This window comes from Cherax quadricarinatus, chromosome 54 (assembly GCF_038502225.1).
Source record: "Cherax quadricarinatus isolate ZL_2023a chromosome 54, ASM3850222v1, whole genome shotgun sequence".
NCBI classification, from domain to species: Eukaryota; Metazoa; Arthropoda; class Malacostraca; order Decapoda; family Parastacidae; genus Cherax; species Cherax quadricarinatus.
The window spans coordinates 20,220,024-20,508,381 of record NC_091345.1 but is presented as its reverse complement, the minus strand read 5'-3'; the positions used below and the strand labels follow the sequence as shown (position 1 = coordinate 20,508,381).

General features: G+C 40.2%; 5 protein-coding genes and 1 long non-coding RNA gene across 29 annotated transcripts in view; 3 read left to right on the top strand and 3 right to left on the bottom strand.

Annotated features, from left to right (window-relative positions):
- The window catches only part of mtm (phosphatidylinositol-3-phosphate phosphatase), a 109,181-nt gene extending 93,770 nt beyond the window's left edge, over positions 1-15,411 (bottom strand). For 4 of the 6 annotated variants that reach the window (XM_070096720.1, XM_070096722.1, XM_070096724.1 and 1 more), the window contains exons 1-3: positions 15,255-15,411; positions 7,602-7,905; positions 3,966-4,085 (exon numbers count right to left, since the gene is read on the bottom strand). In XM_070096720.1, coding sequence (XP_069952821.1) covers positions 3,966-4,085; positions 7,602-7,901 — 420 coding nt within the window. In that variant the 5' untranslated portion in view covers positions 7,902-7,905; positions 15,255-15,411. Of the gene's footprint in view, positions 1-3,965; positions 4,086-7,601; positions 7,906-13,854; positions 14,018-15,254 lie in introns of those variants that run through there. The other 2 variants (XM_070096721.1, XM_070096723.1) reach the window with 2 other exon arrangements.
- A 30,296-nt stretch (positions 15,412-45,707) lies between these two features.
- Naxd (NAD(P)HX dehydratase) lies at positions 45,708-96,425 on the top strand. Of its 4 annotated transcripts, none has more exons than XM_053791738.2 (2): positions 45,708-45,843; positions 95,339-96,425. In XM_053791738.2, the coding sequence occupies exon 2, from the start codon at positions 95,361-95,363 to the stop codon at positions 96,282-96,284; it is 924 nt and encodes a 307-aa protein (XP_053647713.1). In that variant the 5' UTR covers positions 45,708-45,843; positions 95,339-95,360; the 3' UTR covers positions 96,285-96,425. The 4 variants fall into 4 exon arrangements, with proteins under 4 accessions (XP_053647713.1, XP_053647714.2, XP_053647715.1 ...); XM_053791739.2 differs by lacking the exon at positions 45,708-45,843 and adding an exon at positions 67,683-68,018; XM_053791740.2 differs by lacking the exon at positions 45,708-45,843 and adding an exon at positions 78,182-78,299.
- A 663-nt stretch (positions 96,426-97,088) lies between these two features.
- LOC128699175 (ATP-binding cassette sub-family B member 10, mitochondrial) lies at positions 97,089-177,336 on the bottom strand. 2 transcript variants are annotated; one of them, XM_070096719.1, is made up of 16 exons: positions 177,179-177,334; positions 175,797-175,930; positions 174,880-174,988; positions 174,607-174,677; positions 166,951-167,124; positions 166,605-166,805; positions 165,293-165,495; positions 164,057-164,167; positions 163,437-163,607; positions 150,220-150,454; positions 146,205-146,324; positions 127,543-127,709; positions 123,652-123,911; positions 119,990-120,091; positions 103,202-103,341; positions 97,089-98,621 (listed from the first exon to the last, which is right to left on the bottom strand). In XM_070096719.1, exons 3-15 carry the CDS (start codon positions 174,984-174,986, stop codon positions 103,215-103,217), a joined length of 2,049 nt encoding a protein of 682 aa, XP_069952820.1. In that variant the 5' UTR covers positions 174,987-174,988; positions 175,797-175,930; positions 177,179-177,334; the 3' UTR covers positions 97,089-98,621; positions 103,202-103,214. The 2 variants fall into 2 exon arrangements, with proteins under 2 accessions (XP_069952820.1, XP_069952819.1); XM_070096718.1 differs by lacking the exon at positions 174,607-174,677 and having other exon boundaries at positions 177,179-177,336.
- Positions 177,337-210,333: 32,997 nt separating this feature from the next.
- On the top strand, positions 210,334-250,630 carry LOC128699182 (fibroblast growth factor receptor substrate 2). Of its 2 annotated transcripts, none has more exons than XM_053791760.2 (2): positions 210,334-210,830; positions 230,096-236,159. In XM_053791760.2, the coding sequence occupies exon 2, from the start codon at positions 230,105-230,107 to the stop codon at positions 231,536-231,538; it is 1,434 nt and encodes a 477-aa protein (XP_053647735.1). In that variant the 5' UTR covers positions 210,334-210,830; positions 230,096-230,104; the 3' UTR covers positions 231,539-236,159. The 2 variants fall into 2 exon arrangements, with proteins under 2 accessions (XP_053647735.1, XP_053647734.1); XM_053791759.2 differs by lacking the exon at positions 210,334-210,830 and adding an exon at positions 223,145-223,337 and having other exon boundaries at positions 230,096-250,630.
- Positions 250,631-260,506: 9,876 nt separating this feature from the next.
- LOC128699180 (DNA-dependent metalloprotease SPRTN) lies at positions 260,507-283,562 on the bottom strand. 13 transcript variants are annotated; one of them, XM_053791748.2, is made up of 7 exons: positions 281,632-282,059; positions 280,683-281,178; positions 279,850-280,195; positions 277,718-277,864; positions 275,660-275,777; positions 267,881-268,000; positions 260,507-262,138 (listed from the first exon to the last, which is right to left on the bottom strand). In XM_053791748.2, the coding sequence occupies exons 4-7, from the start codon at positions 277,819-277,821 to the stop codon at positions 260,705-260,707; spliced, it is 1,776 nt and encodes a 591-aa protein (XP_053647723.2). In that variant the 5' UTR covers positions 277,822-277,864; positions 279,850-280,195; positions 280,683-281,178; positions 281,632-282,059; the 3' UTR covers positions 260,507-260,704. The 13 variants fall into 13 exon arrangements, with proteins under 13 accessions (XP_053647723.2, XP_053647726.2, XP_053647721.2 ...); XM_053791751.2 differs by lacking the exons at positions 280,683-281,178; positions 281,632-282,059 and adding an exon at positions 282,542-282,701 and having other exon boundaries at positions 279,850-280,110; XM_053791746.2 differs by having other exon boundaries at positions 280,683-282,059.
- On the top strand, positions 263,292-273,200 carry LOC128699183 (uncharacterized). 2 transcript variants are annotated; one of them, XR_008408562.2, is made up of 5 exons: positions 263,292-263,431; positions 265,239-265,327; positions 267,110-267,217; positions 267,930-267,979; positions 272,245-273,200. It is a non-coding gene; the product is annotated as an uncharacterized lncRNA (long non-coding RNA). The 2 variants fall into 2 exon arrangements; XR_008408561.2 differs by lacking the exon at positions 267,110-267,217 and having other exon boundaries at positions 272,245-273,198.
- Positions 283,563-288,358: the final 4,796 nt, after the last annotated feature.

Sequence of the window (288,358 nt, the reverse complement as noted above, 5' to 3'; positions counted from 1 at the left end):
ACCTAATCCCATTTATTCCTCTCCACTGAAACTCTCCCACCCCCTTCAGCTTTGTTTCACTTAAAGCCAGGACATCCAGCTTCTTCTCATTCATAACATCCACAATCATCTCTTTCTTATCATCTGCACAACATCCACGCACATTCAGACTTACCACTTTGACAATTTTCTTCTTCTTATTCTTTTTAGTAATCTTTACAGGAAAAGGGGTTACTAGCCCATTGTTCCCGGCATTTTAGTTGACTTTTACAACACACATGGCTTACGGAGGAAAGATTCTTATTCCACTTCCCCATGGATATAAAAGGAAAAGTAATAAGACCAAGAACTATTCAGATAAAATCAAAGAAAACTCAGATGAGTGTGTATTTATGAGACAGACAAAAGACATCAGCAATCCTACCATCATGTAAAACAATCACAGGCTTTCGTTTTACACTCACTTGGCAGGACGGTAGTACCTCCCTGGGTGATTGCTGTCTACCAACCTACTAAATATTACCCTGCTCACACTCCAACAGATCGTCAGGTCCCAAGTATCATTCGTCTCCATTCACTCCTATCTAACACACTCATGCACGCTTGCTGGAAGTCCAAGCCCCTCGCCCACAAAACCTCCTTTACCCCCTCTTTCCAACCCTTTCGAGGACGACCCCTACCCCGCCTTCCTTCCCCTATAGATTTATATGCTTTCCATGTCATTCTACTTTGATCCATTCTCTCTAAATGACCAAACCACCTCAACAACCCCTCTTCTGCCCTACGACTAATGCTTTTATTAACTCCACACCTTCTCCTAATTTCCACACTCCGAATTTTCTGCATAATATTTACACCACACATTGCCCTTAGACAGGACATCTCCACTGCCTCCAACCATCTCCTCGCTGCTGCATTTACCACCCAAGCTTCACATCCATATAAGAGTGTTGGTACTACTATACTTTCATACATTCCCTTCTTTGCCTCCATAGATAACGTTTTTTGACTCCACATATACCTCAATGCACCACTCACCATTTTTCCCTCATCAATTCTATGATTAACCTCATCCTTCATAAATCCATCCGCCGACACGTCAACCCCCAAGTATCTGAAAACATTCACTTCTTCCATACTCCTCCTCCCCAATTTGATATCCAATTTTTCTTATCTAAATCATTTGACACCCTCATCACCTTACTCTTTTATATGTTCACTTTCAACTTTCTACCTTTACACACATTCCCAAACTCATCCACTAACCTTTGCAATTTTTCTTTAGAATCTCCCATAAGCACAGTATCATCAGCAAAAAGTAACTGTGTCAATTCCCATTTTGAATTTGATTCCCCAAAATTTAATCCCACCCCTCTCCCGAACACCCTAGCATTTACTTCCTTTACAACCCCATCTATAAATATATTAAACAACCATGGTGACATTACACATCCCTGTCTAAGACCTACTTTTACCGGGAAGTAGTCTCCCTCTCTTCTACACACCCTAACCTGAGCCTCACTATCCTCATAAAAGCTCTTTACAGCATTTAGTAACTTACCACCTATTCCATATACTTGCAACATCTGCCACATTGCTCCTCTATCCACTCTATCATATGCCTTTTCTAAATCCATAAATGCAATAAAAACTTCCCTACCTTTATCTAAATACTGTTCACATATATGCTTCAATGTAAACACTTGATCTACACATCCCCTACCCACTCTGAAACCTCCCTGCTCATCCACAATCCTACATTCTGTCTTACCTCTAATTCTTTCAATTATAACCCTACCGTACACTTTTCCTGGTATACTCAGTAAACTTATTCCTCTATAATTTTTACAGTCTCTTTTGTCCCCTTTCCCTTTATATAAAGGGACTATACATGCTCTCCGCCAATCCCTAGGTACCTTCCCCTCTTTCATACATTTATTAAACAAAAGTACCAACCACTCCAACACTATATCCCCCCCTGCTTTTAACATTTCTGTCATGATCCCATCAGTTCCAGCTGCTTTACCCCCTTTCATTCTACGTAATGCCTCACGTACCTCCACCACACTTACATTCTGCTCTTCTTCACTCCTAAAAGATGGTATACCTCCCTGGCCAGTGCAAGAAATTACCGCCTCCCTTTCTTCCTCAACATTTAAAAGTTCCTCAAAATGTTCTCGCCATCTACCTAAAACCTCCCTCTCCCCATCTACTAACTCCCCTACTCTGTTTTTAACTGACAAATCCATACTTTCCCTAGGCTTTCTTAACTTGTTTAACTCACTCCAAATTTTTTTTCTTATTTTCATTAAAATTTCTTGACAGTGCCTCTCCCACTCTTTCATGTGCTCTCCTTTTGCACTCTCTCACCACTCTCTTCACCTTTCTTTTACTCTCCATATACTCTGCTCTTCTTTTAACACTTCTGCTTTGTAAAAACCTCTCGTAAGCTACCTTTTTCTCTTTTATCACACCCTTTACTTCATCATTCCACCAATCACTCCTCTTTCCTCTTGCCCCCACCCTCCTATAACCACAAACTTCTGCCCCACATTCTAATACTGCATTTTTAAAACTATTCCAACCTTCTTCAACCCCCCCACTACTCATCTTTGCACTAGCCCACCTTTCTGCCAATAGTCACTTATATCTCGCCCGAACTCCCTCCTCCCTTAGTTTATACACTTTCACCTCCCTCTTACTTGTTGTTGCCACCTTCCTCTTTTCCCATCTACCTCTTACTCTAACTGTAGCTACAACTAAATAATGATCTGATATATCAGTTGCCCCTCTATAAACATGTACATCCTGGAGCCTACCCATCAACCTTTTATCCACCAATACATAATCTAACAAACTACTTTCATTACGTGCTACATCATACCTTGTATATTTTTTATCCTCTTTTTCATAAAATATGTATTACTTATTACCAAATTTCTTTCTACACATAGCTCAATTAAAGGCTCCCCATTTACATTTACCCCTGGCACCCCAAATTTACCTACTACTCCCTCCATAACATTTTTACCCACTTTAGCATTGAAATCCCCAACCACCATTACTCTCACACTTGATTCAAAACTCCCCACGCATTCACTCAACATTTCCCAGAATCTCTCTCTCTCCTCTACACTTCTCTCTTCTCCAGGTGCATACACGCTTACTATAACCCACTTTTCACATCCAATCACATACAATCCAATTTGAAATTACCCTAGCCGAAATTAGTGGTGGATTACTGATGGAACTGGATTACTGATTGCCAGATTAGTGATGGCCAACCTGTATTAGTGTTCACAAAGCTTCAAATAGGTCCACTCAAATTCACAAAAATAATTGTGGGTTAAGAGAGACAGTAATGGCTAAGGAGTGTTGTCAATACCAACTGAATATTACTATCCACAGGGATAAAATCTGTATGAGCTATAAAGCCATTTCTAAACAGTTTCAGGAGGGTTTTTCTTTTATGCCCATTACAACACTTATTAATTTTAAAGTTTTAATTAAACAGTCTATAATTACTATCTCAATCCTTAAGTGCTATTTTCTCCAACACACAAGAAAAGAAGAGTTGAAATGGTTAATGCTGCAATGTTATGTGTGTAAAATGTACCGTTTCAAATAAAACTAGTACAGGTGCATATATAAGAAAAGTCAAAATATTTATCTTCCTTTGTATGAATGAATCTTTTTGGATTCTTTAGATACAATAAGCAAGCAATAAGTATAATATTCAGCAATATATCACACATTCAGATTTTCGTTCACCTATTATAATCATGCACCTTTAATACAGTGCAATTATATATTTTGTAGATATTTAGTATAAAAAAAAAAAAATTTAGTATATCCATATCAACAGCATACAAAGTGGCATACATGCTTCCATTTATCTATAAAATAAGTTGCACCTCAATTCATCTTCTGAACATGGCATAGAATTTCTTGTTCCAAGCTACAGAACTGTAGCCCAAATTACTCACTTTTGAAGTGGCGTTGAGGACATGCGAAAGTTGGTTGTGGTGGTGTTGGTCAGTGGAGGTGGAGCTGGAAGAGCAGACACTCTTTGGGGGGGAGGGAGACCCCGCCGAGGGTGACCCCGCCTGAACCCCGCATGCAAACAAAAGTATAAGAGTCAGACACTAAGCTATGCAGCTATGACATTATCAGATCTTAGAAATTGTTTTGAGTTGATATATTATTCTGAAGCAAAGTACCAAGATATCTAACAAGGATCACACGCCATTTAAATTCTCATTGCACAGCAATATTTAACATATTGTAATTTTTTTTTTTTTCAACAAGTCGGTCGTCTCCCACCGAGGCAGGGTAAATACCCCATTATTATGTATATATGTAATTAAACATGCAACAGTGATATAAACTTCCCTTTGAGAAGTGGGCTAATATCCAAGGTTCAAGATAAAAATAAGCCACTGAAATTAAGTTTAGGTCATGTTACTAATAATGAAGAAATGAGCAACATTAGTTACTAAAATTTTGTGAAATACCAGGAAAAACTTCAAATTATAACAAGAGCAGTAAGTGTGTGTGGTAGTGTGCCATTGGACGGGAACAGGGGTAAGCAAAGTTGTCAAAAAATAAAAATGAAATCCAAATTTCTTTATTACTGTCCCAAAAGAGAGAGCACAAAAATGACCATAAATAAAAAACAAAATCTTTTGTTAATAAATGAGATTAAATTATTTAATAAATTTCATTACTGCAAACTTGTCAACTCAAAAAATAAAGATTTTAAATTTCTTCACTAATTTTTACCAAAAAAATATGAATACACATCTACATTTAGGTTCATTTTCAAAATATTCAATGAATTTATTTAAAATTGAGAAATTCGTTAAGAAACTTATGATCAGGATTTTATGCACTGGATGTAATATATATTTCAATTGCATTTGCAAGAACCATATAGACAATCTTTTATAAGAGAGATGACTGTTATACTGTGTCATATTTATTCAGATACAGGAATTTACAGACAATTTCAGTTTCCTGGAGTTTTTGGATTCTCAGTTAATAATTTCGTAACTGCACAGTACGACAATTCTAAAAATTGCCATTATCCAGCACATCTTTTATTTGAAATATATTTTTTTTATAGCAGTATAACAAAGTATCCCTGATAAAAAGAAAAATTAGTTTTATAAAGAAGAACTAGAAGGATGAAACAATAAATTTCAAGAGGGTTTATGTTAGCATAAGGCTTAAGTATTGCAAGGTTCAGGTCAATGTACTGAGGAATGCTCAAGTTTCTTTTTAAACATACTGTCCACTTCCCACCAAGGCAGTGAGGGTCAAAAAAAGAAAAACATTTATCATGACTCATTCTCTGCATTGCATTATCCTCCCCCATTCTTAAGTTACCTTCAACAAAAATCCCTACCAGGGTATCCAGTAAGTTAATACGCAGTTATTTGTAGCTAAATGACTGTATGAACCTTGCCTGATATGCACGTGATATTTATTCGTCATAATAAGAGATATCAAAGTACAGTACAAAAAAAAAATCTGATAATGTCACACTTTAAGACAAGCTCAAAAGGCTGGTAAAGCATGGTTAGCAAAAATGAAAGACTATGTCAAGAATACCAAACCAGCTTGAAAGACTAAGAAGGTAAGATTATGCTTGAAATAAATAAGACAAGGCTTATCTCACTGGCAAGAGTTAAATTTTACTTGCAGTTGATCTTTAAGGAATTAGTGCTGTATTAGTTTTCTACAAAACAGAAAGACCAAACTCTGAAATAATCCCCCTTATGATAAAGAATCAGTATTAAAGGTCAAAAAAAAAAAAAAACATTAAAATCATTACACTACACCAAGAAGAAAGCTCTCACGATACCAGTAAACTTTTCATAATGTACCTCATCAAACATTATCATATTTTATTTTTATTTCTAAAACAATGGCCATCTCCCACCAAGGCAGGGTGACCCTGACAAAGAAGAAATGAAAGTTTCTTCTTTTCACATTTAGTAATTTATACAGGAGAAGGGGTTACTAGCCCCCTGCTCCCGGCATTTTGGTTGCCTCTTATAACATGCACGGCTTACGGAGGAAGAATTCTTCTCCATTTCCCATGGACAGTTATCACATTAATGTACTATATATAACAGTTTACCATATTAACTTATGTGACAAAGTATCTTAATTTACAAGTACATATTATCACCTTAGTATCCTTAATCATAAGTTTACCATATTTTATTATTTTATAAAGGCAAAATAAACATTACCTTTATGTTATGAAGGAATTCTTACAAACATTATTCCTATCTGCTCAGGACTCATACTCAAACTAAAATCTCACCTTTCACACCAGAAATCTTCAAAGTGTATATGCTCAGACCTTCTAGGCCACAATCTCTTCATCAAGTCTGATATACCATTACAGTATGAAGTGTTACGTGCTTACTTCAAAGCCAGGCACATTCGGGCAAATGTAACAGCAATATGAATGTACTGTATGGTCCAAGGTTCCAGTAACACCACGTAACATCTTATAAGCCTCATACCTCACCAAATAGCATCCTGCTGACAATACTGAACAAAAAGTGCACAGGAGAAGGGGTTACTACCTCCTTGCTCCCGGCATTTCAGTCGCCTCCTACGACACGCATGGCTTACAGAGGAAGAACAAGCTTGTATTGCTATAACATTTTACTCTGCATGATTTGATGAAAGCTCTTCAAAGAGTGAAATGTTAAAAAACAAAAATTTGTTCTGCCACTTATTTCTTTTTCTTATTTCAAATTTATTACAATGAACATATTTAAAACATGCAAAATCTTGGGCAGAGGAAAGACAGCATAGTGGTCATCCCAGGAAAGATTGGAATAATGGGTAAACAAGGTTTTAAGGGAGAGAGGCTTGAGCATCTAGTAGGCATGTGTGAGCGTGTTAGATTGGAGTGGAGATAATTGGTTTTTAGGGTTTGCGGTTGGAGTGTGATCAAGGAATTAATATTTAAGAGGGATTCAGGGAAATACTTTAGCTGGACTTGAGTTCTGGAGGTGGGAAGTAAAGTGCCTGCCCTCTGAGTTAAAAGTTGGGATGTTACTGTTTGGTAGGTCATCTGAATCGTGATGTCTGCATACTTCTGTCAATACAGCTATTGTATGAATGATGGTGAATGTGATTCCTTTTTTTGAGTTACCCTACCTTGGTGGGAGACACCTGATGTGATAAAGAAAAGAATCTTCAATACATTTTGCAAACCAAATCCAATTGCTTATAGCTAATGTTCATTGCATCTTCAGATTTGCCAACATAAATGTGATATTGCAAAATAACAAATTTACCAAAAAGCAAACCTGCATACAGCAATAGAAAACTATTTACAATACACAATTTCATAAATTCCATGATTAAACTGTCATTTAAAGTTAAATGTTTTAGTAATGTTTCAACAATGAAGCCCAAGCGATTTTCCAGTAGCACCTCAGTAAACATAGCAGCATTAAGAAAACAAATGGCAAATACTGTACAGTATCTTGTTTCATGTTTGATGCATACAAAAAAAAAAGTTTACGTGTACAGAGTAAGAGGAATACTGTATGCAGTATCAACTACCATATGTATATTTATTATTTACTCACCAACTCATGTCCAAGTTTGGAATTGAGGGAGCTTGATTTTGATTCTGAATTCAGACTCTCATGGGAAGCCATCTGCACGTGTGGTGGGGTTCCTGGTGGGGAACTACCGCTGCTGCTGCTGCTGCCGCCGCCGCCGCTGCTGTTATTGCTGCAACTGCTGCTGCTGCTGCCACTTTTATTGCTGTGACTGCTGCAGCTACTGCTGCTGGTCCCACTAGTGCTACTATTACTACTTATACTGCCAACCTGTTTGATGCCTTTAATCTTGCCTTTTTTTTCAATTACCCCGCCAGAGAACATAACCCTATAAAGAAAATGAGCTTTAATAAGGGGTATTATAGAATACTAAAGGACATATAAACATATTAAGAGCATTAAAAGTACTATTAAAAACATGAAATTTATAAAAGCACAGAAATTTACAGATGCTGGAGCAGCAGGTGGCAACATCTGGAATAAGTCAATTACATTTTGAAAAAGTATAAAACATTTAAATCTAAATTTAAACATTTAATTTTATACAGACATTGCAGGAAGGCTCTGGGATGTGTCTAAACCTCTTATAGCAGAACTGAATCCACAGAAATTCTGAACATTACTACAATGTTTAGTCTAGAACTCAGCTTATACTCAATGTGCTGAAAGTAAAGGCACACAAAAGTACAATATGTAAAAATTACATTACATCAACAATAGAATCATCAAACTGACAAGCCAACAATAAAAAAAAATTGTTTCTTTTTTTTTTTAACAAGTCGGCTGTCTCCCACTAACATGTCTATTTATGTCTGGCATAAATTATACAACACATTCCCATAGAAGTTTTTTGGATTATTTACGCTAATCACATTGCACCTTTGAATTACAAACATACAAAAGTTCTTTTTTATTTTTAGATATTCAGCTTGGTCAAGCCAAGTTTCATCCATGATGTCTTACTCATTTTACCAACTACAGCTCGTTCCAAACAAAATAAATCAGTTTTCACATTTCATTTTTTCATTCTCCTCGCCAAGACTACATATGATCTGTGCTCTCAATATATTACATCACATGACAATTATTCCTAGTTCTTTTACATGTCACCCCTGTCTGCATAAAATGCATTAAATAATTATGTACTTGGTATGGGCTTTTCCCTGTAAAAAATAAACAATGTTAACCAACCTCCATAACTCTATTACCTATCTTGCTGGAAAATAAACACCGAATTGAATTAAAAAATAGTTTAAGGAGAGCTGTATGTCTTATATCCCAAAGCAATTTTGAACTAATCTGAAAATAGAATGTTTTATTGACAAGCACCTAAAGTCAGTTCCTGATCAGCCGGGCTGTGGCTCGTACGTTAGTTTGCGTGCAGCCAGCAGCAACAGCCTGGTTGATCAGGCTCTGATCCATCAGGAGGCCTGGTCACAGACCGGGCCGCGGGGGCGTTGACCCCCGGAACTCTCTCCAGGTAAACTCCAGGTATACATACATGTACCTGATACACACATTACTATACATTCATTCAAGGCATGTTAATACTACATGTCTGTAACAGACTACATTTAACAAGAATACATAATTGAGCTGTATATATTAAATACCAATGAGCACCATCATTTCCAATAATAACTAAAAATCCATACCCTCCTGTGCAAATATTTTTTTTAACATATCGGCTGTTTTCCACTGAGGCAGGATGACCCAAAAGGAAAGAAAAATCTAAAAAGATAGAAAAAACTTTCATCATCATTCGACACTTTCACCATCATTCATACGTAATCACTGTCTTTGCCGAGGTGCTCAGATGAAAAAGTTTAGATGCATATACAAATATAATAATTAATTCTTAAAACTCCCACTACAGCACTACAAAAATATACTATGACTTAGCAGAAAAACATATACAGTGGACCCTCGCCTAACGATGGCATCGCATAATGTTAAATCCGCCTAGCGATACATTTTAACGCAAAAATTTTGCTTCGGCTAGCGCTAAAAAAACGCACTAAATGCGATTCGTTCAAGACGTGTCCACGTGCGGCCTGAGCCCACCTCACTTGTTCCGTGGGTGCCAGTGTTTACAAGCCAGCCACCGCAGTCACATCCAAGCATACAATCGGAACATTTCATATTATCACAGCCTTTTTAGTGATTGCACCTGCAAAATAAGTCACCATGGGCCCCAAGAAAGCTCCTAGTGCCAACCCTACAGGAAAAAGGGTGAGAATTACTATGGATATGAAGAAAGAGATCATTCCTAAGTATGAAAGTGAAGTGCGTGTCTCCGAGCTGGCCAGGTTGTACACAAAACCCCAATCAACCATCGATACTATTGTGGCCAAGAAAACGGCAATCAAGGAAGCTGTTCTTGCTAAAGGTGCAACTTTGTTTTTGAAACAGAGATCGCAAGTGATAGATGATGTTGAGAGATTGTTATTGGTGTGGATAAATGAAAAACAGATAGCAGGAGATAGCATCTCTCAAGCGATCATATGTGAAAAGGCTAGGAAGTTTCATGACGATTTAATTACAGAAATGCCTGCAACTAGCTGTGATGTGAGTGAATTTAAGGCCAGCAAAGGTTGGTTTGAGAGATTTAAGAATCGTAGTGGCATACAGTGTGATAAGGCATGGTGAGGCTGCCAGTTCGGACCACAAAGCAGCTGAAAAATATGTGCAGGAATTCAAGGAGTACATAGACAGTGAAGGACTGAAACCTGAACAAGTGTTTAATTGTAACGAAACAGGCCTGTTTTGGAAGAAAATGCCAAGCAGGACCTACATTACTCAGGAGGAAAAGGCACTCCCAGGACATAAGCCTATGAAAGACAGGCTAACTCTGTTGATGCATGCTAATGCTAGTGGTGATTGCAAAGTGAAGCCTTTATTGGTGTATCACTCTGAAGCTCCCAGTGTTTTCAGGAAAAACAATGTCCTCAAGGCTATTTTGTGTGTGCTGTGGAGGGCAAACAGTAAGGCATGGGTCACTAGGGACTTTTTCTATGACTGGTTATACCATGCATTTGCCCCCACTGTGAAAAATTACCTCCTAGAAAATAAATTGGACCTTAAGTGCCTCCTGGTATTAGACATTGCTCCTGGTCATCCTTCAGATGTGGCAGAGCTACTTTCTGTGGAAATGAGCTTCATTAAGGTCAAGTTTTTGCCTCTTAATACCACTCCTCTCCTGCAGCCCATGGACCAACAGGTCATTGCAAACTTCAAAAAACTCTACACAAAAGCTATGTTTGAAAGGTGCTTTGTAGTGACCTCAGAAATTCAATTGACTCTAAGAGAGTTTTGGAGAGATCACTTTAGCATCCTCAATTGTGTAAACATGATAGGTAAGGCTTGCGAGGAAGTGACTAAGAGGACCTTGAACTCTGCTTGGAAGAAACTGTGGCCAGAATGTGTAGACAAAAGGGATTTTGAAGGATTTGAGCTAACCCTGAGAAGCCTATGCCAGTTGTGGAATCAATTGTGGCATTGGGGAAGTCCTTGGGGTTGGAGGTTAGTGGGGAGGATGTGGAAGAGTTGGTGGAGGAGGACAATGATGAACTAACCACTGATGAGCTGCTAGATCATCTTCAACAGCAAGAGGCCAGACCTGAGGAAACTGCTCCAGAGGAGGGGATAGAGAAATTGAGGAAGTTGCCTACTTCAAAGATTAAGGAAATGTGTGCAATGTGGCTTAAAGTGCAAACCTTTTTTGATGAAAATCACCCTCACACAGCTATTGCAAGCCGTGCTGGTGACTATTACACTGACAATGTTGTGAAACACTTTAGGAATGTCATAAAGGAACGAGAGGTACAGGCTTCTATGGATAGATATGTTGTGCGACAGAGGTCCAGTGACTCTCAACCTGGTCCTAGTGGCATTAAAAGAAGAAGGGAAGTAACCCCGGAAAAGGACTTGCCACCTCAAGTCCCAATGGAAGGGGATTCCCCTTCTAAACATTAACACCATCCACACTCTTCCCTCCTCCCATCCCATCAATCATCACCAGATCTTCAATAAAGGTAAGTGTCATGTAACTGTGCATGTCTTCTTCAGTTTGTGTGTATTAAAATTAATATTTCATGTGGTAAATTTTTTTTTTTTTTCATACTTTGGGGTGTCAGAAACGGATTAATTTGATTTCCATTATTTCTTATGGGGAAAATTAATTTGGCTAACGATAATTTCGTCTAACATTGAGCTCTCAGGAACGGATTAATATCGTTAGGCGAGGGTCCACTGCATATGCATTCCAATTTTGAAGTGTGTAGGCACATTACAGAGCTTCTGTGTTGACCAAAATGTACATTAACAAATAATGTAAAAATCCTTCCATAAGAATATTAGCTGTAACAATGGCTTTAACTAAAAAAAAAAAAAATCTTTACACTATACAGTGGACCCCCGCATACCGTTGGCATCACATAACGTTAAATCCGCATACCGATACATTTTATCGCTAAGATTTTGCCTCGCATACCGCTAAAAAACCCGCTCAACACTATTCGTCCGAGACGCGTCTAATGTGCGGCCTGAGCCAGCCTCACATGTTCCGCCGGTGGCATTGTTTACAAGCCAGCCTCCACGGTAACATCCAAGCATACAATCGTAACATTTCGTATTATTACAGTGTTTTTGGTGATTTTATCTGCAAAATAAGTGACCATGGGCCCCAAGAAAGCTTCTAGTGCCAACCCTGTGGTAAAAAGGGTGAGAAATATTATCGAAATACTGTGATACCATGGTCAACTGCTGATGCTGCTGCTGCTGTAGCACTGTCAGCTGCTGCTGCTGCTGTAGCACTGTCAGCTGCTGCTGCTGCTGTACCACCGTCAGCTGCTGCTGCTGCTGCTGCTGTAGTACCGTCTGCTGCTGCTGCTGCTGTAGCATCGTCTGCTGCTGCTGTAGCACTGTCAGCTGCTGCTGCTGCTGCACTGTCAGCTGCTGCTGCTGCTGCACTGTCAGCTGCTGCTGCTGCTGCTGTAGCACTGTCAGCTGCTGTACCACCGTCAGCTGCTGCTGCTGCTGTACTACCGTCAGCTGCTGCTGCTGTTGTAGTACCGTCTGCTGCTGCTGTAGCATTGTCTGCTGCTGCTGTAGCACTGTCAGCTGCTGCTGCTGCTGTAGCACTGTCAGCTGCTGCTGCTGCTGTAGCACTGTCAGCTGCTGCTGCTGCTGTACCACCATCAGCTGCTGCTGCTGCTGTAGTACCGTCTGCTGCTGCTGCTGCTGTAGTACCGTCTGCTGCTGCTGCTGCTGTAGTACCGTCTGCTGCTGCTGTAGCATCGTCTGCTGCTGCTGTAGCACTGTCAGCTGCTGCTGCTGCTGCTGCTGCTGCTGCTGTAGCACCGTTGTTGGTGTGGCTTATTGAGAATACCAAGAAACAATTAACCCCAGAGGGTTAGCCACCCAGGATAACCCAAAAAAGTCAGTGTCATCGAAGACTGTCTAACTTATTTCCATTGGGGTCCTTAATCTTGTCTCCCAGGATGCGACCCACACCAGTCAACTAACACCCAGGTGAACAGGGAAAAATGCCTGGAACTAGTGCTCATATTGGTGAATTTAAAGCCAGCAAAGGTTGGTTTGAGAGATTTAAGAGTCGTAGTGGCATACACAGTGTGATAAGGCCTGTTCTGGAAGAAAATGCCAAACAGGACCTACAGTACTCAGGAGGAAAAGGCACTCCCAGGACACAGTGTCTCATCAGTCATTGCTGCATCTTCAATAAAGGTAAGTGTCATTTATTCTTCATTTAGTAGAGTAGTATATGCACAATATATACTGTGCATGTACTACTCTACTATTGTGCATGTATCCTTCTCTTTGTGTGTAGGAAAATGTATATTTCATGTGGTAAAAATTTTTTTTTCATACTTTTGGGTGTCTTGCACGGATTAATTTGATTTCCATTATTTCTTATGGGGAAAATTCATTCGCAAAACGATAATTTCGCATAACAATGAGCTCTCATGAACGGATTAATATCGTTATGCGGGGGTCCACTGTAGTTATCACTTCCTACTTAAACAACTAGTGTACTCTGAACTTTCTCTAACTCGGTTATCCTGTGCAGGCATGCAAACATTAATCCAAATAAAAGAAATAAGATAGCCTTAACACATTCTGTCCTGCAGAAAAACTACAAATAACTGTCCTCCACATAAATTATGTAAATTCTCCATGTATCAATTGAACAGAGACTGGTAGCTGAACAACACTTGGGGTCTGCTCATTGAGGCAGCAAGGGACAGCAGTTAATTACCATTTGTAATTGCTCAGTTGTAATTACAGATGCAGAGTTATTCTTGTGGTGCACCATATTCATCAACTTGTTCATCATATAATATTTTTTTTTAAATTTCCAATGGCTGTAGCACTTGAAATTTCTTCTTTCAATTTATTCTGTTCTTCCACCAGTGTACAAGGACCCCAATGAAAATAAGTCACACTGACATTCTTGGGCTATCCTAGGTAATTTACACATATGTTAAACTATGTGTGGTAACAGTATTCATATGTAAATGTACCTAAATAAGCTTACTCATTTGTAGCCTCTTATTATCTCTGCTAAAGATACCAAATTACTATAATCAGGGGGAAGAGTTAAATCCATAGAGGCCACATAGGGATTAGGAGCATCCCGGAGCAGCCCGATCCACCCGGCCCACCAACAAAGTAATTTATTTCTATTAGGGTCTTTGACTTATTTCCACTAATTTGTTTAACCAGAATTTAAGTGTATTTATATTTTTATGTCCCTGTTACTTATACTTAAAGACCAAGGAGGGGCTGGGATACTCAGGTTCAATCAAAGGCAGAGCAGTGAAGTCTCAATTATATTTTTCAAGGGACCTTCACCTAGGTAAGGAATCCTATTGAAAGATCTAAAGGTAAATAGTACTAAATTTAGGCTAACCTAATATAGGTAGGGGAGGGTTTAGCATATTATAATGTGATAATTACAGCAAGGCTAATTTTGCTGCAAATTTAAAAAAAAATCCCATATTAATTTACATGAATATACATATCAAGATAATAAGTAGTTAGTTTTTAGAATGTGTAAGTTTATTTAGGTACCAGTACACATACGTACTATGATCATACAAGGTATAAATTACCTATGACAACTCCAAAAAAGTCAGACAAATCCTAGCATATATTATATTATTATAATCATGGTTGAGCGCTAAACCCGTAGGACTGTACAACGCATTTGGGGGTAGGGAGTGAAAGGTATTCAGGCTCAATTCAGGGAACTGGAACACAGATCCAATTCCCTAGCTCAAGAGCCCCTCACCAGCGTCAAGGGACATTCCTTGAGGGGTTCTAGCATATATTATTATTATAATCAAAAAGAAGCGCTAAGCCACAAGGGCTATACAGCGTTCTAGCATATAGTAAATCATTTTTATAAGGGTTTTAAAAGCACACACACACATATTATATTGCCAAAATAGCAATTATGCAGGTTTACCCTAGGATAACCCAATAAATGGTGCAAAATAAATCTTTGGCGAGAGGGAGGAAACGCAAGTTCTGTGCTCCCTGTCAAGGGTCAAGTACTGCACCTCTCCTCCCACAACCATACACTCTAAATCTTAACTATGAATAACCTCAGGTGCAAAAATTGTGAATGTGACCGTAGAAATATGGGGTAGTTACTTTTAACTTAGACTGGGTAGTAGCACTAGCGTTATCACAGAGGAAGAGAGAGTTTTTTGGTGTCTTTCAGCGTCCGTCACTCTCTTGTTGTCGTTGTCGTTGTCTGGGTTCTTATGGGCCACCAAAGCTAAATCCTTATTGAACCCTGCCTTCCGGGAAACCGGAAAAAAATATGTTTCTTATCATGACTCACGAAGCTGTAATAACGTGGTTGTAGATAAATCACAGAATGGGTGGGACTTGAACCCGTGGGAGGCGAGTCCTAAAACTCGTTAACCAGTATGATAACCATAAATTAGGTTCATTTGTAATTAATTGAACTATTGTACAACGCAAACTATGATAAATTTATTTAGTATTAAGTAGTCAGTAAGCCATTACCTTCAAAACTACCGTTAGAAAACATCTTATCTCCCTGATACACCCCCGTCAACTAACTACATAAAATGTTGTGTAGATGAATGGTTCAGAGAACCGACATGTTGATAAATTAGACACATGTGCAACTCTTGGGTATCTTTATTGAGGAAACGTTTCGCCACACAGTGGCTTCATCAGTCCATACAAAGGAGAATCTTGAAGAACAGGAGGAGAATGAGGTAATCAGTCCCTCAACCTTGAGTCGATGTGGTCAGTCCATCAATTAGACACATGTGCAACTCTTGGGTATCTTTATTGAGGAAACCTTTCGCCACACAGTGGCTTCATCAGTCCATACAAAGGATAAACTTGAAGAACAGGAGGAGAATGAGGTAATCAGTCCCTCAGCCTTGAGTCGATGTGGTCAGTCCATCAATCTTGAATAGAATACGGCATAGGAGCGGAGAAGCAGCTTATAAACCGTAGGGCAGGAGAGGTGCAGCAGTCGTAGGTGGTGTCACATTTGTCCAATGTGGAAGTAGGTCGTGCCCAAGGGTTAGGCAAGCGAAGAATTCCCAAGTATTAAGATCCCAAGAAGTTGCAGTGTCTGACAGAATTGTAGATGAACGGTTCAAAGAACCTGTCAGACACTGCAACTTCTTGGGATCTTAATACTTGGGAATTCTTCGCTTGCCTAACCCTTGGGCACGACCTACTTCCACATTGGACAAATGTGACACCACCTACGACTGCTGCACCTCTCCTGCCCTACGGTTTATAAGCTGCTTCTCCGCTCCTATGCCGTATTCTATTCAAGATTGATGGACTGACCACATCGACTCAAGGCTGAGGGACTGATTACCTTATTCTCCTCCTGTTCTTCAAGTTTATCCTTTGTATGGACTGATGAAGCCACTGTGTGGCGAAACGTTTCCTCAGTAAATATACCCAAGAGTTGCACATGTGTCTAATTTAACAACATGTCGGTTCTTTGAACCATTCATCTACAATAACTACATAAAAACCACCTGGTGGTTCACACTTACACCCACTCACTCACCCATTTGACTATAAGCACAGAAATACGTATCTTAATCTTAAAATAATGATTCCTAACTAGTCACAAGTTTGCCTGTGATACTCCAATATAGAAACTATGTATTGTGCCAAAACAAAAGCATTCACATTGCTAAACTCACAAACTAGTATTTAGTCACTTAGTATTTAGTCAACTTACTCCACAATTTGTAATAATTTAGGGTTAAGAATTATCTAAGTTTGCCCGAAATGCCTAGCCTTGCTAGGTGTTCTAGTGGCCCCCTCTGTAATTAGTATTTTATTACATGAAAACCACACAATAACCAACATCTGTAAACCCCGCATTGTAATCCTTACAGAGAATAAACTTTGATTTGATTTGATTTGATCTGATTAAATTAAATCTGCACATAATACCTAGGCATGATAGAGACTCTCTTTGCACTGCAGCTCATTATTGTAAATGCATAATCCCAATGTACTACTTGCAAAGAAATAAAATTTGATTTGATTTGATCTGATTTGATTTGACCAGCTGGACCACTGGTTAACACACTGGACCTGCTGGTCCACTGGTTAACACACTGGACCTGCTGGTCCACTGGTTAACACACTGGACCTGCTGGTCCACTGGTTAACACACTGGACCTGCTGGTCCACTGGTTAACACACTGGACCTGCTGGTCCATTGGTTAACACACTGGACCTGCTGGTCCATTGGTTAACACACTGGCCTGCGAGTTATAGGACTCGTCTGTCACGGGTTAAAGCTCCATCCGTTCTGTAATATATATTGCCTAAATCTGAGTTAGTAAGTAAATACGTTTATTTAGGTACAGGTACACATAAGAACAATGATCATACCTAGTAACATATGTGTAAAATATCTAGGATAACCCAAAAGAATCAGACAAAGTGACTTATTTTCATTGGGGAGGAAACAAGTTTTTCCCCAAACAGAAACTTGGACACTATGTTCCCAATTAGGTCAGGTGGACCCCTTTTCTTAAACCCTGGCAGAACTAGACACAAAAAGTGCAAGAGCGTACCTGGAGTTTACCTGGAGAGGGTATCGGGGGTCAACGCCCCTCTCAGTAGTAGTAACCAGTTACCAGTCTCAGTAGTAGTAACCAGTTACCAGTAACCGTCCGTTGACTCAACGACCAACCGTCTCTGCCTGAGTCACTATCTGAATTCATATTGTGCTGACCTCAGCAGTTCAAAGGCCCCCTCACATAGGGTACTGCAGCCGGCTAGTCAGTATTACGAGTGTAACCAAGGAGATAGGTACGGCTGGCAAGGGCTCACTCCACATAACAGCAATTATACGTAATAACAGCCTACGTGAGTATTTCTTCCCTAATCCACGTATCGAACTCCCACATGATAAATGGTGTACAGCGGTGTGGAGCGTGGATTTACGTTTTTAAGGGTAATTCAAGGCGTTAGAAGACTGTTGTGAGTAGCCGGCAGGGTCAAAGGTGAATCGTCGCCCACCAGCCACTGCCCTCGTGCACCACCAGCCAGCAGCCGCCTACTCCCCTCACAACCTGCTGCCTGCAAGCCTGTTGCAGCCGTTTCAAGCTTCCTGGCTTAGTTCGTGTGCTAATTGCTTCAATCTCCGAGGGGTTGACCCGGATTTTGCAATTAAGCCAGTCAGTAAGCCGACTGTGGAAGTGAACGCCAGTCAGCCTATCATCCAGCCTGTCTCCTGTCATCCAACTGCTCCTCCGTGCTTTGTGCATCGTTACACGTCTTCCAGTCAGCCATTCTCGTGGTGTAAGCCAGTCAGCCAACCCAGCTTCTAACCCAGCTGAGAGAGAGAAGTAAGCCACGCAGTAAGAAGTAAGCCAAGTTCCTCTGAAGTATTGTCTATATCGCTTTGTGCTCCCTGTTGGATGCTAAGAGTGGTTTTCACCATTCCTGTGGCATAGAGTGGGTTATCAAGCCACCTTCGTGGGTAGAAGGGGGTGCGCAGCAGTACCCCAGCGAGAGTCACACCCACCACTCTCTCCCACCACCACTCTCTCCCACCACTAGACACCTCATCTACCTGTGGTTGTTTGTACCCTTGTACCGGGTCCTAGTACTGTTTTGGCTCACATAATTGGTCAAGAGATTGTAGCTGGCGCCAACGACAACCCAATTATGTGAGTTCTACGAGAACGCGCATTCTTCCGACAACAGTGAGTGTAGGTGACGTCAGCCCTCACCGCCCGTCTACTACTCCAGACTTCAGTGATAATTTTCTTGAGACAATTTTTCTTGCATTTAAAGACATTTGCGTGTGTGAGACATTTATAGTAAATTTCTTGTGTACTCTAAACCTTGTGTTTTTCAGTGTAAACGCAGTATTCTTTGACTCATTATTTTTACAATATTTTTCAGTGTTTTCATTTATCTTATATTTTTTTATTCTGTGTTTTTCTTTATGCTACTCCTGTCTGTAGTAAGTATTATTGTGTAGTGTACCAGTCAGTCACTCTGTGTGAAGTGATTCATTTTTTTTTATTGTATTGTCATTGTATTTCATGCAGTGATATTCACCCCAGTATACTAAATTATCCATTTATTTCTATGTGTGTCTTTTTTTTTCGTATGCCAACAGTGTCTCATTCCTCTAATTTTTTCGCAGACTGTGTACCATTATTTTTGCCAGCAAATTTTTGTCGTATCAGTCACAGCAAGATTTTGTTGTATCCACAGCAGGATTTTGTTGTAAGAATATATTTTAATGAAGTGTGCTCCGTCACTGTAAGTGTTATATTACCTGTTTTGTTCCTGTGTTTTATTTTTTTCATATTTTTATATTCTTGAACAAATTCACTCTTGATGTAATTTCAATTACTTTTAACGTAAAGTGTTTTCTTACTCTGTTTGAGTAAATTGTTTTGTCTAATTTACAATTAAGAGTTAAAGTGTTCAATTAGTTTTTTTTTTTTTTCTTCATAATTTTAATTCATTATTTTACCTGAGTTTTCCCAGTGACACTTTATCCCTGCAGTGATTATTTCTACACTTTATTTTGTTGCACTTGTTCTGAAGTGAATTATTTTGTTGAACTGTTCTGCAGTGAATTCTTTTCTTTTATTGATATTTTTATGAATTATATTTTAAATTTTGTCTATGCATTCTTAGAAAATACTTAAATTCCCCAGTTAACAATTTAATAATTTTATTTTACACTTTCACATTGATTTAACATTTTAATTAATTAATTTCTTTATTAGCAAGAGTAAAGACAGCTCATTTTGAATTTAATTCAGTCTCCAGTAATATTTTTACTTGTATATTTCAATGTAAATTTTTTTTTCTTGGTCAATAGTCCTTTAAATTGAGTTTTCCTTCCTCTTGCAGTGTATCTTAGACATTAATTTTTTTATTATTTTTGCAAAATTAGTTGTATATCTTTTCATTTCAATTCTAGAATTTTATATCGTTTTATTGTTCATTATTTTTACCTTATTTGTTCTCGTGCTACTTTGCCATTATGTCTCACATACCATCAAGTGATACTTTAGTGAATGTCGACACTCAGACCTCTCAGACTACTGCTGGTCCTGTCATCAGTCCTCACAGTTCCTTACCGACTGACAGACCGACCCAGACACCGAGATATTATAGTTATACTCGTGATTCCCTTGATGCGTTACCTTTATTCAATGGCCATGTACATAGTCTTGAAGCATGGTTTGCAGCCATTCGTTCTCGTGCTAGTGCCCTAGGTGAAGGTCCTCCTTCAGAGGAAAGCCTTATCAGAATTGCTAAAGAAGCTCTTTATCGATCTCCTGCTGCTGTTCACGTTGTTGATCTCCTTGATATGCGAGACTTCAGGAATCTTACTAAGTGGTCACAATATGAGGAACTGATTCGTTCTTTCCTTGTCCCAGTAAAAACAGCTGATCCATATGTCGTTCTTAGGGAACTAGTGAATGCTACACCCATGAGTACTGAATCGTTGAGTGCATTTGCTGTTAGATTAGACAAACTTTTATCATCATTTATCAATGCTGTCCAATCATCATCTTTTCTCCCTGAAGAGGCTAAACCATTTACAGAATCAATTGCTAAAATAGCAGCTTTTGGAGCAATTAAAGAACTAATGCCGCCTGCTTCTGTGTGTGCTTATGAGGCTGATCCTCCAACTGTAACGATGGAACCACTTACAGCCTTAAATCATGTACGTTCCTTGTGCCCCCAGGGTACTTTCCCTTGTATCAAAAGTAATGTCACACATATGCCTCAGTCTGCACCACCTCTTGTTTGCGCCACAGAGACAAATCGTAGTCGTCAACCATCTCAGAGATCAAGAACCAGTGTACAGAGTCGTTATACACCTCGTAGTATTCATAGTACATTCAGTAACCATAGTCGGCGGAATTGTTATAACTGTGGTTTCCGTGGACATATTGCAATTAATTGTCCTGATAGTTACCCTAAGAGACGTCGTACTGATGATGAGTACTCAGATCTTCCCTACTGTACTTATCATAGAATACATGGACATGACACATCTGAGTGTAATGCTCTCTATAACCTTCAGTACTCTAGATCTTTCCGTGGTCGTTCCAACCGCAGAACCCGTCGAGGAACCAGATCTCGTGGTTCTCAAAATAACCAGAACCAGGCTCATTCATTCAATTCTCAAACTAACCAGAACCAGGCTCGTTCTTCCAATTCGGGGGAATTCGAGCGCCCCAGTCAAACCGTCCCATGGTGACAGTAGGTGATAATGAGTACACCATCCCCATTCACAATTCCTTTGAAGCCTTAAGCAGTCTCGAGAATGACAACCCTGCTGATGATGTTGCTTCACATGTTTCTGACATAGATGATTTTGGGGATGGAGTAGAACAAGTCTTTTCTGATGAAAATCCACCTTTTTGTTTGCACATAACTTCCAATGCAACCATAGGCCCTATAGTGCAAGCATCTGTTTATAATGTGCCCGTTCAATTGTTCATGGACTCTGGTGCGCAAATCAATATTATTAGGTCTAGTTTGTTTAAGGATAAGAAGTTACGACATGTCCTTCTCGTAGAACCGACTCCTGTGTCCTCCCTTAGTGGAGTATCTGGTTCCCACCTGCGTGTCCGAGGTACGACTGCCCTAACCTTTTCTATCCAAGGTAGAGACTTCACTGTTTCCTTCCTTGTTGTCGACCAGATTACTTTCCCTGGTGACCTTCTACTGGGATTTGCTTCCATGCGAGACTTACGCATTGTGCTCAACCCTTATCGATGGCATGCACAAATTGACGACTTGATCGTTCCATTCTGGGGTTACCAGCTTGGATCAGAAATCTGTTATACTGCTGCAGAGTACGATGTACGGATTAAGTCCTTACAAGCTCTCTCCAGTAGCGTACCCAAGCGGTCAGGCACTGGTAATTCTGTCACTCCCATCAGTGTTCCACCTATACCTTCAGATTTGCAGGATAGTCCGATGCCTCAAGTGTCCGAGGACGCTCAGATTGCCTTGAGTGCTCAACCTATCCCTGCAATGCCTGCTAGTTCGAGTGGTAGTTTCTCCACAGGGGACGCCTTGTCGGAAAACAATTACTTGCAACTAGTAATGCCATCTCTTGTTGATGTCACATGCCGTCTGCAGAAAGACGTTTCTGTTGCGGCTAGTGCTCTCACTAGAGTGTCTGTAGTTGTTCCTAGTGTTCCAGATGGTGATAACGTCCTAGTTGACAGTGATTCCTGCAAAGTAAAAGGTCTATTTGTTGAACCATCCTTACATGTTGTAAGAGATAGTAAGATCCATTTCTACCTGGCCAACACTTCTGGTCACAGTGTTCGCCTCAGGGCAAATACCAATCTTGTTGACCTTGTTCACTATCCTTACCCTGTTCAGGTAGAGGATGAGTTGTCACCTGACCAGTGGGTCGGTGCTATTTCTGCCGGGGAGACCTCATCCACTGCACTGGATCAATCTGTTCCACCAGTTGAGGAGAAAGACTTAGCTCCCACTGACTTCCCAGATGAAGTCAAGCGTTTGTTGACTCTGTTGAACAAACGTCGTAAAGCCATTGCTTTACCAGGTGAGAAGATGGGTATAACGAACTTATTGTCCCATCGTATTCCACTTGAACCTGGTACTAGACCTATCTACATACCTGCGTACAGAATGCCTCATTCACAAGTTGCTGTCGCAGAAGAATTGATCAATCAAATGCTTGATGATGGAGTTATTGCACCTAGCAATTCCCCTTGGAATGCACCCTTGATACTAGTACCTAAGAAGGATGGTACTTGGCGTCCAGTAATTGACTTTAGGAAGTTAAACGCGAAAACCATTCCAGATCGTTTTCCACTCCCTGTACTGGGTGATCTTTTACGTAATATCGGAGATAACAAAGTCTTTTCAACCCTAGATTTGTTACAAGGGTTTTGGCAAGTCCCTCTTCACGAGGACAGCCAAGAGCTAACTGCATTCTCCACTCCTACAGGTCATTATCACTTCCTCCGTATGGCATTTGGATTACGATCTTCCCCTATCACGTTCTCAAGGCTCATGACTAATATCTTTAGAGGTCTCATAGGTAATGCACTTATGGTGTACTTAGATGACGTAATCGTCATGTCTAAAGACGTGGATACACACTTGAAAAGACTTGATGTAGTGCTTGGTAAGCTTGAAGAAGCCAATTTAAAGATCAAACTGTCAAAATGTCAATTTTTCAGATCAGAAATTAAGTTTCTTGGTCACGTAGTCACTCCTAGAGGGGTTACGACTGACCAAAGTAAGGTAACTGCAGTACTAAATTTTCCAACTCCCAAAACTGCTGATGCCGTAAGATCCTTTGTGGGCTTAGCAGGATTTTATAGATCTTTCATTGCCAATTTTTCTTCCATAGCTGCTCCTCTAACTGAGTTGCTTAAGAAAGATGCTCCTTTTGTTTGGACCTTCCGTCAAGAAAGAGCATTCCAAACTCTAAAAGAAAAGCTAACATCTGCTCCAATTTTGAAATTTCCAGATTTTTCTAAGCCTTTCTATCTGACAACTGATGCTAGTTCAATTGGCATAGGTGCCGTACTAGCTCAGAAGACCGATGGCAAGTACAACGCAGTTGCATTTGCTAGCCGAGTCCTTACGAAGGCTGAACGTAATTATACAGTAACTGAGCAAGAAGCTTTAGCAATAGTATGGTCTTTAAAGCACTTCCGAGACATTATTTATCAGTACTCTGTTCATGTCTTGACAGATCATGCTCCACTGATACCCTTATTCCAGAACAAACAACCTACTGGAAGGTTAGCTAGATGGACCTTGACTATCCAAGAGTTCAATCCCACCTTTGAGCATCTACCTGGCAAGTCAAATGTAGTCGCAGATGCCTTATCGCGACATGTTAGTATAGTAACTGCAGACCCTCCATTTAGTGCTGAAGATGTAAAGAATGCTCAACGAACAGATCCCATGTGGTCTGGTGTGATTCGATTCCTGCTCCAGGAAGATCTTATTCTGACTGTGAAGCCACCAGCACCCATCAGTGACTTTGTCATGAACCAAGAATTACTGTATCGAACAGCCGAGTTGGGTACTCCTAGCAGAAGAGTATACCAGTTAGTAATTCCACAGTCACTAGTGAATGTCGCCTTACAGCTAGTTCACGATGTACCAGGTGTTGCACACCCTGGTATGGATCGTTCAGTAAAACAAGCCAGATTGAAATACTTTTGGCCTCGTATGGCAACTGATATTTCTGAGTATGTTAGGAAATGTAGTGTCTGCATGCAACATAAAGGCAATGCTAATGGTCCTAATCCAATCCAAGTGTATCCAACTACTAGCGAACCTTGGGAAAGAGTTGCGCTAGATTTGTTAACTAATTTCCAATGTTCCCTCCAAGGCAACAAACATCTGTGTGTTATGGTAGACCATTTCACCAGATATTGCGAGTTAGTTCCTATTGCAGATAAGACTGCCGAGACAGTAGCTAAAGCATTTAAAGAACGCATTATCTGCAGGCATACCACCCCTAAGTCCCTAGTAACAGATAATGGAGGTGAATTCTGTAATGAAATTCTTGAAAATTTGTGTACCTTGTACAAGATCTCTAAATCCACCATTGTTCCTCATCATCCTGCCAGCAATGGGTTAGCGGAACGAACTAATAAGAAAGTACTTGATGTCTTGAGAGCCACTATCAATCCCAACAGTGAAACTTGGGATGAAGTTATACCTGATGTGCAGTGTGCTATAAATTCTGCTTACAATGTTTCTATAGGTGACACTCCACATTATGCATTGTATGGTGTAGATAAACGTTTGCCTTATGAGTTGTTGTATTCTAATCCGAAACCAAATTACAACCCTGATGATTTCATAGCAACTCGTACCAGCTTAGCTCAAAGTGTTTTTAGAAGAATCCGTGAAACACTTCATAAATCAACAGCTGAATTTACAAGAGTCGCAAATACTCGAGTAAAGCCATCCAAAATCAAAGTAGGTTCGAGAGTTATGCTGATTAACTTTAACAAAACGTCTGCAATGCCAAAGCTTGATCAAAAGTTTGTTGGTCCTTATCGAGTAGTTGAACATATCACTGGTAATAAGTATAAGGTTAGAGAGATTAGTACTGGTCAGTATAAAGAATCGCATTTGGATCATATGAAGTTAGTATGTGATGATAATGATGTTCCAACCCAGACTAATGTGACAGACTCTGACAATCCTCCTGATCCTGTACTCTCTTCCTCTGATACTCAGTCAGACGATCAACCTGAATGTCGTTATTCCCTACGTACACGACAGGTATTGAGAAATCCTCAAGTATCATTTGTAACTTCCAATTCAGATTTGCCTCAAATACAGCATGAGTTAGCCAATGCTACAGAGTTTGATCCTCCCAGAGATGACACCCATTCTGCATATGCCAATCTTACCCTAGCAGAGTTGGGGTTAAATGTAAATAACCTGTATAGATGAATAATTACAGTATCAACTTATCAGTATTCAAGAATTTTTTTTTTGTGTGTTCGTGTTCTCTCCGCATTCTGAGAGTTAACAGTCTAGATTTGCGTGCACCGAATCTGCCTTTCTGTTAAACACTCTTTCTTTGTATATATTCCTTCCTCAGAATCCGTAGATCACACGAATACAGATCGATCGATCAAAATTTTTTTTTTTTTTATCACTTGTAATCTCAACGTAGAGTTCGTTGTTCATTTGTTGAGTTTTAAGTTGTACTATAGTATACCTTGTATTGCATTACAGTTTCAGTTATGTAAGCTTTCATCCCATTGTTCTAATTATGTATATATAATGTTTACTGTTGTGTACTTTGACATTGTATAGAATCAGCCCAAGCCGTACCTGCCATCTCTAGTTAGTATTAGTTGTATGTCGGGACGACATACGTTAGCGTCGCCGAGCTCTCAGTAGTAGTAACCAGTTACCAGTCTCAGTAGTAGTAACCAGTTACCAGTAACCGTCCGTTGACTCAACGACCAACCGTCTCTGCCTGAGTCACTATCTGAATTCATATTGTGCTGACCTCAGCAGTTCAAAGGCCCCCTCACATAGGGTACTGCAGCCGGCTAGTCAGTATTACGAGTGTAACCAAGGAGATAGGTACGGCTGGCAAGGGCTCACTCCACATAACAGCAATTATACGTAATAACAGCCTACGTGAGTATTTCTTCCCTAATCCACGTATCGAACTCCCACATGATACCCCCGCGGCTCGGTCTGAGACCAGGCCTCACGGTGGATCAGGGTCTGATCAACCAGGCTGTTACTACTGGCCGCACGCAAGCTGACGTACGAGCCACAAACCGGTTGGTCAGGTACTGACTTTAGGTACCTGTCCAGTGCCTTCTTAAAGACAGCCAGGGGTCTCTTGGTAATCCTCCATATGTAGGCTGGGAGGCAGTTGAACAGTCTTAGACCCCGGACACTTATTGTGTTGTCTCTCAGTGTACTTGTTGCGCCCCTGCTTTTCATTTGGGGAATGTTGCATCTCCTGCCGAGTCTTTTGCTTTCATAAGGAATGATTTTCGTTTGCAGATTTGGTACCAATCCCTCCAGGACCTTCCAAGTGTATATTATCATGTATCTCTCTCGCCTGCGTTCCAGGGAATACAGATCAAGGACCTTCAACCGTGGAAGAAATATATAAGTAAATAACGCCAGGAAACAGGGAAGAAAGCAAAAGAGCCAGAAATGAATACCCACAGGTAAGAAGACTGCCCGAACTTCACTTAGAGAATGACAGTAGTGAAAGTAATATCAGAGCCAAGGTTGTTATATATCCACATCAGGAAAAGACAACTGTGAAGGACCAGGTAATAAATGAAGAAGGAAAGACGGAAGCTCACTAGGAAAATCTGCTAAGAGCTGAACAAAAGACTGAGGAAGATATTATCAGTGGAATCTGCAACATTGTCAGAGAGTTTAAGAGGGAGAGTGCATCAACGAGTGCTGGACACAATACACACATCGGGAGGTGAAGAAACTACCTAGTGAACTAGATACCTCGAAGGCAATGGAAGTTAGTGTAATATCCTTATTATGCATCCCATACAGAATCCCAGTACAGAATGGGCCACATAACCAGAGACCAAACAAAACGTTACTCGTCAATCCTAACCAGCCTAATAAGAAGGGCTAAAAAATTGTATTATGAGAACAGATTATCCAATTTACGAGGTGACATAAAAAAGACCTGGAAAACCCTATCAGAAATACTAGGAACAAAAAAGATAACACGAAATAGTGAAATTGAATTAACAAAACCAGATGAACCCCAATTCCCACCTACTGAAACAGCAAACAGACTCAATGATTTCTTCTCCACTACGACAAGGTCCTAAATGCACTAGAAGACAAAAAGAATGCAGATGTAATATATACAGACTTTGCAAAAGCCTTCGACAAGTGTGACCATGGCGTAATAGCGCACAAAATGCGTGCTAAAGGAATAAAAGGAAAAGTCGGTCGATGGATCTATAATTTCCTCACTAACAGAACACAGAGAGTAGTCGTCAACAGAGTAAAGTCCGAGGCAGCTACGGTGAAAAGCTCTGTTCCACAAGGCACAGTACTCGCTCCCATCTTGTTCCTCATCCTCATATCCGACATAGACAAGGATGTCAGCCACAGCACCGTGTCTTCCTTTGCAGATGACACCCGAATCTGCATGACAGTGTCTTCCATTGCAGACACTGCAAGGCTCCAGGCGGACATCAACCAAATCTTTCAGTGGGCTGCAGAAAACAATATGAAGTTCAACGATGAGAAATTTCAATTACTCAGATATGGTAAACATGAGGAAATTAAATCTTCATCAGAGTACAAAACAAATTCTGGCCACAAAATAGAGCGAAACACCAACGTCAAAGACCTGGGAGTGATCATGTCGGAGGATCTCACCTTCAAGGACCATAACATTGTATCAATCGCATCTGCTAGAAAAATGACAGGATGGATAATGAGAACCTTCAAAACTAGGGATGCCAAGCCCATGATGACACTCTTCAGGTCACTTGTTCTATCTAGGCTGGAATATTGCTGCACACTAACAGCACCTGTCAAGGCAGGTGACATTGCCGACCTAGAAAATGTACAGAGAACTTTCACGGCGCGCATAACGGAGATAAAACACCTCAATTACTGGGAGCGCTTGAGGTTCCTAAACCTGTATTCCCTGGAACGCAGGAGGGAGAGATACATGATTATATACACCTGGAAAATCCTAGAGGGACTAGTACCGAACTTGCACACGAAAATCACTCACTACGAAAGCAAAAGACTTGGCAGACGATGCACCATCCCCCCAATGAATTATGTAAGAAACTTCAAGCTATCGGTATAGGTTCTGTAGACTGGTTTAAGTCCTACCTTAGCAACAGGAGACAAATAGTCAAAATCAACAAAACGGAATCAGAACCCCTGCCGATAACATGTGGAGTTCCCCAAGGTAGTATTCTGGGTCCCTTATTATTCTTATGTTATGTCAATGATATGCCTATCAGTGTCAAGTGCAAACTCCTACTGTAAATACCTTTGTAACTTGTCATGATTGTGACCAGACTTACCTGGAGTTCATTACCTTTGTAAATTGTGAGTTCATTACCTTTGTAAATTGTGAGTTCATTACCTTTGTAAATTGTGAGTTCATTACCTCTGTAACTTGCTCAGCTATCAAAACTTTGGAGTCCAGTCCCTGGACCAATTATGTACCTCTGTAATCTTTTGACTACCGCCCACAGGATGGGTATGGGGTGCATAATAAACATATTAAACTAACTAAAACTACTGTATGCAGATGACAGTGCTCTGTTAGTGACAGGTAAAGACCCACAAGATATTGCTAATGTTTTAACACTGGAACTGGAGTCCTGCAGCAAATGGTTAGTAGACAACAAACTATCATTACACCTAGGGAAAACTGAAGCCATTCTCTTTGGAACGTAACATAAACTGAGAAGGGTAAATAATTTTAATGTTCAGTGTAATGGGGAGTCCATCACTTTGGTTTCATCAGTAAAATATCTGGGAATCCCCTTTGACCCATGCATGTCAGGAGAATTGATAGGGAACAGTGTAGTAAAGAAAGCGAATGCCAGACTGAAGTTCCTGTATAGACAAGCACAGGACCCTATGTCTAGCCCTTATACAATGCCATATGGATTACGCTTGCTCTTCATGGTACTCTGCCTTGACAAAAATACTGAAAGATAGACTGCAAATCACCCAGAACAAAATCGTAAGATTCATCCTGGGGCTGGGACCAAGAGAACATGTAGGCCAGGATGAATTACAGCAGTTGGATATGCTGAATGTTGAAGACAGAGTAAAACAACTGAAGCTAAATCATGTTTATAAAATTGCTCACGAACAGTGTCCAGAATATCTTGCTGTCAATTTTGTCAAGGTTGGGAACCAAAGCAATCATAGTACTAGGGGGAGAGAGCACAACTTTGTAGTACCCACAGTCAGTGGCCAGGCGTCAAACACCTTTTATTGTACAGCAATAAAGGAATGGAACAGACTACCCGCACATGTCAAAGCCAGTCATAGCATGAACCAGTTTAAGAAGACTGCCAAAAAGTGTCTGATGAATGAAGCTACAGAAAGGGAGGGGAATGATTTTCTATTTTTTAGCTAAAATACGTGTAAATTTTACCTTATCCCTAGTAATGACCCTCGTATTGTAGATAGTCTTAATGACCCTCGTGTAGTAGATAGTCTTTTTAGTATGATAATAAGATGTTATCTTCATTGTAGAATAATAAGAAAATATTATAACCTTTATATTATAATAATAAGGTAAAAGGACCCCAATGGAAATAAGTCACTCTGTCTGACTTTTTTGGGTTATCCTAAGTTCTCTACACATATGCTGCTTTGTATGATAATTCTATGTAACTGTATTTGTGTATACCTGAATAAATTTACTTACTTACTTACTTACTTACGTCTACTCTCACCCGATCCCAGTCATGCTAGCCAATACTGTAAATACCGAATTACAGAAAATATCAACCTGGATGAGGACCAACAAACTTACTCTAAACATTGACAAAACCTACTATATTCAGTTTGGTAACAGAGCTACAGACGTGTCTCTAACATAATGATAAATGGATCACCTATCACAAAACTCACAGAGGAAAAATTCTTAGGAATCCACCTTGATAATAGACTCAAATTTCAAACACATATACAACAAATTTCCAAAAAAATTCCAAGACCGTAGGCATACTATCGAAGATACGGTACTATGTTCCACAGTCAGCCCTCCTGGCCCTATATCACTCACTTATTTACCCCTATCTCACCTATGGAATTTGTGCATGGGGCTCAACAACAATAAACCATCTCAGACCACCAATCACCCAACAAAAGGCTGCAGTCAGAATGATAACAAATTCCTACTACAGACAACACACTCCACCAATATTCAAAACTCTAAACCTACTCACAATACAAAACATCCATACTTATTACTGCACCTACTACATACATAGAACACTTAACTCGGACATAAATCCTCCCCTCAAACATCTCCTTACCAACCTCAACAGAACACATGACCATAACACAAGGCACAGATCACTCTTTGATGTTCCTCGTGTCCATCGCACGCTATGCAAAAACTCAATGCACATAAAAGGCCCTAAAATCTGGAATTCATTACCTGTGAATATAAAAGAAACACTGTTTATAAATTCAAGTCTCTTCTCAAAAATCACTTACCCACAACTAAATAAATACTGAATAATTGTATCTCATAAACTGAATCTCATATATGTATCTCATAAATGTCAATCTGTGATCCAATCATACTCTGTTACTATTTAACCTCATTACCTAACAGAATACTCCATTCTACTGATTACACAGCAACACAGTAAATGACCATATGACCTGTATTTGTAATACTCATTTGTACTAAATTGTTATCTGTTTTACAATAATTTTTGTACCACTGAATATATCATTGCTTAGTTAATCTTAAGTTAATTGTAAGCCTGCCCATAATGCTCTGCATACAAGGGGCTTTGGCATGCTGCACTTACAAATTGTATTCCTTGTACTTCTCTGTATCATGTTCAAATTAATAAATAAATAAATAAAAAAAAATACCTATCCTGTGGGCTGTAGTCAAAAGATTGCAGAGGTACATAATGGGTCCAGGAACTGGACCCCTAAAGTTATGATAGCTGAACTAGTTACAAAGGTAATGAACTCCAGGTAGATCTGGTCACAATCATGGCAAGTTACCATCGAGTCAAAGGTGTCCCTTTTCGTAGATGATGAAAAACTAATGAGGAGAATGTAAGCAGGAGCAGACCAGGAAAGACTGCAAATGGATGTAGACGAGCTGCAGCACTGCTCTGACAAGTGGCTATTGGAGTTTAATCTCAACAATTGCAAAGAAGACCGGAAACAGAATATAGACTTGGGACAATGGCTGTAAACTTCTTCCCAATGGAAATAAGTCACTTTGTCTGACTTTTTTGGGGTTATCCAAGGTTCTCTACACACACATGCTGCTATGTATGATAATCTATATAACTGTATTTGTGGGCGTGAGCAAAGTTCCGTGCATTACACCCAAGGTAAACATCTGCCGGATAACAGCAGGAGGCATTCACAACCCTATGCACGGCATATGTCAGGTTCATCATCGAGGATGCAGTGCCAGTACGGAACGCTCATCTGATAAAGCATGTAAAGAAGCTGGAAAAACTGCAGAAGTTTGCTACAGGGCTAGCCTGGAGTTTACCTGGAGAGAGTTTCGGGGGTCAACGCCCCCGCGGCCCGGTCTGTGACCAGGCCTCCTGGTGGATCAGCGCTTGATTAACCAGGCTGTTGCTGCTGGCTGCACGCAAACCAACGTACGAGCCACAGCCCGGCTGATCAGGAACTGACTTTAGGTGCTTGTCCAGTGCCAGCTTGAAGACTGCCAGGGGTCTGTTGGTAATCCCCCTTATGTGTGCTGGGAGGCAGTTGAACAGTCTCGGGCCCCTGACACTTATTGTATGGTCTCTTAACGTGCTAGTGACACCCCTGCTTTTCATTGGGGGGATGGTGCATCGTCTGCCAAGTCTTTTGCTTTCGTAGTGAGTGATTTTCGTGTGCAAGTTCGGTACTAGTCCCTCTAGGATTTTCCAGGTGTATATAATCATGTATCTCTCCCTCCTGCGTTCCAGGGAATACAGGTTTAGAAACCTCAAGCGCTCCCAGTAATTGAGGTGTTTTATCTCCGTTATGCGCGCCGTGAAAGTTCTCTGTACATTTTCTAGGTCGGCAATTTCACCTGCCTTGAAAGGTGCTGTTAGAGTGCAGCAATATTCCAGCCTAGATAGAACAAGTGACCTGAAGAGTGTCATCATGGGCTTGGCCTCCCTAGTTTTGAAGGATCTCATTATCCATCCTGTCATTTTTCTAGCAGATGCGATTGATACAATGTTATGGTCCTTGAAGGTGAGATCCTCCGACATAATCACTCCCAGGTCTTTGACGTTGGTGTTTCGCTCTATTTTGTGGCCAGAATTTGTTTTGTACTCTGATGAAGATTTAATTTCCTCATGTTTACCATATCTGAGTAATTGAAATTTCTCATCGTTGAACTTCATATTGTTTTCTGCAGCCCACTGAAAGATTTGGTTGATGTCCGCCTGGAGCCTTGCAGTGTCTGCAATGGAAGACACTGTCATGCAGATTCGGGTGTCATCTGCAAAGGAAGACACGGTGCTGTGTCTGACATCCTTGTCTATGTCGGATATGAGGATGAGGAACAAGATGGGAGCTAGTACTGTGCCTTGTGGAACAGAGCTTTTCACCGTAGCTGCCTCGGACTTTACTCTGTTGACGACTACTCTCTGTGTTCTGTTAGTGAGGAAATTATAGATCCATCGACCGACTTTTCCTTTTATTCCTTTAGCGCGCATTTTGTGCGCTATTACGCCATGGTCACACTTGTCGAAGGCTTTTGCAAAGTCTGTATATATTACATCTGCATTCTTTTTGTCTTCTAGTGCATTTAGGACCTTGTCGTAGTGATCCAGTAGTTGAGACAGACAGGAGCGACCTGTTCTAAACCCATGTTGCCCTGGGTTGTGTAACTGATGGGTTTCTAGATGGGTGGTGATCTTGCTTCTTAGGACCCTTTCAAAGATTTTTATGATATGGGATGTTAGTGCTATTGGTCTGTAGTTCTTTGCTGTTGCTTTACTGCCCCCTTTGTGGAGTGGGGCTATGTCTGTTGTTTTTAGTAACTGAGGGACGACCCCCGTGTCCATGCTCCCTCTCCATAGGATGGAAAAGGCTCGTGATAAGGGCTTCTTGCAGTTCTTGATGAACACAGAGTTCCATGAGTCTGGCCCTGGGGCAGAGTGCATGGGCATGTCATTTATCGCCTGTTCGAAGTCATTTGGCGTCAGGATAACATCGGATAGGCTTGTGTTAATCAAATTTTGTGGCTCTCTCATAAAAAATTCATTTTGATCTTCGACTCTCAGTCTGGTTAGCGGCTTGCTAAAAACTGAGTCATATTGGGACTTGAGTAGCTCACTCATTTCCTTGCTGTCATCTGTGTAGGACCCATCTTGTTTAAGTAGGGGCCCAATACTGGACGTTGTTCTCGATTTTGATTTGGCATAGGAGAAGAAATACTTTGGGTTTCTTTCGATTTCATTTATGGCTTTTAGTTCTTCCCGCGATTCCTGACTCCTAAAGGATTCTTTTAGCTTAAGTTCGATGCTTGCTATTTCTCTGACCAGTGTCTCCCTGCGCATTTCAGATATATTGACCTCTTTTAGCCGCTCTGTTATTCTTTTCCGTCGCCTGTAAAGGGAGCGCCTGTCTCTTTCTATTTTACATCTACTCCTCCTTTTTCTTAGAGGAATAAGCCTTGTGCATACATCGAGTGCCACCGAGTTAATCTGTTCTAGGCATAAGTTTGGGTCTGTGTTGCTTAGTATATCTTCCCAGCTTATATCGGCTAGTCCTACAGATGAGGGGTATGAGCTACGAGGAGAAGCTAAACCTGATGACACTAGAGAACAGAAGAACGAAGGGTGATATGATTACAGTTTACAAAATATTGAGAGGACAGAGCGAATCTATTTGAGAGACAGGTCCCAGGAATACTAAGGCACTGCCGGAAGCTAAACACATTGGTGAGTCAAGAATTTCAGGAAATGCGTCTTCAGCTTTAGAGTGGTCAGGAAGTGGATTGTGGAACGACCTAGACAACGACGTGGTAGAGACAGAATCCATACATAGATTTAAGAATGGGTATGGTAGGGCTTCCGCAGTCAAGAGAGAGTGAAGTCGGTAGCGGCGACTGGAGAGACGGGGCTAGGAGTAGAGACTCAACCACTGCAACCGCAAAGGAGACCTTATATCTAACCCTTATATACTGTCATATGGACTACGCTTGCTCTTAATGGTACTCTGCCTTGACAAAAAACTGAAAGATAAACTGCAAATCACCCAGAACAAAATGGTAAGATTTATCCTGGACCTGTGTCCAAGGGAACATGTAGGCCAGGATGAATTACAATTGGATATGCTGAATGTTGAAGACAGAGTAAAACAACTGAAGTTAAATCAAGTTTATAAAATTGCTCACAAACAGTGTCCAGAATATCTTACTGCCAATTTTGTCAAGGTTGGGAACCAAAGCAATCATAGTAGTAGGGGGAGAGAGCACAACTTTGTAGTACCCACAGTCAGTGGCCAGGCTTCAAACACCTTTTATTGTACAGAAATAAAGGAATGGAACAGACTGCCTGTACACGTCAACGCCAATCATAGCATGAACCAGTTCAAGAAGAGTGCCAAAAGGTGCCAAGAAGAGTGCCAAAAGGTGCAATTACAAGTGAGAGTCTTGTTCTATTTTAAATTTGTATTTTTATATTACTAGTTTATACCTAGTTGTACTTTAGTTCATTCCAGCACAACACATAGACAACATCAACTTCATTATGTGTAGTAGTGACTATACTCTACATGACCAAAATACTCTAGCTATATACTTATCCAAACTTCCCACCACTACAGATATCAGTACTAGAACCCAACACACAACTCAGGATATAAATAACCATAATTTAAACCTAGAAGATGATTGATTACGTTGACCCTGATCTAAACCTCCATAATCTGACACCCAATCAAAACCTATTGGAAAGTAACTGCCTTTATTACACAGCAACACAAGCCAGCACTATCCTAAACAATGCTAAAAGTCTATCAGTACTTAACTACAACATCAGGTCCTTAAGCAAACACTATGATGACCTCCTGGCACTCCTTGAATCACTAAAGACACCCTTCTCCTGCATTATTCTTACTGAGACCTGGCTTAAGCAGGGCACAATAGATATCTACCCTCTACCAGGATACACAGCAATTCACAACTGCAGACCAAACCAAGTTGGGGGTGGTATTGCAATCTATTACTCTAACCAATTATCTTGTATTAGCACCACTTGCTTTAGTGATGAATGTGGGGAATGCATTTTTGCTAATTTTACTGTAAAAAACCTTAAGACACCTACAACAATCGGTGCCATTTACCGGATACCTCACACAAACATCCCAAATTTCAGTGAGAAATTAAAGTCACTAATAACAAACAGACAAATGAATAAGCACCACCTTCTCTTAGCTGGAGACTTCAACATCAACCTTGGCTTACTAGATGATCAGCCTGTAACTGATTTCATCAACAATATGAACAACACACTTCTCATACCAACAATAACTAAACCAACCAGGCTCACTGAGACAAGTGCAACCATAATAGACCACATATGGACCAATATACTAGCCCCCCTTAAATCAGGGATAATCACAGATAGCACTACAGACCACTACCCTACCTTCCTCCTGACAAACATTAGTAAACCACCACTTGAATTCAACAAAGTCTCATTTAGACTCCATGACGAGGCCTCAATAAGGAAGTTCACAAATGGTATATAATACATGTGTCTTACTCTCATCAAGGAAGTTCACAGCTGACCTAGAGATTGTTGACTGGCCTACAGAATTCTCCAAGGCCAATGGTATTGATGACTGGACAGACATTTTTCTTAACAAATTACTTAGACTATACAACAAACATTGTCCTATAAAAACGAAACAGATCACAAACAAACGGCTTGGTTGCCCATGGCTAACCAGTACCATTCTGAAATCCATTGACAAGAAACACCAATATGAAAAGCAATATAGACAGGGCTTAATACACAAAGATATTCTTAAACACTATTCATCAGTTCTCACCAAAGTAATAAAGAAAGCCAAACAACTATACTACTCCAGTAGATTCACAGACACTAGAGGAGATATAAAAAAGACCTGGAAAACACTCTCAGATTCTAGGGACCCACAAACTGAAAAAAAACAAGAATATTGTCCTAACTAAACCTAATGAAACACCACTACATCCCACTTACACAGCTAACAAGATAAATGACTTCTTCTCAACCATAGGATCTAATCTCGCCAATAAAATCCCACATATCAATGCCCATGCCGGGGACTACCTAGATGGGAATTTCCCAAATTCCTTCTATCTTGCACCAACTGAGCCCTCGGAAGTCACCGAGATTATAAAGTCACTTAAAAACAACTCAGGGAATCTGTCTAATGTCCCACCATTACTGTACAAGCGAGCGGCCCATATCCTTTCGAATGCTATTTCATTACTTTTTAACAAGTCACTAGAAACTAGCACCTTCCCGAAACTACTCAAGATGGCAAGGGTTACACCAATACATAAAGGTGGTGACCCTACAGACTTAAATAACTATAGGCCAATATCAAACTTACCATTGCTATCCAAAATCTTTGAGAAACTCGTGCACAGGAGACTATATTCATTTATAACAACACAAAACATACTCAACCCCTGCCAATTTGGATTCAGGAAAAATAAAAGCACTAATGATGCAATCATAAAAATGCTAGATCTGCTTTACACAGCATTGGAAAATAAGGAATATCCACTAGGAATTTTTATTGACCTAAGAAAAGCTTTTGACACAGTAGACCACGACATCCTACTCCACAAACTTGACCATTACGGTATAAGAGGCCATGCGCTTGCTTATTTCAAATCTTACCTTACTAATAGGTATCAGTATGTCACCATTAAAGACACAGCATCAACAACACGGCCACTTGATACTGGAGTTCCGCAGGGAAGTGTCCTTGGTCCCCTGCTCTTCCTCATATACATCAATGATCTTCCAAACGTATCCCAACACCTGAAACCCATTCTCTTTGCTGACGACACGACTTATGTCATCTCTCACCCTAATCTTGCCACCCTCAACACCATTGTTAACGAGGAGCTGATCAAAATATCGACTTGGATGACAGCCAATAAACTTACGCTTAGCACTGACAAAACCTACTATATTATGTTTGGTAGCAGAGCAGGAGATGCACAAATTAACATTAAGATCGACAACACTCTAATTACCAGACATAATGAGGGCAAATTCCTAGGCCTATACCTTGACAACAACCTGAATTTCAGCACCCATATCCAACACATAACCAAAAAAGTATCCAAAACGGTTGGGATCCTCTCCAAGATACGATACTACGTGCCGCAAACTGCCCTTATCACACTATACCATTCACTTATATATCCATACCTCACCTATGCTATTTGTGCTTGGGGATCAACTGCAGCAACACACCTAAAGCCAATAATAACCCAACAAAAAGCTGCAGTAAGAATAATCACTAAATCCCATCCCTGGCAACACCCCCCCCCCACTCTTCATAGATCTAAACTTACTCCCTGTTCAGTACATCCACACTTACTACTGTGCTTTCTACATCTACAGGACCTTAAACTCCAATATCAACCTTGACCTAAAACGCTTTCTTGATAGTTGTGACAGAACCCACAGGCATAACACCAGACACAAACATCTCTACGACATTCCCTGTGTCCTGGAGTTTACCTGGAGTTTACCTGGAGAGAGTTTCGGGGGTCAACGCCCCCGCGGCCCGGTCTGTGACCAGGCCTCCTGGTGGATCAGCCCCTGATCAACCAGGCTGTTGCTGCTGGCTGCACGCAAACCAACGTACGAGCCACAGCCCGGCTGATCAGGAACTGACTTTAGGTGCTTGTCCAGTGCCAGCTTGAAGACTGCCAGGGGTCTGTTGGTAATCCCCCTTATGTGTGCTGGGAGGCAGTTGAACAGTCTCGGGCCCCTGACACTTATTGTATGGTCTCTTAACGTGCTAGTGACACCCCTGCTTTTCATTGGGGGGATGGTGCATCGTCTGCCAAGTCTTTTGCTTTCGTAGTGAGTGATTTTCGTGTGCAAGTTCGGTACTAGTCCCTCTAGGATTTTCCAGGTGTATATAATCATGTATCTCTCCCTCCTGCGTTCCAGGGAATACAGGTTTAGAAACCTCAAGCGCTCCCAGTAATTGAGGTGTTTTATCTCCGTTATGCGCGCCGTGAAAGTTCTCTGTACATTTTCTAGGTCGGCAATTTCACCTGCCTTGAAAGGTGCTGTTAGAGTGCAGCAATATTCCAGCCTAGATAGAACAAGTGACCTGAAGAGTGTCCGACTAAACCTTTACAAAAATTCAATGTATATCAAAGACCCTAAAATCTGGAATACCCTACCTGAGAACTCTAAAACTGCAGACACATTCATCACCTTCAAAACTACCATTAGAAAACATCTTATCTCCCTGATACACCCCATCAACTAACTACACGAATACCACCTGGTGGTTCACACTTACACCCCAATGGAAATAAGTCACTCTGTCTGACTTTTTTGGGTTATCCTAGGTTCTCTACACATATGCTGCTATGTATGATAATTCTATGTAACTGTATTGTGTATACCTGAATAAATTTACTTACTTACTTACTTACTTACTCACCCATTTGACCATAAACAGAAATATTAATCTCAATCTTAAAATAATGAATCCTAGGGAATACAGTCACAGAAACCCAAGGCAAGCGGAAACCAAGCCTGTGCACATACTATGCACTTGGTATCTGCTGGCATGGGAAATCTGGAAAAACAGATGGGACGTGCAACTATGACCACCCTAGAAAATGCCATGCCCATATGACAACAGGAAAATGCAAACTCCCTTCCTGTAAGCTTTTTCACCCTGAAATGTGTACCTCTTCAGTACAGGAAAGACTGTGCTATAACTTAAATTGCCAGGCATACCATCTAAAGGGGACAAAAAGATACAAAACATCCAGGCCATGGGAAAACCTGGGTAGCCACAGCCACTCAAGAGGGAGAGGTTTTTTAGTGCCAGGAAGGAAAAAAAACTGGCAGGAAATGGCAGAAATTGTACACCAAATCCAGTCATTCCTGGAGTGGAACCACAGTCGATGGCCTCCACTCCAAACCAACAGATACAGATACTAATGCCGGAAAAAAAATCCCCCCCCCAGTACCAACAATACCACCAGTCCGATAACATTATTCTTTGCAAATATACAGGGTCTAAAGCCAGCAACAAACAACAAAATACCTTTCATCCGTGGACTGCTTGCAGAGGCAAAGGCAATGTTCGCGGCTTTCACTGAGACCCACATAAAGGATCACTTGGACAACGAAATATGGATCCCAGGTTACAACCTATACAGATGTGACAGAGTGAACAGGCAAAAGGGGGGGGGTTGGCCTGTACATTGCAGAGTCACTTGTTTGCACAGAACTGCTTAATGCCTCAAATGACGTAGTGGAAGTTTTAGCAGTAAAGGTCGAGAACCAAAACCTAGTCATTGTGGTAGTCTACAAGCCTCCGGATGCAACATCCCAGCAATTCCAGGAACAGCTGTTAAAAATTGACCACTGTCTGGAAAATCTTCCAGCTCCTGCACCCAACATCTTGCTCCTGGGGGATTTCAACTTAAGGCACCTAAAATGGAGGAATATAGCAAATAATATTGTTGCAGTAATAACACCAGGAGGCAGCTCTGATGAAAACTCACACTCACACGAGCTTTTAAATCTCTGCACAAAATTCAATTTAAACCAGCAAATAATAGAGCCTACTAGACTGGAGAATACACTAGACCTCATATTCACTAACAATGATGATCTGATAAGAAATGTCACCATATCAAAAACAATATACTCAGATCACAACATAATTGAGGTTCAGACATGTATGCGTGGAGCCCCAGACCGACAAAATGAGACTAGTCACGAGGGAGCATTCACCAAATTCAACTTCAATAACAAAAACATAAAGTGGGACCAAGTAAACCAAGTCCTAACCGATATAAGCTGGGAAGATATACTAAGCAACACAGACCCAAACTTATGCCTAGAACAGATTAACTCGGTGGCACTCGATGTATGCACAAGGCTTATTCCTCTAAGAAAAAGGAGGAGTAGATGTAAAATAGAAAGAGACAGGCGCTCCCTTTACAGGCGACGGAAAAGAATAACAGAGCGGCTAAAAGAGGTCAATATATCTGAAATGCGCAGGGAGACACTGGTCAGAGAAATAGCAAGCATCGAACTTAAGCTAAAAGAATCCTTTAGGAGTCAGGAATCGCGGGAAGAACTAAAAGCTATAAATGAAATCGAAAGAAACCCAAAGTATTTCTTCTCCTATGCCAAATCAAAATCGAGAACAACGCCCAGTATTGGGCCCCTACTTAAACAAGATGGGTCCTACACAGATGACAGCAAGGAAATGAGTGAGCTACTCAAGTCCCAATATGACTCAGTTTTTAGCAAGCCGCTAACCAGACTGAGAGTCGAAGATCAAAATGAATTTTTTATGAGAGAGCCACAAAATTTGATTAACACAAGCCTATCCGATGTTATCCTGACGCCAAATGACTTCGAACAGGCGATAAATGACATGCCCATGCACTCTGCCCCAGGGCCAGACTCATGGAACTCTGTGTTCATCAAGAACTGCAAGAAGCCCCTATCACGAGCCTTTTCCATCCTATGGAGAGGGAGCATGGACACGGGGGTCGTCCCACAGTTACTAAAAACAACAGACATAGCCCCACTCCACAAAGGGGGCAGTAAAGCAACAGCAAAGAACTACAGACCAATAGCACTAACATCCCATATCATAAAAATCTTTGAAAGGGTCCTAAGAAGCAAGATCACCACCCATCTAGAAACCCATCAGTTACACAACCCAGGGCAACATGGGTTTAGAACAGGTCGCTCCTGTCTGTCTCAACTACTGGATCACTACGACAAGGTCCTAAATGCACTAGAAGACAAAAAGAATGCAGATGTAATATATACAGACTTTGCAAAAGCCTTCGACAAGTGTGACCATGGCGTAATAGCGCACAAAATGCGCGCTAAAGGAATAACAGGAAAAGTCGGTCGATGGATCTATAATTTCCTCACTAACAGAACACAGAGAGTAGTCGTCAACAGAGTAAAGTCCGAGGCAGCTACGGTGAAAAGCTCTGTTCCACAAGGCACAGTACTAGCTCCCATCTTGTTCCTCATCCTCATATCCGACATAGACAAGGATGTCAGCCACAGCACCGTGTCTTCCTTTGCAGATGACACCCGAATCTGCATGACAGTGTCTTCCATTGCAGACACTGCAAGGCTCCAGGCGGACATCAACCAAATCTTTCAGTGGGCTGCAGAAAACAATATGAAGTTCAACGATGAGAAATTTCAATTACTCAGATATGGTAAACATGAGGAAATTAAATCTTCATCAGAGTACAAAACAAATTTTGGCCACAAAATAGAGCGAAACACCAACGTCAAAGACCTGGGAGTGATTATGTCGGAGGATCTCACCTTCAAGGACCATAACATTGTATCAATCGCATCTGCTAGAAAAATGACAGGATGGATAATGAGAACCTTCAAAACTAGGGAGGCCAAGCCCATGATGACACTCTTCAGGTCACTTGTTCTATCTAGGCTGGAATATTGCTGCACTCTAACAGCACCTTTCAAGGCAGGTGAAATTGCCGACCTAGAAAATGTACAGAGAACTTTCACGGCGCGCATAACGGAGATAAAACACCTCAATTACTGGGAGCGCTTGAGGTTTCTAAACCTGTATTCCCTGGAACGCAGGAGGGAGAGATACATGATTATATACACCTGGAAAATCCTAGAGGGACTAGTACCGAACTTGCACACGAAAATCACTCACTACGAAAGCAAAAGACTTGGCAGACGATGCACCATCCCCCCAATGAAAAGCAGGGGTGTCACTAGCACGTTAAGAGACCATACAATAAGTGTCAGGGGCCCGAGACTGTTCAACTGCCTCCCAGCACACATAAGGGGGATTACCAACAGACCCCTGGCAGTCTTCAAGCTGGCACTGGACAAGCACCTAAAGTCAGTTCCTGATCAGCCGGGCTGTGGCTCGTACGTTGGTTTGCGTGCAGCCAGCAGCAACAGCCTGGTTGATCAGGCGCTGATCCACCAGGAGGCCTGGTCACAGACCGGGCCGCGGGGGCGTTGACCCCCGAAACTCTCTCCAGGTAAACTCCAGGTATGATACTCCAATACTGAAGCTATGTATTGTGCCAAAACAAAAGCATTCACATTGCTAAACTCACAAACTAGTATTTAGTCACTTAGCCATAATACCAACTTACCTCATAATTTGTAATATTTTAAAATAAAGAATTAAACTAAGTCTGCCCGAAATGCCTAGCCATGCTAGGCGTTCTAGTGTAAGTAAGTAAGTAAGTAAGTAAGTTTATTCAGGTATACACAAATACAGTTACATAGAATTATCATACATAGCAGCATATGTGTAGAGAACCTAGGATAACCCAAAAAAGTCAGACAGAGTGACTTATTTCCATTGGGGTCCTTTTACCTTATTATTATAGTATAAAGGTTATAATATTTTCTTATTATTCTACAATGAAGATAACATCTTATTATCATACTAAAAAGACTATCTGCTACACCAAGGTCATTAAGACTATCTACAATACGAGGGTCATTACAAGGAATAAGGTAAAATTTACACGTATGTTAGCTAAAAAATAGAAAATCATTCCCCTCCCTTTCTGTAGCTACATTCATCAGACACCTTTTGGCACTCTTCTTGAACTGGTTCACGCTATGACTGGCTTTGACATGTGCGGGTAGTCTGTTCCATTCCTTTATTGCTGTACAATAAAAGGTGTTTGAAGCCTGGCCACTGACTGTGGGTACTACAAAGTTGTGCTCTCTCCCCCTAGTACTATGATTGCTTTGGTTCCCAACCTTGACAAAATTGACAGCAAGATATTCTGGACATTGTTTGTGAGCAGTTTTATAAACATGATTTAGCTTCAGTTGTTTTACTCTGTCTTCAACATTCAGCATATCCAACTGCTGTAATTCATCCTGGCCTACATGTTCTCTTGGTCCCAGCCCCAGGATGAATCTTACGATTTTGTTCTGGGTGATTTGCAGTCTATCTTTCAGTTTTTTTGTCAAGGCAGAGTACCAAGAAGAGCAAGCGTAATCCATATGGCATTGTATAAGGGCTAGACATAGGGTCCTGCGAGCCTCAGTAGGTAGACACTGTGCTTGTCTATACAGGAACTTCAGTTTGGCATTCGCTTTCTTTACTACACTGTTCCCTATCAATTCAGTTTGGCATTCGCTTTCTTTACTACACTGTTCCCTATCAATTCTCCTGACATGCATGGGTCAAAGTGGTACACTCTGTAATCATTATTTAACTACATGTAAACCACACAACAACCAAATTCTGTAAATTCAACATTGTAATCTTTATAGAGAATAAACTTTGAATTGGATTTTTTCTAGCTTACATACATGTAAATATAAATAACTCGTTTTACCTTATTCCTAGTATATCTCCTTTATAGTATAATAATAAGATATTATCTCCTTTATAGTATAATAATAAGATATTATCTCCTTTATAGTATAATAATACGGTATTAAAAGGACCCCAATGGAAATAAGTCACTTTGCCTGACTTTTTTGGGGGTTATTCTAGGTTCTCTACACATATTCTGCTATGTATGATAATTTATGTAACTGTATTTGTGTATACCCGAGCCCAGTCACGCTAGCCAATACTGTAAATACCGAATTACAGAAAATATCTACCTGGATGAGGACTAACAAACTTACACTAAACATTGACAAAACCTACTTCATTCAGTTTGGTAACAGAGCTACAGATGTCCCTCTTAACATAATGATAAACGGATCACCTATCACAAAGCTAACAGAGGGAAAATTCTTAGGAATCCACCTTGATAATAGACTCAAATTTCATACACATATACAACAAATTTCTAAGAAAATTTCCAAGACTGTAGGCATACTATCGAAGATACGGTACTATGCTCCACAGTCAGCCCTCCTGGCCCTATATCACTCTCTTATTTACCCCTATCTCACCTATGGAATTTGTGCATGGGGCTCAACAACAAGTAACCATCTCAGACCACTAATTACCCAACAAAAGGCTGCAGTTAGAATGATAACAAATTCTCACTATAGGCAGCACACTCCACCAATATTCAATACACTAAACCTATTCACCATACAAAACATTCATACTTATTACTGCACCTATTACATACATAGAACACTTAACTCTGATATTAACCCTCCCCTCAAACATCTCCTTGCCAACCTCAACAGAACACATGACCATAACACAAGGCACAGATCACTCTTTGATGTTCCTCGTGTCCATCTCACACTATGCAAAAACTCAATGCACATAAAAGGCCCTAAAATCTGGAACTCATTACCTGTAAATATAAAAGAAACACTACCTGTTTATAAATTCAAGTCTCTTCTCAAAGATCACTTACTCACCCAAAACCAAATAAATACTGAATAACTGAACCTTATAAATTGTATATCTTAAATGTTTCTCACAATTATATCACATAAATGTTAAACCTAAAACCCAATCTAACTTTATTATTTTTTAAATACACTACCTAACAGAATACTCCATTCTACTGAATGTACAACAATGCATACAACCATATGACCTGTCTTTGTAATACTCACTTGTGCTTTATAGTAATCTGTTTACATTAAAGTTTTATCACTGATGTCATCATTGCTTAGTTCATCTTAAGTTAATTTTAAGCCAGCCCGTAATGCTATGCATAGTATAAGTGGCTTTGGCATGCTGCTCTTATCTGTATTTTTTGTACCTCTGTATGTGTGCTCAAATTTTTAAATAAATAAATAAATAAATAAATACCTGAATAAACTTACCTACTTGTACCCTATTGAAATCAACGACAACAGACTCCACTGATTCCTTACCAGTGTCAGCAACGGTTGGGTTGCAAGTGCAGTTCTCAAAAGCATTCACTTGCAAATACCATTTTTCCCACTTATATTCTTCTCAATCTTCATCTTAACCTAAGAAGTAATAATTAAACTATCAAGAGAAGCAATGTACTTAAATTAAAAATATCCAGTAGCTTTAATTAAACATGCATCCTTATTTATCACGAAAATCAAATTACCAGCTAATATTATCCAATATGAATAAAAAGTTACTAAAAAGTAAGATTTTTCCCTATTTTATACATAGTTTATCAAGGCTTAGCTTCCAAATATATATATGCAGGTTTCTAAGTACATATACGAATATTTTGTGTTGAGTGGAACAGCTGAGCAACACTGAAGGGCAGATTAAGTTACCTAAATTTTATCACCATTCTTCTTCCACGCTCACGGTAAGACCTTGATAAACGCAGTGATTTTACATAAATTTATTCTATAACATAAATGAAGCGAATTATGTGTTGACAAGGTATGTATCAAGAATAAAACAGGTTTATAAGTGTGTTCAGGTATACACAAAGTTACATATGTGTAGAGAACCTAGGATAACCCTCGAGGGAAGTTACTTGATGCTATTGAGGGGCTCTTGATCCAAGGAACTGGACTTTTCCTCTCCTTCCTTGGTTCGAACCTGATTACCTCCCATTTCCCAAGTATTGTATGACCCCTACAGGCTTAGCGCTCACCCCTATTTATCACCCACCGACACTGTTTGATTTTATTAGTTATCCTACGATAAATCAACATAATGTAATTTTTGTGCCCGTAGCATGTATGACATGTAAACCATTGTTAAAAAAATGTTAAGCTTAAATAAAATATTACATATTGTATATGCATTCCTAGTTTGTCACAATTTTCCTTGGGTAGTCTACTAAGTTTATTTAGGCACAGTACACATAAGTACAATTATCATACATAGTGTAAATTACATGTTTCTGGACACTGCAGCAATAATTGAAGACTGCTCCTCAGTGGATTTTGGTTATTGATTTTAGTTTGAATTGTACCATATTAAGTAGTCATACACTCGAGTCCCTCAAGGGGAGGGGATCTTGATCCAAGGAACTGGACTTGAACTCCATTCTTTGGATGGAACCTGAATGCTTCCCATTCTCCAGACATTATATGACCCCTGCTGTGTGTGGTCATGCTGCAATACATCAGAGTTGCACGTGTGCATGTCTCATGCAACACATGTCCAAAAAAGTTTTCTTTTGGTAACATATTACCTTTGTAACTTGTGAGTTCATTACCTTGTACCTAGTTCAGCCATCAAAACTTTGGAGCCCGGTCCCTGGACCCATTGTGTACCTCTGTAATCTGTAAATACCTTTGTAACTTGTCATGATTGTGACTAGACCTACCTGGAGTTCATTACCTTTGTAAATTGTGAGTTCATTACCTTTGTAAATTGTGAATTCATTACCTCTGTAACTTGCTCAGCTATCAAAACTTTGAGGCCCAGTCCCTGGACCCATTATGTACCTCTGTAATCTTTTGACTACCGCCCACAGGATGGGTATGGGGTGCATAATAAACATTAAACTTAAACTTAACTTGGTAACATATTCTAAAATAACAATTTGCCCAAGAAATACCTATTTAGTCAGTGGTGTAGAAAACTTGTATATGTATATTGTAAAACATAAAATAATGTCTGATTTATGCCAAGGAGAAATCTTCAATTATAACTCAGTCCATTACAATTAGATTATGGATAGTCCACTATAGATACATACCTGGACAGTCCAATATAGATACATACCTGGACAGTCCACTATAGATACATACCTGGATAGTCCACTATAGATACATACCTGGACAGTCCAATATAGATACATACCTGGACAGTCCACTATAGATACATACCTGGATAGTCCACTATAGATACATACCTGGACAGTCCAATATAGATACATACCTGGACAGTCCACTATAGATACATACCTGGACAGTCCACTATAGATACATACCTGGACAGTCCAATATAGATACATACCTGGACAGTCCACTATAGATACATACCTGGACAGTCCACTATAGATACATACCTGGACAGTCCACTATAGATACATACCTGGACAGTCCACTATAGATACATACCTGGACAGCCCAATATAGATACATACCTGGACAGTCCACTATAGATACATACCTGGACAGTCCAATATAGATACATACCTGGACAGTCCACTATAGATACATACCTGGACAGTCCACTATAGATAAATACCTGGACAGTCCACTATAGATAAATATCTGGACAGTCCACTATAGATAAATATCTGGACAGTCCACTACAAATAAGTTCCTGGACAGTCCACTTACCTTATGAGTTTAGTGCTTTCCATGTATATGATAATAATTTAATCTTGATAAGGATACAAAACCCAAAAGGTGCAGGACTCCGAGGATGAGTGGTGACACACATCAAGTGCCTAACCTAGTTTATAATAACCTGATCCAACTAACTATATTTGTGCTGAGTGGGCCCCAGTTATTATTATTATTATTTTATTTTATTATTGAATTTTTGCCAAAATATTGATAATTTTGCAGTTTGGTGCTTATGGCATCTGATCTTCCACTGTAAATGTCTTATACGTATATTTATAATATTATTGTTGATTCTAGTACATATGACTTCAACTTTACCACTATGTGTGAAAAAATACTTTCTAATATTCTTTATGCAGTTTTTATTATTACAAATTATAACATCATTCTTGTTGGTATGAAAGCATCTTCCCTGAAAATGTCATTATTCCTTGTTATTTGTGTATTGTTATTTGCGTATTGCTCCAGTCACGGTATTGTGCCTTTTTATTCTTTAATCATATATATTTTGTCCTCATCATCCAGTGAGTTGAATTAAATGTATGATATATGTATTTCTCAACACAAGATTTAGGGAAGTATTCATAGTGGAGACAGGCTTCCAGCAAACCGAGGCAGTAGGATACACCAACAGGTGCTAGACACACTGCACAGAGCTGAGGAGGAGGTGAAGAAACTGCTATGTGAACTAAATACCTCGAAGGTGGTGGGCCCAGATAACACACACTCACACAACATATTTCTTAGATCCAGAATCTACTTCTTGTAGTACTGACCGGCATACTAGGGTTGAGCACTTCATGTAACTATAGTCTGAATGAATTCTATTTGTTTACATATTAAACTGTATGTTGAATGTGTTTTTGGTGTTGACCCCTCCTTATAAACCACATAAAATTGTTTAGTATTTCTTCAGCCATATAGTATACTACTTTAATTAATCCTTTCAGGGTACAGAGGCCAAATTTCAAAGTGTGCACCAGGGTCCAAGAATTTTCAAAAAATAATTTTATTTTTTCTTATGAAATGGTAGAGAATCTTTTCCTTAAGGTAATAAAACAAAAAGTACGAAATTTGATGGAAAATTGAAGAAATTGTGATCTCGCGAATTTTGATGTCGGCGATATTTACACATCAGCGATTTTGCCGACTTTGACTCCCATTTCAACCAAATTCTTAGCTATTTTACTAGTATTACTTCTATTCTATTGACTGAGCACAAGAAATCGCCAAGTCAACTGTTTCAACAACAAAATAAAGTGACCGGAAATTGGTAAGTTGGCCAATTTAATGCAAAGTTCAAAATATTCCAATTTCAAAATAGGGTCCAAAATAAACAATACAGGCATTCCTGGCACTAAATTAACATTTCCTCTGTTCATTAGTTACATTTTCAGGCTTTACAAATGAATTCCATTTTGATTTTTTATTCACATAATGAATTTTTATTCAAACCAAAAATTAGGAGATTTACTGTTATGCAATACTGTAATAATTGTATAAATAATATCACCACATTTGTGAATGTATATTAGACCCACCAGCTATCATGTATTAGACTTGTGAGGTCATTTGTTTACTCTTTAACATCGGCAGAAATTTAACATTTCTGCTACTTTGAGCTCAGTTTCAAGCCATTTCCAGTACTAAAACCAATCAAAATCATCTCTATTTTTGTAGTATATCTTCCATTCTATCAAATGAGACCAAGAAATTGCAAATACAACTATAAAAAACATACAAAAAACACTGCAAAGTCGCTGTTTTAACCCTTTGAGGGTTTTCGTCGTACTAGTACGTCTTAAGCGTAGGGGTTTTTGACGTACTAGTACTCATAAATTCTAGCGGCCTCAAATCTAGTGGGAGAAAGCTGGTAGGCCTTCATATGAAAGAATGGGTCTATGTGGTCAGTGTGCACAGTCTAAAAAAAATCCTGCAGCACACAGTGCATAATGAGAAAAAAAAAACTTTGACCATTTTTTTGAATAAATCAGCGACTTTGCAGTGTATTTTCGTATGGTATTTATTGTTGTATTCTAGTTTTCTTGGTCTCATTTTATAGAATGGAAGACATATTACAGAAATTGAGATGATTTTGACTGGTTTTACAAAGAAAGGTGCCTTGAAATTGAGCTCAAAGTAGCAGAAATGTGCGATTTTTACCAAACTTCAAAAGTAAACAAATCGTGCCAAGCGTGCAATACACGTCAACTGGTGAGTCTAATATTCTTTCACAAGTGCACCAATAATATTTATACCATTTTTTACACTAATGCAGTAGTCTGCATAACAGTAAATCTTATATTTTTTGTGAAAATAAAAATTCAAAGTGGAAAGCAAAAGAATATAAGAGGGGCCTTGAGACATGACTAATGACTAGAGGAAATGTCATTTTAGTGCCAGGAATGTCTTTCTTGTTTATTCTGGACCCTATTCAGAAATTGGCATCTTTTGAAATTTGTGTGAAATTGGCAAAATTGCTAAATTCTGACCACTGTACTGGATAGTTGAATTTCATAAATGAGTGGTTTCTTGCACCCATTCGATAGAAAAAATGTAGTTCTAGCGAAATATTCATGTTTTTTGTCGACTAGTACAGTGAAATTGGCCGAAAATGGGGCTCAAAGTGGGCAAAATCGCCGATGCGTAAACATCGCCGAGACTGCTAACTTTGCGAGAGCATAATTCCGTAAGTTTTCTATCAAATTTCAAACTTTTGGTGTCTTTATGATCGGGAAAAGATTCTCTATCTTTTCATAAGAGAAAATATTTTTTTTTTTTTTTTTAAATTTGGCCGACCCTGAGAACGAGTTTCGGAGAGGGCCTGTCGACCCTCAAAGGGTTAATCGAAAGTTACGGTCTCAATTTTTTTTCTCTCATTATGCACTGTGTGTTGCAGGATTTGTTTTATGTGGTGCTCACATACCACATAGATGTATTCTCTCATATCTAGTCCCAAATTTACTACTCACAGCTTATCAGAGTGAGCTGAGCTCATGGCGTAGATCTCTGGTTTGGACCCTGAATGTAAAGCCGTAGATCTACGGCACGGACCCTGAAAGGGTTAAGGATATTTTAAAATTTGTCAGTATTGGATTAAATTATATCAAAATGCAGTTTTGGGATTTTCTAGTGATAACACACAGGTTATCTCCAGCTACTGCAGTTCTTCCAACAAATCATGTGAAGAGCAAACCTTCCATTAGCATTGTTGACCATAGTCCTGGTGATGATGGAGGGAAGAAGAGAGAATGGGATAGGACTAAATACTGTACTCTACTGTAATAAAATAGGATAAGGGTGCAGCTAGCCCTCCACTTTCATGAGTTCAAATTTGTAAGCTTCAGACATTCACGAATGCCCAGCTACCCAATCATATTTACCAAACAAGTGTGGGAAAAAAGTACGGGAAAACACTTCCTGCCACATCCCTACTACCCTTCCAAATACCCCATCAACCAGCAGCCCGCCAGTCCAGTGTGTGTGTGATTTTGTTGGATTTGGCGAGGTTAACAAAGCCGTGAGGAAGACTGTGGAGTTAGCAAGGCAAGTTGGTGGTGAAGGGTTCGAGGACATGCAGGAGGGTGAGGTGAGAGAACTGATGGAAGAACATGCACTGGGCCTAAATGATGAAGAATTGTTGGAGATTGTGCATGCAGAGAGTGAGGATGAAGAAGAGAGTGTTGCTGAGGCCAATGAGCCTCAAGCCCTCACCCTTGAAAAACTAGGGCAAGCAATGAGAATGACAGCACAGCTCAAACAATTTTTTTACGACATAGACCCATCGATGTTGAGGGCTTTGAAGGTGATGAGTGAAACTGATAGAAACATAATTCCCTACAAAACTCTGTTTGTAGATATGAAGAGGACACGGTCTCAGTTGCCCATCACAATGTTCTTCACAAGGAAGCCTGCCACTACCCCTGCCGCTACCCCTACCACCTCACCTGAACTCCAACCCGTGGCAGAATCTGATTCCGTTGCTAACTCTGACTCTAGCAATGTCAGCAGTGATGCTGGCAGTGAAGAGTTAGAATCCACACACTAGACTCATCATGCCATGCAGTTACACTCCATATAATACCTCTATTCAACTGTCATCAGTAACTGCATGGCTAACTAGAGTCACCATCATCATCGTCATTGTCATAATCATCACAGGTCATCGGAGTTTGTCTGCCTAACCTTACGAGTGGTGAGTATTTTGTTTGCTCATTATTTGTTATTAAACCATAACATGTTATACAATATTTTACGATGTTTTCTAGTGTTTCATGACTGTTCATGGTTCAGTAGGTTAAGGAAGCAGTATTGTTTGGCTAAGTAAATGCTACAGTACAGTATTATTATATTTCCCCTACATCATATTTGTACACCAAACATTTGCGAATTTTCAAGATTTGCGAGGTTCTTGATCCCCTAACCCTCGCAAATGTGGAGGGCCTTCTGTATATAGCAAATGACAGAGGAAAAATAATTAAGTGGCCTAATCATATTTGATCTTGTGTTTAGAGAATGATTCTTGGTTAAGAGTTTGTAGAGTATTTTGTTGTTAAGGTATTCATATTTTAGTTGATCTTGGAATTACTCTGCTGATTGTAATAACTTTGCTGCTAGATGGTGACTGAGGCCAAATTCTAAAGCTCTCCCCTCAAGAGAAGTTCCATGATGCTGGTGAGGGGCTCTTGATCTAAGGAATTGGACCTGTGCTTTCCTTCCTTAGATCAAACCTGAGTGCCTCCCATTCCCCCAAGTTCTGTATGACCCTTACAGGTTGAGTGCCCTCCTCTTCCCTTCACAAATGTAATAATAATCATGCTGATGTTAATTTTCTTTTGCCTTGATTTTGTAAGTGGGGATTGCTTATTAATACAAGTCTCCATGTCCATTGCACAGGCAGTGGCTTGTGTGGCTCAGTAGTTTCTCTGGATTATTATAGGACATTCTTGTGCTAGAGGCATTACATTGTGCCAGTGAAAACACAAAGTAAATCTCTCCAATGCCCAGAACTAACCTAATATATAACAGTACCCTGTGAGCTGGAAAAAAGAAATAAAGTGTACTGCCACAAAATGGCAATAAAGCAATTGCATAGAATTACAGACTGATAGCATTAACATCCCATATCATAAAAATCTTTGAGAGAGTTCTAAGAAGCAAGATTGCCACCTAATTAAATACCCATCAGTTGCACAACCCAGGGTAGCATGGGTTTAGAGCAGGTTGCTTCTGCCTATCCCAACTACTGGACCACTATGACATCGTCTTGGATGCTCTGGAGGAAAAACAAAATGCAGATATAGTATACAAAGACTTAGCAAAAACCTTCAACAAGTGCAATCATGGTGTAATAGCACACAACATACAGATAAAGGAATAACAGGAAAAGTTATAACAGAATAGAGGAATAACAGAGAATCTCACTTTCAGAGATCAAAACAATGTACAGTAAGGCCCCACTTCACAGCATTTCACCTTACGGCATTCCACTAATACAAACATTTCAAATTATGACCAAAATTCGCTATACGGCTCCCCTACCTGATTCTCTAATATGGTTGTGTGCCACTTGGTTTGTTTACATTCTCCGTGAGCTCCACATCTCTATTATGTCTGGAAACTTTCCAAAATTTTAAGTGTGTTAAAGTTATTACGTATTTTATACAGCCTCTCCTCACTTAACGATGGAGTTCTGTTCCTAAGACCATGTCAGTAAACGAATTCATCACTAAGTGAGGAGCATACTGTAATTGTAGTGGGTTTATGTCAGCCATCTTCGATATTGTTTCAATGTCGCCTTTGCACCATTTATAATATTTCTGGTATTTTGTTTAATGTTTATACAGTAGTGTACTGTATACAGTGGACCCCCCCCTCCCCTGCAAATTCACGGCTTCAGTAATTCATGGGTTTTTCCTCAGAACCTAACTAATAATTGTTCATGGAATTTTTTTGGCTTTTTTCGTGGCAATATATAATTTTTTATGTGTTTTAATGTTAAATATTGAGAAAAATATAATTTAATAGTTTTGTAACATAAATATTAACATAACTTCAGCAAAATTTCCATATGCGTATTGGCGAGTACCTGTACATTTAACTTTACTTTTACTAAATTAAATTATTACTGTATATTTACCGTACGTATACCAAAGAAAATGGGGTTGCACGAATTACAGTATACCGAAGAAAACGGGTTTGTGTGAATTACAGTACATATGGGGGTAACATTGGTATTTTACATTCTAGCACTGCGGGAGGCATAGCTGTACAGTAGCGTATACGGGTTTGTCTTTACATTCTTTTTTTAATGGTGATGTATGAAGTTGAGTTTGAAATTAAAGTGTTTTGGGGGTATATTTAGGGTTTAAACTATAAATATAGGCATTTATAGGCATTTTTTTTACTGCATCCAGAATTCGCAGTTTTTCCAAGTTTGTGGGTGGTATTGGAGCATAACCCTTGCAAATTTTGGTGGACTACTGTATTACTGTACACTAATGCCCCCTTTCAAGGCAAGCAAAATTGCAGACCTTGAGAATATACAGAAAACTTTCATGGCACATACAAGTACAACAAAGCACCTAAATTACTGGGAATGGTTGAAGTCTTGATTTGTACTCCCTGGAATGCAGGCGAGAAAGATACACAATAATATACACTTGGAAAATCCTAGAGGGTCTACTCCCAAATTTACACACGAAAATCACTCCCTACGAAAGCAAGACCCGGCAAGAGATGCAACATCTCCCCAGTGAAACCCAGTGGTGCCACAAGTATGTTAAGAGACAGCACACTAAGTGTCAGGGGCCCAAGACTTCTCAACTGCCTTCTGGCATATATAAGAAGGATTACCAATAAACCCCTGGCTTTCTTCAAGGAGGAGCTGGACAGGCACCTCAGCTCACTGCTGACCAGCCGGGCTGTGGTTTTGCATTGGTTTACGTGTGGCCAGCAATAACAGCCTCTTTGAGCAGGCCCTGATCCATGAGGCTCACACACGCTTTCTGGTAGTATCAGCATAGTTGCTGATCCCCTAAATGTGTTGTATAGTTTATCTGAGTATCATAGTACCATCCATATGTTTTACATACACGACCCCTTTGCTAGGCCTAGTGACTAGTTTGTATGACGTCAAGTGATCCCGCATGAGTGCGTGGGACGCGCTACATCAGCCTCAGTTGCCCGTTATCCGAGCAGGCAACAGGACAGGCAGTTTGGGCTCTCTCCCTTCATACTCTGCTAATATATGCATTACCATCCAACAAGTGTGTTTAACTTTAACCATCATATCTCCTACGAACCCCCACTACAGTAGTCCAAGCCCCTCACACACACACAACCTCCTTTACCCCCTCCCTCCAACCGTTCGTTGGCTGACCCCTACTCCGTCTTCCCTCCACTATAGATTTATGCACTCTCGAAGTCATTCTATTTCGTTCCATCCTCTCTACATATCCAAACCACCTCAATAACCCCTCCTCAGCCCTCTGGATAATAGTTTTGGTAATTCCACACTTCCTCCTAATCTCCAAACTATGGATTCTCTGCATTACATTCACACCACACATTGCCCTCAGATGTGACATCTCCACTGCCTCCAGTCTTCTCCTTGTTATAACATTAACAACCCATGCCTCACACCTCGCACACTTGCACTCACATTCATGCATTAGTATAACTATACTCTCATACATTCTCCTCTTTGCTTTCATGGATAAAGTTCTTTGTCTCTACAGACTTCTCAGAGCACTACTCACCTTTTTCCCCTCGTTAATTCTATGATTCACCTCATCCATCGTAGACCCATCTGCTGACACATCCACTCCCAAATATCTGAACACATTCACCTCCTCCATACTCTCTCCCTCAAATCTGATATCTTCATCAACATTTAACAATTCCTCAAAATATTCCCTCCATCTTCCTGATACCTCTAACTCTCCATTTAATAACTCTCCTCTCCTATTTTTAACTAACAAATCCATTCTTTCCCTAGGCTTTCTCAACTTATTAATCTCGCTCCAAAACTTATTCTTATTTTCAACAGAATATGTTGATGACATCTCACCCACTCTCTCATTTGCTCTCTTTTTACATTGCTTCACCACTCTCCATATGCTCCTCCCTCCTTGCATCACTTCTACTTTGTAAAAACCTTTTATATGCTAACTTTTTCTCCCTTACTACTCTCTTCACATCATCAGTCCACCAATCCAGTTTTCCTATAACCACAAACTTCTGCTGAACACTCTAACACTATATTCTTAAACTTACCCCATACATCTTCTACCCCATTGCCTATACATGTACTCTCACTAGCCCATCTGTCCTCCAACAGTATTTTACCCTAACAGCCTCCTCCTTTAGTTTTTAAATCTTCACTTCACTCTTACTTGCTGTTTCCATTCTTCTTGTATCCCATGTACCTTTTACTCTCACTGTGGCTACAACTAAAGAGTGATCTGATATATCTGTAGCCCCTCTGTAAACATGTGCATCATGAAGTCTACCCAACAGTCTTTTATTTACCAATACGTAGTCTGTCATTTCACCCTGCATCATATCTTGTATACTTATTTATCCTCTTTTTCTTAAAATGTGTGTTACCTATAACCAAACCCCTTCTGTACAAAGTTCAGTCAAATGCTCCCCATTTTCATGTACACCTGGCACCCCAAACTTACCTACCATACCCTCTCTAAATGCTTCTCCTACTTTAGCATTTAGGTCCCCTACCTCAGTTACTCTCTCACTTGGCTCAAAAGTTCCTACACACTTGCTTAACATCTCCCAAAATCTCTCTCTCTCCTCTACACTTTTCTCATCTCCAAGTGCATGCACACTTATTATGACCCACTTTTCACATCCAACCCTTATTTTAATCCACATAATCCTTGAATTTATACACTTATATTCCCTCTTATCTCTCCATAAGTGATCCTTCAACATTATTGCTACCCCTTCCTTAGCTCTCTCTCAGATACTCCTGACTTAATCCCAATTATTTCTCCCCACTGAAACTTGCCTACCCCCTTCAGCTTTGTAATTAGTAATCATCTCTTTCCTATCATCCATAAAGGTACTGATCAAACTGATGTTATTAACTGAGATTAATTTATAATCTACCAATACTCCTCTTCAAAGGGGGCTCCTTGACGAGGTAAGGGGCTTTTGGTCCGAGGAATTGGACCTTTTGGTCTTCCTCCGACTGAACCTACAGTGCTAGTCATGGCATTTTGCTGGGTGAGCACCCTGGCATAATGCCGTGATGAAAATCAAAGGCCTACCATACGGGGGGGGGGTCTTTTTTCGTCAGTGTATTATGCTGGGTAGCAGCCATTAGCATAACATAACGGCCTGCCACTACACTCCACAGTGACTCCTCATTGCTCACATGGCTGCCATGGTGAGAGGAAGTGTTGCACTTTTGTCTCTCATCCACCCCATCTTTTGTCCGGTGTTCCCTTTGGTTTTGGGGCTATACATGTTTGATTATGGGTAAAAGGAAGTCTTTAACACCTGAAATTGTAGCTTAAATCATAGGGCTTCACAAAGCTGGACACCAGACGAAAGAAATAGTGAGAGAATGTCGGTGTGTGTGAGCATTCAGTGAAGAACTGGGTGCAGCATTTCAAGGCTGGTGGCAGTGTCGAGATACCATCTGCCAAACCTTGGCCTGGCCCCTCGAAGAAGACATCTGTTCGTACCTTAACTGTGTTAAAGAAGCAGTTAGAGAGTACACCTAAGATAACTGCTAGAGAATTGAAAGAAAAGAATCCACATCTTCACCCAGAGGTGCCTGTAAGAACTGTTATCAGACGTGTTTCAGAACTGGGCTACAGTAGTCACCGCCAGGTTAAGAAACTGATCCTCTCCAAGCCACAGAAGAAACATAGGCTGGATTATGCAAAGAAATATCTTCACTGGAATCCTCAGGCTCAGAGGTAGTGACCCACTAGACCCACGCTACACCTGTGGGACAACCAAACACGCAGACTTGCTCATGGTTTGGGGGTGTTTCAGTGCTCAGAGTATTGGTGAACTCAATGTACTTCCCAGAAACCAGTATATGAGCCAATATAATTTCCTGGAGTTATTGTGTGACAATTTACCTGAGGTGCTTGACAAGTGTGGGGCTATGGTTTTTGTGCAGGTTGGTGCACCATGTCATACTGCCAAATCTGTAGTTCAGTGGCTTAAGGACTGTATAGTGAGGTTCTTTAACCTTTAAACTTTCTAAACCATTGGCAACAAAGTCGGTCTGAGTTGATTCATAACAGATTACATTCTATCAAGCCAAATTTAGGATCCTAGGTTTCCTATCATGGATGTCATGGTGGGAAGACTACGCTTTCCTGTCTTCGCATCGGGCACACACATCTCATTCATGGGTATCTCATAGAGAGGTGCCCAGTTCCACTCTGTGTGAATTGTCAGGTTCCAGTTTGCCATATTTTGTTAGACTGTCCTGTCTACAAGCGAGCTTGCATAATTTTTCATCGACATTGACACCGCTCTAACACACTTTATCTTCCCTCCTAGCTGACAGCCCCATCTTTGACACAGACTCCCTGTTTGACTTTTTGACAGCAACAGATTTATTTCATAACCTTTGATTATCCTTCCTTTAGCACTCCTCACCACCCATACGAACTCTCCCTCCATTATACTCTCCACCCTTGCTAATTTCGGATCAAGCATATTACACAGATCACACACCCTACTCTGCAGTGCTGTATGACCCTGGTGGGTTTAGCACTTACTTGGAGTATACCTGAAGAGGGTTTCGGGGGGTCAGTGCCCCCGCGGCTCTGTCTGAGACCAGGCCTCATGGTGGATCAGGGTCTGATCAACCAGGCTGTTACTGCTGGCTGCATGCAAACTGACGTATGAGCTGCAGCCCGGCTGGTCAGGTACTGACTTTAGGTGCATGTCCAGTGCCTTCTTGAAGACAGCCAGGGGTCTGTTGGTAATCCCCCTTATGTATGCTGGGAGGCAGTTGAACAGTCTTGGGCCCCTGACACTTATTGCATTGTCTCAGTGTACTCGTGGCGCCCCTGTTTTTCACTGGGGGAATGTTGCATCTTCTCCCGAGTCTTTTGCTTTCATAGGGGGTGATTTTCATGTGCAAGTTTGATACGAATCCCTGTAGGATTTTTCAAGTGTATATTATCGTGTATCTCTCTCGCTTGCATTCCAGGGAATACAAATCAAGGGACTTAAACCATTCCCAGTAATTTAGATGCCTTTTCGTACTTATGTGTGCAGTGAAAGTTCTTTGTACACTCTCCAGGTCAGCAATTTTGCCTGCCTTGTAGGGGGCAGTTAGTGTAACGCAGTATTCCAGCCTAGAGAGAACAAGCGATTTGAAGAGAATCATCATGGTTTTGGCATCCCTAGTTTTGAAGGTTCTCATTATCCCTCCTATCATTTTCCTAGCAGATGTTGTAGATACATTGTTGCGATCTTTGAAGGCAAGATCCTCTGACATTATCACTCCCAGTTCCTTCACATTACTTTTTTGCTCTATCGTACGGTTAGAATTTGTTATATACCCTGACATAGTTTTAATTTCCTCAATTTTCCCTATCAGAGTAGTTGAAATTTCTCTTCATTGAACTTCATATTGTTTTGAGTGTCCCATTTGAAGATTTGATTTATGTCCTCTTGGAGTATTGCAGTGTCTTATGGAGGTCACTGTCATGGCAATTCAGGTGTCATCCGCAAAGGAAGACATGGAGCTATGGCTTATATCTTTGTCCCAGTTAGATATGAGGATGAGGAATAGGATGGGAGCGAGTACTGTGCCTTGTGGAACAGAGCTTTTCACCGTAGCTGCCTCAGACTTTACTCTGTTTACTATTCCTCTTTATGTTCTATTTGTCAGGAAGTTATAGATCCATCTACCAACTTTTCCTGTTATTCCTTTATCACGCATTTTGTGTTCTATTACACTGTGGTCACACTTGTCGAAGGCTTTTGCAAAGTCTGTATACTACATCTGCATTTTCTTTATTGAAGATTGAGACACTTATGCAGCATATGGGAATCTTTATTCAGGAAACGTTTCGCCACACAGTGGCTTCATCAGTCCAATACAAAGAGGAAGGCGTAAGGAGAGGAGGAGTATGAGGTAATCAGTCCCTCAGCCTGGAGTCGATGTGTTCAGTCCATCAATCATTCTACAAGATTGATGGACTGAACACATCGACTCCAGGCTGAGGGACTGATTACCTCATTCTCCTCCTCTCCTTACGCCTTCCTCTTTGTATTGGACTGATGAAGCCACTGTGTGGCGAAACGTTTCCCGAATAAAGATTCCCATATGCTGCATAAGTGTCTCAATCTTCAACTTGTAGGTTTTTCAAACCATTCATCACATTTTCTTTATTCTCTACAGTATCCAGGACCTTGTCATAGTGGCCCAGTAGCTGGGACAGACAGGCAGGAGAGTCATGCTCTAAACCCGTGTTGCCCAGGGTTGTGTAATTGATGAGTATCTAGGTGGTTGGCGATCTTGCTTCTTAGGACCCTTTCAAAGATTTTTATAATATGGGATGCTAGAGCTATCGGTCTGTAGTTCTTTGCAGTTGCTTTACTGCCACCTTTGTAGTGGGGCTATGTTTGTTGTTTTTAGCGAGTGTGGAATGACCCCTGTGTCCATGCTCCCTCTTCATAGAATGCTAAAGGCATGTGACAGGAGCATCTTGCAGTTCTTGATGAACACAGAGTTCCACGAGTCTGGGCCTGGGGCAGAGTGCATGGGCATGTCATTTATTGACTTTTCAGTCTTGTGGTGTTAGGATAATATCAGACATTTTTGAGGTGACCAAGTTTTGATTATAATAATCTACTAGTATTATTAAAAATATTCTGAAAAGTAATCTAAAAGCAGTTTTACACGTGTTTAACCAACTACAGTTTGATTACCCTTTGTCGATATGGATTCAGAAAAAATTAGTTTATGTATAACTAATATTACCAACGAGCTGTAACTAGATCATATATATTTTTCTCATCTTGCCTGTAGAGCATAAACATCTCAACAACAATGTATTTTACAGTGATATATATTTGAACTGAAATCAGTATATTCTGTCAAGAGCAAACGTATACTGTGAGCAACTCTCACAGTATTAAATAATTTTAATGTGACTGCCCAAACAGTTGTGTGTTATGGGCTTTTCGCAAAATCTGTATTGTAAAATTTTTATAAAGAAATATTATTGTTGTATTCCGTTCCATTACTTAACGACGCTGGTATGTTCGTATGCACGTACTGACATGTATTTGTGCACGTGATGGTATGTTGACATAAACGTCTCTGAGGTTATCAGTGGTTGTTGAGTGTTGCTTCAGTAGTGAAGGAAGTAGGTCACCCTGCCTCTTGTTGCTGGTAAGAGATGTCTGCCTGCCTTCCTTTCTTCTCTGTTGCTACCTATTGTCGCAGTTGCCCCCTCAAGGAAGGTTCCTTGATGTTGGTGAGGGGCTCTTGATTTAGGGAATTGGATCTGTGCTCCAGTTCCCCGAATTAAGCCTGAATGCCTTCCACATCCCCCCCCCAGGCGCTGTATAATTCTCCGGGTTTAGCGCTTCCCCCTTGATTATAATAATAATAATGTCGCAGTTGCCTTCATCTCTCATTTCCGTACTTTATCACTTTGATCTTACTACTCGAGTCCTACTGGAAGTCGTATCCTGATTAAAAAAAACTCCAGTCATGCTGGAAATTATGTAATGTGCATGAAAACTCTAGTCTCGGGGAATGCTTGGGGGACAAGGAGGACTGAAGTCCCAGATTTCATCAGCTCCCCCAAAGTCCTCCCCCCTTAAAAAAAAAGACAACGCTGTTGTGGAAGGCGTATCACGTGTAAGACGATTCCAGTTCTGCTGAAAGTATTCAAATAGTTGGCAGGGTCGGCTCCAGAATCTTAATACCAGGCGTGTGGGGGTTTAGGGGTGGCTACATAGTTGAAAAAGGTGGGGAAGGAGGGACTAGGAGATTAATTTTGAAGCAGCAGTATTATTACTATTTCTATTTGGTGGTGCTTAAGGGGTTGAGGGAATTTTTTGTGGGACCGAAGCCCCATCCCTTTGGCGCCGACCCCGAGTGTTGGGCAAAAAAAAAAAAAAAAAAGTACCCTTGCAGAGGTATCTGTGTAGTGCGATGGATCTAATGTTGTTAGTAAAAAAAATATTGTTAACATCTCTCACGTACTCCTAGTTGCGTGCTATCATTCACACCTCCCACCTACTGTACTTCTAGTTAGTATACGTTAGGGGTGACAGTTCTTGCATTTTTGCTGCCTTTGAGTTTACAGCTTTATTATGCGCTCCATCCCCATCCCATGGGCTATTATACTCGAAAGATAATGGCACACATTATGATCAAGAACTAGACCCTAACATTTTATAGTTAAGGAAATTTAACAGTGATAACAGTTATTAAAATAGACGGAGTTATAATACTATTATTATTTGGTAATATTTCTGCGAACGAACTAAATATTTAGATATTTCATGAACATTTATGAAAGATTTACTCGAAAATTCTAATTTTTTTCCTACGTAGTACATAGTTACAAGTTATTTGAATGATTCTGTTGTTGCACTACCAGCTACACGAGGTTTGATGCAAACCAAAAAAAAAAAAGTGTAGCCTAGTCTACACCGAGCGGTAGCAATTTCCAAAAGATGATTTTGTTAAGAGACTTATACATGTGGCTCTGCAAACCGATCCTCATAATTCAAGTCAGTATTTTAGTGTGGCTTGTTGAATGTATAACTGATTCTAGAATGAAAAAGTGATAATGTGGTTGTCTATTTCAGTGTGCGCTCAGTGTTTCTTCTGTTCGCACCAAAAATTTCTAATGCCCCTAGGTATTTTTGCATTTGCTGGAGTTATGAGCACCGCCAGATTTTCCTTTGTTTGAAAGGCAGATGCTGACAGGTACGCTAGTACAGACACTGAGTTGAGCAGGACTAGTTTGAACAGCGTTTTGCTTACAGGTTAGCTTTTTCAAATCATGACTTGAGAAAGCTCGTATATTAGCGAAACGTCTAAATAAAAGCTTACGCTGCTGTGTCTGTGTACTAACGTGCTTTCTCTTGTGACTGCGATCGTTTTTCTTCAGTTAAATCACCTATGAGAATGTCCACCAGCTCGTGTTCCTAGGGTAGACGTCCAGTTTACAGCAACGCCCACTATGTGAGCTTGATCATGCTATAAAACTAAAGAAAATATCAAACTTATGTACTGTGCTTAATCACGATAATGCACGTTTACAAATGAATCATCATGACTGACATAGTAGTACCGTCTATGACAGATATTGAAACGGTTTGCGCTCGTAATATCACCTACGATTTGTCTTCAGTAAAAAAAAGAGACGAGACGATAGTTCAAAGCGAAAGTTATATTTATAGGGAAGCGCTAAATCCTTACGGGTCATACAACTGATGTTGGGAGGCAATCAAGTTTGATACAAGAAATGAAAGGGTAAGTCATATTCCTTGGATCAACAGCCCTTTACTATATTAAGACAACCTCCTCTCTTAAGGGTCAAAATGGAAATGCTGACGGTGCCAGTGTACAAATACCACGTAATGGAATCTGAAAATTCAGAGCCCCAGACCGACATAATGAGATTAGTCACGAGGGAGCATTCACCAAATTCAACTTCAATAACAAAAACATAAAGTGGGACCAAGTAAACCAAGTCCTAACCGATATAAGCTGGGAAGATATACCAAGTAACACAGACCCCAACTTATGCCTAGAACAGATTAACTCGGTGGCACTCGATGTATGCACAAGGCTTATTCCTCTAAGAAAAAGGAGGAGTAGATGTAAAATAGAAAGAGACAGGCGCTCCCTTTACAGGCGACGGAAAAGAATAACAGAGCGGCTAAAAGAGGTCAATATATCTGAAATGCGTAGGGAGACACTGGTCAGAGAAATAGCAAGCATCGAACTTAAGCTAAAAGAATCCTTTAGGAGTCAGGAATCGCGGGAAGAACTAAAAGCCATAAATGAAATCGAAAGAAACCCAAAGTATTTCTTCTCCTATGCCAAATCAAAATCGAGAACAACGTCCAGTATTGGGCCCCTACTTAAACAAGATGGGTCCTACACAGATGACAGCAAGGAAATGAGTGAGCTACTCAAGCCCCAATATGACTCAGTTTTTAGCAAGCCGCTAACCAGACTGAGAGTCGAAGATCAAAATGAATTTTTTATGAGAGAGCCACAAAATTTGATTAACACAAGCCTATCCGATGTTATCCTGACGCCAAATGACTTCGAACAGGCGATAAATGACATGCCCATGCACTCTGCCCCAGGGCCAGACTCATGGAACTCTGTGTTCATCAAGAACTGCAAGAAGCCCCTATCACGAGCCTTTTCCATCCTATGGAGAGGGAGCATGGACACGGGGGTCGTCCCACAGTTACTAAAAACAACAGACATAGCCCCACTCCACAAAGGGGGCAGTAAAGCAACAGCAAAGAACTACAGACCGATAGCACTAACATCCCATATCATAAAAATCTTTGAAAGGGTCCTAAGAAGCAAGATCACCACCCATCTAGAAACCCATCAGTTACACAACCCAGGGCAACATGGGTTTAGAACAGGTCGCTCCTGTCTGTCTCAACTATTGGATCACTACGACAAGGTCCTAAATGCACTAGAAGACAAAAAGAATGCAGATGTAATATATACAGACTTTGCAAAAGCCTTCGACAAGTGTGACCATGGCGTAATAGCGCACAAAATGCGCGCTAAAGGAATAACAGGAAAAGTAGGTCGATGGATCTATAATTTCCTCACTAACAGAACACAGAGAGTAGTCGTCAGCAAAGTAAAGTCCGAGGCAGCTACGGTGAAAAGCTCTGTTCCACAAGGCACAGTACTCGCTCCCATCTTGTTCCTCATCCTCATATCCGACATAGACAAGGATGTCAGCCACAGCACCGTGTCTTCCTTTGCAGATGACACCCGAATCTGCATGACAGTGTCTTCCATTGCAGACACTGCAAAGCTCCAGGCGGACATCAACCAGATCTTTCAGTGGGCTGCAGAAAACAATATGAAGTTCAACGATGAGAAATTTCAATTACTCAGATATGGTAAACATGAGGAAATTAAATCTTCATCAGAGTACAAAACAAATTCTGGCCACAAAATAGAGCGAAACACCATCGTCAAAGACCTGGGAGTGATCATGTCGGAGGATCTCACCTTCAAGGACCATAACATTGTATCAATCGCATCTGCTAGAAAAATGACAGGATGGATAATGAGAACCTTCAAAACTAGGGAGGCCAAGCCCATGATGACACTCTTCAGGTCACTTGTTCTATCTAGGCTGGAATATTGCTGCACACTAACAGCACCTTTCAAGGCAGGTGAAATTGCCGACCTAGAAAATGTACAGAGAACCTTCACGGCGCGCATAACAGAGATAAAACACCTCAGTTATTGGGAGCGCTTGAGGTTCCTAAACCTGTATTCCCTGGAACGCAGGAGGGAGAGATACATGATTATATACACCTGGAAAATCCTAGAGGGACTAGTACCGAACTTGCACACGAAAGTCACTCACTACGAAAGCAAAAGACTTGGCAGACGATGCACCATCCCCCCAATGAAAAGCAGGGGTGTCACTAGCACGTTAAGAGACCATACATAAGTGTCAGGGGCCCGAGACTGTTCAACTGCCTCCCAGCACACATAAGGGGGATTACCAACAGACCCCTGGCAGTCTTCGAGCTGGCACTGGACAAGCACCTGAAGTCAGTTCCTGATCAGCCGGGCTGTGGCTCGTACGTTGGTTTGCGTGCAGCCAGCAGCAACAGCCTGGTTGATCAGGCTCTGATCCACCAGGAGGCCTGGTCACAGACCGGGCCGCGGGGGCGTTGACCCCCGGAACTCTCTCCAGGTAAACTCCAGGTAATAGACGTTAAAATACCTAGTGAGACACAGTTGAAATAAACACATTAATCCTCTTCATGTATGATCAGAGACAATCTGTGAGTATTCATTTATATGTATCAGTGTTATAATCCTGTTGTTCTTTGGGCTAGTGGATGCAGTCATTGTAATTCTTGCTCATCTACATTACATGTAACCGGTTTCGGGAGTTCAACTCTCACCATTGTCTATGACCAGATTTTCCTGGTGAGCGTCTGATTATCCAGGTTGTTGCTGTATGTTCCCTTCCATAGGAGTTCATTATTGATGTTGATGAAGACCTCTTGAACCAAGAAATTTGAAGCTACCATTCCCTTCCTTAGATCTAACCTGATTACGTCTCATTCCTCAAGCTCTGTATCCCCCCCCCCCCCCCTTTCGAATTCACAACTTCCCAATGAATACAGTAATAATAATAAGAAATTCAACAACAAAAGTAACAGATGATGCAGTCGGAGGGTAACTTGATTGTGATGTATGCACACTTCTGGAAAGGTAGTATTGAAGGAATGATGGTGAATGTGTTTTCTTCTTACGCTGCCCTGTGGCCTGATCGCTAAAGCTCTCGCTTCACACGGCGAGGGTCTGCGCTCGATTCCCAGCGCGGGTAGAAACATTGGACAGGTTTCTTTACACCGGTTGTCTATGTTAACCCATCAGTAAAACGGGTACCATGGAGTTAATCGACTGGTGTGGGTCGCATCCTGGGGACAAGGACCTAATTTGCCCGAAATGCTCTGCATAACAAGGGGCTTTCTATATAGTAGTATGTCATTGATGTCAGCTATGATCAGTATACCTTGTACATGTACTTGTAGTAAATAGAGATATTATTCTTTGGGTCACCTCGTTCTGGCGGGAGCAGCCATTAAGTTAAAAATTAATAATAATAATAATAATAATAATAATAATAATAATAATTGTATAATGTGAAGAATGTTTGTTGTGGTAACCTAGTGCAGTTCTTTGCATCTGGTAGCCTTATGACTCATCCGGGTTTAGTGTTTATTTAATATAACAATTTGCATGTGGTGCTGCGCTGCATTACCCTTAGTGGTTTTGCTGCTTTTATTACACTTAGTGGCATATATAACCATAGAAGAGAGAGAGACTTCTCGGTGTGTATAGCCGTTGTGGTATATCCCTAGTAAATAAAAAAATTCTATAGTGTACGATACAGTATACAATTTTGGTAAATGACATGTATAAACTACTTTATTGACAGCCCCTTGTTATACAAAATATTTCGGGCTGTTAGTGTTAAATCCTCTAGTGACAATATCGCTGTTTTTAACCTGTTATCACGCTGTTGTATTTACATGATGACTGCTGTTTGTTCAAGGGGCTCTAGGTTCTTTGTAATTGTTTAAGTGGCGACGATGGTGGTGAAGTAGTGGGAAGCTTGGGGAGGGTTGGGAATGCCAGTTACGACACACGCATGACACAAGCTTCGTCTAAGCCAGCCGGAATGATTGCCTCCCATTAACCAGGCACGGTATGACCTCTACGGGTTTAGCACTTCCCCGTGAATACAGTAGTCTTATTTAACTGGTCGATCCGGAGGTAATCGACCCTGCTGCCCAGTCCCAGACCAGGCTTCCGCGTTAATGGCCTGATCAGTGGTATGACATTTCTTGAACTGGTTTATATATGTGTGTGGCCTAATAATAATATGGGAGACAGTTTTTGTATACATTGGTCTTTGAGAAGCCATGGACAGGGTAATAGAATACTGGTGGTTTGAAAGAATGAGGAATGACAAGTGGGTTGGGTTGGGGGAAGAAATTAAAGATGTCTCTAGCCATGCCAGCAGGATGGGTGGGAACAGGAACCGGCAGAGCCAGAAACACTTGACCGCCTCCTCTCACCAACAGATATATACATACATATAAATACACCTACACCTCAGTGAGTAGAGGGGAATAGAAAGGTGATGACAGATTGTATAGTGTGGTGAACTTTAGAAGAACAGTACCAGAGAATAACACACTAAAGTGGCAAAGAGTGGAGAGGGGCAAGAGTAACGGCACATATACTAGTAGCACCAGCAGAACCAGTAACACCAGAAACAGCGGTAGTTTGAAGCAACAATAAACTCAACAGCGTCACCACTACCAATTTCAACGGCATTACAATCACCAACAGCAACGTAATGACGAGTAGGAGCAGCAGCAGCCGAACCATCAGCTACAGCAGCAGCAGCAGCAGCAGCAGCAGCAGCAACAGCGGCAGCACCACTAGCAACAGGTGTAGTGTAAAGTGTACCCACTAGGTACAGTCGTGTTCTATAAATACTTGGATTAGCCAGACGTTCCTTCCTTGCTGCCACCACGTTTAGTTCCTCGTGTTATTAAGGCCTTCGCTGCCCCATAGATGTAACCAACACTACCACCACCGCCACAGATGTCGCCAAAACCATTATATCACCAACACCCGCCACCTACTGTAACCCCCCCCCCCAAACAAAAACACCCCATCCACCCACCCACCACATTATAACATCACTAACACCACACACAAGTAGGTCTCATCAGTAAGCACCTCTTGTCAGTTTGACACAGTCTCCTGTGTGGCCTCGTAACTCCAGTTTAACCTCCCATATCTTGACTTGCGAAATCGTAATGACACGATTGCAAACAAACCATACCACAGGCGGGGGTAGAACCCGCGATCAGAGAGTCTCAAAGCTAACGCAACGGTCTGGAGTTTTGAGACTGATCGCCGGTTCTATCCCCGCCCATGGTATGGTTTCTCCTCCCATATCTTTCCTCCCCCCTACCTCTACACCCCTGCTCACCAAACAGGGGTGTAGAGTTGTACATTTACTGCTTGGTGAGCAGGGGTGTAGAGGTAGGGAGGAAAGATAGGGGAGGAGGTTAAACTGGAGTTACGAGGATAAACTAGAAGTGACACACAGGAGACAGTGTGTGTTAGTCGACTCTTGTGTGTCCCGTCCAGGAAAAATTGGTTGTTTCAGTGTATTAGAAACTCTGGTCCTGCTCCCAGTCATATCCTCTATAAAACACCAGTGAGTTAGAAACTGGTCCTGCTGGAAGTATTCAAGTATCAGGTGACTGGTGTGTATACAGTGCTCTATAATAGACTATATAATATTAACTGAAAAAACTTCCTCTTACATCAGCCTTACCTTTCTATCGTTCTCCCACTTTATTCTCATCTTTCTATACTCGATATCTTGCCTCATCTCAGTCTTTTCTCTTCTTCAACTTCTTTTAGCCTCCTACATCTACTACGTCTACGTAGAAATTAATCTTTCCTCCCTCGCCACCTCCACGTGTGAGGTATATTATTATTGCCAGTGCCAAGAGCTGGAGCTAGTATAAAGGAGACTCCCAAAACATTGAGACAATACAGAGATGGAGTTGAAAGAGCTGGAACCAGGACAAAGAACTGGAACACGCATCTAATTACGCAGGCATGCACGCGCGCGCACACACACACACACACACACACACACACACACACACACACACACACACACACACACACACACACACACACACACACACACACACACACACACTAGAGAAAGTGCAAAGGTTTGCAACAAGACTAGTCCCAGAGCTAAGAGGTATGTCCTACGAGGAGAGGTTAAGGGAAATCAACCTGACGACACTGGAGGACAGGAGAGATAGGGGGGACATGATAACGACATACAAAATACTGAGAGGAATTGACAAGGTGGACAAAGACAGGATGTTCCAGAGATTGGACACAGTAACAAGGGGACACAGTTGGAAGCTGAAGACACAGATGAATCACAGGGATGTTAGGAAGTATTTCTTCAGCCACAGAGTAGTCAGTAAGTGGAATAGTTTGGGAAGCGATGTAGTGGAGGCAGGATCCATACATAGCTTTAAGCAGAGGTATGATAAAGCTCACGGCTCAGGGAGAGTGACCTAGTAGCGATCAGTGAAGAGGCGGGGCCAGGAGCTCGGACTCGACCCCCACAACCTCAACTAGGTGAGTACAACTAGGTGAGTACACACACACACACACACACACACAAAACAGGATCCTGCAGGAGAAAGCACGATTAAGGGACATGCCGGCATACAGGAAGGTGTATCTCGACCGCGACAGAACACAAGAAGAAAGGCAGAAACTGAGAGAGATGGTACAAAGGCAAAAGGGGGAAAGAGAGGGGATGGAGAAGACAGACAGGAGATCCCAGACCCAGGAAGATCAAATACAGCCTCCCTCACAACTTCCTATAGAAGTCTCCCAACCAGGTCAACCCCAGCACAACCAAACACTCTAAACCAAAACACCCATGCCACATCCAATGCCCCCACCCACTGCATTACAAACTCCACCCCCACAGCAACCACCCATAGTTCCTTATCAGGTCTCCCACTTCCCCAACCCCAATATACCTCCCAGACCACAGTCTTAGAAAAGAAGTTGAAGGTGTGGTATACAAATGCAGATGGAATAACAAATAAGTATGAGGAGTGGCATGAAAGAATCAAGGAGACATCCCCAGACAAAACAGCACCCACAGAAACAAAACTCGCCAGAATAATAACATTCAATCTTCCCATCCGGATATCAAATCCTCAGGAAAGACAGAGGGAGGAGAGGGGGGGGAGGAGTTGCACTGCTCATTAAAAACCAGTGGGGGTTTGAGAAAATGGAAGGAATGGATGGCATGGGCGAAAGGGACTACTTAGTAGGAACAATCAAGTCTGAGGGACATAAGGTGATAATTGCAGTAATGTACAACCCACCACAGAACTGCAGGAGACCAAGAGAAGAATACGATGAGAGCAACAGAGCCATGGTCGACACACTAGCCGAGGTGGCCAGGAGAGCACATGTGGGGGGAGCAAAGTTACTAGTTATGGGTGATTTCAATCACAAGGAGATTGACTGGGAAAACCTGGAGCCCCATGGGGGTTCCGAAACATGGAGAGCCAAGATGATGGATGTAGTACTGGAAAACCTCATGCATCAACATGTTAGAGACACTACCAGAGAGAGAGGAGAAGATGAACCAGCAAGACTGGACCTTGTATTCACCTTGAGTAGTTCAGACATCGAGGATATCTTGTATGAAAGGCCCCTGGGAGCTAGTGATCATGTGGTTCTGTGCTTCGACTACATAGTTGAGCTCCAAGTGGAGAGAGTAGCAGGAATAGGGTGGGAAAAACCAAACTACAAAAGGGGGAACTACTCAGGCATGAGGAACTTCCTTCAAAACATTCAGTGGGAGAGGGAACTGACAGGAAAACCAGTACAAGAAATGATGGACTATGTGGCAACAAAATGCAAGGAGGCAGAGGAGAGGTTTGTTCCCAAGGGAAACAGAAATAATGGGAAGAACAGAACGAGTCCTTGGTTCACCCAAAGGTGTAGGGAGGCAAAAACTAGGTGTACTAGAGAATGGAAAAGGTACAGAAGACAGAGAACTCAGGAAAATAAAGAGATTAGCCGAAGAGCCAGAAATGAATATGCACAGATAAGAAGGGAGGCTCAGCGACAATATGAAAATGACATAGCATCGAAAGTCAAGACTGACCCGAAGCTGTTGTACAGCCACATCAGGAGGAAAACAACAGTCAAGGACCAGGTAATCAGACTGAGGAAGGGTGATGGGGAATTCACAAGAAACGACCGAGAGGTATGTCAGGAGCTCAACACGAGATTTAAAGAAGTATTTACAGTGGAAACCAGTAGGACTCCAGGAAATCAGAACAGGGGGGTACACCAGCAAGTGCTGGATGAGGTACATATAACCAAGGAGGAAGTGAAGAAGCTGCTATGCGAACTTGACACCTCAAAGGCGGTGGGACCAGACAACATCTCTCCGTGGGTCCTTAAAGAGGGAGCAGAGATATTGTGTGTGCCATTAACAAAGATCTTCAACACATCATTTGAAACTGGGCAACTCCCTGAGGTATGGAAGATGGCAAATGTAGTCCCAATTTTTAAAAAGGGAGACAGACATGAGGCACTAAACTACGGACCTGTATCACTAACGTGTATAGTATGCAAGGTCATGGAGAAGATCATCAGGAGGAGAGTGGTGGAGCACCTGGAAAGAAACAAGTGTATAATTGACAACCAGCATGGTTTCAGGGAAGGAAAATCCTGTGTCACAAACCTACTAGAGTTTTATGACAAGGTGACAGAAGTAAGACAAGAGAGAGAGGGGTGGATCGACTGCATTTTTTTGGACTGCAAAAAGGCCTTCGACACAGTTCCTCACAAGAGGTTACTGAAAAAGCTAGAAGATCAGGCACACATAACAGGAAAGGCACTGCAATGGATCAGAGAATACCTGACAGGGAGGCAACAACGAGTCATGGTACGTGACGAGGTGTCAGAGTGGGCGCTTGTGACAAGCGGGGTTCCACAGGGGTCAGTCCTAGGACCTGTGCTGTTCTTGGTATATGTGAACGACATAACGGAAGGGATAGACTCAGAAGTGTCCTTGTTTGCAGATGATGTGAAGTTAATGAGAAGAATCAAATCGGATGAGGATCAGGCAGGACTACAAAGAGACCTGGACAGGCTACAAGCCTGGTCCAGAAACTGGCTCCTTGAGTTTAACCCTGCCAAATGCAAAGTCATGAAGATTGGGGAAGGGCAAAGAAGACCGCAGACACAATATAGTTTAGATGGCCAAAGACTGCAAACCTCACTCAAGGAAAAAGATCTGGGGGTGAGTATAACACCGAGCATATCTCCTGAGGCGCACATAAATCAGATAACTGCTGCAGCATACGGGCGCCTGGCAAACCTACGGATAGCGTTCCGATACCTCAATAAGGAGTCGTTCAAGACACTGTATACCATTTACGTCAGGCCCATACTGGAGTATGCAGCACCAGTTTGGAATCCACGTCAAGAAATTAGAGAAAGTGCAAAGGTTTGCAACAAGACTAGTACGAAGAAAGGTTGAGGGAAATCGGCCTGACGACACTGGAGGCCAGGAGGGTCAGGGGAGACATGATAACGACATATAAAATACTGCGCAGAATAGACACGGTGGACAAAGACAGGATGTTCCAGAGATGGGACACATACACAAGAGGTCACAATTGGAAGTTGAAGACTCAGATGAATCAAAGGGATGTTAGGAAGTATTTCTTCAGTCATAGAGTAGTCAAGTCGTGGAATAGTCTAGAAAGTGAAGTAGTGGAGGCGGGAACCATACATAGTTTTAAGGCGAGGTATGATAAAGCTCATGGAGCAGGGAGAGAGAGGACCTAGTAGCAATCAGCGAAGAGGCGGGGCCAGGAGCTATGACTCGACCCCTGCAACCACAAATAGGTGAGTACAAATAGGTGAGTACACACACACACACACATACATTTAAGAAAGGAAACAGAAATGAGGCACTAAACTACAGACTTGTGTCTCTGACATGTATTGGGTGCAGTCATGGAGAAGATTATCAGGAGGAGAGTGGTGGAACACCTGGAACGGAACAAGATTATAAATGAAAACCAGCATGGGTTCATGGAAGGCAAATCCTGTGTCACAAACCTTCTGGAGTTTTATGACAAGGTAACAGAAGTAAGACACGAGAGAGAGGGGTGGGTTGATTGCGTTTTCCTAGACTGCAGGAAGGCCTTTGACACAGTTCCCCACAAGAGATTAGTGCAGAAGCTGGAGGATCAGGCGCATATAACAGGGAGGGCACTGCAATGGATCAGGGAATACCTGACAGGGAGGCAACAACGAGTCATGGCACGTGAAGAGGTATCACAATGGGCGCCTGTGACGAGCGGGGTCCCACAGGGGTCAGTTCTAGGACCAGTGCTATTTTTGATATATGCTAACGACATGATGGAAGGAATAGACTCTGAAGTGTCCCTATTCGCAGATGATGTGAAGTTGATGAGAAGAATTAAATCGGATGAGGATGAGGCAGGACTGCAAAGAGACCTGGACAGGCTGGACATGTGGTCCAGGAGCTGGCTTCTCGAATTCAACCCTCCCAAATGCAAAGTCATGAAGATTGGGGAGGGGCAAAGAAGACTGCAGACAGAGTATAGGCTAGGTGGACAAAGACTACAGACCTCACTCAGGGAGAAAGACCTTGGGGTGACCATAACACCGAGCACGTCACCGGAGGCACACATCAACCAAATAACTGCTGCAGCATACGGGCGCTTGGCAAATCTGAGAATAGCGTTCCGATACCTTAATAAGGAATCGTTCAAGACACTGTACACTGTGTATGTTAGGCCCATACTGGAGTATGCAGCACAAGTCTGGAACCCACACCTGGTCAAGCACGTCAAGAAGTTAGAGAAAGTACAAAGGTTTGCAACAAGGCTAGTCCCAGACCTCAGGGGAATGTCGTACGAGGAAAGGTTGAGGGAAATCGGACTGACGACACTGGAGGACAGAAGGGTCAGGGGAGACATGATAACGACATACAAGATACTGCAGGTAATAGACAAGGTGGACAGAGATAGGATGTTCCAGAGAGGGGACACAGAAACAAGGGGTCACAACTGGAAGCTGAAGACTCAGACGAGTCACAGGGGCGTTAGGAAGTATTTCTTCAGTCATAGAGTCCTCAGGAAGTGGAATAGCCTAGCAAGTGAAGTAGTGGAGGCAGGAACCATACATAGTTTTAAGAAGAGGTATGACAAAGCTCAGGAAGCAGAGAGGGAGAGGACCTAGTAGCGATCAGTGAAGAGGCGGGGCCAGGAACTGAGTCTCGACCCCTGCAACCACAATTAGGTGAGTACAATTAGGTGAGTACACACACACACACACGTGGAGCCAGGAGCTGTGAATCGACCCCTACAACCACAACTAGGTGAGTACACACAGACAAGATGTTCCAGAGAAGGAACCAGGGCTGCATGACCCTTGTCGGTTTAGCGCTTTGATTATATTAATCCAGAGATGGAACACACTAGCAAGGGGTCACGGTTGGAAGTTGAAGACTCATACGAGTCAGAGGGATGTTAGGAAGCATTTCTTCAGTCATAGAGTTGTCAGGAAGTGGAATAGTCTGGAAAGTGACGTAGTGGAGGCAAGAACCATACATAGTTTTAAGATGAGGTTTGATAAAGCTCCTGGAGCAGGGAGAGAGAGGACCTAGTAGCGACCAGTGAAGTGGGGGGGCTAGGAGCTATGAATCGACCTCTGCAACCACAAATAGGTGAGCACGCGCGTACGCACGCACGTGCACACACACACACACACACACACACACACACACACACACACACACACACACACACACACACACACACACACACACACACACACACACACACACACACACATAGCATCGAGAATCAAGACTGACCCGAAACTGTTGTATAGCCACATCAGGAGGAAGACAATAGTCAAAGACCAGGTGATCAGATTAAGGACAGAAGGTGGAGAACTCACAAGAAATGATCAGGAGGTATGTGAGGAGCTGAACAGGAGATTTAAGGAAGTTTTTACAGTAGAGACAGGAAGGGCTGTGGGAAGACAGCACAGAAGGGAACATCAAGAGGGAATATACCAACAAGTGTTGGATGACATACGAACAACTGAGGAGGAGGTGAAGAAGCTCTTAAGTGACCTTGACACCTCAAAGGCAATGGGACCGGACAACATCTCCCCATGGGTCCTTAGAGAAGGAGCAGAGATGCTGTGCGTGCCTCTAACCACAATCTTCAACACATCCCTTGAAACTGGGCAACTACCTGAGAAATGGAAGACAACTAATGTAGTCCCCATATTTAAGAAAGGAAACAGAAACGAGGCACTAAACTACAGACCTGTGTCTCTGACATGTATTGTGTGCAAAGTCATGGAGAAGATTATCAGGAGGAGAGTGGTCGAACACCTGGAAAGGAACAAGATTATAAATGAAAACCAGCATGGGTTCATGGAAGGCAAATCTTGTATCACAAACCTCCTGGAGTTTTATGACAAGGTAACAGAAGTAAGACACGAGAGAGAGGGGTGGGTAGATTGCGTTTTCCTAGACTGCAGGAAGGCCTTTGACACAGTTCCCTACAAGAGATTAGTGCAGAAGCTGGAGGATCAGGCGCACGTAAAAGGGAGGGCACTGCAATGGATAAGGGAATACCTGACAGGGAGGCAGCAACGAGTCATGGTACGTGAAGAGGTATCACAGTGGGCGCCTGTGACGAGTGGGGTCCCACAGGGGTCAGTTCTAGGACCAGTGCTATTTTTGATATATGTGAACGACATGATGGAAGGAATAGACTCTGAAGTGTCCCTGTTCGCAGATGACGTGAAGTTGATGAGGAGAATTAAATCGGACGAGGATGAGGCAGGACTGCAAAGAGACCTGGACAGGCTGGACATGTGGTCCAGCAACTGGCTTCTCGAATTCAATCCAGCCAAATGCAAAGTCATGAAGATTGGGGAGGGGCAAAGAAGACCGCAGACAGAGTATAGGCTAGGTGGACAAAGACTACAGACCTCACTCAGGGAGAAAGACCTTGGGGTGACCATAACACCGAGCACATCACCGGAGGCACACATCAACCAAATAACCGCTGCAGCATACGGGCGCTTGGCAAACCTGAGAATAGCGTTCCGATACCTTAATAAGGAATCGTTCAAGACACTGTACACTGTGTATGTTAGGCCCATACTGGAGTATGCAGCACCAGTCTGGAACCCACACCTGGTCAAGCACGTCAAGAAGTTAGAGAAAGTACAAAGGTTTGCAACAAGGCTAGTCCCAGAGCTCAAGGGAATGTCGTACGAGGAAAGGTTAAGGGAAATCGGACTGACGACACTGGAGGACAGAAGGGTCAGGGGAAACATGATAACGACATACAAGATACTGCGGGGAATAGACAAGGTGGACAGAGATAGGATGTTCCAGAGAGGGGACACAGGGACAAGGGGTCACAACTGGAAGCTGAAGACTCAGACGAGTCACAGGAACGTTAGGAAGTATTTCTTCAGTCATAGAGTTGTCAGCAAGTGGGATAGCCTAGCAAGTGAAGTAGTGGAGGCAGGAACCATACATAGTTTTAAGAAGAGGTATGACAAAGCTCAGGAAGCAGAGAGAGAGAGGATCCAGTAGCGATCAGTGAAGAGGCGGGGCCAGGAGCTGAGTCTCGACCCCTGCAACCACAATTAGGTGAGTACACACACACACACCGGTGGGTAGACTGCGTTTTCTTGAACTGTAAGAAGGCTTTTGACACAGTCCCACTTAAGAGATTAGTACAAAAGCTGGAAGACCAGGTATAACAGGGAAGGCATTGCAGTAGATCTGAGAATACCTGACGGGAAGGCATCAGTCATGGTACGTGACGAGGTGTCAGAGTGGGCGCCTGTGACGAGCGGGGTTCCACAGGGGTCAGTCCTAGGACCGGTGCTGTTTCTGGTATATGTGAATGACATGACGGAAAGAATAAACTCAGAAGTGTCTCCTGTTTGTAGACAATGTGAAGTTAATGAGGAGAATTCTGTCGGAGGAGGACCAGGCAGGACTACAAAGGGATCTGGACAGGCTGTAGGCCTGATCCAGCAACTGGCTCCTGGAGTTCAACCCCACCAAGTGCAAAGTCATGAAGATTGGGGAAGGGGCAAAGAAGACCGCAGACAGAGTACAATCTTGGGAGCCAAACACTACAAATCTCACTTGGCTTAGCGCTTCTTTTTGATTATAATAATATAATAATACGAACTTCACTCAGGGAAAAGGATCTTGGGATGAGTATAATACCGAGGACATTTCCTGAGGCGCACATGAACCAAATAATTGCTGCAGCATATGGATGCCTAGCAAACCTAAGAATAGTATTCCATCATCTCAGTCAGGAATCGTTCAGTACTCTGTACGTTAGGCCCATATTAGAGTATGCAGCACCAGTTTATAACCCACACATGGTTCCTTGATGTTGGTGAGGGGCTCTTGATTTAGGGAATTGGATCTGTGCTCCAGTTCCCCGAATTAAGCCTGAATGCCTTCCACATCGCCCCCCCCAGGCGCTGTATAATCCTCCGGGTTTAGCGCTTCCCCCTTGATTATAATAATAATAATATAACCCACTCCTGGCCAAGCACGTCAGGAAATTAGAAAAAGTGCAAAGGTTTGCAACGAGATTAGTCCCGGAGCTGAGGGGCATGTCCCACGAGGAGAGGTTAAGGGGAATCGACCCGAAAACACTGAAGGATAGGGGTCGACATGATAACGACATAAAATACTGAGAGGAATCGACAAGGTGGACAGACATGATGTTCCAGAGATGGAAGTTGAGGACTCAGATAAGTCACAGGAATGTTAGAAAGTATTTCCTCAATCATAGAGTTGTCAGGAAGTGGAATAGTCTGGAAAGTGATAATGGAGGCAGGATCCATGCATAGCTTTAAGAAGAAGTACGATAAAGCTCACGGAGCAGGGAGTGTGTGACCTAGTAGCGACTAGTGAAGAGGCGGGGCCAGGAGCTGTGAATCGACACCTGCAACCACAATTAGGCGAGTACGTGCATACGTACGTACGTACTTACGTTCTCTCACACTCAGTGTCTTTCCTGAGCTGCTTGTCGCCAGGTACCGTGTCCTCTTCGCTGTTTTTGTGTGCGTGTTTGTGTTGTGGTGAGTGTTAATACATGCCACTTTTATATTGTGCTGTGGTACATATAAGAAATATATCGATGGGGCTTGTCCAGTTTCATTATAATACAGGACAGGCCGTGTAACCCATTGGTTTTGCGACGGGTGACAGAACAGCAGCTGTACCATAAGTATGTAGAAACTTGATGAAGAATTAGACAAGTGCAACATCTGGTTATCTTTATTTGTAGACGTTTCGCCAAACAGTGGCTTTATCAATACAATGACATAGTCTGAAGAATGTAGAATTATATACAAAAGATGAGGTAATCAGTCCCTCAGCCTTGGAGTTGGTGAAGAGCACTGTAGTCTTGAAGGAACCGAGGTCTTTCAAGACCGGTACTCTTCACCAACTCCAAGGCTGATGGACTGATTACCTCATCTTTTGTATATAATTCTACACTCTTCAGATCATGTCATTGTATTGATAAAGCCACTAGTTAGTGAAATGTCTACAAATAAAGATACGCAGATGTTGCACATGTGTCTAATTCTTCATCTTGTCGGTATTGTATACCATTTATATACATGTTGAAACTCAACCATAGAGGTTGATGACAGCGCTTCCTCCCTGTCTTATTCCATAGTAGCGTGCTGCTTCACCTGTGACTACGGTTGCGTATTCAGCATATGGATATGATTACGTATGATGCTACATTCAAAATTTGGTTATTTTGGTATACGTGTTACATTTAAAATGTGGATATTTTTGTCGTACACGCTACATTCAGAATTAGATGTGGCCGAATACCAGGAAAACAGAATACGTAATGTAATCTGTAATAGCACTTACGGGTTTAGTTTTTTTTTAAATATAATGTAACAGTGTTGTCATTATCGTCCATAGTCTGCTAATGACAGCTCTTAGCCCAGAAGTACTCCAACTGCAGTCTAACTGCCTCGAACGCTGCTAAGGAGGACTCCAGTTAAGGGTTGAAGTATGCAGATCAACTTTTTTCTCTTTTTATATCCATGTAGGATATATTACATAGAGCCTGTAATTCTGTTTAGTGATTTGAGTCTAGGATAGGTTATACCAGAATGCTCATAATTTCACTTCTCGGAAAGCCTTTTATAATAATAATTTTAACTTAACTGTGAATTAATTGTTAAAAATCCGGAATGATGCAGTCCATCTCTGGGCACTTAGCCCCTCAAGGAAGGTTCCTTGATGTTGGTGAGGGGCTCTTGATTTAGGGAATTGGATCTGTGCTCCAGTTCCCCAAATTAAGCCTGAATGCCTTCCACATCCCCCCCCCCCCAGGCGCTGTATAATCCTCCGGGTTTAGCGCTTCCCCCTTGATTATAATAATAATAATCTGGGCACTTAGCGCTTCTTTTTTATTATTATAATAATAATTATTATCTCTGGGCACTTACTGGACCTTCAAAGCGGACGGAGTGTTGCTTTGATAAAGGTGAAGAGCTCTTCATTTAAAGAACTGAAGCTGTCCTCTCCTTCCTCGAATAAAATATAATTGTTTCTCAGTATCTAGCGCAGTATGGCATACAGGTCTAATAACTCCACATTAACACTAAAATAGGCACGTGGGATTTTTGCGTCCACTAACAAATATGACGACCTGACGGTTTCATTACAGATTTGACGTGCTTAAATTGTCATTTTATCAATACATGGACCCCTCAAGGAAGGTTCCTTGATGTTGGTGAGGGGCTCTTGATTTAGGGAATTGGATCTGTGCTCCAGTTCCCCGAATTAAGCTTGAATGCCTTCCACATCCCCCCCCCCAGGCGCTGTATAATCCTCCGGGTTTAGCGCTTCCCCCTTGATTATAATAATAATAATAATATCAGTACATGGAGCATGCTTACAGGTAATGAATTTCATTTGGAGGCCAAGCTTTTTCAGGTCATGAAAATGATATTGACAACTGTATACTGGATTGTACTTATTTCTGTAAGTACAATCCGGTATACAGTTGACAAATAACAAAAACAGGCACAATACCGTGACTGGAACGATACACACACAACCCGCACACGACGTTTCGGTCCGACTTGGACCGAAACGTGGTCTTAAACTCCTCTCTTCTATGTGCGGGTTATTTGTATACAGTTGACAAGATTAATTGATATATATAAACTATACAGAAAGCCGTGTGTTATGCAGAGCATTTCAGACAGTCTTAAAAATAACTTGTAACCACTGAATAATTATTTAATCAGGTCAGTTTACTAGAAATCTTTGGTTTGTAAGCTTTGATTTTTTTTATATAGCAATATGGTTTATGAGTCGTGTCACTTTAAATTGCTGTGTAACAGTTTGGTACAACATTTGCAGTGATGGATACCGAAGTAGAACATATTTTGGTTATTACGTGTTGTAATTTATTGATGATAGGGAGAATATCAGTGTGCATGTTAATATGTTTAGAATCAACAGGGTTGCTGTTGATAAATTGAACGTGAAGATAATTAATCTGAAGAGGATTCAGGTCAGGTTTAGGTGCGTTTTAACTTTTTTTTTTTTTTTAATCGGGTAGTAGAAGGAAAACTTTTTGCATCTTCTGGGAGTCCCAAATTTTAAGCCCTTTAATTGCATGGAGTTCCTATACAGGTTGAGTCGAACACGTGGTATATCAGATACTTAATTCTTGCATTGTGTCTGTGTTCTGTGTCAGTTATCCAGGAAGAGTTGGAGTGCTGGGTTGAAGTTCGTTTTAAATCTGTGTGTGTGTGTACTCACCTGCTTGCAGAGGTCGATTCATAGCTCCTGGCCCCGCCTCTTCACTGATTGCTACTAGGTCCTCTCTCTCCCTGCTCCATGAGCTTATCAAACCTCGTCTTAAAACTATGTATGGTTCCTGCCTCCACTTCGTCACTTTCTAGGCTATTCCACTGCCTGACAACTCTGAAGAAATACTTGTGTGTGTGTGTGTGTATGTGTACTCACATAATTGTGCGCGTGCGTGCGTGTCCGTGAGTGACCGAGTAGATAGTACTTAAAGCACGTTCAACAGCACAATGCAAAATTCAGTATTAATTAACATGCGAACTTTGACATTCTTAGAACATTGCGCTTAACGTATTATGTCCTAAGCATATTTCAAGTGTAGAAATTTTGATTGTAATCAATTCTAGCCTTGTTCAATATAATTCACATTAGTCTAATTTGGACTAATATAGTAATATACAGATTCAGAGAGTAGATGTTGTATCTAGTAATTACATAGTACAATATTCAAATTATTGCAAGCAAGAATCTCACTCTAGGTATATGCTAAAATGTTATAATGTTTGGGTAATTAGCTTAGCATAGTATTTATGACCTTCAGAGGCAGGTAAAATGAAGATTTACTTGAGCATAGTGGCACAGTAGCTGCCTTGAGCGTGGTGGCGGCAAGAGACAGGAGAGGCCAGGCGACTGGCCGAGTGTCAAGTATTCAAGATATTGGTGTGTACTCACCTAATTGTACTCACCTAATTGTGGTTGCAGGGGTCGAGACTCAGCTCCTGGCCCCGCCTCTTCACTGATCGCTACTGGATCATCTCTCTCTCTGCTTCCTGAGCTTTGTCATACCTCTTCTTAAAACTATGTATGGTTCCTGCCTCCACTACTTTACTTGCTAGGCTATTCCACTTGCTGACAACTCTATGACTGAAGAAATACTTCCTAACGTCCCTGTGACTCGTCTGAGTTTTCAGCTTCCAGTTGTGACCCCTTGTCCCTGTGTCCCCTCTCTGGAACATCCTATCTCTGTCCACCTTGTCTATTCCCCGCAGTATCTTGTATGTCGTTATCATGTCTCCCCTGACCCTTCTGTCCTCCAGTGTCGTCAGTCCGATTTCCCTTAACCTTTCCTCGTACGACATTCCCTTGAGCTCTGGGACTAGCCTTGTTGCAAACCTTTGTACTTTCTCTAACTTCTTGACGTGCTTGACCAAGTGTGGGTTCCAGACTGGTGCTGCATACTCCAGTATGGGCCTAACATACACAGTGTACAGTGTCTTGAACGATTCCTTATTAAGGTATCGGAACGCTATTCTCAGGTTTGCCAGGCACCCGTATGCTGCAGCGGTTATTTGGTTGATGTGTGCCTCCGGTGATGTGCTCGGTGTTATGGTCACCCCAAGGTCTTTCTCCCTGAGTGAGGTCTGTAGTCTTTGTCCACCTAGCCTATACTCTGTCTGCGGTCTTCTTTGCCCCTCCCCAATCTTCATGACTTTGCATTTGGCTGGATTGAATTCGAGAAGCCAGTTACTGGACCACATGTCCAGCCTCTCCAGGTCTCTTTGCAGTCCTGCCTCATCCTCGTCCGATTTAATTCTTCTCATCAACTTCACGTCATCTGCGAACAGGGACACTTCAGAGTCTATTCCTTCCATCATGTCGTTCACATATATCAAAAATAGCACTGGTCCTAGAACTGACCCCTGTGGGACCCTGCTCGTAACAGGCGCCCACTGTGATACCTCTTCACGTACCATGACTCGTTGCTGCCTCCCTGTCAGGTATTCCCTTATCCATTGCAGTGCCCTGCCTTTTACGTGTGCCTGATCCTCCAGCTTCTGCACTAATCTCTTGTGGGGAACTGTGTCAAAGGCCTTCCTGCAGTCTAGGAAAACGCAATCTACCCAACCCTCTCTCTCGTGTCTTACTTCTGTTACCTTGTCATAAAACTCCAGGAGGTTTGTGATACAAGATTTGCCTTCCATGTGTGTGTGTGTGTCTGTGCCCCTTTCTCTCTCTTTCTCTTAAAGCTCTTTATTGTTATGAGACATGCAAAATAGGAAATAGGATAAAGTTGGAGCCAACTGTGGACCAGAAATTTCATTTGGTCAGCTGACTTTATTTCGTTGATGGCGTTATGCTGTACGAACATGTTACAGACTCGAGTCATCCTAGGAATAAATGATCTCAGATGAAGTGATGTTCTTGAGAAGCATACAATCAGAGTGTAGTTGCTGCTTGCTCCCGTCTCGTTGTGTAGCAGCTCATTTCTTACTGTCTTCAGAGTGGAGCGAAGCTTAGTACTTTTACCTCTTCAAGGGGGGCTCCTTGGCATGGTGAAGAGGCTCTTGGTCTGAGGAATTAGCCCTGTTGGTCTTCTTCCTCAGACCGAACCTAATTACCCCCCATTCTCCCCTCCCCTATCCCATCCTCCCCTTTTTCCATTCCTCCTCCTCCTCCTCACCCCTCCCTTTTGCCCTTCCTCTTTTTGGCCTTCGGGATTTCTCCCACAGGCGCGCTAGTTCCTAGGTAGGGGAAAGGACACCGGGGTCCATCCCATTCCATTGAGGTTCTTGGCGGTGGCGTAGTTTGCCGTGGAATCTGGATTGCCTGGGGATGTCCCGATCCCTCTCCGGTATCCCGGAGTAGCTTTGGGTGTCTTTTGGGCGACGGGTGTATCTCTGGAAGCCACCTTTCGGATTCCGGGGGTGGTGGCCGAAGGAGGTATGCTTTGTGGCGGATATCCGGCCGCCCTCTCTTTTGTCGACCGAGGTAGCTCGGCAGATGTGAGGTTGCTATCCCGGATTGCTGGTTTACTGGCATGAAGGGTAGGGTATGGCATGGGTTCCATGCTGCATCTGCGCTACTAGCGGTGTTGAGGTCCTCTTGGGCGCGGAGGGAGATTTCCGGCCCTTTCATTCCTCCTGGGAACTATTCCTCCCCGCTTCCCCCTTTTTTTATTCTTTTTTTTATTTTTATTTTCTTTTCTTCTTTCTTTTTTTTTTCTTAAAAACAAAACGCAAAGGAGTAACCTAACCATGGCAGCCCTAGTCCATGAAACCACTACCCCCGGGCCCCTTCTTGATACCGCACCCCATTCTGACCCTGCCTTGTGTTTAGACCACTCTTCGGACACTCCTGATGCCCCTGTACCTCTTGCTGGTGCTGTTTCCTCACCCGCTTCAGGTACCGGGGCTTCGACTGACTCCTTCGATTTGTCTGAACTCCGCTCTCCTTTGACTATGCTTCCGGCTTCTCCCTCTACGGTACGGCAATTTTCAAATCGCCCGCCCATTTCATGCCGGACCAACTCCGGTCCTACTCCTAAACGCCAACGTCAATCTCCTGATGATGCTCCTTCGTTACCTTCCCATTCTACTCGGAAAAGACCGACACGTCAAGCACTCCCTCTCCACTCTCAGTTTCGGACCACACAATGGACTAAATTCTTTACTTTAAGACCAACTTCTTCTTCTGCCTACCTTTCTGACCATAGTATTGGCAAAGCGCTCCTGCGTCATGTTGGCAGAGATATTTCATTTCACGCTCTCAAGAGCGGTACGCGCATCGTCACTGTCCAGAATGCTACCCAAGCTCATGATCTTTCTCTCCTTTCGAATATCGATACTACTCCTATCACTATTGAAAAACATCTTTCTCTCAATTCTTGTAGTGGTACTGTCATTCTGCCCCATACCATAGTCCAACAGAATTTCCAGTCATGTGGCAATGACATTTTTGAACAGCTGGAACTCCAGGATCTCCCAATCCTCAAAGTAGACACTTATGTCCTTCCTGCCCGGGGGCGGAGACGTTACCCTTGCAATGTGGCTCGTTTAACTTTTGACAGCCGAGAACTCCCGTCCTCTGTATATGTCGTGGGACATCGGTTACAAGTTCGAAAGGTGATACCTACACCGCAACAATGTAGAAATTGCTGGCGTTTTGGTCACCCAGCGAAATATTGCAGATCTATGGCCGAATGCCCAGTCTGTGGTGCCGACGACCATTCTAATACATCTTGCAGTCAACCTTCATCTTGCCTTAATTGTAATGAAGCTCACCCTTCGTACTCCCGCCGTTGCCAGGTCTACTTAAATGAACGTGAAATCCGTTGCCTCAAAGAGGCAGAAGGTCTCCCTTATGCTATGGCAGTTACTCATCTCCGCCTCCAAGGGAGACTACCCCGTGTTTCTTATTCTCGTGTTTCCAAACGTCCCCCCACTTCTGGGGTCCCATCTTCTGCAGCCTCCTCTGTTGTTACCCCTCCCATAGCCACTACGGCATCTAATCCTTTTGCTGTCCTTGGCTCTGACGTCCCGACTACAACTCAGTCTGTTCTCACATCTTCGCGTCCTTCCTCACAAGCCCCAGTATCGACAAGACCTCGTACGACACCTAATACCAATTGCCCCTCTACTCAGAAGTCCAAAAAATCCACATTGCTCAAATCTTCTTTGCCCCTTCCTTCCCTTCTTCCACCTCCACACTTTACCTTTCCAGTCTCTGTACCTAGTTCTTCCCCTCTCTCTAGCTCTATTACAAGTGTGGAGATTCACCCTCCTCCTCGTACTATGCCTTCCACCCCCGTCCCCTCCCAAGTTTCTCCCTCTTCTGCCACCTCCCAGGTTTCTGCCTCTTCTGTCCCCCCCCACACTTCATCTCCAGTCCCTTACACTTTTCCCTCCCCCTCTACTTTGGTACAGTCCATTACTGTCCCAATCTTTACTCACCCTCCTCCTCCTATCTCCAATATGGTGTCCCATACATCTTTGAATTCAGAAACACTTGAAGCCATTTCAGAATATATTGCAGAGACTAAACCTTCAATGGACACTGATTCACTTCCTGTTCCTTCTCTTCCCTCTCCTCCATCTTCACAACCCCATTCTTCGCAACGCTCCGTTCCTTCGCTACTTGAACATCTTCCAATGCCACCACACGTTGACTTTTCTAACCCCTCTAGTCCGTAGGTGCCTTTACCTACAGATTCCTGATATTTTCTTCATCGCCAATCATGGCCTATTTACAGTGGAATATCCGCGGCCTCAGGGGTAATCGGGGTGAGCTTCAGATGTTGCTTTCCAGGTTTTCCCCTGTTGGTGCTTGCTTACAAGAACCAAACTTACACTCGGCTGTTTTCCAACATATCTCAGGCTATAATTTATTGTATTCTTCGGATCCTTTCTCAGATGGGACCTTTAACGAAAGTGCCCTTCTTCTACGCAATGATATTCCGTACTGTCAACTATTTGTCCATACCTCGCTGCATTACACTGCAGCCCGTATCCACTTGAATAAGTGGTTTACAATATGTTCTTTATATCTCTCTCCTTCTCGAGCATTTTCTATCCCAGACTTTGCCTTTCTTGTTTCATCCTTACCACCACCACTTCTGTTACTTGGTGATTTTAATGCCCACCATTTCCTCTGGGGGGGGTCTCATTGTGACTCACGTGGCATTCAGTTGGAGGCTTTTCTCGCCTCTCACCCCCTCCATGTTTTAAATACGGGTACTCCCACCCATTTTGATCCTCGTACTCATACTCTCTCTTGCATCGATCTATCAGTCTGCTCTTCCTCCACTGCACTAGACTTCACCTGGTCTGTTCTACCAGACTTACATGACAGCGATCATTTTCCGATCATTCTTACTTCTCCTTCCTATTCACCACCTTTCCGTAGCCCTCGCTGGCAATTTGATCGGGCAAATTGGGATCTTTACTCACACCTCACTGCTTTTAGTGAGGTTCCTTCTTCATCCTCCATTGATGAGCTCCTACACATCTTCTCGACATCAGTTTATACCGCAGCTTCTCATTCTATACCCCAAACCTCAGGCAGGCATTCTCAGAAGTGCGTGCCTTGGTGGTCTCCTGCTTGTGCTCGTGCAGTACGTTTGAAAAGTGCTGCTTGGGGCAGGTACCGGTACAATAGAACCGCTGAGAGACTTCTTGATTTTAAGCAGAAGCGTGCGATCGCTTGCCGTGTCATCCGTGAAGCTAAACGCACTTGTTGGCGAGACTATGTTTCCACCATCACCTCTGCTTCTTCTATGAGTGCAGTCTGGAAAAAAGCGAGGAAATTGAGTGGTAAATACTCTCCTGACCCGGCTCCTGTTCTACGGGTCGCTGGTGTTGATGTAGCAAACCCTCTCGACATTGCCATTGAACTTGGCACACATCTGGTCCGTATTTCCCGAGGGCTCCATCTATGCCCCTCGTTTCTTTCCTCAAAGTCTGCCAGAGAGTTAGTACCCTTGGACTTTTCTTCTCTCAGAAAAGAACAGTATAATGTGCCTTTTACACTTCAAGAACTGGAGGCAACGCTCTCAGCTTGCCGATCATCGGCAGCTGGGCCTGACGACATTCATATTCGTATGTTACAACATTTACATCAGTCAGCCCTTGTAGTCCTCTTACACCTCTTCAATCTTATTTGGGCACAAGGAGTTCTTCCCCAGCTGTGGAAATCTGCCATTGTTCTCCCTTTCCGCAAACCGGGTACTACAGGACATGATGCCTCCCACTATCGCCCCATCGCTCTTACTAGTGCAGTTTGCAAAGTGATGGAACGCCTCGTAAATCGACGTTTAATGTGGTATTTAGAGACTCACAACAGTCTCTCCGCTAGTCAATATGGCTTTCGTAAGGGTCGTTCTACCATAGACCCCTTACTACACTTGGATACGTATGTTCGTAATGCCTTTGCGAATAATCACTCAGTTATTGCCATATTTTTTGACCTTGAGAAGGCATATGACACAACTTGGAGGTATAATATTTTGGCCCAGGCCCATTCCTTAGGCCTCCGAGGCAATCTACCATCCTTCCTTAAGAACTTTTTAACTGACAGACATTTTCGTGTTCGAGTCAATAATGTTCTTTCCCCGGACTTCGTCCAAGCTGAAGGTGTCCCTCAGGGATGTGTTCTAAGCACAACACTTTTTCTCCTTGCTATAAATGATTTGGCCTCTGTTCTTCCACCCAATATTTGGTCATCACTCTATGTTGATGACTTCGCTATTGCTTGTGCAGGGGCTGACTGTCACATTATTGCAGTTTCTCTCCAGCATGCGGTCGACCGTGTTTCCACTTGGGCCACCACACATGGGTTTAAATTTTCAAGTACCAAAACTCGCCAAATTACTTTCACTAGACGCTCTGTTATCTCCGATCATCCTTTGTATCTCTATGGCTCCCGTATCCCCGAACGTGATACAGTCAGGTTTCTAGGCCTTCTCTTTGACCGTCGGTTATCCTGGAAACCTCACATTACCTCTCTGAAGGCAACTTGTCACAGCCGGCTAAACCTTCTTAAAACCCTTGCTCATCTTTCCTGGGGAGCTGATCGTCGAACTCTGCTTCGCCTACATTCAGAAAAAATGAATATTGAACTTCGTAGAACATCTAATTGGGAGAAGAAATGGAGAATTACGACTAATCCTGACAAGGTCCTTGTTAGCACGATAGGATGTTTTGCATCAACCATCGAAGATAAAGGGGGTATCTCCATCAGAGGTACACCTGTAGCCATTAGAAACCCTAACAAGATCTTGGGATATGAAATAGACAGGCTGCTCCACTCAACATCTCATGTAACTAAAAAGATCAACACAGCCAAAGCCGGTCTTAGCAGACTCTTTCGATTCAATCAAGCCCCTCAACATGTCAAAAAACATCTGTATAAAATGATAATAAGACCTATACTTGAATACCCTTGTGTCCCAATGTCATTAACAACAAAGACCAACATGATGCGGTTACAAAGGGTCCAGAATAAAGCTCTTCGCTTTATTACCGATACCAGGAGGAGAGACAGAGTTAAAATGGCAGATTTACACACACAACAAGATATCACTGCCATAAATGTACGCCTTGACACCCTAAAAATGAAACAACTTTATACAATGCAAGAACTATACATGCCAGATAGAGAACATCCTATACAAGTGATAAATACCACCGATTACACCATCAATACTCCGCCTCACAGGACTCAAAGAATGACTCTCCCACAGAGGGTTCGTCGTTTTATTCATAAAGATGATTACCCTCGACCCATGATTTTGAGCAACTTACCTGACGAAGAAGATTGGATACCACCAGAACCCTTCTATGTATACTGAGAAAATCATCGCCCCCAATTAGGGAGACATCTTAAATAACTTTCTAATGTAAAATTATGCTATTGACTATTGTTGGACACCACCATTAAGAAGCTATTGTCACGAGCTCATAAACTGGCCAGAAAATTATTGCCTTTCTTGTCGTATAAATATCCGTTGTGCAATCGCGAAAAAAAAAAAAAAAAAAAAAAAAAAAAAAAAAAAAAAAAATAAAGAAATTGCAACTTGTATAACTACTACCAATTCAGAGTCATGTACTTATATACCTATTATATCTATGTGACTCTGATGGGTTAGTATTATACCCATTAAAGAATATCTTATCAATTCACATACACTTTTTAAATTACACCAAAGTGGTTGGGCCACTTACCTTTTATATCCTACCTCTCCCCCCCCTCCAACCCTTTTCCAATATTTCCATCCTTACCCATCCTTCTTCCTTACCCATCTTACCAAAGCTCTGGTCATTAGAACTAGAACTAGAACATTCAGCCCTCGTTTTATCGAAACTCGATTATGGTGACCAGATTTATTCCGCGGCCTCTCCTGCTACTCTCTCTAGCCTTAACTCTATCCATCACCAAGGCTTACGTTTGTGCCTTGGTGCTTTTCGCTCTTCCCCTGTTGAGAGCCTCTATACAGAAGCAAATGTTCCATCCTTGTCTGATCGCCGTGATGCCCATTGCCTTCACTACTATGTACGCTCTCACGATCTACACAATCCTTCCATTTATAGAATGGTCACCGATATTAGTAGACATTCTTTATTCGTTCGCCGCCCCTGTTTGCTCCGTCCCTTTTCTCTTCGCCTACATTCACTCTTGTCTTCCCTTCAGTTCCCACCTTTATATGTTCATGTAGCATCTCACTTTTCCCTACCCCCCTGGGAAGTTCCAGCTGTTCGGGTCTGTTCTTTCTCACTCCCTTGCTCGAAAGCTCAACTGCCTACGGTGGCTTCCCGCTCTCTTTTTCTTGATCACTTCCACTCCCATTCTCATGCCACCGCTGTGTACACAGATGGCTCTAAGTCTTCAGACGGCGTCGGATTCGCAGCAGTGTTTCCGGACAGCGTCGTGCGGGGGCATTTACTATCTTCAGCTAGCATTTTTACTGCTGAACTGTATGCCATTCTTGCAGCACTTATTCGTATCGCATCTATGCCTGTGTCATCATTTGTAGTAGTCTCAGACTCCCTTAGTGCTCTACAGGCTATACGAAAATTTGATACATCTCATCCCCTAGTTCTCCGTATCTAACTTTGGCTACTCCGTATCTCTACCAAACATAAAGATATTGTTTTTTGTTGGGTCCCTGGTCGTGTCGACGTACAGGGCAATGAACAGGCAGACACTGCTGCGCGGTCAGCAGTGCATGACCTACCAATTTCCTATCGAGGTGTTCCATTTCTGGACTATTTTGCTGCAATAGCTACCCACCTTCTCACCCGTTGGCAACAACGTTGGTCAACTCTGCTCGGTAACAAACTTCATTCTATTAAACCGAGCATAGGTTACTGGCCGTCTTCTTGTCATCAGTGCCGAGGTTGGGAGACCACTCTCTCCCGCCTTCGCATTGGCCACACTCGTCTTACTCATGGGTATCTCATGGAGAGGCACCCTGTTCCTCTCTGTGAGCAGTGTCAAGTTCCAGTATCGATTAGCCACATTCTGTTAGACTGCCCTCTCTATCAACGAGCACGCAGAATTTACCTCCAACGTCGTCTTCGTTCTACTACTCTCTCTTTACCTTCCCTTCTTGCTGATGGACCCTCCTTTAATCCTGACTCTCTCATTGACTTCTTGACAACGACTGATTTACTCCACAAACTCTGATGATACTTTTCGCACTCCCCTCAGCCCTTTCTAGTTCAGTCTCTTGCTGCCCTTTACCCTTTCACCATCCACTACCCCGCTGTTATCCGTAACCTATTACTCATCCATCTCCCTTTTGCCACCTGATGCCCTCGCTTCCTTCCTGCCCTGCAGCGCTGTATAGTCCTTGTGGCTTAGCGCTTCTTTTTTTTGATTATAATAATAATAATAATTAGTACTTTTAGAATATTGGCCTTGTTCATCCCTCTGGTGTTGAAGGCTATGCTGAAATGACATACCTGTTAGGCCGGGTCCAGGCGAGAGACACGCCTCTTGCTCTGTTCTCTATTGTCTAAAAGTCTCAGTTAAGATAGGGGGCAGGCACCCCAAGAAAGTGGAGCATCCTCAGAGTGTGAGCATACTTGTTCCTAGTACAGAATCCTTCAGCCTATACTGTCGAGGAGGTGTGAGATACGTTTAAGTGCTGTAAGCTTCTTGATCATTTTGCAAGATTTACAACGTGGTTCTTCATAGTCACTTTGGAGTCAAATTTCACCCCAAGAATATCAACTTTATCCCCATGATGTCTCACGCTATTGTTCCATTGCTCTTACCAGTGCAATTTGCAAGTTATTGGAATGTCTAGTAAATAGACATTTGGTGTGGTATTTAGAGATGCACAATAGTCTCTCTACTAGTCAATTTGGCTTTCATAGGGCCACTCCACTGTTGACCCCTTTACTCTGCTGAATACCTATGTCTGTAATGCCTTTGCTAGTAACCACTCAGTTGTTGTTGTCTTTTATGAACTTGAAAAGGCATATGACACTATTTGGAGATATAACATCTTGGCCCAAGCTCATTCCTTAGGCTTCCAAGGCAGTCTGTCACTTATCTTAAAAAACTTCTCATCTGAGAGACATTTCTGTGTTTGAGTTAACAATTTGCTTTCCCCGGACTTTATCCAAGCTGAAGGTGTCCCACGAGGATATGTCTTTAGCACTATTCTTTTTCTACTTGCTACAAATGATCTGGCCTCTGTTCTCTCATCTAATATTTGGTCATCACTTTGTTGATGATTTTGTCATAGCTTGTGCAGGCATTGACTGTCACCTAGAGGCAGCCTCACTCCAGAATGATGTCAACCATGCATCCCATTGAGCCACTACTCATGAGGAAATTTCCTGGTGCTAAAATGCATTAAATTACTTTGACCAGACTTTCTGTTGTCTCTGATACTTCATTGTACATGTATGGCTCCCGTATCCCTGAACGTGATATGGTCAGATTTCTGAGCCTTCTGTTTGATCGCTGGCTGTCCTAGGAACCTCACATTATCTCTCTTAAAGCAACTTACCATAGCAAGCTGAACCTTCTTAAAATCCTCGCTCATTTTTTATTGGGGGGGGGAATCACTGAACCCTCCTTCAACTGCATTCAGCCCTAAATTTATCAAAACTAGACTATGGCGACCAAATGTATTCTGCGGCCTTTCCCGCAACTCTTATTAAACTCGATCCCATCCATCACCAGGAATTATGTTTACGTCTAGGTACTTTTTGCTCCTTCCCTGTCGAGAAACCTATGTACAGAGGCGAATGTTCCATCCTTGAACAATCAACGTGATGCCCATTGCTCCATTATTTTGTCTGCTCTCATGACCTTCATGATCCTTCTACATACAGGAGAGTAATGGACGTTAGTAGAGGCCCATTATTTGTTCCCCACCCCTGTGTACTCGATCTCTTTTCTCTTCGTCTTCACACTCTCTTGACTTCTCCCCAGTTGCCTCCTGTATATGTTCGTCTAGCATCTAACTTTTCTCTTTCCCCTTGGGAGGTTCTGACTGTTCATGTCTGTTCTTCCCCCACTGCTGTGCGTGAAAGCTCAGATGCCTACAGTGGCTTCTCACTTCCTTTTTCTTAAGCACTTCCAGTCTCATTCTCATGCTGTTGCAGCATACACTGATGGTTCTAAATCCTCTGACAGTGTCAGGTTTGTGGCAGTGTTCCCGGACAGTGTCATGTGAGGTCATTTATTAGACTCGTGTAGCATTTTCACAGCTGAACTGTATGCAGTTTTCATAGCAATTATCCATATTGTGTCCAGGCCTACCTCAACATTTGTGATAGTCTCAGACTCCTTTAGTGCTTTGTAGGCTATCAAAAAATTAAATTTGTTTCATCCCCTAGGTCTTTGGTTGCACCACTTTTCTAGCAAAAACAAGGAAATCATTTTCTGTTGGGTCCCTGGTCATGTTGATGTTCAGGGCAACGAACAGACTCTACTACACAGTCACCGGTACATGACCTTCCAGTTTCATATAGAGATATTCCATTTTCAGACTATTTTGCTGTAATCTCTAACCACCTTTACAACCATTGGCAACAGCTTTGGTCTGAATTGATTCATAACAAATTACACTATCAAGCCAGGTTTAGGATCCTGATCTTCTTATCGTCGATGTCATGGTTGGGAGACTACATTTTCCCATCTCGCATCGGGCACACACGTCTTACTCATGTGCGTGTTATTTGTGTATCGTTCCAGTCACAGTATTGTGCCTTTTTTTGTTATTCATATGTATCTCGTGGAGAGGCGCCCAGTTCCACTTTGTACAAATTGTCAGGTTTCGATTTCAGTTTTCCATATTCTTTGGGACTGCCCAGTCTGCCAGTGAGCATGCAGAATTTACCTCCAACGTTGTCACTGCTCTACCACCTTTACTTTATCTTTCCTCCTTGCTGAAAGCCCCACCTTTGACACAAACTCCGTCTTTTACTTTTTGACAGCAAGAGATTTGTTACACAGCCTTTGATTGTGCTTCCCTTAGCACTCATCACCCTTACTACCTCTGCCCTGCAATGGTGTATGACCCCAGTGGTTTAGTGCTTAGTTTTAATTATAATAATAATAACTTACTTCCTGCACTGAGAGAAGAGTGCCTCACAGTATCGTTTCCACATGTACAATACTGAGATTAATGTTCACACACAATTTAACCTGTACTAGTCATGTTCTGGACTTATTTATCTAACTCCTTTTTTGTTACTTATTTTCTTTGGTGTGGTGTAAAACTTATGCACACTACATTTTTTATATATTGATGGTTGCAAGTGGTTCGTTTCCAACTACAATGGAACCTTGACTTACGAGTCTAATCCGTTCCGTGACCTAGCTCGTAACTCAGTTTGCTCGTATATCAAATCAATTTTCCTCATTTTAATTAATTGAAATGCCATTAATGCATCCTAGTGGCAGGACAAATATTTCAATATAACAAATCTGCGTCTTATTTATCAATCACAATTCATCTAATATGACATAATAAACAATATAATAAACAGAGAAACATGATATATACTCTAGAATGAAGGCCATAATATGATGAGTGATGATACAATTTGTTTTGTTTGATTGCTGAACTTAACTGATAGTTTGCTTTAATTCCATGGAAATCATCCTCTTTTTCTTCTCAGCACTCTCCTTTGCACTTATATTTTTTCTTAGGACCCATGATTAGAAAAAAGAAATTTGCCCAACTGACTGTGAGAAAATGCAAGCAAGCACGAGAGAAGTGCTCTTACGGCGATGTAAACATGTGGACTCCTTACTGGAAGTTTTGCCATCGGCTGCGCCTACTAGTAGCAGCATTCTGAATTATTATTACATATTACATATGTATTATTATTATTATTAATTTAGGGGACTGAAGCTCACTCATTATTATTATAATAATAATAATAATATTAATAATAATAATAATAAAATAACAGCAATAATAATAAAAGCTTCAGAATGCCACCAACTCAATGCACTGTTTACCTTGATGTGGGAATATTTCTCTCATGCTTTGCTTACATTTTTTAGTCATTTGGCCAAATTTCATTTTTCTAAGCATAGGTCCTAAGAAAGTAAGTGTAAAGGACAGTGCTGAGAAGAAAAAGAGGATGATTTCCATGGAATTAAAGCATGAAATCATAGATAAACAAGCGAGGTGTGCAGGTTTTGGGTTGAGGGGGAAGTGGGGGGGAGCTGGCTTGTAACTCAGATGGTGGCTCGTAACTCAGAGCAAAAAATCGACAGAGCGACAGCTCGTATCTCAAAAAACTCGTACGTTGGGACATTAGTAAGTCAAGGTTCCACTGTACTTGAGAATTAGTTTTCTTTGATGGTATGTGTCATGAGGACAGGTTCATACTAGCACATTTATCATGGAACTTTTCCTCAGTTTTGGGCAAGCTCTTTTAACATACATGTATTTTGTTCTCTTCAATCAAATATCCTTTTAAATTCAATGTTTCTGATTATCTATCCACTTATATTTTCTGATTTGTTTCAGGTGTTTAGAGGTGGTTCGCAGGATGTCAGTCAATGGGCCACAGTTAACAGGCTTAGTGTCAGAGGTGGTGCCACCTCTGACATATGCAGCACACAAAGGCCAAGCTGGTCGAATTGGCATCATGGGTGGATCCTTAGAATATACAGGCGCACCTTACTTTTGTGCTATGACTGCTCTACGCATTGGTGCAGATTTAACTCACATCTTTTGTCATCGTGATGCAGCTGTACCCTTAAAGTCATATTCCCCTGAGCTGATTGTTCATCCCTTGCTAGATGCTAATGATCCAATGTCTGAATTGGATGAATGGTTACCCCGTCTTCATGCCTTAGTATTGGGTCCTGGCCTTGGAAGACGACCACAGACATTTGCTACTTTGGGCCATGTAATTGAAGCGGCCAAGGATCGTCAGTTGTTGCTTATCATTGATGCCGATGCCCTTTTCTACTTGAATGAAAATTATGACACTTTGCAGGGATATAGCAATGCTATTCTAACCCCAAATAAAGTGGAATTTGCACGTCTGTACCGAGCAGTTATGAAGGGAGAAATGAAGGCTGAGCAGGTGACATCTGATCATGTTCAGCAAGTGGCTAAGAAGTTAGGTGTTACTATTGTATGTAAGGGTAATACAGATATAATTGCTTCAGGAGATACTGTCATTACTTGTGAGATACCTGGTTCACCAAGACGTTGTGGTGGTCAAGGTGATGTACTCAGTGGTGCTGCTGCGATCTTCCTGTACTGGGCATTTGGCACAGCAGCTGCCTCAACAGAAAAGCCACCTTATCCACCCACAGTAGTGGCTGCTTGGGGTGCATGTGCTTTAACTCGTCGAGCTTCAGGTCTGGCGTTCACACAGCGTGGTCGAGGAACACTAACAACAGACATGCTTCAGTTTATCAGTCAAGCCTTCACATCTCTTTTTGTGAGCAAGACAAAGTGAAGCACATTTCCATCCTTAATTCATTCCCTTCCATATACTTTCCATATATATGGCCCACATTTCCAAATTTTCATATATAGTCATTGTAATGTTTCAGGGATACAAATTACAAGCTCTTTACTACTCAGCTATGAGTGTGTCTTACATTGTTTTGCTTCCATTACTTCATATCTCTTTTAACCTTTAATACTATATATATAAAAGTTGTTTTTATTTCATTTATTTAAATGGGTTACTTAACAACATAATTTTAGTCCCTTCTAATAACCAGCAAAAAATATTTTTGGGATAATGAAGTTACTTTTGATAAATTAGACACATGTGCAACTCTTGGGTATCTTTATTGAGGAAACGTTTCGCCACACAGTGGCTTCATCAGTCCATACATAGGAGAAACTTGAAGAACAGGAGGAGAATGAGGTAATCAGTCCCTCAACCTTGAGTCGATGTGTTCAGTCCAACAATCTTGACTAGATTCAAGATTGATGGACTGAACACATCGACTCAAGGTTGAGGGACTGATTACCTCATTCTTCTCCTGTTCTTCAAGTTTCTCCTACGTATGGACTGATGAAGCCACTGTGTGGCGAAAAGTTTCCTCAATAAAGATACCCAAGAGTTGCACATGTGTCTAATTTATCAACTTGTCGGTTCTCTGAACCCCATTCATCTACGAAGTTACTTTTGCCCCCATTTGACTATTTTCTGGTACAGACTTTGTGAAGCGACTTTTTTGTAAGTGAAGATTTTTATGCATATCTCACTCTCTGGTTAGTGAACTTGTCAGAGGTAGATTACTCTGTCATTAATTGTAAAACTTATTATAATTGCAGGATTGTTTTAAGATACTTTAGGCTAAATTTTGCTAAAGGTGAATATATTTTTTTTTTTTTTGTAATTTCTATTAAAAATGTATTAAGTATATTACATATATTATGAATCTTTATAATGGATAGCATACACTGAGTGGAAGAGTGACAGAAATAAAAAAAATGACTAGGAAATTTAAATCAGTTTAGGCTATTGTTTGTTGTGTTCATATTGCTATGTTCTATATTAACCTTTTTATTCACTTCCATGTTGATTATGCCATCTCCAACAAAATGTCTGAATGACTTTGCAGCATATTATTATTATAATCAAAAAGAAGCGCTACGCCACAAGGGCTATACAGCGCTGCAGGGTAGGGAAGAAAGCGAGGGTATCGGGCGGCAGAAGGGGGGAGGGATGATTAATAGGTTACAGAAAACAGCGGGGCAGTTTGCAGCATAGCTATGGAGTTTCATGAAGCAAAGAAAATTAGGTGTTAATATAAATGTATTATAGTGTAAAACTCAAATTATTATTTTGCAATCTGCAACTTGAGTAACAGAATACATTAAAATTTATAACAGGTGTTATACCTTAACAATAAAATGGATCTTTGTCAAATTTGATTGATTTTTGTACCATGTGATAGTCTTAACATGTCATTTGTATTATATTCACAGGAAGTGCTAAACCCATAGAATGAGAGGTATAGTAATCAGATTTGATTCAAGGAAGGGGTAGCAGCTGCTCTAGTTATTTGGACAGAGCCCTCACTATAATTGTAAATGATTATACCCATAAAGGGAAATTCTTCTGTAAAAGTGGGTAATGCAGGGTGTGTTTCTAAGAATTACTTTGCATTCTTTCTAACTATAGTATTCATAAGCAGCTTAGTATTTTTTAATGTGTGTACAATGGGCAAGGTTGAGGAATATACCAGACAAATAAAAGTGATATTATTGCAGTCAATGAAGTGCTACACTCAAGGGTCATACAGTGCTGAATGAAAGTGATAAAAATGTATTATAGGAGATAAAATATATTTTCTTTGCAAATCAGAGAAATAGATTAAAGTGCTGCCACTAAAGACATTTACCCCCTTTTGACTTAGTCATCCAGTCATGGGAGGTTTCTTGATGCAAGGAATTGGCCCTTCAAAAAGAAGTACCTTGATGCTGGTGAAGGGATTCTCAATTCTAAACTTCCGTGAATTATCCATGACTGCCTCCCTTTCCTCCAGGTGCTGTATGACCCTTACAAGCTGAGCACTTCCCCTCCCTGTATATAATTATAATAATGCTAGGAACTGGAACTGTCCTCCCCTTCCTTGGATTGAACCTGATTACCTCCCATTCCCCAGGTACTGTGTGAATGGAATTAAATTTTTGGGAGCACCAAACCCATAGGGATCATGTATGCATGAATATAATGATATAGATGTTAGGCAATTTGAATGTTTCCTCCATGCAAACTGCTTCTCAGAGGATGAAGACTTGCTACAGGAGCAGGCAAGGCATGACGAAGTACCTGTATGAAAAATTTAATTTGAAATACATTCACAGGGAAGCACATTGCTTTGGTAATGGAAGGTATCAGGTTTGATCCAAGGAAGAGTAGCAGCTAGAATTCCTTAGAGAATCAGGGCACCCCTTGGAAGGATCAAATAATTCTTAGATTATGAAAATAAATAGGGAAGGATTTCCAGGAGACTATTTTAGAGCATTGTAGCTGTCATTGAACTATGTTACATTTCCTCTGAAGCCTGTTTCATCTTGGTCAAATTGTTTTTAATTCATTATAAAGTGCTAAATTCATGGGGTCATATGGCACATGGGCAATGGAAAGTAGTCAGACTTGATCCAAGGGGAGGGTAGCTCCAGTTCCTTGGATCCAGAACCAGCATACTGTGTAATAATCCCTTTGAGTTTATTACATGGTACTGTACATATTAAAAAATGAGCTAAATCCATGCAAGTCATACATATAACAATCTTTCCTTCTAAAGTGTTGGCATTCATGCCAGACAGGGAACAGTTCTCTGCAACTGCAGCACCAATGGCACAGGAAACCTGTCAGTGCAGTGCATATTAGTATTTTTTTTTATCTACAGAGGCTTCAGTTTAAGCATGACAAAAGTTGTGGTTGTCCCTAAAGGGGCAACAGCTTAGAAGCATATACATATAAAGATACACAACATATCCCTCCAAACTGTTAATATCTCGAACCCCTTCTTTAGAGTGCAGGCATTGTACTTCCCATTTCCAGGACTCAAGTCCGGCTATATAAAAATAACCGGTTTCCCTGAATTCCTTCACTAAATATTACCCTGCTCACACTCCAACAGATCGTCAGGTCCCAAATATCATTCGTCTCCATTCACTCCTATCGAACACACTCACGCACGCCTGCTGAAAGTCCAAGCCCCTCGCCCACAAAACCTCCCTTACCCCTTCCTTCCAACCTTTTCGAGGATGACCCCTACCTCGCCTTCCTTCCCCTACAGATTTAAATGCTCTCCATGTCATTCTACTTTGATCCATTCTCTTTAAATGACCAAACCACCTCAGCAACCCCTCTTCACCCCTCTGACTAATACTTTTATTAACTCCACACCTTATCCTAATTTCCACACTCCGAATTTTCTGCATAATATTTACACCACACATTGCCCTCAGACAGGACATCTCCACTGCCTCCAACCACCTCCTCGCTGCTGCATTCACAACCCAAGCTTCACACCCATATAAGAGTGTTGGTACTACTATACTTTCATACATTCCCTTCTCTGCCTCCATAGATAATGTTTTTTGCCTCCACATATACCTCAATGCACCATTCACAAATTATTATTATAATCAGAGAAAGTGCTAAATCGACAAGGATCTCGACTTGGCAAAGCCTATTTAAACAAGGACACATTTGAGAGGTTTCTTGACACCTGAGAGGGTCTGTTGGCCCAGGGAATTGACAAACTTGCCCTTTCTAGGATTGAACCATTATTATTATTATAAAAAAAAAAAACAGGATTGAACCAGATTGCTTCTCATTTCACCAGGTGATGTATAACCCCTCTCCCAACCCCACGAATAATAATAATTAGCACTTGTGATTTATAATACTCGATAAGAACTTCACGAACTAGTAAAACTATTTTTTTTACGTTAAAGGCAAAATATGTTCAATAAGGTATGAAAAAAACTCAAGCTTCATCATCAGTCCATTGACTAATATTTTAATAGAAAATTCAAGTTGTCCTTTACTTACAGGGCTGACTTTCTGCAAAATCAATATTGTCCAAAAATATAGCTTAATACAAGTACAATGTCATAACAGTCAATAATCTTTTATCCTAATCGCCTACCAGTCCATGGTGTATCAACACCAACAAGTGTACAAGACAATATTGGTATTAAGACATTTATTGAAGAGATGTTTCTCCTGCTAAGGGATTTTTCAAGCCAATACAGAAAACAATATACAAGTACATGTCTAATAGATGAAATACACAAATAACCCGCACATAGAAGAGAGGAGCTTACAACGACATTTCGGTCTGACTTGGACCATTTACAAAGTCACACTAACGAAAAGGAAAGCAGGAAGGGTATATACAGGCAGGAGGTGGTAGTGTGACTTTGTAAATGGTCAAAGTCGGACCGAAACGTCATCGTAAGCTCCTCTCTTCTATGTGCGGGTTATTTGTGTATTGTTCCAGTCACGGTATTGTGCCTTTTTTTTTTTTTTTTTTGTTTTTGTTATCAATAGATGAAATGTTGGTGGGTGCTATATGTGGGTACAGAGCTACTCCATGGATGTGTTCAGGATGAGCCTGGTTATTTTTATTTTTAATCAGAGGAAGTACTAAATGTATACAGGTCATGTAGCACCTGGGGAAACTGAGACAATTAGATTTGATCCAAGAAAAGGGAGGATAAGTTCAGTTCTTTAGATGCAGAGACCTTACTAGCATTAAGGCACCTCCCCTTCAAAGATTATTATAATCATTACCAAGCACTAAACCCACAAGGGTCACACAGCGCTGCCCTGCAGAGATAAGCCTAGCGAGAGCATTGTAAATCATAAGACTGCCAGAATTCTGTGATGGTAGTGGCACAAAGAGCAGGTTCTAAACAGATTGTGATGTTAGTCAGTATCCCTGGTAACTAATTTGGTGTCTTTGAGATTTGTTTGTTTGAGTGCCGGTAAATAGTGCAGGCATTTTTAAAGTCATTTTGACATGCATACTGGTGTTCCCTCATGTATTGTTCTGAAGTTCTGAAAGTCTCTACTACTTATAGTTTGTGACATCTACCACATAATATGGTATAGATGCCAGTAGTTTCTTATGTATTTCTTGGCTGCTAAATTCTTGATTGTGCTGGATGCTGATTATGCTGGTTTTACTCTTGGCAACAAGACTGGATTGTCCAAAACCTGCATAACTATTAGTACAGTACTAAGAATTTGTCAGAGTGGATTCTATTAATTTTTTCCTACAGTTTTTAATGAAATGTGCTGGGTATTGAAATTTAGAAAATGCGTGGTGTATACAGTTATATTCCTCTTTAACCCTTTCGGTCTTGGTCCCATTATATTACAGCTTTGAAGCCAGTGCCGGTCCTGTAGTATGATACCATGAGCTCAACTTGCTTATAGATAAGCCGTGAGTGGTAAATTTGGGCCCAGAAATGAGAGAACGGGTCTATGCGGTAAGAGTGCATCATATAAAAAATATTCTGCAGCACAGAGTGCTGGGTTTGGTGTAAAACAGCAACTTTGGGTGTATTTTCGTATGGATTTTACGGTTGTATTCTCATTTTCTTGATCTCATTCGATAGAATGGAAGATATACTACAGAAATAGAGATTATTTTGTTTGGTTTTGGGACAAAGTAGCTTGAAACTGAGCTCAAAGTAGCGAAAATGTTCAATTTTTGCTGATGTTCAAGAGGAAACAAATTGTCATGCGTCCAATGCACATAAACTGGTGGGTCTAATGTGCATTCATGAATGCACTGATATTATTTATACAATTATAATAATGCAACAGTCTGCATAACAGTAAATCTTTATTTTTTGTGTGAATAAAAATTAAAAATGGAAAGTAAGCGTATAAGAAGGGGCTGGAGACATGATTATTAAACAGAAAAAATGTTGTTTTAGTACCAGGAATGTCTGCATTGTTTATTCTAGACCCTATTTTGAAACTGGCCTTTCTTGAATTTTGTGCAAAATTAGACAAATTACCAATTTCTGATCACTATTAGGGAGTTGAAATAAGTAAATGGGCAGTTTCCTGTACTCAATCGATAGAATAAAAGGAGTACTAGCAAAATAGCTATGAGTTTGGTTGACTGCAACATTAGAATTGGCTCAAAATAGGGCTCAAAGTGGGCAAAATCGCTGATGCGTAAATATCGCCGAGACCGAGTAATTCCGTGAGTTTTCCATCAAATTTCGTACTTTTGGTTTCATTATTTATGGAAAAAGATTCTCTATCATTTCATGAGAATCCTATAATGATACCTTTATCCTTGCATAAGAAGAGTAACAGGTCATCTTTGTAGGTTTCCTGTACACCTTGAATTTCAAAGATAGTAAATTTGTTATCAGGTGAAACTGATCAGCACCTCAAGCTGTTTAGATTGCCACTATCAATATCACACAAAATTAATGGCAGCTTTATGATTTCAGAGGTTCTTGCCAACTTCATCCTGCCAAACCAAACAGCCATCAGGTAACTCCACCCCCACATGCAGCATCTGACCTTGTACTTATACATGTATATAATCCTTCATGTTTCTATATTGGATTAAAAAAAAAAATAAACTCACAGGCAAACAATCTTCTTAATAAATGTCCTAATATTGCTTAGTGTGTGTTAGATTTCTTTATAATGAATTATAAAAGATACAAATTAGAAATTACAGTATTATTTACAAGTAAATTATTCCAGATGCAATGTATTAACAAGACAAAATTTCATACAAGTAATTTAATAAAAACAAAACAGTAACTTATTCAAAAATAAATTTTTTTTGACTAGGTTTATAAATTTAAATACAAATTTAGGAACTTTAATTCCAAGAGTTTGTTCAATATGCCAACCTTATCAAAGCTTTTAACTAGTGATAGTCTGCCTATCCACTAGCTTCCGGAAGATACCGTTTGGCTCCATCATCAGTTTGTTATAGGAGCCCATCTCACCGATGATGCCATCGTGCAGCACTGCTATTTGGCTTGCATTCCTGTGTGTGGAGGGGGGATGTTTAACTTGAATATTACCATATATTCACTGAGAAGCACTAAACTTGCAAGGGTCACACTGCCTGTGAAATATGAGGTAATTAGGTTTGATCAAAGGGAAGAGTGGGTCCATTTCCTCTGATCAGGAACACTTCACTAGCATCAAGGTGCTCCCTCTAAAGTGCTTAAATAAAAGCATCAACAATATAAAGGACTGTATAATTTTTTTTAACATGACAGCAATTTCCCACTGAGGCAGGGTGACCCAAAAAGAAAAAAAAAAACACTTTCACCATCATTCATATGTAATCACTGTCTTTGCAGAGGCACCCAGATACGACAGTTTATAATTCACTTCAAACAGCCAGTATCCCAAACCCCTCCTATAAAGTGCAGGCATTGTATTTCCCATCTCCAGGACTCAAGTCCGGCTAACTGGTTTTCCTGAATCTCTTCACAAAATATTACCCTGCTCACACTCCAACAGCTCATCAGGTCCAAGAAACCATTCGTCTCCATTCACTCCTAACACACTCATGCACATTTGCTAGAGGTCTAAATCCCTCATCCACAAAACCTCCTGTATTCCCCTCCCTCCACCCTTTCCTAGGATGACCCCTACCCCACCTTCCTTCTACTACAGACTTGTACACTCTCCGAGTCATTCTACTTTGTTCCATCCTCTTTAAATGACCAAACTACCTCAAAAACCCCTCTTCAGCCCTCTGATTAATACTTTTAGTAACTACACACCTCCTAATTTCCACACTACAAATTCTCTGCATAATATTTACACCACACATTGCCCTTAGACACAACATCTCCACTGCCTCCAACCGCCTCCTTGCTACAGCATTTACAACCCATGCTCCACACCCATAGATGTGAAATTAAGACACATGTGCAACATCTGGGTATCTTTATTGTAGACGTTTTGCCATCCAGTGGCTTTATCAATACAAATTCTAGGACATAACTTGAAGACAGTAGAACTATGTCGGTATTATATACCATTCTTACACAACTTGTCAGACACTGTAACATCATGGAATCTTGATTCTGAGGACATGTACATAACCTTCACGGCTATGACAACTACTACTACAACTAACCCATCTCTTTGGGAAGGACCTACTTCCACTGGGGAATCCCGCCTACCAGTGACTATGCCCTCGTCTGCTTCACCTGAAGTTACTATATAAGCGCCAGGCTCCTTTCTTCTGCTTCAAAATCTCCACAACTATGGTGCTCTTCGCACCTTCTCCTAGGTTGAGGGACTGATTACCTCATCTTCTGTACATAGTTCTACTGTCTTCAAGTTATGTCCTAGAATTTGTATTGATAAAGCCACTGGATGGCGAAACGTCTACAATAAAGATACCCAGATGTTGCACATGTGTCTTAATTTCATCTTGTCGGTATTATATACCATTCTTACACAACCCATAGATGTGTTGGTACCACTATTGTACATTCACTTCTTTGCCTCCATGGACAATGTTTTTTGTCTCCACAGATACCTCAAAGCACAACTCACCTTTTTTCCTTCATCAATTCTAGGGTTAACCTCATCTTTCATAAACCCATTTGCTGACAACTCCCAAATATCTGAACACATTCACTTCTTTCATACTCCCTCCCTCCAATGTGATATCCAGTTTTTCTTTATCTACATCGCTTGATACCCTCATCCCTCTTATCTATGTTCACTTTCAACTTTCTTCCTTTACACACCCTCCCAAACTCATCCATTAACCTTTGTAACTTTTCTTTAGAATCTCCCAAAAGAACAGTATCATCATCAGAAAGTAGATGTCAACTCCCATTTTGTATTTGATTCCCCATAATTTAATCCCACCTCTCTCCCCAACACCCCAGCATTCACTTCTTTTACAACCCCATCCATAAATATGCTAAGCAACCATGGTGACATTATACATGCCTGTCTAAGACCTACTTTTACTGGGAAGTAGTCTCCCTCTCTCCTACACACCCTAACCTGAGCCTCATTATCCTCAAAAACTCTTTACAATATTTAATAACTTACTACCTATTCCATACACTTGCAACATCTCCCGCATTGCTCTCCTACCCACCCTATCATATGCCTTTTCTAAATCAATAAATGCAATGAAAACCTCCCTACATTTATCTAAATACTGTTCACAATGGCATTCTGCTTTCTGGCTACCACCAGAAAGCAGAACACCATTTTTTCCACTTATAAAAGCATATAAGTTTACACAAACATATACTAAGTTAGCAATAGAACTAGACATTAAAAAAACAATAAAAAGTAAAATGCACACACAGTACACTCATTACTTACCTTAAAATATTTGTAGCCTTAATGCAGGGTGAGAGGTGAGTATTACATATTTATTTGTAGGAAGTCAGGTGTGGGATGTATGGTAGCCAGCCTGGTCAGCCCACCCCACCCACTCATAATATACTATGACACTTAAAGCAGCCTAAAGCGATAAAATGCATACAGTACAGTACACTCATTACTTTTTCTTTTTTTTTCAACAAGTCTGCCTTCTCCCACCGAGGCAGGGTGACCCAAAAAAGAAAGAAAATACCCAAAAAGAAAAATACTTTCATCATCATTCAACACTTTCACCACACTCACACATTATCACTGTTTTTGCAGAGGTGCTCAGAATACAACAGTTTAGAAGCATATACGTATAAAGATACACAACATATCCCTCCAAACTGCCAATATCCCAAACCCCTCCTTTAAAGTGCAGGCATTGTACTTCCCATTTCCAGGACTCAAGTCCGACTATATGAAAATAACCGGTTTACCTGAATCCCTTCACTAAATATTACCCAGCTCACACTCCAACAGATCGTCAGGTCCCAGGTACCATTCGCCTCCATTCACTCCTATCTAACATGCTCACGCACGTTTGCTGGAAGTCCAAGCCCCTTGCCCACAAAACCTCCTTTACCCCCTCTCTCCAACCCTTTCGAGGACGACCCCTACCCTGCCTTCCTTCCCCTATAGATTTATATGCTTTCCATGTCATTCTACTTTGATCCATTCTCTCTAAATGACCAAACCACCTCAACAACCCCTCTTCTGCCCTCTGACTAATACTTTTATTAACTCCACACCTTTTCCTAATTTCCACACTCCGAATTTTCCGCATAATATTTACACCACACATTGCCCTTAGACAGGACATCTCCACTGCCTCCAACCATCTCCTTGCTGCTGCATTTACCACCCAAGATTCACATCCATATAAGAGTGTTGGTACTACTATACTTTCATACATTACCTACTCTGCCTCCATAGATAACGTTTTTTGACTCCACATATACCTCAACGCACCACTCACCTTTTTTCCCTCATCAATTCTATGATCAACCTCATCCTTCATAAATCCATCCGCTGACACGTCAACTCCCAAGTATCTGAAAACATTCACTTCTTCCATACTCCTCCTCCCCAATTTGATATCCAATTTTTCTTTATCTAAATCGTTTGATACCCTCATCACCTTACTCTTTTCTATGTTCACTTTCAACTTTCTACCTTTACACACATTTCCAAACTCATCCACTAACCTTTGCAATTTTTCTTTAGAATCTCCCATAAGCACAGTATCATCAGCAAAAAGTAACTGTCAATTCCCATTTTGAATTTGATTCCCCATAATTTAATCCCACCCCTCTCCCGAACACCCTAGCATTTACTTCTTTTACAACCCCATCTATAAATATATTAAATAACCACGGTGACATTACACATCCCTGTCTAAGACCTACTTTTACCGGGAAGTACTCTCCCTCTCTTCTACACACCCTAACCTGAGCCTCACTATCCTCATAAAAACTCTTTACAGCATTTAGTAACTTACCACCTATTCCATATACTTGCAACATCTGCCACAATGCTCCTCTATCCACTATCATATGCCTTTTCTAAATCCATAAATGCAATAAAAACTTTCCTACCTTTATCTAAATACTGTTCACATATATGCTTCAATGTAAACACTTGATCTACACATCCCCTACCCACTCTGAAACATCCTTGCTCATTCGCAATCCTACATTCTGTCTTACCTCTAATTCTTTCAATTATAACCCTACCGTACACTTTTCCTGGTATACTCAGTAAACTTATTCCTCTATAATTTTTATAATCTCTTCTGTCCCCTTTCCCTTTATATAAAGGGACTATACATACTCTCCGCCAATCCCTAGGTACCTTCCCCTCTTTCATACATTTATTAAACAAAAGTACCAACCACTCCAACACTATATCCCCCCATGCTTTTAACATTGCTGTCATGATCCCATCAATTCCAGCTGCTTTACCCCCTTTCATTCTACGTAATGCCTCACATACCTCCCCCACACTTACATTCTGCTCTTCTTCACCCCTAAAAGATGGTATACCTCCCTGGCCAGTGCATGAAATTACCGCCTCCCTTTCTTCCTCAACATTTAAAAGTTCCTCAAAATATTCTCGCCATCTACCTAATACCTCCCTCTCCCCATCTACTAACTCCCCTACTCTGTTTTTGACTGACAACTCCATACTTTCCCTAGGCTTTCTTAACTTGTTAAACTCACTCCAAAATTTTTTCTTATTTTCATTAAAATTTCTTGACAGTGCCTCTCCCACTCTACCATCTGCTCTCCTTTTGCACTCTTTCACCACTCTCTTCACCTTTCTTTTACTCTCCATATACTCTGCTCTTCTTATAACACTTCTGCTTTGTAAAAACCTCTTATAAGCTAACTTTTTCTCTTTTATCACACCCTTTACTTCATCATTCCACCAATCACTCCTCTTTCCTCCTGCCCCCACCCTCCTATAACCACAAACTTCTGCCCCACATTCTAATACTGCATTTTTAAAACTATTCCAACCCTCTTCAACCCCCCCACTACTCATCTTTGCACTAGCCCACCTTTCTGCCAATAGTCGCTTGTATCTCACCTGAACTTCCTCCTCCCTTAGTTTATACACTTTCACCTCCCTCTTACTTGTTGTTGCCACCTTCCGCTTGTCCCATCTACCTCTTATTCTAACTGTAGCTACAACTAAATAATGATCCGATATATCAGTTGCCCCTCTATAAACATGTACATCCTGGAGCCTATCCATCAACCTTTTATCCACCAATACATAATCTAACAAACTACTTTCATTACTCATTACTTACCTTAAAATATTTGTTTTCTTAATACAGTGGACCCTCGACCAACGATATTAATCCGTTCCTGAAAGCTCATCGCTAATCGAAATTATCATTAGCCGAGTTAATTTTCCCCACAAGAAATAATGGAAATCAAATTAATCCGTGCAAGACACCCAAAAGTATTGAAAACAAAAAATTTTACCACATAAAATATTAATTTTAATACACACAAACTGAAGAAGACATGTACAATTACATGACACTTACCTTTATTGAAGATCTGGTGATGATTGATGGGATGGGAGGAGGTGAGACTGTGGATGGTGTTAGTGTTTAGAAGGGGAATCCCCTTCCATTAGGACTTGAGGTGTCAAGTCCTTTTCCGGGATTGCTTCCCTTCTTTTAATGCCACTAGGACCAGCTTGAGAGTCACTGGACCTCTGTTGCACAACATATCTGTCCATAGAGTCCTGTACCTCCCATTCCTTTATGACATTCCTAAAGTGTTTCACAACATTGTCAGTGTCACAATTAAACACTTGTTCAGGTTTCAATTCTTCACTGTCTATGTACTCCTTGAATTCCTGCATATATTTTTCAACTGCTTTTGGTCCAAACTGGCAGCCTCACCATGCCTTATCACACTATGTATGTCACAACGATTCTTAAAACTCTCAAACCAACCTTTGCTGGCCTTAAATTCACTCACATCACCACTAGTTGCAGGCATTTTTTTAATTAAATCCTCATGCAACTTCCTAGCCTTTTCACATATGATCGCTTGAGAGATGCTATCTCCTGCTATCTGTTTTTCGTTTATCCACACCAATAACAGTCTCTCAACATCTTCTATCACTTGCAATCTCAGTTTCGAAAACATAGTTGCACCTTTGGCAAGAACAGCTTCCTTGATTGCTGTTTTCTTGGCCACAATAGTAGCGATGGTTGATTGGGGTTTTGTGTACAACCTGGCCAGCTCAGAGACACACACTCCACTTTCATACTTAGCAATGATTTCTTTCTTCATATCCATAGTAATTCTCACCCTTTTTCTGTGGGGTTGGCACTAGAAGCTTTTTTGGGGCCCATGGTGACTTATTTTGCAGGTGCAATCACTAAAAACGCTGTGATAATATGAAATGTTCCAATTGTATGTTTGGATGGGACCGCGGTGGCTGGCTGGCTCGTAAACACTGGCCACAAGTGGACGCGTCTCAGACGGGACGAATCGTGTTGGTCAAGTTTTTTAGCGCTAGTCGCGGCAAAATTTTTGCGTTAAAATGTATCGCTAGTCGGATTTAACGTTAGACGATGCCATCGTTGGTCAAGGGTCCACTGTATAGGGCGAGAGGTGAGTGTTCGCATCGCTATTTTGAGTGTTCGCATCGCTATTGGGCCGTGCGGACGTGCTGCGCAGTAGCTCCTGATTGAGTTGGCTTTTGCGCAGTGTTGACGTGTACTTGGCTCTGTGAAGACCTGTTTGCGCGCTCTCTAGAATTGAAGCAAGATGCCCTCCATCGAGCAACTTTACCAACAGCTTAAGGAAGAATTGAGGTTGGCGAATATGGAAATTCGGCGACTGACCGAGGAAAACAAAAAGATTCGGAGTAGTCCTCTTGTTTTGAGTCCTCAGGTCAAGAAGGGAAACTGGTCAGTGGCTGGACAGCAGGGAAAGAAGTTGACGATCAAGAAGACGAATGGAAAGGTAGAAACGATGAAGAAGAAAGAGACTGCCGTGGAAACTGTTGTGGAAACATCCAATACATTCTCAGTGCTACCTGACGAATGTGAGTCGAATACATGTACTGGGAACGTCACGACGAAAGACATTAAGGAAGGTACGAATATTGTTGTTGTTGGGGATAGCCAAGTTAGGTATATGGATAGGGCGTTCTGCTTGAAGGACAGGAGTAGGAGACAGAGTTTGCTTTCCTGGGGCTGGGATGGAGGATATTGTTAGCCGTCTGGATGACATCATGAGAGGTAATGGGAGCAATCCTATTATCTGTCTCAGTGCTGGAGGCAACGATGTTGGCAGACGTAGGAGTGAGGACCTGATTAGCAGGTATAGGTCAGCAATAGAAACAATTAGAAGTAAGGGTGGGAAACCTGTCATATGTGGTATTTTGCCAAGGAGGGGAGTTGGAAGTGAATGGTTGTCCAGGGCAATTGGTGTCAATTGCTGGCTGGACAAATACTGTAAGGAAAATGCGGTAACATTCATTGACAACTGGGACCTCTTCTATGGCAGAAATGACATGTATGCTAGGGATGGGGTTCACTTATCTAGGTGTGGGGTGGGAGCACTGGCAACTGCAGTGGAGGGAGCAGTTAGGACTTTAAACTAGGAATAGTTAGTGGTATGGGTTTTGGCAGGAAAACAGTGAAGTTCCAGTGTAGTAATATTACGAGTTCTAGGGGAACTAGTAATAATAAGAACGAGATAGATATTGAAAAGCCAGGGACCTTGGGTGATAAGGACAGTAATAGGTTTAGTAGAAAAATAGAAATGAGCAGGAAGGGTAAAGAGAAAGGAGAGTCTTTCAATGTTTATTATGCTAATTGCCGTAGTGCTAGGAATAAGATGGACGAGTTGAGATTAGTTGCTAGTGTAGGTAACATTGATGTATTTGCCTTAACTGAGACATGGTTTAATTCAAAAAGTTGGGACATGCCTGCGGAATGTCATATACAGGATTTTAAATTGTTCCAAGAAGATAGAAGTACTGGGAGGGGGGGTGGGGTGGCATTGTATGTCCGAGATCGCTTGAACTGTTGCATAAAAACGGGTATTAAGTCTGAAGTAACACATACAGAGTCTGTCTGGATAGAATTTTCAGAGGGGCATGAAAAACTGATTTTAGGAGTGATATACCGTCCCCCAAACTTAGATAGGGACCAAGGGAAACTACTATGGGAGGAAATTGTTAAGGCCACAAGGCAAGATAATGTAGTAATTCTAGGAGACTAACTTTAGTCATGTTGATTGGAATTTCTTGACTGGGAATTTAGAATCATACGACTTCTTAGAAGTATTTCAGGATTGTTTTTTGAAGCAGTTTGTGACAGAACCTACAAGGGGAAATAACCTGCTTGACTTAGTTATGGCAAACAATGAATCCCTTGTTAATAATTTAGAAATTTCAGAGGAACTGGGTGCTAGCGACCACAAATCAATTACATTTAGCATTGAATGGAAGTATGATAGTAGCGATAACTCAGTAACAGTCCCAGATTTTCGCTTAGCAGATTACGATGGGCTTAGAGAACACTTATCATCTGTTGACTGGGGTAACGAAGAGAGCTATCAATATGACAGTTTTCTGAACACTATACATGCTGCTCAAAGAGCGTTTATCCCATATAAAGAAATTAGATCAAATAGAAATGACCCAAAATGGATGAATAATAGGCTCAAATATCTACTAGGGCATAAGAAAGGAATTTATAGGCATATCAAAAGAGGTGAGGGTTATCTTATGAATCAGTATATTGACATTAAGAGGGACATTAAAAAGGGGATAAGAAAAGCTAAAAGGGACTATGAAATTAAAGTTGCTAGGGATTCTAAAACTAACCCAAAAAGTTTTTTCCAGGTCTATAGAACAAAAGTTAGAGATAAGATAGGTCCCCTTAAAAATAACTATGGGCACCTTACTGACAAAGAGAATGAAATGTGCTTGATTTTAAATAATTATTTTCTCTCAGTTTTTACACAGGAAGACACTAACAATATTCCAGTAATTAATTTTTACAGTGGGCTAGAAGAAGATAAATTATGTAACATCACAGTCACTAGTGAGATGGTTGTGAAGCAGATAGACAGACTGAAGCAAAATAAGTCACTGGGTCCTGATGAGGTTTTTTCAAGGGTTCTTAAGGAATGCAAAATGGAACTCTGTGAACCATTAACTAATATTTTTAATTTATCTCTTCAAACAGGTGTAGTGTCTGATATGTGGAAGATGGCTAACGTAACTCCTATTTTTAAAACAGGGGACAAGTCGTTACCGTCAAATTACCGCCCAATAAGCCTGACCTCAATTGTAGGCAAATTACTAGAGTCAGTTATAGCTGAGATTATAAGAAGCCATCTCGATAAGCATAGCTTGATTAATGATACTCAGCATGGATTCACAAGAGGCCGGTCTTGTCTAACTAATTTATTAACTTTCTTCAGTAAAGCTTTTGAGGCTGTTGACCACAATAAAGAATTTGATATTATTTACTTAGATTTTAGTAAGGCTTTTGATAGAGTTTCGCACCATAGACTGTTAAAGAAAGTGGCAGCTCATGGCATTGGGGGAAAAGTGCTCTCGTGGATCGAGTCATGGCTCACTGACAGGAAGCAGAGAGTGTCCATAAATGGGGTTAAATCCGAATGGGGATCTGTAACAAGTGGCGTTCCACAGGGATCAGTCTTGGGCCCGTTGTTGTTTATAATATATATCAATGATCTTGATGAGGGAATTACTAGTGATATGAGCAAATTCGCCGATGACACAAAGATAGGTAGGATAATTGATTCAAACGTAGATGTTATGGAACTTCAGGAGGATTTAAACAAACTCTATTCTTGGTCAGAAAAGTGGCAGATGCAGTTCAATGTAGATAAATGCAAGGTTCTGAAGCTTGGGAGTGCCCATAACCCTAGTACTTATAAGTTAAATGATGTAGAACTTAGCCATACAGATTGCGAAAAGGACTTGGGGGTTATGGTGAGCAGCAACCTTAAACCAAGACAGCAATGCCTAAGCGTACGTAATAAGGCAAATAGATTACTGGGATTTATATCAAGAAGTGTAAGCAACAGAAGTCCAGAGGTCATACTGCAGCTTTATACATCATTAGTAAGGCCTCACCTAGATTATGCAGCTCAGTTCTGGTCTCCGTATTACAAAATGGACATAAATTCGTTAGAAAACATTCAGCGTAGGATGACTAAATTAATACATAGCATTAGAAATCTTCCTTATGAAGAAAGATTGAAGACTCTTAAGTTACATTCACTTGTTAGACGAAGAATGAGGGGAGACCTGATCGAAGTGTATAAGTGGAAGATAGGTATTAATAAAGGGGATATTAATAAGGTCTTGAGGATGTCTCTCCAAGAGAGAACCCGCAGTAATGGATTTAAATTAGATAAGTTTAGATTTAGAAAGGACATAGGAAAGTATTGGTTTGGAAATAGGGTAGTTGATGAGTGGAACAGTCTACCTAGTTGGGTTATTGAGGCTGGGACTTTGGGTAGTTTCAAATCTAGGTTGGATAAGTACATGAGTGGGAGGGGTTGGATTTGAGTGGGACTTTCACATCAGAGCTTATTTCTTGGGTGGCATTGAAAATTGGGTTGGGCAAATGTTTTGTTAGTGGGATGAATTGTAAAGGACCTGCCTAGTATGGGCCAGCGGGCCTCCTGTAGTGTTCCTCCTTTCTTATGTTAAACGAGGTAAAACAAATAAATGAGAGAGAGAGAGAGAGAGAGAGAGAGAGACAGAGAGAGAGAGAGAGAGAGAGACAGAGAGACAGAGAGAGAGAGAGACAGAGACAGAGACAGAGAGAGAGAGAGAGAGAGAGAGAGAGAGAGAGAGAGAGAGAGAGAGAGAGACAGAGACAGAGAGAGACAGAGACAGAGAGAGACAGAGACAGAGAGAGACAGAGACAGAGAGACAGAGAGACAGAGAGAGAGAGAGAGAGAGAGAGAGAGAGAGAGAGAGAGAGAGAGAGAGAGAGAGAGAGAGAGAGAGACAGACAGACAGAGAGACAGAGAGAGAGAGAGAGAGAGAGAGAGAGAGACAGAGAGAGAGACAGAGAGAGAGACAGAGAGAGAGACAGAGAGAGAGACAGAGAGAGAGAGAATGAATGAGTAAATGAGAGAGGAGAGACATGTGGAGTTATGTAAACAAGCAGACGAACACGTTTGGTTTTGGTTCACACACGTAATGTCTCATATTAATGTTAATTTATTCTACTGAGGTGTATTTATCATGTTTATGTTATGTTATGTAGCATGTTTATTATAAAATTTTTAAAAAATATCATAGATGGATTAATGAAAATGTTTATATAAAAGTAATATACAACATTTAATGCTCCTTGGAGTGATTATTATTGTGTATTATCATTATTAATATGGTGTTCTCAAGACTAACAAGACCTGCACACCAGCACAGTGTGTAAGTTTATTTAGGTACAGGTACACGTAAGTATAATTATCACAGCATATATAGAACATGTAATAACTTTAAAACACTTGAAATTTTGGAAAATTTCCACACACATAATCGAGAGACGCGGTGCTCAGAGAAAATAAAAACAAACCGGGTGGGGCGCGGTAACTGCATTAGAAAGTCAGGGGAAACAAGAGCTGTATACAGTGGACCCCCGTGAATTCGTGGATTTTTCCTTAGAACTTAACTAATAATTGTTCGCAGAAATCCCTGCAAATTCACAGACTGTTTTCTGTCTTTTTCGTGGCAATACAGTGGTACCTCCAGTTTCAAACAGTGCCCAACTTGAACAATTATGTGTATTGTTGTAAGTGCTTTTGTAAGTGTATTTTTGGGGGTCTGAAACGGACTAATCTAATTTACATTATTTCTTATGGGAACAAATTCGTTCAGTATTGGCACTCGAACAGTCTTCTGTAACTCGATGTAGCACTGTATATAATTTTTATGTGCTTTAACACTAAATATGAAAAATATAATTTAATAATTTTGTAACATAAATATTAATGTAAATTCAGCAAAATTTCCATATACTGGTGAGTACCTGTACATTTAACTTTACTTTTACTAAATTAATTTTTTTTTTTTAACAAGTCGGCTGTCTCCCACTGAGGCAGGGTGACCCAAAAAGAAAGAAAATCCCCATAAAGAAAATACTTTCATCATCATTCAACACTTTCACCTCACTCACACATAATCACTGTTTTTGCAGAGGTGCTCAGAACACAACAGTTTAGAAGCATATACAGTGGACCCCCGGTATTCGATATTAATTCGTTCCTGAGAGCTCATCGAATACCGATAATATCGAAAACCGAATCAATTTTCCTCATAAGAAATAATGAAAATCAAATTAATCCGTGCAAGACACCCAAAAGTATGAAAAAAAAAATTTTACTACATGAAATATTAAGTTTAATGCAATAGAATAATTACAATAACAATAAAATAATTGACACTTACTTTTAATGAAGATCTGGTGATGATTGATGGGATGGAAGGAGGGGAGAGGTGTTAGTGTTTAGAAGGGGAATCCCCTTCCATTAGGACTTGAGGTAGCAAGTCCTTTTCCAGAGTTACTTCCCTTCTTTTAATGCCACTAGGACCAGCTTGAGAGTCACTGGACCTCTGTCGCACAACAAATCTGTCCATAGAGCTCTGTACCTCCCGTTCCTTTACGATTTGTCTAAAATGAGCCACAACATTGTCAGTGTAATAGCTGTGTTAGGGTGATTTTCATCCATAAAGGTTTGCACTTCAACCCACTGTGCACACATTTCCTTAATTTTTGAAGTAGGCACAATGTATTCCACAACTGGTATAGGCTTCTCAGGGTTAGCCCCAAACCCTTCAAAATCTTTCTTAATTTCCATACTAATTCTCACCCTTTTTACCACAGGGTTGGCACTAGAAGCTTTCTTGGGGCTCATGGTGACTTATTTTGCAGAAACAAGCACCAAAGACAGTGATAATATGGATAATATGGAATGTACCGAATGTATCCTTAGATGCGCGCACACTGGCTGGCTTGTAAACACTGGCACACAAGGGGCAGTTCAGGCCACATGTGGACAGGTCTCGTACGAATCGTATCGAATACCGGGTTTTCAATCGAATACCGAGGAAAAGTTTTTGCGATATAATGCATCGAATACCGGATTTATCGAATACCGATGCCATCGAATACCGGGGGTCCACTGTACGTATAAAGATACACAATATATCCCTCAAAACTGCTAATATCCCGAACCCCTCCTTTAGAGTGCAGGCATTGTACTTCCCATTTTCAAGACTCAAGTCCGGCTATATGAAAATAACCGGTTTCCCTGAATCCCTTCACTAAGTATTACCCTGCTCACACTCCAAGAGATCGTCAGGTCCCAAATACCATTCGTCTCCATTCACTCCTAATGAACACGCTCATGCACGCCTGCTGGAAGTCCAAGCCCTTCGCCCACAAAACCTCCCTTACCCTATATTTACTGTAAGTATACCAAAGAAAATGGGGTTGTATGAATTACAATACATATGGGGGTCACATCGGTATTTTACATTCTAGCACTGCGGGAAACATAGCAGTACAGTACTGTATGCATTCTTATTTTTTAAGGGTGATGTATGAAGCTGAGTTTGAAATTAAATTAAAGTGTTTTGGGGACATTTAGGTAGTAGGTTGGTTTTAGGTAGTAGGTTGGTAGACAGCAACCACCCAGGGAGGTACTACCGTCCTGCCAAGTGAATGTAAAACTGAAGCCTGTAACTGTTTTACACGATGGTAGGATTGCTGGTGTCTTTTTTTTTTCTGTCTCATACACATGCAAGATTTCAGGTATGTCTTGCTACTTCTACTTACACTTAGGTCACACTACACATACATGTACAAGCATATATATACACACCCCTTTGGGTTTTCTTCTATTTTCTTTCTAGTTTTTGTTCTTGTTTATTTCCTCTTACCTCCATGGGGAAGTGGAACAGAATTCTTCCTCCGTAAGCCATGCGTGTTGTAAGAGGCGACTAAAATGCTGGGAGCAAGGGGCTAGTAACCTCTTCTCCTGTATATATTACTAAATGCAAAAGGAGAAACTTCCGTTTTTCCTTTTGGGCCACCCCGCCTCGGTGGGATACAGCCGGTGTGTTGAAAGAAGTTTTGGGGACACATAAAAATAGGCATTTATAGGCATTTTTTTAACCGCATCCAGAATTCACGGTTTTTCCAAATTTGCAGTGGTCTTGGAATGTAACCCCCATGAATTTGGGGGGACTACTGTAGTGAGTTTTAGTCATAATTTGAAATGTCTGTATTAGCGGAATGCCATAAAGCGAAACGCTGTAAAGCGGGGCCCTACTCTACCTGGTTGTTAGTTGACTGGTGTGGGTCGCATCCTGGGGAGAAAATTTACCTAATTTGCCCGAAATGCTCTGCATATCAAGGGGCTTTCTATATAGGAGTATGTCAGCTGACATGTACTTGAAGAAATAAAGAGTATTTATTTATCTTCTCACTCCAACACCTTCCTTCACTTCCTCTTAAATTTTTTTAACCTTCACATTTAAAATTATCTTCTCTCTTCTCTCCTTTTATCTCATTATCTCCCCACTCCCTATTATTTTCTCTTCCTTGCCTATTCTATGACATACAAGGAGGACTTAAGGTGAGTAATGAAGGGTAAGTTAGAGGCAAATGATTGATGATGATGATGATGATGTAAGGAAGTGAAGATGACACTTCACCAGAGACTAATATTTACATTCAACACTAAACATCAAGATAAACACCAACACTCAACATCAAAGTAAACATCAACACCCAACATTAAACAGCATCAAGGCTCACTAAGTTGCATCACTAACATATTTTAACTATAATATTTTTAACTATAGTATCAAATATTACAACACAAAAGTTCAACTCAGTTTTAAAAATGATCACTGTGACCCAGTGATCATTCAACTAGAGAGAACCAAAATATACAAAACACATGCACAGTAAATAAAACAAGTAAGGGTAGCAGTACATACAGTACAACTTAGTAGACACAAGCTCAATAAAAAAATAAGTAAAACCTTATAAATTAAGATTATACAGTCTGATGGAGCATTTGAATCTTGAGGCCCATGCACTTCTTGAAAAACAGCTAAAGAATGAATGATAGTGGAAATGGCAGAAGAGTGAAAAATTACATAACCAAGCATCCCACATAAATTTCATTAAACAATATGGTGTACAGTACTACACCTATGACCTAAAATCTTATCAATGTCCTTGCAGACAACAATTACAAAGAAAGGTTTTCAGAAAATAACCAAGGGCACACTATTAAAAATGCATAACTGTTATAATGGGAGCAAGGGGCTAGTAACCCCTTCTCTTGTATAAATTACTAAATTTAAAAAGAGATACTTTCGTTTTTCTTTTTTGGGCCACCCTGCCTTGGTGGGATACACCCGGTTTGTTGAAAAAAAAAAAAAACTGTTATAATGTGCAGCAAAATGAGCACCAAGAGATGCCCCCTTATCAAGTAAGTAGCCATGGATCAGATAAGTATGCCCTACCCTCAATCAACTTAACTGTCATCTTAGAAGTGATGATTGCTCTGGAAAGAGAACAGCTAGACATCATCCTTCTACACTTGTACACTTTACTGCCAGTCTGCAAGGCTCAATGGGGATGCTAGTTTTCCTGAACATACCTCTGGACAATGCCCAGAAAATTAGTGAGATAATACAAATTATGAAAGAGGATAAGAAATTCTCTTATTTGAAGGGAAAATGTGGACACTAGAATGAGCCCAGAAACGAGTTACAAAATGATTCTTAAATCTAAACAATACAAGTTTTGAAGGATGAAAGCATTAGACATTTCCTCATTGGCCGATAGGAGGAAAAGGGAAGACATGATAACAAACAAGGTTATAAAGGATGGATTTCCTAACAGCATCTTCACAAACAGTGGAAGAACAAGGAAAAGGATTACCTACAAACAGGTATTAAAATACAGCCACTGGAAATGTGAAGTGCCCTTTATGATATTAGAAATACAAAGGGAATTTCTCCATGATGGTCTTTATGACTTGACCTTAAGAAGGACAGTCACTTACTCATAGTCCAGGGACTGGAAAAATATGCAAAAACCCAAAGCTTTTCTTACGGTTGGAATCATTATTAAAGACTAGGTGATAAAGTACAAGCCCTAATTTGGCTGAATATTTGTGTACCAGTCAAGTTTTAATAACAATTTGGTAGAGATGTTATGCTGTACTACTATATTCTAGAGTAGCTTCAATAGTATGACAGTGCAAAACTAAAAAGAAAGACTTCAAATTAAGGTGGAGGTCAATGGTGGGGTCCTGCCCCCCCCCCAAAAAAAAAAAAAAACATAGTATGCCAGAAATACAGTAGACCCAGCTGTTGAACTGGTTAGAAGAGGAACACATCAGTGAAAGCAGTTAAGAATTAGCTTTCTTTTATAAAGCAAATGAAAGAGCATTTCTGGCCACTAGTCTTCACCATAATAATGCAACTGTACCTAACATAACTTAGCCAATCCATAAATAACTTGGTTCATTGTGATATACTGTTCATCCCTGGTAAAGTCCATATTTTGAGCACTCTCTTTTGTGAAAATCATAGTTTTCATTCACATCTTGAAAATAAGAAAAATGTCTATAATTATCACTGAAAAATGCATTACTGACTATTCTAAATATTAGCTGCCTGGTTTACATTTCCTCTCTATATGCATTCATCTTTACCTGATTGTTGAAAGTCTGTGGGCAATAGTAATAACAGTGCGACCACGCATGAGGCGCTCTAAAGCTTCCTGCACAAGGCTTTCACTTTCAGCATCCAATGCACTGCAAGAAAAAGAAAAATTACAATTACAGTTCCCCAGTCAATGTAAATAATCATATAATTCATATACAGTGGACCCTCAGTTTTCGTTAGCCTCTGATTTCGTGATTTTCGGTTACTGCTGGCTTTTTTTGTCAAAATATAGTCTCTGTTTTCGTTAATTCCCTCTGGTTTCATCGGTCATACGGAGCATATCCGAGTGCCCACACACACACAAAGCCTCCCACACACCATTCTGAGTCAGTGTGGCATTGTTTATCAGCAAGTGAACACTACCCTGCGAGGTCATACGAAACATTTCGTAATAATGCATTGTTTTTTACACTTGTTTATTGTGTGTGACTGCTAAATATGCCACCAAGGGCCCAAAGAAAGCTCCTAGAGCCAGCCCTATGGTAATGAAGGTGAGAAACACAATAGAATTCAAGAAAGAACTTGTAGCAAAGCACCAAAGTAGAGGAGGAAGAGAGAGGGGAGAATGTGCCTTCAGTGATTCTATGATATGTACAATACTAAAGCAGCAGGAACTGATAAAGGCTATAGCGCCAACCAGCAATTAAGTGTAGCATTAACAGCACAGAAAGTAAGTTAAGCAATTAAGCGACAGAAAAAGGACACTAAACTAACTCCTCCAATGTTGTTGAAGGTTATAGGGCCACTGACAACATATGCTGCCTGCCTATCTTCCACCACCCTAAACCAATGCCAGCATCTCCTCCAAGGTAAGTGTAAATATTTCTTATTTATAAATTATGTACACTGTTTCAGTGTGAATAGTGGTGGTGGCCTCTGCTGCTGCTGCTGCCACCACCACCACTATATGTATGGCTTATGCTGTCAGTGGCCCTGATAAACCCAACACCACCACTACCACCACTCCTCACATACGTAATGACATATTTTATTCATTCTAGAGTATGTATTGTGTTTCTATGTTATTAACCCTTTGACTGTCGCAGCCGTATATATATACATGTACGTCTTACGAGGTACCGTGTTTGATGTATATATACTCATAAATTCTAGTGGCTTCAAATCAAGCAGGAGAAAGCTGGTAGGCCCACATGTGAGAGAATGGGTCTGTGTGGTCAGTGTGCACCATATAAAAAAAATCCTGGAGCACGCAGTGCATAATGAGAAAAAAAAAACTCCGACCGTTTTTTCAATTAAAATGCCGACTTTGTGGTCTATTTTCGTGTAGTAGTTAGATAGGAGTGAATGGAGACGAATGGTACTTGGGACCTGACGATCTGTTGGAGTGTGAGCAGGGTAATATTTAGTGAAGGGATTCAGGGAAACCGGTCATTTTGATATAGTCGAACTTGAGTCCTGGAAATGGGAAGTACAATGCCTGCACTTTAAAGGAGGGGTTTGGGATATTGGCAGTTTGGAGGGATATGTTGTGTATATTTATACGTATATGCTTCTAAACTGTTGTATTCTGAGCACCTCTGCAAAAACAGTGATAATGTGTGAGTGTGGTGAAAGTGTTGAATGATGATGAAAGTATTTTCTTTTTGGGGATTTTCTTTCTTTTTTTGGGTCACCCTGCATTGGTGGGAGAGAGCCGACTTGTTGAAAAAAAAAAAAAAGGTGTAGGTAGCCTAGGTAGTAGGTTGGTAGACAGCAACCGCTCAGGGAGGTATTACCATCCTGCCAAGTGAGTGTAAAATGAAAGCCTGTAATTGTTTTACATGATGGTAGGATTGCTGGTGTCTTTTGTCTGTCTCCTAAATATACAAAATTATAGGTGTGTCTTGCTACTTCTACTTACACTTAACCCTTAAATGGTCCAAACGTATATATACGTTTTTTCAACATTTGAAAGTATGTAAAAAATATAGATCTTTCTTGTTTTACATTTGAAAATGTGTAAAAAAGCTTTTATCTACATTTTTTTGTTATATTTGAAAATATGTAAAAAAAACGTAGATCTACTTTTGGAGCACTATGGATTTGAACGTCGATCTATTTGGACCGTTTAAGGGTTAAGTCACACTACACATACATATACAAGCATATATATACACACCCCTCTGGGTTTTCTGCTATTTTCTTTCTAGTTCTTTTTCTTGTTTATTTCCTCTTATCTCCATAGGGAAGTGGAACAGAATTCTTCCTCCATAAGCCATGTGTGTTGTAAGAGGCAACTAAAATGCTGGGAGCAAGGGGCTAGTAACCCCTTCTCCTGTACAAATTACTAAATTTAAAAAGAAAAACTTTTGTTTTTCTTTTTGGGCCACCCTGCCTTGGTGGGATACAGCCGGTTTGTTGAAAAAAAAAAAAAGGTGTAGGTAGACCTGGCTCCCACTCCCCCAACATAAGTAAGGTTATGAGGATAAAAAAATTAGTTAACGAAAGATTGGGTGTCAGACTGGAGGGAGAGAGTATGGAGGAGGTGAATGTATTCAGATATTTAGGAGTGGATGTGTCAGCAGATGGGTCTATGAAAGATGAGGTGAATCATAGAAATGATGAGGGTAAAAAGGTGAGTGGTGATCTTAGGAGTCTGAGGACACAAAGAACTTTGTCCATGGAAGCAAAGAGGGGAATGTATGAGAGTATAGTTATACAAACATTCTTATATGGGTGTGAAGTATGGGTGGTGAATGTTGCAACAAGGAGAAGGATGGAGGCAGTGAAGATGTCATGTCTGAAGACAATGTGTAGGGTGAATATAATGCAGACAATTTGTATTTTGAAAATTAGGAGGTGGTGCGGGATTACCAAAACTATTATCCAGAGGGGTGAGGAGGGGTTGTTGAGGTGGTAAGGACATGTAGAGAGGATGAAACAAAACAGAATGACTTAAAGTGTGTATAAATCTGTAGTGGAGGGAAGGCAGGGTAGGGGTTGGCACTAGGAATGGTTGGAGGGACAGGGTACAGGAGGTTTTGTGTTAGAAAGGTTTAGACTTTCAGCAAGCATGTGTGAGCGTGTTAGACAGGAGTGAATGGAGGCAAATGGTTTTTAGAACTTGTGCTTTTGGAGTGTGAGCAAGGTAACATTTATGAAGGGATTCAGGAAAGCCGGCAGGCCGGACTCGAGTCCTGGAGATGGGAAGTATAGTGCCTGCATTCTGAAGGAGGGGTGTTAATGTTGCAATTTTAAAACTGTAGTGTAAGTGCACCTCTGGCAAGACAGTGATGGAGTGAATGATGGTGAAAGTTTTTTTTTTTTTCAGGCCATCCTGCCTTGGTGGGAGATGGCCCATGTTTTAATAAAAAGAAACTAAATAAATCAGTACACTACTGTATAAACATTTAAAAACATACCAGAAATGTTATAAATTGTGCAAAGGCAACATTAAAACAATATCAAAGATGGTTGACACAAACCCACTACCATTATAGTATATTCTTCACTTAGCGACGAATTCTGTTAGTGATGTGGTCTTAGGAATGGAACTCTGTCGTTAAGTGAGGAGAGGTTGTGTATGCCATTTTCAGGTGTATAAATACTCTGTTAATCAACAGTAAACTGTGCATTGTTGTAATATTAATTTTGAGGTTGTAAAAAATTATTTTTGTCTTGTGTAAAGTAAAAAAAAAATAAAAAATACCTGGTTGCTTCGTCCAGTAATAAAATACGTGGATTACTAATCAAGGCACGGGCTATTGCAATCCTCTGCTTCTGGCCGCCTGACAACATCACTCCACGCTCTCCAACAACAGTATCAAAACCTTCGGGGAAGGAGTTGATGAATGAGAGGGCATTTGCTTCTTTTGCAGCAATTATGATATCTTCATCTGTGACAGCTGAAGGATCCTGAGCACCATACAGCATATTTTCACGAATAGTTGTAGAAAACAATACTGGTTCCTGTTTGGGCATCAGTATGATTAAATTATGACTAAACTGACACTGGAAAAACTAACACTAATATTTATATCAGTTTTAGGAAATTTATACTATTTACCTGAAAAAACATGGCTGTGTAATACAAGTAATCCAGGCAACCGTTTGTCTTCAAATTACGTTTAATGCATAAATCGACAAGATAATTAAGACAAAATATTACAGCCTAATAAAATTTTGATCTTTAACAGTGAGTAGCTGTTGGGTTTACAACTTTTCATGTATATAAAAAAAAATCACTTAATAATCTTTATGTATTGTAATGTAAAAGAGAAGTTTGAATATGAAGTAGCAACCAAAAATATCAGTCAACATTTTGCATGAAAACTGGCACAGAATATCACAAATGATCAAGCCCTTCAACCCTTTGACTTCAAGACCCCAAATCCTGAAGTGTCTGTATTGCAAAATATTAAAAGAAGAAGAAAAAAAAATTCCTATGAAATGATAGAGAAACTTTTCCCGATGGTAATGACACCAATAGTACGAAATTTGATGGAAAACTTATGGAATTACGCTCTCGCAAAGTTAGCAATTTTGGCAATATATATGCATCGGTGATTTTGCCCAATTTGAGCCCTATTTTCAGCCAGTTCCTTTGTTCAAGTCGACCAAACTTGTGGCTATTTCTTTAGAACCCCATTTGTTCTATCGATTGAGTACAAGAAACTGCCCATTTACCGATTTCAACTACCCAATAGTGGTCAGAAATAGGCAATTCAGCCAATTTCACGCAAATTAAAAAAGATGCCAATTTCAAAATAGTATCTAGAATAACCAATGCAGACATTCCTGACACTAAAATAACATTTTCTCTGTTCATTAGTGACATCTCCAGGCCCCCCCTCTTATATTACTCTTGCTTTCTATTTTGAATTTTTATTCACACAAAAATAGAAGATTTACTGTTATGCAGATTACTGCATTATTGTAATAACTGTAAATAATGTCAACCCATTCATGACTGCATATTAGAATGGTTAGTTGGACACTTACTGGACGGTGATGTCATTTGTTTACTCTTAAACATTAGCAAAAATTGAACATTTCCGCTACTTTGAGTTCAATTTCAAGATCGTTCTCGTCGTGAAACCAATCAAAATCATTGTGAAACCAGTCAAAATCTCTATTTCTGTAATGTCTTTCATTCTATCAAATGAGACCAAGAAAACGAGATTTTTTTTTTTTTCAACAAGTCGGCCGTCTCCCACCGAGGCAGGGTGACCCAAAAAGAAAATACTTTCATCATCATTCAACACTTTCACCTCACTCACACAATCACTGTTTTTGCAGAGGTGCTCAGAACACAACAGTTTAGAAGCATATACCTGCAGTTTACCTGGAGAGAGTTCCGGAGGTCAACGCCCCCGCGGCCTGGTCTGTGACCAGGCCTCCTGGTGGATCAGAGCCTGATCAACCAGGCTGTTACTGTTGGCTGTACGCAAACCAATGTACGAGCCACAGCCCGGCTGGTCAGGAACCGACTTTAGGTGCTTGTCCAGTGCCAGCTTGAAGACTGCCAGGGGTCTGTTGGTAATCCCCCTTATGTATGCTGGAAGGCAGTTGAACAGTCTCAGGCCCCTGACACTTACTGTATGGTCTCTTAACGTGCTAGTGACACCCCTGCTTTTCATTGGGGGGATGTTGCATCGTCTGCCAAGTCTTTTGCTGCACAACATATCCCTCCAAACCATAAATACTATACGAAAATACACCTCAAAGTTGGCGTGTAGGCCAAAAAATACAGTGTAGGCCAAAAACACAGTCGGAGTTTTTTTAGTTATTATGCACTGTGTGCTGCAGAATTTTTTTTTTATACTGTGCACACTTACCACACAGACCCATTCTTTCACATGAGGGTCTACCAGCTTTCTCTCCTGCTTGATTTGAAGCCGGTAGAATTTTGGCGAATTAATAAGTCACCAACACTGGTTCGTAAGAAGTATATATATGACACCGATAGAGATAATGTATGGACATAAGCAACCAAAAAGCACGTGTGAACACATTACACTGAAGTGAAGACGAACATTTTTTGGGATTTTAAGTGCTGTTAACCCTTTGACTGTCGCGGCCAAATATATACGTCTTACGAGGTACCGTGTTTGACGTATATATACTCATAAATTATAGCGGCTTCAAATCAAGCAGGAGAAAGCTGGTAGGCCCACATGTGAGAAAATGGGTCTGTGTGGTCAGTGTGCACCATATAAAAAAAATCCTGGAGCACGCAGTGCATAATGAGAAAAAAAAACTCCGACCGTTTTTTTAATTAAAATGCCGACTTTGTGGTCTATTTTCGTGTAGTATTTATGGTTGTATTCTCGTTTTCTTGGTCTCATTCGATAGAATGGAAAACATATTATAGAAAGAGAGGTGATTTTGATTGATTTTACTATAAAAAGAACCTGAAAATGGAGCTCAAAGTAGGGGAAATGTTTGATTTTTGCCAATGTTCAAAAGTAAACAAATGATGTCATTGTCCAATAAATGTCCAACTAGCCATTCTAATATGCAGTCATGAATGGGTTGATGTTATTTATACAATTATTACAGTATTGCAGTAGTCTGGATAATAGTAAGTCTTCTATGTTTTGTTTGAATAAAAATTCAAAATTGAAAGCAACAGTAATATCAGAGGGGCTTGGAGACATGACTGATGAACAAAGAAAATGTTATTTTAGAGCCAGGAATGTCTGCGTTTTCATTCTGGGCCTTATTTTGAAATTGTCATATTTTTTAATTTTTGTGAAATTGGCCAAATTGCAAATTTCTGACCACATTATTGGGTAGTTGAAATCGGTAAATGGGCAGTTTCTTGTACTCAATAGATAGAAAAAATGGAGTTCTAAAGAAATAGCTATGAGTCTGGTCGACTGGAACAACGGAATTAGCCGAAAATAGGGCTCAAAGTGGGCGAAATTGCCGATTTGTAAATATCGCCGTGGTCGCTAACTTCGCGAGAGCATAATTCCGTCAGTTTTCCATCAAATTTCGTTTTTTTTTGGGTGTCATTACAATCGGGAAAAGATTCTCTATCATTTCATAAGAATTTTTTTTTTTTTTTTTTAAATTTTGCGGCACAAGGAGACACCTCAGGATTGGGGGTTGCGACAGTCAAGGGGTTAATAAGTGATTAACATTACACATAAAGGGATTAAAGAAAAACAGACAGATTTGAATTGTGCAGGTAGGAGGTACACTGCTTAACTCTGAAAGATGGGTGATGATATTGCAGTGTGGTGGATCACTGGAACTGTGATGTCCATGTTCTTATGGAAAGACATCTAGAAAATGAGCAATGGTGAATGTTTTTTTCCTTCATTCCTTGGGTCACCCTACTGTGATGGGAAATAGCCAGTCTTAAAAAAATAAAATAAATAAATAGATAATTATCCAATTCTTTCTTCTGATGTACGCTTACAACTTCCCCATCTCCTGCCATAAAATGCTTCATTGCTGAAATTTATTTTAGCTATAATTGTGTCAAATTTTCTATCACATCTGCCATACCTATCCATCTTAAGCCTTTCTCCAATTCTTTTACCACTCAATACAAGCCTATATAAATTTAAAATAAAAACAACTTTATTACCTGACTAACAGAACCAATCACTGTACGTAACCAAGATGGATCCAGCTGACGTATTGGTATGTCATCAATAGTAATTTCCCCATTTAATGGGTCATACAAACGCAAGAGAAGCGAGCCAATGGTGCTTTTCCCAGATCCACTGGAGCCTACAACAGCAACTACTGAGCCTGTTAAAAAATATAAATAAAATTATTAATCCAGTACAAAAGAAGGTAAACAAAGAAGCAGACTAAGAAACTGACTAATATTATAACAAATAGTATTTTCTAAGAATATATTGGCATAAGCAAGGTAATGATAGACTTTACGTACTCTACGAAACAAAAGGAAACTATTTTTTATTTTTTATTATCACACTGGCCGATTCCCACCAAGGCAGGGTGGCCCGAAAAAGAAAAACTATCACCATCATTCACTCCATCACTGTCTTGCCAGAAGGGTGCTTTACACTACTGTTTTTAAACTGCAACATTAACACCCCTCCTTCAGAGTGCAGGCACTGTACTTCCCATCTCCAGGACTCAAGTCCGGCCTGCCGGTTTCCCTGAACCCCTTCATAAATGTTACTTTGCTCACACTCCAACAGCACGTCAAGTATTAAAAACCATTTGTCTCCATTCACTCCTATCAAACACGCTCATGCATACCTGCTGGAAGTCCAAGCCCCTCGCACACAAAACCTCCTTTACCCCCTCTCTCCAACCTTTCCTAGGCCGACCCCTACCCCGCCTTCCTTCCACTACAGACTGATACACTCTTGAAGTCATTCTGTTTCGCTCCATTCTCTCTACATGTCCGAACCACCTCAACAACCCTTCCTCAGCCCTCTGGACAACAGTTTTGGTAATCCTGCACCTCCTCCTAACTTCCAAACTACGAATTCTCTGCATTATATTCACACCACACATTGCCCTCAGACATGACATCTCCACTGCCTCCAGCCTTCTCCTCGCTGCAACATTCATCACCCATGCTTCACACCCATATAAGAGCGTTGGTAAAACTATACTCTCATACATTCCCCTCTTTGCCTCCAAGGATAAAGTTCTTTGTCTCCACAGACTCCTAAGTGCACCACTCACTCTTTTTCCCTCATCAATTCTATGATTCACCTCATCTTTCATAGACCCATCCGCTGACACGTCCACTCCCAAATATCTGAATACATTCACCTCCTCCATACTCTCTCCCTCCAATCTGATATTCAATCTTTCATCACCTAATCTTTTTGTTATCCTCATAACCTTACTCTTTCCTGTATTCACCTTTAATTTTCTTCTTTTGCACACCCTACCAAATTCATCCACCAATCTCTGCAACTTCCTTCAGAATCTCCCAAGAGCACAGTGTCATCAGCAAAGAGCAGCTGTGACAACTCCCACTTTGTGTGTGATTCTTTATCTTTTAACTCCATGCCTCTTGTCAAGACCCTAGCATTTACTTCTCTTACAACCCCATCTATAAATATATTAAACAACCACGGTGACATCACACATCCTTGTCTAAGGTCTACTTTTACTGGGAAATAATTTCCCTCTTTCCTACATACTCTAACTTGAGCCTCACTATCCTTGTAAAAACTCTTCACTGCTTTCAGTAACCTACCTCCTACACCATACACTTGCAACATCTGCCACATTGCCCCCCTATCCACCCTGTCATACGCCTTTTCCAAATCCATAAATGCCACAAAGACCTCTTTAGCCTTATCTAAATACTGTTCACTTATATGTTTCACTGTAAACACCTGGTCCACACACCCCCTACCTTTCCTAAAGCCTCCTTGTTCATCTGCTATCCTATTCTCCGTCTTACTCTTAATTCTTTCAATAATAACTCTACCATACACTTTACCAGGTATACTCAGCAGACTTATCCCCCTATAATTTTTGCACTCTCTTTTATCCCCTTTGCCTTTATACAAAGGAACTATGCATGCTCTCTGCCAATCCCTAGGTACCTTACCCTCTTCCATACATTTATTAAATAATTGCACCAACCACTCCAAAACTATATCCCCACCTGCTTTTAACATTTCTATCTTTATCCCATCAACCCCGGCTGCCTTACCCCCTTTCATTTTACCTACTGCCTCACAAACTTCCCCCACACTCACAACTGGCTCTTCCTCACTCCTACAAGATGTTATTCCTCCTTGCCCTATACACGAAATCACAGCTTCCCTATCTTCATCAACATTTAACAATTCCTCAAAATATTCCCTCCATCTTCCCAATACCTCTAACTCTCCATTTAATAACTCTCCTCTCCTATTTTTAACTGACAAATCCATTTGTTCTCTAGGCTTTCTTAACTTGTTAATCTCACTCCAAAACTTTTTCTTATTTTCAACAAAATTTGTTGATAACATCTCACCCACTCTCTCATTTGCTCTCTTTTTACATTGCTTCACCACTCTCTTAACCTCTCTCTTTTTCTCCATATACTCTTCCCTCCTTGCATCACTTCTACTTTGTAAAAACTTCTCATATGCTAACTTTTTCTCCCTTACTACTCTCTTTACATCATCATTCCACCAATCGCTCCTCTTCCCTTCCGCACCCACTTTCCTGTAACCACAAACTTCTGCTGAACACTCTAACACTACATTTTTAAACCTACCCTATACCTCTTCGACCCCATTGCCTATGCTCTCATTAGCCCATCTATCCTCCAATAGCTGTTTATATCTTACCCTAACTGCCTCCTCTTTTAGTTTATAAACCTTCACCTCTCTCTTCCCTGATGCTTCTATTCTCCTTGTATCCCATCTACCTTTTACTCTCAGTGTAGCTACAACTAGAAAGTGATCTGATATATCTGTGGCCCCTCTATAAACATGTACATCCTGAAGTCTACTCAACAGTCTTTTATCTACCAATACATAATCCAACAAACTACTGTCATTTTGCCCTACATCATATCTTGTATACTTATTTATCCTCTTTTTCTTAAAATATGTATTACCTATAACTAAACCCCTTTCTATACAAAGTTCAATCAAAGGGCTCCCATTATCATTTACACCTGGCACCCCAAACTTACCTACCACACCCTCTCTAAAAGTTTCTCCTACTTTAGCATTCAGGTCCCCTACCACAATTACTCTCTCACTTGGTTCAAAGGCTCCTATACATTCACTTAACATCTCCCAAAATCTCTCTCTCTCCTCTGCATTCCTCTCTTCTCCAGGTGCATACACGCTTATTATGACCCACTTCTCGCATCTAACCTTTACTTTAATCCACATAATTCTTGAATTTACACATTCATATTCTCTTTTCTCCTTCCATAACTGATCATTTAACATTACTGCTACCCCTTCCTTTGCTCTAACTCTCTCAGATACTCCAGATTTAATCCCATTTATTTCCTCCCACTGAAACTCTCCTACCCCCTTCAGCTTTGTTTCGCTTAGGGCCAGGACATCCAACTTCTTTTCATTCATAACATCAGCAATCATCTGTTTCTTGTCATCCGCACTACATCCACGTACATTTTACCAGGTATCAAGATCTAATACTAGTGATAAAAACAAAAGGCTTGGACTTACCGATACTTCAAAATGGCTATCAGAGCTAAAAGAAAGGAGTTATGAGAAAAGCTGACTGACAGGAGGAAGATACACAATAACTACACAAGATTATTAAAGAATAAATAAATAAAGAGTAAGGTGATGAGGGTATCAAATGATTTAGATAAATAAAAATTGGATATCAAATTGGGGAGGAGGAGTATGGAAGAAGTGAATGTTTTCAGATATTTGGGAGTTGACGTATCAGCAGATGGATTTATGAAGGATGAGGTTAATCATAGAATTGATGAGAGAAAAAAAGGTGAGTGGTACGTTGAGGTATATGTAGAGACAAAGAACGTTATCTATGGAGGCAAAGAAGGGAATGTATGAAAGTATAGTGGTACCAACACTCTTATATGGGTGTGAAGCTTGGGTTGTATATGCTGCAGCAAGGAGGCGGTTGGAGGCAGTGGAGATGTTCTGCCTAAGGGCAATGTGTGGTGTAAATATTATGCAAAAAATTTGGAGTGTGGAAATTAGGAGAAGGTGTGGAGTTAATAAAAGTAATAGTCAGAGGGCTGAAGAGGGGTTGTTGAGGTGGTTTGGTCATTTAGAGAGAATGGATCAAAGTAGAATGACACAGAGTGTAAAAATCTGTAGGGGAAGGAAGACGGGGTAGGGGTCGTCTTCGAAAGGGTTGAAGGGAGGGGGTAAAGGAGGTTTTGTGAGTGAGGGGCTTGGACTTCCAGCAAGCGTGCGTGAGCGTGTTAGATAGGAGTGAATGGAGACGAATGGTATTTGGGACCTGATGAGCTGTTGGAGTGTGAGCAGGGTAATATTTAGTGAAGGGATTCAGGGAAACCGGTTATTTTATATAGCTGGACTCGAGTCCTGGAAATGGGAAGTACAATGCCTGCACTCTAAAGTAGTAGTTTGGGATATTGGCAGTTTGGAGGGACATGTTGTGTATCTTCATACGTATATACAGTGGACCCCCGGATAACGATCAGCTCCCAACTCGACCAATTATGTAAGTTTATTTTTGTAAGTGCTTTTGTAGGTGTATTTTTAGGAGTCTGAAATGGACTAATCTAATTCACAATATTTCTTATGGGAACAAATTCGGTCTATAACGGCACCCAAACAGACTTCTGGATTGAAATAATATCGTTATGCGGGGGTCCACTGTACTTCTAAACTGTTGTATTCTGGGCACCTCTGCAAAAACAGTGATTATGTGTGAGGTGAAAGTGTTGAATGATGATGAAAGTATTTTCTTTTTGGGGATTTTCTTTCTTTTTGGGTCACCCTGCCTTGGTGGGAGACGGCCGACTTGTAAAAAAAAAAAAAAAATTAACAAGGAGGATTTCTTAGCACCATGAATAGGGAGAAAAAATGTAGTAACTCTCTATTTAGAAGACTAATATGGATAGAGGGGGCCAGTAATGGCAACTGTGGTGGATAGACAAGATTGTTTTGTTAAATCAAGAATATTTCCAAATCAGATGATCCAGCAGATTCTGTCCCCTATTTCAGAACTCCATTAAAAATGAGGATACACTTTATTAACTAAGAAAGATGAGGTATTGGAAGAATATTAGAAAACTCTTTACAAACAGTGACAGAACAATAAAACGAGTTACAGGAAAAGGTAACTTAAAAAAAATGATAAATTAAATACATGTACCAAAAAGGAATATTACAAGCTTAGCTGTTTCTATAGCTACAAATGGGTAAATTACTTGCAAACCACTCTCACAATAGGGCAGAGAAAGAAGAAAAAAAAACTTTTTGCCTGAAGTAAACATGTACCTTCAATAGTTTAAGATGAGAGGCACATATAAGGTGGTTTTCAGAATCAAAACAGACACCAAGACACTTCATCCCACATGCAACTAACTGGTACACAGCATGAGTGCAGAACTCCCAACTAGCTAAACAAAAAAAAAAAAAAAAAAAATATTAAGAAATTTAATGCATCCTAACCATTAATATCAAGTTTCAATATAAAATTCGGCATGCTAAATCATACATTTTTCATAACTTAAATATTACATATTTATGAAATCATTATTGTTCTTCCAACAAATGGGCCGTATTCCACTGATGCATGATGGCCCAAAAAGAAAAATGAAGGAGTTACTAGCCCCTTGCTCCCGGCACTTTAGTTGCCTTGTGAAGGCTTACTCAGCTCTGTAATAACTTCAGACAGTATTACCAAAGCTGGCTCCTCCTCAGGAAAATTAATGAATAGAAAACGAAATAATAATTCACAAAGATAAACACTTTATTATTTATTAAAGCAAACCTAAAACAATAAAACATGACAGGTGTATCCTATTTGAAAGAAAAATGAAAAATGAAATGAATAAAATAACATTTGAACTCAACGCTAATATATATATTGGGGTGTCTGGTGTTGGTGACACTTCGTGTTGTTGAAATCTTAGCCGTTGCTGATGTGGAGGGGGGGGGGGTCGCAGATGTTGGTGACCACCACCGGCTAGTTCTTCACAGAGTATCGCCGTGAGTATTCTATCCCGATGACAGGAAAGTAGGTTCTTTACCGCTGCAATGATGTGGGGTTACGTCCTGCAATTTCATACAGGTGCACAGGTAATTAAATCCAAAATGGGGAAGTCTCTGGACGATAGTCCTTCTCCGTCAGTTCTTCTCGTTGATTGACAGGTGACCCTCTCTGTCATCCAAGAGTAGTGTTGGGAGCTGTGAGTCGAGTGATTTACTGTTTGACCAGAGCCCCACACGTCACCTTTCGGGGGTGGGGGGGAAGAGGGAGGGGAAAGGATAGTGGGAGCTAGACTGACCCTACGTTAACAAGCAGCCGGTAATCAAACTATCACTTTCAGGGTGGGAGAAAAAGGCGGGAACAGCGGGAGCTTGACTTACCCTACCTTAACAAGTAGCCGGCAATGAAACTATTGTTACTATATACTCCCTTGCTACTCCTATCTATTGAACTTTTTCCTCACACTCCCCCATACCAAGACTTATAGTCAAGGAGTATTAGAAGAATAGGCGAGGAAAAAGTTCTAACATGTGGAAGTCGCGTAAGGCAAGAAATCTTCTACTGACTGTCACGACTTAACCAGTCAGAAATAATTGGATGAACCATTGATATACACAATATGGAACTTAAAAGCCTGGAGTGCCAATGTCCACCTCAAGAGGCGACTGTTGGTTCCCTTAAAAGTTTCTAGGTATATCAAAGGTTTGTGGTCCGTTTCTAAAATGAATTCTTTTCCCAGCAAATAAAATTTAAGTTTGGAGATACCCCACACAAGGGCCAAACATTCCTTTTCTATGGTGGAGTATCTCGTTTCTGCGGGAAGGAGTTTCCGGCTTAGGAAGCATACAGGGAAGGGAGTACCATCATGGTATTGTAGTAACACCGAACCTAAGCCAGTATTGGAGGCATCAGTTCTTAAACAAAATGTTTTATTAATATCTGGAATCTTAAGTATAGAGTCTTTCGAAAAGATGCTTTTAATCTCATTAAACTTTTCCCGAGCTACATTGGAAAGTTCAAGAGGTTCCTTCACAGACTTTTTAAGGAAGTCGGATAAAAGATGCCTGTAAGATCAGTAAGGTTCGGGATAAACCGTGCATAAAAATTTACAGAACCAAGAAAGCTACGCACGAGCTTCTTGGTTTTGGGGAATTTAAATACTAATAAAGCTTTGATCTTACTGGGGAGAGGCTGCAGAGAGTTATTAGAAAGTATCAGTCCAAGATATCTAATCTTGTTATACCCAAGGAAGCATTTCTTCAGCTTGGCAGTGAGGCCATGTGAGCGTAACCTACGCAAAACTGATGTTAATGTTTGGATATGTTCGCCCCATGTAGATGTCATTACGTAAATGTTATAAAAATAAACTGAAACATTTGGCATATTACCCAAGACCTTTCTCATCAGTCTCACGTAGGTAGCACAGGCAGTTACCAAACCGAAGGGCATAGTTCTATATTACATCAGTCCTTGGTGTGTAGGAAAAGCGGTGTACTGCTTAGAAGAAGGATCTAACATTACTTGATGATATGCCTGTGCAATATCAATCTCTGAAAAGAAGGAAGCGTCATAAAATTTGTGTAGATCGCTATCTATTAAGGGCATAGGCTCAGCATCCCACCGAGTTATAGCATTAAGGCCTCTGAAGTCAATAGCAAGTCTATATGAATTATCCTCCTTCTTAACCATGACTACTGGTGAACAATATGAAGATACTGAAGGTTCAATGATCTTTAGTTTTAATAATTTGTCTACCTCTCGGTCAAATGCATCCCTAAGGTGAACTGGAACTGGGAATAATTTTCGTTTGATAGGATTGTCCGTCACTAAGTCAATCTTATGGACTACCGTGGAGGTAACACCTGGAATATCAGTAAAGACGTCTGAAAAGTTACTCACACATTGAAGTAGTTCATGTCTCTTATGGTCATCCAAAGATTCATTAATATTAATGTTGGTTGCGTCCAAGTGGTCAAAAGTCACCAAGTCATGTAGTTCTTTATCATAGTCTAAGTTAGAGGTGTCAATTACGCACACCTTACATTCTTCAGTTGACGTATCAAGTTCGTGTGGAAAAACTAAGTCAAAGTTATTAAGGCAGTTAACCAAATTTCTTTGGTAATATTTCTTAAGGATGTTGATATGATAAAGCTTAGGTTTCCCCTTGACTTCTATGAGGTAGTCAACTTTCCCACAAATTTTTAATACTTTATATGGACCTTTCCATGCTACTAATAATTTATTTGACTTGATAGACAAAAGTACAAGAACTTCATCCCCTACTTTAAAACTTCTCCTCTGACTTTTGGAATCAAAATAAGTTTTGTATTGGTCCATTGACAAGCTTAAGTTTTTCGAAACTATGTCAGAGGTCTCCTCAAGTTTGGATCTAAGGTCAAGGAGAAACTGATAAGAAGACTGAACCTCAGCATTTACCTTCTCATTAGTCCATAAGTCATGAAGGATGGACAGTGGACCTCTGGCCTGTCTACCATAGAGAAGTTCAAAAGGTGAAAACCCCAAAGAGTCACTGGGAACTTCCCTCATGGCAAACAAAGCACAGGGTAGGTAACGATGCCACTCCTTAGGTTTAAGGGAGCAAAGTTTCCTTAAAATGGACTTGAGAATCGAATGCTGGCGCTCAATCCTCCCATTACAGCTGGGATGATAGGGTGTTGTGAAGAGAGGCTTCACTCCTAGAAGTTGGTAGAGAAGTTGGTAGAGATGTTGCATTAAGTCAGATGTGAATTGTGTCCCACGGTCAGACAAAATTTCTCTAGGGATGCCCACTCTGGAGAAGATGGACAAAAGGGCTTCAGCCACCTCTGTAGTAATGGTCTTTAAGGGAACGGCTTCAGGGAAACTCGAAGCATAATCAACTAATGTTAATATATATCTATGTCCCCCAGATGAAAGTGGAGATAAAGGACCAACGATGTCAATAGCTACTCTTTCAAATGGTACCGTAAAGATAGGCATTTTGACCATAGGTACTCGCCTGGTACCTCGGGAGGATGACAGTTGGCAAACTATACACGATCTACAATAGGTAGTGACATCTGAGGACATTTTTGGCCAAAAATAGGTTTCCCTAATTTTATTTAAGGTTTTACGATGCGAGAAATGTCCGGCCACTGGCAGGTCATGAGCCATTTTAAGAACAGTCTCTCTGCATTGACTTGGAGCAACTAAGATGGAATAGTCTGTCTCATCTGAATTTAATGTGAATACTGACTTGTACAAGATTTTTTTTTTTTTTTTTTTTTTTTCAACAAGTCAGTCGTCTCCCACCGAGGCAGGGTGACCCAAAAAAAAGAAAGAAAATCCCCAAAAAGAAAATACTTTCATCATCATTCAACACTTTCACCACACTCACACATTATCACTGCTTTTGCAGAGGTGCTCAGAATATAACAGTTTAGAAGCATATATGTATAGAGATACACAACATATCCCTCCAAACTGCCAATATCCCAAACCCCTTTATATACCTTTTATATATTCAAATTTATATGAAAAGTTTTTCCTTTGGATAACTTGATTTTGTTTAGCGGCATTATGGCAATTCTGAAGAGAAGGGCAATTACGTTGTAAATTGACAAAAGAGTCCTTTGATATATCTAAAGGCTTGAAGTTAGGGAAAATCAAAGGATGGACAGAAGGAGAAGCCTGGGCTTTAGTCTGAACCCTAGTCAAGACATTTATGGTATCGGAGGTGATATCTTCACTTTCATCCAACAAGTGAACCGGTGATCCTACTACCTTGCTTTCGAGAGTAGCATCACTGGTTTTTAATCCCACATGAATCTCACGAGACATTGTCTCATCTGAGCTTTCGAGGGGCTTCTCTGACTTTACAGGAAGAGGATCTGAAACACTTATGTCCATCTTTGGCGATGAAAGGTCAACATCAGAAGGAAGAATGGCACCTTTTACATTACCTATTAGTATGGAGCAAGAAGTGATGGGAGCTAGTACGGCTTCAGACCAACCTGTGAACCATTTAGACCTAATGTAACAACAGATGGTAGGAAAAGTGTCTGTACGGCCCAAGTAGTCTGAAAGTATAGCAGAGGAATGAGTTTCTTTAAGATTAGGGAACAGCTTATCAGAAATTACTATACATGTGCATCCAGTGTCTCGTAAAATGGTAGATACATTAAGTCCATTAACTGTTCCTGAACAGAAGGGTGCTTGGTCATTACAGTCTTTAAAACATCTTCCAACTTTTTGGACCTTCTTAGAAGGACAATCTGGACGTTTATGTCCCTTAACACCACACAAATGACAAACAGGAATAAAAGAAGTCATTTTACTTTCCACTAGAGGCTTTGATTTCTTAAGGTCTGATGAACCCTTGCTCTTAGAGTTCGATCCCTTTAGGTCTTTATAGGAATTGTGAGCCTCAGCATACAGGTCAGCAGCCTCAGCAACTTCCTCAGCTTTAATCAGGTTACGTTCTCTAATGAATGTTCGTATCTGGTGAGGAAGAGCTGTCAGGAACTGGTCAGCAACAATGAAGTCTCGAAGAGATTCATAACTGTGATCACTTCCTGAACTCTCTATCCAAAAGTCAAACAAACGAAAGAGTGTTACCTGTAACTGTTGAAAGTTCTGGCCAGGCTGTAAGGTGGCATACCTGAAATCTTTCCTGTAAGAATTAGTGTTTTTTTGGTATGCTTTAAGGATTGCCTTCTTCAGTAGGTTATAATTACATATAATATCATGCGACAAACTTGCATAGATATTCAAAGCTGTACCAGAAAATAACATTCCTGACCTGGTAGCCCAGGTGTCAGCAGGCCATTCACAGAGGGTAGCGGTATTTTCAAACCTGATAATGTAAGAAGTTATGTCTTCCCCCTCTGTGAAGGGAGGTAAATTAGGTGTTGGAATATGTGCACTAGCTGCACGTTGTTCCATTACTCCTTCATCTAATTGCTGTTGTGAGAAAGTTAACTTCTTATTCTCTAATTCAAGGCGAGTTTGTTCGAGCTCGCGATCCTTTTCTCTCTCCCTTAACTCATATTCTCTGTCCTTTGCTCTTTCCTTAAGTTCCCTTAATTTAACCTGTTCCTCACGTATCTTAGCTTGTTCCTCACATACTCTAGCTCTCTCCTCATGATCAAGTCTATCACGCTCCTTTTTGTCTTCTCTCTCTCTTTCTGTCTTTCTTGGATTTCTCTCTCAATTCTCTCTCTCTCCTTTTTCTCTTCTCTTTTGATTCTCTCTCTCTCCTTTTCTTCTTCTCTTTCCCTTTCTGTCTTTCTTCTCTCTCAATTCTCTCTCAAGTCTTTCCTGGATCTTAGCACTAATGAAAGATTCTAAATTTTTCCCTGTTATTCCTAACTTACTTCCAGCATTCATCCAAAACTGGTATTCATCCATACTTGCAAGAATAACTTAAACTATCAGGGGAAATGAAACGGGTATTAAAGAAAACGGAGGGTTCAATTCCTGCTCCGCTCAAACTGTAAATAAACCAGAGGGCTCGATCCCTGCTTCAATTAAACAATATGTATTAATGAAAACGAAGGGTTCTATGCCGGCTCTGAGCAAACAGTAAGTAGAATGGGGTCACTTGACCATCCAATCTTCTCACCAACAAATCAAGAGTGTCCTACGACAGTTCCCTTGATATAATAAAGAGCTCAATGAAACAAATTGTCACTGGAAAATCTCGGGTCCCTAGAGTCTAATCCTCCAAAGTGTTTCAAGCTCACAAGAAAGGTGGCAGAATTAACTATTATATCCTGCCTGACTTGACTTACAATAAATTGAGACTATAACAATCACCAAATCTTTTAAATACCTGTACCGTAGTCCTACCATAGAGAATGATTACTCATGGCTGGTGGTAACCGTCTGTGGTATGCGGCGTTGAAGTTCCAATGGTAGATTCGAGATGGAGTTGAATCTTGATTCAGTAGAGTTGATCCTGGCAAGGTCGCCACTTGTGAAGGCTTACTCAGCTCTGTAATAACTTCAGACAGTATTACCAAAGCTGGCTCCTCCTCAGGAAAATTAATGAATAGAAAACGAAATAATAATTCACAAAGATAAACACTTTATTATTTATTAACCCTCTGAGGGTCGACAGGCCCTCTCCGAAACTCATTCTCAGGGTCGGCCAAATTTAAAAAAAAAAAAAATTATTTTCTCTTATGAAAAGATAGAGAATCTTTTCCCGATCATAAAGACACCAAAAGTTTGAAATTTGATAGAAAACTTACGGAATTATGCTCTCGCAAAGTTAGCGGTCTCGGCGATGTTTACGCATTGGCGATTTTGCCCACTTTGAGCCCCATTTTCGGCCAATTTCACTGTACTAGTCGACAAAAAACATGAATATTTCGCTAGAACTCCATTTTTTCTATCGAATGGGTGCAAGAAACCACCCATTTATGAAATTTAACTATCCAGTACAGTGGTCAGAATTTAGCAATTTTGCCAATTTCACACAAATTTCAAAAGATGCCAATTTCCGAATAGGGTCCAGAATAAACAAGAAAGACATTCCTGGCACTAAAATGACATTTCCTCTAGTTATTAGTCACGTCTCAAGGCCCCTCTTACATTCTTTTGCTTTCCACTTTGAATTTTTATTCTCACAAAAAATATAAGATTTACTGTTATGCAGACTACTGCATTAGTGTAAAAAATGGTATAAATATTATTGGTGCACTTGTGAAAGAATATTAGACTCACCAGTTGACGTGTATTGCACGCTTGGCACGATTTGTTTACTTTTGAAGTTTGGTAAAAATCGAACATTTCTGCTACTTTGAGCTCAATTTCAAGGCACCTTTCATTGTAAAACCAGTCAAAATCATCTCAATTTCTGTAATATGTCTTCCATTCTATAAAATGAGACCAAGAAAAATAGAATACAACAATAAATACCATACGAAAATACACTGCAAAGTCGCTGATTTATTCCAAAAAAATGGTCAAAGTTTTTTTTTTCTCATTGTGCACTGTGTGCTGCAGGATTTTTTTTAGACTGTGCACACTGACCACATAGACCCATTCTTTCATATGAAGGCCTACCAGCTTTCTCCCACTAGATTTGAGGCCGCTAGAATTTATGCGTACTAGTACGTCAAAAACCCCTACGCGTAAGACGTACTAGTACGACCAAAACCCTCAAAGGGTTAAAGCAAACATAAAACAATAAAACATGACAGGTATATCTTATTTGAAAGAAAAATGAAAAATGAAATGAATAAAATAACATTTGAACTCAACGCTAATATATACATTGGGGTGTCTGGTGTTGGTGACACTTCGTGTTGTTGAAATCTTAGCCGTTGCTGATGTGGAGGGGGGGGGGGTCGCAGATGTTGGTGACCACCACCGGCTAGTTCTTCACAGAGTATCGCCGTGAGTATTCTATCCCGATGACAGGAAAGTAGGTTCTTTACCGCTGCAATGATGTGGGGTTACGTCCTGCAATTTCATACAGGTGCACAGGTAATTAAATCCAAAATGGGGAAGTCTCTGGACGATAGTCCTTCTCCATCAGTTCTTCTCGTTGATTGACAGGTGACCCTCTCTGTCATCCAAGAGTAGTGTTGGGAGCTGTGAGTCGAGTGATTTACTGTTTGACCAGAGCCCCACACGTCACCTTTCGGGGGGGGGGGGAAGAGGGAGGGGAAGGGATAGTGGGAGCTAGACTGACCCTACCTTAACAAGTAGCCGGCAATGAAACTATTGTTACTATATACTCCCTTGCTACTCCTATCTATTGAACTTTTCCCTCACTTGCCTCTTAAAACACGCATGGCTTACAGAGGAAAAATTCTTATTCCACTTCTCATGACTACTAAAGGAAAATAATAAGAACAAGAACAATAATAAGAACAAGAGCTGTTGGAGTGTGAGCAGGGTAATATTTTGTGAAGGAATTCAGGGAAACCGGTTATTTTATATAACTGGACTTGAGTCCTGGAAATGGGAAGTACAATGCCTGCACTTTAAAGGAGAAGTTTGGGATATTGGCAGTTTGGAGGGATATGTTGTGTATCTTTATATGTAGATACTTCTAAACTGTTGTATCCTGGGCACCTCTGCAAAAACAGTGATTATGTGTGAGTGAGGTGAAAGTGTTGAATGATGATGAAAGTATTTTCTTTTTGGGGATTTTCTTTCTTTTTGGGTCACCCTGCCTTGGTGGGAGATGGCCGACTTGTTAAAAAAAAAAAAAAAATATATATATACTAAGAAAACCTAAAGAAAACTCGAGAGAGAGAGAGAGAGAGAGAGAGAGAGAGAGAGAGAGAGAGAGAGAGAGAGAGAGAGAGAGAGAGACAGAGAGAGAGACAGAGAGAGAGACAGAGAGACAGAGAGAGAGACAGAAAGAAAGAAAGAAAGAAAGAAAGAAAGAAAGAAAGAAAGAAAGAAAGAAAGAAAGAGAAAGAAAGAGAAAAAAAGAGAAAAAAAGAGAAAGAAAGAGAAAGAAAGAGAAAGAAAGAGAAAGAAAGAAAGAGAGAGAGTGAGTGTGAGTGTGAGTGTGAGTGTGAGTGTGAGTGTGAGTGTGTGTGTGTGTGTGTGTGTGTGTGTGTGTGTGTGTGTGTGTGTGTGTGTGTGTGTGTGTGTGTGTGTGTGTGTTACAGTAGGGCCCCACTTATATGGCAGGTTAGGTTCCAGACTACCGCCGGAAAGCGGAGATCGTTGGAAAGCAGAACGCCATTTTTTCCACTTATAAATGCATATAAATCCCAGATAAGTTTACAGTAACATACATTAAGTTAGCAATATAACCAGGCATTATAAAACAATAAAAAGTAAAAAACACACACAGTACACTCATTACTTACCTCAAAATATTTGTAGTCTTAATGTAGGGTGAGAGGAGAGTAGTATTTATTGTAAGAGGTCAGGTATGCTAGGTATGGTAGCCCTCACGGCCCACCCACCCACACATAATATACTACGACATTTAAAGCACCCTAGAGCGATAAAATGGACATACAATACACTTATTACTTAGCTTTGAAAGTTCAAGAATTTAAAAAAAATGATTCTCTTATGAAATGGCAGAGAATCTTTTCCTTAAGGTAATAAAACAAAAAGTACAAAATTTGATGGAAAATTGACTAAATTACACTATCGCAAATTTTACTGCATCAGCGATATTTACACATCGCATCCTATTTTAGGTCAATTACATTATTCCAGTTGACCAAATTCTTAGCTATTTTGCTAGTATTACTTCTATTTGATCAACTGAGCACAAGAAACTGCCCAATCAACTATTTAAACTACCCAGTAAATAATTTTTTTTGTATTAACACATTGGCCGATTCCCACCAAGGCAGGGTGGCCCGAAAAAGAAAAACTTTCACCATCATTCACTCCATCACTGTCTTGCCAGAAGGGTGCTTTACACTACACTTTTTAAACTGCAACATTAACACCCCTCCTTCAGGTTGGGTAGGTAGTAGGTTGGTAGACAGCAACCACCCAGGGAAGTACTACCATCCTGCCAGATGACTGTGAAACAGAAACCTGTAACTGTTTTGCATGATGGTAGGATTGTTGGTGTCTTTTTCTGTCTCATAAACATGCTAGATAACAGGGATATCTTGCTACTCCTACTTACACTTTGGTCACACTTCACAGACATGCACATGCATATATATATACATACATCTAGGTTTTTCTCTTTTTTCTAAATAGCTCTTGTTCTTCTTTATTTCTTCTATTGTCCATGGGGAAGTGGAAAAGAATCTTTCCTCCGTAAGCCATGCGTGTCGTATGAGGCGACTAAAATGCCAGGAGCGATGGGCTAGTAACCCCTTCTCCTGTAGACATTTACTAAAAAAGAGAAGAAAAACTACCCAGTAAAGTGATCAGAAATTGGTTAACTGGCCAATTTCATACAAAGTTCAAATTATTCCAATTTCAAAATAGGGTCCAGAATAAACAATGCTGGCATTGTTTATTTTGGCACTAAAATAACATTTCCTCTGTTTATTAGTTATGTTTCCAAGCTTGATTTTTTATTTACATAAAGAATTTTTATTCACACCAAAAAATAGAAGATTTACTGTTATGCAATATTGTAATAATTGTATAAATAATATCAGCGCATTTGTGAACATATATTAGACCCACCAGTTGACGTGTATTGGGTGCATGACGTCATTTATTTATTCTTGAACATCAGCATAAATCGAACTTTTCTGCTACTTGGAGCTATTTTCAGAACTAAAACCAATCAAAATCATCTCTATTTCTGTAATATATTTTCCATTCTATCAAATGAGACCAAGAAACCATGAATGTAACCATAAAAACCATACAAAAATACACCACAAAGTCGGTGTTTTAATCCAAAAAACATGGTCACATTTTTTTTCCTCATTATGCACTGTGTGCTGCAGGATTTGTTTAATATGGTGCACATTTACCACATAGATGCACTCTCTTGTATCTAAGCCCAAATTTACCGCTCGCAGCATATCTGAGTGAGCTGAGCCCATGACATAGATCTATGGCTTGGACCCTCAAAAGGTTAAAATATTTGTAATCTTCATTTATGGTGAGAGGCGAGTAAACAAGATAAAAACAAATAAACGAGAGAGAGAGAGAACGAGTAAATGAAAGAGGATAGAGCCGCAGGGTATGTAAACAAACAGGTGAACGCGTCTGGGTATGGTTCATACACATTCTTTTCCATGTCTGTGAAGCTTATAAAGCTGTATAGCCCTTGTGGCTTAGCACTTCTTTTTGATTATAATAATAATGTGAAGCTTATATCATAATACAAACACCTCACATTGTGTACAAGTTGTCTCCACAGTGGTAAAGTAGAATAAATAAAGAGTAACACTCCCATTCTCATGTAACACACCATTTTTAGAAGGAATGACTGAGTGAAGGCATATCAAAGGAATAATTTTCTAGTTACCCTCAGTAATACTATTGTGTACATTTTCTTGTGTATGCTTCTAAACTGTTGTATTCTCAGCACCTCTACAAAAACAGTGATAATGTGCGAGTGTGGTGAAAGTGTTGAATGATGATTAAAGTATTTTCTTTTTGGGGATTTTCTTTCTTTTTTGGGTCACCCTGCCACGGTGGGAGACGGCCGACTTGTTGAAAAAAAAAAAAAAATTTCTTTGGTGATGAACTAGAGAAAACTTTATTCTTTCTGACACTCCAACAAGACGACTGGAAAAACATCTCATATTTGTGTTAACTGATTCTACTGTGGGGTGCATTTATCATGTTTAAATGTTACACAGCCTGTGTTATATAATTTTGAAAAAATATCGAATATGGATTAATGAAAATGTCTATATTAACGTAATATACGACATTTAATGCACCTCAGAGTGATTATTATTGTGTGTTATTATCATTATTAATACAGCATCTTCAAGACACTCATAGTGATTTTTAACCTGTACCTGCACACCAGCAGTGTGTAAGTTTATTTAGGAACAGGTACACAAGTATAATTATCAGAGTATATATAAAATATGAAATAACTTTAAAACACTTGAAATTCTGGTAAGTTTCTAGACATAATGGAGAGTCATGCTCATGGAGAATGCAAACAAATCAGTGGCCGTATAGTGTGTTTTGGTCATAATTTGAAAATGTCTATATTAGCAGAACGCCATAAAGCAGGGTCCTACTATATACATGAATGTGTACATAAATGTGTAGTGTGACCTAACTAAGTAAAAGTAACAAGACATACCTGTTATCTTGTGTATTTATGAAACAGGAAAGAGAGACACATCAGCACTCCTACCATCATGTAAAACAAATACAAGTTTCTGTCTTACACTCATTTGGTAGGACAGTAGTACTTCCCTGGGTGGTTGCTGTCTATCAACCTACTACTATAAAGAGGTTTTGTGTGCAAGGGGCCTGGACATGCAGCAGGCATGTGTGAGCATGTTAGACAGGAGTGAATGGAGACCAATGGTTTTTGGGACCTGACAAACTGTTGGAGTGTAAGTAGGGTAACATTTTGTGAAGGAATTCAAGGAAACCGGTTAGCCAGACTCGAGTCCTGGAGGTGGTAAGTACAATGCCTGCACTTTAAAGGAGTAGTTTGGGATATTGGCTGTTTGGAGTGACATCTAAACTGTTATATCTGGGAACCTCTGCAAAGACAGTGATTATGTGTGAATGATGGTGAAAGTGTTTCTTTTTTGGGTCACCCTGCCTCGGTGGGAGACGGCCAGCATATTGGAAAAAAATTATTATTCATAGTACTATTAGTTAAAGTACTGTTTATTAAATTTTCATATAATAAATGTCTGAGAGCCAATGAATAATCTGAAACTTCATGATGGAGTTGATGAGCTAAAGAGTTTGGAGACCCCTGCTCTAGAATGAGGGAAGAAATGCAAACCATGTACCTAGTCATGCTACAAACATTAGAAAGCAAATGCAATGAAAGGGTATTAGTGAGAAACAGACTAAACAACAGAACAGAAAACTATAAAAGATAAAAATATGATCCACCTAATTCATGTCTATTTTAATTTTTTAAGAGGATGACCAAAAAGCTAGAGCATACACCTACAAATCCATAAGTAATGATAGGTGAATGCAGATAGATACTAATTTAAAATTTGATATGTGATTTCTTACCTGATGGAACAGAAAGGTTGAGGTCTCTAAATACTGGTACTTCGGGTCTCGTTGAATAGGCAAAATTAACATTTTTAAATGTTATGTCGCCTCTGAAGCCATCCAAAGGCAGAGTTACACCTATAAGTAAAAAACAAGATTTTCTTCAAATTTATTATAAAATCATGAAATCAAATTAGCACTGTATAACTAATGTGCTTATGATACATGCTTTTTTTTTTCCAACAAGTCGGCCGTCTCCCACCGAGGCAGGGTGACCCAAAAAAAGAAAGAAAATCCCCAAAAAGAAAATACTTTCATCATCATTCAACACTTTCACCACACTCGCACATTATCACTGTTTTTGCAGAGGTGCTCAGAATACAACAGTCTAGAAGCATACACATATAAAGATACACAACATATCCCTCCAAACTGCCAATATCCCAAACCCCTCCTTTAAAGTGCAGGCATTGTACTTCCCATTTCCAGGACTCAAGTCCAACTATATGAAAATAACCGGTTTCCCTGAATCCCTTCACTAAATATTACCCTGCTCACACTCCAACAGATCGTCAGGTCCCAAGTACCATTCATCTCCATTCACTCCTATCTAACACGCTCACGCACGCTTGCTGGAAGTCCAAGCCCCTTGCCCACAAAACCTCCTTTACCCCCTCTCTCCAACCCTTTCGAGGACGACCCCTACCCCGCCTTCCTTCCCCTATAGATTTATATGCTTTCCATGTCATTCTACTTTGATCCATTCTCTCTAAATGACCAAACCACCTCAACAACCCCTCTTCTGCCCTCTGACTAATACTTTTATTAACTCCACACCTTCTCCTAATTTCCACACTCCGAATTTTCTGCATAATATTTACACCACACATTGCCCTTAAACAGGACATCTCCACTGCCTCCAACCGTCTCCTCGCTGCTGCATTTACCACCCAAGCTTCACACCCATATAAGAGTGTTGGTACTACTATACTTTCATACATTCCCTTCTTTGCCTCCATAGATAACGTTTTTTGACTCCACATATACCTCAACGCACCACTCACCTTTTTTCCCTCGTCAATTCTATGATTAACCTCATCTTTCATAAATCCATCCGCCGACACGTCAACTCCCAAGTATCTGAAAACATTCACTTCTTCCATACTCCTCCTCCCCAATTTGATATCCAATTTTTCTTTATCTAAATCATTTGACACCCTCATCACCTTACTCTTTTCTATGTTCACTTTCAACTTTCTACCTTTACACACATTCCCAAACTCATCCACTAACCTTTGCAATTTTTCTTTAGAATCTCCCATAAGCACAGTATCATCAGCAAAAAGTAACTGTGTCAATTCCCATTTTGAATTTGATTCCCCAAAATTTAATCCCACCCCTCTCCCGAACACCCTAGCATTTACTTCCTTTACAACCCCATCTATAAATATATTAAACAACCATGGTGACATTACACATCCCTGTCTAAGACCTACTTTTACCGGGAAGTAGTCTCCCTCTCTTCTACACACCCTAACCTGAGCCTCACTATCCTCATAAAAACTCTTTACAGCATTTAATAACTTACCACCTATTCCATATACTTGCAACATCTGCCACATTGCTCCTCTATCCACTCTATCATATAAGAACATAAGAACGTAAGAACGAAGGAACACTGCAGAAGGCCTACTGGCCCATGCGAGGCAGGTCCAAGTCTCCTACCGGCTTAAGCCAATGCACCCAACCTAGACAGGTCAGGTCACATTGACTTAAGGGAGGAACACGGCAACCGACCTGTTAGCACAAGCTATCAGGTCTAACTCACACCCACCCACATCTACTCATGTATTTATCCAACCTATTTTTAAAGCTACACAACGTTCTGGCCTCTATAACGGTACTTGGGAGTTTGTTCCACTCATCCACAACTCTATTACCAAACCAGTACTTTCCTATATCCTTCCTGAATCTGAATTTTTCCAACTTAAAACCATTGCTGCGAGTCCTGTCTAGGCTAGATATTTTCAGCACACTATTTACATCCCCTTTATTTATTCCTGTCTTCCACTTATACACCTCAATCATATCCCCCCTAATTCTACGTCTTTCTAGAGAGTGCAGTTTCAGGGCCCTTAGTCTATCCTCATAGGGAAGGTTTCTGATACATGGGATCATCTTTGTCATCCTCCTTTGTACATTTTCCAGAGAATTTATATCCATTCTGTAATACGGTGACCAAAACTGTGCAGCATAATCTAAATGAGGCCTAACCAAGGATGTATAGAGTTGAAGAACAACCTGAGGACTCCTATTATTTATGCTTCTTGATATGAAGCCAAGGATTCTATTAGCTTTATTGCGAACACTTATGCAATGTTGTCTTGGTTTCAGATTACTGCTAACCAGAACTCCTAAATCTTTTTCGCAATCCGTAATATTAAGATCTACATTATTTAAATCCATAAATGCAATAAAAACTTCCCTACCCTTATCTAAATACTGTTCACATATATGCTTCAATGTAAACACTTGATCTACACATCCCCTACCCACTCTGAAACCTCCTTGCTCATCCGCAATCCTACATTCTGTCTTACCTCTAATTCTTTCAATTATAACCCTACCGTACACTTTTCCTGGTATACTCAGTAAGCTTATTCCTCTATAATTTTTACAGTCTCTTTTGTCCCCTTTCCCTTTATATAAAGGGACTATACATGCTCTCCGCCAATCTCTAGGTACCTTCCCCTCTTTCATACATTTATTAAACAAAAGTACCAACCACTCCAACACTATATCCCCCCCTGCTTTTAACATTTCTGTCATGATCCCATCAGTTCCAGCTGCTTTACCCCCTTTCATTTCATTTCATTTCATGATACATGCATGTACATAAATTACAGTACTTTCCATCATACAAGAAGTTATTTAAAGTCAAAAATAGTCCAAAATTCACCCAACATATAATACAGCCAATGTAAAAAAAAGTGATAGGCCTTTTAATGTTTTTCTGAACAGCCACTTCAAATCTTAACTGTATACACACATTCTAAGCTGGTCATTGATCTGTTGTCCTACAGAACTTCTGCACATCAATTGAAATTTATATTGCCCAACTAAAGTGGCTTTTCATCTGTAATGTTACTGACTTTAACAGAGGCAGCACATGCACTACCACATCACACCATGCATGCCACTGGATTTAAAATACCTTCCACAACTTGTTATTACCCTCTACTGCTTTTTATAACATGTCATCACAGTTCACCATCTTTCATTGATCTTTATATGCCGTCACATTCTGCTACCCTCAACATGCTGCCACCACCACCTGTCACACATCTGAATTGTCTGTACTACTTTGTTATGATCTATGCATGAGAGGCAATAGAATGTTGTTTGCTAACGGCAAATCTGGCAAATGTAATGTTTTAATTCTCCCCTCTACTTCTTTCTTATTTCCTTCCTCATTGCCTCACTCTTATGTTTTGTTGCTTAGTGCCCTTAGTAGTAGGATAACATACTGATATAACAGTAAATAATAAATACATGTATGATAATATGCCCTACAGTAGATATATAATCTGACTTCAGAGTGCATCCTATAAAATTTAGAAAACATAAAAGCAGTGTATCTCTTAAGGTTCTATTTGCTTCTCTGTATACAAATACCAATTCATCTTTTGCCAAGAGATAAAGTAATGCATCTTCTGAGGGGAACCCAGCTCAATAATTCCTTAGTTTATAAATCATGGATTCATATGATATAGCCTATATGATATAAACAAAAATTATTTCACAGCCTTATGCCAGAAAATATTCTATGCACATTACAAGGGATTGGAATATTTACATTACTGAAGAATGAAATGTCAATAAATCTTACAGTATAATAGTATAGATCTGCAAGGAACATTGAATATATTTTACACCATTCACAAATTCTTTTAAACTGTACAGAATTATAAAGCAATATCTATTTCAATTATTGAGAAAATAAAAAAATAAATAACAAAAAAATAAAAATTACCTCCAGCTGTAGGAATCTTTGGCATTCGGTCCATTAAACTAAATAATCTTGTAGATGCCCCAAGACCACGATTCATTTCAGAGTAGAATGAAGAGATACCACCAAGTGCAATGCCAACATACGCTGCATAAAGGAGGAACGAAGAAAGCTTTCCTATGGTGAGGGCTGAATCAGACACCAAACCACCTCCATAGTACAACACAGATAAAATTATGATGTTTCCACTTAGCCCAGTCTGAAATTTATTAGTTAATGCATAAACTGTCAATATTTTGAAAGCTGATAACATCTACAAGATATCAAGCAATTTACTGCTCTATAAAATTATTTACTAGTCTTTTATTCTGGGTTAATAAGTGGGATATATTATCTAACAGTAATTAGGGAAACACTCTAGAAGTGTGGGGAGACTAGAATTTATTTAGGAAATAAAAATAGCAATGTACTTTAACCCTTTGACTGTTTTCGACGTATAAATACGTCTTACGAGCCAATGTCCAGGTATCTCCAGGTATGTTTCTGACGTATATATACTCAATAATTCTAGGTTGGTAGACAGCAACCACCCAGGGAGGTACTACCGTCCTGCCAAGTGAATGTAAAATGAAAGCCTGTAATTGTTTTACATGATGGTAGGATTGCTGGTGTCTTTTGTCTGTCTCATAAATATGCAAGATTACAGGTACGTCTTGCTACTTCTACTTACACTTAGGTCACACTACACATACATGTACACGTTTATTTATACACACTCATCTGAGTTTTCTTTGATTTTATCTTAATAGTTCTTGGTCTTATTACTTTTCCTTTTATATCCATGGGGAAGTGGAATAAGAATCTTTCCTCCGTAAGCCATGCGTGTTGTAAAAGTCAACTAAAATGCCGGGAACAATGGGCTAGTAACCCCTTTTCCTGTAAAGATTACTAAAAAGAATAAGAAGAAGAAAATTGTCAAAGTGGGAAGTCTGAATGTGCGTGGATGTTGTGCAAATGATAAGAAAGAGATGATTGTGGATGTTATGAATGAGAAGAAACTGGATGTCCTGGCTTTAAGTGAAACAAAGCTGAAGGGGGTGGGAGAGTTTCAATGGAGAGGAATAAATGGGATTAGGTCAGGAGTTTCAAATAGAGTTAGAGCTAAAGAAGGAGTAGCAATAATGTTGAAGGATAAGCTATGGCAGGAAAAGAGGGACTACAAATGCATAAATTCAAGGATTATGTGGAGTAAAATAAAGATTGGATGTGAAAAGTGGGTTATAGTAAGCGTGTATGCACCTGGAGAAGAGAGAAGTGTAGAGGAGAGCGAGAGATTCTGGGAAATGTTGAGTGAATGCGTGGGGAGTTTTGAAGCAAGTGTGAGAGTAATGGTGGTTGGGGATTTCAATGCTAAAGTGGGTAAAAATGTTATGGAGGGAGTAGTAGGTAAATTTGGGGTGCCAGGGGTAAATGTAAATGGGGAGCCTTTAATTGAGCTATGTGTAGAAAGAAATTTGGTAATAAGTAATACATATTTTATGAAAAAGAGGATAAATAAATATACAAGGTATGATGTAGCACGTAATGAAAGTAGTTTGTTAGATTATGTATTGGTGGATAAAAGGTTGATGGGTAGGCTCCAGGATGTACATGTTTATAGAGGGGCAACTGATATATCAGATCATTATTTAGTTGTAGCTACAGTTAGAGTAAGAGGTAGATGGGAAAAGAGGAAGGTGGCAACAACAAGTAAGAGGGAGGTGAAAGTGTATAAACTAAGGGAGGAGGAAGTTCAGGGGAGATATAAGCGACTATTGGCAGAAAGGTGGGCTAGTGCAAAGATGAGTAGTGGGGGGGGGGGTTGAAGAGGGTTGGAATAGTTTTAAAAATGCAGTATTAGAATGTGGGGCAGAAGTTTGTGGTTATAGGAGGGTGGGGGCAGGAGGAAAGAGGAGTGATTGGTGGAATGATGAAGTAAAGGGTGTGATAAAAGAGAAAAAGGTAGCTTACGAGAGGTTTTTACAAAGCAGAAGTGTTATAAGAAGAGCAGAGTATATGGAGAGTAAAAGAAAGGTGAAGAGAGTGGTGAGAGAGTGCAAAAGGAGAGCAGATGAAAGAGTGGGAGAGGCACTGTCAAGAAATTTTAATGAAAATAAGAAAAAATTTTGGAGTGAGTTAAACAAGTTAAGAAAGCCTAGGGAAAGTATGGATTTGTCCGTTAAAAACAGAGTAGGGGAGTTAGTAGATGGGGAGAGGGAGGTATTAGGTAGATGGCGAGAATATTTTGAGGAACTTTTAAATGTTGAGGAAGAAAGGGAGGTGGTAATTTCATGCACTGGCCAGGGAGGTATACCATCTTTTAGGAGTGAAGAAGAGCAGAATGTAAGTGTGGTGGAGGTACGTGAGGCATTACGTAGAATGAAAGGGGGTAAAGCAGCTGGAACTGATGGGATCATGACAGAAATGTTAAAAGCAGGGGGGGATATAGTGTTGGAGTGGTTGGTACTTTTGTTTAATAAATGTATGAAAGAGGGGAAGGTACCTAGGGATTGGCGGAGAGCATGTATAGTCCCTTTATATAAAGGGAAGGGGGACAAAAGAGATTGTAAAAATTATAGAGGAATAAGTTTACTGAGTATACCAGGAAAAGTATACGGTAGGGTTATAATTGAAAGAATTAGAGGTAAGACATAATGTAGAATTGCGGATGAGCAAGGAGGCTTCAGAGTGGGTAGGGGATGTGTAGATAAAGTGTTTACATTGAAGCATATATGTGAACAGTATTTAGATAAAGGTAGGGAAGTTTTTATTGCATTTATGGATTTAGAAAAGGCATATGATAGAGTGGATAGAGGAGCAATGTGGCAGATGTTGCAAGTTTATGGAATAGGTGGTAAGTTACTAAATGCGGTAAAGAGCTTTATGAGGATAGTGAGGCTCAGGTTAGGGTGTGTAGAAGAGAGGGAGAATACTTCCCAGTAAAAGTAGGTCTTAGACAGGGATGTGTAATGTCACCATGGTTGTTTAATATATTTATAGACGGGGTTGTAAAAGAAGTAAATGCCAGGGTGTTCGGGAGAGGGGTAGGATTAAATTATGGGGAATCAAATTCAAAATGGGAATTGACACAGTTACTTTTTGCTGATGATACTGTGCTTATGGGAGATTCTAAAGAAAAATTGCAAAGGTTAGTTGATGAGTTTGAGAATGTGTGTAAAGGTAGAAAGTTGAAAGTGAACATAGAAAAGAGTAAGGTGATGAGGGTATCAAATGATTTAGATAAAGAAAAATTGGATATCAAATTGGGGAGGAGGAGTATGGAAGAAGTGAATGTTTTCAGATACTTGGGAGTTGACGTTTCGGCAGATGGATTTATGAAGGATGAGGTTAATCATAGAATTGATGAGGGAAAAAAGGTGAGTGGTGCGTTGAGGTATATGTGGAGTCAAAAAACGTTATCTATGGAGGCAAAGAAGGAAATGTATGAAAGTATAGTAGTACCAACACTCTTATATGGATGTGAAGCTTGGGTGGTAAATGCAGCAGCGAGGAGACGGTTGGAGGCAGTGGAGGTGTCCTGTCTAAGGGCAATGTGTGGTGTAAATATTATGCAGAAAATTCGGAGTGTGGAAATTAGGAGAAGGTGTGGAGTTAATAAAAGCATTAGTCAGAGGGCAGAAGAGGGGTTGTTGAGGTGGTTTGGTCATTTAGAGAGAATGGATCAAAGTAGAATGACATGGAAAGCATATAAATCTATAGGGGAAGGAAAGAGGGGTAGGGGTCGTCCTCGAAAGGGTTGGAAAGAGGGGGTAAAGGAGGTTTTGTGGGCGAGGGGCTTGGACTTCCAGCAAGCGTGCATGAGCGTGTTAGATAGGAGTGAATGGAGACGAATGATACTTGGGACCTGACGATCTGTTGGAGTGTGAGCAGGGTAATATTTAGTGAAGGGATTCAGGGAAACTGGTTATTTTCATATAGTCGGACTTGAGTCCTGGAAATGGGAAGTACAATGCCTGCACTTTAAAGGAGTGGTTTGGGATATTGGCAGTTTGGAGGGATATGTTGTGTATCTTTATACGTATATGCTTCTAAACTGTTGTATTCTGGGCACCTCTGCAAAAGCAGTGATAATGTGTGAGTGTGGTGAAAGTGTTGAATGATGATGAAAGTATTTTCTTTTTGGGGATTTTCTTTCTTTTTTGGGTCACCCTGCCTCGGTGGGAGACGACCGACTTGTTGAAAAAAAAAAAAAAAAATTCTAGCAGCTTCAAATCAAGCAGGAGAAAGCTGGTAGGCCCACATGTGAGAGAATGGGTCTGTGTGGTCAGTGTGCACCACATAAAAAAAATCCTGCAGCACACATTGCGTAATGAGAAAAAAAAAACTGATCGTTTTTTTGGAATAAAACGCCGACTTTGAGGTGTATTTTCGTATAGTATTTATTGTTGTATTCGCGTTTTCATGGTCTTAGGTGATAAAATGGAAAACATATTACAGAAATAGAAATGATTTTCATTACTTTTACGATGAAAACGACCTTGAAACTGAGCTCAAAGTAGCGGAAATGTTCGATTTTTACCAATGTTCAAGAGTAAATAAATCACACCACACGTCCAATACACGTCAACTGGGGAGTCTAATATTCTTTCACTAGTGCACTGATATTATTTATACCATTTTTACAATACTGCAGTCGTCTGCATAACAGTAAATTTTGTATTTTTTTGTATGAATAAAAAATCAAAACAGAAAGCAATAATAATATAAGAGGGGCCTAGAGATGTGACTAATGAACAGAGCATATGTTATTTTAGTGCCACGAATGTCTACTTTGTTTATTCTGGACCCTATTTTGAAATTGGCATCTTTTTTAGTTTGCGTGAAATTGGCCAAATTGCCAATTTCTGACCACCATATTGGGTAGTCCAAATTAGTAAATGGGAGGTTTCTTGTACTCAGCTGATAGATAAAATGGAGTTCTAAAGAAATAGCTATAAGTTTGGTCAACTGGAACAATGGAATTGGTTGAAAATAGGGCTCAAAGTCGGCGAAATCGCCGATACGCATATGTCGCCGAGACCGCTAACTTCGCGGGAGCATAATTCCACGAGTTTTCAACCAAATTTCGAACTTTTGGTGTCATTACCATCGGGAAAAGATTCTCTATCATTTCATAAGAAAAAATATTTTTTTTTTTTTTTTCAAAAATTGAGCGACATAGAATGACAGATTCAGAGGGGCCTGAAACAGTCAAAGGGTTAAATTCTGATTAATTCTGTGTATACAGTACTTAGGACAATGCACCTTTTACCCTATAGGGGTAATATAACACCTGGGAAAACAGGAGGCATTCAGGTTAAATTCAAGGGGGCATATATCTAATTCCTCAGGTGAACAGCCACTTGCTAGCATCAAGTAACCTCCCATGAGAGGACAATACATTCCATCAATTTTTTTAAACTTACTAAAAAATTAAACTAAGAGTTTCTTCTCTTTGTTTTCCCAGCCCAAACCATGTATGAATGACACACTATGTACCTTGTGGTATACACCTTTAACCCTTAAATTGCTAGTCTAAAATAAGTACCAGTGCTTTTGAAAAAATAAAATTATTTTATTGAAAATCAAGGAGAATTTTTTGACATGTAGCGAGACAAGCATCAGTGAATTCTGATTATTACTTACAGAAAGATAAAGGTTTGAAAGTAATCTTGATTATCAATTTATGGCAAAATGAGTGCTTGCCATGTGATGAATGATGCATTTTAATTTTTTTTTTTTTTTTCCAAAGTTTTTTCCAGTTTTCTAATTATTTTTTAATGGATCACATATTTTACATCTATATCTATGTTTTCATATCAAATTTCACTCATATTTACTGTTGAATCACACTAAGCATATGTAAATGGTATTTACTGACTCCCACAATGCTCTACACAACACTTTTTTTTTTATACTGCACACACCTATGATGCAGACCAGTTTTTTCTAATATACTCTTAACCAGGCCAATCAGGGCCAATTTGTGTGCCCTAGAATTTGTAAGCCCTAGAAAGTTTGGATCTGACAGTTAAAAACAGAATAGGGGAGTTAGTAGATGAGGAGTTTAAGGTACTGGGAAGATGGCAGGAATATTCTGAGGAACTGTTAAATGTTGATGAAGACAGGGAGGCAGTAATCTCATGCAATGCCAGGGAGGTATTACATCTTTTAGGAGTGAAGCAGAGCTGGATATGAGTGTGGGGAGGTGTTAGAGGCATTACATAAAATGAATGGGGGTTAAAGCAGCTAGAACTGAAGGGATCATGACAGAAATGTTAAAAGCAGGGGATAATATAGTGTTGGAGTGGTTGGTACTTTTGTTCAATAAATGTAAGAAAGAGGGGAAGGCACCTAGGGATTGGCAGAGAGCATGTATAATTCTTTTTCATAAAGGGAAGGGGAACAAAAGAGTAAAAATTTTAGGGATGGATTTATGAAGGATGAGGTTGATCATAGAATTGATAAAGGTAAAAAGGCGAGTGGTGCGTCGAGGTATATGTGGAGACAAAAAAACGTTATCTATGAAGGCAAAGAAGGGAATGTATGAAAGTATAGTAGTACCAACACTCTTTTATGGGTGTGAAGCTTGAGTTGTAAATGCTGCAGCGCGGAGGCGGTTGGAGGCAGTGGAGATGTCCTGTCTAAGGGCAATGTGTGGTGTAAATATTTTGCAGAAAATTCAGAGTGTGGAAATTAGGAGAAGGTGTGGAGTTAATATAAGTATTAGTCAGAGGGCTGAAGAGGGGTTGTTGAGGTGGTTTGGTCATTTAGAAAGAATGGCTAATAGAATGACATGCAGACCATATAAATCTGTAGGGGAAGGAAGGCGGGGTAGGGGTCGTCCTTGAAAAGGTTGGAGGGAGGGGGTAAAGGAGGTTTTGTGAGCGAGGGGCTTGGACTTCCAGCAAGCGTGCATGAGCATGTTAGATAGGAGTGAATGGAGACGAATGGTATTTGGGACCTGACGAGCTGTTGGAGTGTGAGCAGGGTAATATTTAGTGAAGGGATTCAGGGAAACCAGTTTTTTTTATATAGCCAGACTTGAGTCCTGGAAATGGGAAGTACAATGCTTGCACTTTAAAGGAGGGGTTTGGGATACTGGCAGTTTGGAGGGATATGTTGTGTATCTTGATACGTATATGCTTCTAAACTGTTGTATTCTGAGTACCTCTGCAAACAGTGATAATGTAGTGTGAGTGAGATGAAAGTGTTGAATGATGATGAAAGTATTTTCTTTTTGGGGATTTTCTTTCTTTTTGGGTCACCCTGCCTCAGTGAGAGACGGCCAACTTGTAAAAAAAAAAAAAAAAAAAAATTTACAGAGTTTTCCATGGGGAAGTGGAACAGAATTCTTCCTCCATAAGCCATGCGTGTCATAAGAGGCACCTAAAATGCTGGGAGTAAGGGGCTAGTAACACTTTCTCCTGTATATATAGCTAAATGTAAAAGGAGAAACTTTCGTTTTTCCTTTTTGGGCCACCCCACCTCAGTGGGATACGGCCGGTATGTTGAAAGAAAGAAGTTTACTGAGTATACCAGGTAAAGTGTATGGCAAGATTATTGAAAGAATTAGAGGCAAGACATACAGAAGGATTACAGATGAACAAGGACAGCTTTAGAATGGGTAGGGGATGTGTAAATCAATTGTTTACATTAAAGTATATAAGTGAACAATATTTAGATAAAGGTAGAGAAGTTTTCATTGCATTTATGAATTTCAAAAGGCATATGATAGGGTGGATAGGGGATGTTGCAAGTGTATGGAAGAGGTAGCAATGCACTTATACTATTATTGTTCAATCACCCCCCTTTTTACAGATATTAATATTACCCTTATCACTCTTCTGCAATTCATAATCATTTAAATATTTACGAGTAGCAATAATGTTGAAGGATAAGCTATGGCAGGAAAAGAGGGACTATAAATGTATTAATTCAAGGATTATGTGGAGTAAAATAAAGATTGGATGTGAAAAGTGGGTTATAGTAAGCGTGTATGCACCTGGAGAAGAAAGAAGTGTAGAGGAGAGAGAGAGATTTTGGGAAATGTCGAGTGAATGCGTGGGGAGCTTTGAAGCAAGTGTGAGAGTAATGGTGGTTGGGGATTTCAATGCTAAAGTGGGTAAAAATGTTATGGAGGGAGTAGTAGGTAAATTTGGGGTGCCAGGGGTAAATGTAAATGGGGAGCCTTTAATTGAGCTATGTGTAGAAAGAGATTTGGTAATAAGTAATACGTATTTTATGAAAAAGAGGATAAATAAATATACAAGGTATGATGTAGCACGTAATGAAAGTAGTTTGTTAGATTATGTATTGGTGGATAAAAGGTTGATGGGTAGGCTCCAGGATGTACATGTTTATAGAGGGGCAACTGATATATCGGATCATTATTTAGTTGTAGCTACAGTTAGAGTAAGAGGTAGATGGGAAAAGAGGAAGGTGGCAACAACAAGTAAGAGGGAGGTGAAAGTGTATAAACTAAGGGAGGAGGAAGTTCAGGGGAGATATAAGCGACTGTTGGCAGAAAGGTGGGCTAGTGCAAAGATGAGTAGTGGGGGGGGGGTTGAGGAGGGTTGGAATAGTTTTAAAAATGCAGTATTAGAATGTGGGGCAGAAGTTTGTGGTTATAGGAGGGTGGGGGCAGGTGGAAAGAGGAGTGATTGGTGGAATGATGAAGTAAAGGGTGTGATAAAAGAGAAAAAGTTAGCTTATGAGAGGTTTTTACAAAGCAGAAGTGTTATAAGAAGAGCAGAGTATATGGAGAGTAAAAGAAAGGTAAAGAGAGTGGTGAGAGAGTGCAAAAAGAGAGCAGATGATAGAGTGGGAGAGGCACTGTCAAGAAATTTTAATGAAAATAAGAAAAAATTTTGGAGTGAGTTAAACAAGTTAAGAAAGCCTAGGGAAAGTATGGATTTGTCAGTTAAAAACAAAGTAGGGGAGTTAGTAGATGGGGAGAGGGAGGTATTAGGTAGATGGCGAGAATATTTTGAGGAACTTTTAAATATTGAGGAAGAAAGGGAGGCGGTAATTTCATGCACTGGTCAGGGAGGTATACCATCTTTTAGGAGTGAAGAAGAGCAGAATGTAAGTGTGGGGGAGGTACGCGAGGCATTACGTAGAATGAAAGGGGGTAAAGCAGCTGGAACTGATGGGATCATGACAGAAATGTTAAAAGCAGGGAGTGATATAGTGTTGGAGTGGTTGGTACTTTTGTTTAATAAATGTATGAAAGAGGGGAAGGTACCTAGGGATTTTTGGAGAGCATGTATAGTCCCTTTATATAAAGGGAAAGGGGACAAAAGAGATTGTAAAAATTATAGAGGAATAAGTTTATTGAGTATACCAGGAAAAGTGTACAGTAGGGTTATAACTGAAAGAATTAGAGGTAAGACAGAATGTAGGATTGCGGATGAGCAAGGAGGTTTCAGAGTGGGTAGGGGATGTGTAGATCAAGTGTTTACATTGAAGCATATATGTGAACAGTATTTAGATAAAGGTAGGGAAGTTTTTATTGCATTTATGGATTTAGAAAAGGCATATGATAGAGTGGATAGGGGAGCAATGTGGCAGATGTTGCAAGTATATGGAATAGGTAAGTTACTAAATGCTGTTAAGAGTTTTTATGAGGATAGTGAGGCTCAGGTTAGGGTGTGTAGAAGAGGGAGACTACTTCCTGGTAAAAGTAGGTCTTAGAAAGGGATGTGTAATGTCACCATGGTTGTTTAATATATTTATAGATGGGGTTGTAAAAGAAGTAAATGCTAGGGTGTTCGGGAGAGGGGTGGGACTAAATTATGGGGAATCAAATTCAAAATGGGAATTAGCACAGTTACTTTTTGCTGATGATACTGTGCTTATGGGAGATTCTAAAGAAAAATTGCAAAGGTTAGTAGATGAGTTTGGGAATGTGTGTAAAGGTAGAAAGTTGAAAGTGAACATGGAAAAGAGTAAGGTGATGAGGGTATCAAATGATTTAGATAAAGAAAAATTGTATATCAAATTGGGGAGGAGGAGTATGGAAGAAGTGAATGTTTTCAGATACTTGGGAGTTGACGTGTCGGCGGATGGATTTATGAAGGATGAGGTTAATCATAGAATTGATGAGGGAAAAAAGGTGAGTGGTGCATTGAGGTATATGTGGAGTCAAAAAACGTTATCTATGGAGGCAAAGAAGGGAATGTATGAAAGTATAGTAGTACCAACACTCTTATATGGGTGTGAAGCTTGGGTGGTAAATGCAGCAGCGAGGAGACGGTTGGAGGCAGTGGAGATGTCCTGTCTAAGGGCAATGTGTGGTGTAATTATTATGCAGAAAATTCGGAGTGTGGAAATTAGGAAAAGGTGTGGAGTTAATAAAAGTATTAGTCAGAGGGCAGAAGAGGGGTTGTTGAGGTGGTTTGGTCATTTAGAGAGAATGGATCAAAGTAAAATGACATGGAAAGCATATAAATCTATAGGGGAAGGAAGGCGAGGTAGGGGTCGTCCTCGAAAGGGTTGGAGAGAGGGGGTAAAGGAGGTTTTGTGGGCAAGGGGCTTGGACTTCCAGCAAGCGTGCGTGAGCGTGTTAGATAGAAGTGAATGGAGACGAATGGTACTTGGGACCTGACGATCTGTTGGAGTGTGAGCAGGGTAATATTTAGTGAAGGGATTCAGGGAAACCGGTTATTTTCATATAGTCGGACTTGAGTCCTGGAAATGGGAAGTACAATGCCTGCACTTTAAAGGAGGAGTTTGGGATATTGGCAGTTTGGAGGGATATGTTGTGTATCTTTATACGTATATGCTTCTAAACTGTTGTATTCTGAGCACCTCTGCAAAAACAGTGATTATATGTGTGTGTGGTGAAAGTGTTGAATGATGATGAAAGCATTTTCTTTTTGGGGATTTTCTTTCTTTTTTGGGTCACCCTGCCTCGGTGGGAGACGGCCGACTTGTTAAAAAAAAAAAAAAAAAAAAAAAAAAGAACCTTTAATGCTCAATGCTGAAATGAACCCTGAACTGAATCTATATAATCTAAATCCCAGTCAACATTTCACTGAAAGCAACTGCCTCTACTACACAACAACAGAAGCCAGTACTGTCCTCAGCAATGCCAGAAATATTACAATTTTGAATTACAATATTAGATCCCTAAGTAAACACTATGATGACCTCCTGGCACTGCTAGATTCATTAAAGACAACCTTCTCCTGTATTATTCTTATTGAAGCCTGGCTTAAGCAAAACACAACAGACATCTACACACTACTAAGATACATGGAAATCCACAACTGCAGGCCAGAACAAATTGGGGAGGTAATGCCATCTATTATTCTAATGAACTATCATGTATCAACACCATATCTTACAATGATGAATATGGTAAATAGAATATATATTAGCAAACTTCTCTGTAAAAAAAATTAAATAACCCTATAGCAATTGGGGCCATATACAGGATACCTCATACTAATATCCCAGCCTTTAGTGATAAACTAAAAACACTGATTACAGATACACAAATGAATAAGCACCACTAACTACTAGCAGGAGACTTCAACATCAACCTTGGCCCGACAGATGATCAACATGTACCTAACTTCATTAGCAATATGAACAATACACTACTCATTACCAGCAATTACAAAACCAACAAGATTAACTGAGACAACTGCAACCATAATTGACAACATATGGACAAATATACTAGCCCCCCCTTAAAGCGGGGATAATCATGGACAACACTACTGACCACTACCCAACTTTCCTCCTAACAAATGTCTGTAAGCAACCAATGAAACATAATAAGTTCTCTTTTCGACTCAATGATGAGGCATCATTAAGTAACTTCACTACAGAACTAAGCTCAGTTAACTGGCCTACATAATTTTCCAATACTGTTAGTATCAATGAATGGGTGTGTAAGGAAAGTTGAAAGTGAACATAGATAAAAGTAAGGTGATGAGGGTATCAAACAAGTTAGGTAAAGAAAAACTGGGTATCACATTGCAAAGATGGAGTATGGAAGAAGTGAATGTGTTCAGATATTTGGGAGCAGACTTGTCAGCAGATGGGTTTATGAAGGACGAGGTTAATCATAGAAATGAAAGAAACAAGGCGAGTGGTGTATTGAGGGATCTATAGAAAAAATCGTTATCCAATTTAAGCAAGGAACAGAATGTATGAGAGTATAGTGGTACCAACACTTACATGGGTGTGAAGCATGGGTTGTGAATGCTGCAGCAAAGAGGCTGGAAGCAGTGGAGACGTGTCTAAGGGCAATGTGTGGAGAGAATTTGTAGTGTGGAAGTTAGGTGTGAAGTTACTAAAAGTACTGTATTATTCAGAGGGCTGAAGAGGGGTTGTTGAGGTGGTTTGGTCAGAGAGGATGGAGCAAAATAGGATGACTTGGAGGGTGTATAAATCTGTAGTGGAGGGGAGTAGGGGTACGGATTGTCCTAAGAAAGGATGGGGGGGGGGGTAAATGAGGTTTTGTGTCTAAGAGGCTTGGAAATGCTGCAGGCATGTGTGAGAGGTTAGATAGGAGTGAATGGAGACGAATGATTTTTGGGACCTGACGAGCTGCTGGAGTGTGAGCAGGGTAATATTTTGTGAAGGGATTCAGGGAAACCGGTTAGCTGGACTAGAGTTTGAGATATTGGCAGTTTGGAGGGACATCTAAACTGTCGTATCTGAGTGCTCTGCAAAGACAGTGATCATGTATGAGTGATGGTGAAAGTGTTAAATGATAAAAGTTTTTCCTTTCTTTTTGGGTCACCCTGCCTGAGTGGGAAATGGCTAATGTGTTAAACAAAAAAAAAGATTGAAACAAAACTCCATGGGGAAGTGGAACAGAAGTCTTCCTCCGCAAGCCATGCATGTCATAAGAAGAAACTAAAATGCCGGGAGAAAGGGGCTTGTAACTCCTTCTCCTGTATATATTACTAAATTTAAAGAGAGAAACTTTCGTTTTTCTTTACTAGGTCACCTTGCCTCGGTGGGATATGGCCAGTTTGATAAAAAAAAAAAAAAAAAAAAACTAACTGTAGATAAGACACCATAAGTATAGCACTGCTCTTCTACCTATAAATAGATAATTAACCACAATGGGTCATCACACACATGCAAGAGCTGCAATCAAAGACTTGTAGTGTACAGTATTATAAAACTCATTCAGATATGTATAAACAAAAGAAAAAACATGAAAAGTTGATAATTACCAGTCCAAAGAAAATTCCTCTTGCAAAAGATTCTTTATATGTCATATGAAGCACACTGTCAATATTTTTGTCATACCTCTTCACTTCCCGAGGCTCTTGCGCAAACGATCTCACCGTACGAATGTTGGCAATTCGTTCTTCTGCAACCTGGGTTGACTGGGCAAGGGTGTCCTGAAATTGTGGAAATATGTAACACAAGTAAATTAACATTATAACTTTCTTGCACATTCTCTTGGATCGAAGGACAAGGTAGCCATACCTTAGAAGCTTATGGACATAAGAATTCCATAATGCATTATATATTGACATTTTTCATAGTAACAAAATATAAATGTAATGATTTTGCTGTTTCACAAATATTTTGAATATATGTATGGATATTTATTTCATTTATTCGTTTTGCATAAGTAAAAACCCTATCTCGTACAGTCATCATAATGATGAATGCTACATCTTCAAGAAGTTTTAGTCTTACAATTATGCAAATGAAGGTAATCCTAAAATAAGTAAAAATAATTATAGAATCTTCCATAAAACTGACAAAGATTCTCATTTGACATGCCAAATTATCATCCAGATACAGTTATGTTAATAAAGGTAAATAGAATCAAGAGCCTCACCTGCACACTTTTTGTAATTTTTCTCACGTATCGACCATACCACACTGCCATAAGGGCCACTGGAGGGACAATACTCAACCCCACTATGGCCAGCTCAGTTGACATATAGAACTGAAAACAATCTTTTCTCAAAAATCCTTATAAAATCCCATAAAAAAATTGGCTTACCCAAAAACACTGAAAGACATGACAATGAAATTCTAGTCAAAAATCCACATTTTTAACATAAAAAGCTCATTACTTTATAATCACTTGTTAATTATAAGTAAACAGTTCAGCAAGCTATAATACAAAAATTATATTCTATGTTGTTGGCAGAGAGCTGTAAAAACACTTAAGAAATTAAGATTTTTTAAACATATTTTGCCTGCTTAAACAAGGAATTCACTAAAATAAATTTTTTAATAAGTTAGACCTGAGTCCTAGATGTGGAAAGTACAGTGCATGCACCCTGAAGGTGGGATGTAAGAAGCTGCAATTCAGGTCATTTGAATTATGGTATGTGTGCAATTTTGACAAGACAGCTATTGAATAAGTGATGGTTAGAGTGCTTCCTTTATTTTGGTTTACCCAACCTGATTGGGAGATGGCCAGTGTGTTAAAAACAAGAATGTAACATTCTTAATAAAACTTTAAACCTATGCAAAACAAGTGTTCTGATAACCATTTAAATCTTAACTAGATGACAAAAGACACTCATTAAGGTATATTTTATACACAACATACTAAAAAATGAATACAGGTAAGGTCTAACCATTAAAGAAATAAAAGCTACCATGTAACACTTAAGAGCATGATCAGAAGATTCAGCAAATCTACCACAGAACTATAAATTAGCTAATCAAAACGAGAAATCATTACCTCTTAGCAATATCAAGCTACAAAATCAAATTATGCATCAAAATAAAATGCCTAATCAAGCACACTAAAAATAAAGATCCTACATTCTTAACTACCGAAATTAATTTACTAGATGTTTTGCTGAACTAATCTAGTAAACAAACATCAGAAACCCAGATCAATACTGGCAACTAATTAACATAACTTCATATAGTACTTAACACCAAGTTCACTGATATCACAGTTCAGATGACCCTCTAAACAGTGTCTGAGGAGGAGGCAATGACATTTCATTCAAGGAAAGGGAGAACAGGTGCAATTCTTTGAATCAGGAACCCCTCTTCAACATCAAGGGACCTCCCATTATCCCCCAAACATTGCCAATGTGACACTTACCATCATGCCAACCCCAGCTGATGCCATGACTATGGATCTCAGCCCATCAGAGATATTCATAGTTAATGATTGAGAGACAACAGCTGTATCAGCAGAGAGTCTGTTTATAAGCTCTCCAGTTTTATTCACATCAAAGAAGGCTATCTCTTGTCTCATGATGGCAGAAAAAACGGATGACCGAAGAGTACGTGTTATACGCTGGCCTGAAAAAAATTGCTCTTTAATACTTCACTTGACTATTTGATCATCAATTCTATTACGTAAGATACAGTGCTACTTAAATTTCTCATGTTAAATGTAGTAGTATTTAAATATACAGCACCTAGCATATAATGAATTATAAATAAAGGATAAAAAAGGTTCAAGCAAGTTTGCTGGGCTAATATCATAAAGCAATCATGTATAGAGCATATATAAAGGATGTATAAAGCAACCATGTACAGAGCATGTATAAAGCAACACTGCATCCTTGCCATTACAAAACCCTGTTATCAAATAGCTGAGTCAGTGCTTGCCCTGATAACCTACCTTCCTTGCCAAAAGGAACACATGACTACACTATATCAATTACTAAAAGGACAAGAAAATGTTAGAGCAGGACTGTTTGAATATGCATAGCTATAAAACAGAAAAAGAATTGCCTGTTAATCTTATGAATATAAAGAAGCTGGATGTCCTTGTGTTATGCAAAACAAAGTTAAAGAGGTGGGAGAATTTCAATGGAAATAAATCAGGTATATCTGAAAGCACTGGAGCTAATGAAGTGGTGGTAATATTCAATGGTTGATAGGAAGAAAAGATATATATAATAACCACTAAATCAGGATGAGAAAAAAAGATTTTTCAGAAAATGGGAAAACAATCACAGCTGGAAACCAATAAATTACAGTACTGCAACAACTTTGGTTAAGAGTGGTAGACAGCTGGGATGGGATCAAAGGAGATGGTATGCATTACCCCTGTAAACCTTAATAGAATTATAGATAGCTAAATAATAATGAGCTTTGCTTCAGTAACAATATAAGTACAGTAATCAGAATGAAGTGAACACAAATAGCTAATTAAAACATTACCAAAATAAGTTAAAGAGTATGAAAGGTAATGTAAAACACAATAAGTATCACCATAAATGTAAAAGTGTAACTGAAAGGAAAGAACTGAAGATATTAAATTTTTCTCTGAAAAATATGGTATACTGTGATGTCAGCTGAAAGTAACTGGACAATAAATTTTAAAAAAATCTATATACTTTAACTATTTTTTTTTATCTGAAAACTATCAAAACAATTTACTGACTTATTATTTATAGTACCTGCAACATTCATGAGGTACACCCGGCCAAAATTCGCAGCAGCACCAGTCAGAAAGACACCACATAAAGCTACACATATGCGCTGCAGGTTCTGCTTCATTACTAGTGCATCAGTTGTGTAGATGATGTCAATAACATGACCAAGAGCAAAGGGTACAGCCATTGTTATTGTACTTGATATTGTCAGAAGTCCAATAGCATCTAAAATCAAATCATATTAAGACTCAAACATATGCATAACAGTACAATACAACATTAAATGTTCATATTAAACTGCATACAATACAGTACAATATATACACATTTTCAGAGCAACAAAATATCTATTACACTGTATGCCACTTACATGCTAAAGTCCACCTTTCAGGTTTTGCAAGTGTAAATAACCTTTTAACCTCAGAAGAATTCAAAACTTGAAATTTACCAGCTTCATCTAAAGCTTTAGTTTCATTAGCTGCTAAATGCAGGGAGGTGTCAGCAACACCCCTGCCACTTCTGGTGTGTTGCCATCTCAAATTCCCTAGAATAGATAAAATAAATTGCTGCAATAAGTTTGGAAAGGAGAATGGGGAAAGGGAAGGAAATAAATGGTCAAAGATGAGTGTTCTATTTAGGGAGTAGAGTACTGTAATATAAATTTCATTATCTCTGTCTAGATTTAACAACATGTAAGGTGTTGGGAGCAGTAAGAGGATTAAATTCTGTTTGTTATGTTCATTCATTTATAGCTTTGTTGTTGTTGTTGAGCCGAGCCATGGAGAGTACATTTTTTAGTATTACTCTGGCTTTCATTAACCTACAACCACAACAGTGGCGACAAGGATGGGATCATCAGAGCCAAGGGTAGTGAGCCACTGTGTGCAGATGAACGTAGTGGAGTACTGGCAGCCCAGAATGTTGCAGCAGTGGTGATGATTGTATGACGACGACGACGACGACAGCGGCAGCGGCAGCAACATGAGCAAACATGGCAGTGACATCACAGGGAAGGTTGGAACCTTTCAACCCACTAAAGATTTCTTTGGAGCCAAAAACAGGGCTCAAAGTCGGCAAAATCGCCGATGCGTATACGTCGCCGAGATTGCTAACTTCACAGGAGCGTAATTCCATGAGTTTTCGACCAAATTTCGTACTTTTGGTGTCATTACCATCGGGAAAAGATTCTCTATCATTTCATTAGAAAAAATAATTTCTTTTTTTTTTTTTCCAAAAATTTATCAACATAGAATGACAGTTTCAGAAAGGGGCTTGCGACAGTCAAAGGGTTAAAGGCTGACTAAGTCCATGAGAATATGTGGAGATTTTAAATATGTAAATCAACAAATTCACTGTGAAAAACATCCTTAACCCAGGATTGAGGAATTTTTGTCTGTAGTGGGTAAAGGCAAAATATTTACAAAATTAGATTTAACCCTTTGAGGGTTTCGGATGTACTAGTACGGCTTACGACCCAGGGTTTTTGACGTACTAGTACGCCTAAATTCTAGCGCCCTCAAATCTAGTGGGAGAAAGCTGGTAGGCCTCCATATGAAAGAATGGGTCTATGTGGTCAGTGTGCACGGTATAAAAAAAATCCTGCAGCACACAGTGCATAATGAGAAAAAAAAAAACTGACCATTTTTTTGGAATAAAACAACGACTTTGCACTGTATTTTCGTATGGTATTTATTGTTGTATTCTAGTTTTCTTGGTCTCATTTTATAGAATGGAAGGCATATCATAGAAATTGAGATGATTTTGACTGGTTTTACAATGAAAAGTACCTTGAAATTGAGCTCAAATAGCAGAAATGTTCGATTTTTACCAAAGTTCTAAAGTAAACAAATCATGCTAAGCATCCAATACACGTCAACTGGTGAGTCTAATATTCTTTTGCAAGTGCGCCAATATGATTCATACCATTTTTTACACTAATGCAGTAGTCTGCATAACAGTAAATCTTCTATTTTTTGTGAGAATAAAAATTCAAAGTGGAAAGCAAAAGAATGTAAGAGGGGCCTTGAGACGTGACTAATGAACAGAGGAAATGTCATTTTAGTGCCAGGAATGTATTTCTTGTTTGTTCTGGACCCTATTCGGAAATTGGCATCTTTTGAAATTTGTGTGAAATTGGCAAAATTGCTAAATTCTGACCAATGTACTGGATAGTTGAAATTGGTAAATGGGTGGTTTCTTGCGTTCATTCAATAGAAAAAATGGAGTTCTAGTGAAATATTCATGTTTTTTGTCGACTAGTACAGTGGAACTGGCCGAAAATGGGGCTCAAAATGGGCAAAATTGCCGATCCGTAAACATCTCCGAGACCGCTAACTTCGCGAGAGCATAATTCCGTAAGTTTTCCATCAAATTTCATATTTTTGGTGTCATTATGATCGGGAAAAGATTCTCTATCTTTTCATAAGAAAATATTTTTTTTTTTTTTAAATTTGGCCGACCCTGATAACGAGTCTCGGAGAGGGCCTGTCAACCCTCAAAGGGTTAAAGGATGCTTATTTACAAATACCTGTAGATGAGAGAAGCCAACAATGTTTAGTAATTAATACCTGCATGGGACTTTTTAAATATAAGAGACTACCTTTTGGAATTTCCTCATCTGGTATGTTCCAAAAATTTATTTCCCAATTGTTTGTTAACCCCTTGACTGTCGCAACCCCCAAACCTGAGGTGTCTCCTGGTGTCGCAAAATTTCAAAAAAAAAAAAAAAAAATATTTTTTCTTATGAAATGATAGAGAATCTTTTCCCGATTGTAAAGACACCAAAAAAACAAAATTTGATAGAAAACTGACGGAATTACGCTCTTGGGAAGTTAGCGACCTCAGCGATATTTACAAATCGGCGATTTCGCCCACTTTGAGCCCTATTATTGGCTAATTCCATTATTCCAGTCAACCAAACTCATAGCTATTTCTTCAGAACTACATTTTTTCTATCGATTGAGTACAAGAAACTGCCCATTTACCAATTTCAACTACCCAATAACATGGTCAGAAATTTGCAATTTGGCCAATTTCACGAAAATTAAAAAATATGACAATTTCAAAATAAGGACCAGAATGAACAATGCAGACATTCCTGGCTCTAAAATAACATTTTCTTTGTTCATCAGTCATGTCTCCAGGCCCCTCTGATATTACTCTTGCTTTTTATTTTGAAATTTTATTCAAACAAAAAATAGAAGATTTACTGTTATGCAGACTACTGCAATACTGTAATAATTGTAAAAATTACATCAACCCATTCATGACTGCATATTAGAATGGCTATTTGGACATTTATTGGACAAGGACATCATTTGTTTACTTTTGAACATCGGCAAAAATTAAACATTTCCGGTACTTTGTGCTCCATTTCCAGGTTCTTTTTATAGTAAAATCAATCAAAATTACCTCTATTTCTATAATATATTTTCCATTCTATCAAATGAGACCAAGAAAACGAGAATACAACCATAAATACTATACGAAAATAGACCACAAAGTCGGCATTATGCACTGCGTGCTCCAGGATTTTTTTTATATGGTGCACACTGACCACACAGACCCATTCTCTCGCATGTGGGCCTACCAGCTTTCTCCTGCTTGATTTGAAGCTGCTAGAATTTATGAGTATATATACCTCAAACACGGTACCTCGTAAGACGTATATATACGGCCGTGACAGTCAAAGGGTTAAATTGGAAGGGGTAGCATCCTATTTGGATGATATCATAATGTGTGGCACCACAATCTGAACATGATAGATTCAGGCAGGTGTTGAGTATTTTACAAGAGCATAATGTAGTACTGAATAAGAATATGTTAGTGTTGAAAACCTGATCTACTAAATATCTGGGGTATGAAATTTCAGAGGAAGGTATTAAACCTTCTTCTAAGAAGGTGGAGGCTACTGTGCATTTACCATCACTTAAGTCTGTAGGAGAAGTTCAGTCCTTTGTGGGGATGGCACAATTGTATGATTTATTAAAAAAGGGGGCTACATTTGAGCAGTCTTCAGTGGAAGAGGAGGCTGTTCAAAGGATTAAAAAACCATTTAGAGTTTTCAGCTTTGTTGACTAATTTTGCAGGAGAGCATCCATTAATAATTGAGGTTGATGCTTCCTCTGTAGGTGTTGGATGTATGTCAATCCAGGAAGTAAATGGCCAGGAAAAACCCTGTATATTTTGCTAGTAAGAAATTTTCTCCAGCAGAACAGAATTATTCTCAACTTGATAAAGAAAGTCTAGCTTTAGTGTTTGCTGTTAAGAAATTCAGACATTTTTTGCTAGGGAGAAAGTTCATTGCTTGCACAGATCATAAACCAGTGCTAGGTTTGTTTGGAAAAGGAAAACATTCCAGTAAATGCAAATGCCAGAATTCAGCATTGGGTCCTGTTATTAGCTCAGTATGATTATGAATTGTTATTCAAAGCTGGCAAGGAAAATGTTACTGCAGATGCATTAAGTAGATTACCTATTGAAGATGATAGCTTCGAGTCAGGAACACCTACAGAATATGTAAGATTAGTAGTTTCTAGATTTACAAAATATCTCATTTGACAAAATCAAAGAAAAAACTGTGATAGATGCTGTATTATCCCAAGTAGTAATAATGTTAAATATAGGTGGTGTAAGAACAGTGTACTTTTATCTGACTATAATTCAGTCAAACCTGATCTGACTATTCAAATCAAATCCAAGTTTATTCTCTATAAGGATTACAATGCGGGGTTTACAGATTTTGGTTATTGTGTGGTTTACATGTAATAAAATACTAATTACAGAGGGGGCCACTGGAACACCTAGCATGGCTAGGCCTTTCAGGCAAACTTAGATTAATTCTTAACCCTAAATTATTACAAATTGTGGAGTAAGTTGACTAAATACTAAGTGACTAAATACTAGTTTGTGAGTTTAGCAATGTGAATGGTTTTGTTTTGGCACAATACATAATTTCTATATTGGAGTATCACAGGCAAACTTGTGACTAGTTAGGAATCATTATTTTAAGATTAAGAAACGTATTTCTGTGCTTATAGTCAAATGGGTGAGTGAGTGAGCGTAAGTGTGAACCACCAGGTGGTTTTTATGTAGTTAGTTGACGGGGTGTATCAGGGAGATAAGATGTTTTCTAACAGTAGTTTTGAAGGTGATGAATGTGTCTGCAGTTCTAGAGTTTTCAGGTAGGGTGTTCCAGATTTTAGGGCCTTTGACATACATTGAATTTTTGTAAAGGTTTAGTCGGACACGGGGAATGTCGTAGAGATGTTTGTCTGGTGTTATGCTTGTGGGTCCTGTCACAACTATCAAGAAAGCATTTTAGGTCAAGGTTAATATTGGATTTTAAGGTCCTGTATATGTAGACTGCACAGTAGTAAGTGTGGATGTTCTGAACAGAGAGTAAGTTTAGATCTATGAAGAGTTTGGGGTGTGTTGCCAGGGATGGAATTTAGTGATTATTCTTATGCGGCTTTTTGTTGAGTTATTATTGGCTTTATGTGTATTGCTGCAGTTGATTCCCAAGCACAAATAGCATAGGTGAGGTATGGATAAATGAGTGATTGGTATAGTGTGAGAAGGGCATTTTGCAGCACGTAGTATCATGATGATGTATTATTGTATAGGAATAGAGTGGCAGTGCCTGTATAATTAAGATGTAAGGTATTAGAGCATTTACATATGGGTCATAATGGTAACAATGCTATGAAAGCAGAAGCAAGGAAGTGGGTCTGGTGGCCAAAGATGGACCAAGATATTGCAGAAGTGACAAAGAATTATCTGATGTGTTTTAAGAATTTTAAGCCAATTTCATCTGTCCTATCTTGGCCCAGCACTGGGAAACCATGGTCTAGAGTGCATATAGACTATACAGGTCCAGTTGAGGACAAATATTTTTTGGTAATTATAGATTCCTTTTCAAAATTCTTAGATGTGCAAGTAACTAGTTCCATGACATCCAAAGTTACTACTGAGTTACTGAGGAAATCCTTTTGCAATTTTGTGTTACCAGATATAGTTGTCAGATAATGCTGCATACTGGAAGCCTTGAAGCATTCTTTCTTAAGAATAGTATTGAACATATTACTCCAGCCCCATATCATCCATCATCAAATGGTCTGGCAGAGGAGGCAGTAAGAACATTGAAGGAAGGATTACACAAATTTACAAAAGCATCTCTTAATGCTAGATTATGTAGGTTCTTATATAACTGGAAAATTTGCTATAATTTTCCTATAATTAGTAATGTGTATGTAAAGTGTTAATATAATGTAAAGATGAAGTATTAATGGTAGTCACAAACTACCAAACTACTTGTGAGGAAGTGAGCGAGTGGTTACAACCGAGTGGGAGAGGACAGGGGGTTGTGTAGATGGCAAGAGGGCAGTGTTGGACACGGGTGTGGAAAGTTGAATGCTGGTCGTCTCAGCTCTTTGTTGGACCCCAGGGAAGGGATCATAAAAGGAAAATTGAATCTGGTGTATTGCCCAGGTGGATGTCTTGAGAGGTAGTGTTGACTCTTCCAAGGAATTTGGAAATCAGCCGAATCTTCAAATGGTATTAATTAATGTGTAATAGACGTAGTATCGTCAGAAATTGATGAAGTTCACACCACGTGTAATGTACACCTCCCAGTGTATTAATTCTCGCTACAGGTATGTTAATTTATACTGGCCAATATGAATTGCCTACTGAAAGGGAGGCTTTATGATATACACAACACCAAAATCACAATATGGTGAGTAATCTTGAATGTTCTTTATACCTTTTTCTAATCAAGTAATTGATTTATATTTATATAAAATTACCCAAGCAAATTACTCAAATCAAGTAATTTTTATTATCTAATATATACAGTTCACATATAAACTCTCAGTGTTACTGGCATAATTTTTCAAATAATTTTAAGAACTATATGTTCTAATAATAATTTAAGGTCCAGATGTGTGAGACATGAACTAAGAAGGTGGGCATGAAGGAGGGATATTATTGTGACCTGGTGTCCTTAAAGTCCCACTTGACTCTGAGGTACATCAATATCAGTATATGTAAACTGTTTGATGTACCAAAGTTTCTTCACAATTATGGGGGTGAAATGTTAATTCAGGACACTTCCTGTAAAATTTACCCATGCAATTTCTCATATAACCATAGGAAAACTGTTCATTCCTCCACTACTAAAACACCAGAAGAAATGTTTAATAGGAATTTTAAAGTCCCAGTAGCAGCTGTCAAACATCATGTTAGGGGAAACAAATCGTTGTCTAACATACCCACTGGTGAACTTCAGGGAGAGGCAAAGCAATTTTAAGTTGATGATGCTGTGCATGTCAAAAATATTGGAAAAGGTGACCCTTGGGTAGAAGGGAAGACTGTGGAGGTATGAGGGGTTAGGAATTACAAAGTGTTAATTAGAGGTTTTGGTAATACGATATGGAAAAGGGATATAGATCAACTCACGCCAAGGTTTAGGACTGGAGAACAAACACTGATTCCAACAGTACCAGAAGCTGTAAAGAGTGGTTTAGAGGAACTGCCCACTATAGATAATAGTGGTAATAAACTTAAGGATCAAGTTAGTATGCAGGAAGAACCTCTTGGGAGGTTTGATGAGGACAACAGCAGCGTGAGAGGAAAGGTTGCACTTCAGGACAATGCAAACCCTCCATATCTCCGGAGTTCCAGAAGAGTGGTCAAACCTCCAGATAGGTTGGATTTATAAGTGGTTTGGATGATGAGCTAATCTTTGCATAGTAACCATTCCACCTATTGTGATGATAAGGTAATTTGGAAAAGGAGGAATGTAAGGTGTTGGGAGCAGTAAGAGGATTAAAAACTGTTAATGTTCATTCATTTATAGCTTTGTAGTACAGTGGACCCCCGGTTAACGATATTTTTTCACTCCGTAAGTATGTTCAGGTGCCAGTACTGACCGAATTTATTCCCATAAGGAATATTGTGAAGTAGATTAGTCCATTTCAGACCCCCAAACATACACGTACAAACGCACTTACATAAATACACTTACATAATTGGTCGCATTCGGAGGTAATCGTTATGCGGGGGCCCACTGTAGTTGTTGTTTGTTGTTGAGCTGGGCTGTGGAGAGTACACTTGTTATTGTTACTATGGCTTTCATTAACCCACAACCATAAAAATGATCTGTAATGTGTATCTGCTTCTGATAGTACAGAATGTTTACATTTTACACAGGAGTATACCTGGAGGAGATAAAACATTTAAGAGTTTACCACAAAAAGTACATCTAAATTTACAAAAATAGCATTTTAATTACACATACTTGAAACAAGTGCAGATCTTGTATCTTGAAAATGTTGTCCATGAAGCTGTGGTGCATTTTTTGATTGTCTTCCTAACGTGCCAGTACTGATCCTTAGTTGCATCCATACCTATGAAGAGGTTAATTTAAGGAATTAGATATACAAAATTTTCAAATATTAACCTAATAATATACGATTACTGGTAAATTTCGTGTCATTCTATTCTATCACTGTACACTGTATAATGTGGATTTCATACATAACTTTCTTTAGGTAGAGATTAGATTTTTTTAAGATTTTGCCACCAAAGTGGCTAGTTTATTGCGCACCCCATATCCATCCTGTGGACGGTAGCACAGGAGCATATGGATACACAAAAGGCCTAGGAACTAGGCCCCAAAAGGGGCCACTTATCTGTTACAAGCAAATTTAGGAAATTTGCTTAGTATATCTGGTATCTTATTTTCATTAATAAGATATCTTGACATGTCACATAGGTTATTATACTATCTCTGTATTCCTCAATAATTAGATAATTAAGCACATAGTGTTCAAGATAGTGACCATATGCCTGATCACATAATTTGCATTTAGTTTGATAATCATCTGTGTCTCCCAAACTGCCAGAAGTACTTGTAACCAAGCCTAAGCCTGGCCACTACAACATCAGTCAGTCTGTTCACATTGCAAGTTGCTCCATAAACATACTTATCTATGTTTATGTTATCATAGTGGGTTATAGATCTACTCAGGCTTCTAACTTTAGGTAGAGTCACCATACCTAAAGTTTCCCAAATTTCTGGTTATAGAGGGTTTGGCAAAATTTTATCAGACTTCAGAAGTTCCCAGAGCTCTGAAGTCCAAATTCAAGATACAGTGCTTCAATGTACAGTATACTACAAAGGTATTGTATTGTATTAAAAAAAAATTAACATACCCCTGAACTAGCACCTCTTAAGCCTGGTAGCCAGCTAGAATGAAGAGCCAACAACAGCGTGGGATCTAAGGCACCTAGAGGAACTTTGGGGCTACGACATGATATAGCCGCTAACAGACCTGACATTTCCAGTCCTGTAAAGAGTAAGCAAAGGTCACAGATTTACCACAAGAGAAATTACTAGTAAATGGAAGACAGAATGCTATTTCTCTCTTGTCAACCTTGTGGGTTAGTTGCAAATTGTTCCAGCCATGGTACTGCACTTTAGTCTTTAAATATAAATAAGTTATTGTTAGTAATTATTATTACCATACATTCATGGGGAAGTGCTAAACCTTTGACACTTACACAGTGCATTGGAATGGAAGGCAGTCAGATTCAATCTATAGAAAGGGGGAAGGGTAGTTAAAATTCTTTGGATCAAGAGCCCTGCATGAGCATTAAGGGAGGGGGTGAAAGACAAATAATGAGTCCTTTATCTGAACCAGGTTTCACCATCACTGGTCTTGATAAAGCCCAGTGATGGTGAAACACTACATAAAGAACTCTACTACATTTGTTTCTTCTTCCACCAAGTGTCGGTATATTGCCAATATCTCCAGCATTAAAGCACAACAGTTATACAGAAAGCCCAATAATAACATCACTGATCTAAAATCTAAAACTTAATCAATGAAATAGAAAATCAAGTGTGCTGTATATAATGTACAACACAGATATGTACACCTATTTATTTGTTTTTCTAGTTACTCATATATGCAATATACAAAGCTACAGGTACACAAAGTACAATTATCAGTGTAAATTACCCAGGATAACCCAAAAAGTCAGTGACCTACTTTCAATGGGTTCCTTGTAATATCTTATTAATTTTGGGGGTTATCCTAAGTAATTTACACATGTTAAACTATATATGATAATTGTACTTACGTGTACGTATACCTAAGTAAATTTAATAAACACTATAGTGATGAATTAAGATTTTTTATCAAGAAAAATGTAAATATATTTATGTTCAATGGGAACTGCTAAACCCGTGAGTTAAGTGGAGGTACTAAGTTTGATCCAAGGAAGTGAAGGGGAGCTCTACTTCCCTGGATGAAGAGCTCTTCACCAGCATCATGGCACTCAGTGTGTCAAGTGAACATTATCTGCACTTTAAGTATATTTAGGTACAATGACAATTTCTGGATGAATTGCATTTGTCTTACATATCAACATGTGTAAATTACCTAGTATAGGCCAAAAAAAATAGTCAAACTGACTTATTTACATTGCAAATAATGTAAATAAGAATAATGTAAATATTATTAAAACCGTACAACACTGCTGTAAAATGAAATTTTGTTTAAGAAAACCATTTCTCTGATTTTTATACGTACAGGTGTTACAAGCGCGTTACAAGAGTGTTACAGGTGCTAGAGGGGTGTTACAGGTGCTAGAGGAGTGTTACAGGTGCTAGAGGAGTGTTACAGGTGTTACAAGTTTCTGAGTCTGGGACCAACAACTGAGTGACCAACTGATGGCAACACTCTCTCACATAAAGGAATTAATTCATTAAGTAAGTAAGTAAGTAAGTAAGTTTATTCAGGTATACACAAATACAGTTACATAGAATTATCATACATAGCAGCATGTGTGTAGAGAACCTAGGATAACCCAAAAAAGTCAGACAGAGTGACTTATTTCCATCGAGTACAAACTTTTATTATCTCTCTATATAACAAATATATTGTAACATATATCTACCTTTCTATATATTTAATATTCATCGTAACTCTTCATTCGAATAAATTTTGTGTAGTGAATACCCATGTAACTGTTATTTAAACCGAATTTTTATGCTAAGGTAAAAAAAATAAGTATCTGATTTACTCAGTTCATTCTCACTTTACTCAGATGTGTTCTGTTTTTATTAGCAATAATACATGTTACAGGAAGCTGACACAGGTAAACTATCGGCAGGACATTATTAGAAATAAGCCACTGTGACATATTTTGGCTTCTCCTTGGTAATTTACACATAATGTAAGCGTAACTTATGTTGGGAATGGTATAAAATACCGACAAGTTGAAAATAAGACACATGTGCAACATGTGAATAAATACTTGACCAACCAACGTTATAGATCATGAAGGTGAAGTCTTCACCTCCCTGAGGGACTCAAATACTTTTTCTCCAAGGTTGATGGACTGATTACACTATCTTTATTTCACTACTACTGCTGCCTCTGTATTTGACTGAAGAAGCCTACTGTGTAGGCGAAATGTTTCATCAATAAAGATACGTGTCTGTTCTCTGAATCATTTATCTACAATAAAGATACCTAACTGCTGCACATATGTCTTAATTCTTAAACGTAACTAGGAATTGTTTTCGTCCAGAATTGTTTAAAAATGTGTGTAGATAAACTTATTTACTAATGAGTTATATGAGTATTTCGCTTTTGGTGGCGTTCACGACTATTTGGTAAGATAAGAGATAAGATTTCGTTCGGATTTTTAACCCCGGAGGGTTAGCCACCCAGGATAACCCAAGAAAGTCAGTGCGTCATCGAGGACTGTCTAACTTATTTCCATTGTGGTCCTCAATTTTGTCCCCCAGGATGCGACCCACACCAGTCGACTAACACCCACCTATTTGCTGCTAGGTGAACAGGACAACAGGTGTAGGGAAACGTGTCGAAATGTTTCTACCCGGGAATCGAACCCGGGCCCTCCGTGTGTGAAGCGGGAGCTTTAGCCACCAGGCCAATCTCATTTAAGATAAGATTTCGTTCGGATTTTTAACCCCGGAGGGTTAGCCACCCAGGATAACCCAAGAAAGTAAGTGCGTCATCGAGGATTGTCTAACTTATTTCCATTGGGGTCCTTAATCTTGTCCCCCAGGATGCAACCCACACCAGTCGACAAACACCCAGGTACCTATTTGCTGCTAGGTGAACAGGACAACAGGTGTAAGGAAACGTGTCGAAATGTTTCTACCCGGGAATCGAACCCGGGCCCTCCGTGTGTGAAGCGGGAGTTTTAGCCACCAGGCCACCGGTGTCAGGGATGGCTTATGTAGTGTCAGGGATGACTTATGTAGTGTCAGGGATGACTTATGTAGTGTCAGGGATGGCTTATGTAGTGTCAGGGATGGCTTATGTAGTGTCAGGGGTGACTTATGTAGTGTCAGGGATGGCTTATGTAGTGTTAGGGATGACTTATGTAGTGTCAGGGATGGCTTATGTAGTGTCAGGGGTGACTTATGTAGTGTCAGGGATGGCTTATGTAGTGTCAGGGATGGCTTATGTAGTGTCAGGGATGGCTTATGTAGTGTTAGGGATGACTTATGTAGTGTCAGGGATGGCTTATGTAGTGTCAGGGGTGACTTATGTAGTGTCAGGGATGGCTTATGTAGTGTTAGGGATGACTTTTGTAGTGTCAGGGATGGCTTATGTAGTGTCAGGGATGACTTATGTAGTGTCAGGGATGGCTTATGTAGTGTCAGGGATGACTTATGTAGTGTCAGGGATGGCTTATGTAGTGTCAGGGATGACTTGTGTAGTGTCAGGGGTGACTTATGTAGTGTCAGGGGTGACTTATGTAGTGCCAAGGTGACTTACGTATTGTCAAGGTGACTTATATAGTGTCAGAGTGACTTAGGTAGTGCCAGGGTGACTTGTATAGTCAGGGGTGATTTATGTATTGACAGGGTGACTTATGTAGTGTCAAGAGTGACTTATGTAGTGTCAGGGATGACTTATGTAGTGTTAGGGTGACTTGTGTAGTGTCAGGGGTGACTTATGTAGTGTCAGGGGTGACTTATGTAGTGTCAGAGATGGCTTATGTACTGTCAGGGTGACTTGTGTAGTGTCAGGGTGACTTATCTAGTGTCAGGGGTGACTCGTGTAGTGTGCGAGGGGTGACTTATGTTGTGTGGGAGCAGATATATATATATATATATATATATATATATATATATATATATATATACATAAATATTTCTCACATAGTTGAGGTTGCGGGGTGTGTGTGTGTGTGTGTGTGTGTGTGTGTGTGTGTGTGTGTGTGTGTGTGTGTGTGTGTGTGTGTGTGTGTGTGTGTGAGGGGTGACTCATGTAGAGTGGCTGGAGTGGACACCAGAGTGTATGCAAGTGTATACAGCAATAATTACCTCACAAGGCTAAAGTCAGTCCAAGAATTTCCGGATTCGTCACGCATCGCAACCAAGGACAAGAAATGCCTAGCCATGCTAAGCGTTCTAGTGGTACACTCTGTAATCACAATTTTACTACATGTAAACCACACAATAACCAAATTTCTGTAAACTCAGCATTGTAATCCTTATAGAGAATAAACTTTGAATTGAATTGAATTGAATGTGAAAATCCTGCCTGCACGCCCACACACGTGCACGCCCACTACCCACACGCCCACTCACCCACACGCCCACTCACCCACACGCACACTCGCGCCCATACTTAGTCCTGGAACTGAGGATTGAGTTGTAAGGGGAGCCTAAAGGAAATGAACCTGACAACTTTAAAGGAGACGAGGGTTGTGAGCGATCTGACTTCTTCACACAAGATACTCAAAGAAGACAGGGACAGATTTTTTTTTCTCGAAACGTGAAGCGTATGTACGAGGGGTCATAGAAGGAAGCTGGAGACACAGGTGAGCCACAGGGATGTTAGCAGGAGTAAGTATGACCGAGCTCATAAGGCTAGGAACCCTACAAATACAAATCACTGAGTACAACTCAGTGCACACATACACACACAGTGAAGAGGCGGGGCCAGGAGCTGTGAATCGACCCCTACAACCAAAATTAGGTGAGTACACGTAGGTGAGTACATATAGGTGAGTACGTGTAGGTAAGTACATATAGGTGAGTACATGTAGGTGAGTACATATAGGTGAGTACATATAGGTGAGTACATGTTTACCTGGAGTACCTGGAGAGAGTTCCGGGGGTCAACGCCCCCGCGGCCCAGTCTGTGACCAGGCCTCCTGGTGGATCAGAGCCTGATCAACCAGGCTGTTGCTGCTGGCTGCACGCAAACCAACGTACGAGTCACAGCCCGGCTGATCAGGAACCGACTTTAGGTGCTTGTCCAGTGCCAGCTTGAAGACTGCCAGGGGTCTGTTGGTAATCCACCTTATGTATGCTGGGAGGCAGTTGAACAGTCTCGGGCCCCTGACACTTATTGTATGGTCTCTTAACGTGCTAGCGACACCCCTGCTTTTCATTGGGGGGATGTTGCATCGTCTGCCAAGTCTTTTGCTTTCGTAGTGAGTGATTTTCGTGTGCAAGTTCGGTACTAGTCCCTCTAGGATTTTCCGGGTGTATATAATCATGTATCTCTCCCGCCTGCGTTCCAGGGAATACAGGTTTAGGAACCTCAAGCGCTCCCAGTAACTGGGGTGTTTTATCTCCGTTATGCGCGCCGTGAAGGTTCTCTGTACATTTTCTAGGTCAGCAATTTCACCTGGCTTGAAAGGTGCTGTTAGCGTGCAGCAATATTCCAGCCTAGATAGAACAAGTGACCTGAAGAGTGTCATCATGGGCTTGGCCTCCCTAGTTTTGAAGGTTCTCATTATCCATCCTGTCATTTTTCAAGCAGATGCGATTGATACAATGTTATGGTCCTTGAAGGTGAGATCCTCCGACATGATCACTCCCAGGTCTTTGACGTTGGTGTTTCGCTCTATTTTGTGGCCAGAATTTGTTTTGTACTCTGATGAAGATTTAATTTCCTCGTGTTTACCATATCTGAGTAATTGAAATTTCTCATCGTTGAACTTCATATTGTTTTCTGCAGCCCACTGAAAGATTTGGTTGATGTCCGCCTGGAGCCTTGCAGTGTCTGCAATGGAAGACACTGTCGTGCAGATTCGGGTGTCATCTGCAAATGAAGACACGGTGCTGTGGCTGACATCCTTGTCTATGTCGGATATGAGGATGAGGAACAAAATGGGAGAGAGTACTGTGCCTTGTGGAACGTAGCTTTTCACCGTAGCTGCCTCGGACTTTACTCTGTTGACGACTACTCTCAGTGTTCTGTTAGTGAGGAAATTATAGATTCATCGACCGACTTTTCCTGTTATTCCTTTAGCACGCATTTTGTGCGCTATTACGCCATGGTCACACTTGTCGAAGGCTTTTGCAAAGTCTGTATATATTACATCTCCATATATCTGCATATATATAGTTGACTACATGTAGGTGAGTACATATAGGTGAGTACGTGAAGGTGAGTACATGTACGTGTAGGTGAGTGCATATAGGTGAGTACATGTAGGTGAGTACAAGTAGGTGAGTACGCACACAGCAACTGGCACAGATTTCAACGATTCCATTTTTTTTACTCTTCTACTATATGAACAAATTTTCCTACAACAAAAGAAAGTTGAGAGGAAGTGTCGTGGCTTCACTCACACCAGTGAATAGCAGAATACAGTGTTGTAGTAGCAACTAACCAGTATTATAATGGTACTTAGTGGAGTGGAGTGACTTTCATTAGTTTCTTTTTTCTTGAAATACCAGACGTATACTGTGAATTTCATATAACCTGTAGTTACCAGCGGTCGCAATATACACAACGAGAAGCAATTATTACTACAGAAAAAGCGTCCTTCCTCCAAAATTTGCACCAGTCAACTATAGTGATAATATAGCATTTATTGTGGTGGAGACGGAAAAAAAAATAGAGAAGCTAGATACAGCGATTGATAAACAAGGGTGGAGGTCGACCGTTCGTCATTGTAGGAGTGCCAGCAGTCACCGGCTCTTCAACACGCAAGTTATACTTTTGTATCAATCAAGTCACATATTACTCGGGTAGATAATTTCCAGTAGATCCTTCATGTGTTAGCTCAAATCACCGACCAGTATGGTTTAAATAAGTGACCCACTGATCAGATCAGATAGACTGGTCCGAACCCTTGACTGGTCCGAACCCTTGACTGGTCCGAACCCTTGACTGGTCCGAACCCTGGACTGGTTTCAAACGGTTTCGTTGTGCACTACCTAGCAGGTTATTAATAGAATATTCAAGAGGTTGCTAGTAGAATTGCAGTAAATCAACCATTCAAATCATTATGAAGCTGTGTGTAGTCTGTGGTCAGTCAAACAAACGGGCTTCCACATGCATAAATTGTCATTTTTGTGGAAATTGGTGTCACGCCCCTTGTGCAGATATCCAAGAACTAGCTACAAGCAGTATTAAAACAGGGAAGTGTTTTTGGGTATGCCCAAATGAGATAAATCTGTGGACTAAAATCACAAGGGTATTAAAAGAGGTCAACATCAAAGCTGCTTTCATAGAAAACCTGGAAGCTTTCTACAACAGATGGGAACATAAAAAGTCTGGGCTGAATGGTACTGCCCTTGATACTGACCATGTAGTCAGAAACTGTAAGGCTGGAGATGATGTCCTGGTAGTCAGTAAATGGGGGGCTGATAGTGCTGTCCTGGGAGACAGTAATGGTGAAGCTGGAGGTGCTGTCCTGGGAGACAGTAATGGTGAAGCTGGAGGTGCTGTCCTGGGAGACAGTAATGGTGAAGCTGGAGATGCTGTCCTGGGAGACAGTAATGGGGAAGCTGGAGATGCTGTCCTGGGAGACAGTAATGGTGAAGCTGGAGATTTTGTCCAGGTAGTCGGGAATTATACGCAGGAAGGAATACATATAAATGACCTCATAGTGGACAGGAGCCATAGTAGGGAAACAAGTGTAGTCAAAGATAAGATAAAACCAATATTGCAAACTAGAAATACCGCAGGAAATAGCAAACAAGAGGACACCACTAGCAATAGTGAGGATATATTACCAAAAACAACTGGTGGGAGCTCCATTGTTGGTGCTAGGGAGGATAGAAGTAAGACAGGGAAACATGCACTAACAGGGAATACAGTCACAGAAACCCAAGGCAAACGGAAACCAAGCCTGTGCACATACTATGCACTCGGTATCTGCTGGCATGGGAAATCTGGAAAAACAGATGGGACGTGCAACTATGACCACCCTAGAAAATGCCATGCCCATATGACAACAGGAAAATGCAAACTCCCTTCCTGTAAGCTTTTTCACCCTGAACTGTGTACCTCTTCAGTACAGGAAAGACTGTGCTATAACTTAAATTGCCAGGCATACCATCTAAAGGGGACAAAAAGATACAAAACATCCAGGCCATGGGAAAACCTGGGTAGCCACAGCCACTCAAGAGGGAGAGGTTTTTTAGTGCCAGGAAGGAAAAAAAACTGGCAGGAATTGGCAGAAATCGTACACCAAATCCAGTCATTCCTGGAGTGGAACCACCATATCAAAAACAATATACTCAGATCACAACATAATTGAGGTTCAGACATGTATGCGAGGAGCCCCAGACCGACAAAATGAGACTAGTCACGAGGGAGCATTCACCAAATTCAACTTCAATAACAAAAACATAAAGTGGGACCAAGTAAACCAAGTCCTAACCGATATAAGCTGGGAAGATATACTAAGCAACACAGACCCAAACTTATGCCTAGAACAGATTAACTCGGTGGCACTCGATGTATGCACAAGGCTTATTCCTCTAAGAAAAAGGAGGAGTAGATGTAAAATAGAAAGAGACAGGCGCTCCCTTTACAGGCGACGGAAAAGAATAACAGAGCGGCTAAAAGAGGTCAATATATCTGAAATGCGCAGGGAGACACTGGTCAGAGAAATAGCAAGCATCGAACTTAAGCTAAAAGAATCCTTTAGGAGTCAGGAATCGCGGGAAGAACTAAAAGCTATAAATGAAATCGAAAGAAACCCAAAGTATTTCTTCTCCTATGCCAAATCAAAATCGAGAACAACGCCCAGCATTGGGCCCCTACTTAAACAAGATGGGTCCTACACAGATGACAGCAAGGAAATGAGTGAGCTACTCAAGTCCCAATATGACTCAGTTTTTACCAAGCCGCTAACCAGACTGAGAGTCGAAGATCAAAATGAATTTTTTATGAGAGAGCCACAAAATTTGATTAACACAAGCCTATCCGATGTTATCCTGACGCCAAATGACTTCGAACAGGCGATAAATGACATGCCCATGCACTCTGCCCCAGGGCCAGACTCATGGAACTCTGTGTTCATCAAGAACTGCAAGAAGCCCCTATCACGAGCCTTTTCCATCCTGTGGAGAGGGAGCATGGACACGGGGGTCGTCCCTCAGTTACTAAAAACAACAGACATAGCCCCACTCCACAAAGGGGGCAGTAAAGCAACAGCAAAGAACTACAGACCAATAGCACTAACATCCCATATCATAAAAATCTTTGAAAGGGTCCTAACAAGCAAGATCACCACCCATCTAGAAACCCATCAGTTACACAACCCAGGGCAACATGGGTTTAGAACAGGTCGCTCCTGTCTGTCTCAACTACTGGATCACTACGACAAGGTCCTAAATGCACTAGAAGACAAAAAGAATGCAGATGTAATATATACAGACTTTGCAAAAGCCTTCGACAAGTGTGACCATGGCGTAATAGCGCACAAAATGCGCGCTAAAGGAATAACAGGAAAAGTCGGTCGATGGATCTATAATTTCCTCACTAACAGAACACAGAGAGTAGTCGTCAACAGAGTAAAGTCCGAGGCAGCTACGGTGAAAAGCTCTGTTCCACAAGGCACAGTACTAGCTCCCATCTTGTTCCTCATCCTCATATCCGACATAGACAAGGATGTCAGCCACAGCACCGTGTCTTCCTTTGCAGATGACACCCGAATCTGCATGACAGTGTCTTCCATTGCAGACACTGCAAGGCTCCAGGCGGACATCAACCAAATCTTTCAGTGGGCTGCAGAAAACAATATGAAGTTCAACGATGAGAAATTTCAATTACTCAGATATGGTAAACATGAGGAAATTAAATCTTCATCAGAGTACAAAACAAATTCTGGCCACGAAATAGAGCGAAACACCAACGTCAAAGACCTGGGAGTGATTATGTCGGAGGATCTCACCTCCAAGGACCATAACATTGTATCAATCGCATCTGCTAGAAAAATGACAGGATGGATAATGAGAACCTTCAAAACTAGGGAGGCCAAGCCCATGATGACACTCTTCAGGTCACTTGTTCTATCTAGGCTGGAATATTGCTGCACTCTAACAGCACCTTTCAAGGCAGGTGAAATTGCCGACCTAGAAAATGTACAGAGAACTTTCACGGCGCGCATAACGGAGATAAAACACCTCAATTACTGGGAGCGCTTGAGGTTTCTAAACCTGTATTCCCTGGAACGCAGGAGGGAGAGATACATGATTATATACACCTGGAAAATCCTAGAGGGACTAGTACCGAACTTGCACACGAAAATCACTCACTACGAAAGCAAAAGACTTGGCAGACGATGCACCATCCCCCCAATGAAAAGCAGGGGTGTCACTAGCACGTTAAGAGACCATACAATAAGTGTCAGGGGCCCGAGACTGTTCAACTGCCTCCCAGCACACATAAGGGGGATTACCAACAGACCCCTGGCAGTCTTCAAGCTGGCACTGGACAAGCACCTAAAGTCAGTTCCTGATCAGCCGGGCTGTGGCTCGTACGTTGGTTTGCGTGCAGCCAGCAGCAACAGCCTGGTTGATCAGGCGCTGATCCACCAGGAGGCCTGGTCACAGACCGGGGCGCGGGGGCGTTGACCCCCGAAACTCTCTCCAGGTAAACTCCAGGTAAACAGTCGATGGCCTCCACTCCAAACCAACAGATACAGATACTAATGCCGGAAAAAAAAATCCCCCCCCCCCAGTACCAACAATACCACCAGTCCGATAACATTCTTCTTTGCAAATATACAGGGTCTAAAGCCAGCAACAAACAACAAAATACCTTTCATCCGTGGACTGCTTGCAGAGGCAAAGGCAATGTTCGCGGCTTTCACTGAGACCCACATAAAGGATCACTTGGACAACGAAATATGGATGCCAGGTTACAACCTATACAGATGTGACAGAGTGAACAGGCAAAAGGGGGGGGGGGTTGGCCTTTACATTGCAGAGTCACTTGTTTGCACAGAACTGCTAAATGCCTCAAATGATGTAGTGGAAGTTTTAGCAGTAAAGGTCGAGAACCAAAACCTAGTCATTGTGGTAGTCTACAAGCCTCCGGATGCAACATCCCAGCAATTCCAGGAACAGCTGTTAAAAATTGACCACTGTCTGGAAAACCTTCCAGCTCCTGCACCCAACATCTTGCTCCTGGGGGATTTCAACTTAAGGCACCTAAAATGGAGGAATATAGCAAATAATATTGTTGCAGTAATAACACCAGGAGGCAGCTCTGATGAAAACTCACACTCACGCGAGCTTTTAAATCTCTGCACAAAATTCAATTTAAACCAGCAAATAATAGAGCCTACTAGACTGGAGAATACACTAGACCTCATCTTCACTAACAATGATGATCTGATAAGAAATGTCACCATATCAAAAACAATATACTCAGATCACAACATAATTGAGGTTCAGTCATGTATGTTCTTCCATTGCAGACACTGCAAGGCTCCAGGCAGACATCAACCAAATCTTTCAGTGGGCTGCAGAAAACAATATGAAGTTCAACGATGAGAAATTTCAATTACTCAGATATGGTAAACATGAGGAAATTAAATCTTCATCAGAGTACAAAACAAATTCTGGCCACAAAATAGGGCGAAACACCAACGTCAAAGACCTGGGAGTGATTATGTCGGAGGATCTCACCTTCAAGAACCATAACATGGTATCAATCGCATCTGCTAGAAAAATGACAGGATGGATAATGAGAACCTTCAAAACTAGGGAGGCCAAGCCCATGATGACACTCTTCAGGTCACTTGTTCTATCTAGGCTGGAATATTGCTGCACTCTAACAGCACCTTTCAAGGCAGGTGAAATTGCCGACCTAGAAAATGTACAGAGAACTTTCACGGCGCGCATAATGGAGATAAAACACCTCAATTACTGGGAGCGCTTGAGGTTTCTAAACCTGTATTCCCTGGAACGCAGGAGGGAGAGATACATGATTATATACACCTGGAAAATCCTAGAGGGACTAGTACCGAACTTGCACACGAAAATCACTCACTACGAAAGCAAAAGACTTGGCAGACGATGCACCATCCCCCCAATGAAAAGCAGGGGTGTCACTAGCACGTTAAGAGACCATACAATAAGTGTCAGGGGCCCGAGACTGTTCAACTGCCTCCCAGCACACATAAGGGGGATTACCAACAGACCCCTGGCAGTCTTCAAGCTGGCACTGGACAAGCACCTAAAGTCAGTTCCTGATCAGCCGGGCTTTGGCTCGTACGTTGGTTTGCGTGCAGCCAGCAGCAACAGTCTGGTTGATCAGGCGCTGATCCACCAGGAGGCCTGGTCACAGACCGGGCCGCGGGGGCGTTGACCCCCGAAACTCTCTCCAGGTGGACTCCAGGTATGCGCGGAGCCCCAGACCGACATAATGAGATTAGTCACGAGGGAGCATTCACCAAATTCAACTTCAATAACAAAAACATAAAGTGGGACCAAGTAAACCAAGTCCTAACTGATATAAGCTGGGAAGATATACTAAGCAACACAGACCCCATCTTATGCCTAGAACAGATTAACTCGGTGGCACTCAATGTATGCACAAGGCTTATTCCTCTAAGAAAAAGGAGGAGTAGATGTAAAACAGAAAGAGACAGGCGCTCCCTTTACAGGCGACGGAAAAGAATAACAGAGCGGCTAAAAGAGGTCAATATATCTGAAATGAGTAGGGAGACACTGGTCAGAGAAATAGCAAGCATCGAACTTAAGCTAAAAGAATCCTTTAGGAGTCAGGAATCGCGGGAAGAACTAAAAGCCATAAATGAAATCGAAAGAAACCCAAAGTATTTCTTCTCCTATGCCAAATCAAAATCGAGAACAACGTCCAGTATTGGGCCCCTACTTAAACAAGATGGGTCCTACACAGATGACAGCAAGGAAATGAGTGAGCTACTCAAGTCCCAATATGACTCAGTTTTTAGCAAGCCGCTAACCAGACTGAGAGTCGAAGATCAAAATGAATTTTTTATGAGAGAGCCACAAAATTTGATTAACACAAGCCTATCCGATGTTATCCTGACGCCAAATGACTTCGAACAGGCGATAAATGACATGCCCATGCACTCTGCCCCAGGGCCAGACTCATGGAACTCTGTGTTCATCAAGAACTGCAAGAAGCCCCTATCACGAGCCTTTTCCATCCTATGGAGAGGGAGCAGGGACATGGGGGTCGTCCCACAGTTACTAAAAACAACAGACATAGCCCCACTCCACAAATGGGGCAGTAAAGCAACAGCAAAGAACTACAGACCAATAGCACTAACATCCCATATCATAAAAGTCTTTGAAAGGGTCCTAAGAAGCAAGATCACCACCCATCTAGAAACCCATCAGTTACACAACCCAGGGCAACATGGGTTTAGAACAGGTCGCTCCTGTCTGTCTCAACTATTGGATCACTACGACAAGGTCCTAAATGCACTAGAAGACAAAAAGAATGCAGATGTAATATATACAGACTTTGCAAAAGCCTTCGACAAGTGTGACCATGGCGTAATAGCGCACAAAATGCGTGCTAAAGGAATAACAGGAAAAGTCGGTCGATGGATCTATAATTTCCTCACTAACAGAACACAGAGAGTAGTCGTCAACAGAGTAAAGTCCGAGGCAGCTACGGTGAAAAGCTCTGTTCCACAAGGCACAGTACTCGCTCCCATCTTGTTCCTCATCCTCATATCCGACATAGACAAGGATGTCAGCCACAGCACCGTGTCTTCCTTTGCAGATGACACCCGAATCTGCATGACAGTGTCTTCCATTGCAGACACTGCAAAGCTCCAGGCGGACATCAACCAAATCTTTCAGTGGGCTGCAGAAAACAATATGAAGTTCAACGATGAGAAATTTCAATTACTCAGATATGGTAAACATGAGGAACTTAAATCTTCATCAGAGTACAAAACAAATTCTGGCCACAAAATAGAGCGAAACACCAACGTCAAAGACCTGGGAGTGATCATGTCGGAGGATCTCACCTTCAAGGACCATAACATTGTATCAATCGCATCTGCTAGAAAAATGACAGGATGGATAATGAGAACCTTCAAAACTAGGGAGGCCAAGCCCATGATGACACTCTTCAGGTCACTTGTTCTATCTAGGCTGGAATATTGCTGCACACTAACAGCACCTTTCAAGGCAGGTGAAATTGCCGACCTAGAAAATGTACAGAGAACTTTCACGGCGCGCATAACGGAGATAAAACACCTCAATTATTGGGAGCGCTTGAGGTTCCTAAACCTGTATTCCCTGGAACGCAGGAGGGAGAGATACATGATTATATACACCTGGAAAATCCTAGAGGGACTAGTACCGAACTTGCACACGAAAATCACTCACTACGAAAGCAAAAGACTTGGCAGACGATGCACCATCCCCCCAATGAAAAGCAGGGGTGTCACTAGCACGTTAAGAGACCATACAATAAGTGTCAGGGGGCCCAAGACTGTTCAACTGCCTCCCAGCACACATAAGGGGGATTACCAACAGACCCCTGGCAGTCTTCAAGCTGGCACTGGACAAGCACCTAAAGTCAGTTCCGGATCAGCCGGGCTGTGGCTCGTACGTTGGTTTGCGTGCAGCCAGCAGCAACAGCCTGGTTGATCAGGCTCTGATCCACCAGGAGGCCTGGTCACAGACCGGGCCGCGGGGGCGTTGACCCCCGGAACTCTCTCCAGGTAAACTCCAGGTAAACACCTCTACAACACAACTGTCGTGGCTTCACTCACACCTCTACAACACAACTGTCGTGGCTTCACACACCTCTACAACACAACTGTCGTGGCTTCACTCACACCTCTACAACACAACTGTCGTGGCTTCACTCACACCTCTACAACACAACTGTCGTGGCTTCACTCACACCTCTACAACACAACTGTCGTGGCTTCACACACCTCTACAACACAACTGTTGTGGCTTCACTCACACCTCTACAACACAACTGTCGTGGCTTCACTCACACCTCTAGAACACAACTGTCGTGGCTTCACACACCTCTACAACACAGCTGTCGTGGCTTCACTCACACCTCTACAACACAACTGTCGTGGCTTCACTCACACCTCTACAACACAACTGTCGTGGCTTCACTCACACCTCTACAACATAACTGTCGTGGCTTCACTCACACCTCTACAACACAACTGTCGTGGCTTCACTCATACCTCTACAACATAAATGTCGTGGCTTCACTCACACCTCTACAATATAACTGTCGTGGCTTCACTCACACCTCTACAACGCAACTGTCGTGGCTTCACTCACACCTCTACAACACAACTGTCGTGGCTTCACTCACACCTCTACAACACAACTGTCGTGGCTTCACTCACACCTCTACAACATAACTGTCGTGGCTTCACTCACACCTCTACAGCATAACTGTCGTGGTTTCACTCACACCTCTACAACATAACTGTCGTGGCTTCACTCACACCTCTACAACATAACTGTCGTGGCTTTACTCACACCTCTACAACACAACTGTCGTGGCTTCACTCACACCTCTACAACACAAATGTCGTGGTTTTACTCACACCTCTACAACACAAATGTCGTGGCTTCACTCACACCTCTACAACACAAATGTCGTGGCTTTACTCACACCTCTACAACACAACTGTCGTGGCTTCACTCACACCTCTACAACACAACTGTCGTTGGGGAAAATTGCATTTATCTGAATATATCATTATATACATAACAGTAAATGAACATAGATAATTATTATTTATCTGTTAGACAAGTAGGAATTTGGGACACCTAGGTCGCAAAAAATGTCCCCCTTCGACACCTACCACTGTCATATCCACAAGTTGCTCTGGACCTATTAACTAGCAATAAAAGATGCATCACCAGGAATTCTGGTAAATATATAAATTTGTGGACTGTATAATAAATAGTTATATATATACACAATTACATAACAGAAGGAAAATGTATCTTAATATCACTCACCAATTTGACTGGAGATTAATGTGTATCATACTCAGAAAACCTCACTCTAAATCTATGAAAATAATGCTGGCCAGAATTACACACAAATCTAGAGAGCTTATCTGAGGTTCCTGGAGAGGTCTTGTCCAGTCGCCTGATATCTCAAGTTATGCAGGAATGCATATCCACCAATTTCGCCTCCTATTTGAGAGGTGTCAGCACAATTTTAACCTCTAGAGCACGAAAAATTCTTCCCCATTCACCAACGTTTCTAATACAAATTCAAAAACCAAGATGGCGAGTCTCTACTTTTTTCGATAAAATACTTCTTTTAAAAATACAATATAGGGCATCTATTTACCTATAAATTACCGTATTTCCGGAAAATATATACAGTATTTTCCACACTGTGGCCGGCCGGAGTTCGATGCTAAATGACTCAAATTACTCCTTCCTTTAGGAGATGATTCCCGCCAGTTCTGGCTTGAGTGGCTGTTCTCCTAGTAGGTCTTACCACGATTTCATTTTCCGGCATCACTTGGTCAGCGTGACAGAGTCAGCGTGCCTCGTTGTGCTCCCGTTTTCTGGTGTTTTCACGGTCGCTCTTACGTGCTAGAACTTTAATTTGTCATCAATCCTATACGATACATCCCTCTAGCGCCTGGAACCAATCTTGGGCGGAAAACATTATATACTGAGTCAAAAAAGGAGAATTAGTGTGCACTTCCTAGCAGAGTTTACTGCCAGAGGGGAATCATAGGCCTGTGTCCCGTGTGAAAAAAAATAATAATAATTGAACTTTGTGTCAGAGGAAAGAAAGTCTCCCTGAAAGCATTGAGTATACATAGTGTATAGTGTATACTACAGTGGCTCCCTAGTATATTGATGATAAAGGCTAAAGTGTCATTTGAAAACAGGTGAATTTGTAAATGAAGTGATAAGCCTATAGAGGCAGGTGCCAGAAGTCGCCAGAAACTTACCACAGGTCAGCTGTTTTTAATAATCTTCCTGGCCTGCTAGTGTACTCGCATATAATCTAGTGATACCAGTGAATAGCAGAATACAGTGTTGTAGTAGCATCTAACCAGTATTATAATGGTACTTAGTGGAGTGGAGTGACTTTCATTAGTTTCTTTTTCTTGAAATACCAGTCGTTACTGTGAATTTCATATAACCTGTAGTTACCAGCGGTCGCAATATACACAACGAGTAGCAATTATTACTACAGAAAAAGCGTCCTTCCTCCAAAATTTGCACCAGTCAACTATAGTGATAATATAGCATTTATTGTGGTGGAGAAGAAAAAAAAATAGAGAAGCTAGATACAGCGATTGATAAACAAGGGTGGAGGTCGACCGTTCGTCATTGTAGGAGTGCCAGCAGTCACCGGCTCTTCAACACGCAAGTTATACTTTTGTATCAATCAAATCACATATTACTAGGGTAGATAATTTCCAGTAGATCCTTCATGTGTTAGCTCAAATCACCGACCAGTATGGTTTAAATAAGTGACCCACTGATCAGATCAGATAGACTGGTCCGAACCCTTGACTGGTCCGAACCCTTGACTGGTCCGAACCCTGGACTGGTTTCAAACGGTTTCGTTGTGCACCACCTAGCAGGTTATTAATAGAATATTCAAGAGGTTGCTAGTAGAATTGCAGTAAATCAACCATTCAAATCATTATGAAGCTGTGTGTAGTCTGTGGTCAGTCAAACAAACGGGCTTCCACATGCATAAATTGTCATTTCTGTGGAAATTGGTGTCACGCCCCTTGTGCAGATATCCAAGAACTAGCTACAAGCAGTATTAAAACAGGGAAGTGTTTTTGGGTATGCCCAAATGAGACAAATCTGTGGACTAAAATCACAAGGGTATTAAAAGAGGTCAACATCAAAGCTGCTTTCATAGAAAACCTGGAAGCTTTCTACAACAGATGGGAACATAAAAAGTCCGGGCTGAATGGTACTGCCCTTGATACTGGCCATGTAGTCAGAAACTGTAAGGCTGGAGATGATGTCCTGGTAGTCAGTAAATGGGGGGCTGATAGTGCTGTCCTGGGAGACAGTAATGGGGAAGCTGGAGGTGCTGTCCTGGGAGACAGTAATGGTGAAGCTAGAGGTGCTGTCCTGGGAGACAGTAATGGTGAAGCTGGAGATGCTGTCCTGGGAGACAGTAATGGGGAAGCTGGAGATGCTGTCCTGGGAGACAGTAATGGTGAAGCTGGAGATTTTGTCCAGGTAGTCGGGAATTATACGCAGGAAGGAATACATATAAATGACCTCATAGGGGACAGGAGCCATAGTAGGGAAACAAGTGTAGTCAAAGATAAGATAAAACCAATATTGCAAACTAGAAATACCGCAGGAAATAGCAAACAAGAGGACTCCACTAGCAATAGTGAGGATATATTACCAAAAACAACTGGTGGGAGCTCCATTGTTGGTGCTAGGGAGGATAGAAGTAAGACAGGGAAACATGCACCAACAGGGAATACAGTCACAGAAACCCAAGGCAAACGGAAACCAAGCCTGTGCACATACTATGCACTCGGTATCTGCTGGCATGGGAAATCTGGAAAAACAGATGGGACGTGCAACTATGACCACCCTAGGAAATGCCATGCCCATATGACAACAGGAAAATGCAAACTCCCTTCCTGTAAGCTTTTTCACCCTGAACTGTGTACCTCTTCAGTACAGGAAAGACTGTGCTATAACTTAAATTGCCAGGCATACCATCTAAAGGGGACAAAAAGATACAAAACATCCAGGCCATGGGAAAACCTGGGTAGACACATCCACTCAAGAGGGAGAGGTTTTTTAGTGCCAGGAAGGAAAAAAAACTGGCAGGAAATGGCAGAAATCGTACACCAAATCCAGTCATTCCTGGAGTGGAACCACAGTCGATGGCCTCCACTCCAAACCAACAGATACAGATACTAATGCCGGAAAAAAATCCCCCCCCAGTACCAACAATACCACCAGTCCGATAACATTCTTCTTTGCAAATATACAGGGTCTAAAGCCAGCAACAAACAACAAAATACCTTTCATCCGTGGACTGCTTGCAGAGGCAAAGGCAATGTTCGCGGCTTTCACTGAGACCCACATAAAGGATCACTTGGACAACGAAATATGGATCCCATGTTACAACCTATACAGATGTGACAGAGTGAACAGGCAAAAGGGGGGGGGTTGGCCTGTACATTGCAGAGTCACTTGTTTGCACAGAACTGCTAAATGCCTCAAATGATGTAGTGGAAGTTTTAGCAGTAAAGGTCGAGAACCAAAACCTAGTCATTGTGATAGTCTACAAGCCTCCGGATGCAACATGCCAGCAATTCCAGGAACAGCTGTTAAAAATTGACCACTGTCTGGAAAACCTTCCAGCTCCTGCACCCAACATCTTGCTCCTGGGGGATTTCAACTTAAGGCACCTAAAATGGAGGAATATAGCAAATAATATTGTTGCAGTAATAACACCAGGAGGCAGCTCTGATGAAAACTCACACTCACGCGAGCTTTTAAATCTCTGCACAAAATTCAATTTAAACCAGCAAATAATAGAGCCTACTAGACTGGAGAATACACTAGACCTCATCTTCACTAACAATGATGATCTGATAAGAAATATCACCATATCAAAAACAATATACTCAGATCACAACATAATTGAGGTTCAGTCATGTATGCGCGGAGCCCCAGACCGCCATAATGAGATTAGTCACGAGGGAGCATTCACCAAATTCAACTTCAATAACAAAAACATAAAGTGGGACCAAGTAAACCAAGTCCTAACCGATATAAGCTGGGAAGATATACTAAGCAACACAGACCCCAACTTATGCCTAGAACAGATTAACTCGGTGGCACTCGATGTATGCACAAGGCTTATTCCTCTAAGAAAAAGGAGGAGTAGATGTAAAACAGAAAGAGACAGGCGCTCCCTTTACAGGCGACGGAAAAGAATAACAGAGCGGCTAAAAGAGGTCAATATATCTGAAATGCGTAGGGAGACACTGGTCAGAGAAATAGCAAGCATCGAACTTAAGCTAAAAGAATCCTTTAGGAGTCAGGAATCGCGGGAAGAACTAAAAGCCATAAATGAAATCGAAAGAAACCCAAAGTATTTCTTCTCCTATGCCAAATCAAAATCGAGAACAACGTCCAGTATTGGGCCCCTACTTAAACAAGATGGGTCCTACACAGATGACAGCAAGGAAATGAGTGAGTTACTCAAGTCCCAATATGACTCAGTTTTTAGCAAGCCGCTAACCAGACTGAGAGTCGAAGATCAAAATGAATTTTTTATGAGAGAGCCACAAAATTTGATTAACACAAGCCTATCCGATGTTATCCTGACGCCAAATGACTTCGAACAGGCGATAAATGACATGCCCATGCACTCTGCCCCAGGGCCAGACTCATGGAACTCTGTGTTCATCAAGAACTGCAAGAAGCCCCTATCACGAGCCTTTTCCATCCTATGGAGAGGGAGCATGGACACGGGGGTCGTCCCACAGTTACTAAAAACAACAGACATAGCCCCACTCCACAAAGGGGGCAGTAAAGCAACAGCAAAGAACTACAGACCAATAGCACTAACATCCCATATCATAAAAATCTTTGAAAGGGTCCTAAGAAGCAAGATCACCACGCATCTAGAAACCCATCAGTTACACAACCCAGGGCAACATGGGTTTAGAACAGGTCGCTCCTGTCTGTCTCAACTATTGGACCACTACGACAAGGTCCTAAATGCACTAGAAGACAAAAAGAATGCAGATGTAATATATACAGACTTTGCAAAAGCCTTCGACAAGTGTGACCATGGCATAATAGCGCACAAAATGCGTGCTAAAGGAATAACAGGAAAAGTCGGTCGATGGATCTATAATTTCCTCACTAACAGAACACAGAGAGTAGTCGTCAACAGAGTAAAGTCCGAGGCAGCTACGGTGAAAAGCTCTGTTCCACAAGGCACAGTACTCGCTCCCATCTTGTTCCTCATCCTTATATCCGACATAGACAAGGATGTCAGCCACAGCACCGTGTCTTCCTTTGCAGATGACACCCGAATCTGCATGACAGTGTCTTCCATTGCAGACACTGCAAAGCTCCAGGCAGACATCAACCAAATCTTTCAGTGGGCTGCAGAAAACAATATGAAGTTCAACGATGAGAAATTTCAATTACTCAGATATGGTAAACATGAGGAAATTAAATCTTCATCAGAGTACAAAACAAATTCTGGCCACAAAATAGAGCGAAACACCAACGTCAAAGACCTGGGAGTGATCATGTCGGAGGATCTCACCTTCAAGGACCATAACATTGTATCAATCGCATCTGCTAGAAAAATGACAGGATGGATAATGAGAACCTTCAAAACTAGGGAGGCCAAGCCCATGATGACACTCTTCAGGTCACTTGTTCTATCTAGGCTTAAATATTGCTGCACACTAACAGCACCTTTCAAGGCAGGTGAAATTGCCGACCTAGAAAATGTACAGAGAACTTTCACGGCGCGCATAACGGAGATAAAACACCTCAATTATTGGGAGCGCTTGAGGTTCCTAAACCTGTATTCCCTGGAATGCAGGAGGGAAAGATACATGATTATATACACCTGGAAAATCCTAGAGGGACTAGTACCGAACTTGCACACGAAAATCACTCACTACGAAAGCAAAAGACTTGGCAGACGATGCACCATCCCCCCAATGAAAAGCAGGGGTGTCACTAGCACGTTAAGAGACCATACAATAAGTGTCAGGGGCCCGAGACTGTTCAACTGCCTCCCAGCACACATAAGGGGGATTACCAACAGACCCCTGGCAGTCTTCAAGCTGGCACTGGACAAGCACCTAAAGTCAGTTCCGGATCAGCCGGGCTGTGGCTCGTACGTTGGTTTGCGTGCAGCCAGCAGCAACAGCCTGGTTGATCAGGCTCTGATCCACCAGGTGGCCTTGTCTCAGACCGGGCCGCGGGGGCGTTGACCCCCGGAACTCTCTCCAGGTAAACTCCAGGTAAATATCACTCATGTCACTTTCCCTCAGGTTTTAATTTACGTTTGATTGAACACCTAATTCCAAGGGAATCAATTTATTAATTGTGCATAAACTTTCCTGGCCACGACACAACACTTTGACATTCCTGACAACACCTTGTGCATCTGGGTACAATGTCAATACTTTGCCCAAAGGCCACAATGTTCGATGTTCAGTATCAATCAACACAATGTCACCTGGTTGAATGTTCTGTCGATTTACTGCCTGTGTCGCACCATAAAAGTGTTCACGTAGTGTAAGAAGATATTCCTTATGCCACACATTAGACCAATGATCAATTACTTTATTTAACATTTTAAATTTATCACACAACACTGCCGCATCATTATAATCTTCATCGCTTTCTTCCGGATTATCTCTACAGACAGGGGCAGCTTCCAATTTCCTTCCACATATTAGGTGAGAAGGTGTTAATACATCTGCATCAGGTGTATCACTCATGTACGAGAGAGGCCTATTATTTATACGATTTTCTGCCTCCACTAACACTGCACGGAATTATTCCAAATTAATTCTCTTCCAGTGTAGTACTTTACGGAGACACCTCTTCACTGTGCCTATCAGTCTTTCGTACAGCCCCCCCTGCCAAGGGGCTCTAGGAGCAATAAATTTCCAGGTACACCTTCGCTGGGTTAACAGAGATTGAACATCGTTACTATTATTTAATTCTATCAAGTGTTGAGCACCTGCTACAAAATTTGTGGCAAATGACTTCGAACAGGCGATAAATGACATGCCCATGCACTCTGCCCCAGGGCCAGACTCATGGAACTCTGTGTTCATCAAGAACTGCAAGAAGCCCCTATCACGAGCCTTTTCCATCCTATGGAGAGGGAGCATGGACACGGGGGTCGTCCCTCAGTTACTAAAAACAACAGACATAGCCCCACTCCACAAAGGGGGCAGTAAAGCAACAGCAAAGAACTACAGACCAATAGCACTAACATCCCATATCATAAAAATCTTTGAAAGGGTCCTAAGAAGCAAGATCACCACCCATCTAGAAACCCATCAGTTACACAACCCAGGGCAACATGGGTTTAGAACAGGTCGCTCCTGTCTGTCTCAGCTACTGGATCACTACGACAAGGTCCTAAATGCACTAGAAGACAAAAAGAATGCAGATGTAATATATACAGACTTTGCAAAAGCCTTCGACAAGTGTGACCATGGCGTAATAGCGCACAAAATGCGCGCTAAAGGAATAACAGGAAAAGTCGGTCGATGGATCTATAATTTCCTCACTAACAGAACACAGAGAGTAGTCGTCAACAGAGTAAAGTCCGAGGCAGCTACGGTGAAAAGCTCTGTTCCACAAGGCACAGTACTAGCTCCCATCTTGTTCCTCATCCTCATATCCGACATAGACAAGGATGTCAGCCACAGCACCGTGTCTTCCTTTGCAGATGACACCCGAATCTGCATGACAGTGTCTTCCATTGCAGACACTGCAAGGCTCCAGGCGGACATCAACCAAATCTTTCAGTGGGCTGCAGAAAACAATATGAAGTTCAACGATGAGAAATTTCAATTACTCAGATATGGTAAACATGAGGAAATTAAATCTTCATCAGAGTACAAAACAAATTCTGGCCACGAAATAGAGCGAAACACCAACGTCAAAGACCTGGGAGTGATTATGTCGGAGGATCTCACCTTCAAGGACCATAACATTGTATCAATCGCATCTGCTAGAAAAATGACAGGATGGATAATGAGAACCTTCAAAACTAGGGAGGCCAAGCCCATGATGACACTCTTCAGGTCACTTGTTCTATCTAGGCTGGAATATTGCTGCACTCTAACAGCACCTTTCAAGGCAGGTGAAATTGCCGACCTAGAAAATGTACAGAGAACTTTCACGGCGCGCATAACGGAGATAAAACACCTCAATTACTGGGAGCGCTTGAGGTTTCTAAACCTGTATTCCCTGGAACGCAGGAGGGAGAGATACATGATTATATACACCTGGAAAATCCTAGAGGGACTAGTACCGAACTTGCACACGAAAATCACTCACTACGAAAGCAAAAGACTTGGCAGACGATGCACCATCCCCCCAATGAAAAGCAGGGGTGTCACTAGCACGTTAAGAGACCATACAATAAGTGTCAGGGGCCCGAGACTGTTCAACTGCCTCCCAGCACACATAAGGGGGATTACCAACAGACCCCTGGCAGTCTTCAAGCTGGCACTGGACAAGCACCTAAAGTCAGTTCCTGATCAGCCGGGCTGTGGCTCGTACGTTGGTTTGCGTGCAGCCAGCAGCAACAGCCTGGTTGATCAGGCGCTGATCCACCAGGAGGCCTGGTCACAGACCGGGCCGCGGGGGCGTTGACCCCCGAAACTCTCTCCAGGTAAACTCCAGGTTATCCGAAATCATCAACCTCAGACAGGATCTCCTAGCTGCAAATTTTCGAAACGGCTGCATAAACTGTTCTGCAGACAAGTCCTGTGCCACTTCTAAATGGACTGCCCTAGTAGCAGTACAGGTGAACAAACATACACTTTCAGTGGAACACCATCTGAAGTACCTGTTAAAATTATTGGACCACTATAGTCAACACCTGTTACATCAAATGGTTTCACTAATTGTACACGCTCCTTTGGCAATGGTGGAGGACCTGGATACATATAGGATCTGGCATCCACACGGCGACATATTACACAAGATTTAATCACCCTTTTTACACTTTGCCGTCCTTTTGGAATCCAGAAAGTTTCCCTAATACAATTTAAGATATCTTGTACCCCACCATGCATTACATTTTTATGGGCATTTAGAACAATCAAATTTGTTAGATGATGAGTTTTGGGCAGTAAGATAGGGTGTTTAGCATAATCACCCTCTGGACCTAATTTCACTGTTCTCTAAATACAGCCCCAGTTTCTCTATTATGGAACCTTTCACAATTTTTCTTTCCATCATCAATTTAATCTCATTTCCATAGATTTCCTCCTGTACCCTCTTTATCCAAAATTCAAGAGGATGTGAAAACTTATATGAAATATTCATCTTGTTTAGAAATTTAAACACCAACTTAGTTACATTGATTAGTTTGGGTAAAGAAGAATACCTATTTATATCAATGGCTAAGGAAGGACAAACTATTGGAGCGGTGGTCACAGTAATTTCAACAGGAGCAATATACGCCTTTTGTACAGGCCAATTAGCTTTATTTACCAACCAGCTCGGTCCTTTAAACCATGATACAGCATTTACAAATTTAGCATAAGGTAAACCTCGAGACAAGAAATCAGCTGGATTCTCCTCACCAGGTATATGATTAAATGTTAACATATGCTGACCCAAACTATTATACTTCTCTTGCATCTGATTAATTTCAGTGACTGTTTTGTACGTACACAATTTTACTGTTTCCATTACGAATCCATTGTAAGGATACCTCATTATCAGACCAAATTACAGTGTCACTAATATTTATCTCCTGCAACTTATTTCTTATATAATTAGCTAATTTGACACCTACATAAATGGCTGTTAATTCCAACTGAGGCAAGGTACGTGATTTAATTGGAGACACTTTAGCCTTAGACATAACAAGAGAAATAACACTATTACATTGAAGGTAAGCAACTGCTCCATATGCCAATTTTGAAGCATCACAAAAGATGTGGAGTACATTTTTCCCATTTGGATTGGCCACCTGGCGTGGGAACTCCAACACTGGAATTTTTCATAATCACCAATTAATTCATCCCACCTGTTAATGAATTCCTCAGGTAGAATTTCATCCCAAGCACATTTAAGTTTCCATGCTTCCTGAATTAATAATTTCCCTCTTATAGTAAGGGGTGACACTAAACCTAGTGGATCAAAACATTTGGAAACTTCAGCAAGCAAAACTCTCTTAGCTAATTTATTGGGCATACTGTAATTATTAGGTTTTAACATTAACAAATCTCTCTCAGTATCCCAATTTAAACCCAGTACATTACTACATTTTGGCACTTCATCTCCAGGGTAATCTTTACTTATTTTGTCCTTCAATTTGGACGAATTACTATTCCATTCTCTCAGAGGCATATTTGCACTTTGCATTATTTTATTAGCCTCTCCATAAGTCATTAACAGTTCCTCTTCAGTTAACGTCACACCCAGGAAATTGCCCACATAAAACTGTTTGCTCATTACTTTACTCAATGGACTTCCCGTACATTTAAGGTGTGCATTTATCGTCGTTTGAAGTAGGAACGGACTGGATGTAGCACCAAATAATACGCTCCTAAAGCGAAAGGTTTTCAGAGGGCTAAGTGGGTCAATAGGATTCTCAGGCCATAAGAAGCGGGTACAACCCCGGTCAGCCTCTTGTAAACCCACTCTTAGGAAAGCTTTACTTATGTCAGCCGTAAAGGCATAATGCTTCACTCTGAAATTTAATAAGATATCTCCTAATTTTTCCGTCAACGACGGACCTGTCATCAAACAGTCTTTTAAACTAGGTACATTTTTGTTACTCCTGGCACTACAATTAAACACAATCCTCAAAGGAGTGGTCTTAGAATCCTTCTTCACTCCATGATGTGGTAAATAGTGACCATAAATTTTGGCTTGCTCAGGAGGTACCTCTTCTATAAATTTATTAATTAATTGTTCAGCAATTATATCATTATAGGCAGTTAACAATTCTGGTGTCTTACTCAGTTCGCGGAGCTGAGCCTTTAACTGTCCATATGCCATTCTGTAATTAGTGGGCAATTCTGGATGGTTCAGTCTCCACGGAGTCGTACCCAGTATTGTCCAGATTCAAATTTTACATCTCTCAGGTATTGCTCCTGAGTAAAAGAATCGTCTGGACTTTCTTCATTTACATTTATTCCAATGCTGTCTAATTCCCACAATTTATGCACTGGCTCAACACCATCCGCTATGGAAGAATTATACTGGGGCACGATTTCATGAGTAAGACACACAGTTATGTTATTTGTAGTTTCCTCTAGTCATGAATTGTTATTACGAGGAATCCTACCATACATTACATGGCCTCCTGCAGTCTTCAAAAGGGTGACACCACATTTCTTTACCATACCCTTTACAAAGGAGGCATAATAGTCACTACCTATCAAAATATTTATTGGGCCTACAGAATCATCACTTACACCAGAAGGTGCTAAATTTACATTATGTGAGAGTCTTTCTGTAGCTTCACTAAGCCCTACTGTAGATATTTTCTCTGGAAGTCTATCTACAATTACTGCATTAACACGTTTTTTCTCATAGCCCAACCTGACAGTTACATAAACAGTGTCATACAATTGAGACCTTTTATCCGAGAGAAAACCAGATAATTTTAAAGTTGTGGGATCTCCCATCTGTACTTTCATACCATCAAGGCATTTACGTTTTATGAAAGTACGCTGGGATCCCTGGTCCAATAATGCATTTACATTTTTTGATTTATGCCTTTTATCATCACTTTTTACCTGTAACACAGGTAAGGCTACTTCAGCAAAAACATCATTATTAACATTAGCAGCAATTTTTACATTAGCTACTGTTGTGTCAGGATTGTCAACATTATCATTATTATCAACATTGTCATATAGACCCTTACACATGACTATATGGTGTCTTCCTTTGTGACATTGATAACAGTTGTTTAATTTGGCATGACAATCCTTTACATTGTGATTACCTAAACACCTGATACATCTGTCAAGTTCCTCCAATGTTTCAACTTTATCATTCCATGAATTGTATGCATTGCAATTCTTAGAAAAATGAGTACCCTTGCAGAAGAGACAATCTCTCTTTTCTTTGACTGGTTTCTTATTAACTGGGCTACTCTTAGGAGGGTACTTATTCTTCTTACCTTGTGGAGAATCATTATTTCTGATTCCTGCTAATTGATATGCATCTATGCAACTCTTTTTAGGAAATGAATTTTGATTATTAACATTGGGATAATTTTTCCCTTTGTGAAACTTGACAGATACCTCAGAGTTATTATGTGTTGCATCTTTAAAATGAGTTAGTTGGCTGGTCTGCAACTGCACAATTAATTCTTGTAGACCTAATCTTATTTCCTCCAGTCCAAAATAACCTTTGTGATATTTATTCGAGATCCATTCAAGTGTTTTACAGCTTAATTTATTCTGTGTCATGGCACTCAATAACCAGTCTGATTCCTTCAGATTATATTTATTACTTAAGTTTTGAGAGTGCTCTCTAGTTTAACTCTAAACTGCTGTAAACCTTTGTAAGTGTGATCTGGAGATTTTAAATTAACAATGATATTCACTAGATCCAACCTACTTTGTTCTGTATTACCATAAGTGACCTTCAACAAGTCAACTGCTTCCTTGTAAGTCATCTACATTGGGAAAGGCTTGTATGAGTATGTGAGCATCTCCTCTTACCTGTCCTTTGAGGTAAAATAATTTAGTTACACAGGCTAGGTCACTCCTGTCATGCACAGCTGCTTTAAAAATTGACCAAAATTCCTCCCAATTTTCACCAGGATTAAATACAGGTAAACATAGTTCTGGGAGTTTTGGCAAAGACATATTATTTGTTGGAGCAGACTGATTAACTGCCTGGTTTACACATTTTAATTTATTCAAGGCCTGACTTTTACAAGAATCTTTTCCTCTAATTCATAATACTGATTAATCATAAGATCTACTTCAGTCTCATCTACACAGTTTACTCACAAATCTCCTTCATATTTGTTGTAATATAATTTGTATGAATCATATCTATTACCTAAAGCATCTAAATACAATTTTAAATCATCAGTATTCACAGTTTCTTGATTCATTAATTCCAAACATTATTTTATGCTTTTGTTACATGCCCCTTTCTAGCTTGCAGAGATGCTTTCTTTACTCTATATTCCATATGTTTGTCTTCTATATTAATTTCCTCATTTTCAGCCATGATGCAATGTATTAAATTCAACCCAATTAATAACACTGATTATAACTCACAACACTGACACAACCTACCTTTGAATAAATCCCAGCTACTTGAGCTTAGCAATTATACATGCAAGAAATTATAATATAATTTTAAATGTGCATTAATACAAACCTTTAGCCAAACTTGGCTTATCAAAATTAATATTACACAAATTAATATAATCCTTGCCAGAATTTGGCATAGCAAATTAATATTGTACACAATATAATCTTTAGCCACACTTGTCTTATCAATTACACATACACTGATATAAATCTTGGCCAGAATTGTCTTATCAAATTAGTATTATACAAATTAATATAAATCCTTGCCTGAATCTGGCATAGCAAAATTAATATTATACACATTAATACAATCTTTAGTTATACTTGACTTGGCTTATCAAAATTAATATTATACAAATTAATAAATCCTCGCCAGAATTTGGCATAGCAAAATTAATATTATACACATTAATATAATTAGTTACACTTGGCTTATCAATTACACATACACTGATATAAATCTTGGCCAGAATTGTCTTATCAAATTAATTATACAAATACATTAATATAAATCCTAGCCACTTTGGCTTTGCAAAATTAATATTATACACATTAATATAATTAGTTACACTTGACTTACCAAATTAATATTGTAATAATTATAATCCACTACACATTAAGTAAATTTGTGAACTTAACATCCACCTCCTTATGTCATTTCATATATAATTATTAAGCAATTAACTAATTAATGACTTCACTAATTACCTCCGGTTCAAGAAGGACCAACGGGCAAATTAAATGTGGAAAATTGCATTTATCTGAATGTATCATTATATACATAACAGTAAATGAACATAGATAATTATTATTTATCTGTTAGACAAGTAGGAATTTGGGACACCTAGGTCACAAAAAATGTCCCCCTTCGATACCTACCACTGTCATATCCACAAGTTGCTCTGGACCTATTAATTACCAATAAAAGATACATCACTAGAATTCTGATAAATATATAAATTTGTAGACTGTATATTAAAAATAATAAATGGTTATATATATACACAATTACATAACAGAAGGAAAATATATCTTAATATCACTCACCAATTTGACTGGAGATTAATGTGTATCATACTCAGAAAACCTCACTCTAACTAAATCTATGAAAATAATGCTGGCCAGTATTACACACAAATCTAGAGAGCTTATCTGAGGTTCCTGGAGAGGTCTTGTCCAGTCGCCTGATATCTCAAGTTATGCAGGAATGCATATCCACCAATTTCGCCTCCTATTTGAGAGGTGTCAGCACAATTTTAACCTCTAGAGCTCGAAAAATTCTTCCCCATTCACCAACGTTTCTAATACAAATTCAAAAACCAAGATGGCGAGTCTCTTCTTTTTTTCGATAACATACTTCTTTTAAAAATACAACATAGGGCATCTATTTACCTATAAATTACCGTATTTCCGGAAAATATATACAGTATTTTCCACAGTCGTGGCTTCACTCACACCTCTACAACACAACTGTCCTCAGCTGTTAGGAAGTATTTCTTCAGTCATAGAGTCGTCAGGAAGTGGAATAGCCTAACAAGTGGTGTATTAGAGGCAGGAACCATACATAGCTTTAAGACGAGGTATGACAAAGCTCTGGAAGCAGAGAGAGAGAGGACCTAGTAGCGATCAGTGAAGAGGCGGGGCCAGGAGCTGTGTCCCCACCCCTGCAACCACAATTAGGTGAATACAATTGGGTGAGTACATTTGTTAAGTTATACCATGAATTAGCAAAAGATCCTGGACTTCACCTTACGAAAGCAGACAAAGCAAATGCGGTAATAATTATTGACAAGGTAGATTATAGTAGAAAAATGAGCATATTAAGAGACAGCTGAACTTATGTGCCCTGTAAGATGCATCACCTATTAAATATGAAAACCATTCAGAAGAGATAAAAGTGAAAATTATTTAACGGCAATAAAAATTTCACGCTATTTTGCAAATAAAATCGTGAAATCTGCACCTAAACATCTGAATTTCACTGTCCGTTATTTTCGTATTTTTTGACACCGTTTACGAATATAAGAAAGAAGGAGGAACTCAGCAGGCTTAATGGCCCATGCTAGGCAGGTCTAAGTCACCTACTGGCCCAAGCCAGTCAAGTCGAACTCACACCCATTCATGTATCTTTCTAACCTATTTTTAAAAACCACACAACGTTTTAGCTTCAAAGACGCTACTCGGGAGTTTGTTCCACTCATCCACAACTCTATTACCAAACCAGTGCTTTCCTATATCCTTTCTAAATCTATTTTTTTTTCAAATTTGAACCCATTACTGCGACTCCTGTCTAGGTTAGATATTTTTAGCACGTTATTTATATCCCCTTTATTTATTCCTATTTTCCATTCATACACCTCAGTCATATCCCCCTAATTCTACGCCTTTCTAGAGAATGCGAGTTCAGGGCCTCAGTCTATCCTCATAGAAAAGATTTCCGATACATGGGATCAATTTTGTCATCCTCCTTTGTACATTTTCCAATGCAGTTATATCCATTCTGTAATACGGTTATCAGAACTATGCAGCATAATCTAAATGAGGCCTAACCAACAATATGTAAAGTGTAAGTATAACCTGTTATTTATACTTCTTAGTATGAACACTTACACTGTTGTCTTGGTCTTAGATTACAGTTAACCAGAACTCCTAAACCTTTTTCGCAATCAGTGATATTAATTAGACATTATTTAATTTATAAGTGTCATGGATATTTTTCTTCCCGACGCTTAGAACTTTGCATTTGTCTATATTAAACTACATCTGCCACTTCGACAGCTGCATCAGTCTATTCAGATCCTCCTGCAGCGCTTTCGTGTCGTCGTCAGAATTAATTTGACTGCCTATTTTGGTGTCCTTACCGAACAAGATCTTAGACTGTAGATAAATGGTTCAAAGAACCGACAAGTTTATAAATTAGACATGTGTGTAGCACTCGGGTATTTTTATTGAGGAAACGTTTCGCCACGCAGTGGCTTCATCAGTCCCATACCTAAAGCCAATAATAACCCAACAAAAAGCTGCAGTAAGAATAATCACTAAATCCCATCCCTGGCAGCACACCCCCCCACTCTTCAAAGATCTAAACTTACTCCCAGTTCAGTACATCCACACTTACTACTGTGCAATCTATATCTACAGAGCCTTAAACTCTAATATCAACCTTGACCTAAAACGCTTTCTTGATAGTTGTGACAGAACCCACAGGCATAACACCAGACACAAACATCTCTACGACATTCCCCGTGTCCGACTAAACCTTTACAAAAATTCAATGTATGTCAAAGGCCCTAAAATCTGGAATACCCTACCTGAGAACTCTAGAACTGCAGACACATTCATCACCTTCAAAACTACCATTAGAAAACATCTTATCTCCCTGATACACCCCGTCAACTAACTACACGAATACCACCTGGTGGTTCACACTTACACTCGCTCACTCATTTGACCATAAACAGAAATATTAATCTCAGTCTTAAAATAATGAATCCTGTGATACTCCAATACTGAAACTATATACTGTGCCAAAACAAAAGCATTCACATTGCTAAACTCATAAACTAGTATTTAGTCACTTAGCCATAATACCAACTTACCTCATAATTTGTAATATTTTACAATTAAGAATAAAACTAAGTATGCCCGAAATGCCTAGCCATGCTAAGCGTTCTAGTGGTACACTCTGTAATCACAATTTTACTACATGTAAACCAAACAATAACCAAATTTCTGTAAACTCAGCATTGTAATCCTTATAGAGAATAAACTATGAATTGAATTGAATTGAATACAAGTGAGAATGGTGAAGATCAGGGGTTTGAGGTAATCAGTCCCTCAGCCTGAAGTCGATGTAATCAGTCCATCAGTCTTGAAAAGAATACAGCATATACACTTAGAAGTGGCTTATATACTGTAGACAGGTGAGGTGAAGCAGTCGTAGGTGATATCACAGTGAAGGAATCAACCGGTGGAAGCAGGTCATGTCTATAGGTTAGGGAAGTGAAAAATTAGGCATGACCTACTTTCACCTGTGGATTTGTCCAATGTGACATCACCTACGACTCCTTCACCTCACTTGTCTACAGTATTATATAAGCCACTTCGCGCATATCCTGTATTCTTTTCCAGATTGATGGACTGATTACATCGACTCCAGGCTGGGGGACCGATTATCCCAAACTCGTTCTGCTCTTCACCATTCTGCTTTGTATAGGACTAATAAGGCTACTGTACGGAGAAACGTTTCCTCAATAAAGATACCCAAGTGTTGCACATGTGTCTAATTTATCAAGATCTTAGATGCCCACTACGTCTGGACGCTTCGCTAATCGCCGACACCATAGAACATAATACTGGAAACTACAAAATTTAAAAAACATTAGCATACATGATATTCACCCAGGCAAAGCACCACCTACCTGACAACACAAGTCACATATCACATTGTCTACCTGTCCTTATTCCAACATGGTATCCTTCAGGTCACCATATTTCACTCACACCTCACTCTCCGCCTATATATACTGTCTTTTTAACCTCTGTATGTTAGAAGTGATCAAGATCCCAGGACCGAAACGTTTTCTAATAAATACGTCCTAGTTTGTAATATATAGTGCAGTGTAGTGTAGTATGTCAAACAATACTTATCATCCACTATGTTCCTGTTCTTCTATAATTGGTAACCTATATTGTCAAAATAGATTTGTATCGTAATTTCAGTAACACTCTAATTTCAATATCTATTCAATCATGCCATTAAAACTGAAGATCACTGAAGTAGTTTAAATAATATGCAAATATTTTGTAAATGACCACCTTGTCATGAGCTGCCTTTCTTACTGTAGTTATGATTGAATTTAAATATACAAGAAGACCTACGTAATGTTATGTCTAGTTGTTAAGTTGTGTGTATGCTATGGTTAGTTGCATAAAATGCATTACATAATTAGCGGCTTTCTTTTGTGCCTACTATTTCACTCGTGTATATACTCATGTATCCACTTTATCTGTATCTTGAAAGAAATAAAGCATTATAAGCAAGAACGTAGGGTCGGCGGACCACCACCAGCAACAGCCTGGTTGACCAAGCAAGCATCTGACGAGCTGGGCCTATGGCTGGGCTTCGGGAGTAGAAAAACTCATAAAAGGTATATCAAAGGTACAATATAGAGAAGTTTGAGTATTGGCGGGGGGGTCGGTGGCGGCGCAGGCAGCCTGGGCTGCGCTACACACCTTGCCATTAATGCTACCACCAATCCAACACAAACTTACACAAACTTTAAATCCTTCTCATTACCTTCAAATCTCTTCATAAACTCTCTGTACTAAACAATTTATGAACATTTACTTTATATTTTCCTGAGGATGTGGGGTAATAATGAATATATAAAAATGTGGTTGAGTGTGATCTTGGGGAGGGTTGGCAGCGTGGCAGCTGTAATGAGGCTGCCTCAGTACGATGCCGTCTCTCGTGTGAGCTTCAATGTTGCTGGGGCCGTCTGCTATATACCCCACTGTTGTCATCCCTCGATGTGCCTTTGTGATTTATTGTGAATCTGGAAAGCATGTCACTGATGAGGATCCTGCACGTAAGGACTGGAGTTCCTGAAGCATCTGTAGTGAGGGAGGATCAGTAAGGGGAAAGTCAGCCACCGTTTGTTGTGATGGCGGAGGTAGTAGGAGACAACCTCCCCTCGCTATCCACTATTTACCGCCGTCACTGTACTCCATCGCCTCACCGCCAGGCAATACTTGCTCTCGCCATGGCCCTAGGCACCAGGCGAACTCTAGTGAGCCACCACCACAGCCGTCAAAGACTTCCCGTGTGTCTTTCTCACTCTACAAACCCAGCCACCACCCCTATAGTGGCCGCCCTCATCTCCACTGTTGTATGTCCGGCGGTGTGCAGGGTACCCAACACCACCCCCATGTGAGCCACAGGTATGTAATAACAAACCATATTCCGTAACGACAACCTCCAACACTATCCCAGCACTATCTCCAGTTATACAGCTCTCAATAACAACCTTAACAACAACCTCGAGTGTCACAACCTAAAACAATAGAAAGTCCAAGGACACAACCTTCAATAACATAACTTCCACAAATAACCTCTTTCACTTGGGTACCTTTATTGCTGAAATGTGCTGCATATGTATCAATAACCACCACAACCTCCACGAACACAATCTCCACTAAGACAACCTCCACCAACACGACCTCTGCCAAGACAACCTCCACCAACACGACCTCTGCCAAGACAACCTCCACCAACACGACCTCTGCCAAGACAACCTTCACCAACACGACCTCTGCCAAGACAACCTCCACCAACACGACCTCTGCCAAGACAACCTTCACCAACACGACCTCTGCCAAGACAACCTCCACCAACACGACCTCTGCCAAGACAACCTCCACCAACACGACTTCTGCCAAGACAACCACCAACACGACCTCTGCCAAGACAACCTCCACCAAGACAACCTCCACCAACACGACCTCCACCAAGACAACCTCCACCAACACGACCTTTGCCAAGACAACCTCCACTAACACGACCTCTGCCCAAACAACCTCCACCAACACGACCTCTGCCAAGACAACCTCCACCAACACGACCTCTGCCAAGACAACCTCCACCAATACGAGCTCTGCCACGACCTTTGCTAAGGCAACCTCCACCAACACGACCTTGCCATGACAACCTCCACCAACACGACCTCCAAGACAACATCCACCAACACGACCTCTTCCAAGACAACCTCCACCAACACGACCTTCACCAACACGGCCTCCACTAAGACAACCTCCATCAACATGACCTTCACCAACACAACCTCCTCCAACAGGACTTCCACCAATACACCCTCCACCAACACAGCCTTCGCCAACCCGACTTCCACCAACACACCCTTCACTGGCAGGATCTTAAACACAATCTTCATCAGCACAACCTCCACTAACAACTTCCACTTAGGTATCTTTATTGTCGAAACATGTTGCATGTCATGTTAAGTAACCTCTTCTAGCACAACCTCAGCTAACAACCCCTACCAACACAACCTTCACCAACACCCTCAATCAGTACAACCCCATCAATACAGCCTCCACCAACGCAACCTCCATCAATACAACTTCCATCAGTACAACCTCCATCAATACAACCACCACCACAACCTCCACCATTATTATCTCTACTAACAGCCTCCATCAATACAACCTCCACCACCACAGCCCCCACACACAGCCTCCACCAACATAACCTCCACCAACATAACCTCCACCAACAACCTCCACCAACACATCCGCCACCAACACAACCTCCACCAACACAGCCTCCAACAACACACGCCACCAACACACTCTCTGTCAATACAGTCTTCAACACAACCTCCATCACTTCATCCTCCATCAGTACAGCCTCTACCATCACCAACTCCAGTATAATATCCATCATTTCAACCTCCACCAGTACAGACTTCAGCAACACAACCTCCACTAGCAATCTCCAGTAACATAACCTCCAATATAATGTACATCAACACAACCTTCAACACAACCCCCAACAGATCTAGAGAATGTAAAGAGAACTTTCACTTTTATGCATTCTGTAAAACACTAAGTTATTGGGAGCTATGAAGCTCCTCTAACTGTGCTCTTTGGAATGTAAGGAATATTTCCAAATCTGTAGATTGAAATTACTCCTTATAAGAGCTGGAGGATCTGTTATCGGTGCAAAATACCTTAATGAAGAGCCATAATCTGTCGATGCTGTATAGCTTAACAGTATACCACAGCCTAGCAAGAAGCAGCAACACAGCGATGCTTCACAGCATTTCTGGAAGCAGAACATTAGTACCACAAAACATAACACGTCATAACCCAGCAGCACAGCACCGCACATTATCACTTTACAGAACAGTGTCTTACGTATACAATAGTATCACAACATAGTAACACCACGTTTTATTTATAACAGTTACAGCAGATCAATACGTCTCAACATAACAGGTGACCACATAACCACTGACTTCCTGCAACAAGTGCCAGATTAGGCAGATGGGATGGCTATAGCGGTCTGCGGGCTAATGGCAGCAATTGCGTTTGACTAGTCACTCAGCAATGAAATCTGGCCTTAGGCCGCTCTTTGAGAGTAGAACTCTCGAAGCCAGTCATAGGTGTTTCAAAAGCAGCAGTAATAGATTAAAACAATAGCTGGCAGACCGTGTATGTAATTACAGCCACGCATGAAATAATTCTGCACGTGGGAAAACAGGGATCTGTCACAGTACGTAGGCATGTTGCAAGGCAGTAACATGGCCAATACTACAACATCTGTAGCTTGGCAACACCACACAACATAGCATTCTGCTACTTCAGTCTTGCCAGCATTTAATGATCCTCTGAACACATGAGCTTCACCTGTATACACAGAACAGTGTCAACACCATGAGACGGAACGTGCAGTGAGTTTGGTTTGGTCACGAATTTGACAAATTTTATTATATTTTCATTGTGAAGCGATGAAGAAAATAATGATGTTGTGACTTTGTACTTACCTAGTTATACTTGCAGAGGTCGAATCATAGTTCCTGATTCCGTATTTTTAACTCGAAGGTCTGATCGTACCTACTCATAAAATTGTGTTAAGTTTGCCTCTATCAGCCTTTGTCTAATTCAGTCCACTGCCACCGAGACCAAAGTACTTTTTGAAGTCCCTGTGGCGGCTCATCTATGTCTTTACCAACCTACCGTGTCCCTTGGCTCTCTTCTCGTATCTCCTACAGTCTGTGGGGTATTTACTTGGATAAGCAACATTAAACCCATTGCTGGCCTTGAAAAAGCACTTATCTTAATGTTGACAGCTTAGAACCCCAGCAACCACAGCCTGGGGTCTACTTCGATGGGTGGCTATCTATGTGCCACAGGGCTGTAATAGAGTGATTATGACTAGGGTTAACACTTGTCACTTGGAAAGTCGTGCAAGTGTCTTACCTGGGTTTGGGCAATCGCCCTAGTGTTACGTCGTAATGGTTACTCTAATCACCCTGACACTTGAGTGACATTCGATAAATGTGTAAGTGGGGTTCGACTTACCTGGGTATGTGTATCGTACTTATATGACACTACCATGTCATGACACTGCTATCAATGACTTGATTGAAGGTAGGATTATTCCACTCTTCTTTTTCCACTCTAGTTACGTTGAATGAACGTTTAGTAACACGGGGATAGGTCGTTGTACACACTAGCGTTATTGTTCACTTAGCCTGTTCGGTACGCCATATACCTTTTGAACTGTTTCAGCGTCACTCGAATTGCCATCACTTGTTCATGAGATTCACTAGTCAACGGTAACATGTCCTTGTTTAATGTTTACTAGAAATACCTCGATTAGCAGAGATAACTATTGGAACTTAAATACTGTATCTGCTTCTAATATGCAAGAATCTTGCATACTAGAGAGACGACTTGGAGTCATCCACGCCTCATTATATTGGCATAATAATGCTGACAATGTCTGAAAAGCATGGATGAGAGCCAACACTACGTGGTTGTTTCAAGGAATCGATTTCCCTGATTATGACGCATTTCACATTAAATGAGTCTTACTAGCTAATTTCCCTCACGGAAGGTTCCTTGATGTTGGTGAGGGGCTCTTGATTTAGGGAATTGGATCTGTGCTCCAGTTCCCCGAATTAAGCCTGAATGCCTTCCATATCCCCCCAGGCGCTGTATAACCCTACGGGTTTAGCGCTTCCCCTTGATTATAATAATAATAATGACTAGCTAATTAGTTATTCTAAGAGATTATTTCTGCTTAAATGAATAAGGCTAAGAAATAAGGGGTTTCTCGAGCAAACACCTGGAAATATTTCGCGAGTTCTGAGGAGCAGGAGAGAAAGAGGTTTTGGTCCACGCCCCAGTCTTGCATGTGCATCTCGTCTATGACCAGTTACAATCTAATTCTATTTGGTAAGGAACGTGCAATATGAAAGCTGTTGCTTTGGAGTACATATTCGATCTTCAGAATACCCTTGTTCCACATCTGGTCTCTAGATGTCAGAACGAAAGGGGGGTCTGACCCCTTATGCTGCTCGTCCCCTGTTGGAGATAAATTTCTCGACACAGCCTATCTCTGTCTACTCTGTTTAATCCTTTGAGTATTTTGTATCTTTTTGTACCCCTTTGTCTTCTGGTGTTGTTAAGTTGATCTTAAAATCTCGTCTCGTAGTCTATACCAATGTCTTTGTGAACCTTTTGATCTCTATTTTGTTTATATCCTTGATTAGGTGCAGCTCCCATGCTGGTATCGCATTACTGCAGGATGAGCTTAACGTAGTGTATAATGTCCTAAATGAATCGGTTAAGATTTCTAAGATCTCTTAGCTTCACTAGTTTTACACACATCACGGAAGCTCTGGTAGCATAGCTCCTATGTAAGCCACTTGTTAGCGAACGTCTTCAGAATAAAGATACCCAGGCGTTACCCGTGTCTTATTCACCATCATTGAGACTATACTGTTAACACATAATTCTGGTGATAAGATTTGTGCGCTGCTGACTCCCAGAAATTTTATTTGTGTGCGTTGTCTTCAGTGCTTTCTTCCTGGTTGAATTCCTTGTCAAGTCTTTTCGCTCTGCCTTATATTCTCGTTACTTTGCACTTATGGGGATTGAATTTAACTAGCCACCTTCCTGATTACATATGCAGCCTCTGAATCAATAAAAACATATCACTAGTGACTGATCTTTATTTTCAGCATGTCAGTTAAATATTGCTGTCTGGGATTTAATTTTTATTTTGTGTGGATAGGTTAATGAATAACATTTATTCGTTTTAATAGATGAGTTACAGACTGAAAGTTTTCTGTATTATTTAGTGGATGTGTATCTGTGGCACATGTAACCAAGGCTTATCTCTGTAACTTAGTGGATGTATTGGTGATTGACATCTGTCAGTGCTTGTTAGTGGAAAGTGTAGTGATTAAAGGTGTTGAAAATTTTTGTCCCTTTACACTGGTCAGACATGTTTAGAAACTCGAGATAATTTAGAGGTCTGTGAATAAACTAGTCCTATGATGAAGAAACTGCAGTATCATTAGTTACCAAAGGAACCCAACATGCAGGGATATGCGTGTGGGTAGGGCATGTGCTTGTCTGCTGACCGCACTGCATTTGTTGCACAACATTTAATTGGGAGAATTTTTGCTAGTTAACATACGGAGTAAGAATTGGTCTAACACCCACAAGTGTGTGGTGATCTCACTACACACTTGTGGACTGTGTTGAACTGACGTCACATGAAATGACATCCTTAAAGGCCGACGAGTCAAGTAAATTTGGGTGACCTTTGCCTTAAGATACCTAGCCTAACATGACCACAACTTTCTGGTCAGCAACAACCACTACAACACAAGCGGCTGACTCAACGGTGTGAAGACAACCACGACACTGGAGGATGACTGGAAGGTATGAAGACAACCACGACACTGGAGGATAACTAAAAGGTATAAAAGACAACCAACGTGAGGCTGGATGACTGGAGGTGTGAAGACAACCACGACACTAGTACGTATTTATTTCGTCAGAGAAAATGTCTCCTGATGCTAGTCTAAATGAACTGACGAATCATATATATATGTCGTGGCGAATAGGTAAGACACGATTTTGGCCTAAATAGCAAGGCTTTTCTTGCCGAATAAGGCAAGCGATTTTTTTTATGCAATATTTTCGCAAAAATCATTCCGAACCTAACGAAAAAAAATAATTTCATTGTATTTGTTTATTATTAAATTACTGTAAACCTATCTAAAATATATTTAGTTGGATTAGGTAAATTAAATTGCGCTTGTTATAATAAGGTTAGGTAAGTTTTCTAATGTACTTTCGGCACAAAATTATTAATTTTTCCATTAACATAAATGAAAAAAGAAATCTTTCAACGTAGGGGAGACACTGGTCAGAGAAATAGCAAGCATCGAACTTAAGCTAAAAGAATCCTTTAGGAGTCAGGAATCGCGGGAAGAACTAAAAGCCATAAATGAAATCGAAAGAAACCCAAAGTATTTCTTCTCCTATGCCAAATCAAAATCGAGAACAACGTCCAGTATTGGGCCCCTACTTAAACAAGATGGGTCCTACACAGATGACAGCAAGGAAATGAGTGAGCTACTCAAGTCCCAATATGACTCAGTTTTTAGCAAGCCGCTAATCAGACTGAAGATCAAAATGAATTTTTTATGAGAGAGCCACAAAATTTGATTAACACAAGCCTATCCGATGTTATCCTGACGCCAAATGACTTCGAACAGGCGATAAATGACATGCCTATGCACTCTGCCCCAGGGCCAGACTCATGGAACTCTGTGTTCATCAAGAACTGCAAGAAGCCCCTATCACGAGCCTTTTCCATCCTATGGAGAGGGAGCATGGACACGGGGGTCGTCCCACAGTTACTAAAAACAACAGACATAGCCCCACTCCACAAAGGGGGCAGTAAAGCAACAGCAAAGAACTACAGACCAATAGCACTAACATCCCATATCATAAAAATCTTTGAAAGGGTCCTAAGAAGCAAGATCACCACCCATCTAGAAACCCATCAGTTACACAACCCAGGGCAACATGGGTTTAGAACAGGTCGCTCCTGTCTGTCTCAACTATTAGATCACTACGACAAGGTCCTAAATGCACTAGAAGACAAAAAGAATGCAGATGTAATATATACAGACTTTGCAAAAGCCTTCGACAAGTGTGACCATGGCGTAATAGCGCACAAAATGCGTGCTAAAGGAATAACAGGAAAAGTCGGTCGATGGATCTATAATTTCCTCACTAACAGAACACAGAGAGTAGTCGTCAACAGAGTAAAGTCCGAGGCAGCTACGGTGAAAAGCTCTGTTCCACAAGGCACAGTACTCGCTCCCATCTTGTTCCTCATCCTCATATCCGACATAGACAAGGATGTCAGCCACAGCACCGTGTCTTCCTTTGCAGATGACACCCGAATCTGCATGACAGTGTCTTCCATTGCAGACACTGCAAGGCTCCAGGCGGACATCAACCAAATCTTTCAGTGGGCTGCAGAAAACAATATGAAGTTCAACGATGAGAAATTTCAATTATTCAGATATGGTAAACATGAGGAAATTAAATCTTCATCAGAGTACAAAACAAATTCTGGCCACAAAATAGAGCGAAACACCAACGTCAAAGACCTGGGAGTGATCATGTCGGAGGATCTCACCTTCAAGGACCATAACATTGTATCAATCGCATCTGCTAGAAAAATGACAGGATGGATAATGAGAACCTTCAAAACTAGGGAGGCCAAGCCCATGATGACACTCTTCAGGTCACTTGTTCTATCTAGGCTGGAATATTGCTGCACACTAACAGCACCTTTCAAGGCAGGTGAAATTGCCGACCTAGAAAATGTACAGAGAACTTTCACGGCGCGCATAACGGAGATAAAACACCTCAATTACTGGGAGCGCTTGAGGTTCCTAAACCTGTATTCCCTGGAACGCAGGAGGGAGAGATACATGATTATATACACCTGGAAAATCCTAGAGGGACTAGTACCGAACTTGCACACGAAAATCACTCACTACGAAAGCAAAAGACTTGGCAGACGATGCACCATCCCCCCAATGAAAAGCAGGGGTGTCACTAGCACGTTAAGAGACCATACAATAAGTGTCAGGGGGCCCAAGACTGTTCAGCTGCCTCCCAGCACACATAAGGGGGATTACCAACAGACCCCTGGCAGTCTTCAAGCTGGCACTGGACAAGCACCTAAAGTCAGTTCCTGATCAGCCGGGCTGTGGCTCGTACGTTGGTTTGCGTGCAGCCAGCAGCAACAGCCTGGTTGATCAGGCTCTGATCCACCAGGAGGCCTGGTCACAGACCGGGCCGCGGGGGCGTTGACCCCCGGAACTCTCTCCAGGTAAACTCCAGGTAACTCCAGGTAATAAGAGAAAATTTTAGAAAGGACTTAATATTAAATGAGTTCTTGCTAATTGACCAATTTTTACCTATTCGGCACGAATATATTACATATGAACCAATAACTGTATGACTCATACGGGTTCAGTACTAGTTTTTAAAAATAATAGTAATAGTGATAATATCAAACTCAAATATACTCGTATAATAATAATACGTGTCAGCCATATAATTGCTTGAATAGCTCAGGATACCAATAATACGTTTAAAGTATTATTGTAAGCTATATAAAAAGATTTAAAAATACACCAGCTAAATTTATCCTCGTTTTCCAAAGGTAAATGCCATACACCGGCATACAATATGCGTTAAACAAAAATAAGTGTATCAATGATAATCTGTTTTTAATTTCTCAATATATAATTCGTACTTGAATAGAGCTTTAGTATTTACTTGATATTTTATTATATTGCAATATTGTATATTGAATTAGATGCAGTAAATATTTACATCATTTAACTATTTCAAATTTATCGTTTGATTTTAAACCAACAGCATTTGTTCTAGTAGCTAACAAACAAAATATAAGCCATTTCATCACAGCAGTGTAATAAGCACTGGTCACTGTTGGCACAAACGAACCCACACGGGGAAAATTAAACCAAATAAAACGCGTACTATTATCAAAATTGCTCCGCTATACGTCAACTGCATGTCTTCATCTGTGAGCATATGGGAGCTAGCTGTCATGACAAGCAGTCCATTAAGCCACTATTTTGCACCATACACGAACACGCACACACACACAATTGTATCCACAAACCACACCATAAACATGAACCCCAACGTACTAGAGTGAGAAATTTAGGAGAAAGTGTAAGATAAACTCATTGAAGGGCAGGGGCGCCGTGAGCACAAGAGAACATTCTATCAACATCCGTGGGCCCATGGAGCTGGCCACGTTGAACTTTTCAATTCAAGTTTATTCTCTATAAGGGTTACAATGTGGCGTTTACGGGTTTTGGGTATTGTGTGGTTTACATGTGGTTTACAATGTTGCTTTAGTTTTAGCTTTATTTTCTTTTGCGTATATATTTTATGATGTTTTGCTGTATATTAAGATTTGATAATTTTCAGGTATTTGTTTTTTATAGTTTATTTTTCTTATTTATAGAGTACCTGACGATGGAGTAGTTCACAATAGTTGTGAAATAAATATTTCTTTCAAGCACCAGTATCGTATATATTGTTACTTTATTAGGAGTTGTCTATGAAAAAACAAGGTGAACCACAGAATAGATGAAGGGGAGAAAGGGAAGTGGAGTGTTCAAGAAAAAAAAAAAAGAGGAATACAGCGTAGTAGCTGGAGGCAGAAGAAATGTCACGTCTGCGAATATTACACAGAAAATTTGAATTATAAAAATTAGAAGACGGTGTGAGATTCAGAAGGATATTATTCAAAGAGAGGTGGGGGGAAGGGGAGGTTGTTGATTATTATTATTATAATCAAGGGGGAAGCGCTAAACCCGGAGGATTATACAGCGCCTGGGGAGGATGTGGAGGGCATTCAGGCTTAATTCGGGGAACTGGAGCACAGATCCAATTCCCTAAATCAAGAGCCCCTCACCAACATCAAGGAACCTTCCTTGAGGGGGGGAGGTTGTTGAGCTGGTTCTAAATGAGAGAGCACAAGCAATTTGAAAAGTGTCACCAGTGACACTTTTTTCCCTTGTTTTGAAAGTTCTCATTATCCAGCCCATCATCTTCCTGGCTGTTGTGACATTTGCCTTATTGCGTTCTGTGAAAGAAAGGTCAGCCGACATAATTACTCCCAAGTCTTTCACGTGTTTCTTTCGTTCTATGTTCTTATTTGATGGTCCTCTTGAGTTTTGTACAGTGTCCCCTTTGAGTTCTTCATTCTTTCCATGTCTAAGCAGCTGCAACTTATCGTCATTGAACGTCATGTTGTTCTCCACTGCCCACTGGAAACCCTGCTTGTATCTTCCTGAAGACGATTTTTATTTAGGGGGGCACCTTTTTTTGCAGCGCGGTCCCAGACCATGCCTCCTGGTTGATGGCTCGATTAAGCAGGCTGTTGTTGCTGTATGCACCACATCTCGGTTGCTCTGGAACCGATTAAAAGTTCCTATTAAAGACAGGGGTCTGTTGGTAATCTCCCTTATACATGAAAGGAGAAAGTTGAAAGTCTTGATCCTTTACACATGTGTTCTCTTAGTGTGCTCCTGGTACCCCTGCTTTTCATATGGGATACTTTGCTCCGTCTGCCAAGTCTCTTGCTCTCGTGGGAATTGATTTTAGTGTGCAGATTTGGGATCATTCCCTCCTAAATTTTGCAGATGTAAATTTTGATATATTTTTCTCAACTATGTTCCAGGAAGTGCAATTGGAAGGACTTCAAGCATTTCCAGTAATTAAGTGCTTGACTGAATTTATACGGGCAATGAAAGTTCTCTGTACGTTTTTCATTATTATTATTATAATCAAGGGGAAGCGCTAAACCCGGAGGATTATACAGCGCCTGGGGGGATGTGGAAGGCATTCAGGCTTAATTCGGGGAACTGGAGCACAGATCCAATTCCCTAAATCAAGAGCCCCTCACCAACATCAAGGAACCTTCCTTGAGGGGAACTGGAGCACAGATCCAATTTCCTAAATCAAGAGCCCCTCACCAACATCAAGGAACCTTCCGTGAGGGGTGTACGTTTTTCAGATCTTCAGTTTTGCCTCCCGTATAAGGGGCTGTTGGTGTACAGCAATATTCTGGAGAGAATAAACGACTTGAAGAGTATTATCATTTACTTGGCATCTTGTTTCGAAGGTCCTTGCTGTTGTGACAGTGAAGTCTTCTGACATTACCACTCCTAAGTCCCTCGTATTAATCTTTCCCTTTACTGAGGGGTTTGAGTTTGTTGTATTCTCCCGATGATACAGTGCTGTGCTTTATGTTTGTCGGATATGATAATGAGGAAGACAACTGGGACGAGTACTGCACCTTGGAGAATAAATTATTATAATAAAGAAGCGCTAAGCCACAAGGGCTATACGGCGCATTCAGTTGGAGCTCAACGTTTCCATTTCTCTGACCAGTGTTCAGGCTGTTAATGGAAGAAGGGAGGGAAAGGGCCTAGGCTGATTATAAGGGAGAAGAGTGAAGGGATTCAGGCTGTTAATACGAGAGTACATTACCAAGACACTTTGATGAATACAATTTGGTCAGTCTCAAAACAGTTTTACGAGGGTTCGTTGTTTCCTCATAAATTTACAGACTTTTTCAGTGACATGTTTGAGGCAGTGGACCACGATATTCAGTAAGAATTTGTTGAGCAGGAGTTTTTTTGATCCAGATATTATATTCATTGGGAAGTGACAGACCATAAAGGTCACATAGGTTTTTTAATGCAAAGTTATAAACAGGAGAGTGGCAGTACATGTTACTGTAGATGCTTTCTTCCCGATCAAGGCTATCTTGTAGGCCACAGAGTTTGCATAACAATGAAAAATCAGTCACAAGTGGCGTGCCTCAGGGGTCGTGCTTGTACCTCGCGTTCAAACTCTACATAAAGGATATAATAGAGGAAATAAATTGCAATGAGATAGCTGAAGACAGAACAGTAAATCGATAAATAAATTATGAAAACACCTAGCATCTTCGGGATGATTTGGATAGAGTTCATATTGCGGTGGAAACAGTGACGGATAGAGTACACTAAGAGTGAAAGTTGCATAGAACTGGGGAAGTTGTGATTGAAATGTACGCTTGGAAATATTAATAAATAACGGAAATGTAGTGTTGAAAATATCTGACCAGCACAGGACTCGCAACATTATTGTGTGCCATTATTATATTGGAAGTTGAATTTGTTTAGATTTAGAAAGGATATAGGATATGATAGAACTGGTTTGACGGTAGATACAAATATTATTTGATCAAACTATCAAATTGCGTCATTGAAGCGAAAATATTGGGTATTTTTAAAAATGGATAAGACAGATGTGTGAGTGGGAATGGTTAGGTGTGATCAGGACCCACCTAGCATGGGTTCACGTACAGAACCCTGTTCACATCAGAACTGTTCTGATGTTAGGACAGGTGTGGGAGGGAGTTGTCTCCTCGCCGGAAGTGGTGCTCCCGTGGCAGGTGGTAGCCAGGAGCCGTGAGGAGGAAGGGGAGGGGTGTTGGGTGTGGATGGGATGGGTGGTGGTGTTATGTGAGGGGATAGGTGGAGGAGTGATGGGCGGGGCTGAGATGGGTAGAGGGTGACAGGAAACTGGTGGAAGGAGAGGTAGGAAGATGATGAGGTGGATGCAGTAGAGGGAGGCGGAATAGTTTGTGAGGAGGTGGTAGTGGATTGTTATACACACCTACCATGCACCTGTGACTGGTTTCCAGGGTTGTACCATCGCTGCCCGGCCTGAGGCCAAGCTTTTCCGTTGACGCCTGGTCAACCAGGCTGTTCGTGTAAACGTTATATGGTAAGCTGTTTTAAGCTTTATTAAATCAAGGTACATCGGCAATGTGCTGGTAACTTAATCTTTATGATAGTTTTATATTAATGTTAAGTAGGGCCATAATGCCTAGGCATAATAGAGGCTCTCTTTGCATTGCAACCCATTATTGTAAATACATAATCTCAATGTACTATTTGCAAAGACATAAATAAATACATAAATAAATCAAGGGGGAAGCTCTAAACCCGTAAGATTATACAGCGCCTGAGGGGGGGATGTGGAAGGTATTCAGGTTTAATTCAGGGAACTGGAGAACAGATCCAATTCCCTAGACCAAGAGCCCCTCACCAGCATCAAGGAACCTTCCTTGAGGGGGATAGTTTTATAGTGGGAACAAAAGTTAGCTGTTTCTCTGTCATGTGCCATCACAGGATGGGTTTCATACATGAGAGAGATGTCAGCCTGATCCCTATTACCCACACGGCTTTAACTAGTTTTAATAATAATAATAATTAGTAGTAGTAGTAGTAGTAGTAGTAGTAGTAGTAGTAGTAGTAGTAGTAGTAGTAGTAGTAGTAGTAGTAGTAGTAGTAGTAGTAGTAGTAGTAGTAGTAGTAGTAGTAGTAGTAGTAGTAGTAGTAGTAGTAGTAGTAGTAGTAGTAGTAGTGGTATTATTATTATTATTATTATTATTATTAACACTACGGCCGTTTCCGACCGAGGTAAGGTGACCCGACAAAGAAGAAAACGCTTTTGCTGTCACTTATTCAATCACTTTTGCTAGAAGGGCGCCGATGTCGCAGTTCCGATGACTTTCCAAGCCGCACCATCCCTACCCATCCTTCAGACAGCTGCCACCTCCAGGACTCAGGTCTAGCTAACCGGTTTTTCTGACTCCCTTCATAAAAATTATCTTGCTCACACTCCAACAGCACTTCAGTCACACAAGCTTGCTGGATGTCCAAGCATCTAGCATTCAAAACCTTTACTGTCTCCCTCCAACCTTTCGTAGGACAACCCCTTACCCCTCCTTCATTCCACCCCAGATTTATATGCTCTCCTAGTCCTTCAGTTTCTCTCTGAATATCCAAACCACCTTAACACCCTCTCTTTTTGGTAACCCCCCACCTCCTCCTAATCTCCAAACTCCAGATTTTCTGCATAATATTCACACCACACATTGCCCTCAAAAAAATCTCTGCTGCCCCCAGCCTTCTTTCTGCAACATTCAAAATCCATATTTGTCAACAATACAAGTGTTGGTACCACTATACTCTGGTGCATTTCTGTTTTTGCCTCCATGGATAAAGTTCTTTGTCTCTATAGATGCCTCATTGCACCACCACACCTTTTTCCCTTCATTTCTATGATTCACCTCTTCTCATAGAACAATCTGCCTACCAGTCCACTCCCAAATATCTGAACACATTTGGTTCCTCCATACCTCTGATATGCTATCCAGTCTCATTGCCTATATATATATATATATATATATATATATATATATATATATATATATATATATATATATATATATATATATATATATATATATATATATATATATATATATATATATATATATATATATTTATATATATATATATATATATATATATATATTTATATATATATATATTTATATATATATATGTCATGCCAAATATGTAAAACTGGTCAATTAGCAAGAACTCATTTAAAATTAAATCTTTTCTGAAATTTTCTTTTATACGTTGAAAGATATATTTTTTTCATTAATGTTAATGTAATTTTTTTTTAATTTTGCACCAAAAGAATCTTAGAAAACTTACCTAACCTTATTATAACAAGAACAATTTATTTTAGCCTAACCCAACTAAATATATTTTAGATTTGTTTAAAATAATTTAATACTAAACAAACACAGTGAAACATATTTTTTTCATTAGGTTCAGAATGATTTTGGCGAAATTATTGCATACACAAATTTTTGCTTGTCCTATATGGCAAGATGAGCGTTGCTATTTAAGCCAAGATCGCAAGTTCTGCCTATTCGGCACGACATATATATACAGTGGACCCCCGGTTAACGAACTTTTTTCATTCCAGTAGTATGTTCAGGTGCCAGTACTGACCGAATTTTTTCCCATAAGGAATATTGTGAAGTAGATTAGTCCATTTCAGACCCCCAAACATACACGTACAAACGCACTTACATAAATACACTTACATAATTGGTCGCATTTGGAGGTGATCGTTAAGCGGGGGTCCACTGTATATTTATACTCTAATCACCTTGCTCTTTTCCACGTTTACCTTTACTTTCCCTCTTTTTACATGTCATCCCAAATTTGTTTACCAACCTTTGCAGCTTCTCTTCAGAATTTCCCAGAAGAACTGTGTCATCAGCAAAAAGCAATTGTGACACTTCCCACAATTTTTCAGTCCCATACTTTTCCCCTAACACCCTATCATTCACTTCTTTTACAACATCTGTAAATATGTTCAACAACTATGGTAACATCGAGAATTCACACACACACAAGCTTTTAAATCTCTGCACAAAATTCAATTTAAACCAGCAAATAATAGAGCCTACTAGACTGGAGAATACACTAGACCTTATCTTCACTAACAATGATGATCTGATACGAAATGTCACCATATCAAAAACAATATACTCAGATCACAACATAATCGAGGTTCAGACATGTATGCGCGGAGCCCCAGACCGACATAATGAGATTAGTCACAAGGGAGCATTCACCAAATTCAACTTCAATAACAAAAACAAAGTGGGACCAAGTAAACCAAGTCCTAACTGATATAAGCTGGGAAGATACACTAAGCAACACAGACCCCAACTTATGCCTAGAACAGATTAACTCAGTGGCACTCGATGTATGCACAAGGCTTATTCCTCTAAGAAAAAGGAGGAGTAGATGTAAAATAGAAAGAGACAGGCGCTCCCTTTACAGGCGACGTAAAAGAATAACAGAGTGGCTAAAAGAGGCCAATATATCTGAAATGCGTAGGGAGTCACTGGTCAGAGAAATAGCAAACATTGAACTTAAGCTAAAGGAATCTTATAGGAGTCAGGAATCGCGGGAAGAACTAACAGCCATAAATGAAATCGAAAGAAACCCAAAGTATTTCTTTTCCTATGCCAAATCAAAGTCGAGAACAATGTCCAGTATTGGGTCCCTACATAAACAAGATGGTCCTACACAGATGACAGCAAGGAAATGAGTGAGCTACTCAAGTCCCAATATGACTCAGTTTTTAGCAAGCCGCTAACCAGACTGAGAGTCGACGATCAAAATGAATTTTTTATGAGAGAGCCACAGAATCTGGTTAACACAAGCCTATCTGATGTTATCCTGATGCCAAATGACTTTGAACAGGCGATAAATGAGATGCCCATGCACTCTGCCCCAGGGCCAGACTCATGGAACTCCGTGTTCATCAAGAACTGCAAGAAGCCCCTATCACGAGCTTTTACCATCTTATGGAGAGGGAGCATGGACACGGGGGTTGTCCCACAGTTACTAAAAACAACAGACATAGCCCCACTCCACAAAGGGGGCACTAAAGCAATAGCAAAGAACTACAGACCGATAGCACTAACATCTCATATCATAAAAATCTTTGAAAGGGTCCTAAGAAGCAAGATCACCACCCATCTAGAAACCCATCAATTACACAACCCAGGGCAACATGGGTTTAGAACAGGTCGCTCCTGTCAGTCTCAACTATTGGATCACTACGACAAGGTCCTAGATGCACTAGAAGATAAAAAGAATGCAGATGTAATATATACAGACTTCGCAAAAGCCTTCGACAAGTGTGAGCATGGCGTAATAGCGCACAAAATACGTGCTAAAGGAATAACAGGAAAACTTGGTAGATGGATCTATAATTTCCTCACAAACAGAACACAAAGAGTAGTAGTCAACAGAGTAAAGTCTGAGGCAGCTACGGTGAAAGGCTCTGTTCCACAAGGCACAGTACTCGCTCCCATCTTGTTTCTCATCCTCATATCTGACATAGGCAAGAATGTCAGCCACAGCACCGTGTCTTCCTTTGCAGATGACACCTGAATCTGCATGACAGTGTCTTCCATTGCAGACACTGCAAGGCTCCAGGCAGACATCAACCAAATCTTTCAGTGGGCTGCAGAAAACAATATGAAGTTCAACAATGAGAAATTTCAATTACTCAGATATGGTAAACACGAGGAAATTAAATCTTCATCAGAGTACAAAACAAATTCTGGCCACAAAATAGAGCGAAACACCAACATCAAAGACCTGGGAGTGATCATGTTGGAGGATCTCACCTTCAAGGACCATAACATTGTATCAATTGCAGCTGCTAGAAAAATGACAGGATGGATAATGAGAACCTTCAAAACTAGGGATGCCAAGCCCATGATGACACTCTTCAGGTCACTTGTTCTATCTAGGCTGGAATATTGCTGCACACTAACAGCACCTTTCAAGGCAGGTGAAATTGCTGACCTAGAAAATGTACAGAGAACCTTCACAGCGAGCATAACGGAGATAAAACACCTCAATTACTGGGAGCGCTTGAAGTTCCTGAACCTGTATTCCCTGGAATGCAGGCAGGAGAGATACATGATTATATACAACTGGAAAATCCTAGAGAGACTAGTACTGAACTTGCGCATGAAAATCACTCACAACGAAAGCAAAAGACTTGGCAGACGATGCAATATCCCCCCAATGAAGAGCAGGGGTGTCACTAGCACATTAAGAGACCATACAATAAGTGCCAGGGGCCCGAGACTGTTCAACTGCCTCCCAGCATACATAAGGGGGATTACCAATAGACCCCTGGCAGTCTTCAAGCTGGCACTGGACAAGCCCCTAAAGTCGGTACCTGACCAGCCGGGCTGTGGCTCGTACATTGTATTGCGTGCAGCCAGCAGTAACAGCCTGGTTGATCAGGCTCTGATCCACCAGCGGCCTGGTCACAGACCGGGCCGCGGGGGCGTTGACCCCCGGAACTCTCTCCAGGTAAACACCTATCAGTCATGTGTCAGCCAACATGTGTTGATATACATTTATAGCACCATTTACAGTAGGCATCTTAAATATGTATGTGCATTAAAGATCACTCAGAAAATGTGACCTCTCACCATAAACTGTTATTTTAGAAATCAAATAAATATGTATGGTTTCCTTAGCCAAACAAGTACAGTGGACCCCCGGTTAACGATATTTTTTCACTCCAGAAGTATGTTCAGGTGCCAGTACTGACCGAATTTGTTCCCATAAGAAATATTGTGAAGTAGATTAGTCCATTTCAGACCCCCAAACATACAAGTACAAACGCACTTACATAAATACACTTACATAATTGGTCGCATTCGGAGGTAATCGTTATGCGGGGGTCCACTGTATTTCGTAGGATTACCTTTCCTTTTGACACACTTCTTAAGTTTCCTAGGCACTGATAAGGTTAACTTATGGAGGACACATGTCAGTACCTTCCAATACCTGCTTACTGGCACTTGAGGTTTTGTGGTCAGAGGGCACGTTAAAGCCACAAACCTTACACTTAATAAGGTTCCAAGTGTTTGTTTTCTGGTTTAAGTTTACCCTTGAGCTTCCAGGCCATTCATTAAAGTATGGTCAATTACAATTGTTTAGCCAATGCTGTTGTCTTTATGTCTTGGGCAGTATGGCAAAGGGCGCTGTCTGATAAAAGTGCCTACTGTATGTGTCACTTGTATGTAATTTGTAGCTGATTGGCCAACAGCTGAATGAATCCAGGTTCAATACTCAGACAAGGTGAGACTTACTGCCCCTGTTCACTTGTCTATAGCAGTAGGTAAGTACTTGAGTGCTAGGTGTCTATTGCAGGTTGCATCATGGGGAGTAGTATTATACCTTTGATAAGGCTGAGCCTTGAAATGAGCTGGGGTTAGATAACAGTTCGTAGCTTGTCCAACACATGGGTATCATAACTGTGGAAATGCTTTACCACAATAAAGACACCCAAGTGTTGCACAAGTGTCTCATTCATCAGCTTGTCAGTTTTCCAGACCATTTATGTAATAATAGTTCTTAGCCTGCAAATTGAAAAGTATACAAAACAAGTAATTAAAATTTTCTGGGATGAGAAGAGTGGGGCAGAGCCCACAAGCTACACTTCATATTCCAAAGGTCATTGTTACATCCTTGGGAAAGGTAGTGGAGAGTAGTCAGGTTTCTTCTTAGGAAAAGATGATTTGAAATCAGCTCAGCTTCCTTATACCAAGAGCCTTGAAGATTTTTATAAAATAACGTGACATCAAAAAATGTGATTAGCTTTCAGGATGCTTACCAGTTTTAAAAAATATCAAGAGTGACATCTACAGTGAATTATTATTATTATCAAGGGGAAGCGCTAAACCCGTAGGATTATACAGCGCCGAGGGGGGGGGGATGTGGAAGGCATTCAGGCTTAATTCGGGGAACTGGAGCACAGATCCAATTCCCTAAATCAAGAGCCCCTCACCAACTTCAAGGAACCTTCCGTGAGGGGATCTACAGTGAAAACTTCTGAATGTCTACAGTATATTATAAATTTTGTACTATTTATGTATATGTAAGGGTGAAATAATTATTTTTTCTACCCTAAACTTTATAATTTCTAACAATGCTACTCACTGTATATATTTTTAATGGGTTATCATAGCTGCTTTACACATCTGCTGCTATGTATGATAATCTGTGTAACTGTATTTGTGTGTACCTGAATAAACTTACTTAATAAATAATTTTACATAATTGCAGGGCGCGAGGATGGGGTGCGTGGCCAGTAAGCCTGACATCAATGACCTACATGCCAACATCTTTCAAGTGGTGAATGTGGATGACCTTGGCCACCGCTTCAGTCCTGCTAAGCTGGAGGTGACTGACACCGATTTGGTGCTTCACCAACGAGGCAAGTCTGCAATTCGCTGGCCACTCCGATGTCTCCGTCGCTATGGCTTTGACGCAGAGCTGTTTAGCTTTGAGTCTGGCCGAAGGTGCCCCACAGGCCCAGGCATTTATGCCTTCAAGTGCCGACGGGCAGAGGCACTTTTTAACATGCTACAACTCCAGATTCAAAATATCACAGAAGATGCAGCATCTCGTGATGTGGCTGCTCTTCCTCCTCAAGTGGTCAACGAAAGTAGAGACTTGACCCATGATGACTCCCGCAATAGTGGGACTGTTGGGGCTACAGACCTTGAGGGATATTTGGAACCCGTGCAACGACCACATACCAGAGTTCCGAACAATATAGCAGCTACCTCTATAGGAGTACCAGCTGGTTCAAGTGCTAGTGCAGTAAATAGTGTTGTTGGGGTTGTAAGTGGAAATGTTGGTGGAACTGGTGTGACTTATGGTGGGGCAACTGGTGTTGCTGTTGGTGGTGGTGTTTGTGGACTGGGTACAATTCGTTCTCCTGCATCTCCCCCTGCACAACTTAGCCCACCTCCTCTTTCCTTTTATGAAAATAGTTATGATGTAAATCGAACTGAAGAGACCCCACCAACTCCAGGCCATGAAATGAGAGAGCCACCATCTACACCAACAGAACCACTGAGAACAGTGTTTGTAAATCATATAGATAAAACAGTGTCCTATGAAAATCATAGTGGAAGGCCAGTCTCTTATACAAATTCATATTCAGATAGACCCACATCACAGTTAAATTCAACACAGTCGAAGCGCCCAAGATCATATGTGAACATTAACTCTAGTAAACCTTATTATGATATAAATACAAATGATCTAGTGTATGTCAATGTAGGCCCAGACCGTCTTCATGACCATAACCATGTATATGTTAATCTTGGACCAGAAAAAGATGTACCTGCAGTGCCTCCTCGACCGTCTCTCGCTGCAGGATCTGCAGGATCAGGCTCCTCCCATTCTGGCACCACTACTACCACTGATACCGACCACCACCCTCCACAGGTCAACTATATCATCCTTGATCTAGATCATGGGTCAGATTCCTCTCAAGCAGCACCAGTCAGTCCATTGGGATCTGTAGCGTCTGGTCCAGAGTCACCACATCCTTTAGCTGAAGGCTATGCTCAAATTGACTTTCACAAGACAGATGCCCTGGGCCGTGCAGCAAAGGCAGCATCTGCATGGGAGGATGGATCAAGAAAAACAAGACATAATTCTACTTTCACAAACCCAACAACCCTGACACGCCACAACTCTTCTTTGTCAGACTGAGACACAACATGATTCTAGTGCAGGCTTCCTGTTTGAATTAATGATGGGAGAATACGAAGCTTGCCGTGTTGCAAATTGGATGTCTATTACAGCTGAAAGTGGCTTCATTAGGAACCTGCCACTGCTAATAAATAATACATCTATGTGATGTGCCCAAAAGCTCTCAGGAGCAGTATTATAGCTGTATATAGGTACTCTGACCAGGAAGTATGTGCACATTTCAGCTGATAAACCTTTAAAGTAAAGGTGAACAGTTTCCTTCTTTATACACTGATGATCAGGCAGATAATCATACTTGTCATTTGTTTACATAGCAGTCAGTGTGGCTGTTTTTCTACCAAAGTGTGCCCCTTTGGCTGCTGAGGACCCATGTGACCCTGTATTGGGGGGAGGGGGGTGAACTGTTTAATATGATTCCTTAGAATTAACTTAGATTCAGTTAATTCAGTGTACATTAGACATAATTAAAATTAGCAATCACTCTTTCATTATCACTTTCTTAGCCATTAACCCTTCACTCATCCTATTTGGTAGCTGGGATATGGTAGTTGCTTTCATGCAAGACATCAATAAGTTTCTTATATTACAAAGTCAGTGGTACCTATTAACACAGAATTTTTCACTACCCATTGGTGCTTAATTATTTTATATTAATAAACATTAATTGTGGATTTCCTTTTAATCCAATAATCACTGGCTAATAAAATGCATATTTTTTTTAAAATATTTAAATTAATGTAATTCATTTTATTTGAATTCTTATTGTGACTGTTTATATTACACTTGCACTTATTTCAGTGTAATGTGGCTCACTCATTTTATATACAATACTTTAATTTGTATTCTCAATTGATTTATATGATATGAAACATTTAAATTTTACCATATTTATTGATTCCTTGCTAAACTTAAAAACGTTAAAAATCTAAATCTTTTATTATAAAAGCAGGAAGACTACATATCTTAATAATCACAAGTGTCAATAATATTTTAACAGCTGAATCATAGTGCAGTACAGTACCTTACTTTATCTCTACATATGTATTTATCCACATAAAACCAGGTAAGGGATCATTAAACAACTAATTTATTATATACAGGATCACGAGGGGATGGCAACAGTTGATGTAAACATAGGTCACACAACCAACTGTCTTTACTATAGTTTCTTCAGGCATTCTAGGCCAACTCATTTATTCATGCTTGTAATTGTTTTTTACCAGCTCAGCTCCCCACTCATCCCCAAACTTTTCTGTCTTAAGCAAACCTCAGTTTAGTAGGAATAGTTTTTCATTATATTTTTACTTAGTCTTAGTTTCTATTATGGATTTCTCCAGTAACTGCACACTCATTACAACCACCTTTTTATTGGCCCAAGAAACTACTGACCTAGTTACTCTTGAGACACTTATGCAACTATGGGCTTATTGAGGTCAAGAAAGGAAGAGGTTAACAGGGCATGTCCAAGTTCAAACATTCTTTTATTTCTTGTCTATGACCACACCACCCTAATGGAAGCTGTTAACTCCCTGACCAGTGGACATTTTAACACCCTTACTTCCAGTATGCCTCTGAGGAATATGTAAAAGTATTAAAATTAAAATAACAATCCTTTTTCTTTAAATTTGTTATTGCAGTTAGGTGTCTTTGTAACTAATTTGACATATAATCTCTCAAAATTTTTTCCCCAAAATGTTAAGAACATTACAATTGACATTTACAGTGTATTACAAGAACTACGAGGCTAAAATTTCTTAATATTAAGCAAATAAAAATCTTTAAAAAGGGAATTGATGCACATAATGCAGCAGTTCACTCTTGCACATCTGTTTTCTTGCAGGCATTTGGTGTAATATTGTCATGTTCAGTATCTTAATAACCTTTCTATTATTTTTAATTAAAAGGAATTGCCAAAATCTTTCATTAGGCATCCAGGAGTTTGTCCTGCTGCATAGTCTAATCATCCAGTAAACATCATAAGTTAGAAAGGTCTTCTGCATGACTTACTGCCATTGTGTTTATATCGTTTGGTGCTTTTCGACTCCCAAAAACACTTTCCTAGAGCTTTTGTATGTTTTCATCAAGTTGTTGTACAGGAGGGCCCCGCTTATACATCAGTTAGGCCTTGTGCTTCTGTGGTCTCATATAAAGTGATTATAATTATTATAATCATAACCAAGCACTAAACCCAAAAGGGTCATATGACTGGTAAAGTGAGACATGCTTTTCCATAAATCTGTGTCACAGTACCTTTATTAGCTGCTCTACTGCATCCACCCACTTTTCATCTTTCATCTCTTCCCATGATTCTGGTTGCTCTATTCCAAATAACACTGGCACAGTGATAGCCCTTCATATGATCATTTTTAACTGTCTTTCCCAGCCAGAGGAATCAAACAGATAAGCTGCACAACTAAATAAAGTAGCCCCATTTGAGCTTCTTTGCAGGCTCTATGAATTCTGAGAGCATAGATATGGCTGGTTAAGATTTTGGGGGAAAAGAGAGGGGCTTTCATCCAGTTAGAGGCAATACTGCACAGTGACTAGTGGTATCTTGCTGGGTCACTCAGTGCCAGATGCAAGACAGGGTAGAGTGACAGGTGCAAGGCAGGACAAACTGGCAGGGTGACTCCATATCCTGCAGTTGGTTAGTGGAACTACATTTTCCTTAGGTTTGGCTACACCACATTGAGCTAAGTGGTGTGAGCCATTTGGTTCCTAGGGGCATAGGTTGGTTGTCATGAAATAGTGTTGAGTGAGTCAATGTTACATTGTTTTCCCTTTTTACTTTGATGGTACGGTTCTCACTATATGTTTTAGTGTTGGGGTAGCTTAAGTAAAGACTTTATAAAGTCTAGGGTAATACATTCATGATTGGTCATCCTCAGTCTCTGAAATCTTTTCACCAGCCCTCTCAACAAGTTATGTATACTTCTATTACAAAAAATAGGGATATATTCTAGACAATATACAGAATGTACAAATTAGAAATTCTCATTCGTAACATAATCTTGCACACTTTTAGCTGCCCTGCTAGGACAACCACATGGTCCCTTCTGAAACAATTAGCTCTCCTTTTCTCTTGAAGACCTTAACCCAGTGTTTTGACACACTGTAGTCACCCTGGGTAGAATGGTTACACCATATTCAAGCCCAAATCTTACCTCGGGGGCACTCACATCCTGCCCAGAAACAAGAAAGAGGAGATCCTTCCCAGCTTGAAGCCAAAACAAGAGTGAGGCAGAGAGAGGGGTCTCAGCTAGGCTCCTCCCATCCACCCACCAAAACAAACAAAAGACTGTCGACAAGCCCAATTCTTTAGCTACTACAATAATTTTGTTTTTCCCACTACTACACCTTATTTTACTTTTATGATCACCTTATTTTACTTTTTTATGATGTACTATTTTAATTGTGTGTGTCTATAGTACAACCTATTATACTGAAAAAAACATGCTTGACCCAACTAGTTTTTTCTCCATAAGTGATCTACTCTTATGACAGAATTAAAGCAATTGTGCCCCCATCAGTTCAGTATAATTAGGTATCCCAGAGTAACTGTTACTTAGATACATAAATACATGTTGGGTCCTATAGCCCCATAACACCCCCACCTCCAGACGAAGTCTCACAAAAGCTAGCCGTCTCCCTCGGGATACAGCTAGTAAAAAAAATTATCCTGAAGGTGGTTAGCAAGACTAATAGAAGTTTTAACATATTACCCAGCACCATAAATGCTCTTCATTTTACTGCTACAGTGGAACCTCAGTTTTTGTTTTTAATTCATTCCAGAGAGTCTGACGAAAACCAAATTCGATGAAAACTAAAGCAATATTTCCTATACGAAATGATGTAAATCCAATTAATCCATTCCAGACACCCAAAAATATTAATAAAAAATATATTTTATAGAGAATAACTGTAGTTTTACATACAGAAAACAATGAGAAATAAATATGAAGCACTAATTTTAATGGATGAATGAACATTTAAATCAGCTTTACCTTTATTAAAGACTTGTTGGCATATGGAAAATGGCAAGGAGGGGAGAGGGAGGAGAGTATTGTTTGGAAGGGGAATACCCTTCCATAAGGACTTCAGGTATCAAGTCCCTACCTGGGGTTACTTCCCTTCTTTGTCTTTTACTGGCATTAAGACCAGCTTGAGAGTCACACAAAAAATCTGTCCAGAGAGGTCTGTTTCTGGTGTCTCTAAGATTTGCTTAAAATGGGATGTGGCATTGTCATTGAACATGTTGCAGACACAGCTTGCAACAGCTTTGTTAGGGTGATATTTCTCCACAAAACTTTGCACCTCACTCCACTTTGCACAAATGTCCTTAATTGCTTTTTAATTGTACTTTTCTACAAGTTCTTTCTTGAATTCTATTATGTTTCTCACCTTCTTTATCAAAGGGCTGGCACTTGGAACTTTCTTTGGCCCCACGGTGACTTATTTAGCAGTCAGACTCAATAAACAAGCAGAAAAAACAATTGATTATTACAAAATGTTTCGTATGAATGCGCAGGGTAATGTTCACTCGACAAGAAACAAAGCCAGACTGACTCAGAATGCATGCATGGGATGCTTTGTGTGAGCATGGGTGTGTGGACACGTTCAGTATGGTGGACAAAAACCAAGGTGACAAATGAAAACTGGGACAATATTTTGACGATAAAAAGTCATCGAAAATCAAATTTGACGAAAACCAGGACAAATGAAAACCAAGGTTCCACTGTATTTACAACAAGGTGAAGATACTACTTGACAATCTACAAATATTCGAGGCTATACTGAACCTTCCCATACCATACAAAATCCCTGAAAGGAACAATACTGGAACAGATTGTAGAGGTTTTTAAAAAAAAAACATTTTAACCATACCCACATACTCATCCTCAAAGGTGCAACTATTAACAACTTTAGTGGCTTCTAAACACAACATATATTACAATGCAAGAACTGCACACAATGCCTACTGTGCAAGCCAGCACTGACAGTCTTGTGCCTCCACTGTGATCATCCAGCAAGGAACTGGTACTCCAGGATGGCATCTTCCTGATCAAGAGATGAGAGTAGAGCCAAATCCAAAGCAGTCAGGTATACCCCAGGCAGGAAATTTCACAAACATGTCAAGACATCTCTCACATAGTGGCTGTACCAAACAATGAGACTTATCAGTTAGCACTCATGATCCTCAACATGGTCATACACTTAAGCCCATCTTCCAAGGTCCCACTCCACACAGATCCTAACCTTATGAAGATACAGAACATGGAGGGGTCCAAGGACCACAAAGGCAAATCTGTTGGGCCATTTTATACACAGAGCACACCAAGACTCAAATATACCACATACCTTCCTGAACTTCTCATGTCATCAAAGGTTGTCAGTCTGTGCCTCAACTCGCATATACATGTATATATACAGTGGACCCCCGGTTCATGTCATTAATCCGTTCCTGAGAGCTCATCGTAAAGCAAAATTATCGGAAAGCGAATCAATTTTCCCCATAAGAAATAATGGAAATCAAATTAATTCGTGCAAGACACCCAAAAGTATGAAAAAAAAAACTTTTACCACATGAAATATTAAGTTTAATGCAATAGAATAATTACAATAGCAATAATAAAAATAGAATAAACACAATAGAATACAGTGGACCCCCGCATAACGATTACCTCCGAATGCGACCAATTATGTAAGTGTATTTATGTAAGTGCGTTTGTACGTGTATGTTTGGGGGTCTGAAATGGACTAATCTACTTCACAATATTTCTTATGGGAACAAATTCGGTCAGTACTGGCACTTGAACATACTTCTGGAGTGAAAAAATATCGTTAACCGGGGGTCCACTGTAATTGACACTTACCTGTAATGAAGATCTGGTGATGATTGATGGGATGGGAGGAGGGGGGAGAGTCGAAGTTTTTAATTTTTAGAAGGGGAATCCCCCTCCATTAGGACTTGAGGTAGCAAGTCCTTTTCTGGGGTTACTTCCCTTCTTTTAATGCCACTAGGACCAGCTTGAGAGTCACTGGACTTCTGTCGCACAACATATCTGTCCATAGAGACCTGTACCTCTCGTTCCTTTATGACTTTCCTAAAGTGGTTCACAACATTGTCAGTGTACAGGTTGCCAACACGGCTTGCAGTAGCTGTGTCAGGGTGATTTTCATCAAAAAAGGTTTGCACTTCAAGCCACTTTGCACACATTTCCTTAATCTTTGAAGCAGGCAATTTCCTCACTTTCTCCATCCCCTCCTCCGAAGCAGTTTCCTCAGGTCTGGCCTCTTGATGATCTAGCAGCTCATCAGTGGTTAGTTCGTCATTGTCCTCCTCCACCAACTCTTCCACATCCTCCCCACTAACCTCCAACCCCAAGGACTTTCCCAATGCCACAATGGATTCCTCAACTGGCATAGGATTCTCAGGGTTAGCCTCAAACCCTTCAAAATCCCTTTTGTCTACATATTCTGGTCACAGTTTCTTCCAAGCAGAGTTCAAGGTCCTCATAGTCACTCCCTCCCAAGCCTTACCTATAAGGTTTACACAATTGAGGATATTAAAGTGATCCTTCCAAAACTCCTTTAGAGTCAATAGAGTTTCTGTGGTCACTTCAAAGCACCTTTCAAACATAGCTTTTGTGTACAGTTTCTTGAAGTTGGAAATGACCTGCTGGTCCATGGGCTGCAGGAGAGGAGTGGTATTAGGAGGCAAAAACTTGACCTTAATGAAGCTCATGTCCCCACAAAGTCGCTCTGACAAGTCTGTAGGATGACCAGGGGCATTGTCTAACACCAGGAGGCACTTAAGGTCTAATTTCTTTTCAATTAGGTAATTTTTCACAGTGGGGGCAAATGCATGATGTAACCAGTCATAGAAAAAGTCCCTAGTGACCGATGCCTTAGTGTTTGCCCTCCACAGCACACACAAATTAGCCTTGAGGATATTCTTTTGCCTGAACGCTCTGGGAGTTTCTGAGTGATACACCAATAAAGGCTTCACTTTGCAATCACCACTAGCATTGGCACACATGAGAAGAGTAAGCCTGTTTTTCATAGGCTTATGTCCTGGGAGTGCCTTTTCCTCCTGAGTAATGTAGGTCCTGCTTGGCAATTTCTTGCAAAACAGGCCTGTTTCGTCACAATTAAACACTTGTTCAGGTTTCAATCCTTCAGCCTCTATGTACTCCTTGAATTCATGCACGTATTTTTCAGCCGCTTTCTGGTCTGAACTGGCAGCCTCACCATGCCTAATCACACTATGTATGCCACTACGATTCTTAAATCTTTCAAACCAACCTTTGCTGGCCTTAAATTCACTCGCATCACCTCTAGTTGCAGGCATTTTTCTAATTAGATCCTCATGCAACTGCCTAGCCTTTTCACAAATGATCGCTTGAGAGATACTATCTCCAGCTATCTGTTTTTCATTTATCCACACCAGTAACAGTCTCTCAACATTTTGTAACACTTGTGATTGCTGTTTTGTAATCACAGTTGCACCTTTTGCAAGAACAGCTTCCTTGATTGCCGTTTTCCTGCTCACTATAGTAAAGATGGTTGATTGGGATTTACTATACAACTTGGCCAGGTCCGACACACGCACTCCACTTTAATACTTTGCAATTATCTCTTTCTTCATTTCAATAGTCATTAGCACCCTTGGTCTCGAAGGGTTGGCACTAGAAGCTTTCTTGGGGCCCATGGTGACTTATTTTGCAGAAACAAGCACCAGAAACAGTGATAATATGGATAATATGGAATGTACCGAATGTATCCTTAGATGTGCGCACACTGGCTGGCTTGTAAACACTGGCACACATGGGGCAGTTCAGGCCACATGTGGACACGTCTCGTATGAATCGTATCGCGTACCGGGTTTTGTTACGGGAACCGGGGCAATTTTTTGGCGATATAATGCTTTGGATACCGGATTTATCGGTTACCGGTGACTTCGCGAACCGGGGGTCCACTGTACTTACACTCACTCTCGTCACACTCTTGGCTCCGACTCATCTCTTTTACAGCTAGATGGCTGGTATGGAGCACTCAGGCTCGCCAAGAGTTCACCACTGCAAAAACAACAAGGTTAGCACAAGACAAACACTATGTACAAAGCATGCACCATGCATCTACATGAAACATCTAGAGAGCATCAGCAACCACATTCTCTGAGCCTTTTATATACTATTTGACTTCCAAATTAAAGGGCTGCAGGAACAAAGCCCTTCTTAAGAGTGATTTTGGTCACCATACACAGGAACAGGATGAAGAGATCCTGAGACATATACAAATGCTGAATAGCCAACCCCAAAATGAAAATTTTCTTTCCTGTGGCAGAATGCTGACACACACTTAGAATGTTATTGATAAATAGTAACAATTCTGCAACCTCTCGCAGTACAAAAACAAACACCAAGGACGTCCCTTTGCACCCAGGCTGTGTACATCAAGTTTACAAAAATACCTTCACGTTTCATCTCATACATAAATTTTAAGTGCACAATGAGCCCAATTGGAATTACACACATGGAAATGGTACTGGCACACAGGCCATGGAAATCACATCCTCCTGCCCCATGTTTTAGTTTAAACATTTTGCATCTCTTAGTGCATCAGTATCAAGCTTTCTAAATCTGTAAACCTTAGTTAACTGTACCTTATGGCAGTCTGTGCATATGATAAGGGTGCCATTTAATTTGGGAACCATGAAGCATGGAGGTGCCCACTTACTCTCATTAAGCACTAAAAACTGATGTTGGAAGAATTTCACTTCTTTCTCCATATCCCATTTTTCATGCTGATTTTTCCCTCACAAGAATTGTTGAATTGGCTCAGCTTCCTTAACAATTACCTCATGGGGTTTCAACTTTTCCTCTTTACTGACATCCCAAACTTTACAAAGTTCCACGGTGGCTGAGCCAACTTGCCAACAATTTTCTCAGTAAGACCAAGCATGTGTTTCCCAAAATCATTTACAAATATGGAATTTCTTAAATATACTTTTGCCATTACATACAGATTACTGTTTTGCACCCATTTACCTACCATTAAAACATTGGTCACTCTGGATTTCTGATATAACTTTAAACCCTTTAACCAGTTACTGTGTACAGTACTCTTATTCTTTTTCTGCTCGGGTGTGTGGGTTTTATACCTTACATCTGAGAACTTCCCCCACACCATGTTCAGCTCACAACAACTTGCTATCAAGATTTTCACATGAATTGGCTCCAATGTCAGCACCTCCTCTCCAGCCTCCAAAGCATTATGGTCCACATTATAATCCCACATCATCTTGGTGTCTGAAACTGAGAAAAAGCTCCGAGGAGGGAGCATTACCATCCTCCCCAAGACAATAGCTCAGAGATTCCAGAGTGCTTCCCTGCTCAGCAAATACAAAGAGAGGTATCCTCATCCCTTCATCTGAAATACCTACAGGGAGATAGCCAACTTGGTATGCAGATTCTACCCATAATTTGTGTACAAGTGTCCTTATGGTCGAACCCGTAATACCCTTCAGTAATATATCTACTCCAGTATAGGTATCATTAGACACTGGCAGCACTCCAGAACATAGCAAGGAGTAGGTGCTACATCCATCTCTCAAGGACAGTACGTTCTCAACCCTACCCACATCCTTATGCAAGGCAACTGTGAACCTACTAGAAAATACATGCATCCTGGGGTCTACACTATTCAAAGATTCCTCCTCACCTTGTTTTGAAGACCTAATACAGGCAACTGGATGTGTCCCTGCAGTTAGGGTTCCCTGGGATGGTTCCTCCCTTTCCTGATTCAGCCGCCTAGACCAGCAAAACTTTTGTGTGTGTCCAGTTTTATTACAGTAGTAACAGGTATAATTTTTAAAAGTGTTTTTACCATTTGGCGTAGGACTGGTACTGTTTATTCGAGGAACTGAAACATTGTCTGATGGCCTAGGTAAACTTTGAGCTCCAGCTGACTTACCTTGTCCTTCTATTTGAGAGGGTGCCTCAGTCTCTATTTGTCCCTGAAAATTCTTGTCCCACTTACCTTTATGATGATAGGATTTGGAATAAGGCTTAAAACAAGTGGGGGTCTCCTTCTCAGTGGGGAGGGGTTTAGCCCTCCGGACCGTCAGGAGATCTTGGCCTGTACCTGCTCATTCTTGCTGGCTTCAGGGCACATCAGGGACATATAACATGCAGTTATTAGTCAAACATCCTTCCACTTTGGTCGAGGTTCCTTCTCCAAGCACTGGAAAGCCGGGCTTGATGTGGCATATGCAGTCAGTGGCCCTACAAACCCCAACAACAACAAGAAGGGGAAATTTCAGAAGGAGCATGACTTTTTACTTACCAGTTTCCTACGAGCTAAGAATCTGTCACCCAGATCCAACACTGCTGAAAGATTATCCGGGTTTTTGTCCTCCAAATATTCTCTGAGGTCAACAGGGATCGCATTGTACTATTCCTAATGAACACTCAGATCTACTAATTTATCAAAGTCTGTTCACTCCTTTGGAACAAAACTATTTCTTAAAAAGAAACAGTTTCTCATTCCTAAACTCAGTTAAGGACTGCCCATCCTGAAATTTTTGACTTTTGAACTTTTGCCTATATTTCTCAGGCATCATTTGGTATGCAAGCAGTACTTCCTCCTTAATTTTATCATAGTCAGAAAAATCTTCCCCCTCCCGAGTCTCTACTCTTTGGAACCCTTTACCCACAAGCTGCATGCAAACTAGGGTAGCCCACTCCCTTGTGCCAAAGCACTTCTCAAAAAAAATGAAAAATATCTGTCTGGGCCACTCTGTAAACTTGGGGACAAAATTTGCAGCTTTAGTTATGTTAAAGTAAAGTACTGCTCAGACTCTTGTTCTGAACCTCCTAACCTTTGATGTACTCTCTCCTTAGATTTCATTACTTTCATTTCAGCCTATAGTACAGCTAGTTTAAGTTTTATCCTCTCCATTTCCTTATCACCTGGAGTAGGTGATCCCTTATGGTCACTGTTAATGACATGTTTACTGATGAATTATTATCCTCCTCACTGAAGACTGAAAAGTTTAAAGACTCAGCCTCTAACATAGCTTTTATATCCTTAAACACTTGCTTCCCTCTTACAGTATCAGTGGACAAAGTTTCCCCACAGGCAAATAAAATAACACAAGTTGAATGTAAAATATGCACATAGCACTTACCATAACCACCAACAAAAATGTGTTACCTAACTTTTCTCCTACCTAAGAGGAAAACAACCTGCAAACTAATATGAAAACAACACTTCCACTGACCCACCTTGGTAAATCCTCTCCTACCAGAAACATGTTACCCCATACCAATACATATAGTTCAAAGAATGTTTTGAGTTATTTCAGCAGTCAAATGACTCTCCTGGTCAAGCTCCCATGTTACGTTGTTTTCCCTTTATACTATGATGGTACGGTTCTCACTATTGTTCTAGTGTGGGGGGTAGCTTAGGGTAATACTTACATTCATGATTAGCCATATTCAGTCTCTGAAATCTTTTCACCAGCCCTTTCAACAGGTTATTTAAACTTCTATTACAAAAAATAGGGATTCTAGAAAATATACAGAATGTACAAATTAGGAATTCTCCTATTCGTAACATAAGCATGCACACTCTTAGCTGCCCTGCTAGGACAACCACATGGTCCCTTCTGAAACAATTAGTCCTCCTTTTCTCTTGATGACCTTAACCCAATGTTTTGACACACTGTAGTCACCCTGGGTGGAATAGTTACACCATATTCAAGCCCAAATCTTACCTTTGGAGCACTCACATCCTGCCCAGAAACAAGAAGAAAGAGAAGGAGATCCTTCCCAGCTTGAAGCCAAAACAAGAGCGAGGCAGAGAGAGGGGCCCAGCTACGCTCCTCCCATCCACCCATCAAAACAATCAAAAGACTGTCGACAAGCCCAATTCTTTAGCTATTACAATAATTTTGTTTTTCCCACTACATCTTATTTTACTTTTATGATCACCTTATTTTACTTTTTTATGATCTACTTAGTTTAATTGTGTGTGTGTCTATAGTCCACTGAGGCTTGACCCAACTAGCTCTTTCTCCATTCTCTTACGACAAAATTAAAGCAATTGTGCCCCCATCAGTTCAATATAATTAGGTATTCCAGAGTAACTGTTATTAGATACATAAATACATGTTGGGTCCTATAGCCCCATAACAGTCAAATCTATTGGGCAGCAGGTTGGACTGAGTGGCAAATTCTAGCAGTCTGGTAGAAATGAAGAGCATTTGTTTTAAATGAAGAGCATTATGTTTTATCATAAAGCATTTACTAAAAAAAGAAAAACAATCATATTCCCTTCTGATTGGTCCATATTCAGCCTATTCATGTTATTTGCCTTGAAAGTAATTACGCTAATTTATTCCGTACTAATTATATTCAATGGTTTTATTAGTATTGTGATTGACTTACAAAACTGTAAGGGAACTTGAACTAGAGCATGCCATAGCCATGCTGCAGTGAGTTGTCTAGAAAAACCTGTATTTGTGGTCACAGTGGGGCCCATGAAAACCTTCGTAGAGTGCATAGAAATACACCCAGTTTTATTAATCTAATTAGGCCACTCTGGGTAGTGCACCGGCCTGCTAGTTTTAGGACTGGCTTGCCATGGAATCGAACCCTCTGTTCAGTAAGTTATTAGTGTTTTGAGAAAATAATTAAATAATTTTAGCTCAGTTTCACCCCTTACAAAATACATGTATAATTTCATCATAACGCTGCTAATTTGATTTTAAAATTACTGTATTCAAAACCACATTTTAACTTGGCTTTTCAATATGTGATAACTGCTTCTACAGAAAATTTACTGTACATAAAAATTTGTCAAATTTGAACTTGTATTCTCATTGAATCTATAAGATTAATATAGTATCTTACTTCACATTTACCCTCCCTTTCCTTGGATCTAATCTGATCTGCCTCCCATTTCTCTGGGGCTGTACAACCCCTATGATTTTAGGGGTCCCCATGAATGTAATAATAATAATCATATTCCTCAGTGATCCATTATTATAATTAAATTCATGGGAAAAGTGCTAAACCTCTATGGGTCATGCAGTGCCTGGAGGAATGAGAGACAATCAGGTTCAGGGAAAGGGAGTGTAGGTCCCATTCCTTAGATCAAAAGTTCTTCACCAGCATCAAGGAACCTTCCTCGAGGGGACCCATTGCTAAATTTGAAGCCAATTAAAAATATTAATCTTTTATACTCTTAGATTCAACATACCTTAATAATCACTTTCGTCAATAAACTTGGACTTGAATAATGTTACATTACCTTATACGTACATATTTGATGTTCCACTTAATAATAATAAGTGACTGTTAAATGGCTAATGAATTTGGCAATTAAACTGTCAAACAACTTTACATAAAGTGGCATACTGTACAGTATACAATTACAATTTTATATGTACAGGAAAAACAGGGAAGCTATTGTACAAAAAAACAGGCCACTCGTGTGACTGACAAATACACAATTTTTAACCACTCTAGGCCAGCCCAGTTACTTATGCTTCTTACTGGCAATACCACATACTTACCCAAAAGCACTAACTCCAAATTAATTTCTGTCCCTAACAGAAGTGGGTTATACTTCAACTAAGCCCCAAATCACTGTACTCACTTAGCCAGTAACTGTTTAAATTTATTAGTCATGTTTTTTTCAGTAGACTGGACAGACTTGTGACTTAGCTACTCATAAGACAGTGATTGACTATGGGCTACTTGGGGTGAAAAGGGCAAAGGTTAAAAGCTCAGGTCCTAGTCCAAATATTATTCTTATTTTTGGACACCCCTCACAATTATACATCCACAGAATACGTAAATTTATTAAAAGGAAACCCTTGTGACCCATCTTTGCCTTCTCATCTCTGGCTGCTGGTGACTGATAGTATTCCTTTACATTGGTCTTCAGGTCAATCATTCCTCAATGGATGCTCACAACCCATGTAACTTTTTTTTCTTTGCCAGTCCCATCCATTTGGCTTTCAAGAAAATAATGTCTCTACTGATTAGCCTTTATATTAACCCCTTTGAATATGGTACAGTACTAGGATACTTGGTCACTTGTTGCTGAAATATCTGGCCTACTTGGCATTTTGACATACAATTTCACTTTCCTTTTTTGTGGATTAATGGATCATCTCTTGTGTAGTTGATAAAGACCTAGTTAATTTGCTGTAAGTCCATAGTTTATCTCTATACAGCTTAATCTTCATACAATTAACAATATACATACATTAATCTTACAATTAGGCTCAATGTTTGTGTTCATGGACTTGTAGTGGATAAAATTTAAATCTTTTATATACATGAAGCATTGCTGGTACTGAGGGTGAACTCACCATCTGAACTTTTGTAAACAATGTTAAAAACACTGTTATGACAGTAAAAATAACAAGCTATTTTAACTTTTATTATTTTTTATTATTTAAACAAATATGGCACTGTTATTACTGGTAAGTGTTTTTACCATCACAGTATTAAGAAGCTGAGTTCACCCTCATTATCTGTAGTAACTCATCAACTTTTAGGAATAAAAATTCTGTGCATATTTGATGAAAATATACTAAATATATCTAAATCAGTATTCATTAAATTGCCTTGCTTGAGCACACAGTTAATTCACATATTACGATGTACAAAACAGCAAGAAAATCATTATTGTTATTGGCTTTTACTTATTTTTTACATATAGTATTGGTATCTTATATAGTATATATCTCATGGTTGGATGATGAAACTGGACCATAGCTATATTTTAATATTTATAGATACTTGAGGCCTATCTTGGCATACCTTAAGAAAGTAAAATACAGTGGTAAAATGTGTATGTTATTAATAGCTAGCTTTCTACAGATTTGTACAAAATTTTAATTTTAATTGGAAATGAAATGGGGAAATTACTAGGTGCTCAGAATAGTTACTATTAATGTAATTTCATTTTCAGTATTCTGCTCTGCAAAATATATTGAGAGGTCTATTTGTTAGTTTTCCTAGGAAGCAACTGCTGACAGAAATTATTGTTGCCTTTTGTACAATTGCTGATTTTTGTGTAAATCCACATTCAATGCAGCACTTTTGGATCTGCCACACAATCATACTTTACACTACACTATTCCTTAAATATTGCTATTTCTTATATCTCACCTGTACTGTTTTCTGATCACATGATTTCCTTTCCTTCCCTTGTCCCTGAGGAAAACAGGTAAAGATATGGAAATTTTTTAATTTTGTACCAATACTAACCTTTCAACCTAACCTACCAGTAATATGTAATACAGGTTGGCCATCACTAATCTGGCAATCAATAATCCGGTTCCATCAGTACTCTGGCGCTAATTTCAGCTATCATAACTTCAAATTTCCGGGGTCGTCACACCAACCTGGCACTACTCTTTGGTGATGCTACTTGCTGCATAAATCATTCCAATTTCTTTTTCTCCATTTATTGCTATAACTTGCTCACTTTTAGCCCTAACCATGGTTCCAGTGAATAAGAGAAATGCTTCTCATTGTATAAAGCACATACACTATACATTGTTCATAAAAGATAAGGTGGCCTTGAAGCCACTGTCAGTCGCCATGAGCTCAGCTCACTCAGATAAGCTGTGACTTGTAAATTTGGGCCTACATATGAGAGACTAGGTCTGTGTGGTAAGTGTGCACTATATATAAAAAATCCTACAGCACGCAGTGCATAATGAGAAAAAACTGCGACTGTGTTTATGGTGTAAAGCCGACTTTGCGGTGTATTTTCGTATGATTTGTACGCTTGTACAGTATTCTTGTTTTTTGGTCTCATTTGATAGAATGGAAGATATTTTACAGAAATAGATATAATTTTGATTGGTTTCACATCAGAAAGTACCTTAAAACTGAGCTCAAGGTAGTGAAAATGTTTGATTTTTGCTGATGTTCAAGAGTAAGCAAATGATGTCCACCATCCAATACGTGTCCAACTGGCCAGTCATGAATGGGTTGACATTATTTATACAATTATTACAATAATGCAGTAGTCTACATAACAGTAAATCTTCTATTTTTGTGTGTGAATAAAAATTCAAAATGGAAAGCAAGTATAATATAAGAGGGGCCTGGAGATGTGACTAATGAAGAGAGAAAATTCTATTTTAGTGCCAGGAATATCTGCATTGTTTATTCTGGACCCTATTTTGAAATTTGTATGAAACTAGCCAAAGTACCGATTTCTGACCACTTTATTGGGTAGTTGAAATAGGTGAATGGGAGGTTTCTTGTACTCATTCGACAGAATAGAAGGAATACTAGCAAAATAGCTATGAGTTTGGTAGCCTGGAATAATGGAATGGGCCAAAAATAGGGTGTACAGTGGGTGAAATCGCCGATGCGTAAATATCACTGTTTGGTTAAGTGTATTCTAACCTAACCGCTCTGTAATAAGGCAAAGTCACTAAACTGGCACCCTACAGGTTCCGATGATGCCGGATTAGTGATGGCCAACCTGTATATCCTTTTACACCTAATCTAACCAAAATTTGCCTAACATTTAGTTAATTGTTTTCCTGGGGAGGTGATGTGAGTCTTTTGTCAGAGTATTTTGTTGTTGTTATTATTATTATTATATTCATGCAAAATGATAAGCCCATAGGGGTCTCACAGCACCTGGGGAATATGAGGTAATCAGGTTTGATTCAAGGGAAGGGTAGCTCCAATTCCTTGGATCAAGAACCCTTCACCAGCCTTGAGGTACTCCTCATAAAGGTTGGCATTTTATCTTTTCATTCATTTGTTTGCCTTCCTAATTTTGTATACTTGTTAAAGAAATCCTTCAAATCACCTCAGTTTTTGCTCCTCTCCTTCCCAAAGATAATAATTATTAATATATTTAACGGGGAAGCACTAATCAGGTAGAGAGTCTCCCCAACATAAAAAAAATTAAACTCAATCATTTAAGTTTTTTATATGCAATTTTTTTTTATTTTGCTCTAAAGCTAGTATAGCAACTTAACCTAACCTTGCTAAAATTTATGTAAAATAATATTGCTTAATTTACCTAACCATACCAAGAATTTGTATAACTATATTTAACTGTTTTTTCTTGGGAGATGAGGGGGGAGATGCAAACTTCAGGTGACCCAATCATTGTCAAAAACTCAAATCTTATAGTGTAAGCAAATGACATATGGTTAACTTAAGTGATAGCTAAACCCAACTATAATTTTTTCATATTTCTGATATTGGTAGTTTACAATATGTACTTGGTGTACAGAGAGTCAACTATTCAACAGGATCACCTGAAGATTCACTTCCCCTCTTTACTCTCCAAGTAAATTAATGTAATATAGTTATGCAAAACTTTCATATACAATTTTGCATTTTTGCACTAAAACTGTACTAGCAGCTTTACCTAACCTTGCTACAATTTATGTACCATTAATGTAAAATAATTTACCTAATCTATGAATTTGCATATAGTAACTATATTTCACTGTTTTCCTTGGGAAGTCACATCTTCAGGTGATTGCATGAAAAATTCAGCAAGTATTACCAGCAGGGAATGCAGGTTCAGATGTTACAATTTAGATAGACAACATTTTCTTCAGGTTTACCTCATTCTAAGATCAACTGCTGCAAAGCAGCATTATAGGGTTTACTATATTTTCTTGTGCAATAAATCAAAGAATTTTACAGTATTGTTAACTGAAGCAAAGAGCATCAAGATTTGTAATTTAGCGTCTGGTGCACTTGAATACAGCTGACATTACTATACTTATAATGCAAGAAATGTTGCTCATAATTCATGCAACTTGCTTTTTGTTAACTTGATTTTTTTCACCTTCCTCCTTATTAATATGTGGATAAAATATGACTTTAAATTGCTTCATTTGTTAAAGGAATTTTTGCCTTTTGTTTTGTTTTGTCAGTTTAAGAGGGAAATGACAGTATTCAGTCAGTAAAGTACATTACTGCAGTAATACTCGATAACTGTTGCATGAAGTGTTAAAAAATCTTTGCTAATTGTTTTCTTAGGTTTTATTAATCAGAGTCCAGGGTTCATATGATCCAGTCAATATTGGGAACAATGGTGTGACACAAGTGGGCAACATGGAAAAGGGTAGGGTACACTGGACTTAAGGGTGCTTTCATGTTATGGTTCTAATAGATAGGTGTGGCCACTGGCATTGGTTAAGGAGGTTTCAGTATATGGGGAACATAGATACTACCATACTACATAGTGTTTACATACTGTTGGATTTACATTTGTAAAGGTTGGTGATGGACACTATTAGTGCTGGTAGGGCATAGGCACTGTTAGTGAAATTTGGCATGCCTTTCAAGTTTTGCAAATGTATAATGATCTTAGGTGGAAGAATAAATTTATTTTTACAGTGTAGTATCAGAAATGGGGTAGAGGCCCTGCTGGCGTAACGTGGCACTGCTAGCAGGGCAAGGGCAATGCTGGAATGAAATAGCAATGCCAGTGGGGCAAAACATCACTGCTGGTGTGGAATGTATTGCTGGAGTTACATGCTCTGCCAGCAAAATACAGTAAGTGCCAGTGTAGTATGGTACTACCAAAAAGGCAGGAACATTCTGCTGGCATGGTTTGGCACTGCTGATGTGTCATAGTGCTGCTAGCAGAGGATAGGCAGTGTTAGCAGGACATAAATACACTAATTATACCATTAGTTCAGCATTGGAGTCTTCTTAGCATTAGTACATAACTAGATAACTTTTGACATCTGTTCTCACAGCTGCAAGACTGTTAAAAATTATCACAAATTGTAAAGTTTTTTATGGAACACTTAGGATAGATTTGCACAATTTGTGTAAAATGCTTTATGTTCCATGCCTGATGTCAGAATGGTGACATGCAGATCTCACGTGAAGCTAGAATGTATGTGATGGACTATGCCCACTGAGGACCAGCCACCTGGCTGCTTCAGGACATGCAGTAGTTCCCAGCAAGATGCATTTGTATTATATATATCCAAAGACTAACCCAAGATAAAAATATATGCATTGTTTATTTGAAAAGATTTTGACTAGATTATAAAATGTTATTTACTATGGTATTTTTAGTAACCCCCCACTTAGTCTTATTTTAAATAACTGGATCTTCTTTCCTTATTTTACTAAAATGAGAATGCAGGAATAATGCATAAACAAATTTAAAATACTTTACATAGTAGACTACACAGTTTACTTTGAAGTTAAACTAAATGCTAATAAGAATTTAAGAAGAAATTAAAACAGGGAATGTTAGAGAACAAACCGTACAAGAGATGAATACAAGTGTGTATCAGAACTTAGATAATAATTGTTTCTGTAGAAACTATAGTTTCTACAAAATGAGTTTCTAACTGGCATTTAGTAAGGTCTGATAAAATATAAAGTATTAATAAATTGATACTCATAATGCCTGTAAAATTCATCTGATTTTTGTTTCTTTGGTCACATGTAGAGTAAATATACCCTTTAAGAGGGGTGCCTTAATACTGATGAAGACCTGTTCATCCCAGCAGTTAAGCCACTTTCCTCTTTCTTAGATCAAACTTGATTACCCCACCTACCACTAGGTGATGTGTGGCCCTATTGGTCAGTCACCTGTGTGTTGATGTACACTTACCAGGAAAGTCAACAACTTAAGATCTCCATTACTCTTATATTTGTTAGTATGCCAGTGGATGATCAGATATTATTATAATATTACAGGAAAGCACTAAACCTGTGTGGGCCATTTAGAAGTACACAGCAAGAAGAAATTATCTTCGAGACACCTGTTCCTTAGGAAACACTACCATTCAGTGATCCTTTGCTCTTAAGCCTAGCTCTGGTAAGCCGGCGGGCATTTAACAACTGACGAGTTATCATCTGATTAAAACCTGTATAAGAAAGCATTATGTTCTTTCCTGACTATTAAACTTGTACCACCATGGCAAAAGTGAGAGATGGTAGAGGGAAGAAAGGTGGAGATGTTGAGTGAATATCAGCAGCAATGGAAGGAAAGGGTCACATATGATGTAGCATGTTTGTAAAAGTTAAGAAATCACTCAGAATCTGTATTTTAAAGATGGAACCATTATAGAGGGCAGGTGTTGTTTTTTCCTCTACTCTGCTTATGACTGTTCCTAAATTTGACAGGTATGTCTCTCCTGACAAGTCAACTGATAGACATAGAAAGTAAGGAAAAAAAAATATGGCTATAAATGGAGCAGTTAAAACTAAGAGAAGTCAGTACAGTAAATCAGAGAAGTCGGAAATCAATAATAAATCACAGGATATACCCCATTATAAGGGATGGCTTAATACCAGTGAAGAACTCCTGATCCAAGGAATTTGAGCTCCCCTCCTCTTCTTTAGATCAAACCTAATTACCCCCTTCCATTACATAATCAAAAGATTTGCAGTGGAACCTCGGTTTTTTAATTTAATTTGTTCCAAATGTCGATTTGACAACCAGAGCAATTTTTCCCATAAAGAATAATGTAAATAGAATTAATCCATTCCAGACCCCAAATGACAATATAATAATATATTAATAATGTACTAACTACTACATAAAACAATGTATAAAATTATACATTATTACAATAAAAAATGAAGCGCTAAACCAACAAGGGTCATACAGCGCAGATAAAATTATACAACACAGGGAAACTGTAAAAATTAATAAATGAAAATCTAAATGAAATACTGTACAGTAAATGAAAATTTAATTGTCACTTACCTGTCAGGGGAGAGCTGGAAGTAGAAGGTGGAGGAGAGGAGGGGGGGATGTTACTGCTTGGAAGGAGAGTCACCTATTATGAATAAAGAATAAAGATTTTATTTCTTTGTAAAGGTTACAATGTGTAATTAGAATTTTCGTTTGCTAAGTACAGAGAAAGCCACTATCATGCTGGGATATTTCAGGCAGACTAATCCTAGTATATAATAACTACTTAAATCTGGATAAGATAAATGGTTAACTTTTATTAAAATCTTTATTTAATCTTAATACTAATGCAAGGTATAATAAAAACAATATTACAATTAATGGTTTAAGCAGTAATATTTCATAGACTGGCAGATGTTTAATAGGCTAGAGGTCATATAATATAACAAAATAACTGATTAGAAGTTGTTTTGGTTGGTTTGGTTAGTACTGAGAGATGAGATGATTTTTAAGCAAAGTCCTAAATTTATAAATAGTCCGGGGATCCTCTACCAGTTTAGGTAGTGAATTCCAGATCTTCAGGCCCTTTATGTGCATTGCATATCTACATAGTGTGAGACTGACACAAGGGATGTTGAAGAGTGCCTTATGCCTTGTATTGTGACTGTGTTCTGTTGTAGCTATAAAGGAGAAGTTTAAGTGGAGGGTTTATATTGGAGTTTTATTCTCTATATATGTAGTAGGCACAATAATATGAGTTTATGTTTCATATATTTAGCAAGTTCAGGCTTTTGAAAAGTGGTGAAGTGTGCTGTCTAGCACAGGAGCTGGTATTCATCCGCACAGCAGCAGGTCTAGCGTTTTTACAATTACGCTGTTTGTGCTTTTGCTTTTCCTGAAGCCAAATTGGCAGGAGTTGAGGATGCTCTGCACTGTTATAAAGGAATATAATCTCTTATGTACAAGTTTCTTGAAGATTTTGGATAGCAACGATAAGTTTGATATTGGCCTGTAGTTGTTTACATCTATGGGGTCACCACCTTTATGTATTGGTGTAACCCTTGCTACCTTGAGTAGTGTCAGGAAAGTGCTAGTTTCTAGTGATTTGTTAAAGAGTAATGAAATAGCAGGCAAAAGGGCATGAGGTGCTTATTTGTACAATAATAGTGGGACTTGAATCAGATTTCCTGGTTTGTTTTTAAGTGGCTTAAAAATCGTGGTGACTTCAGTGGGCTCGGTTGGTGCAAGAGAGGAGGAGGTTGGGAAATTCCCATCTAAATAATCACTTGCTTGGGTGTTGGTACCTGGGATTTTACTGGTGAGATTTGATCCTATGGTTGAGAAAAAGTCAGTTACATGTATCTTGATAAATTAGACACATGTGCAACTCTTGGGTATCTCTATTAAGGAAACGTTTCGCCACACAGTGGCTTCATCAGTCCATACACAGGAGAAACTTGAAGAACAGGAGGAGAATGAAGTAATCAGTCCCTCAACCTTGAGTCTATGTGGTCAGTCCATCAATCTTGAATAGAATACGGTATATGAGCGGAGAAGCAGCTTATAAACCGTAGGCAGGAGAGGTGCAGCAGTCATAGGTGGTGTCACATTGGCCCAATATGGAAGTAGGTCGTGCCCAAGGGTTAGGCAAGCGAAGAATTCCCAAGTATTAAGATCCCAAGAAGTTGCAGTGTCTGACAGGTTTGTAGATGAATGGTTCACAGAACCGACACATTGATAAATTAGACACATGTGCAACTCTTGGGTATCTTTATTAAGGAAACGTTTCGCCACACAGTGGCTTCATCAGTCCATACACAGGAGAAACTTGAAGAACAGGAGGAGAATGAGATAATCAGTCCCTCAACCTTGAGTCGATGTGGTCAGTCCATCAATCTTGAATAGAATACGTCATTCTCCTCCTGTTCTTCAAGTTTCTCCTGTGTATGGACTGATGAAGCCACTGTGTGGCGAAACGTTTCCTTAATAAAGATACCCAAGAGTTGCACATGTGTCTAATTTATCAATGTGTCGGTTCTGTGAACCATTCATCTACATACATGTATCTTGTTAACTGTATCAATAAGCTGTAGTTGTGTTTCATTCAGTTTAGTTAGGACAATATCCTTAGTTTTTTCAGTTTGTGGGTGCTCAGAATCTGAGTGTCTTCCAGGTCTTTTTTATATCTCCTCTTGTTTCAGTGAATCTATTGGAATAATTTGGCGAGGACAGATGCGTAGTGTTTAACCCATAAATGGTCCAAACGTATATATACGTTCTTTCAACATTTGAAAGTATATGTAAAAAAAGTAGAACTTTTTTCTTTTTTTTTACATTTGAAAACGTGTAAAAAACTTTGATCTACTTTTTTTTTGTTATATTTGAAAATATGTAAAAAAAAACGTAGATCTACTTTTGGAGCACTACGCATATGAATGTAGATCTGCTTGGACTGTTTACGGGTTAATATCTTTGTGTATTAAGCCCTGTCTATATTGTTTTTCATACTGACGTTTCTTACCAATGGATCTTAGTATGCTGTTAGTTAGCCATGGGCAACCTAGCCATTTATTCGTAATCTGTTTCGTTTTTATGGGACAATGTTTGTTATATAGTCTAAGTAATTTGTTAAGAAATATGTCTGTCCAATCATCGACACCATTGGCATTGGAGAATGCTGCAGGCAAGTCAACCGTACCTACCTTTGCTGTGAAGTTACTTGAGGCTTCATCATGGAGTCTAAAAGAGACCTTGTATTCCAGGGGTTGTTTACTAATGTTTGTTAAGAGGAAGGTGGGGTAGTGGTCAGTAGTGGGATATTGGCAGTTTGGAGGGACATCTAAACTGTTGTATCTGAGTGCCTCTACAAAGACTGTGATTATGTGTGAGTGATGGTGAAAGTGTTGAATAATGAAAGTTTTTTCTTTCTTTTTTTGGGTCACCCTGCCTCAGTGGAAAATGGCCGACGTGTTAAAAAAAAAAAAAATATTTAGGTACGTTTTGCTTCCCCCTTTGAGCCATGTATATAAGGTCCATTTGTCAGAATTTAAATGGCAAACGGTAATGATTTAAATTTTTTGCCTTCTGGAGAGTCAAGCCCCTGATAAGGTGCCTACTGCTCAATTCTCAGGCCAAGTTACCCTTAGAGCCCATACTTATCAGGATCCACTACCTTGTTATTGTTATCCTGTTATTTCTCACTGAGTTTTTCCTGCTCTAACCCAAATTCCATGTCTCCCCCTTAGCCTATGACTTTAGCTACTTTTATCTCTTCCACTGTTAAAAGAGCAAGTAGTGGCAGCATATTTCTGACAGAGAATAGAGTACTATCTCCTTTCCTCTCAAATTCTAGTTATTTTCCCTTTTTGTTTCCTATATTCTCATACTTTTGTCCACTCTGAGTCTATACCTCAGGGAACAGACAATATGGCATCGTCTGGTGCTCTGTCAGCCCTAGGGAGGGAGCTGCATTTTAAGGCACAGCATGCATAGCATGCAATATAGACAGGGCCTAATACACAAAGATATTCTTAAACACTATTCATCAGTCCTCACCAAAGTAATAAAGAAAGCCAAACAACTATACTACTCCAGTAGATTCACTGACACAAGAGGAGATATAAAAAAGACCTGGAAAACACTCTCTCAGATTCTAGGGACCCACAAACTGAAAAAAAACAAGAATATTGTCCTAACTAAACCTAATGAAACACCACTGCATCCCACTGACACAGCTAACAAGATAAACGACTTCTTCTCAACCATAGGATCTAATCTTGCCAATAAAATCCCACGTACCAATGCCCATGCCGGGGACTACCTAGATGGGAATTTCCCAAATTCCTTCTATCTTGCACCAACTGAGCCCACGGAAGTCACCGAGATTATAAAGTAACTCAAAAATAACTCAGGGAATCTGTCTCATGTCCCACCATTATTGTACAAGCGAGCGGCCCATGTCCTCTCGCATGCTATCTCATTACTTTTTAACAATTCACTAGAAACTAGCACCTTCCCGAAACTACTCAAGATGGCAAGGGTTACACCAATACATAAAGGTGGTGACCCTACAGATTTAAACAACTATAGGCCAATATCAAACTTACCATTGCTATCCAAAATCTTTGAGAAACTCGTGCACAGGAGACTATATTCATTTATAACGGCACAAAACATACTCAACCCCTGCCAATTTGGATTCAGGAAAAATAAAAGCACTAACGATGCAACCATAAAATTGCTAGATCTGCTTTACACAGCATCGGAAAATAAGGAATATCCACTAGGAATTTTTATTGACCTAAGAAAAGCTTTTGACACAGTAGACCACGGCATCCTACTCCACAAACTTGACCATTATAAGAGGCCATGCGCTTGCATATTTCAAATCTTACCTTGCTAATAGGTATCAGTATGTCACCATTAAAGACACAGCATCAACAACACGGCCACTTGATACTGGAGTTCCACAGGGAAGTGTCCTTGGTCCCCTGCTCTTCCTCATATACATCAATGATCTTCCAAACGTATCTCAACACCTGAAACCCATTCTCTTTGCTGACGACACGACTTATGTCATCTCTCACCCTAATCTTGCCACTCTCAACACCATTGTTAATGAGCTGATCAAAATATCGACTTGGATGACAGCCAATAAACTTACGCTTAACACTGACAAAACCTATTATATTATGTTTGGTAGAAGAGCAGGAGATGCGCAAATTAACATTAAGATCGACAACACTCTAATTGCCAGACATAATGAGGGCAAATTCCTAGGCCTATACCTCGACAACAACCTGAATTTCAGCACCCATATCCAACACATAACCAAAAAAGTATCCAAAACGGTTGGGATCCTCTCCAAGATACGATACTACGTGCCGCAAACTGCCCTTCTAACACTATACCATTCATTTATATATCCATACCTCACCTATGCTATCTGTGCTTGGGGTTCAACTGCAGCAACACACCTAAAGTCAATAATAACCCAACAAAAAGCCGCAGTAAGAATAATCACTAAATCCCATCCCTGGCAACACACCCCCCCACTCTTCATAGATCTAAACTTACTCCCTGTTCAGTACATCCACACTTACTACTGTGCAATCTACACCTACAGGACCTTAAATTCCAATATTAACCTTGACTTAAAACGCTTTCTTGATAGTTGTGACAGAACCCACAGGCATAACACCAGACACAAACATCTCTATGACATTCCCCGTGTCCGACTAAACCTTTACAAAAATTCAATGTATGTCAAAGGCCCTAAAATCTGGAACACCCTACCTGAAAACTCTAGAACTGCAGACACATTCATCACCTTCAAAACTACCATCAGAAAACATCTTATCTCCCTGATACACCCTGTCAACTAATAATTTCGAATACCACCTGGTGGTTCACACTTACACTCACTCACCCATTTGACCATAAACAGAAATATCAATCTCAATCTTAAAATAATGAATCTTAACTAGTCATAAGTGATACTCCAATACTGAAACTATGTATAGTGCCAAAACAAAAGCATTCACATTGCTAAACTCACAAACTAGTATTTAGTCACTTAGCCATAATACCAACTTACCTCATAATTTTGTAATATTTTAAACCTAAGATTTAATCTAAGTCTGCCCGAAATGCCTAGCCATGCTAAGTGTTCTAGTGGTACACTCTGTAATTATTATTCAACTACATGTAAACCACACAATAACCAAATTCTGTAAACTCAGCATTGTAATCCTCATAGAGAATAAACTTTGAATTTGAATTTGAATTTGAATGAACAACCAGAGAGAGACGAGAGAGATGTTTCTTCTTAGAAAAGCAGTGATAGTGAGGTAAGGACTACAGCTCTGACATCAGAGGTGTCACGTGACTTGTCACAGCTACTCTATAGACAGCGGCTCAGACAAAACTACATAATGAGTGGGCAGGTAGTTAACAAGTGCTGGCGGCCAATCAAAGCTCTCCAAGAGCAAGCACAATGAGTGGTGTAATTGTTACATCCCGCTTACATACACAAGTCAAATAAAATATAAGGCAAGATATTTTCATTTTAGCTATTAATGAAAACATCGGCATTATTATTATAATAAAAAAGAAGCGCTAAGCCACAAGGGCTATACAGCGCTGCAGGGCAGGAAGGAAGCGAGGGCATCAGGTGGCAAAAGGGAGATGGATGAGTAATAGGTTATGGATAACAGCAGGGCAGTGGATGGTGAAAGGGTAAAGGGCAGCAAGAGACTGAGCTAGAAAGGGCTGAGGGGAGTGCGAAAGGTATCATCATCAGAGCTTGTGGAGTAAGTCAGTCATTGTCAAGAAGTCAATGAGAGAGTCAGGATTAAAGGAGGGTCCATCAGCAAGAAGGGAAGGTAAAGAGAGAGTAGTAGAACGAAGACGGTGTTGGAGGTGAATTCTGCGTGCTCGTTGATAGAGAGGGCAGTCTAACAGAATGTGGCTAATCGATACTGGAACTTGACACTGCTCACAGAGAGGAACAGGGTGCCTCTCCATGAGATACCCATGAGTAAGACGAGTGTGGCCAATGTGAAGACGGGAGAGAGTGGTCTCCCAGCCTCGGCACTGATGACAAGAAGACGGTCAGTAACCTATGCTTGGTTCAATAGAATGAAGTTTGTTACCAAGCAGAGTTGACCAACGTTGTTGCCAACGGGTGTGAAGGTGGGTAGCTATTGCAGCAAAATAGTCCAGAAATGGAACACCTCTATAGGAAATTGGTAGGTCATGTACTGCTGATCGCGCAGCAGTGTCTGCCTGTTCATTGCCCTGTACGTTGACATGACCAGGGACCCAACAAAAAACAATATCTTTATGCTTGGTAGAGATACGGCATAGCCAAAGTTGGATACGGAGAACTAGGGGGTGAGATGTATCAAATTTTCGTATAGCCTGTAGAGCACTAAGGGAGTCTAAGACTACCACAAATGATGACACAGGCATAGATGCGATACGAATAAGTGCTGCAAAAATGGCATACAATTCAGCAGTAAAAATGCTAGCTGAAGATAGTAAATGCCCCCACACGACCCTGTCCGAAAACACTGCTGCGAATCCGACGCCGTCTGAAGACTTAGAGCCATCTGTGTACACAGTGATGGCATGAGAATGAAAGTGGAAGTGATCAAGAAAAAGAGATCGGGAAGCCACCGTAGGCAGTTGGGCTTTCCAGCAAGGGAGTGAGAAAGAACAGACCCGAACAGCTGGAACTTCCCAGGGAGGTAAGGAAAAGTGAGATGCTACATGAACATATAAAGGTGGTAACTGAAGGGAAGACAAGAGCGAATGTAGGCGAAGAGAAAAGGGACGGAGCAAACAGGGGCAGCGAACAAATAAAGAATGTCTACTAATATCGGTGACCATTCTATAAATAGAAGGATTGTGGAGATCGTGAGAGCGTACATAGTAGCGAAGACAATGGGTATCACGGCGATCAGACAAGGATGGAACATTCACTTCTGCATAGAGGCTCTCAACAGGGGAAGAGCGAAAAGCACCAAGGCATAAACGTAATCCTTGGTGATGGATGGGGTTAAGGCTAGAGAGAGTAGCAGGAGAGGCCGCTGAATAAATCTGGTCACCATAATCGAGTTTTGATAAAACGAGGGCTGAATGTAGGCGAAGCAGAGTTCGACGATCAGCTCCCCAGGAAAGATGAGCAAGGGTTTTAAGAAGGTTTAGCCGGCTGTGACAAGTTGCCTTCAGAGAGGTAATGTGAGGTTTCCAGGATAACCTATGGTCAAAGAGAAAGCCTAGAAACCTGGCTGTATCACGTTCGGGGATACGAGAGCCATAGAGATACAAAGGATGATCGGAGATGACAGAGCGTCTAGTGAAAGTAATTTGGTGAGTTTTGGTACTTGAAAATTTAAACCCATGCGTGGTGGCCCAAGTGGAAACACGGTCGACCGCATGCTGGAGAGAAACTGCAATGAGATGAGTCAGCGCCTGCACAAGCAATAGCGAAGTCATCAACATAGAGTGATGACCAAATATTGGGTGGAAGAACAGAGGCCAAATCATTTATAGCAAGGAGAAAAAGTTTTGTGCTTAGAACACCTCCCTGAGGGACACCTTCAGCTTGGACGAAGTCCGGGGAAAGAACATTATTGACTCGAACACGGAAATGTCTGTCAGTTAAAAAGTTCTTAAGGAAGGATGGTAGATTGCCTTGGAGGCCTAAGGAGTGGGCCTGGGCCAAAATATTATACCTCCAAGTTGTGTCATATGCCTTCTCAAGGTCAAGAAAACATTGGCAATATAAAAGTATATAAAAATTCAATATATACAGTGTGTCCTTTTCAGCGAGTGCAACATCAGCCATCTACTGAGGAAATACATTCACAATCATTCATTCACTCACTGTCTTGCCAGAAGGGTGCTGACATCACAAATAAGATGACACTTCAAACTGCAACATCCTCATTCTTTCTTAAATGCATTAAAACATATCTGTTAATCAAATTCTTCAGAAAATAATGGTAAACAGTTACTCAGGTGCTCTTGTATACAGTGTTTTTCAACATTTTCCATACAAGATGGGCAAGATACAACATCAGTGACTTTATGGTAAGCATCAAAATGTATTATTTCATTTTTATCAGATGATTTGCTGAGTAACTCATTATCAGCATCATCATCATTCTCAGAGTCAAAGCAATATTCCAAGTGCAATTTCATCTCTGGAGCAAGGATGAGTGATTTACAGTTTGGACAAATTTTTGCTTGATGTTCATTCCAGTTACTGTCTACCTCTCTGCTCTCTTTTGTCATACATTTTGGTGAAGTGTCAATAACCTTCTTTGGTTCTACCTTTTCATGTGACTCATTCATTTCTATATCTAGATCATCTCCAAAACACTCTTGAATATGTTGCTCATAAACTGCATTTGATATAGAAATGTTACACATAGGACATGATGTACTTGAGCCCTGGTTTGTAGGTTTATGATCATCTTTTTTCATTGCTTTAAAAGAATTACCTTTTGAAATTGAAGTTGATGGTAATGTAAATAATGATGCATTACTTTCTGAAGTAGTTTGCAGCAAACTATTCTGTAACTTTTTTGCTTCATAAAATCTATTCATATATTTCTCAATTACACTGCGTGTGTCCGATTTACATTTCGCACTTAATACATTTGGTTTGTGTGTCACAAAGCTCTTTAAGTTCCTAGCTTCACGAAATCTATTTAAGTACTTTTGAAGGTATATTTTACTTGATGACCTGGCAATGTAGTTGCAATTCACATTACCATCAATAAGAGTACCCTTCTCAGGGCTTTTTCCTCTTTTCTGTCTATTTTGCCGTCTAACACAATAAGCTTTCTTTGTGTCCTCCTTTGACAAGAGAATTGATCTCTTAGGATTTGAATATTTTGTCTTTATTCTTTGTAGAATGTGATCTTCATTATAGCTCCTACATCTATCATCACTCGGCAGAGACTGCTGAGCAGTCTTATGAGACTTTGCTGTACCACTTGTCCTTGTAATATGTGAACCTTCGGGTGTATTTATATGAACGTTATTTTTATCACTATAGTGATATTCAATATTAGAAGAGTTGCATGAATTTGATGCATTCGGTTGAACTAATGGCATGTTGCTTGGGAGGTTAGATGAAGTGGATATCCAGGGGTTGAACATATGTTTAGGCTTTGTTTCTCCTTTTGAATCAGTGGGAGGAACAACTCCTGGTCCTTCAATCTTGTGAAATGTGCCTCCACACTCCTGGTTATGTCGAGCCCACCACTTGTCGCTCGGATCTGGCGGCCGCGCAATAGCTCGACGAAGAATACCAAAGTATGGTCGCTTATTAATGCAAGGCCCGTCGCAGCGATATACGTGGATACGAAATTTGTCCACTTCGCGTTTAAAGTTGTGATATACCTAAATAGGAGAAAGGAAAGTTAGTGAGAAAATATGATAATAATAATAATAATAATAATAATAATAATAATTTTGTTTTGATACGATACATGATTGTACAAGGAATATAAAAGTTGGGGGTACATGCCAAAAGCCCCTTTGTATGCACAGCATTTCAGGCAAACTTAAAATTAACTTTAGATTAATAAGGCAATAACAGTTCATATAGTCATTAGATGAGTTACAATGAGTACAAGAGAAATGAGCATTCTATTAGGTAATTTTATAAGGCTTTAATACGTCTAGTAGAGAAGTTCAGTATAGAATTACAGTTTTGATACAGCTTATAATATACCGAAGGTAATGAAATCAAGAGTATGAAATTTGATGGAAAACTTACAGAATTATCCTCTTACAAAGTTAGCGATCTTGGCGATATTTACACATCGGCAAGTTTGCCCAATTTACGCTCTATTTTTGGCCAATTCCATTGTTTCAGTCGACCAAACTCATAGCTTGTTTTGCTAGTATTCCTTCCATTCTATCAAATGAATACAAGAAACTGCCCATTTACCTATTTCAACTACCTAATAAAGTGATCAGAAATTGGTAAATTGGCCAATTTCACACAAAATTCGGTAATTGCCAATTTGAAAATAGGATCTAGAATAAACAATGTAGATATTCCTGGCACTAAATAAACATTTCCATTGCTTCTTAGACATGTCTCAAGGCCCCTCTTATATTATGCTTGCTTTTCATTTTGAATTTTTATTCACACAAAAAAACTGAAAATTTACTTTTATGCAGACTACTGCATTATTGCAATAACTGTATAAATAATGTCAGTGCATTCCTAAATGCATATTAGACTGGCCAGTTGAATGCATATTGGACAAGTGTACTCTGGAACATCAGTAAAAATCAAACATTTCCATTACTCAGAGCTCAATTTCAAGCTACTTTCAGTCCTGAAACTAACCAAACTCATCTCTATTTCTGTAATATATCTTCCATTCTATCAAATGAGAATAAGAAATTGAGAATATAACCATAAAAACCATACGACAATACACTGCAAAGTCGCTGTTGTAAACCAAAAACACGATCAGTTTTTTCTTATGCAATGTGTGCTGCAGGATTTTTTTTTTATATGGTGCACACTTACCACATAGACCCATTTTCTCATATCTAGGCCCAAATTTATCACTCACAGCTTATCTGAGTGAGATGAGCTCATGGCGTCATACTACGGGACTGACACTGGCTTCAAAGCCGTGATACAGCGGGACCAACAATGAAAGGATTAAAATAGTAGAAATAATTTATTTTTACAATTTTCCTGGGGGAGAGTAATACCCCGTACCTTACCCAGTCTGTTTAATGTGTTTACCAGGTCTGTTGCAATTACTGGGACACCCCTAAACTATGACCAATCATTCTTGGTTAAATTTTATTACAGCCTTTCCTCACTTAGTGACGTACTTGTTTACCAATGATTAGGACTTAGGACGGGCTCTCTGGGCAGCATGCATACCAAAATAATGTATATTAGAGCTGATTTCTTCTATTCTGTTTGCTACAATATACAGTACATTACTGTATAAACATTTAAAAATATGCCAGAAATGTTATAAATGGTGCAAAAGTGATATTAAAACTATCAAAGATGGTTGAGACAAACCCACTACCATTATATTATGCTCCTCACTTAGCGACGAATTCATTTACCTATGTGATCTTAGGAACGGAACTCCATCGTTAAGTAAGGAGAGGCTGTATTCAAGAAATAGGGTAAAACTTTTTATAGTTTTGTGTGATGATGGATTGAAAATGGAGGGCAGCTTAATATAGGACAGGCCTAGGGAGTGATTAATGAACTGAGGATATGTTGCTGGAATGCATACAGCACTCATTTTGGACTTTTATTTTTAAATTGGAATTTGTTTAATTTTGTGTGCACTTCACCAGATTACTAAATTCTATGCACATTATAGGTCGGTTCTGATAGTTGAATGGGTGATTTTTTGTGCGTACTAGCAAAATAGCTAAGAATTTGGTCGAATTGAGCAATGGAACTGGCTTAACTCTTTCACAGTACAGACTCCTGATCTTAGAATTGCTCTCACTGTCCAGGAATTTAAAAAAAAAAAACTCCTACCGTGTTTTTGGATTAAAACGCTGACTTTGAGATGTATTTTCATATAGTATTTATGGTTGTATTCTCTTTTTCTTGGTCTCATTTGATAGAATGGAAGACATATTACAGAAACAGAGATGATTTTGAATTGTTTCACGATAAAAAGAACCTTGGAATTGAGCTGAAAATAACAGAAATGTTCTATTTTTGCCGATGTTCAAGAGTAAACAAATGATGTCACCATCCAATAAGTGTCCAACTAGCCATTCTAATATGCAGTCACGAATGGGTTCACACTATTTATACAATTACAATAATGTAGTAGTCTGCATAACAGTAAATCTTCTATTTTTCTGCGTGAATAAAAATTCAAAGTAGAAAGCAAGAGTAATATGAGGGGCCTGGAGACATGACTAATGAACAGAGAAAATGTTATTTTAGTGCCAGGAATGTCTGCATTGTTCATTCTGGACACTATTTTGAAATTGTCATCTTTTTAATGTGAGTGAAAGTGGCCAAATTGCCAATTTCTGACCACTTTATTGGGTAGTTGAACAAATGGAGTTCTAAAGAAATAGCTATGAGTTTGGTCAACTGGAACAATGGAACTGACCGAAAATAGGGCTCAAAGTGGGCAAAATTGCCGATGCATATATATCGCCAAGATCGCTAACTTCTTGTGAGCGTAATTCTGTAAGTTTTCCATAAAATTTCATACTTTTGGTGTCATTACCATTTATTGTATCACTACAATAAATGCTACTCACCTCTCACCCTATATTAAGACTACAAGTATTTTAAGGTAAGTAATGAGTGTACTGTATGTGTATTTTACTTTTTTATTGTTTTCTGTAATATGTAGAGTTATGCAAATTAAAAAAAAGTTTTCAAGTGGGAGTTTCTTTTTTATTTCTTTTTCTTTTTTTCTTTCTAATATATATATTTAATTCATTATTTTACATTGTTACAAATTGGGTGAAGCTACAACAGAGGGAGAAGCAAGCAGTGTCTCAGTACCTAAGGATTCACCATGATGCATGGAGGTGTGCCTCACTCCACGATAAAATATAGTACGTATAATTATACTGCTACTAAGATAAGGAATAAGGATTTTATTTCTTTGCATAGCTTACAATGTGTAATTACAGTTTTGATTTGCTAAGTACTATCAACAAAGGTATTAAGTATAACATAAATAACGTAGAAGCATGATAAAGATGCCCAAATTAATAAAAACTGAAATTATATGTAGAGGTACTGGAGGGTGTGCAGAGCTATTCGAGAGGGAGAAGGCATGAGCAATCTCTCATTAACTCACGGTTCACCATGATGCATGGAGGTCTCACCCCACTATAAAATATTGTATAATTATACTATTACTATCAATAAAGGTTATCTATCAATCATATTTATTCCATAATAATATTAGTATAACATGAATAATGTAGAAGCATGATAAAGATGCCCAAATTAATAAAAACTGACATTATATGGAGAGGTATTGAAGGGTGGGCGGCGGGGGAGGGATAAAAAAAAAAAAAGTGACCATGACCATTACAGAAAACGTTGTGTGCCTGAAGAGTAACTTTAGAAGATCACTCTTATCCTCAACTAAGACTGAAAAAAGTAAGATTTTCTAAAAAAAAAAATTTTCCCAAGTACAGTGGACCCCCGCATAACGATGGCATCACATAGCGATTTTTCCGCATAACGATTACTTTTATCGCAAAATTTTTGCCGCGCATACCGATTAAAAACCCGCTTACCGATTTTCGTCCGAGACGCGTCCAATGTGCCCTCACATGTGCCGGCCGTCCCATTGTTTACCAGCCAGCCTCCGCGGTAACATCCAAGCATACACTCGGAATATTTCGTATTATTACAGTGTTTTCGGTGCTGTTTCTGGAAAATAAGTGACCATGGGCCCCAAGAAAGCTTCTAGTGCCAACCCTGTGGTAAAAAGGGTGAGAATTAGTATGGAAATTAAGAAAGATTTTGAAGGGTTTGGGGCTAACCCTGAGAAGCCTATGCCAGTTGTGGAATCCATTGTGCCTACTTCAAAGATTAAGGAAATGTGTGCACAGTGGGTTGAACTGCAAACCTTTATAGATGAAAATCACCCTGACACAGCTGTTGCAAGCCGTGCTGGTGACTATTTCAATGACAATGTTATGGCCCATTTTAGGAAAGTCTTGAAGGAACGGGAGGTACAGAGCTCTATGGACAGATTTGTTGTGCGACAGAGGTCCAGTGACTCTCAAGCTGGTCCTAGTGGCATTAAAAGAAGAAGGGAAGTAACCCCAGAAAAGGACTTGCTACCTCAAGTCCTAATGGAAGGGGATTCCCCTTCTAAACAGTAAGAAGATAATGCTCTCCCCTCCTCCCATCCCATCAATCATCACCAGATCTTCAATAAAAGTAAGTGTCATGTAATTGTGCATGCCTTTTTCAGTTTGTGTGTATTAAAATTAACATTTCATGTGGTAAAAAAAAATTTTTTTCATACTTTTGGGCGTCTTGCACGGATTAATTTTATTTCCATTATTTCTTATGGGGAAAATTCATTCGCATAACGATTATTTCGCATAACGATGAGCCCTCTTGCACGGATTAAAATCGTTAACCGGGGGTCCACTGTACAGTGGAACCTCAGTACTTGAACTTAATTCATTCCAGAAGGCTGCTCAAGTGTCGATCCATTCGAGTATCGAACAAATTCTTCCCAACCAATTTTCTTTTTGGTTGGCTGTTATCACTAATCTTCGTAGGCCCCCATGGTGACTTATTTATACAAATAACATAAAAAAAAATGTGAAAATTACACGAAATAGTTTACAGCGAAGTTCTGGCAGGTCGTGTTTGTTTGGTTGAGTGCTAAGCTTTGTTCGAGTATGGAGCTGTTCAAGTACCAAGGTTCCACTGTAATCAGCTACACATGCATTTCCTGGAATATCTTGAAAGTAAGTCACCTATTTCATGTTGTATTACCGTTAATAATGTATGGATTGAAAGGATTTTCACAGCAAACATAAAACTGAATGTTTTAATTTTGGGTGGTGGCATTTTTGAAGTATCAGTAAGGGGTGGCTCCTTGATTAGCAACAAATTCATTTAATGATGTGGTCTTAGGAAAGGAACTCCAGAAAGTGAGGAGAGGCTGTATATCAATGAAGGAGACATGTTGGCCTGGATGCAGGATTCTCTGATAACATTATTTTTTTCCAATTATCCAGGCTTGAGTCCTGGAGATGGGAAGTACAATGTCTGCACTTTAACCCCTTAACTGTCCAAACGTAGATTTACATTGTTATCGCTAGCGCTCCAAACGTAGATCAACATTTTATTTTTCCTGCCTCCAAATTTGGCACGACTGACTTAAGATGCCTGGTCAGCATATGTTGGGACACTCGCAGGTTGAGGTTCCACTGTACTTTTATTTCAGGGGTTGTGACACTGAAAGCATTAAACACCATCCTGCTTATATGTGGAATACAGCGTAACTGAGCATCACAATTTTGTTAATTTAAGTTTTCTGTTATTCTATGTTAATTTAAATAATGAGATGTATACTCTATAGAGAGTTAATATTGCCTAATGAATATGTTGGTTTTTAAATCACTTACAGTTATATTTGATCCCTCCAAGTCATTAATCCTTGTCATATGTTCCCAGAATTCTGGTCCATGGCTGTCCCGATACCTGCATCCCTGGGTCACATGCAGGTAAGCATGGATCATTTCATGCTGAAACACAGCTAAACTAAAAACAAGCACTACAGTCACTATACAACAGCTGTAAAATGTAAATGAATAACTTTATTAACAGAGGAAAAATACTGTCCATTTACCTTGAAATGATAAAAACCTCAAAAAATGAACACTGAAAAATTAATAATAAAAATTATTTTTTTTTCTGTCAAAACACTGGTAAAATTTAGTATTTGTAAAAACCTAATATATGCTAACTTTTTCTCTTACTACTCTCTTTACCTCATCATTCCATCAATTGCTCAACTTTCCTGTAACCACACACTTCTGCTGAACTATTTATCACTTCATTCTCAAATCTATCCTATATCCCTTCAACTTCATTGTCTATACTCTCACTAGCCCATCTTTCTTCCAATAGTTGTTTATATCTTACATGCCTCCTTTAGTTTATAACCCTTCACCTCTCTCTTACTTGCTGATGCCATTCTCCTTGTTTCCCATCTACCTTTTACTCTCACTGTAGCTACAACTAAAAAATTATCTGATATATCTGAGTACCCTCTATAAGCATGCACAACCTGAAGTCTACCCATCAGTCTTTTATCTACAAATACAGTCTAACAATCTACTGTCATTATGCCCTATATCATACCTTGTATACTTATTAATCATTTTTTTCTTAAAATGTGTATTCTCTATTACCAAACCCCTCTCTATACAAAGTTCAATCAAAGGGCCCCCCATTATCATTTACACCTGGTACTCAAAACTTACCTACCACACCCTCTATAACCATTTCACCCACTTTAGCATTCATGTCTCCCACAACAATTACTCCCTCAATTGGTTCAAAACTTCCCAAACACTTGCTTAACATCTCCCAAAATCTGTTCCTCTCTTCTCCAGGTGCATAAACACTTATTATAATACGCTTTTGCATTTTATTTTATTTTTTTTATTATCACACTGGCCGATTCCCACCAAGGCAGGGTGGCCCGAAAAAGAAAAACTTTCACCATCATTCACTCCATCACTGTCTTGCCAGAAGGGTGCTTTACACTACAGTTTTTAAACTGCAACATTAACACCCCTCCTTCAGAGTGCAGGCACTGTACTTCCCATCTCCAGGACTCAAGTCCGGCCTGCCGGTTTCCCTGAATCCCTTCATAAATGTTACTTTGCTCACACTCCAACAGCACGTCAAGTATTAAAAACCATTTGTCTCCATTCACTCCTATCAAACACGCTCACGCATGCCTGCTGGAAGTCCAAGCCCCCTCGCACACAAAACCTCCTTTACCCCCTCCCTCCAACCTTTCCTAGGCCGACCCCTACCCCGCCTTCCTTCCACTACAGACTGATACACTCTTGAAGTCATTCTGTTTCGCTCCATTCTCTCTACATGTCCGAACCACCTCAACAACCCTTCCTCAGCCCTGTGGACAACAGTTTTGGTAATCCCGCACCTCCTCCTAACTTCCAAACTACGAATTCTCTGCATTATATTCACACCACACATTGCCCTCAGACATGACATCTCCACTGCCTCCAGCCTTCTCCTTGCTGCAACATTCATCACCCATGCTTCACACCCATATAAGAGCGTTGGTAAAACTATACTCTCATACATTCCCCTCTTTGCCTCCAAGGACAAAGTTCTTTGTCTCCACAGACTCCTAAGTGCACCACTCACTCTTTTTCCCTCATCAATTCTATGATTCACCTCATCTTTCATAGACCCATCTGCTGACACGTCCACTCCCAAATATCTGAATACGTTCACCTCCTCCATACTCTCTCCCTCCAATCTGATATTCAATCTTTCATCACCTAATCTTTTTGTTATCCTCATAACCTTACTCTTTCCTGTATTCACCTTTAATTTTCTTCTGTTGCACACCCTACCAAATTCATCCACCAATCTCTGCAACTTCTCTTCAGAATCTCCCAAGAGCACAGTGTCATCAGCAAAGAGCAGCTGTGACAACTCCCACTTTGTGTGTGATTCTTTATCTTTTAACTCCACGCCTCTTGCCAAGACCCTCGCATTTACTTCTCTTACAACCCCATCTATAAATATATTAAACAACCACGGTGACATCACACATCCTTGTCTAAGGCCTACTTTTACTGGGAAAAAATTTCCCTCTTTCCTACATACTCTAACTTGAGCCTCACTATCCTCGTAAAAACTCTTCACTGCTTTCAGTAACCTACCTCCTACACCATACACTTGCAACATCTGCCACATTGCCCCCTATCCACCCTGTCATACGCCTTTTCCAAATCCATAAATGCCACAAAGACCTCTTTAGCCTTATCTAAATACTGTTCACTTATATGTTTCACTGTAAACACCTGGTCCACACACCCCCTACCTTTCCTAAAGCCTCCTTGTTCATCTGCTATCCTATTTTCCGTCTTACTCTTAATTCTTTCAATTATAACTCTACCATACACTTTACCAGGTATACTCAACAGACTTATCCCCCTATAATTTTTGCACTCTCTTTTATCCCCTTTGCCTTTATACAAAGGAACTATGCATGCTCTCTGCCAATCCCTAGGTACCTTACCCTCTTCCATACATTTACTAAATAATTGCACCAACCACTCCAAAACTATATCCCCACCTGCTTTTAACATTTCTATCTTTATCCCATCAATCCCAGCTGCCTTACCCCCTTTCATTTTACCTACTGCCTCACGAACTTCCCCCACACTCACAACTGGCTCTTCCTCACTCCTACAAGATGTTATTCCTCCTTGCCCTATACACGAAATCACAGCTTCCCTATCTTCATCAACATTTAACAATTCCTCAAAATATTCCCTCCATCTTCCCAATACCTCTAACTCTCCATTTAATAACTCTCCTCTCCTATTTTTAACTGACAAATCCATTTGTTCTCTAGGCTTTCTTAACTTGTTAATCTCACTCCAAAACTTTTTCTTATTTTCAACAAAATTTGTTAATAACATCTCACCCACTCTCTCATTTGCTCTCTTTTTACATTGCTTCACCACTCTCTTAACCTCTCTCTTTTTCTCCATATACTCTTCCCTCCTTGCATCACTTCTACTTTGTAAAAACTTCTCATATGCTAACTTTTTCTCCCTTACTACTCTCTTTACATCATCATTCCACCAATCGCTCCTCTTCCCTCCTGCACCCACTTTCCTGTAACCACAAACTTCTGCTGAACACTCTAACACTACATTTTTAAACCTACCCCATACCTCTTCGACCCCATTGCCTATGCTCTCATTAGCCCATCTATCCTCCAATAGCTGTTTATATCTTACCCTAACTGCCTCCTCTTTTAGTTTATAAACCTTCACCTCTCTCTTCCCTGATGCTTCTATTCTCCTTGTATCCCATCTACCTTTTACTCTCAGTGTAGCTACAACTAGAAAGTGATCTGATATATCTGTGGCCCCTCTATAAACATGTACATCCTGAAGTCTACTCAACAGTCTTTTATCTACCAATACATAATCCAACAAACTACTGTCATTTCGCCCTACATCATATCTTGTATACTTATTTATCCTCTTTTTCTTAAAATATGTATTACCTATAACTAAACCCCTTTCTATACAAAGTTCAATCAACGGGCTCCCATTATCATTTACACCTGGCACCCCAAACTTACCTACCACACCCTCTCTAAAAGTTTCTCCTACTTTAGCATTCAGGTCCCCTACCACAATTACTCTCTCACTTGGTTCAAAGGCTCCTATACATTCACTTAACATCTCCCAAAATCTCTCTCTCTCCTCTGCATTCCTCTCTTCTCCAGGTGCATACACGCTTATTATGACCCACTTCTCGCATCCAACCTTTACTTTAATCCACATAATTCTTGAATTTACACATTCATATTCTCTTTTCTCCTTCCATAACTGATCATTTAACATTACTGCTACCCCTTCCTTTGCTCTAACTCTCTCAGATACTCCAGATTTAATCCCATTTATTTCCCCCCACTGAAACTCTCCTACCCCCTTCAGCTTTGTTTCGCTTAGGGCCAGGACATCCAACTTCTTTTCATTCATAACATCAGCAATCATCTGTTTCTTGTCATCCGCACTACATCCACGCACATTTAAGCATCCAGTTTTATAAAGTTTTTCTTCTTCTCTTTTTTAGTAAATGTCTACAGGAGAAGGGGTTACTAGCCCATTGCATCCAACCCTTATTTTAAACTGCATACTCATTGAATTTATGCAATTTATGTATTTATGTTCCCTCTTCTCCTTCCATAACTGATCAGAGAGATTGCTGATAATTGGTTGGAGACTGAAGAGGGCTGACAACACTGGTGATTGTGGAGCACTGGATAGAGGAAGATGTGGAAGAAAATGCAAGGTTATCATAAGAAATAGTGTGAAGGATCCCAAGACCAACAAAGATCTACAGAGAAATTTGACTTCAGCTGGTATAAATGTTGATTCTTCAACTGTTCAATGAAGGCTTCTTGAAGTTGGCAGAACTGCCAGAAAGCCGGTAAAGAAACAATTATTGACTGCTACTATGAAAAAAAAGGGCTGCGGTGAGCACCTGATTTTAAGGGATGGACAACATATGAATGGAAAAAAGTTCAATTTTCAGATGAGGTGCATTTTCAAGTTTATGGGTACAGATCAGTGGTAGTGAGATGGAGCAAAGGTGAACCTCTTTGGAATGAACACATTGAACAAGTGCCAAAACACCCACCTAAGAAGATGTTTTGAGGTAGTTTTACTGCTAAAGGCCCTGGATGGCTTGTTATTGTTGAGGGAATGATGAACAATGACAAAGAGAAGCCAATTCTCATTTGCTTTCCATTGTGGATAGAGACTTTCCTGATGGAAAAGGCATTTTCCAGCAGGATCTTACTCTGTGCCACACTTTCAGAAAAATGCTGACATTCTTTGAAGAGAGTGGGATAAGCATTCTAAATTTGCCTGGAACCTCTCCTTACCTCAACCCTACTGAGAATCAATGGGCAATAACCAAACGCAGGATTACGAAACAGGACTGTTCAACTGTGGAGAAAATAACTCCTGTTATTAGGACCTGGTACCACAATGAAGAACTTGCCAAAATGTGTTCAACATTGACAGGTCTATTCCAAAGCACATAGTAATGCTTATAAAAGCAAAAGGTAGTCATATTGCTTATTAAATCAATTATCTGTCAAATCATTACTGTGTATTTTTCAAATAAACATTAATTTTTCCAAATAAATGTTTTATTTCATCACTGTCCCAATTAATATGCACACTACTATAGGAATTCTTTGTATTAGAGGAACAGGGCAGTAAACAAAAAAAATTATTTATTATTTGCTCTAATTTATATAGAAAATTCTGTGGGGTAATATAGGACTACGCCTTGTCCCTTGTTTGAAGTACCAAAACACCTTGAAACACATCTAATATCATTAACCCTTTGACTGTCGCAACCCCCAATCCTGAGGTGTCTCCTGGTGTCGCAAAATTTAAAAAAAAAAAAAATAATTTTTTCTTATGAAATGATAGAGAATCTTTTTCCGATTGTAATGACACCAAAAAAACGAAATTTGATGGAAAACTGACAGAATTATGCTCTCGCGAAGTTAGCGACCTCAGCGCTGTTTACAAATCGGCGATTTCGCCCACTTTTAGCCCTATTTTCGGCTAATTCCCTTGTTCCAGTCGCCCAAACTCATAGCTATTTCTTTAGAACTCCATTTTTTCTATCGGTTGAGTACAAGAAACTGCCCATTTACCGATTTCAACTACCTAATAATGTGGTCACAAATTTGCAATTTGGCCAATTTCACGAAAACTAAAAAATATGACAATTTCAAAATAAGGTCCAGAATGAACAATGCAGACATTCCTGGCTCTAAAATAACATTTTCTTTGTTCATCAGTCATGTCTCCAGGCCCCTCTGATATTACTCTTGCTTTCCATTTTGAATTTTTATTCAAACAAAAAATAGAAGACTTACTATTATGCAGACTACTGCAATACTGTAATAATTGTATAAATAACATCAATCCATTCATGACTGCATATTAGAATGGCTAGTTGGACATTTATTGGACAATGGTATCATTTGTTTACTTTTGAACATTGGCAAAAATCAAACATTTCCCCTACTTTGAGCTCCATTTCTAGGTTCTTTTTATAGTAAAATCAATCAAAATCACCTCTATTTCTATAATATGTTTTCCATTCTATCAAAAGAGACCAAGAAAAAGAGAATACAACCATAAATACTATACGAAAATAGACCACAAAGTCGGCATTTTAATTAAAAAAAACGGTCGGAGTTTTTTTTTTCTCATTATGCACTGCGTGCTCCAGGATTTATTTTATATGGTGCACACTGACCACACAGACTCATTCTCTCACATGTGGGCCTACCAGCTTTCTCCTGCTTGAGTTGAAGCCGCTAGAATTTATGAGTATATATACGTCAAACACGGTACCTCGTAAGACGTATGTATATACGGCCGCGACAGTCAAAGGGTTAAAAATGAATGAGCTGTACATACTGGTAAACATTATAAGTACATAATAAAAAGTGAAAAAAAAAAAAAAATTAAAATATAAATAGCACTTGTGCATTTACACCGCTGTTATAAACAGTGAAGAACAACATGATGTTCAATGCTGATAAGTTCAAGCTGCTTCAGTATGGAAAGAATGAAGAACTCAAAAGGAACACTATATACAAAACTCAAGAGAGTTACCAAACAGATCGAAAGGAACATGTAAAAGACCTGGGAATAATTATGTCAGCTGACCTTTCTTTTAAGGAACATAAGACAAAAATCATGACAGCCAAGAAGATGACGGGGTGGGCATTGAGAACTTTCAAAACAAGAGAAATAATGCTGATGGTGACACTCTTCAAATCGCTAGTGCTCCCTCATTTAGAATATTGCTCAATGCTGACGTCCCCGTTCAGAGCAGGAGAAATATCAGAGCTGGAACAAATACAGAAATCGTTTACGGCTCACACTGAACCAGTAAAGCACCCAAATTACTGGGAACACCTTCAAGCCTTGAACATGTACTCACTGGAGCAAAAGGGAGAGAGATACTTGATAATACATACCTGGAAAGTATTCAAGGGCCTGGTCCCAAATCTGCATACTGCCATAACAATATATTGGAGAGATATGGGAGAAAGTGTAAAATAAACCCAGCGAGGAGCAGGGGTGCGGTGGGCACAGTAAGGGAACACTATATCAACATTCGTGGTCCCAGATTATTCAACATCTTACCAGAAGATATCAGAAACATGGTTGGAACAAGTGTAGAAGCCTTAAAGAGGAAACTGGACAAGTATCTTCACCATGTGCCAGATCAACACGGCTGTGATAAATATGTGGGGCAGCAGGCCTCCAGCAGCAACAGTCTGGTTGACCAGGCAAGCACCAGACGAGCCTGGCCAATGGCCAGGCTCCGAGAGTAGCTAAACTCTTGAACCTCTTCAAAGGTCAAAGGTACATGATAATTTATTTTGCCAACTTCAGCACACAGTAAAATCGTAAATTTTTATCAGATTCCATTCACTGTAGTCTTAATTGATTCATAAAAATGCACTCTTTCAATCAATATGAAAAAAAAATTATTTTCAAAATCTTGCCCCATGCCCACACATGAATTTTAATTTCTGGGTATGCCACAGATATGGGGTCAATACTAACCAGAAGTGTGTCAACAGTGTCACTGTGAGGTCTTTGGGATAAAATTGGCTGACTGAGGCGAATACTACACGAGGAGAATGATTGGCCTCTCACTCGGTACGTTGTTTGTCCTGCACATCTGCAACAAGTAGAAAATCATTACTCAACTATGTACAGTACTACATGCTTTGAGAAACTTATTTTATCTGATATGAATTTCTGTTACAAAACTGAATATTCATTTTCCTACTTTTTTCTGTTATACCTATTGATCTTATTTTATGAACTATCACTCTATGATAGCATTCATCAAATGCTTCTGGGTACTATGCCTGGTACAATGCTATTTCTACCATTTTTCTTTTAACATATGAAAGACTAAAATCTCCAAGGAGGATAACACCATAAACTCTCAATTTAATGGATTTTCAAAATACGGGGCAAAAATCCTCTGGGTTAATTGACTTTGAAAAAAGGTCTGCTTCCCCCCCCCCCCCCCCATTGGTCTGGAATACTGTTTAAAACAGGTGATATTGCAAATCTGATGAAAATACAGAGAGCTTTCACTGTCCATGTAAATTTAGTAAAGTGCCTAAATTAACAGGAACATCCATAGTCCCTTGAATTATAATCCCTAGAACATACATGAGAAAGCTACATTGTAATTTACACCTTGAAAATTCTGGATGGATCAATTCAAAAGCTACACACTGAAACCACTCCAAATGAAAGCAAGAGCTCAGCTAATGGTATAAAATACCCAAACAAGAAAATGGGATTACACTTAGAAATAATTCAATAATTGTAAAGGACCCAAGACTCTTCAACATCCTTCCTTCATATACAGCATAAGGGAGATTACTAACAGACCCCAAGCTACTTTCAAAAAGAATAGATTCTTTAAGTTACTGCTTGATCACCCTGGCTGTGGTACCTACATTAGACTGCATGCAGTGAGCAACAACAGTGTGATTTATGAGGCTGTCAATCAGGAGACCTGGTTTAAGACTGGGCTTTGGGGAAGAATGTAGTGCCAGCAACCCGTGTAACTGTCTACAAGTAATCAACTGGGAAATTGCAAAAAAATAAATTTTATGTAATAATGAGAAACAGAAAAATCATGAATTCTAAATGTTAGTTAAGCTTTTGTATAAGTAATGAATTTACCATAATTACTCATTAAAAAATCAATTTAGATAACATGGGTGTTTTATATATTGTGGGATAGTGCACCATATAAAAAGGGTGCAAGGAAAGAAAACAAGGAGAAAAGGTGCAGGATAAGAAGAGGTGAAGAAGGTGAAAGGAAAAAAAAAAGATGAGGAAGCAAAGCTAATAAGAAAAGTAGACACATGAATAAAAGATGAAAAATTTATGCACATTACATAGTTAAAATAGCTGTGCAGTGGAACCTCGGTTTTCGTATGCTGTAGTTTGTATGTAAAACTATAGTTATTCTCTATAAAATGTATTTTTTTGTAAATATTTTTGGGTGTCTGGAACGGATTAATTGGATTTACATTATTTCTTATGGGAAATATTAACAAAAAATACATTTTATAGAGAATAACTATAGTTTTACATACAAACTACAGCATACAAAAACTGAGGTTCCACTGTATATTTTAATAAAATAATGCAGGCCTTAAACAACCAGTAGAGTGAGTAAACTCAGTGAAGAAAATCATCATGGGGAGAAAACAGTAACTGCACCTGCCAATTTGTGTTGCTTAATAAAACTTGAATGTGCTGTCAAAAAAAAAAAAAAAATAAGCAATGGTTTCAGACAGAGCTATTGAAACCTATATATAGCATCACTTGTCTTGAAAAATTACATTCATGAACTGGGTTTGAATGTATGCATGTAAAATTTGTTTCTCCAAACCTAAGCTAAAAACCAATTAAGGGAGAGATATTTTACTTCACATAAGAATAGAGAAACACTGCAGCAGGCCTACTGGCCTTTACTAGGCAAGAAACTAACAAGGTCAAAAATTATAAAATCACATTAAAAGTGAGCATTTTATGTTTATTAAAAAATTACAAAGAAATTAAGCTTTACTAATTCTTACAACTCACAATGTCATATAAGGACTCCAGCTGAGATTAACTTTATTAAGTTTGCCCCAGAAGTACTTCTTGTTATATTGGGCAAACAAGGTCTGTATTTCTTGACCATCCATCTTTATTACAACTCATACACCAGTAGTCATCAAACCTGCATTACTTTAAACAATATTTGTTAATTATTTTGCTTAACTAAAATAAGTGTATAGTAATATAAAAGAAATACTGAACTATGGTTCACCAGCTGTTAGCCAATGAATACATTTCAAAAAATACATCATGAAGGAAGGGAAACTGAATGTGTCATTAGTAAGACTTGTAAAAATTCAAATTATGAAATCCTTGAAAAAATTTGTAAGTCAGTCATTGAAAAATGAGATTCAATTTCTTATCATCAATTAACTGAAGCCATGAGAACATACAGTAGAACGTCATTTAACCCTTAAACTGTCCAAACAGATCTATGTTCAAGGTAGTTACGTTCCTGAAAACACAGTGTTAGGTAAAAAAAACTTTTCAGATGAACTGAAGAACTTATGGGAAAAATAGGGTTACATTCCTGTTAGCCCCCAAAAAGCCAAACAACTTTTCTTTAAACCAACAGATCTTACAAAAATAAGTTAATATGTAATTGTAACTCACTGTCGTGATATATTATGTCAATTCAGTAAGTCAGTCAGTCAAGTCAATAAGTCAGTAAGTCAGTCAGTCAAGTCAATAAGTCAGCCAAAGTTAGTAAGTCAGTTAGTAAGTCAGTCAGTAAGTCAGTCAGTAAGTCAGTCAGTAAGTCAGTCAGTAAGTCAATCAGTAAGTCAATCATTATGTCAGTAAGTCAATCAGTAAGTCAGTCAGTCAGTAAGTCAATCAGTAAGTCAGTCAGTAAGTCAGTCAGTTAGTAAGTCAAGTCAGTCATCACACAAACTCATATTTACCTCAATCTTATGTGCACAAAGTGAAGCTTAATTACGGCCACAGGCTATCTCTTGTCTAATATCTCTATTTTCTTAATTAATTCTAAGACTTAAACGCTTATACCTTTTCTTGCCACTTTCAGCAACACTGGTATGCCTACTGGGTGTCATGATTGCTTGGCAGATACAAGATATGGTAATTAAAGATCAAAACACAATTCACAAACACAGCTAGCTTGTAGGAGAGAAGTGGAACTGAACACGCATTTACGATGGCTGGGGTGGTGGTGGTTGGAGTGTCAGGGGTGGCATGGGATGGCGGGAGGTCTCCCCCGCTGACCCACAACAAGGCAGCAGCTTGAGCTGGGGAAATTTTTTCTGCACCCTCAAACGGAACAACGTAAAGTTAATTTTACGAAGTGTTTTATAAAACTGTGCTGCAATTTTTCAATCATGCTATAACCAAATTGTGCCAAATAAACTCGTGTTAAATGACAGTCTACTGTATTTAGTGCTAATAATAACAATGAAGGTCAAGGACCCCAATGGAAACAAGTCACTTTGTCTGACATTTTTGGGTTATCATAGGAAATTTACACTAAAACAATTGTATGTACTTATGTGTATACCTGTGTACCTATCCACCTAGATTAATTACAGGCATGTATTAATAATTATGATAATGCATTTTCTTAACTAGATATCTTACTGCTAGAGATCTAGTTCTTACATCTTGACACTAAACCATACCCCCGGCCGGGATTGAACCCGCGGTCACTGAGTCTCAAAACTCCAGCCCGTCGCGTTAGCCACTAGACCAGCTAGCCACAAAAAGATTCATCCAACCTAGTTGGATGAATCTTTTTGTGGCTAGCTGGTCTAGTGGCTAACGCGACGGGCTGGAGTTTTGAGACTCTATGACCGCGGGTTCAATCCCGGCCGGGGGTATGGTTTGTTTGCAATCGTGTCATTACGATTTCTTGAGTCATCTTGACACTAATTTATTATTACAGAGAGTACAGTATGTACTGTATCATACTAATATTTTGTACTGCACTGTACTGATTTTATTAAAAGAATTAAAATGGAAGAATTATTAGTACATATATCCATGAAAAACACTAAACCCATATGGATCATTTAGTGCTGCATAAAGAATGAAATAAAGAGGACAGAAAAGAAAGAATAAAAAAAAAAGAAAAAGAGTGGTGTCCACATGAGTCTAGTACGTACTTGTAAGAGAAGGGTTTCCTATACCCAACCGTGATGAAGGGACACAGCTAAGAACATAACTGTGATGCGATGAAAAAGCTTGTTGATTATACTAAGGGCACCATCACTGACAGGGTACTGGTAAATAAGTTACGTAGTAAAATTCCCCTGGGAAGAGATTGATTGATCTTGCACCATGAAACAAGTAACCGAGTCTGTGAATTCATTGCCCAGAACTTCAGAATGTCCAAGACCCAGCAAAAGACAGCCTCTTTGTGTCTGCTGGAGATGTGACAATCAGTGCTTAATGTGAAATACAATGAGACATGGAATCAAAACTCTGGATCACCTGAAACACATGGGAAATCTGAAACAACAATGAATGAGGAAGCAGATAAGGTTGAAATGCCTATAACGGCAGCGATAAATGCATATAGTTCTGCTATGTAAGCAGTAGCTGTCTCTATTAAATATACCTGTAACACTATCTGGAAAAAACAACTGACTCATGCTAGCACTGACTTTGACATGTTTGGGAAATCTATTTCACTCTTTTATTGCTGTATAATAAAAGGTGTCCAAGGCTTAACTACCTACTGTACAAACGACAGAATTGCATTCACTTCACCAAGTGCATCACTGGTTGGTTCCTAAAATTAAAATTAAAATTTTTTATTGCTGTACAATAAAATGTTTGAAGCCTGGCCACTGACTGTGGGCACTACAAAGCTGTGCTCCCTTCCCCTAGTACTGTAATTGCTTTGGTTCCCAGCCTTTACAAACTTGGCAGCAAGATATTCTAAGCATTGTTTGTAAGCAGTTTTATAAACATGATTTAATTTCAGTTGTTTTACTCTGTCTTCAACATTTAGCATATCCGGTGGCCTGGTGGCTAAAGCTCCCGCTTCACACACGGAGGGCCCGGGTTCGATTCCCGGCGGGTGGAAACATTTCGACACGTTTCCTTACACCTATTGTCCTGTTCACCTAGCAGCAAATAGGTACCTGGGTGTTAGTCGACTGGTGTGGGTCGCATCCTGGGGGACAAGATTAAGGACCCCAATGGAAATAAGTTAGACAGTCGATGATGCACTGACTTTCTTGGGTTATCCTGGGTGGCTAACCCTCCGGGGTTAAAAATCCGAACGAAATCTTATCTTATCTCTTAATTGCTGTAATTCATCTCGGCCTACATGCTCCCTTGAACCCAGGTCCAGGATGAATCTTACCATTTTGTTCTGGGTAATTTGTAGTCTTTCAATTTCTTTTTATTAAGGCAGAGTACCATGGCACTGTATAAGAGCTAGATATAGGGTCCTGTAAGCCTCAGTAGGTAGACACTCTGCTTGTCTGTTGAGAAACTTTATTCTGGCATTTGCTTTCTTTACAACACTGTTCCCTAGCAATTCTTCTGACATGCCTGGGTCAAATGGGAGTCCCAGATATTTCACTGAGGAAATTGAAGTGATGGGTTCCCCATTACACTGAACATAAAATTATTTACCCTTTTCAGATTGTTTTGTGCTTTACTGTCTTCTTTATTATTACAGGGGAGGGCTAGACCCATAGGGATTATACAGCACTTGTGGGAGTTGGGGGATGGAAAGCATTTAAGCTTAATTCAGGGAATTGGAGTACACATCCAATTCCCTAGATCAAGAGCTCCTCACCATCATCAAGGGACCTCCCTCGAGGTGTTTACTGTGTTCATGATTCACTCTCTCCTGGCTGAGCGAGCCAATCATACCTATTCTGAAAGCTATAATAATATATTTATTTACTACATGTACAAGGTATACAGACCATAGCTGACATCAATGACATACTACTATATAGAAATCTGCTTGTTATGCAAAGTATTTCGGGCAAATTAGGTCCTTGTCCCAGGATGCGACCCACACCAGTCCACTAACACCCAGGTACCCATTTTACTGATGGGTGAACTAAGACTAAAGAGTATTTCCTAACATCCAAATGACTCATATGTGCTTTTACTTCTAGTTGTCACCTGAGACCAGCAGCTTGTCCCAAAATAAAAGTATTTTTGTTATTAACTCTCAAAATAATTTCTTCAAAGGATTGGATGGCCATATTAGCCAAGCATTATTAAAGTGTGTTCAATGCCGTCGCCCTTTACTGTATGATTAATTGTGAAAAATTCTAGTGTTTTTAACGTATATACTCCACCATATGGCACTAAAGTATAAAACTTGTTTTAGGTTTATTAAGGGCCACCAAGTCTTAAAACATATTGAGCTCTGCTTCCCATGTAATAAGTTACTTTCTAAACTCAGTGCTCTGGAAGATAGTTTATTTAGGTACACATAAGTTACTGTTGATGGTCCTAACAACCCCAACAAGTAAGTTTATTTAGGCACAGTACACATAAGTAACCTAGGGTAATCCCCAAAAAAGTCAGTGACTTATTTCCATGACTTTAGGACAAAGAATCACACAGACTATGCTGATGGCTCTGACAGTAAAAGCAGGAAAGTGCTATTATTGTAAACCAACCTGATGGTACTAGAATACAGAGATGTATTACAATTAAACTGAGCTGTTTGTCATACTTGTTGCTGTCAAGCTTGTGGAAACTACGCCTGCAGGCATTTTAATTATGATTGACTTTCCTAATTAATTGTTGTAAATAGCCTGAAATATGAATGTAGCATGCTTGTGTATGAAGCTAAACACAGATTATGACAGGGCTTACAGTTTAGTTTTCGTAAACGAGCTTGATAGTTAGCGCACTCAGCTCACACACTGAGGTCCAGAGTTCGAATCTCCTCCGGTACGACTGGACATGTTTCCATAAGTCACCTGCCGTCCATGTTCACCCATCAGTATAATGGGTACCTGAGTGTTAGTGGACTGGTGTGGGTCGCATCCTGGGACAAAACTGACCTAATTTACCGGAAATGCTCAGCATAACAAGTGGCTTTCTATATAGTAGTATTTCATTGATGTCAGCTATGGTCTGTATACCTTGTACAATTCACACTTACACTCACCTAATTGACTATAAACATGGAAATACGTAATACAACTATTCCCTAATGAATCTTAAACTAGTTATAAGTTTGCCTGTGATACTCCAGTATAGGAGCTTCAATAGAAACTATGTATTGTACCAAAACAAAACCATTCACATTGCTAAATTTACCATCTGTAATACAGTTACTTAGCCTTAATACCAACATGCTCCATAATCTGTAGCAATATAGAGTTTTGATTTAATCTTAGTCTGCCCGAAATGCCTAGGCATGCTAGGTGTGATAATGGCCATATATTCGTCTCTCAACCCTTGAGTAGAGAGGACGTGTCCTGCTGCTACCCCCTGGTGTTGACTGGGTGCAGTAATATTTTCACATGGCGCAAGCTTGTCGCCGGCGGGTTAATACAGTATGTATGGAATTAACCAGTGGAGCTATCACGGGGCCGTCTATGGAGTTACTTCTACCAGCAATAATTAGAGACACCTACGGCGTAGCTACTGAAGAGATTTGTGGACTTGCCTTGAATGGCACGAAGAGGATATTTCTTAAATTCAATTCGGCGAGTATGTATGAGGCAGTGGTGAACAAGTTTCAGGAAGTGGCCATACCTGTGAATCATGCTGTCACGGTGAGGATGCATGATGTATCAAGTTACTTCACTTGGGTGAAGATCAGGAATGTGCCATTCGAGGCGGATGCATCTGACATAAGGTTCGCCACGAGTAAATATGGGACAGTACACACGGTCACTGCAGGAAGATGGTCAGCTGGTACGTATATGGGGATACCTGAGGGTACGTACTTTGCAAAGATGACGATACGACATCCTATACCGTCGTATGTGGTGATGGAAGATTTCAGAACTCAGGTATTTGTGACATATGCAGGGCAACGAAGCACTTGTCGTTTGTGCGGGTCGTATGAACACCTGGCAGCGCAATGTGGTAGAGGACGTGGAGACAACGACCTGCAACAACGAAGAAAAGTAGAGGAGAGGAGAGTGGAGCAAGAACAGCCTTTTTCGACACTGCCTCCGCAGAGTGCGTCATGGAGTGAGGAGGTTGAGAGGGCAGAGATGGCAGGTGCTACGAGTGGGGGGGACTCCCCTTCCTTGGACGTGGTTCAGGCATTGGAGGAGATCATCTCGGAAGTGAATGATAGCAAGGAGGAAGCATCGATAAGGACGACGCTTGTGGATATTTTGGGCACGGGGCCTTATCAGGAAGAATATCCACTAGGAATTTTTATTGACCTAAGAAAAGCTTTTGACACAGTAGACCACGACATCCTACTCCACAAACTTGATCATTACGGTATAAGAGGCCATGCGCTTGCTTATTTCAAATCTTACATTACTTATAGGTATCGGTATGTCACCATTAAAGACACAGCATCAGCAACACGGCCACTTGATACTGGAGTTCCGCAGGGAAGTGTCCTTGGTCCCCTGCTCTTCCTCATATACATCAATGACCTTCCAAACGTATCCCAACACCTGAAACCCATTCTCTTTGCTGACGACACGACTTATGTCATCTCTCACCCTAATCTTGCCACCCTCAACACCACTGTGAATGAGGAGCTGTCTCTCACCCTAATCTTGCCACCCTCAACACCACTGTGAATGAGGAGCTTATCAAAATATCGACTTGGATGACAGCCAATAAACTTACGCTTAACACTGACAAAACCTACTATATTATGTTTGGTAGCAGAGCAGGAGATGCACAAATTAACATTAAGATTGACAACACTCTAATTACCAGAAATAATGGGGGCAAATTCCTAGGCTTATACCTTGACAACAACCTGAATTTCAGCACCCATATCCAGCATATAACCAAAAAAGTATCCAAAACGGTTGGGATCCTCTCCAAGATACGATACTACGTTCCGCAAAATACCCTTCTCACACTATACCACTCACTTATTTATCCATACCTCACCTATGCTATTTGTGCTTGGGGATCAACTGCAGCAACACACCTAAAGCCAATAATAACCCAACAAAAAGCTGCAGTAAGAATAATCACTAAATCCCATCCCTGGCAACAACCCCCCCCCACTCTTCATAGACCTAAACTTACTCCCTGTTCAGTACATCCACACTTACTACTGTGCAATCTACATTTACAGGGCCTTAAACTCTAATATCAACCTTGACCTAAAACGCTTTCTTGATAGTTGTGACAGAACCCACAGGCATAACACCAGACACAAACATCTCTACGACATTCCCCGTGTCCGACTAAACCTTTACAAAAATTCAATGTATGTCAAAGGCCCTAAAATCTGGAATACCCTACCTGAGAACTCTAGAACTGCAGACACATTCATCACCTTCAAAACTACCATTAGAAAACATCTTATCTCCCTGATACACCCTGTCAACTAACTACACGAATACCACCTGGTGGTTCACACTTACACTCACTGACTCATTTGACCATAAACAGAAATATTAATCTCAATCTTAAAATAATGAATCCTGTGATACTCCAATACTGAAACTATGTACTGTGCCAAAACAAAAGCATTTACATTGCTAAACTCACAAACTAGTATTTAGTCACTTAGCCATAATACCAACTTACCTCATAATTTGTAATATTTTACAATTAAGAATAAAACTAAGTCTGCCCGAAATGCCTAGCCATGCTAAGCGTTCTAGTGGTACACTCTGTAATCACTATTTTACTACATGTAAACCACACAATAACCAAATTTCTGTAAACTCAGCATTGTAATCCTTATAGAGAATAAACTTTGAAGGCATGGTCCTGGATCTTGAGACTACTATAGAGGATGGAGGGGCGAAGATAGTTCGTCCTAAGGTGTGTGACAAGGCTGTCTTGTCGGTGAATACGGTGGAGGTTGAGGTTCATCGTGGTGATGAGCTTGATAACGAGATGCAGGTCGACGGTACGACGCGAAAGCGCGCAGCAGCGCTTTATGATTCAGATGAAGTGCTTACGCCCGCACAACGTTCAGGGAAGAAAACATGGGCGGATGTCATGCAGAGGGGGTCAAAAGGCACTCAGGGACAGGGATCGAGTAAGAGTGCACAAAAAAAGGGGGGGAGGGATAAGAGTGCAATGAGGCGATCAGGTGACAAAAAGGTTGTGTCAAGAGGGAAACCTTTGTCGGTTTTAAGTGCTTGACATTGAACATCAATGGTTTGAGGTCGCAGAGAAAGTGTGAGTGGTTTAGGGAGTTTTTGGAGCGTCATGGTGTTGACGTTGTGTTCTTGCAGGAGCATAATTATAGACATGGTTATGAGTTGAAGGTGGAGGGATATAAGGTGTATGTTGAACATGCAGTCAGATTGAAAGGCGGTGTGGCTATATTGGTAAAGGAAACTAGCCCGTTGGTTGTTAGGCATTGTGAAGGGGGGGAGGGGAGGGTGATACGTGTGGATGGATTATGGGGTCAGGTACAGATGACGTTGGTGTGTGTGTATGGTCAATACTCCTCCTCACAGGACTCAAAGAATGACTCTCCCACAGAGGGTCCGTCCTTTTATACATAAAGATGATTACCATCGACCCATGATATTGAGCAACCTCCCTGATGAAGAAGATTGGGTAGCACCAGAACCCTTCTATGTATACTAAGAAAATCATCGCCCCCAATTAGGGAGACATCTTATATAACAATCTAATGTAAAAATTATGCTATTTACCATGGCTGGACGCCACCTGTAAGAAGCCATTGTCGCGTAATTCCATAAACTGGCCAGAAAATTATTGCCTTCATTGTCGCATAAATATCCGTTGTGCAATCGCAAAAAAAAAAAAAAAAAAAAAAAAAAAAAAAAAAAAAGCAATTGCTACTTGTATAATTACTACCAATTCAGAGTCATGTACTTATATATCTGTTATAACTATGTGACTCTGATGGGTTAGTATTATACCTCTTAAAGAATATCTTATCATTTCACATACACTTTTTAAATTACACCAAAGTGGTTGGGCCACTTACCTTTTATATCCTACCTCTCTCCCCCCTCCCACCCTTTTCCAATATTTCCATCCTTACCCATCCTTCTTCCTTACCCATCTTACCAAAGCTCTGGTCATCAGAAGAAGTGTGTATGGCCCGGCAGAGGGTGACGTACACGTTAAGAATAAATTTGTGAGGGACGTGCTGGTTTACTTACTACTTGCGTGGATTGCCAGGGGTAGCCGTGATAGGAGGTGATTGGAACTGTGTGATAAGGCGTAAGGATGTGGAACCGAGGGGGGCGGGGCATTGTATGGGAATATTGGGAGAATTGTTATCAGGGGTGGGTTTGATCGATATCTGTGGGGGGGGAGGGAAGTAGAGCATACATTTATTAGGCGTGGGTATGCTGCTAGGCTCGACCGTTTGTACGTCTCCAGAAGGGTAGTAATACATAGGGTGAGGGTGTTGGATGTGGTATTTTCTGATCATAGGGGTGTTATGGTGGATTTGGGTTGGGAGGGGTTGCCACAAAGGGGTAGGGGGTATTGGAAGTTAAATGTAAAGTTGTTGCATGAAGAAGAATATAGACAGTCATTTAAACAGTTTTGGGAGGGGTTGGAGGCAGAAGCGCCTGGGAATGGTGATCTGGTTAGATGTGGGACTCGGTGGCGAAATCAGGTATTAAGGATTTTTATGTACGTAGTGGGGGGAATATAATAGGTTAAAGTATGGGTTTCAATCTTATCTTGAGGGGCAGTTGAGAGCTTGCTACAAACGTGGGATGGTTAGTTACCCGGTGGGAGATATTGAGGGATTAAAGGAGAGCATTAGGGATTTGCAAAATGAAAGATTTGATGGTGCACGCGTTTTGGCGGGGTTGGAGGAGGTGTTATGGGGTGATAGGCCATCGGCGTGTGTATTGAGAGGACAGCGTAAGAGGAGAGCGGCGACGGAGATGAGGGGATTTACTGTTCATGTGGGGATGGGAGGGTATAGGGAAGGGCAGGTATTGATGTCGACTGAAGGCATGAGTGGATATCTTGATGCATGGTTTAGGTCATATGCACAACATGTGGGTATACGAGATGATGCTTTAAGGGAAATGGGTGGTTATGTGCAATGCGAGCTTGATGGTAGTGATAGGGAGACTTTTGAAGGACAGATTACGGAAGGGGAAATTTGGCAAGCTATAGCAGGTGCAAGTTTAGGTAAGGCACCGGGTGTAGACGGGTTGCCTAATGATTTTTGTTAAGAACTGGGAAGTACTGAGGAGATTTTTAGTCAGATTGTTCAATGTAATGAAGGAAGATGGGGCAATGGGTGAGCAGCAAAGGACTGCTGTTGTTGTATTAGTTCCGAAGGGTGGACAGACCACGGTAGAAGATTACCGTGCAATATCGCTTATGTGCGGTGATTATAAGTTATTTGCAAGGGTATTAGGGAACAGAATCAAACAGGTTTTAGGTAAAGTAATTGATAGAGGACAATATGGCATAACGGGTAGATTAATGTATGAAGGGCATGGAGTTATTAGGAGTTTTATAGAGCATAGGGGGGAGGGGGTGTTTTGGCTCTGGATTGGAGAGCTG

What these genes read in the sequence shown, in the direction of transcription:
- Naxd (XM_053791739.2), top strand. Translation starts at nt 67,924, where the DNA reads ATGACGAGTAGGAGCAGCAGCAGCCGAACCATCAGCTACAGCAGCAGC. An exon ending in GGCAGCACCACTAGCAACAG is followed by an intron (nt 68,019 to 95,338) that starts GTGTAGTGTAAA and finishes GATTTGTTTCAG; the next exon opens with GTGTTTAGAGGTGGTTCGCA.
- LOC128699175 (XM_070096718.1), bottom strand. Translation starts at nt 175,922, where the DNA reads ATGTCAGGTCTGTTAGCGGCTATATCATGTCGTAGCCCCAAAGTTCCT. An exon ending in GTACCTCATGAATGTTGCAG is followed by an intron (nt 165,496 to 166,604) that starts GTACTATAAATA and finishes AATTTTTTTCAG; the next exon opens with GCCAGCGTATAACACGTACT. An exon ending in AAAGATTCCTACAGCTGGAG is followed by an intron (nt 146,325 to 150,219) that starts GTAATTTTTATT and finishes TTTTACTTATAG; the next exon opens with GTGTAACTCTGCCTTTGGAT.
- LOC128699180 (XM_053791754.2), bottom strand. Translation starts at nt 277,821, where the DNA reads ATGGATGGTCAAGAAATACAGACCTTGTTTGCCCAATATAACAAGAAG. An exon ending in TGGAGTCCTTATATGACATT is followed by an intron (nt 275,778 to 277,717) that starts GTGAGTTGTAAG and finishes TACTTGTTGCAG; the next exon opens with ATGTGCAGGACAAACAACGT. An exon ending in ACACTGTTGACACACTTCTG is followed by an intron (nt 268,001 to 275,659) that starts GTTAGTATTGAC and finishes GCTGTGTTTCAG; the next exon opens with CATGAAATGATCCATGCTTA.